At 45.2% G+C, this 288,358-nt stretch overlaps 2 protein-coding genes, 1 long non-coding RNA gene and 3 pseudogenes across 11 annotated transcripts in view; 3 read left to right on the top strand and 3 right to left on the bottom strand.

Moving 5' to 3' along the window:
- Positions 1-86,545, bottom strand: part of LOC105472884 (actinin alpha 1) — a 108,386-nt gene extending 21,841 nt beyond the window's left edge. For 3 of the 4 annotated variants that reach the window (XM_011726450.3, XM_011726451.3, XM_011726452.3), the window contains exons 1-8: positions 86,197-86,543; positions 29,789-29,903; positions 25,146-25,265; positions 16,761-16,847; positions 14,539-14,626; positions 13,899-13,977; positions 8,688-8,769; positions 6,512-6,597 (exon numbers count right to left, since the gene is read on the bottom strand). In XM_011726450.3, the coding sequence (XP_011724752.1) occupies positions 6,512-6,597; positions 8,688-8,769; positions 13,899-13,977; positions 14,539-14,626; positions 16,761-16,847; positions 25,146-25,265; positions 29,789-29,903; positions 86,197-86,301 (762 nt within the window). In that variant the 5' untranslated portion in view covers positions 86,302-86,543. Of the gene's footprint in view, positions 1-6,511; positions 6,598-8,687; positions 8,770-13,898; positions 13,978-14,538; positions 14,627-16,760; positions 16,848-25,145; positions 25,266-29,788; positions 29,904-86,196 lie in introns of all 4 variants that reach the window. The other variant, XM_071099975.1, reaches the window with a different exon arrangement.
- LOC139364266 (barrier-to-autointegration factor pseudogene) lies at positions 40,830-41,143 on the top strand (annotated as a pseudogene).
- A 93-nt stretch (positions 86,546-86,638) lies between the features above and the next one.
- On the top strand, positions 86,639-94,804 carry LOC105472886 (uncharacterized). The gene is made up of 4 exons (XR_011625796.1): positions 86,639-87,024; positions 87,166-87,424; positions 93,010-93,126; positions 94,686-94,804. It is a non-coding gene; the product is annotated as an uncharacterized lncRNA (long non-coding RNA).
- A 68,089-nt stretch (positions 94,805-162,893) lies between these two features.
- On the bottom strand, positions 162,894-272,568 carry LOC105472891 (DDB1 and CUL4 associated factor 5). 6 transcript variants are annotated; one of them, XM_011726464.3, is made up of 9 exons: positions 272,302-272,566; positions 238,923-239,066; positions 235,988-236,024; positions 234,630-234,769; positions 232,859-232,988; positions 208,142-208,355; positions 191,504-191,570; positions 175,036-175,163; positions 162,894-167,595 (listed from the first exon to the last, which is right to left on the bottom strand). In XM_011726464.3, the coding sequence occupies exons 1-9, from the start codon at positions 272,513-272,515 to the stop codon at positions 165,841-165,843; spliced, it is 2,829 nt and encodes a 942-aa protein (XP_011724766.2). In that variant the 5' UTR covers positions 272,516-272,566; the 3' UTR covers positions 162,894-165,840. The 6 variants fall into 6 exon arrangements, with proteins under 6 accessions (XP_011724766.2, XP_011724767.2, XP_011724770.2 ...); XM_011726465.3 differs by having other exon boundaries at positions 234,630-234,766; positions 272,302-272,525; XM_011726468.3 differs by lacking the exon at positions 272,302-272,566 and adding an exon at positions 271,961-272,160.
- Positions 199,826-201,855, top strand: LOC105472892 (ATP-dependent RNA helicase DDX18 pseudogene; annotated as a pseudogene).
- Positions 264,304-271,137, bottom strand: LOC139364265 (protein SET pseudogene; annotated as a pseudogene).
- Positions 272,569-288,358: the final 15,790 nt, after the last annotated feature.

The following is a 288,358-nucleotide window of genomic DNA, read 5'->3' as shown; positions in this document are numbered from 1 at the left end:
TTCCTGAAGAGGAGATGGGCCTCTCTGGACCCCAGCAAGAAGAACCAGGTGCCCTGACATGAGACAGTGTAACAGATGCAACAGATAATTGATGGGTTCAGAAAATATTCTCTGGAAATGAGCAAAATGTTGCTTCCAAGTGCCAAAGGAAAAGACTACTAGAAATCTGTGTTTCCTTTCCCTTAGTTGGTATTTTCATGGTCATTTTGGTTTGTTTTATTTTGTTTGTTTTTTGAGACAGAGTCTTGCTCTGTCACCCAGGCTGGAGCGCGATGGCACAATCTTGGCTCACTGCAACCTCCGCCTCCAGGGTTCAAGCCATTCTCCTGCCTCAGCCTCCTGAGTAGCTGGGATTACAGGTGCGTGCCACCAGATCTGGTTAATTTCTGTATTTTCAGTAGAGATGGGGTTTTGCCGTGTTGGCCAAGCTGGTCTCAAATTCCTGACCTCAGGTGATCCACCAGCCTCAACTCCCAAAGTGCTGGGATTACAGGTGTGAGCCAATGCGCCCAACCCGAATTTTCATGTTTTTTTGTGGCCTACTTTAGGCTGCGCTATTATACAACTTAACATACAATACATTTTGTTGTATATTCGAGAGTTATTTTTTAAAAGATATGAACTATTATTACCCCCGAGTACTTAGCTATCCCAAGCCAAACTGCTACCCTAATAGTCAGCATCTGATTGCCTGATACAGGCACAGTCTAGAGAGGAACTGTCTTCAAGGTGACATCAAAACACCCAAACACGGCCAGATGATGTGCTGTGGCTCCGCCACCCACAACCCACAGATTCACATGAATGCTACGAGGATCTCATCTATGTCATCTTTAGCCAAAACGTTCCCAAATCTAGCTGGACCTGCTTTTTTCTTCTTCCCACAGCTGTCCACTGCCCAGTCTTTCCCTCTGTCCTGAGTCAGCCACCAAGCCCAGGGTTCCTGCTAAGAGAGCTCCAGATCAGCAGGGATCTCAGACCAGGCATCCGAGCTTCCTTGTGGTGAGTGGGCCAGGGTGGGTGACCAGGCAGAGGGGAACTGGCCCCTTTCCTCAGGGAGCCCACACCTTGCCAGCTTCCTCTCCTGCCGCAGGCTCCGCCTGCACACCCCGAAGCTTCTTGCACAAGCTGTGGTCATCTCCCTCCACAACACTGCCTGCCCCTTCCCAAGGCCTTGCTAAGCCTTCCCCCTACAGACCCTCATGTTCAAGTTTCTGTACTCAAGACAACCTTGGTGGCGGGCAGTCCTGTGACTGTACCTGCCCTGCTCAGATCTGGGGCAGAGCAAGGCACAGGTCAGACTGCAGCCACTGCCGGCTCTTTTTTTTTAGGGTTTTCCCAGATGGCTCATGAATTTCTCTCAGATTGAGTGCATGCCTTCAAGTGTTCTTTCTCAGAAACAGCAGACCATGAACTCTAAAACACGAGCTACATCAACAAAATCTTAATGCTCTCCACCCATTCTAAGTCCCTGTAAGGGAAAAGGAGGGGAGAGGGAAGCAGAGAAAGAATTAGAACCAAAACCCACCTGTCAAACAGCAGTTGGTCCTCATCTAATGAGGGAAATCAGTACACAGACTTATACAGCACGGGCCTGTACAGGCACACAAGCCGTGCACCACACGTGCACACACACATTAGGCGCTGTTGCCGTTTCATTCCACTGTACAAGTTTGGGTGACGGAAAGACAGTGGAGAGGATGGAGGGCACTGGGCACGGGTTTTGGAAGATTTTCCCCATTGGTGCCAGCCCGGAGACAGACAAGACAGGAGTGTGTGAGTCAGGAAGAGTCCTTCCTCTCCATCAGCCCCACCACACACGGCAAGGTGGGGTTCCCCTCCCCTGCCTGCTCAGCTCGAAGCAGTCGCCTTAGACGTGGTGGGGGCAACTCTGGGTCAGACCCCTGACCAGGACATGAGAGGACAACCACCACCACCACCAACCCAGCTGTGACCTTGCCCTCAGGTGTGGATAAAAGCAGCGTGAAATGGTTGCAACAGGGATGAGTGAAAGGGAGGGGGGCATGGGGAGGTGGCATGAGATTTGGGAGCGGGAGCAGGCTGTTACCCACATACCACCCACACCACACACCCCTCACACACACCACACCCACAGCACTCCCCTTCACTCCACACGCACACACCACACACGCCACACCTCACACCACACACACACATCACACCCACACCACACCCACACCTCACACCCTACACCTCACACCCACAGCACACCACACCCCTCTACACCACACACCCTACACCTCACACCCACAGCACACCACATTCCTCTATACCACACACCCCTCACACATGCCACACCCACAGCACTCCCCTTCACTCCACACACACACACCACACACGCCACACCTCACACCACACACACACACATCACACCCACACCACATCCACACCTCACACCCTACACCTCACACCCACAGCACACCACATTCCTCCACACCACACACCCCTCACACATGCCACACCCACAGCACTCCCCTTCACTCCACACACACACACACCACACACCTCACACCCACACCACACCCACACCTCACACCCTACACCTCACACCCACAGCACACCACACCCCTCCACACCACACACCCTACACCTCACACCCACAGCACACCACACCCCTCCACACCACACACCCTACACCTCACACCCACAGCACACCACACCCCTCCACACCACACACCCTACACCTCACACCCACAGCACACCACACCCCTCCACACCACACACCCTACACCTCACACCCACAGCACACCACACCCCTCCACACTACACACCCTACACCTCACACCCACAGCACACCACATTCCTCCATACCACACACCCCTCACACACGCCACAGCCATAGCACTCCCCTTCACTCCACACACATGCCACACATACTACACCTCACACCACACACATACCTCACACCCACAGCTCACCATACCCCTCACACCACACACACCTCACACCCTACACCTCACACCCACAGCATACCACATTCCTCCACACCACACACACCTCACACCCTACACCTCACACCCACAGCACACCACACCCCTCCACATCACACACCCTACACCTCACACCCACAGCACACCACATTCCTCCACACCACACACACCTCACATCCTACACCTCACACCCACAGCACACCACACCCCTCCACATCACACACACCACACCTACACCACACACACACCTCACACCCTACCTCACACCCACAGCACACCACATCCCTCACACCTCCTACACACCACACACACCACAGTCCCCACACCCCATACACCTCCTACACACCACACACACCACAGTCCCCACACCCCATACACCTTCATACACACACACCTCACACACCACAATCCCCACACCCCATACACGCCTCATACACACACACCTCACACACCACAGTCCCCACACCCCATACACCCCTCATACACACACACCTCACACACTACACCCTTCCACACTACATTCCCCACACCCCCCAGACATACACCTTACACACACTCCACACCCCCCATACACACACCACACACACCTCACACACCACACCCCCCCCATACACATACCACACACACATCCATACCATACACACACACCCCATATCTCATCCACCACATCCCTCACACCACACATATTGCAAACCACACACTCCTCAGAACCCCGCATACCCATACACACCACACACACCCACTTCATACCCCCTACACCCACACGCATCTCACACTCCCTTCCAAGTTTTGTCACCAGCCAGGACACAGTGAAGGCTTCAGAGGCAGGGAAGGCCAGCATCGATGGGCATGAAGCCCAGGACAGACCCCTGAAGGAGAAGGGGAGAGACTGGAAGAGCGGGAAGGAGCTTTGGGAGGAGGGGAAAAGACCATAGCAGAGAGCTCAGCCTGACCATGGACACGGGCAGGTGCACACCTGCGGCTATCGGGCCAGGAGGCCAATCAAGGCAAGGGAGAGAAGCTGCTCACACCCTGGCCACGAGGGGCAAAGGGAGGGGGCACAGGAACAGCAGCAGGAGAGGTGAGAAGGACAAAGAGGAAGCAGAAGGAAGGCCAGAGGAGAGGCTGAGAGGGGCTGGGCAGGCTGGGGGGACACCTATGAGAAGGAGCCTCTAGGGGGGGCTGCTCTCCTGTCTCTGGTCCGCACCAGTGAGCCCTGGAAGGAAGTTCAGGAGGGTCTTGGACGCCCAACCAGGCAGGGAACAGGGCTGCTGCCAGCCCATATGGTGTCTCTGGATCATTTTTCACCTCTTCCCCAAGGGCACTTCTACTGGGAAAATGTCCTACTGATTTTGTTAGAAGACATTTTCACCGCCATCTATAGGATCACTTTAGTAATCAACATTCAAATCTCCGTCATCCACTGCACACACATGGCACTCGTGGGTAGTCTGCAACCTGCACAACTGTCCATGGCAGCCTGGTTGAGAAGCATCAGGCAGGGCTCTGGTCTGGACTCCCTGGAGAAGGCAGGAAGACCTCTCCCTGCTCTGGCTGCTGCTAAATTTGCGAGGATGGCCTTGCTCAAGCAGGAAGGAGGGAGAGAAAGAGGGAAGAGGTCCTGGATGTTTAAGGAAATAGCAAGCACTGCCAAGAGCCGTGCTGCCTGGGATAAGGGCTCTTGATGCGGGCTGCAGGGAAGAAGCTGAGACCACAAGCTTCTTTCTCGCTTGTGGTATCCGCTATGCCCATGGCATAGGGACAGAGACACAGGAGGTCATTCAGAGGCTGGGGTTCTCTGGCATCTTCAAGTGTCCTGGCCAAAGTTCAGAGTACTGTCCCCCTGCAAGAGAAGGAGGGGCTTCTCTATCTTCCTTCCATCCCAGGGCCTGCTGCTGGAGTGTCCAGGGAGGACGGAAGAGATGGGCAAGAGGGGAGAGTGGAGGAGGCCGAGGGAGAGCTCACCTTCTGCGCACCCGAGAAGGCGTGGCCGTGACATGAAACATTAGGTCACACGGCCTTCCCATCCGGCCTTAGCGTGCCTACACATCTGCACAGAGAAGGAGAAGAGGTTGAGAGGAGAAAGTAGGCAGCGGTAGCAGCACAGAATAAACCCAAACAGCCACGGTGGACGGAAAGAGGACACAAGACAGACGGACAGACAGAAAAGGAGGGAATGAGCAGAAAGAGAAAAAATGAGACCGCAGGGGAGGGAGTGGGTGGGAGGTGAGCAGAGTCTGAGGCAGGGACGGCACAGGAGAGGTGGGAGAGGGCGGGGGCTCCCATCATGCATTTTTTTGTTTTGTGGTTGCTTTTTTGTTTTGTTTTGTTTTGTTTTGTTTTTTGAGACAGAGTCTCACTCTGTCACCCAGGCTGGATGGAGTGCAGTGACACAATCTTGGCTCACTGCAACCTCCGCCTCTCGGGTTCAAGCAATTCTCCGGCCTCAGCCTCCTGAAAAGCTGGGATTACAGGCGCACGCCACCACACCTGGCTAATTTTTGTATTTTTAGTGGAGAAGGAGTTTCACCATGTTGGCCAGGCTGGTCTCGAACTCCTGGCCTCAAGTGATCCACCCACCTCAGCCTCCCAAAGTGCTGGGATTACAGGCGTGAGCCACCGCGCCCGGCCTCATCATGCATTTTCAGATGGTCACTCAGGTGCCATGTGGAGGGTGGGAGATCTGCATGAGACATGAAGGTTCTGTGGACATGGTGATGTTGTGCTTCCTCTAGGGTCCTGCCTACCAGGGAGGACTGGGGGAGGGGGTGTGTGCTGCCTAAGCCTGGTGATGAAAACCTCCAAATCTTCAATGTCCGCAGCATGAACAGTACCCTTTAGTCGTGGTACCCCTGTGTGGTGTGGAACCTGCACAACTGAACTTTAACCTCAGGCCTCCCAGAGCAAAACTGGGCCAGGACACTTGAAGGGGCTCACAGCTGCCCACCCCCTCTCCATTCCTCCCAGAGGTTCTGCTTATGTCTGAGAACACAGAGTGCAGCATGGCCGCACGGGAGTCCCAGGCAGGATACAGGAGAAGGCACTAGAGCCCAAAGGGGCTGAGGACAGATCTGCTAAGTCATGCCCATGAGCAGGACAACGGTGGGGCTTTATGATGCCTTTGCCAAGTGGGTAAGTGAAGACTGGAGTTGCCTCCCAGCATTGCCCTTCTAAGGGAACTCCAGCTGCTCTGTCAAGCCAGTGGCTTCAACAGACCTGGGCATGGAAGGGCTGCTCCTGTTCACCTTCCAGCCTTCCAGAACCTCCCGGGCTGCCTCATGCACACAGCCCTTCCTGCTTAAGCCAGTCATCTGGGTCCCAGAAAGTGGGGTGCTGCCCAATTTTCTTGTTAACAGTAGAAGATGAGAGAGAGAGGTGTGGGGTGGGAGAGGAGCTAGGTAAGAACAACACGCCACTTCAGAACCAGGGGCTGCCTCTGTCTGAGAGACCAGACCATCCAGATACCTGTCACCAGGAGAGGTGGAGGCGGGCAGGAGGACATGGTTTGGGGTCCAGCAGGAGGTGTGCTGGGCATGGAAGGAGCAGGGGGCCCTGGGTACCTTCTGGGCTCCAGAGAAGGCGTGGTAGAAGCTAGACACGTAAGTCATGATGGCTTTCTCATCCGGTCGGGCAGTTCCAACGATGTCTGTCAAGAAAAATCTGCAGTTAAAGCCAGCTGGTTCCAAGAACACCATACACCCCCGATGTGATGCAGAAAGAAGCTCACAATACCACCAAGTCTTCTTGCCAAAATGTGGAGCCCGAATCTAACCAGCCTCTGGCGTCAACTTGCGCTTATGGGAATGTAAGTAGAGGAACACGTGAAATGAAGCCCCAAAGAGGCAGACAAACCCAGGATAAGGAACTTGCTACAGGACAGTGGCCCCATTTCTGCAACAAGTTCAATGGCAGGAATAAAAGGGGTCAAAGGGAAGAGAGAAGTCCTAGAGATGGGAAAAGCTGTCAGAAACACAACCGAATGCCAGTATGGACCTTGTTCGGATTCTGATTAAAACAAACCAACCCTCAAAGAAATGTCATAGGTAATTATGGAAATTTCATTATGAACTGGGTATCAAATGGAATTATCAATTTGCTAAATGTGAAAACTTCATCGTTGCCTAAGAAAATAACTCTATTTTTAAGGTATGTATTCAGAAGCATGCAGTAGTAAAATGATGTGATATCTCAGAATTGCTTTAAGATACTTCAACAAAGAAATAAGAAAAAAACAAAGTGTGGCAAGACCTCAGTAGCCATTCTATCTGGATGATGGAAATAGGAAAGGTCATCATGCTATTCTTTCTGCTTTTGCCTGGGTTTTTACGTGTTTGAAAATTTTCCTCATGATATTTTTGAAATTTTAAAAGCTACTGGTGGCTTTGGGAGGCCAAGGCAGGCAGATCACTTGAGGCCAGAAGTTCGAGACCAGCCTGGCCAACTTGGTGAAACCCCGTCTCTACTAAAAATATAAAAATTAGCCATTGGTAGGTGCCTGTAATCCCAGCTACTCGGGAGGCTGAGGCAGGAGAATCGCTTGAACCTGGGAGGCGGAGGTTGCAGTGAGCTGAGATCACACCGCAGCACTCCCGCCTGAGTGATACAGGGAGACCCCGTCTCAAAAAAAAAAACCACTGATGGGGCAGAAGGGCAGGGAGCAGTCTGGACCCCACCGTGGTCTTTTCCTGTCCCCATAACCCTTTTCTAGCCCCTCAGCACTGAGCAGGTGGGGCCAAGGAGAGCACACAGGGAAGCGGCCACGGTGAGTCAGGCTCCTCCCAAGGGGCAAGCACAGAGATGGGACAAGAAGACCCAGCCTGACCCCAGTCTGGAGCTGCCAGCCCTGGCTTCATGAACCCACAGACCCCTATGCTCCCAGATGCCTCCCTTCCCCCTATAGCCCCTGCTCACCCCATCCGAGATGCTCTGCATGGGGAGAGGGGCAATGGCGGGGTCAGCGGCCAGGAAGAGCTGGGTTTCCAGCCCCAGACCCAATCTTTGGTAAGGATGTTCTAGTGTCAAACCCTGAACCTGTCCCCATCCAGGTGTCCTGGTTAGCAGCATTTGGGACACCAAGGCCTTGGTGAGGAACAGAAAAGTCAACACTCAACTTGGGCCCCCTCCTTCCTTCCCTACCCCACATGGAGCCACTTCCTCTGGCTGGGATCTGCCCAGCAAGGTCAGAACTGGACACTTCCACCACTGAGAAAGTCCAAGCCATAGTTCTCTAGCACCCTCCTCAGAAGATGCTAGAAGGAAGCCAGGGTTACAGATGAGAGCAAACACCATGCCCAGTCAGCCCCAGTCATAGCTGGGGCATAAAGGAGATGCTAAGCTCAGCCGTCCCAGAGACCACCCAAGGCTCAGAGAGTTAGGACAGTGCACCTCTCAGCAAGAGAAACTTCCCATCCCAAACTGTGTCGGACAACAAGGGCACACTTCCCCGCACCCAGCACCTGCTACCCTGACTCCAAGGGAAAGATGAGAACCATCCTCAGGCAATCGATGCAAGAACAGCCCCTAGGCCCTTTGCAGAATCAGCTAACACCTCTCCCTCCAAAGCTCAGGGAACAATGGAAGAATCCCCAAGAGGCTGTGATCCCCATGCTCCTCAAATGCAGTTCCAGAAGACCAGGCCCTGCTCCTGTCCAGCCCTGGACTGCTGGGGTCCACCCCTTCTTAGCCGCTGAGTGATGGGGGGATGGGCAAGATACACAGAAGGAAAGCGCCTTTCACCTTCGGCATCCAGCATCTTGGGGATGTCCAGGTACTTCTCTGCCACATCAAAAGCTGTATTCAGATTTGTGAGTGGATCATCCTAGAGGGAGAAGAGGAGGAAGGGATGATAAAGTGAGAGCCACATCAAGTCACTGGCTACTCCCAATTGGGTGGTCACCCAAACTGGGGAGCAGAGCGACTTTCTCCCAGCCCCAGCTCGATCCTCAGGGGAAAGTTCCAGATGTGGAAGGCTGGTCTCACCACTGGGGCTCACTGGTTGGAGGTTTAAAGCATTCTCTTTCCCCCTTCAAGCTTCAGATTGTCAGGGAAATGGGGCGAAGTAGTCTGCAGCCTGAGTCGGGAGTAGGGAGTTCCTAAGAAATGTGTGCTAGGAGCAGGGCACTGGCCTAGTCACCATCCATCCTGGCTTCTGGTTTCAGCTCTGCCTCCAACCAGTGGGACTCATGGGTAGATAACCTGACCTTAGCTTCTCCATCCATAACTCAAGAGTTGGAGTAGGGAGCTCTAAACTCTAGACTAGTCAAGATTCGGAGCAGGACCCCTCTGGTGCTCACATTCCATGAAATTTGGAGGCTCCTTTAGCCACAGCTTTGGACTCTTCTGGCTTCTGCTACTTTCTCAAGAACACTTAGCAGGGATTGGCAAGGATGTTGAGAAGCTGTAATCCTTGTGCGATGAATGCAACATAAACGTAGGTGGCATGTCAAATGGTACAGCTGCTGTAAGAACAGGATGGTGGCTCCTCAAAAAATTAAACATGGGATTACATGGTCCCACAATTCCGCTTGTGGGGAGATACTCAAAAGAATTGAAAGCAGGTTCTCAAAGAGATTTTTATAGCTCCATTGTCCACAGCAGCATTATTCACAGTAGCCAGGAGGTAGAAGCAACCCCAGTCCCCATCGATGGACGAACAGATAAGCAGAACGTGGGCACACGCACAATGGAATATTACTCAGCCTTAGCAAGGAGGGAAATTCTGACATACACTGCAACATGGATGAACTTTGAGAATGTTATGCTAAGTGAAATAAACCAGACACAAAGGACACAGGCCGGGCGCACTGGCTCATGCCTGTAATCCCAGTACTTTGGGAGGCCGAGGCAGGTGGATCGTTTGAGGTCAGGAGTTCATGACTAGCCTGGCCAACATGATGACACCTGCAATTAAATACAAAACACCTGCTAAAAATAGAAAAATTAGCTGAGTGTGGTGGTACGTCCCGGCTACTCGGGAGGCTGAGGCAGAATTGCTTGAACCCGGGAGGCAGAGGTTGCAATGAGCCAAGATCACGCCCCTGCACTCCAGCCTGGGCAACAGAGTAAAACCACACCTCAAAAAAAAAAAAAAAGACAAACACCATATGCCTTCACTTTTATGAGGTTCCCAGACAGAAAGCAGAATGGTAGCGGCCAGAGGCTGGGGGCAGGAAAGAAAGGGGGATTACCGTTTAGTGGGTACAGACTCAGTTTTGCAAGAAAAGAATTCTGGAGATGGATGATGGGAACAGTTGTACAATAATGTGAGTATATGGAATACCGCTAAACAGTAAGTACATTTAAAAATGTTTAAAGTGGTAAATTTTGTTTTGTATATTTTACCACAAGTTGTTTTATAAGTTTTTAATGCAGGGGGTAAAAAACCTTAGTGGAAGAGTTTCTGGCTGGGCCCTTCTCCTCCATTCTTGGTTCCCCAGACTAACCTACAGCAAGCTGGTTGTGTCGGCCCAGGACTCAGTTTCCCTGTTTGCTAAAGGGAGAAGTATAGGGTAATAAAAAGATAAATACATCATCCGGGATGTTTTCAGGAGGAAATTGTTCTAAACAGAGAAGGTGGGGTCCTTCTGGGAAAGTCTCCAACAGCAGCCAGGAGGGTGAACACTGACAAGTAGTCAAGGTCATTCCCATCTAGGGCCTTGAGCAGCAGCTGCCAGTGCTCAGGTCCAGGTACACACACACCCACCCCACATGAGTCCCAGGGACCCCAGGGCCCCATGCCCACCCATGGCTGCTGCAGGAAGGAAGAGCTTCCCAGTCGGAGCCCCTCAGCCCTCTCTCCCTATTCCTCAGCACCAGCTGGTCTTGCAACCTCCTTGTTCTCTGGAAGGGTGTTCCTGGTTCACTGTGTGTGCTAGGATTTGGGCTGGATTTTACTGATGATGATACTGAATTAAAAAGAGTGGAAGCAGGCCGGGCGCGGTGGCTCACGCCTGTAATCCCAGCACTTTGGGAGGCCGAGGCGGGTGGATCACGACGTCAGGAGATCGAGACCATCCTGGCTAACACAGTGAAACCCCATCTCTACTAAAAAACAGAAAAAATTAGCCAGGCCCCATCTCTACTAAAAAACAGAAAAAATTAGCCAGGCGTGGTGGTGGGCGCCTGTAGTCCCAGCTACTCGGGAGGCTGGGACAGGAGAATGGTGTAAACCCGTGAGGCGGAGCTTGCAGTGAGCCGAGATTGCGCCACTGCACTCCAAGCTGGGTGGCAGTGAGCTGAGATTGCGCCACTGCACTCCAAGCTGGGTGACAGAGTGAGACTCCATCTCAAAAAAAAAAAAAGGGTGGAAGCCAGGTGTGGTGGCTGTGACTGTAATCCCAGCTACTTGGGAGGCTGAGGCAGGAGGGTCACACTGAGACCAGAAGTTCAAGAACAGCCTGGGCAATACAGTGAGACTTCATCTCTACAAAAAAATTACAATTAAAAAACAGAAGGGGGCTGGGCACGGTGGCTCACACCTGTAATCTCAACACTGGGAGCCCGAAGCAGGCAGATCACCTGAGATCAGGAGTTTGAGACCAGCCGGCCAACATGGTGAAACCCTGTCTCTACTAAAAATACAAAAATTAGCCGGGCGTGGTGGTGGGTGCCTGTAATCCCTGCTACTCGGGAGGCTGAGGCAGGAGAATTGCTGGAATCTGGGAGGCAGAGGTTGCAGTGAGCTGAGATCGCACCATTGCACTCTTGCCTGGGCAACACAGCAAGACTATGTCTCAAAAAAAAAAAAAAAAAAAAAGGCTGGGCATGGTGGCTCATACCTATAATCCCAGCACTTTGGGAGGCCAAGACGGGTGGATCACCTGAGGTCATGAGTTCGAGACCAGCCTGACCAACATGGCGAAACCCCATCTCTATTCAAAATACAAAATTAGCTGGGCATGGTGGCGCGCGCCTGTAATCCCAGCTACTCAGGAAGCTGAAGCAGGAGAATCACCTGAACCCGGGAGGCAGAGGTTGCAGTGAGTAGAGATCGCGCCATTGCACTCCAGCCTGGGCGACAATAGTGAAACTCTGTCTCAATAAATAAATAAATAAATAAATAAAAATAAAAAAAAAACAGAAGGGGAGACAGAGACAGCGAAACAGGGAGAAATTGGCAGAGATAAATAAAAAGACAGAGAGGGATAGTGTGTGGGAGGGCGCTAACTGGGTATCAGAAAGAACCCCTGGACTTTCACCTCCCAAATGGCTGACGCTTCCAAATTCTTCAGAGTAAGGGAGGGGGCTCCAGAGCCACGGTCAGCACAGACCCCTTTATGTGGGGATGTCCAACAGCTGTGGAGGAACTGGCCACTGACACCCCAGCATACTCAAGCAGGGACAGAGATACGTGCACACCTGTCACCAAAGCCCATCGGCTGAATAGGAAGTGGTGATGATGCCTTCAAAAGAGAAAACTGCCACCTCTAGGATATTCCCCCTTGGCCACGTGTGATTTGGCCACACAGCTTCCCAGCAGGACAGGAAGTTTCTCTCTTTTTTTTTTTCCTTGCCAAGCAGCTGAGGAGGTGGGCCAAGGATCCTCTTCCCCCAGGAGGTTAGCTGGGGAAGGGCTGGCCCCTGCTGTGGCGCCTCTCCTTCAGCAGATGGGCCCTTCCAGTGGACAAAGGCCTCAGCCCCAAGCTTCAGGTGACGGGGCAGTGTGTGTGGGGCTGGCGGAGGCGGGGCGCAGTACAGGGAAGCAAGTAGGAATCTGCTCCTTCCCTCCCTCAAGATCCTTTTCGGCAGCTTGCTATCCACCCGCCCGCAGCCAAGGGCCTGCCACCACCACAAGTTGCACAGCAGCTCCTGCCCCAGCAATACTAGACCTCTCCTGGCCACTGAGAAGCAAGACGCCCTTCCTGGAGGCCCAGGCAAGGCAAGAGCTACACCGAACACTGTGTTCTCCAGTGTCAAGGTGAAGTAGAGGCACATAAGTCCAGCCGCTCTTTGAAGCCTCCCTTGCCAAGAGATTTGAGCACAGATAGGCGACATTCCAACCCCAACTCCAGGTCACCAACTGGGGGCTTGGGAAGGGCTTTTCCCGGGATGGCCATGCCATTGCGGCCTCTTGGCACCAAGATGGACCAAGAGGGAACTTGGAGAGGGTGGTCAGAGGGTCCAGGAGGGAACCTGGAGAGTGTGGTCAGAGGGTCCAGGAGGGAACCTGGAGAGTGTGGTCAGAGGGTCCAGGAGGGAACCTGGAGAGTGTGGTCAGAGGGTCCAGGAGGGAACCTGGAGAGTGTGGTCAGAGGGTCCAGGAGGGAACCTGGAGAGTGTGGGCAGAGGGTCCAGGAGGGAACCTGGAGAGTGTGGTTAGAGGGTCCAGGACAGGTTTCTCCAAGGTCCAGGGCAGTGTCATCCAACCAGCTCAGACACTGAGAACCACCATGAGGCTAGAAACACAGCTCCCACTCCCACATCTGTCCCCACTCCACACATCCACTCAAGAAAAATCACTGCAGCTTCATGCTGAAGGCAGGAGTGAAACCAAAAGAAAATCCCCCAGCCAAACTTCAGCAATAAAGGAAACCAAATCCATGGATAGGATAAGCTGCCCAGGACCGCACAGGAAGTCAAGGACAAGGCGGGGATGAACTGTCTCTTAGAATATGTGTCTTCTCTTTACAAGTCCCGGAAAAACAGAAAGGAGAAACGTCATGTACCATTCCATCCCTCTGACCAAGCTGCTGCCGCAGCTGTGATATTTTTCCTGGCGGGCTGTGTATGTGTGCAAGAACACACACACCACGCACAAGGCTAATGAAGTTGCCCTAACAGGGAAGGTGTTTTTCTCTTCACTTTCAGTTGGAGCTCTGTCTGGCTATTCTAAGAGGCCAACACCGCTCAGGTTGGACCATGGACTGTCACAGAAAGGGTCCTAGTCCTGCTCTTTTCCCACCCCACCTGCCAGGGACCCAAAGTGGGAGGTCAGGTGGGCACACATACCTTCCGCAGCTTCCCGTAGTCAATCAGCTCGGGCCGGTGTCGGTGGATCAAGGCACAGAAGCCGAGGCCATCCTTCCAGCTGCCCGGGGAGAGAGAAGAAGGGGTAGGCTGGTAAATGAGGCTGAACAAACGGGAAGCCAAGCACTGACCAGGGCAAAGCAGGGGCCTCCTGGACTCCAGAGAGATGAACACAGAGCTTTCTGGGGCAGGAGTCAGAAGACAGGACAGGAAGGGACATTTGTTCCTGCCACAATCCCAGGCACTGGGGTCAAGACTTTGTGGAGGGGTTGGTAGGTTGAGATAAACCTGCCATATCCAGCCCTACCCCTAACCAAGGCCTATGGCCCTAGTCTGCTGTTCCAGAGCCCTGGGCTGGGACTTCCTGGACAATTTCCTTGGGGGCACTCCCAGTAGCAAAAGCATCAACCAAAGTTATATCAGGCAGCAGCCCTAAGACACTGCAGGGAGAGAGACAGGGGGATTCAGAGGGATGGTGACACCCCCTTCCCAAGGAAAGCTACTTCTTCCACCAACAGTCTCCACTTTGTTCTAAAGCTGAGACTGAGCCAGTCAAGGGGGTCTGGGAGCTCCCGGGGGGGCAGCCTGGTTCTGCGGGAGCCCCTCGGCCCCCAGCACTCACCTTATGTGGAAGTTCTGGATGTTGACGTTTTTGTAAGGGGCCGTCTTTCTTTGACACCACAGGAGCAGCCCTTCCTTGGCTGAAGTCTCTGTGGGGAAGGGGACGGGCAGCGAGGTCAGAGGGCTGACTCGGTGGAGGAAGGGACGCTGGCTCATGGAGGCCCCACTGTGACCCCCTGATGCCAACCCTCCTTCAGAGGGCTGAAGGAGGAGCCCTGGCCATCAAGTCTATTCCCTTGACAAAGTTTGAGAAGTTATTTGAGAAACAGAAAAAGCAAGCTGGGAAGCTTTTCAGAGCTAGTTGTGCTATACATATAAATTCTGAGGCAACAGTTTTTCCAACTTCAAGAATTATCTCCCCCTACTCCTTTTATTCAAAGAAATGGTAATGATACAAAGTAAGTCAGCAACCTCTATCAGGTTGAGGAGGAAGATTTGATTGATCTGGGAAATCTACACATCCAGGGGTCTCCAGACAGGGGATCCCACAGCCTGAGGGGTGCACACAGCTGAGTGAGAAGAAAGCATTAGGACTCCTAGACAGATAGTTTTTAATCTAAAAAATAAAAAATAAAAAAATAAAAAATAAAAATAAGGTCTCCCTATATTTACTTCATGGATCAATACTGCTGCCCTCTGTGTATGAAGGAGCCACGTGTCTGTGAGGTTAGGCAGGCAACTGAGGAGGCTCACGGAGCTCCCAGCACAGAAGAAAGACTGCAAACCACACTACCCCCCGATATGCTTTGGCTGTGTCCCCACCCAAATCTCATCTTGAATTGTAGCTCCCATAATTCCCATGTGTTGTGGGAGGGACCCAGTGGGAGATAATTGAGTCATGGGTGTGGTTCCCCCATATTGTTCTTGTTGTAGCGAATAAGTCTCACGAGATCTGATGGTTTTCTAAGGGGAAACTCCTTTCACTTGGCTCTCATTCTCTGCCTGCTGCCATGCAAAAGGTCCCTTTGCTCTTCCTTGCCTTCCGCCATGATTGTGAGGCCTCCCCAGCCATGTGGAACTGTGAGTTCATTACACCTCTTTTTATTTATAAATTACTCAGTCTCGGGTATGTCTTTACCAGCAGCGTGAAAACTGACTAATATACTCCTGTGTTCATGCCTGTGAATTGGAGGTTAAGGTACTCCGTGGACTGGGTTCATGAATGATCTCATTTATTTTCAATGCACAAAATGGACTTTAAAATGATATTCAAGGGTTCCTACAAAGACCATAACCACCTAAGCAAAAGCAGACAATTTAAAAATTGGCAAAGCTAGTGCTTTTACTTAGCTTAAGCTCTTCGTCAGCTAAATCACAAGAGTAACACAATGATGACTTCAGAGCTGACAGGAAGCCCACCCAAAAGAATCAAAATCATCAAGAAGGCTATTTGAGAAATGGATTTACATCCACTGTCATTAACAAGAACCACACGCCAGGTGACTACTATGACCCTCTTTCCAACCACTTCAACCCTAAATACCAAGTACCCATAAACCGAACTTGGACCCCTGCATTGCTGTATCACAGAGTAACCAACATCTCCATCACAAAGCAACTGAATTGAATCCACGTTATTTTTATTAAGAAATTCCTTTGACTAAAAATGTTTATGATGTGTATGCCATTAAAACAAACATTTTAAAAATATTATCTCCATCTCATCTTGTAAAAGTTTGTTTCAGTATCTGTGTTTTATCATACACACGGCAATACACAAATATTATGCAAGATAAATACATGCATAGCAGACATAAAGCTCAAAAACTGCCCGAGTATGGAACCAAATGTAGAGATCACTTCTCCAGACCATGACGGCCCTTGCAGATCTGTGAATTGGTCACTAGAGGGTGCTAGGGGAGCAGAGTAGAGGACGGGGTTAGCGCCCCTCCTGGCACTTCCTCCCAGCGGCATTTCCCCACCCTTTCAGATGAACGACCCAAGAGCCAGGTGGGTTTTCCAATATACTTCCCCATGGCAGCCTTGGGCTTTCCCAAAGTGGGGAGTTTCCCTGGGGCCAACATGCCTATGAGAATCAGAATGGCAAATAGTTCTTTTTTCTCCATTGACTGGAAGAGCGGGCTGATGCCCAATAAATGAGCAAGAAGCCTAGGACACGGCCCCTGATGAACATCCATTGCCCTGGGTGTGGGAGTTCTCCAGGCTAAGCCCAGGGAGGGAGATGGGGTGGTGATGGCAGGATGGAACAAAGCGGAAACCCACCTTCCACGGAGATGTCCTGGATGGCAAAGCGCAGGATGATGGTCCAGATCATGCCCAGGGTCATCTTCACATTCCCATCCACGATTTCTACAGAAACAGCAGCACCACGCATCAGAAAGGGCCTCAGCGGGGACAGAATTAACACTCCCTCAGCACCCATAGCACTCCATGCCCCACACTAGGAATCAAAGACTCCAGAGCTCTACTTCTAGAGGGAAACCGGATTTCTGCTTGTTTGTTTTTGAGACAGGGTTTTCGCTCTGTCACCCAAGCTAGACTGCAGTGGCGCAATCATGGCTCACTGCAGCCTCCAAATCCTGGGCTCAAGCAATCCTCCCATCTCAGCTTCCTGGGTAGCTGGGACTACAGATAGGCCACCACTCTCGGCTAATTTTTTCATTTTTTGTAGAGACAGGGTCTTATGATATTGCCCAGGCTGGTCTCAAACTCCTGGGTTCAAATGATCCTCCCACCTTAGCCTCCCAAAGTGCTGGAATTACAGGCATGAGCTACCATGTCTGGCCTGGATGTTTCTTAAAGTTAATGCATAAACTGTGACAGGCGCTGGAAGAGAAGTCTATTTGGGGCACCAAAAAAAGGTGTAATCAATCCTAATTGGAGACAGTGGGTACATCGGGGAAGGCCACAGAGAAAGGGGCATTTGAAATCCTGATCTGTGTCCCCAGCTGATGAAGAAGAGGAGAGGATTTCTAAACAATCACAAATGTTCTGGCAATTCTGTGAGCTGGGGCTGTCTGGGCAATCACAGCTCTCAAAATAGCCACCCACATGTGGAAAAACCAGTGGAATCAAGAGACAGTCACAAACTTAAAGTTTTGTAAATTGCTATTTTGAACCATCCACTGACTCAACCTCACAATGCCATTAGTTTGGGTATTAAAACAGATTAAAAAAAAATCAAACAACAGCTTCAAGATCACAGCTAACAGATAACCCACTATATTTAGTCTAAGCAGCACCTTTTAGAGTTTTAGAATCTACAAGTTCTATGAAGTAGATTATCTCTTTTTTTCTGTACCAGGCCTAATGGCAGGGAATACAACATAAATAAGCCCTATTTTAAGGAGCCCAATACAAGGAGCCATTTATGGTCTTGTGGTTGAACAAGTGATACTCAAGTGTACATTCCACACCCCTCACCACCTGCATCCAGACCAGGAGATAGTAATCTGGCCCATGGTAAGACACGCTCAGTTAAGAGTAAGGTACCCAAAGAATATCTTATTTTTTTCCCACCTACAGCATTAATTTTAGGGGAGACCCAATAGAACCATGAGAAGGATCCATTTCTAGGGAGTCTGACCCTACTAAGATTTGCATCCCACAAACCCCTGAAACAAGAGTGGATTTCCATTAAGGACAGTATACCCTGACATCTTAGCCCCTTTCCCAAAAGTGAAGGCAAAACTGTATGCTGCTCCATGACCAGCAGGGTGTAGTCCATGGAGCGGTGCTTGGCCACAGCCACCTCCCAGGGGCAGAGCAGGTAACCCACTGAGTCTTCATGGGATGCTGAGCAAAGGAAGAAGTGTCCACTTTGGACATGGAATAGGATGTAACCCTTCTTGCAAACAGGGAAGTAAAAATGCCCTTCCCAGAGCCCCAGACACCAGGGGAGCACAGTCCCACATCCAAGCACTTGAGTTGGGGAGAAACAGAGAGCTGTAGCAGCATGCAACCCCTTTTGCTACTAAGCAACACAGCCAGCCAGCATTTTGCAGTCCACATTGTGGGGAGGCAGAGCTACTCTTTAAGAATCAGTTCATAGACTCGGCAGTGGCTCAAGTCTGTACTCCCAACACTTTGGGAGGCCAAGACAGATGGATTGCTTGAACCCAGGTGTTCAAGACCAGCCTGGGCAACATGACAAAACCCCATCTCTACAAAAATACAAAAATTAAATAGGTATGGTAGTGCCTGTAGTCCCAGCTATTCAGACTTAAGTGGGAGGATTGCTTGAGCCAAGGCAGAGGCTGCAGTGAGCTGTGATCGCACTACTGCACTCCATCCTGGGCAACAAAGCAAGACCCTCTCTCAAAAAAAAAATAAGATAAAACAAAAAAGTAAAGGAACCGGCTCATAAAGCTTCGATATTTTTAAAAAAGCACTTTCATTTGTGATTTCTAATGGTTTAAAGAGTTCATCTAAATTGAAAAGACAAAAATACCAAACTCTCAATAAATAAGCAAAAGACAAAAAACCATAAAACATGAAATACAAATAATCAATTCATAAGAATGTTCAATCTCACTTATAATCAAAGAAATAAGATCACCTTCCCATGCTATTAAATTAGCAAACTTAACAAACAAAGTTAGGCTGGGTGAAGTAGCTCATGCCTGTAACCCTAGCACTTTGGGAGGCCAAGGTAGGAGGATCGCTTGAGCCCAGGAGTTCAAGACCAGCCTGGGCAACATAGGAGACCTTGCCTCTACAAAAAAATGAAAAAAGTAGCCAGGTGCAGTGGTGCATACCTGTAGTCCTAGCTTCTTGGAAGGCTGAGGCAGGAGGACTGGGGATTGAGCCCAGGAGCTCAAGGTTGCAGTGAGCTGTGATAGCACCACTGCACTCCAACCTCGTGACAAGCCAAGACCCTGTCTCTTAAAAACAAAAACAAAAACAAAACCCAAAAAAACCCAAAGTTGAAAAACCACATGCCTTGATGTCAGCAAGGCTACCACATTAGAAGTGTAAATTGGTTTAAAAAACAATAATAATAATTTCTGGGAAATTAATCAATTAATCTGGGAAATAATTTGGCCACAAGGAGTATGCATCTTAAAGTTGCTCAACTTTTTGGTAGTAAAATTCTATCTCTAGGAATCTATCCCTAGTCAATGAAAGGAAATGCAGAGTAAGGTTTCTGTATGAATGCACTTGCTGCAAGGCTATATTTATCACAGCCCCATACTAGAAACCTCGCAAATGTACACAGTACACAGAATGACCAAGTAAATCCCCAGACCCCATATCACCCTCTGCTAAAACCTCCACAGCTTCCCACCTCCCTGAGAGTCAAAGCCAGTGGCCAGCAAGGCCCTCGTAGTCTGGCCGCCTGGGCCTCTGGTTCCCCTTCTTCCCCCTGCTCTTCCTTCCCCTCCCCGCCTGCTCAGGTCTCCCTGCAGCTCCCCCTCCCTAGATACCTACATGGCTTATCCCTGCCTCCTGCCAGTTTCACTCACATACCCTCTTCTCATGGACACCTCCCTTGACCACCCAAGTTCCTCCCTGCTTTGGTTTTCTCCATCTGACAGGTGTACATGCATATTTTCTCTCTTTCCCCTCTAGAACGTAAGCCCCTTGAGGGTAAGAATACTTCCTTCTTTGCATCATTGCTTAGAGTCCAGTATGAAGCCTGGCACAGGGAAAGCCCCCATCAGCATCTGCTGAGTGAATGAATGGGTGAACAAACACTAACCACAAGCGGGGGTATGGGCAGAGCTAACACTGGCCTGGGCCCCCTGAGAACACAATGGGCCTCAGTCTCTTCCAGGGCAGGGCCCAGGCCTGGGATGAAGTACGACAAACAGATGATGAGGCCAGGCACGGTGGCTCACACCTGTAATCCCAACACTTTGGGAGGCCAAGGTGGGACAGATCACTTGAGGTCAGGAGTTCAAGACCAGCCTGGCCAACATGGTGAAACCCCATCTCTACTAAAACAGAAATTAGGCAGATGTGGTGGCACATGTCTGTAATCCCAGCTACTCATGGGGCTGAGGCAGGAGAATCGCTTGAATCTGGGAGGGGGAGATTGCAGTGAGCTGAGCATGCCACTGCACTCCAGCCTGAGCAACAGAGCAAGACTCGTCGCGAAAATAAAACAAAACAAAAAAGACAATGAATGCAGCCATTAACGATTACATCATGAGTAATTAATAACTTAGAAAAATTGTTCAACATGGGAAACGGGAAAAGCAGGTAAAAAATTTCATAAACAGTGTTTAAAATATAAGGGGAAAAATTTTTAAGCCTAGAAAAAAGCTCTGGCGGTAATCCCATGGTTTGGCCTTCCTAGAGGTGGGACTGCAATGCTAGCCCTCCCCTGGTCCCCCACATGCTGCCCGACTCTGTCACGGCCAAACTGCAGGGACTCCCGCAGGCCCTGACCTCAGTGCCCGCGGATCTGCCATCTTGGAGCCCTCCTGGAGGGACTGAGAGAGGCAGGTGGCTTCTTTCTTGCGTCTTGCCTACTTATCCTCTTCTCCTTCCCCAGAAACTCCCCAGAGAATTTTGCTTACTGAATTCTCATTTACACCAAAGACATACTTTCACTCCAGAAAACAGGCACCAAGCACGAGCACAGAGAGTAGGGTGTGCTTAATTAGCAGCCCGTGTACGCCCAGCCCCAGTTCCCACCTGACTCCCATCCCATTCACTCTCCTTCCCCTTCCCTGGCATGGCAGGTCCTGTATCCCAGGCCTCCGGCTTCTCAACGTTTGCAGCAGGGATGCCCCATCTCGCAGGCAGCTTTGTGACAGGGACTGCTTGGAAGGTTGGGCCCAAAGGGAGGGTTCCAAGGTCACAACTGGGCTTCGTGGGAAAAATCTTGATGACAAATTAACAGCGTCTGCCCTTCCTGGTCTACGGCAAGCTATGAAGCTGCTCGCATCCCCTGCTTACTGGGAACCTGTTTCTCCCTCCTTCTCCCTCCAGAGACACTGTCATCTGTTCAGTATTCAGATGGCAGAATGAATGCTGCAGAAATTCCATGTGACAGAAACTAGAACCCCAGGGGCCACCACCTCCCAGACCAATGCTGTGGTATGGCACCCACGGCCCCCTCCATCCTAAAGATACATGCTACCTCACTGACACCACCTCCATGCTCACAGCACCCAAACCCTCAGGCTCTACCTGCCCAAAGACCTTCAAATACAAAATCCTTTTTGAGTTCCTTCCCCTGGTTAACTACATTCCAACCACTCACCCAGGCCAAGTCCCAGTTCCATGAAGTCTACCCATTCTAGAACCAAGTATCGTAAGGGAGACCTTAAGGATGTGCTCCAACCTCTCCCTGATGTGTGGAAGTTCCTTGTCTCCAGCCTCCATGTGCACACCTTCAGGGACAGGACACTCATGACCCTCCCAGAGCCCCAGTTCCATTTCCCAAGGCTCTGCATGTTATCCAGAGTCCACCTCCCCACAGAGTACCTATTCTGGGCCTGCTTCTGCCCTTCGGAGTCAGCCAGAGGTCTTAGTCCTTGCACTGCATGATAATCCTTCAAAGACTTTGGCGGGGGGCTGAGGGGTGTCCCTGCTGGGCCTGGTCTCCACAGTCACAGCCTTCAGCAGCCCAGGATGGACAACCTGCAACGTTCCCCCGCCCCCCTTCCAGGAGAGTTCGTTCCAGGCGATCTGCCCGTCACCTTTTATTTATAATCTACATCAATAAACTCCATTTCACTTTTAAAAGCCCACAAAATGCTATTTGCTGCCTCATCTAGTTTCTTGGTTTAGCAGAGCGGCCACTCTGGCATGATCCTAGTGCTCAGCCTGATGGGAGTAGATGATTTCAGACCTGGAAGCCGCAGCTGAAAACACTGGCTCCTCAGGGCAGGGAGAAGGTAAAGAATATCTCATTTTAAAGGAGGCTTTTTGGCTGGGCGAGGGGGCTCACGCCTGTAATCCCAGCACTTTGGGAGGCTGAGGCAGGTGGATCATTTGAGGTCAGGAGTTCACGACCAGCCTGGCCAACATGGTGAAACCCCATCTGTACTAAAAATACAAAAATTAGCCAGGCGTGGTGGCGCGAACCTGTAATCCCAGCTACTTGGGAGGCTGAAGCAGAAGAATCACTTGAGCCTGGGAGGCAGAGGTTGCAGTGAGCCAAGATCGTGCCATTGCACTCTAGTCTGGGTGACAAAGTGAGACCCTGTCTCAAAAAACAAAAAATAAAGGAGCCTTTTCAAAATATTGAGAGAAGCTAGGCCTGTGTCAAAGGAAAAGGGAAAACCGAGGCCACCAGGTGAATCACCTTCCCAGCACAGCAGCGGCAGTGAGATGAGAGTTCACGCCAGTGTTCCTCTCACTCCTCACCCCTGAGGCCAGCACCGCAGGGGCAGGCTTGATCTGCCATCTTATTACTGAAGACAATTCCATGGGAAAGTTCTGTCCTGGGACCTGACCCGGGGAGGCAGCGCTGACAGGAAGAGGGAGGCCTCAGCTCTGGAGCCTAACCCTGGGTTTAACCCTGGATCTGCCACATAGAAGCAGTCTGGCTCGGAGCCTGGGTTCAACTGACGACACTCTTCCACTCTAGCAACTTTTCTGAGCCTCAGTTTCCTTAACTGTAAAACGTGGCTGGTGATACCCATCCTACGAGTCCATCGTGACGGTAGCAGGAGATGGCCCCTGTAAAGCATCCTGTCTGGCAACACAGAGCTGGTACTCGGTGAGTGCTACTCTCTTCCACCTTCCCCTTCCCTGCCCTCCTCCCCCGCTTTGGAAGAGGCTTTAAAGAAAAAACAAGTTGTTTTTTAAAATTTAGTTGCCAAATTTTTCTTTTCAAAAAATCTGGATTTCTGGCTTCTTTTGAAAAACCGGAAGATCTAGCAGCACCGGATCCACACAGCGGCAATTTCTTACATCCACAAGGTGCCCATCCCGCTTAGGACATGATTCTGCAGCTCGCCACAGCCCCCCTACCCACCCCTGCCACTGACGCCTGAACCACTTCACAAATTCTCTACACTCCCCTGCCCCGGGGGCATCTGAGCCTGCACCAACCACCTGGGTGACTGTCTTTGGCCTCCCACGCCTGCTTAGTTATAACTTTTTCTGCCAAGTCTTGAATTGCTCCCTAATAAAACAAACTGTTCTTTTCTTATAAGGCAGAGAACATCTTCCTAATCATAAAGCAGAGTATACTGCTATATGTAAATCCTTTGAACATTTATTGAGCACCTACTGTGTGCATCATGCTGCTAGGAGCTGGGGCCACAGGATGTAGAAACCATGCTTTCTGCCTTTGGGAAGCTCATAGCTGGTCGGGGAGATGCTGGAATCCATAAGGCACCTCCCGTGACCACCTTGGGCACTGGCCTGAATTCCAGATAAGGCCAGAGGTGAGCAAATTTTTTCTGTAGAGGGCCTGATAACAAATGTTTCTGGCTCTGTGGTCCATACAATCTCTGTAGCAACTACTCAACACTGCCATTGAAGCACAAAAGCCACTGATGATACATTAACATGGGTGTGCTGTGTTCCAATATTTCCAAAAATCCGAGTCAGCTGGACTTGACCCCATGCACTGCAGTTTGCTGAGCCTGTGTTAAAAGTTCTCCATTTGATGTATCAACAAAATATCCCTCCATTTCTAGAAGAGAGGGGACTGTAAGCTTCAACCAGAGAAGAGGTCTGCTCCTATGGACCTATCAGGAGCAAGACCCCTGCCCGCTCCAAGGAAAGGCCACTCTCTGAGGGCATTTCTCTGGTGTCAGAAAGACCTGCGTTTGAGTTCCGGCTTTGCCGTTTATTGACGGCAGAACCTTAAGGAAGTAACGTAATCTCTTTAAGCATTTGTTTTCTTATGGCAAAATTGGGAGAATTAATTATGAGAGCTGCCTCATAGGGTTGTTGGAGGATTAAGTATATGCCACAGAGTGAGCAATCCACTCTCACAGCCAGGGTGTGTCTCGAATGAGTGAGATTCGTTCGTTTTCAGGTCTCTGACCTCACGCAGCAGGTGCCCCATAAATACTTGCTAAATCCACGGTCACAGGACTGAAGGGGCCTGGATAGAATATCTTCTGCCTGCTCTAAACGACCGACTCTCAATTTTTCAGAGCCACCACCACGCACACAAGAAATTACACTATCTTCTTTTAATCATTAAGGACATCCTAGTAATAGCTTTTTTGGGAAGTGTTTCTAAGTAAAAGTGAAAGAGTTAGGAAGCTACACTGCAGGGAAATGCTATTAAAAATGTTCCTACAGACTTCAGTCTTGCCAGGACCCCGGGGGAGTCTCGGGGCAGCCTCCGGCCTCCACCAGCCTGCGTCTGCACACCCTTTCCAGCCCACACACAAACCCTCTGCTCCAGGCAATGCTGTGCAGTCAGGCCTGTGGATAGGGGAGTGGGCATGCCACACACACAGAACTCCACAGAGCAAGGACGTGGCTAAGCTGGTGCAGGCATGGGAACAGGGGTCTGAGTCCTTGGTTTTGGGCAGCGCTGAGACCAGAAAAGCGCTGTTGCAATACAAAGCACCCACAGGCGACCAGATGGAGGTGTTGGGGACCCACTGCCCAATGCCCCCAAGTGATGCAGGGCCCAGGAGGCAGCTCAAAAAAGGCTGAGAGAACCAGGGGGGACAAAGAAAATCAGACTCCTTAGGGCCACCAGAGGCAGGCCTTACTCACCTTCGGCTCCAATGGACACCAGTTTGACGCCTTTGCTGGCTATGAAATCCAGGGCCTTGTTGACGTTGGAGATCTTGTGCACCCTCATCTTGCCTCGCTCTGGCTTGGCCAAGCGTTCACCTGTTTGGATCAAGAGGGAGGAAAAGGAAGGTGAGATGCTATGAGCCAGGGGCCAGAGCTACTATCACTACACCCTCATCCAAGGCACAGCTTAGCTAGGCAGGAGCGTGTGCATGTGTGCACGTGTGTGTGTGCTCACATGCCGCTCAGGGGCTGGAGAATGTCACCCTGGCAGGGAATGGAGGGAGAATCTACCCTGCCTCTTCTTTCTTCCGCTTCTCAGGTCCAAACCTGCTTGCATCCACTCAACATTTATTTATCGAGCCCCTATGCATGCCAGGGATTTGGCTGGGTGCTAGGAATAGGGGGGTGAACAAAACAGTTTCTTGCCTTTATGTAATTATAGTCCAGTAGGAGAGACAGACCTTAAACAGAGAAACACAAATAAATATATACAATGAACATATACAAAGAAAGATCCATGCTCTTCAAAAGAGGAGGAGGAAGAGGAAGGAGGAACTGAGGATTGGTCAGGAAGGTCTGAGTCTTTGCAGCCAGGCAAAGAAAGCAAGGAATGACGATCAAGGCAGAAGGAATAGTACATGCAAAGGCCCTGAACTCCTTTCTAGCCTTCCCTGTGCCCTGGGAGCAGGGTATAGGTTACTCAAGTATGAACTTCCCTGGTATTTAAATGGGCTGCCTATAGCAGCCCATCCCCATTTGAGAACTGCAGTTCTTGTCCTGTTATGCTGCCTCCCATGGGCACCCACGGCTCAGCTCCAGGTCAACCCTCCACCCCCACCTCCAGACTCCACACAGTAGCTTCTGCTGCTCAGGTTTCAAGGTCAGAACCTTCAAGAAAATAGAGGTAGAGGAGCTGGCTCTCCAAATACCCCCATTAAGAGTGCTTTTATCCCAGAACAACAAGCATCCAGGAGCCTCTGAGAATTTTCTAAGTGCAGCATGTGGCCATACCTAGGAAAGGGGTACATAGCTGTCAGGGTCTCTAAGGGGCCAAGGACCCCAAAAGGCTGAGACCCACCATCGCAGAGCCTGGAACTCAGGCCCCTTGTGCCTGCCCTGATCTCCTGACCAGCCCCACTGTCTCCCCAGCAGGCCGACAGTCTGGCTGTGACAGCTCCAGGGACCAGCCACTGGGATTCTGGGCTAGCCCACCCTGTCAGAGCAGCACCTCTCCAGGTGGCTTCCCAGCAGCCCACTAGCTTCTGGAGGACAGCAGACTTCCTGCCACAGATGGGATCTGGCTGTCAGCTCCCAGAGAAGCACAGCTGTTTTTTAAATTAAATCAAGACTTTCCACTTGGGGCCCTCCCAAGACTCTGGCTGCAGCCCAGCAAGGTACCCCAGCATTTCCTGTCCAGAGGAGATGGCACAGGGGCTCCCTCCCCACAGGATGGATGCAGGCAGCACCATGTCCCTCCCTGGAAGGCTGCTCCTGCTACAGCCCCAGCCCTTGGGGCCTGTCCAGCTAAGTGGAGTGCCCCAGCCATTCAGCAGCTGCGCACTCTGGCCGGAAGGGGGCTTCTGCAAAGGACAGTGAAGGAGACAAGGGTTAAACATGGGAGAACGGGAGAAGCTTCCCAGACCTGGGCCAGTGGTTCTCAAACGTCAGTCAGCACAAAATCACCTGGAGAACTTGCTAATCTGTGGCTGTCCCACCCCTTTCCCCCTCTCACTAAGTTTGTGATTAGGAGGGCTGGGGTAAGGTTTGGAAATCGGCATTTTGACAAGCAATCCTGCTGATTCTGGCGTGGGTAGTCCAAGGACCACACTTTGAGAATCTCTGTAGGCAGCATCCCCTCCTTCTCCTCATCCTGGGGCATCCTACCCATCTCCAACGATGATCAGGAGAAGAAGGTGCCCCAGCATTTCCTGTCCAGGGGAGAACAGATCATTTCATAGAACAGATCCTCCCCAGCCTTGGGAAAGAGACACATGCTTCACAGACGCGCACAGGTTTCCCTGGGCACAGGTCAGACCCATGCAGCAGGAACACACTGGGTATCATGCAGACAAGCCCAGCTCTGGGCACTCAGTCGTTCTAATGTTCCCGGAGCACCACCTACATGTCTGGTGCTGTTCGAAGCACCTGGGACACAGAGAGAAGATGGCCTGCCCCAAGGAGCTGTGTGGAGCAGAGAAGAAAACAAGCGAACCAAAAATGATTACACTTTGTGGTAAAAGATACAGCAGAGGAATTAATGGGGTATTAGAGGTGCTGGGGAGCTGGGCAGGGGGTGGGAGGCAGTGGTGCGGGCTGGGCACAGCCCACTCAGATTAGGGGACTGAAGGGTGAAGAGGAGGGGTGAAGCCTTCTTGAAGGACACCCTCAAGCTGTGTTTTGAAGAATGATAAATAGTAAGGCCAGGTTTGTTTAAAACTGGGGAAGGGTAGTCGAGGAGGTAGGAAGCAGGGACATTCTAAAAGGCAGTTAGAGGCTGGGCACGGTGGCTCACACCTGCAATCCCAGCACTTTGGGAGGCTGAGGCGGGGATATCACCTGAGGTCAGGAGTTCAATACCAGCCTGGCCAACATGGTGGAACCCTATCTCAAAGAAAAAAAGAAAAAAGAAAATAAATAAATAAATAAATAAATAAAGGCAGTTAGAAGAAAACAGCATGGTGGCTTCTCAAAAAATTAAACAGAATTCTCATGTAACCTAGCAAATCCACCTTGGGGAATATACCAAAAAAGAACTGAAAGAGGGATTTTAAAAGTATTGTGTACACCCGTGTCCCAGCATTATTCACAATACCCAAAAGGTACGAACAACCCGAGTGTCCACCAACAGGTGAATGAACAAAATGTAGGCAGCCATTTTCTATCTGTAGGGCATACGTACAATGGAATATGATTCAGCCTTAAAAAGGAAAGGGATGGCGGCACATGCTCCAACACGGATGAACCGCGAAGACATTCTAGTAAGTGAAATAAATCAGTGTCACAAAGGGAAAAATACTATATGATTCTACTCGTACAAGGTATACCTAGAGGAGTCAAATCAGAGACAAAAAGTAGAATGGTGGTTGCCAGGGGAGGGCCAGGGGGAGCAGGGAGCTAGTGTTTAACAGGTGTAGGGTGTCGATTTCAGACGGTGAGGAGCCCTGAAGATGGACAGTGGTGATGGCTGCACAACAGTGAGTGCATGCATTTAATACCACTGCACTGCAACCTTTAAAATGGCTAAAAATGATACATTTTTGTTATATATTATTTAACCATATACACAGGTTTTATCTGAAAGTAGGAAAAACTACTTTTAAAAAAAAGGGCAGTTAGAGCTTGTGCAAAGGCACAGGGAACAGAAAGTGGATGTCATCTGAGGAGAGCTGCACGTTCCCCGCCCCCACCGCCAACGGGCTGAGGATCTAAGGTCTGATACCTTTTTGGGAATAGTGAGTTGAAAACAAAGCAGGTGCCAGCTCATGCAGGATTCCATAAGCTATGCTAAAGAATGTGGCCTGCAGGCTCAAAGCCCTGGAGAGGCACCGTGGGCTGAGGGCTGTGAGCAGGGAAGAGCGTGACCATATTTGGACTGACTGTCGGGCGAGCCCTCTGGCTACAGCGATGGGGGTGGACTGCCAGGAGGAGCTGGGGTAAAGGCCTTTATGGGATCATCTAGGTGAGAGTTGACACAGGCCACACTGACACCACAATAGTAGGAGTTAAAAGAAGGATTGAGAAGAAGGAATCAGAATGAACAGAACATCAGTAACAAGTTGCAAAGAAGAACTGTCTATGATCCCAGCTTGGGTACAGAGAACAAGACTCTGGGAGGGAAAAGAGGTTTGCTAGGGCAGGAGTGACCAGCACAGAGTTTTGGACATGCTGAGAGGACCGTGTGGGACACTGGGGTGGAGATGCCCAGCGAGGTTCAGCATTTGAGAGGTGGCTCAAGGGAGAGGCCTGGGCTGGGATTAGGTCTAAGGCTCACTGGCATCAAGGTGAAGAGAAAATGAAGACAGTAGCTAACATGGCCCAGCGTATCAACCAAGGCTAGACTCACGGGACTCCCACTCTTTACGGGATGGTAGCAGAAAGGCATTCATAAGCAGGATGAGATGTGTGTTCCAGTAGAGCTGTCCCTCCAGACATCTGGACAAACCGGGGGCTGGGGAATGGCCTGGGTCACCTGGATACAGCTAGATAAGTAGTAATGGAGCCAAGATTTGGAGACAGTACTGGGAATGGCCTGGGTCACCTGGATACAGCTAGATAAGTAGTAATGGAGCCAAGATTTGGAGACAGTCACCCATGGTTAACATTCTTGGCCACAGAATCGCACTGGGGTGGAGAAAGAACCTCAGTTCCTTCAAAGCCTCCCTTTTTTTTTTAACAAACAAGGATGCTGAAACAGAAAGGCAAAGCAATTTGTCCAAGGCACCTGGATGGCTGGCACCAGAACCAGAACTCAGACCCACGCTCCTAGGGGGAATTCATACATGTCATCCCCAACTTGTTTCAAGAGTCCCAAAACCAGCTGCGCCCATGGACAGAGTGATGCCAAGGTGTCAGGCAGCACCAATAGACAGCATCTCGTCCTGGGCCAGGGTCCGCCTCACCTGAGATGACCTCCAGCAGCAGCATGAGCTTCAGGCCATCCCGGAAGTCCTCTTCGATGTTCTCAATCTGCGTCCCCGCCTTCCGGAGGTGGGAGTTACACCATGCCGTGAATGTCTGGGCAGAGAGAAGAAGGGCAAGTGGTCAGGGGACTGGTGTTGTCATCCTCATCGGACAAGCTGTTTAACAGTGCCGGGGGGTGGGCGGTGGACACCTACTCAGCAGAGCCTCTCAACAGAGTTGCCCCACCATGGTCTCATTCACAGCGTCAACCAAGCACTGAGCTCCCCATAGGGCAGCAGCCGAGGGACCCTACACAGAGCCTGCTACATGGGTGGGAGCAAGCAGGATAGATGAAGCAGCAAATTTCCTTAACATCCGCCTCCCAGCCCTCTCTCACAGACATCATGCACACCCACATTTGAAAATGCCACAATTCCATTCTTATAAGTTACCTCTTAAGTTATAAGACTTAGTTTCAATCTTCACAGTTCTAAGACAGAGTAACCCAGAAGTAACATATTAAGCCCTGTTGATACCTTAGGGTAAATTAGTATATTAAATCATTTCATTAGCAGCCAGCTAAGAGAAAGGAGTAATAAGTTTCACTGAGAACAGAATTCAGATGCAGGGTGTCAGGATAAGGGGGAAGAAGAGTAAGCACCCCAATGTGTATCTGTGTGTGTTTGGGGTGGGGATAGGGGCACCTTAAGCTGCAAAAGCATGAGGAGTTCCAGAAAGGGAACGTAAGTAGGTTAAATCAAAGACCATCAGCTTCATAGTTCTCTATTAAGCAGATCATGATCAGGTGAGGCAGCAACTAAGCCATCCTGTGCCAACAGCACCACCTGGTGGTTCAAACAGAAACAGGGTGTCTCAACAAACATGAGAAAAGCATGCATCTCAGTTTTACACACCTAAAACAGGTATCTCTCTCCAGTTGTCTCCAGTCTATGGCAACCAGAGAGAAGAGCTCCCTTGCTTTAGATCTAAATCATTCATTGGCAACTCCAGACTTCTCTGCACCAAATGGCACTACCAATTACATGGGGCTTACCCAACACCAGAGCCATTCACCTCTCTTCCCACCTGCCCTGCAAAATTCAAAGGGTGGGAAGAGTATCATTCATGTGATAGTAGGAACCACACTAGAAATACTCTTCCTCATGGGAAAGGTCACAGCCTCATGCTCCCCACCCCCTTCCTCCTGCCCTGGGGAACTCCGAAGTTGAACTGGCAATGAGTGGGCAGGAAGAGGGAAGAACATCACATCAGCGAGTATTAGGGGAAAAGAAATAGCTGCTTAGATTTAGAAGCAAAAGTTGAAGAGCCTGTGAGCAAGAAAGAGAACAGGGGGACAGGAGCTATCACTCCACACAGGCAGGGAGAAAGGGACAACATTATGATACCCCATGACTCTGGGCTTAATCTTTCAATCATGTCTCACTAGTAACTTACCAATACGGAATACCTGTCTCTTCCTGCAAACATATCTCCACTCTGCAAGCCAGCCTACTCCCATGATGAAGAGAAACAGCGTATTGTGCTATCCCAGAGCTTTGGGAAGACTGGCACACAAATCGGGGGTGGATAAGAGACATACACTGATTTCCAATGTCCTCTCTATCTTGCTTGGCTAACTCACTCATCTTTCAAGACTGGGTAGAGATATCACCTCCTCCAGGGAGCCTTCCTGATAGGCACCTACTATGTCTGGGCTGGACATACACCCACAGTACCCTGCATTCACCCATTATGTCTAGCCACTTGTCAGCTCCACACCCCCAGCCTGGGAGCTCCTGGAGGTAGACACACAATGTTCACTTTCATATCCCAGAGACCCAGGGCACAGAGTCAGGGGACACAGCAGTGAACTAAACAGCAAAAGTCCTTGCCTCTGTGTAGCAGACATTCTAGTGGACATAAGAATTGTGGAGCCAGGTGAAGGAACAAGTGGGGAACTGGATGCAAAGCTGAGAGGGTCCTGGGAGATCCAACTGTACCTTGTGGGTGAGGCTGAATGCTCTCAGGGCAGGGAGTGATGGGACAAACAGGGCTCTTAGGGACCCTCTGGACACAGAAGATAGCTCGGAGGAAAGAGGACACAACAGGGGAGGGAAGCATATGTATCAAGCATCCTTCCTCCGGTGCTGGCACTGCACCTTTATCCTTTAGCCTTCTTTATCTTTATTTTTAACTTCTTTTTATTGGTAGAAAAAATATTAAAGGATTTTTAACTCTTTAAAACAAATATAATTTATTTTGGTTTTGCACATTCCCTCCCAGCTGACACTGGTCTGCCCAGTGTCTTCAAGCTGTGCATTCACACTGCAGTGTGCGTTCACACTGGGGTGGACGGTCTTTTATCATTTATCACCAACTTGGCCATCCCCAGCACCCAATCCCAGGCCCCCAGCACTGAACCTTCAGCCTAAGGTTTTCTATTCCCTTGAGGGGAACGGTGTCAGCCCCAGCAACTCGAACAGACGCTTTCCGGTCCAATGTGACCTGAAACACCCGGGGTCCTAGCAGGCACCGCCCTGCGCCCGCCCAGCTGGGGGCTGTAAATTCTCACTGTTTACTACCCAGTCGTGGAGGGGGTTGGGGGTGAGATAAAGGAGGAAGAGGCTGCTGTTGTAAAAAGACACTGCTTTTGAAAGAGGAAAAGCGCTGTTGAAAGCAGCCAGTCCCCTTTCCTGGAGAAGCCAGGCTTAGCCCTGGGAAACAAAACACACCTGTGTTTGCTCGGGTCTCCTGGACAAAGCACTGGAACACGGCTTTACTAAAACCCCCAACCCTCAGAGGCCCCACAGATTACTGCCTTGAAGGGGGCTCTGAGCACCTCTCAAACTGCAAAGTTTCCCCGACAAGCAGCACCCACCGCAAAGGTGAGGCAAGAGGAGGAAATGGTGACCCGGTGATCAACAACGTGCCCTTCGGGATGCATCAGAGCTGGGTTCCGTCCTCAGATCCACTATTTACTGGCTGTGTGACCTTCAGATTAACCTTCCTAAACTTCAGTTCCCTTTGCAGTAAAACAGGGACAGTAAGAGCGCTTCATAAAAGTTAAAAAGATTAACTCAAAAAATATCCGTAAAGAACTTGCCATTGAGTAAATGCTCAACGAACAGTGGGGAGGAGGAAGAGGACTAGCTCCCCACAATGTTCCCAGGACCAGGTCTCAGAGGACTTGCTCTTGCTCCCCTGCACTCCCAGCCCCATCCTCTCCCTGCCCCCAGCCACCAAACCCTCCTGTTGTAGGTCCCACCCCGCCACGCACGGTACTGTTTCCAAGATGACAACATGCCAGCTTTTTGAACCAGTGCCGGTGTGTTCGTGGGAGAGGGCTGGAACTGTGGCGTGTTCGTGGGAGAGGGTGGAACTGTGGCATGTTCGTGGGAGAGGGCTGGAACTGTGGAGTGTTCGTGGGAGAGGGTGGAACTGTGGCGTGTTCGTGGGAGAGGGTGGAACTGTGGAATGTTCGTGGGAGAGGGCTGGAACTGTGGCGTGTTCGTGGGAGAGGGCTGGAACTGTGGCGTGTTCGTGGGAGAGGGCGGAACTGTGGCGTGTTCGTGGGAGAGGGCGGAACTGTGGAGTGTTCGTGGGAGAGGGCTGGAACTGTGGCGTGTTCGTGGGAGAGGGCTGGAACTGTGGCGTGTTCGTGGGAGAGGGCTGGAACTGTGGCGTGTTCGTGGGAGAGGGCTGGAACTGTGGCGTGTTCGTGGGAGAGGGCTGGAACTGTGGCGTGTTCGTGGGAGAGGGCTGGAAATGTGGCGTGTTCGTGGGAGAGGGCGGAACTGTGGCGTGTTCGTGGGAGAGGGCGGAACTGTGGCGTGTTCGTGGGAGAGGGTGGAACTGTGGCGTGTTCGTGGGAGAGGGCCATCTTCAAGTCACCTCCTTGGGTCATGCTCAGGCTCACAGCCTGACAAAGGAGACCTGGGACGGCAGGTCTTCAGTGGATCCACTCCGTTCCAGAAATGGCTTCGGGGATGCCGAGAGGTCCCAGGAAAAGCCCTCGGGACCAAGGATCACACTGGGACGTTCCCACAGAGCAGCGGCAATGGCCTGTTCTCCTCTCAGCAGCCCTATCTGCACTCCACCCGCCCTGGCCCTGCACAGTCTCTGAGGACCCGGGACAGAGGGAGGGGCCGCAAAACAGCCTGGACCCCTGCTCAGCCTCTCACTGACCTTGAAGCCACTGCCCATGTCTAATCCAGTTTAAAGGTGGTTTGAGGAGGTGAAGAGTGCAACTTTCCAGCCCTGAAGTTCAGGGTTGCAAAGAGGGACCTGGCCAGGTGCCAACAGAGGGGCCCCAACCCAGACCAGGGCTCACGGAGCTGGCCATGGAGACAGAATCACATTGTCCACCTTCTGTACAGGTCTCACAGCCTTGCTCTCACAGATGCCACTAACATCTTTTCGTCACATCTTTCACAATTATCATGTTGATATACTTCCTTTAAAATGTGTTGGAAAGGAATATGGCTTTTGAGAACGTGCCTTCCCTGCCCTCCAGCTCAGACACACTGCAATGTGACTTTAGCCACAACAGGCCTCTTTGAGCCTCAGTTTTCATGTCTGTAAATGGGGGACAATAGCATCTCCCAGGCATGACTGAGAGGAAATACCCTTATGCAGTAAATAATATCAGCATAGTAATGTTAATTTATGTGAATAATGACAATATAGTATCATTGTGTCTGAAATATAGTAAGTGTGCACAAAGTGGTGGTTCCTGCCATCATCATCACTGCCTGAATTTTAGATTCTAAAAGGATGTCTGAATAATCACACTCTGCAGGGATCTGGGGTACAGAAGATTACCACAGAAGCATGAGTCAGGGGATGAGCTTTTACAGTCAAGCATCCTTCATACCCTTGGTCATGGGGGGAGGGAGGGATAAATCACAAGATCCTAAAGCAGGAGGGCCATGGGATTTGCTCGGATCACTCTGCAGACAAGTAGCTATGGGAATGCAAGGATTTAGTCACTCTAAAGAAGACACTGCAAATCCAGGCCTATCAACTTCTAAGAGGTGGTAAACCCTGGACAAGTCACTTGACATGGCTCTGCCTTAAGGCACCATCTGTAAAATGGGGGTAGTAATAGCACCTCCCAGGGGACTACTGGAGGAGTCAATGAGACAGTCCACTTAAAACACTGAAAATGTTATAGCAACTGCAATAATTATCCATTGTTACTATTGCCACCACAATTGGGGGTATAATTATTATAAGTTTATGCTGTTAACACACCTCATAAAAGAATGTTAGAGCTAGAAGAGGTGTTAGGCACCACCCAAGTCAAACCTTGACTTTACAACTAAGGACAAACACCAGAGAGGGTGAGCGGCTTTCCCCAGCCCACACGGCTGGGTTACATTCACAACCCAACCTCCCAACTCTTTCAGCCCCTCACACTTTCTGCTCCACCCAAATGATGTGGATTTCAGGTGCAGGCATGGGTGGGTGCTGGAAGGGAACAGCAGAACCAAGGCTGAGATTCTCAGTGGCCAAACAGGTAAGCTGAATCTCATAGGGTATCACTGAAAATGGGTCACTGTGAAGTGAAAACACCAACCAGATGAAATCCAGGGGACTGCAGCCAGCATTGGCACAGAGAGTCTGAGCTGATGGAACATCAGCAGAGTTGGCAGAAGATGGGCAGCCTCCCTGGGGCAGCCTGGCAGAGACAGGCAGAGCCCAGAGACAGGCAGGTGGTTGTCAAGAGGCAAGCGAGATCACAGATGGTAAGCAGACCAGACAGGCCTTTGAGGGGAACCTTGGGAACTGGGGCTCCATGACCAGGAGGAGAGATGAGAAGGCTGAGGGATTCACTGCAAATATCTAAAGACCCTCCCGTGAATGAGTGAGTCAACTTGCTGGGTATAGACCAGGCAGAACAGGCCAGTGGTGAGGAATGGTGAGGAAAGTGGATTCTAAAGCAAGATGGACGTGGATCCAGTGAGTGACTGTGCAGGTGACTTGACTTCTCCAAGCCTCCATCTCCACATCTGTAAAATGGGGATGGTAATAGAACCTACCTCACAGGGTGGGGAAGATCGTTGCAGCAGCACGTGGAAAATGCTTAAGCACAATTACCCACACATAAGCCTCCAAAAATGGGAACTACTATTATTAGAATGAAGGACAGAAAGTTTCAGGGAAGATTAGAGTTCGACATAATAAAGAACAGATCACAAGCTGGCTATACAGTGTGCTACCTGCGGCTAAAGGCAGGGCTCGGCAAAGGAAGGGATTCAAGCAGCTCCCTCCGGCAGAGCTAAGTACGGTCCCTTACCATTCTGACTCTGAGAGCCTGAGGCAGCCCTTGAAAATGTTGGTTTAGAGGATTTTTTTTGCAGCGTCCCAAGTAGCTGGGACTAAAGGTGCACACTACCATGCCCAGTGTGATGTTAATATTGATTGTCAACTTGATTGGATTGAAGGATGCAAAGTATTATTATTCCTGGGTGCGTCTGTGAGGGTGATGGCAAAGGAGATGAACATTGGAATCAGTGGACTGGGAAAGGCAGACCCACCCTCAATCTGGGTGGGCACCATCTAATCAGCTGCCAGCACAGCCAGAATAAAAGCAGGCAGAAGAACATGAAAAGACTAGACTGGCTGAGTCTTCTGGCCTCCGTCTTTCTCCCGTGCTGGATGCCTCCTGCTCTCAAACATCAGATTCCAAGTTCTTCAGCTTTGGGACTCGGACTGGCTTCCTTGCTCCTCAGCTTGCAGAAAGCCTACTGTGGGACCTTGCTCTGTGATCGTGTGAGTCAGTACTCTCCTTAACAAACTCCCCTTTATATATACAGCAAGGTTTCTCAACCTCAGTACTACTGATATTTGGGGTCTGAAAAATGTTTTGGTGGGGGCAGGGAAGCTGCTGTATGCATCATAGGATGTTCGGCAGCACCCCTGGATCCCGCCCTAGCTGCTCAGAACATCCCCCAACCCCAAGCTATGACAACCAAAATTCACCCCTCAGTTCCTCATCTGGAGGAGACAAACACATGTGCCACAGATCATAGTAACAGCAGCAGCTGATATGTATGGAACATTTGCTACATGCCAGATCCTCTCCTGAGTGCTTTACCTCCTTTAACTCATTTGAATCATCAAAATGACACTGTGGGACAAGTATTCTTCCCACTTTAGAGATGAGGAAACTAAAGCAAAAGGAGGGGTCAAGTGTAGGACAAGTTAGTCCTCACCTCCCTGTTTTTTTTTTCGTTTTTTTTTTGTTTTTTTTTTTTTTTTTTTGAGATGTATCTCGCTCTGTTGCCCAGGCTGGAGTGCAGTGGTGCGATCTCGGCTCACTGCAACCTCCGCCACAGGGGTTCAAGCAATTCTCCTGCCTCAGCCTCCTGAGTAGCTGGGATTACAGGCGAGCACCACCACACCTGGCTAATTTTTTTGTATTTTTAGTAAAGACGGGGTTTCACCGTGTTGGCCAGGCTGGTTCTCAAACTCCTGACCTCAAGTGATCCGCCCACCTCAGCCTTCCAAAGTGCTGGGATTACAGGCATGAGCCACCGTGCCCAGCCACTTCCCTGTATTCTTATGCATTTTTCTTGAAACAGTGGCCCTCTTGGGCTATCCTTTGTTTTTCTACCCAGAAGAAAACACGGCTATCCCAAAATACAAGTGTACCAGGGTGCATGTGAGCTGCCCAATGGCAACTAGAATACGGCCTCTGTATCACAGCAGGAGGTGACCTGAGGCAGAAGCAGCTCCTCTGTGCCTCATATGGGAACATGGGCCCTGGGCTGCCACACCTCCAATGAAGAAGAGACAGAAATCTGAACTTTTGCTGGGTGTAGTGGCTTATGCCTGTAATCCCAGCACTTTGGGAGGCCAAGGTGGAAGGATCACTTGTGTCCAGGAGTTCAAGACCAGCCTGGGTAACACAGTGAGACTTTATCTCTACAAAAAAATCAAACAAAATTTAGCCAAGCATGCTGGTGCACACCTGTAGTCCCAGCTCCTCAGGAGGCTAAGGTAGGAAGATTGCTTGAGCCTGGGAGGTCGTGGCTTACAGAGAGCCATGATTGTGCCACTACAGTCCAACCTGGGTGACAGAGTGAGACCCTCTCTCAAAAAAAAAAAAAAAAAAAACCTAGATTTTTATGTAGACTCCCTCAGTTTAGAAATGCTGCCACGGTGTAAAAAATAAGACATCCCACAGGCCCCCCAAAAATGTCGCAGGCTAAATCTGAATTAAGACCCAATGGGTCTTTGGTTTCACAATGGGAAAACATGAAAGCTTTCTAAGTCTCCTAACAAAGTTACACACGTAATAATGTATGACATGTTAAAACAAGCATGCAGTAGACAGCTGTGCCTACCACAGTTAACACTCCTGACAGACCTTGGGGACATCAGCCATCTGGGAGTCGGCAAAAGCTGGCAAGATTTCCCATGAGGGGCAGCGGGCGCGCCTCTCCTGGGGCTGGATCAATGAGGAACCCATGTCAAAACCTGTCACGAGGGCCTGCGGTTAGACATGTCACGCACATGCCGCCATGCCTTGTGAATTTTAAAAAGGTATATTTGTCACTTATTACATGCGCGAAGTACTTTTCTGATCATTGCCACTGTTGGTGGGTACGATGACAAAGGCACATCACTGTGGGCAGGTGACTGGTACAATTCTGATGGACAGCAACTCACCAAGGTGAACTAAGATGGGCACCAGCCCTTAGCTCAATTCTGGGCCACCATCCTGAATAAAGACTCATAATTCTAAATAAAGCAAAGGCTGTAAGCATACGAATGTTCTTGCCAGCATTCCTTGAGAGAGAAAAATTAGAGCCAGAAGTTATATTAATAAGGTATTAGGTTAAGTATATTAGGCTTCATCATCCACTTAATGAAATAGTGCATGGCCAAAATGATGGGTTCTGAAACTGTTACTATGAAAAACACTGCTTATATATAATTAACTGAAAAAGCAGGATTCAAGACTGTATGTACTCCAAATTTAAAACTATGTAAGCAATCACAAACACGAAAAAAATGACTAAAAACAAAACACATCAAGGCCGGGCGCGGTGGCTCAAGCCTGTAATCCCAGCACTTTGGGAGGCCGAGACGGGCGGATCACGAGGTCAGGAGATCGAGACCATCCTGGCTGACACGGTGAAACCCCGTCTCTACTAAAAAATACAAAAAACTAGCCGGGCGAGGTGGCGGGCGCCTGTAGTCCCAGCTACTTGGGAGGCTGAGGCAGGAGAATGGCGTGAACCCGGGAGGCGGAGCTTGCAGTGAGCTGAGATTCGGCCACTGCACTCCAGCCTGGGTGACAGAGCGAGACTCCGTCTAAAAAAAAAAAAAACAAAAAAAAACAAAACACATCAAAACGCTAACAGGGCTTGCACTCCAGTAACTGAACTGCTGAGGATTTTTTGCTGTTTTACAGTTGTCTGTAAATGTGGTTGGTTGTTTTTGTTTGTTTGTTTTTTGGTTTTTGGTTTTTTGGGGGTTTTTTTGAGAAGAAGTTTTGCTCTTGTTGTCCAGGCTGGAATGCAATGGCGCAATCTTGGCTCACCGCAACCTCCGCCTCCCGGGTTCAAGCAATTCTCCTGCCTTAACGCTCCTGACTAGCTGGGATCACAGGCACGTTCCACCACACCTGACTAATTTTGTATTTTTAGTAGAGATGGGGTTTCTCCATATTGGTCAGGCTGGTCTCAAACTCCCAACCTCAGGTGATTCACCTGCCTCAGCCTCCCAAAGTGCTGGGATTACAGGTGTGAGCCACCACGCCTGGCAGTGCAGTTGGTTTTTATGATGATCTGCTCCCTCTCCCTTCTCCTGTCAGAGAACGCCCTGTTTTTTCTTTTTATTTATTTATTTATTTTGAGACGGAGTCTCCCTCTGTCGCCCAGGCTGGAGTACAGAGATGCAATCTCAGCTCACTGCAACCTCCACCTCTCAGGTTCAAGCGATTCTCCTGCCTCAGCCTCCCAAGTTGCTGGGACTAAAGGCATGCGCCACCACGCCTGGCTAATTTTTTTTATTTTTAATAGAGACAGGGTTTTGCTATGTTGGCCAGGCTGGTCTCAAACTCCTGACCTCAAGTGATTTGCCCGCCTTGGCCTCCCAAAGTGCTGGGATTACAGGCATGAACCACCATGCCCAGCCAGAGCACTCTGTTCTGATGTTTAAGTCTCAACACACAATCCAGGCCATCCACTCTGGCTGACCTCCCCAGAGAAACCTCCATTGACAAAGGTGCTTTTTCCATTTGTTGAACAGTGGAATAAACAAGATAACCCACCCGCAGCCAAACAAGACTAGCTGGGCAGTGGTGGGACAGCCCAGGCTCCAACCTCACGTGCTGGCCACACCTCTTCCAAGCACATCCTCCCACTCTCCCGGAATCAAAAATACCAGCCACCATTCAGGCCAGGAGAGTTGTGTTCAGAGGATGAGGTCAGGAAACCTGGGCCCTGCCCTGGCTCGGCCAGGCGTGTGACCTCAGAGAAGTCACTTCAATCCCTTCCAGCTCTGTTAGCCCAAACAAGTCCCTCCTACCTTGTAGGCTAGAGCCCAGCAACTTTTCCCATAACATGCCTAATTAGAAGACACAACCAAATAGCACCCAGCAACAATCTTTTGTTCCTGTGCAGGGTTTATTCTGATTGGTGGGCTCTCCCCCTTGCCAAAGAAAGCCAAAAAATTCCCCAGGGACAATTTCATCTCCATGAACTCAGAACATACTCAGTGTTTCAGTCTCAAGGAAGCCAGCTCCTAACCCTCCTCACCAAGCAGACCCCTGATATTAGTTTCCCGAACAGTATCTAAAAGCTTTATGCTAGAACCTCCCTAGCAGGACACAGAAGGATGGGGATCATCGGCTGCCTCCAGGGAGGGAAATGGGAAGGCAGGGAGTGGGGGACACTTGCTTTTCACAGAATATACTTTTGTTTCTTTTGAGTTTTGTACCAAAACCATTTGTATCAAAATGTGCTGTCATTACCTTTTTTTTTTTTTTAAGTATGCAAATATAAGAAAAGTCTGTCTTGGGGGTGGCGGGAGGAACTGTTACGGGAACCGAAGCTGCCGATTAGGCCTGATCAAGATGACAACTTCCCAAAAGCACCGAGACTTCGTGGCAGAGCCCATGGGGGAAGAGCCAGTGGGGAGCCTGGCCAAGTGAAGTCCTGGGCAAGAAGCTGGAGGAAAGGGGCTTTGACAAGGCCTGTGCTGTCCTTGGCCAGTTTCTGGTGCTGAAGAAAGATGGAGACCTCTTCCAGGAATGGCTGAAGCACACTTGTGGTGCCACCGCCAAGCAGTCCCAGGACTGCTTCGGATGCCTTCTAGAGTGGTGCGACGCCTTCTTGTGATGCTGTCTGGAAAGCCCTCAATCCCCAGCCCTCATCCAGAGTTTGCAGCTGAGGAGGGACTCCTCCCCTGTCCTCTACAGAGAAAAGATTGCTATTGTACTCACCTCCGATGTACTCCAGGGTCTTTTGGGAGTTTTCTCTCCTAACCATTTCATTCATTTTTGGATTCTCACTCTTGCATGCCTCCCCCTTCCTTTTTCCCTTGCCAGTTCCCCGGTGACAGTTACCAGCTTTCCTGCATGGATCCCTGGCCCCGTCCCTCACCCCCACCCTCACTTTCAGTCCATTTGATACCATTTGGCTGTTTTTTTGGCAGAACAGTCACTGTCCTTGTAAAGTTTTTTAGATCAATAAAATTAGTGGCTTTCAAAAAAAAAAGAAAAGAAAAAAGAAAAGTCTGTCTGGGAATATATACATTTAATTGTTATGTCAGACCTCTAGGATAGGATAGAGGGGACTTCCCATTTCACTGGAATTATTTGGCAAGGGTGGGACAAGTCTCAGGTATTACGGAGAAGGAAAAAGGATGTTTCCGAAATAAAGATGAAAAATGAAAAAATTATCCCATCTATTTAAAAGGATGAGTTTGGGAATAAAATAAGACATAATATAGGGAAAAGGCTCTGAAGAACTTCAAAGTGCCTTATCAGTATAAAATCTTAAAGAAAGTCATAATTAGGGAGCAGGACATGAGGATACACCAGCAATCACACACACACACATCTCCCCAATAGTTAAGACAGCAAACTGCTAACTGGGTAAGATGAAGGGCTGTACTCTGGCCAAGTGACCCCAGGAAATCACCCAAATGAGCTTCTGTGCTTCCTGAAAATGGTTCACAGCTTCCTATACAAGCCAGCTTCTCATCTGATGGTCCTTCTTCTCCCTGAGTAGAACACCCAGAACTCTGGTCTAGGCTCATGTAGTCAAAAACAAACTCGTCAGCTTCCAACAGCCCTCAAGCCTCCCCAGGCAAGCACCCTGCCAGCCCAAGCCAGCCCCCTGTTGTGTGGGCAGGGTGTGTGAACTAGCAGGGTCCTTGGAGAAGGCCAGGCCAGCACCTGTGCTCAGGGCTGAATCCCCTGCAGCATCCACTGATGCTGAAGAGGTTACTGAGGTACAGCCGGGGTGTGCTGGAATCCCTCTGACCCCCATAGAGTATGGCCAGTCTGGCCAGGGCGTGGGCCCTGGATGGTTTGTCTAAGCAAAGCCCTGCCCAGAAGTGATCTCAGATGCCCAGTGTTCTGGCAAGGTAAATAGGAGTATCTGGCTAACTGATCAGGGGCTGACTGCCAGCCCTTCAAAGCCAGCCGTCAGCTGGTTCATGCGCTGATGAAAAGCAGAGTCTTCGGGAACATCTCCACCCAGATCTGCCTACTTCCCATCCACCTGGGAGTGGCTGCTGAAAAAGCTGACAACTGCCAGGCCTCTGCTGGGACCGGGCACTGCTCTAACAGCCTGTTCCCAAGACATGTGAGTGCTGGGGTCCTGGTGACTAGAGTGCAGGGGACTAGGGGTGCACCTTGGACTTTGGAACAAGACAGACCTAGGCTCCAGTGCCAGCCCACACCTCACATTAGATCTGTCTGCTTGGACAGAGACTTAATCCTAGCCTCAGGATCCCTATCTGTAAAATGGGCATAACAAGGCCTACAATGGCACAGAATGAGACAGGACCAAATTAGACCCTATGTCCTGAAAGACTTAGCCTGGTGCTATGTCCACAGCAGACACTTAAACAATGTTAACCCAGCAGGTCCCCACCACTCACTGACTGTACGGCTTTAGTTAAACTATCTAGGCATCAATTGCCTCACCTTACAAATGCAGATAAAGAACATCACCACTTTGTGAAGATTATGACAATGGAAGCAAAACAGCCAGAAAGATACCGCGGACACATCAGGAGCCCAGTCCATGTCAGCGGTCAGGATGCTCTCACTTCCCATTCACTGTCTATTTAATCAAAGTTAATCATTCACAGAGCAAGAAAGAAGTCCTGTGGTTTTTTTCTCCATTGATGAGAGAACTCGGGGACCGGCCTCTGGCCAAGAGGAGGAGACAGGGGAGTGGGGAGTGGAGCCTGCATTTCCTGGTTTACACCCATCTACAGCCCATTTCAAAAGACACAGCACCACACACCCAGAGGGTCACCAGGGCCAAGAAGCAGGGAGCCCGCAGCTCTTTCTGGGTGGCTGTTTGACCTAACAAAGGCACCCTGCTTGAGAGGACTCCTGGGCCACCAAGAGACTGATCTGGCCTTCCTGCCATCCACGGCCCCCCAGAAGGCAGACTGCCCAGCTCCTGCTTGCCTGGTACAGATGGAACCTATGGGCTCCCAGGAGAAATCAGAGCCGCTTTAAAACAGGTGGGCACACGATCCTAGTGAAGAAACAGGTCTGTCCTCTTAGCTCCTCGCCAATGAGAGTCAACTGCCTCAGCCAATCCGTCACCATCCACAGCCTCACCCCCTCCCAGGGACCCAAGAGCCCACCCCAACTGCCAGCCAACAGCAAGCTCTGTCCAGTACAGGCTTCATAATCCTGGACTCGTGACTGGGCCTCCCGGAGCCTTGGTTCTCACATCAATAAAGACTTCTGTAGGCCAGAATGATGATGGTGACAATAGTAATAAAATAAAGATAAAACGAGCCTGCAGCCCGTAAGGTAGTCACAAGGGAGGGCTATGTGAGCTAGTGCAAAGGGTTCAGTCCGCTGCCAGACGCAGACCAAGCACTCACTAGATGTTAAAACACAAAAGCACGTATGAAGACAGAAAGCAGCTTGATTAGTGGTTTCTTAGGGCTGGGAACAGAGGAGTTGGGGGGAGGTGATAGCTAAGGGGTATAAAATATCTTTCTAAGGTGATAAAAATGTTCAAAACTGATGACATAAATAGCTGCCCATTTATGTGAACATCCTAAAAACCATGAAGTTGTATAAATGGGTGAATTGTATGGGTATGTGAACTACATCTCAATAAAGCTGTTATTTCTCTTTTAAACTAAAATGTTCCAGGACCCCGCTAAGCCTTTTATATCAAGATGTGGTTTTGTTTTTAACCCATTTGGCCCATTGGCAAGAAACCAGGCTCAAAGGCAGGCCCTGGACCAGAGCCCTCTCAGGGGACTGATGTAATTGAGCTAGTTCAGCTACTGAACAGTGGCTGGTAAGCCTGCTGAGATGAGGATTACTAAATGGGAGGAGCTGGTCTTCGAAGCAGAGTGGCACCCGCTCCAGGAGGCCAGTGTGAGAACAGCCTCCTCCTCACTCCTCCGGGGTTACAGTTTGGTCCTGCCTGTAACCCCTCCCCCATGTCTGGAGTCTGATTCTGGCCCTTGCAGGTCTGAGAGCACACAGGCCTCAGCAGGCTGCAGCTCCCAGCAGTGGCCAGCACATTCCTTCCCCAAAGAAGGAAAAGCCACCAAAAGTGAGGTCATTTGGTTTTTCTGGCACAGATGCTGAGAGCTCTGGGTCACTCAATTCCATAGAGAACTCCCCTAGCTGACAGGGATTTGGCCTAGCCTGCCACTCATACAATATGGGAACCCGGGGTCTGGCAGACTCTGGCCCCTAACTTGACCCCTCCATGTAGTTGAGGTATGACCCTCAATCTTCCAGCTTGAAACCTCCATGGTCTTATCTGTGGAATGGGATGATGAAATCCACCCTCCTGGGGTTGGGCTAAGAATTAAACAGCAGAAAACTAGACTTACGGTGGGGGCTCACAAATTAAATATGGCTGGCTCTGGTATCTCACATCGGCAATCCCAGCACTTTGGAAGGCTGAGGCAGGAGGACTGCCTGAGGCCAGGAGATCAAGGCCGGCCTGGGCAACATAGCAAGACCCTGTCTCTACTGGAGAAAAAAAAAAAATAGCTTCTGTCCTCTCCCCAGGGTCATTTCTCCTGAATGTGCCTTGCTGACCAGAAACAAGGAACCTGCCTAGATTCCAACCCCCTGTGTGGAAGCTCCTCTCCAAAGATCAAACCACTTATCATTACAAATTTGCAAGAAAGAAAGAGATCCTGCTTGGACAAGGAAGTTTTCCAAGTCTCCTTTCTGTGGCCCTAAAATAACCTCCCAGCAGGAGCTTCTGTCCTGGTCTGTCCCACAGTCCACCCCTGGATCACTCATACCCCTCAAAGCACCTCCTTGGGCATAGTGACTGGGAACTCTGACCCCCATGGTGGTTCCGGTCACCAGGCTGTCGGCTGGAGGCAGCTGGAGCATCAGCTCTGTCAACTGCTTTTGGGGACTTGGGAGGGTTCCTGGAGGCCCCAGAGGACAAATTACTGTACCTCTTTAAAAGGCGCATGAAGCCCCTGAAGAGTAGCCAGGGTCCAAAGTCTGGGCTTACAGTGACTGGCCCAGTGACAGAAGGGGAGAAGCCAGGCAAAAAAAAAAAAAAAAAAAAAAAAAACAGAAAAAAGAACAGCAGAATAATTGAGTGCAATGGTTCTTAAACTTGACATGTAAACTTGAACATTTACCAGAATCGCCTGGAGGGCTTGTTAAAATACAGACTGCTGGGCCCCACCACCAGTTCCTGATTCCGAAGTTCTGGGCAGGCAGGGAAACTGCATTTCTAATAAGTATCCAGGTGATGCTGATGCTGCCAGTCCAGAGACTACACTCTGAGGACCAAGGCTTAGTGGCTAAGAACGAATTTGGGCACAGAAGAGCTGGGTTCAGTATGGGTCTGCCACTTACTAACCTTGTAACCTAAGCAAGTTCTTGACCTTTCTGAGCCTCGGTTTTCTCATCTGTAAAACAGGTACAATACCTTTCTCAACTGGGTTGGTAAGGAGTTTCAATGAGATAATCTATGGAAAAAGCCCAGCACACCCTAAGTAGTTAACAGTGTCTAGAGTTCATTACTAAAGTACAAGAAAGACAAGAGAAAGGGTGCTCACGGACAGGCATGAGACAAAAAGCACGACTCCAGGACCCATGGAATTGCCCTTGTCAGTAAACAGTCCCAGGTAGCATCAAGGGATCATGGGAGTCATCTTGGTGCCCAGTGTGTTCCTTTATCTGGGCCGCAGAATCCAGCAGGCACTGCACCCCAACCTCTCTGACTCAGTCAAAACGTGATCAACAGGACCTCAGCACTGATCCCGCCCAAACTCCAAGCCAATGCCACAGTACTACCCACCTCTTCCCTGAGGGACAACCAGCAGTAGCCACATGACTTTGCAAAGGAATTCTCAAAGCTCCAGGGAACCCAAGCCCTCAGGATGCCAGAGATACCAAGGGATGAGGGAACGAGTTCAGCAACTGTGGAAGCAACACAAGCCACCATAAGTGACACCAGTGATTTGCACCCTGGGGGTGGGACTGGAGCAGACATCCCCAGGGAACAGAACTTCCCGCAGGAACCTACGCAACAGGCAAAATTCTGTCTCTACAAAAAATTTTAAAATGTTAGCCAGGCATGATGGTGTGCCCCTATAGTTCCAGCTACCCAGGAGGCTGAGGTGGGAGGATCACCCCAGCCCAGGGAGGTCACGGCTGCAGTGAGCCGTAATCATGCCACTGCACTCCAACCTGGGAGACAGTGAGACCCCATCTCAAAAAAAAAAGAACTTCCTGCAGGGACTGAGGCATTAACGGGCTGTATCTATAAACCGCCACTCCCTACAGAGGAGAGGTTTCTGCAGAGCATCACCACGATTCTCAACACCACCCAGGAGGAAGTTTCTGGTTCCAGAAGAGCTGACTGGAGGAGGGGACCAGTCTTGGCACGTGGAGAGTTCCTCTTCAGCTGCAGCTCAAAACTAAAATGCATCTCTTTACACCTAAGAGACTGGCAAACAATTAGAAAGGTGATTGATTATGCCAAATGTCGGTGGGGTTGAGGGATCCGGAAGCCCTCATGCCTGGCGGGTGGAGAGTAGACTGTACAGCCATTTTAGAGAGTAACCCAGCACCGTATCAGGAAATTCCCTCCAACCCAGCAATTCCCTGCTCAATGCAGTCGTCATACAGCTGCACTGGGATGTATGGGAGAACGTTCATCGTTACCTCATTTGTGTCAGCAGGACAGCAGCTGGGGACAATCTGCGTGTCCATCACAGAAGATTGTAGGATAAAATGTGACAGACACACAGTGGCCTTGCATGGCCCCGAGATGACACTGGGCCATGACGGAGGAGCCTAAGGACCTCAATTCTCTTCACCTGAGGCTCAGTAACACAAAGTTTCTTCTCCCAAAACACACACACACAGATCAGCACCTTAAAAAGCAGCACAGAAACCCTCATCCAGGCCCAGGACAATGTGACCCGGTGCCGTCACTGCCCTCCTGGCCTGTCCACTAGGCCGGCGGTGGTCTGGGGTGTCAGCAACCCAGCAGGCTGAGCAGCTCGCCAACACCTTGGTATGGCCAGCCCGGCTTGAGGGACAGGGCAGCAAGGTAGCAGCAGCAGGGAGCAGCAAGCTGAGCAACAGGAATGTGTCTGTGGAAAGTTCCATTTCCAGAAGGGTGGGAAGAAGGGCAGCTGTAGGCAGATCTGTCCACCTCTGCTGAGAAGCCCAGGGACCTCTGGGCGGGGCAGGACGGGACGAGGGGCTTCCGCCTGTGGTCAGTGTATTCACAGTCCTCTTCAAAGATCAAAGAGATCCACGCCTGCTGTTCCCCACCAGCACCGGGGCTCCTAGGCTTCACTTCAGACACTGCAGCAAGGGCAGCCCCAGGGGTGCTTTCCGCTCCCCAGGACCCCCCTCCCCAGACCTTTAGAGGAAAGTTTAGTGTTCCATCCTCGGTTTCAAGATGGGGACACTGATGGCAACGTGTTTCAGGGAGCCCCAAGGGGAGGTGAGGGAAGGAGAGGGAATCATATCCTAGGGTTGCTCAAAGGTGTTGGCTACCGTTATAACCACTCAGTGAGTGCCCATTCACTGTTGTCATCACCCACGAGGCATGTGCCGTCTCAGCAAATCCACTCAACAATTCTAGGTTAAAGGAACAAAGCAACAGGACACCAAGGGCCAGTTCCCCACAGTCACACAGCTAGCAAGAGGCAGAACTGAGGTGTGAACTAGGTCTCTAGGACGTCAAAGCCTGAGCCTGCTCCACTCTGCTGGGCGGCTAAACGCTTCCAGGCCAGCCTTCAGCCTCTGCTCAGGCTGGGGAATGATGTGGACTCATCCAGCTCTGCCCACCAGCCTGCACCAGTCCCTGCTCAGTCTCAAGCCACACGGGCTCCTGCTCAGCTGTCCCTGGGCCCACGGGCAGTCCCTGGGCCCAGTGGACTGGGGAGGAGAGCCACAGGGCAGCCCAGGACACTTCGACGCTCAAAGCCAGCCCCGAGAGGAGGCTGTGGACCTGCTGGCCCCCTGGGGATGCAGAATGGGCCAGGCAGGTTTTTCTTCCAGGTCTCAGTTTTAGGGAAATGGAAAGAGAGTTAGAATTCTTCTCCCTTGGGTTTCTGAACACAAAGGCCATTGAGAAAGACTGATGAATAATTAAAGGGGCAGCCAAACCGATGATGTGTGCCAGAGTGTGGGCAACTGGCTTGCTAGGGCTTGGACTGGCCCGATGTTGGCAGCCTCCTTCACGCAGGCCACTGCAGATTCTACAGACTCGCCCAGGCTCCAGGCCTCCCCTGCCAGACAGCTGCAGCCAGATTCATTCATTCCTTCCTTCCATAAATTCTTACTGAGCACTGATTCTGTATCAGGCACTGGGGTTACATCATAGGCAAATACAGTCCTAAGTCATGTCCTAAGTCATGGAGCCTGCAGTCTAATGGAGAAGACAAACAGTAAGCAAAGATTATATCGATGAGTGTATTTTTGTACACTAAGCTCCAGTGCCTATAGGAAAAGTCCTGGAAGGCATGAGGCTAAAACAGGACCCTCAACTGATCCTGGGGGGCTGTTGGGGGGGGGGGCAGTGTGTCTGATCTCTGCCCCAAGGATGTCAGTGAATTTATAAGGCTGGGGAGTATTAGATGAAAAGTTTGTAACTGTGAAGGGGGCCTATATAACCTGTCATCCAAACCAAGGCACCAGGGGGTCTACTAATAATTACACCAGCATAGCAGGTATAGGCAGAGCTGTAGGTCACCCTATGCATGTGTGGGGCGCGTAGCAGGGTGGTCAGGAGGGTGATGCTGCCCAAGCAGAGGAAACAAAATAGCAAAGGCCCAGGCCAGACGCAGTGGCTCACACCTGTAATCCCAGCACTTTGGGAGGCCAAGGCGGGTGGATCACCTGAAGTCAGGAGTCGGAGACCAGCCTGGTCAACATGGTGAAACTCCATCTCTACTAAAAATACAAAATTAGCTGGGTGTGGTGGCATGTGCCTGTAATCCCAGCTACTCAAAAGGCTAAGGAAGGAGAATCGCTTGAACCCAGGAGGTGGAGGTTGCAGTGAGCTGACTGCACCACTACACTCCAGCCTGGGCAACACAGCAAGACTCCAGCAGAAAGAAAAGAAAAGAAGAGGGGAGGCGAGGGGAGGGGAGGCGAGGGGAGGGGAGAGGGAGAGAGAGAGAGAGAGACAGAAAGAGAGAAAGAAAGAAAGAAAAAAAAAAAAAACAGCAAAGGCCCCAGAGAAAAGAGAGTAAGGTCTGTTCAAAAAACTGGAAAAAAAAAAAAAAAGTCACAGTGCAGGAGGGAAGGAGAGGGTGCCAGAGACTGGAGATGAGCTAGCGACATGGGTGTTCAGGTGCCTGCAGCTGTTGTTTCTCCTGAGAGCAGTGGAAGTCACCGAAGACATTTTATTTTAGTTGAAAGAAACAAATGAGGCTGTGGCGGGCTGAGCTGGGGGTGTGAATCAGATGCTGGTTACATAATTCCACCTGCATCTTGGAAAGAGATCTCTAAATGCCATGGGAAGGGCAGATTAGAGATGGACAAGAGTGGCTGAAAAGAGAGCAAGCACGAGATCACGAAAAGGTCCCAGCCAGAGACAAAAGCAGCCAGTCCAGGCTGGCAGTGGAGGAGACGGAGAAGCAGGTGGATACAAGCGACACTCAGGAGAGACAGGGTGGAGGGGTAGAGGCCACACCCAGATTTTCAGACCTGAGTCAATAGAAGAAGGAACAGTCAGAGAGGCCACAGCTTTGCACCCATACTCCCTGCCTGCCCAGACACCTGGGGCAGCTCACTGTTCACGGAAGTCCCCAAAGGGCCAAAGTCCTGAGGCTGCAGATCTAATTGAAAGGTCGGAGTGGAAGAGCTTCAGAGATCAGGATGTCGTTCCCAACCCACTGCCCCAAGTGCTCTACCAGTGTCAGCCCAATGAATCCGAACCACCCCAGAAGGCATCTCATTTTACAGATGAGAAAACCGAGGCCAAGAGGTCACAGCCACTCAAGGTCCCAGCAAACAGTAGACAGAGGAGCCAGAATTCCACCCGCAGTGGAAGTCGCACACTTTTAACCACAGGCTCAGTCAGCATGACTCTCCCCAGGGCCTGGCAGCAGGTCACCGTGCCCCGGCCAGACTCTCACAACCATCCATAACAGGGCCCCTCTGCTCACAGCCCACCAGCCCACCTCACCCCCAGGGTGGGGCCCAGCAGAGGTTGAAATCCTCCTTAAGGGCCTCTTAAGGGTAAAATGGAAAGAAGGATGGCATAGTGAGGACCTAAAAGGGTTTTTCTCTAAGGGATCAGGCCAACTTTGAGAAGGAGGAAGCAGACAAGGCAGTGGGACCCCAGTGCCTGACATCATCGGCTGACCCTGGAAATACCTATTCCTCAACTTCCCTTTCCAAACAAGGGAGCCAGCACTGCCCGTGCTTCTAGAAAACTTCCCAGCCCAACAAAAAAGGCAGAGAGAGAGGGGAGAAGTGGGAGAAGTCCTACCCACAGGACTTCCAGGACTCCACCAGCAGCCCTGGGGAGGAGTCCCAGCCCCTCCCAACGGGTCCATGCTGCCTAAGACCACGCCTCCGCTCAGACACCTGTGGATTCCCAGCGGCTCTGAGAAGCCCAAGGCCCCGCCTGCTCACTGCGGCCCTGGTTTTCAGAAGGCACACAAGGGGAAGCGTCCCAGTGAGGCTCAGAGCTCTGTCCCACGATCCATCCCCCACTCAGTCTCTGCAGGTCCCCAAGGCCATCATAAAGGCCCTCGGCCCTCACCTCCTTCCTGTCACTCCATCTCTCTCTGTCCCCACCTTCACCTTTTCCATGCTTTAGTGGAATGTTTGCAGGCACAATGGACACACAGCACTGGGAGATCTCAGTTCTAAATCTGCTTCCACCACAAGGAGCTCAGGGCCTCAGGCCAGCCCTTTCAAGCTTCAGTCTCACCTGCAAAGTCTCCTACTTTCCAAGGGGCCATACCTGCCTCATTCCAATGGGTCCCCGTGAAGATGGAATGACACAGCAACTGGCAGCGCAGTCTGAGGGAAACGGCATTTCCCAGACTGGCCCGATTATAAAAAAGGTTAACAGTAGAGACCCCTCACCCCAACAACCACCATTCTGGTTCAGGAGTTCTGGGATGGGACTCACAGATTGGTATTTTAGCAAGTAACAAGTACTCCAGGTGAATCCTATAATCAGGCAAGTGTGGGCAACTCTGGGCTACAGAAATGTATAGGAAGTCTGCCTCACCGCATCTCTGTGTGGAGAAGAACGGTTCGCGAAAAGCACCCCTTGGCCCATCCACACACAAAATAACAACACCTGCCCACACTTAGGGAGCCTACCCCAGGCATGGGATGCCAACGTGGGTGGTTTACATCCATCATCTCATTTAGCCTCGGCAACAACTCTGCAAGACAGATTGTTTTTTACAGAGGAAGAAACTGAGGCTCAGAATAAGGACCAGCTCAAGGACACAGCAAGTGAGACAGCGGAGCTCGCCTCCACACCAGTGCTGCTGGCTCCAAAGCTGGGTTCTCCCTAACACCCTGCAGTCTCTGTAAGGTAAAATCTTCTGCAGGCAAGGGCCGAACACAGAATGCAGCTCCAAGCAGGATTCCCATTCCCATTCCCTCCCCAAAGCCTGGACAGGGCAGTCCCAATCATCCCACAGGAGAAAGGGGCACCCTACTGCACGGAAAGAGAAGCCCTTATTTTCTGTCCCCAAATATGAGGAGTATGGAGGCCCTGGAGCCTATCATCTAAAAAGGGAAGTAGGACCCACCTATGAAACAGTCCAATAGCAATCCAGAGCAGTGGGAGTCCTGAGCCACAATGCCTGGTGCTGGAGTGAGGGGCTCCAAGGAAGGGAGCTCGAGGTCAGAGAACACGGTGTATCTGGAGTGAAGCCCAAGGCACCGCCCTCATCACACACGCACATAATCTCTGCTTAGAGCACACAGCCAGCCCAAGCCAGAGTTTAGCAACTCCCATCTCCCTGGGGAGGAAGCAGTTTCCTTCTGCAGGGGAAGCTGCTGCCACCCAACCAGACAACCCCACATGCAGCCTCTCCCAGGGGAGCAGGGCTTGGACGGAGAGAAAGCATAAAGAGGTCTTAGGAAGTGGGCCTTCTGCAGGGAGTCCTCCCCAGGCCCTTCCACTTAGTAGAGGCACAACAGTGACAAAAAGCTGACATTCACTGACACTTACTTACCATGCACTTTATAACAATGACCCCATTTACTTTTCACAACAAACTTATTAAGAAGTAGGGTTTTCTGGCTGGGCATGGTGGGCTCACGCCTATAATCCCAGCACTTTGGGAGGCCAAGGTGGGTGGATGACCTGAGGTCAGGAGTTCAAGGCCAGCCTGGCCAACATGGTGAACCCCCGCCTCTACTAAAAATACAAAAATTAGCCAGGCATGCTGGCATGCGCCTGTAATCCCAGCTACTCGGGAGGCTGAGGCAGGAGAATGGCTTGAACCCGGGAGGCAGAGGTTGCAGTGAGCTGAGATTATACTCCAGCCTAGGCAAAACACCAAGATTCCATCTCAAAAAAAAAAAAAAAAAGTAGGGTTTTCTGATCCCCGTTTTAGAGACGGAAAAACAGGCTCGAGAGGGTTAAGTAAGCCGGCTAGCAAAGAGCAGGCCCCAAACCAAAAGCCAGGAGTTCTCCAATGCCAAATCCCAAATTATTTTCATGGCCTCTCTTTCTCTCTAACTGAGCGTCCAGGAAGTACAGGCTACCAGACCAGCCACTACCAGACCACAAAGAGAAACAACCAGCAGCTCTGCTCTCGGAGAGCTGTGATCTAGCTGACAGAACAGACACACTGCCTCCCGAGGCGCACGGGGTACCCAAAAGACAGCCGCGTGCAGATCTCTGCCGGGGTGGGGGTCACAGCAGCTCGTAATGAAGCTCAAACCAGCGAGCCCACAGAGACCAGTCAGCTGTGCACAGGGCTCTGGTGAGGAGCCGCTCTGGGGCCCAACTTGGTGAAAGCAGGAATCAGGACAAGGAGCTCCTGCTCTGTTAGCAAGAAATAGAATTTTCCTGCAAAGGAAGCTAGGAAGTTTTGCATTAATCTCTGTAACTCATGGGCCAAAAATCTTTCTCACACTAACCCTCTGGGAGAGCCTCGGAGAGAAAAACAGCCCAGGACAGGAAGAACTGGGGGCAGGAGGAGGAGTTCATAAGAAGAATGGGGCTCTGGGTCCCAAAGTAAGCTCGGGGTCCCTGTACCTCCCCAGGGCTCCCAGAAGGCTGCATCCCCCTTCCCCAAGTACAAAACAGGAGGAGGTCAGGAGGAAGGAAGGGTGGGGACCTGGCCCAAAAAGGCCCTTCTGCACCACAAGATTCCAAAACTTTTCATTAGCTCTGCAGTTCCACAGTGTGCCCTCGGGGACCCAAATAGCCAGGCCAGCCCTAGCCTCTGCAGACAGCTACTGTGGCAGGCCTGGCGCTGGCAGGGGGAAGGGGTGGTATCCAAAGCCCTCTGCTGACCTGTTGACACTGCCCTGGGGACCCAAGGTGCCTGAGAGGCACAACCAGTAACAGCATAAAATACAGCAATACTACTTCTGAGCATATACACAAAAAAATTAAATTCAGGGACTCAAACAGGTATTTGTACACCCATGTTCACCGCAGCACTGTTCACAATGGCCAAAAGGGGGAAACAACTCAAATGTCCATCAAAGATGAATGGAGAAACCAAATGTGGTCATACATACAATGGAATACAATTCAGCCTTAAAAAGGGAGGAAATTCTGACACATGCTGCAACATGGACCAACCTTCAAGACATTCTGCTAAGTGAAATAACCCAGACACAAAAGAATAAATACTGTATGATTCTGCTTACATGGGGCCCCTAGAGTAGTCAAATTCATAGAGGCAGAAAGTAGAATGGGGTTGTCAGGGCCGGGGTCCGGGGGAATTGTTAATGGGTACAGAGCTTCAGTTTTACAAGATGAAAAGAGTTCAGAAGATGGGGCCGGGCACGGTGGCTCACACCTATTATCCCAGCACTTCGGGAGGCCGAGGCGGGCAGATCACAAGGTCAGGAGTTCGAGACCAGCCTAGCCAACATAATGATACCCTGTTTCTACTAAAAATACAAAAATTAGCCAGGTGTAGTGGCGGGTGCTTGTAATCCCAGCTACTCGGGAGGCTGAGGTAGGAGAATCACTTGAACCCGGGAGGAGGAGGTTGCGGTGAGCCGAGATCACGCCACTGCACTCCAGCCTGGGTGACAGCGAGTTGTTATCTCACAAAAAAAAAAAAAAGAGTTCAGGAGATGGATGGTGGTGATGGTTGTGCAACAAGGTACATGTACTTAATGCTGCTGAACCGTACGTACTCTTCAAAATGGTTACAATGGTAAATTTCATACTATGTATCTTTTACCGTAATATATATGTGTATGTGTGTATATATATATAAATCAAACATATAAAATCTAATCTGTGGTATAGAAAAATAACAGTGTTACCTGTGGGGAGTTATTTTTTATTTTACAATAAGCATGTCAAACTTTTTTTTTTTTTTTTGAGACGGAGTCTCGCTCTGTCATCCAGGCTGGAGTGCAGTGGTGCAATCTCACTGCAAGCTCCGTCTCCCGGGTTCACACCATTCTCCTGCCTCAGCCTCCCGAGTAGCTAGGACCACAGGCACCCACCACCACGCCCGGCTACTTTTTGTATTTTTAGTAGAGACGTGGTTTCACTGTGTTAGCCAGAATGGTCTCAATCTCCTGACCTCATGATCTGGCCACCTTGGCCTCCCAAAGTGCTGGATTACAGGCATGAACCACCACACCCGGCCCTAAGCATGTCAAACTTTTATCATGAAACAAAACAGATACTGAAGACGTGTACATCAAAAACATTTCAAATTGTGATTCAGAAGGGTGTTTAAGACCTCCAGTTAGAGAGGGACAATGTTATCACCTGCCTGCTTTCCTTGCCGCCAGCACCAGCCTGGCTGCAGAAGGCCAAGAAACCCTCCCAAGAAGCCATGAAGGCAGACGAGCGGTGGGGCAGCTGTATGGCACAGGCCTTCCCTGGCCGCCCACCCTTTGAGAAACAGTGGTAGGGAAGCGCCCCCCATGGCCAGAGGCAATGGGGTGACGGGCAGGCTCCTCCCTGGGCCCTGACTCCAGGGTGACTCAGGCACTGGTTTCCCCGGAAGGAAGTGAGCCAGCCGACTCTCTTTTTCCCTTTCTGGGAAGACACAAGGGAATGACTTGGCCCAATCCCAGGGGCCCAGCCTTTTTACTCAGACTGTTATGGAGAAATCACCCCACCATCCTCCAGTACAGGAGAGGAAGTCAGAGTGAAGAGGGAGAGAAAGAGGAAACAGCTCATCCAACGGAGGAAGATACAGAAAGGGGGAGGCACAATGGACAAGACAGGGCCTTCTCTCTTTCTAACCTCAACTCCCAATATAAACGTCCAAGGAGGGATACATGGAAGCTCTGCAACCCCACAGAGTTGGGATCTGGTCCTGATGTTTCTGCTGACTAGCTGTGTGCCCTTGACTCAGTTTCCCCATCTCTAACATGAAGGTAATGCAACATTTGATATATGAGGCCCCTTTCAGCTCTGAAACTCCAGGCTTCTGGAAGAGCTGGGTGACGGGCTGGGCTGAGGAAGGCCTGGAGAAGACTGGACGTGGTCTTGGAACACGGCGAGCTTTGGGTATGGAGACTCGTGCCTGGTAGCCCTCCCAGAAGTAATGGCTCCAAGTGCAACACCAGCATCCCCACCCTCAGGCCAAGCAACCCCATCATTCATTCACTCACTCACTCATTCATTCATTCATTCAAGATTTTCTAAACTCTCACCCTGTGCCAGGTACTATACTAATGCTGGCAAACAGCAGTTAACAAGCACAGCCTTGTGAACTTCCCATTGGGTCTGAAGATCTTTCACCCTACTCCCTGTTCCCAGGGCTGGCCCTCTGAGGGAGTAAAGCATGGAAGAGCGACACAAACAGTAGCCAAAAGGGAAGCTACGTGGAGGCGGGAAAAGAGCAGTGAGCCAAGCTGAGAGTAGGGAGGTCTGGTTCAGTCTCCAGCTCTCTGGGCCTCAGTTTCTTTATCTGACAGAAGGGGCTGGATCTGGTTTCTGTTGGATCTTCCAGTGCTGGGAGTCTAGACATCCTAGGGATTGACTCGACTTCTCAATGCTGGGATCGTGGGAGGGAGGCCTGCTGGAGGCCAGCCCCAAGCAGCTTCTGACAGGCCCCAGCTTGGACTCCACAGCAGCACTGACCCACCCGGGACCCTGTGGGCTGCAGACAGACCGAAGTGACAGGCGGCCAACGGCAGGGAGTTCTGGGGCACAAACGATACAGCTTCAGCCTGGCAAAGTCCAGCTGCTGGAGGCTGCTTGAAAGCAAACATCTGGTTTTAACTGCAGAGAGAAAATGGATGTCACATGCAGTTTTCTCCAAGTTGCAACTGTCAGGCTTGGGATGGGGTCAAAGAATGAGAAGGAAGGCAGGTGTGTGCCCTGTCCCTGTGCCACAATGCCTAGTAGGGGAAAGCGGCATCCCGCCCACCCCCCTTCCCTGCTGGATTTTAACCATAAACATAGCACTTTTCTGAAGGCACAGGCTTAACACAAACCAGATGCAGTAGGGACTTTCCCCCACCCCCTACCTTGGCCCTAAAATTAAACGTTCAGTATCTCCTCTGCCAAACCTCACTTGAAGGCCGAGCCTTAAAGAGCCAGAGCCTCCGGTTCTCACCCTCACACACTCTCAATCACATCCCCACTTAAACAAAATGTCAAAGTCCCCCAAACGGAAAGTGTGGATGGGGCTGTCCCCAGGAGGGCCTGACACCCAAGCAGGGCACCGGCAGATGTGAAAGGAGAAGGAACGCTGATCCTCCGCCACCAGTGATGCCACCAACCCACAAGGGACCGAAAGGGTTTCCCGAGAGGGTCGGGAGGATGATTTCCCACCCCTAGGGGATCTGCCACTGGAGCGCAGCCAACCCACGGGGGCCGGCCTGTGCACCCACCCCTGTCCCCAGGGGACTCTGGAGATTCCTGGAAGAGCTTATTTCCTGGACTTCAGTTTCCAATCTCTAGAAAACAGGGTGAATAACAGACATCTTATTTAACTCTGAGCTCACTCACAGCTGTGATGAGCTGAAAATCCCTCTTAGGCAAACTCCACTCTGCTGGTCTGCCCCAATGCCGGGCTGATTGCTTCCATGCCTGAAAGCTCTCCTGGTCCTCCTTCCAACCCCAGCTAAAGGCCCAAACCACTCCACCCACTCGCCACCCTCAGCCTCCATGTCCCCCACTCCATGCCTGAGCCATGCCTCAGCCTCAGCACTAATCAGCGTGCCCAGCACAGGGACATCTTATCTCCCCAGCAAAGACACACATCCTCTGCCCTTAAGCTCAGAGGATGACATCTTACACTGTGTGTACTCCACAGAGCCTGGCAGCGCACAACACACACTAAAGGTGCTCAAAATGGCTGATTCAATCTCATCTAGTTGCCAAGACTTCCTAAGAAAAGGGACAAGTGGTCGGGCATGCTGGCTTACACCTGTAATCCCAGCACTCTGGGAGGCCAAGACAGGCAGATCATGAGGTTAGGAGTTTGAGACAAGCCTGGCCAATATGGTGAAACCCCGTCTCTACTAAAAATACAAATAATAATAATAATAATAATAAATTAGCTGGGCGTGGTGGCAGGCGCCTGCAATCCCAGCTACTCGGGAGGCTGAGGCAGAAGAATCACCTGAACCCAGGAGGGGGCGTTGCAGTGAGCCAAGATCATGCCACTACACTCCAGTATAGGTGAAAGAGCGAGGCTCCATCTCAAAAAAAAAAAAGAAAAGGGATGAGTGATAATAGAAAATATTTGAAGAGGAATGATGCTTCAGATAGAAATTCCCTGACTTGCCATATAATTTAAATACTAATTGTTTTAAATAATGAATTCTCTAGCCTTAACACAGCCATTTGTATTTTTGCATATTGTCTTCCTTATTTACACTACTTACTACACTATCTTCCTTATTTACAATGCAATCAATTATAATGTATTACTCTTTAGTGTTCTCCGACTTTCAACAGTCTGTTGAATATTTTGTTCCTGTATAATCTTCCTAATTATCATTTTTAAAGGCTGCAAAAATATTACACCACCATGATGTATCAAGATGGATAGTTTGTTAAATTCCTTCCCCAGGGTTAGTTAGATATGGAAGCACTTTTTTCCCCCCAGTTTTGCTGTTCCACACAGAGAATTTTATTTATTTATTTATTTATTTATTTATTCTGAAACAGAGTTTCGCTCTTTCACCCAAGCTGGAGTGCAGTGGCGCAATCTTGGCTCACTGCAACCTCCGCCTTCTGGTTTCAAGAGGTTCTCCTGCCTCAGTCTCCCGAGTAACTGGGATTACAGGCACCTGCCACCAGGCCCAGCTAATTTTTGTATTTTTAGTAGAGATGGGGTTTCACCACGTTAGCCACACTGGTCTCGAACTCCTGACCTCATGATCCGCCACCTTGGCCTCCCAAAGTGCTAGGATTACAGGCACAAGCCACGGCACCCAGCCCACACAGAGAATATTTTTAAGCATGTCTTTCTTTCAGTTGGACAGTTTCCTTAGGACACACTCCTGGGGGGGTGAAATTACAGGGCTAAAGGGTCTGAGCATTTTCATAGCTTTCGCTGCATCAGTGGCCATGATGCTAACCTGAAGGCTGTGCCAATGTGCAACACCTTAAGAAATGAACACATCACTCGCTCTGTTAGAACCTTGCCCTGGTCAGACTTTTTTCTTTTAAGAAATTGTTTCTCAGCAAAGTTGCTTTGACTGGAAGATTTTGCCTTCTCTGGGCCTCCAGATGAAGTATCCTGGAGATCCTTTTTCTTAAATCTTAGCTTCAGGTCCCAGCTCCTCTTTACTAATCCTTCTTGTCAACCTTGTCCACTCTTATGCAAGCAGACCTATAATAGCTCCCCTGGCGGCCTCCATGCCACACTCAATTCTGCTCCCCCATCATCGGCCTCCCTCTATTTCTGAGCTTCCTGGTCCCCATCTGCACTGTGGCCTCCACATCTCCCCTATGAAGCTCCCACAGGGAAAAAGAGGGAAGCAGCCAGAGGGTTTCTTGACCGAGAGCCTCCAAAATGAACCTCAGGTGTGGAGTCATTCGGAGATTGCATGTAAACTGAGTCCTGCAGGCCTCCTAGGCTTCCCATTGCCTGGGAATGTCTCAAGGGAGCTGTCTGAGTCTATCCCAGCAAAACACACAACTGCTGGCAGACCCCCAGGCTGAAATGATCCAGTCTCATGACAATGACTAGGCGCTCACCATTTCTAGAGCCAACCCAAACTCCTACCGTCACGCGGTTTGGAAGAAAGCTAGAACCCAGACAACAGTGCACAGTCAGAATTTGGCTCAACTGAGACTAGAGGATCAGAGGTCACTCCGGTGGGCCAACCAGGGAAGCAGGGCGAGGCAGGAAGCAGAAAGTTAAAAAGCCCTTCTCCACAGGAAACTGAACAACAGAGCCGGGCAGGTCACTGAAGGACACAGATGTTTGTGCTTGGTGGCAGGGGAGGACCTGCTGAGCAGGGTGAGAGCGATCAGTGGGCAGGGTGGGCCACCTGCCTGATATAGATGGCCCCTCAGAATCCCTGGGATGAATCACTCATCAGCAGGGCCTCCACTGCTAGCACTACAGTGTTGCTTTAAAGCAGCATTGCAGAGAGTCAACCAGACCATGTGCTCCAAATCCAAAAGCAATTTACAACCAGGAAAGCAATAACAGATTGCCTTTCCTTTCTTCGCTTTTGGTCTAAGTCATGGGAGTTTGGCGTCCAGAAGAAATACTTGATTCACATTTGGGGGTGGCTAGTGAATTTATGGTCTAAGTCACAAGGAGACAAAGCTTCATTAAGAATGTCCTGGAGGAAGAGTAAATAAGAGTGAAGGAGCTGAAACCAGGCATAGTGGTGCACAGACTATAGTCCCAGCTACTCAAGAGTCTGAAGCAGGAAGACTGCTTGAGACCAGGGGTCCAAGGCTATAGTGAGCTATAATCATGCCACTGTACTCCAGCCTGGGTTACAGAACGATGAAGACGCTGTTTCAAAAAAAAAAAAAAAAAGAGGCTGCACAGTGGGTTACTTCTGTATTACTAGCACTCTGGGAAGCAGAGGGAGAGGGATCACTTAAGCCCAGGAGTTTGAGACCTGCCTGGGCAACATGGTGAGACCCTGTCTCCATTTTCATAAAAACCGAAAAACATTAAAGGGGAAAAAAAAGTAAAGGAATTGAGTTCTTTTAGCTAAACTCCTTCCATTCAGACTGAAGCAATATTCCTCCAGATAATCCTTCACAGAGTTACCTAGCTTTATCTAAAAAGTAAGTAGGGCACTTGCTGGAAATGCAGATTTCTGGGCTCTAACCAGAGCATTTGGTTCAGGAGGTCTGGAAAAGGCCCAGGAAACTACAGTTTTACACAAACCTAGGTGGTCCACAGGCCATTCTACAAGGGATATAGCCTTGCAGTGAACCTCTCCATTTGGGTAGCAGAGGGTGGACACACCCAGGGGAGCTAGAATACCTACGAGGAAGTTGTGGTCACCTGCAGTGGGTGATCACTGAATACAGCTTAGGCAGGAGGCCCCTCATTGCATGATGCACCTCCAATCCTCATCACAAAGGAACCTCTCCTTCACAGACCAAAGCACAAGTCACTCTTGTCTCCTCAAGTCCCCCTCTCTCTCCCCCAATTACCATAAATCTTAATTGGACCAGCCTTTAGAGTTCATTGTGGTTTTCTGGGTGGGGAGAGACAATGCGGGTAGAGTGTCTAACAAGCCAGACAGAACAAATCAATCCCAGACCATCCACATGGCCACAAGCTGGAGGCATCACGAGATCCCAAAAGGGAGCTCTTCACCCAAACAACACAAACAGCAACTGAGACATTCCAGTGGCTTCCCCCTTCTCTGCCCCAAGGAAACATCCCCAAACCAAGATTCTCTCTGGTGAATCCCATGGTTCCAAAGTTCTAATCATTCACAGCCCCTGGAAATTGGAAAACTGAAAGCTGTTTGCAACTGTGTCTCAGATGGGCTGGCCGGAGGATACACAGCTCTAAAGACATCAAGCATCTATCTTCAAGGCACATCTCTAACAGCATCTGTCTGAGAGTTCCATGCATGGTAAGAGGGGTTTGGATAAAATGCCATCATTTAGGCTTTCATCTCCTCTTCCCCCAAGAGACCCCTTGTGAATTCCAGCTGTGGTCCCTGCCCAGATCCCACCCAACTCAATGAAACCGCTAGAGTGGCAGGAGAGCGGGCCTTCTGTGCATCAGCTCCTATATGCTGAACAATGACAGTGCCCAGCATACCCGCCGTGCCCATTCTGGCATTTAAAGCCACCTGGGAACTCTTTGGTCAGTCATCACAGTTCCTAAGGACTGAAGCCTCACTCTCTATTTGAGGTCAAGTAATTCCATGAATGGACCATCTTCTTCCTGCCCCATATTCTGGGAAATTCAGTCTGACATGTAACCGCTTGGGTGATGGTGGAGTGACCCAGTAACAGAAGCAACTCTGTGGGTTGCGGGGGTCAGCAACCCTCAGCCCACAACCAGTGCCCTGGTCAAGAGTTCAGCAAAGCATCTGGCCAGCATGGGAAGGGCCTCCCTGCCCTGAAAGTTTCCTCCTAACAACTGGGGAGTAGAGGGGCATGTCTACCTGGCCCAGAGAATGTCTGGTTCAGGGAAGTGAAGAGAGGGAAGTGAGAGACGGCAGGTTTAGGTTCTCATTTATGATCGCTCCCACTTCCCGTCCATTTCACCAAACACCCTGGCTCTCCAGACAAGCCTGAGCCAGACAGGAACTTGAGGAACGTGGTCAGGGGTCAGATCTGGGAAACATTTTCCCAGGCGATTCCACCACTTCTCTCACCGAAGCGCATCAGCCCGGGGTCCCGACCACTTGGGTCTCAAGCCTGGCAGGTGGTAGCTGTTGAGAAATCTGCTAAGAAGCCAGTCACTGATCATTTAACATTTCCTCCCAAACATTTAGACATTTAAAACTTTTCTAACCCGTTTTCTATGATTAATAGATTAATAGGTTAACAGGTCCTTCAAAACCTTAGAAATGTATGCTCAGAGGCAGACAAATTAGTGGCTGAGAAGACCGTTTGGGGCAGAGGAAAATCAGGTGTCCCATCCACCTAGACAGACTACTAGCAGGGGACTGTCCCAGGCTCAATCCCCTGCCTAACAAGAGACAAGTCCGCTGCAGCAGTGAACCAGGTGTGTGCAGCGAGCCACACACTTCTGTGCTCTCAGCGCGGTAGAATTTCTCCGAATTCTTATTTTCTTCTTTGTACTTTGCCGTAGTTTCCAAATTTTCCACAATAAATATTACTTTCCTTTTCAATTAAGAAAACAACAGGTGGCATATTAAGCTGGTCAGTCTTTTCAAAGCAATTGATTCACATAGAAAAGGACTCAGAAATGATCCTCTCCAAGTATGGTCAAAAAACCCAGCCTCTGGATATTAGCCAAAAATGCAGGAAAACGTCCACATGAAAGGAATATTTATAGAAGCATTATCTACGATAGGCCAAAACTGGAAACCACGAAAGTGTCCAATAATGGGAGAATTATGAGTAGAGGACATGTCAGCAGCCGAGTGTGAGGCAGCTGGTAAGGGGGACTTGCCCAAGCCCAGCCCCGACTGACCACACTGTTCCCTTCCTGAAGGGCCTCATCCCAGTTCTGTGGGCAGATCCCAAACTGCTTCTAGAAGACAACTTTGACCTCGACAGCCATCCTTCTGGAAAGGGAGAGTGGGCCAGGCTCTCATTTTCATAATAAAATAGCAGCTTTGCCCTTCACATGCTTAGCACCCAAAGCAAATATTCAGGTTGGTGCAAAATTCCCATTACTTTTAATTGCAAAAACCGCGATTACTTTTGCACCAACCTAATAGCTCTCTTTTCTGTCAAGACCTCAGAAAACCTCTGAATTCCGAACCAGGAGTCCACACAGCCTGTTCTCCAGCTCCTGTCAAACAACTGCCACGAGAGAGTCTCCAAGAAGTGCTCAAGGGTATCTCAAAGGACTTGTGCCTCTCTGAGGTTAAAGCTCTGGAAAGAGTGGAGCTCGAGTTCATTGCCTCAGCTCCCCACAGAAATGCCTTCCTACAAGTGTGATTTAACACCATACCTGTGGCTTTCAGTGGGAGCTGACTGAAGAAACAAGTATACAAAAAAGTTTCTGTGTGTTCCATGAAACTAATACTGACAGCACTGTTTACTGCACCACTCTCCTAAAATGGTAAAACTCAGTTTTTAGTACTTACAAAAAGTGCCCCTTTCTTGTGAACTGGTATACTTTCCTTTACTAAGAAATAAATATTTGATACTTCCAAGTTCTCCTTTTGCTTTGGCTGCCAGGAAGCTCAGAACCAGGGTCTGTGCTGACTTACAAAAACTAATCTTTTTTTTTTTTTTGAGACGGAGTCTCGCTCTGTCGCCCAGGCTGGAGTGCAGTGGCCGGATCTCAGCTCACTGCAAGCGCCTCCCGGGTTTATGCCATTCTCCTGCCTCAGCCTCCCGAGTAGCTGGGACTACAGGCGCCCACCACCTCGCCCGGCTAGTTTTTTGTATTTTTAGTAGAGAGGGGGTTTCACCGTGTTAGCCAGGATGGTCTCGATCTCCTGACCTCGTGATCCACCCGTCTCGGCCTCCCAAAGTGCTGGGATTACAGGCTTGAGCCACCGCGCCCAGCCAAACTAATCTTTTTTAATATTAGGCTAGGCAAAATAAGCCAGACATAGCAAATACTGCATAATCTAACTTGTATAAGGAATCTTAAAAAATCAAACTCAGAAGCAGAGAGTAGAATGGTGGTTACTAGAGCTGGGGGGTTGAGAGAAATGGGGAGATGTTGGTCAAAGGGTACACACTTTCCATCAGGATAGTTACTATTGCTAATACTACAGTTGAGCCCCCAGAACATGTGGGTAAGAGGCAACAACCTTCACACTCCCACCATGCAGTAGAAAATCCACATAAGAAAAACTAAACTGTTATAGCCTAGTGTTGACCAGAGGCCTTACCTATAGTACAAACATTCGATTAAAAACACATTGACATCCATGTTGTATGTTATATACTGTATTCTTACAATAAAGTAAGCTACAGGAAAAAAAATGTTATTAAGAAAATCATAAGGAAGAGAAACTATATTTGCTATTCATGAAGTGCAAGTGGATCATCATGAAGGTCTTCATCCTGGTTGTCTTCACACTGAGTAGGCTGAGGAGGAGGAGAAGGAGGAGGAGGACAGCTACTGCTGTCTCAGGGGTGGCAGAGGCAGAAGAGGTAGAAGAGGAGGAAGAGGAGGCAGGAGAGGCAGGCACACTCAGTATAACTTTTATGAAAAAAAAATCAGCTTGTAAGTGAACCTGCACAGTTCAAACCTGTGATGTTCAAGGGTCGGTTGTATATTGTTTATTTGAAATTTGCTAAGACAGCAGATCTTAGTGTCATCACATACATACACATACAAACAATGACAACTGTGTGAGGTGATGGATGTGTTAATTAACTTGATTGTGGTAATCATGTCACAGTGTACATGTCTATCAAATCATCACGTTGCATAACTGAAATATATATAATTTAAAATTTTAAATTATACCTCAATAAAGCTGGGGGAATTACATTAAAATTTCTTAAAAACTAACCTCTTTTAATGTTGTTTTCTTAACAATTGTCTCACCGCCACTATGACATAGCTCTGGATCTTCTAACTTTAATTTAAAACTCTGGCCCAGGCACAGTGGCTCACACCTGGAATCCCACATTTTGGGAAGCGAAGCAGGGAGGATCACTGAAGGCCAGGAATTTGAGAGCAGTCCTGGTGACTTGACAAGACCCTATCTCTATTTAAAAAAAAAAAAAAAATTAGACAACAAAAAGCTTCTGAAGGAAGGGGATGTGGTGGCTCACACTGGTAATCCTGGCACTTTGGAAGGCCAAGGTCAGATGACTTCTTGAGACCAGGAGTTCGAGACCAGCCTGGTCAACATAGCAAGACCCTGCAAAAGAATGTAAAAATTAGCCAGGCATGGTGGCATGCACCTGTAGTCCCAGTTACTCAGAGGAGGCTTAGGTGGGAGGATCCCTTAAGCCCAGGAGTTTGAGGCTGCAGTGAACTATGATAGCACCACTGCATGCCAGCCTGGGTAACAGAGTGACACCCGGTCTCTAAAACAAAATAACAACAAAAAAAAACTGTTATACACGAGCCTTTTAATATATCCACCTCAAATGCTTTTTGGAAAGAGGCAGGAAAGTACAAATAAACATGTATTTATGAAACAGTCTCTATACTTGGATCTCACTTTCTCCAGGGAAGGAACATAAAGGCTGTGTGGCTATATAAGAAAAAGTGTTTTTGATAAAATGCCAAGTGGGGAAATAAAAAAGCAGAGCAAAACTTTATATACACTATCATTACTGCTATCAGAATAATGCAGGCATGAAGATTAAAAATAAAAATAGGTTTCTAAAAACGTAAATTGTTGTGTTTAGGAGAAAGGGTCTAAGATGGTCATTTTTCTCCCCTAACTTATTTATCTTCTCAAATGGAAACAGAGGCCCATGTGGGTGAAGCAAGTAAGGCGGGCAGAGGCTAGAAATGCAGCATTCCCCTGGGTGTTCTGATGCATCTCACAGGTCGCCGCATGGGGCACGGGGCGCGAGGTGCAGGGCGCAGGGGCACGGAGGCGGGCTATAGGCCCCATGTGGTCCTGAGGGACCAGCCCCCAGTGAGTGGTGCCATGGATTTCACACGGTCTTGGATAAAATGGCTTGTACACTCAAGTCACAACTGTTTGAGATTCTTGCAATACCCCTGACATGTTCTGATCACTCCCTCACAACTGAGCACTTGGGAAGGGGCACAGAAGGAGAAGCCAGAGGCCATGACCCCGGCCTCAGATGCCTAGGACTTGGTGGGCAAACTAGTTGCTCCTTATCCCTCCAGCACCAGATCAGAAGCCACTCCCCACAGGAAGCATTCCTCATCCACCTCCAGAAACTACCCCCACGCCCGACCGACAGGCATTCACACCCACCCAGCCTGTACTTCTCCTTCACAAGGCACCCTGAAAGCTTGCCCTCTGCACCCATCTACCCCCTGGACCACAAGCCCTGGCCCGGTACAGCTGTGGCTGGTGTGCAGCCCACATCAGCTGAGTGGCCAGCAGAGAGAATGGCTCACCCTCTGTACATAGCCAAGGTTTAGCCAACTAGGCTAGCAGCTTCCCCGAGTCAGGATCCCCAGTGACGCCAGAATGACTAGCAGCTGCCTTTATTGCCCCGCATCTTTTATAACAAGACACCACATCCAGGGCACGGGCACCTGGGTGATCTGAGGAGGGGGTAGAGGCAGGGTTCACTGCTCAAATTCCTGCCTAGCCTTGGCGAGCAAGCGGGAGAGGCAGGGCTGACTCACCAGCTCGCAGGTGGAGTGAGCTCATTCCCTTCCAGGGCATCCTTGGAACTGGAAACCCACGGCAGTGATGGTTCCCATGGCAACGGGCCAGCACCTCCTCCACAGCCGCCTTCCCAGGAGCACCATTTGCCTGTGCCCACGGGTCACTTACCCACCCTCCCCAGCCCAAATCTCAGAACTCAGAGTAAGGAGAGGCCTTGAAGGCCAGGCAATGCGGAGCCCTCCTCCCTCCACACCCCAGCCCTGCCTGCTTCCAACCTGAGACTACTTCAACACATGTAAGACCATGAAACTCTCGCCCAACCATGCATCCCTTCTTTGGAAGGCTGTCAGAAATTCTATTCTGAGCTAGATTCCATCTCCACACAACTCTCACCAAGTCCTACTTCTCCCCATTGGGTCAACCCAATACATCCCCTCTTTCAAATGACAGCCTGGAGCCTGCTCTAAGCAGCCCAGGTCAATCAAATAGTCCCGATATGGTTTCCGCCCTTCTGCACCCGCTGTGTGGGTTTTTCTGCATGGGATTATATTGGTCTATAATCTTCTCAACGTATGGAGTCTAATTCAGACAGCCATGCACTGAGCAGGTCTCAGGACAAGCCTGGTGCCTGCTACTGCCTCGAAGATGCCCAGAGCTTATCCCTCACTGACTCACCAGTCCTCACTGTTGCCCACCCCCAAATATCTTTCACTCCAGCTGCATCCAGCCAACTCCTCACTCGTCTCCTGCCCTTCCCTCCTCAGAACTTTGCATTCCCTTTTTCTTGCCTTTGGTCACAGTCTTTGCAGGCCCACCTCCCCTTGACCCTGCCCCCACACCAGCTTGGCCTGACTCACATATTCCAGATTTGATTTTTAGCTCACATGATCACCTCCTCCAGGAAGTCCTACCTGTCTCCTCCAGGACGGGCTGGAGCCTTCCTTGGAACTCTGTTCCTATACCCGATGTGATATCTTTGTACATGACAAGGAAATTGCCCGTCCCTGGGTCTCTCACCCATGGGCCTCCTTAGAGACAGAGACCATGCATCTGCCCCTTATCTGGAAAGAATGTCTGCTTTGTGTTTGTTAAGTCTGGGTGGCAAGAAGGTAGATATTCACTTTTATTATTCTCAATGCTTTTTCTTATGTTTGAAATGTCAACTTTAAAAAAAGATGATCCACAGTAAACATGAGTTGAGTAGATGAACTGGGGCTGGCTGCAGTGCCTCCGCCCCAATGTGTGTTTGAGAATCTCACATATCCAGCTGAATTCACCCTTCAGAAACTTTCCTCCCACTTGGGGCTGGAACCCAACACCACCTGGCCAGTTATCCAGAGCAGTTAGTTCAAACCCTCAGGGGAGCACCTGCGACTTGCCTAGTATGGCAGCACCACAAAGATGAGGTTTTATTCGTACTATGTAGCATTTCTTCTCCGCGTCCTTTCTCACTTGAGAAGTTCCTTGCAGTTCACACTAGCACACTAATCTCAGTGCCAATAAAATAGCCCAGATGGTTAAATATTAGAGGCAATTCTGTTGTTAATTGCTGAAGCTGAGTAATGGGTACACAGGAAATCACTATACTATTCTCTCTACTCCTGTGTGTGAATTTTCCATAATAAGTTTTTAAAAATTCATTCGTTTCAATGAGAACACTTGGACACAGGAAGGGGAACATCACACACCGGGGCCTGTCGTGGGGAGGGGGGAGGGGGAGGGATAGCATTAGGAGATATACCTAATGTACATGACGAGTTAATGGGTGCAGCACACCAACATGACACATGTATACATATGTAACAAACCTACACGTTGTGCACATGTACCCTAGAACTTAAAGTATAATAAAAAAGAAAAAAAATTCATTCGTTTATTCATGCAACTAACCTGCATCATGGATAAAGAGAGAAATAAGAATCACCTCCCCATGAATTCGTAATTTTATTAAATTCTAAATTGCTTGCTACCTTATCCCACGCCAGGAATTAAACATCTATTGGCATTTGTAACATAAAGGTTATGCTGACCTACCAAAGATGAACAGCAAATAAGGGGCTCCAGCACTGCCTCTCCTGGTCTGTGGGGAGCAGGGAGCCTTTCCAACCCTGCCTATTGCACCTACACTTGAAGGCTCCCATGCACAGGGGCATCATCGAAAGGCAGCAAGGAGCTGCAGGAAGCCAACAGCATCCCTCCAACTTAAAGGCAACTTTCCCTCAAGAAACAGGATTCAGGTACCCTCCATTCTACCATTACGACTTTTCCGTAAAGCCTCCACCTGACCCTGAGCCACCCCCACCTCCACTGCGCAATACAGCGCTGGGACTTCAGTCTCCATGACCAGAGACGGGCCACTTCCCTGGTGCACAGGAATGCACGGGTCAGGAGAGAAGTCTATGGGGCCCGGGAGGGTGGAGACTCAGCTCCATCTCTCATGAGGAGCCTCCCTTCTCCAGTCAGGGCTGACAGCTGGTGCTCACCACCAGAAGGAATGACCCAGCAGAGAGGAAGCAACTAGGACAGTGGTTAGCAGTGTGTGCTCTGGCCAGGCAGCCCTGAAATCAAAGCCCAGCTGCCCCACTAAAAGCTGTGAGTTGGGAGAAAATATTTAATCTCTCCAAGCCTCAGTTCCTTCTGTAAAGTGGGACTAAAAAGTCACAGTACCTTTTCCTCATAGGGCGACTATGATGATTCCTTGGTATAATGCATGTAATGGACTTAGCACAGTGCTGGACATGCGGTCATAAGTACTGGCTGTTAATACCAAGTTCACCACAGCCAACAGGCTGCCTCTGTCCTGCAGGCTCATTTCTCCATTCCCTCAACTGCAAACGCAGGAGCCAGCCTCAGGAACATCAGAGTGTAAGGGCCTGCATGTGGATCACTACCTCCAGCTTGGCAGGGTACAGCTGCCTGCATGTGTGAAATTCATCTGAAATTGACCACCCACACACTAGCCAGAACCCCAGCAGATTCATCTGCCTTCAGAATACAGAGGCCCGCCCCATGTGCATCTATCTGCAGGTGTTCTGGAGCCCACCTGCAAGGATGACTTCAGAAGATGGCTTACGTATACCCGGAATAAAGAATCCTTACTAAATCTAACCCCACAAGGAATGAACTCATGGCAGAGTGTCCTTGGACAAATCAGATCACCACTATGGACCTCGTCCCTTTATCTGAGGGAGAAGAAGGGTAGGTGACAGTGCAGGTTCCTTCTGGCTTGGGCATTCTATTGATTTCTCAAACTGCTGCACAGGAGAGAAGGGCCAGAGCTAGGCTCTGGAAATAAACAAGTGAAAGACAAGGCCACCTATTGACACCAGTCCCTTGGGCAGATTCCAGGCTGAAAGCCTTGCTCCCTGGCTCCAGCCAGTGTTTCAGACCCACTGAGCCCAGAGGCAAGCAGCCTCCTCACACCAGGCCTGTGGGTCAGCCAAGCCTACACAAAGGACCAATTATGATCAGTCCACCTTGCAGGTCTCCTGAGCCACCTCCAGCATCCCCACCCCCAGACACACCTGGAGCACCCAGGCTAGAAGGCAGAGCTAAGGTACCCTTCACCAACACCAAACAAGGGAGAGTGCCTCCCTGACTCTCACCTCCCCCAGGCACCTAGCCTCCCAATCAGGGCCACACCCTAAGCAGGTATTTCCAGAGACAGAGAGAATTCAGAGCCCAGGACACAAAGAGCACTAGCTTCTGGGTCTGTCTATAAAGGAAGCACATTCACCTGGCCCCACTTGCACCCTCCCTAGAGGGTGAGAACAAATTCCTCAAAGCTGAGGACACAGAGGGCTCCTAAAGAAGCTGTGTTCACAGCATAGCCAACTTCAGGGCCAGGCTACGAAGGCCAGGAGTCAACTGCAAGGTCACCTTTAGAAGTGCCTGACTCGGATAAGTATGGTGGCTCATGCCTGTAATCCCAGTACTTTGGGAAGTGGAGGCAGGAGATTTTTTTTTTTTTTTTTTTTTTGAGACGGAGTCTTGCTCTGTCGCCCAAGCTGGAGTGCAGTGGCGCGATCCTGGCTCACTGCAAGCTCCGCCTCCTGGGTTCACGCCATTCTCCTGCCCCAGCCTCCCGAGTAGCTGGGACTACAGGCGCCCGCCACTGCGCCCGGCTCATTTTTTGTATTTTTTTTAGTAGATACGGGGTTTCACCGTGGTCTCGATCTCCTGACCTTGTGATCCGCCCGCCTCGGCCTCCCAAAGTGCTGGGATTACAGGCGTGAGCCACCGCGCCCGGCCAGGAGATTGTTTAAGCCCAGAAGTTCGAGACCAGCCTGGGTCACACAGCAAGACCCTGTCCCTACAAAAAAATAAAATTATCCGGGCATGATGACACACTCCTGTGGGCCCAGCTACTTGGGAGACTGAGGTGGGAGACTCACTTGAGCCCAGGAGGTAGAGGCTGCAGTGAGCTAAGATCATGCCACTGCACTCCAGCCTGGGTGACAGAGCGAGACCTTTCTCAAAAAATAAAAACATAACTAATTTTGTTTTTAAAAAAAGAAGTGCTTGACTCTGCTGAGTGTCCCCCAAGAGGGCAGAAACACAGAATGTTGGCATCACCCCAGACCCTAGAGATCATCTGCATGTGATAATCCAAGTACAGCCTTAAGAACAGAGCCTCGCCACCATCCTACCATCCAATTTCTCGGTTTATAGGTGGTTTCGGGTGTGACTTATCCAGCATCACAAAGTGGCCACAGGCAGCACTAGGACAAGACCTCAGGTCTCCTGAGGTCCTGGTACCTAACACATGACCACTCTTTCTGTTCCTGGGGGACAAGATAGGTTTCTGCCAAGCAGCTCTCTGGCCTAATAAATCAAAGAAGACAGTCTTTTCACACCTATCCCCACTCCCAAATGCTACTCCCAAAGTTTCAACAGAAAGGGAGCAGGAGGCAGGTGAAAGTTTTGCTAAATCCCACATCCTGGGAAGCTGGAGGCCCCACAGTTATCTAGATCCACACCCCTTGGGATACTGTGGCTAAAGGCAGTGGACTGCTGACGTCCAACACTCCAGAGAGAACCCTCAGTGGAGGGACTGGAAGGAGAAGGAAAACCAAGACCCATGTTTTACTTCCTTTAAGGTCCACAAACCCACACAAAAGGACCAGAAATTCCCTGTGATTTTCTGAGGCAGGTCCCAGCCAAATGCAATAACCCCACCCTCCAGAGAGGAAGGGGCAGGGTACAGAGGGACATGTCAGTATGGCCAGCCCCTTGGAATCTGATGGGCAGCTAGCCAAAGATAAAAATGCAGCTGGGCTGGCTGGTAGGGAGCTGGGAGGTCTGTACCAGCTCCAACCAGCCTGTCATTGGAGGCACCAGCTCAGAGAGGGGTGCTGAGCAGCATGGCAGGGGCTGAGGTCATCCTAGGCTGTGACCCCATCCCAATGACAAGGCCAGCTTCCCTGGCCCCTGGCCTCCTTCTGATTCCAGGACACACCTCTGAGTCCCGAGGAGCCAACTGGGCCTCCACCCTGGCCCCAGGAATCAACCTTATCTCTGGGGTGGTCCTTGGTGACTCGGACCACCAGCTCCCAGACCCTCAGCATCTGTCAGTTGTCTCCTGAGGGACTACAGCTGCCACACTCCTGTCCAAAGGCCCTCACCACCACCGTTCATCAACACTGGATACTCGATGAATACCTAGTAAGTGCAAGCTTGATTCTTGCTTACCTGCTCTTTGAGGGGCTAGGATGAGCTGATCAGGGAGCTCCTGAGAGTCAGTTACTAGGGGGACCCCAGGAGACTCCATAAATCCACCTTTTATCATCAAAGGAGCCTCAGATCCGTCACAGATCAGTGACATCCCCAGAGAATCCTCTAAATGTCTTTAGAGAGGAGTTTCACAACAGTGCCCCAAGAAAGTGTGATGAAGGCAGGCAGGCTGCCATACATCTGTCCTTTCTGACTCTCCTAGCTCAGGCACTAACTGGGCAAGGCAATGGCTGAGTGGCCGAGAGCCAGAAGATAAGAAGACAAGAGCAGGGAAATCAGGCAAGGACAAGGGCCACTCAACCGGGACCCCACTTACTGTCCTTGGAGCCTAGGAACGGGCCTGGCAGAGTGGGGCTCATCGTGGCTCCCCACATCTGGCCTCTTCCAAAACTCTACATGCAGCCCAAGCCTCGTATCCAGAGCACAGTCTCTTGTCTTGCAGAGCACAACCAGCTTCCAAATGGTGCAAGAGGCTGCTGTGAGCCATAAAATATAAATTCATTTAGAAGCATTCCCAAATTCACTATAGCTTTTTGTCATGACATATTTGCTTTATCAAGAAGTAATAAAAGCACAACTATTACCCTGGGAGGTGAAAAAAATGGCAACGTGGCATAGGTCCCTAAGAACTTGAATCTCAAGCCCAGGAAAAGAGGGCAGCAGGCAAGGGACCAGGGACCCATAGGTACGGACACCAGATGCCACACACATGCGTAGGTGGGAAGAGAGTAAGATGCTGAGACTGACATCTCCTGCCCTCCCTCATCAAACATCAGCAAGTCTTTGAACTCTGGCGGGGTGCAGGGCGGCAGGTGTAACATACAAACGCCACCGCAGAGGCAGGAAGCTGGGTTCAGTCCCACCTGCCACCTACAAGGAGCTGTGTAACTTGGGCAAGTGCTTTGGAACTCAGCAGTCTCAGCCACAAAACAGGGATGGCAGAGCTCCCACCAGGTCTACCTTTACAGTTCCCCGGCAAAGGAGAGGTGGGAGCGAAAGGAGCAGTGAACAAAGTGATGCATTGGGTATGACCCCATCTACACAAAGTTTTAAAACAGGCACAAAGATACAGACAGCTACATAGGCAAGAAGTGTATAGGAAATGCATAGGAACAAAACACCAAGCTTGGAACAGCGGTTAACTCCGGTAAGGGAAAGGAGAACGCTGGGGCCGCAACTCTACGAGGTACTCTTTCCTGAAAATGAAAATCTGAAGCCAACATGGTCTTTGTGAACTGGCTTCAAGATCAGAAAATCTAGAAATACTTGCTGTAACCACCTGAACCTTTCAGGTCTTTCCAAATACCCTCAAATGTCCTTTACCTCCCACTAAGCCATCCATATGGGTATTGTGAGGATTACATTAATATCTGAAAGCACTTAGAAATGTGCCTGGCCCAAAGCACAGTCCCAGGGCTGGCTGATGCTGGGGACGGGTCAAGGGGATGCACGGATGCTCAGCTCCATATTCCCAGAACAGTCCCTGGGCTAGCAAGATGTGCCTATGCTAAGCTTGCTTCCAAACCAGTGGCTTCTAGGGAAAAGGCGTCAGGTACAGGTCCCCCAGCCAGGCACCTTTGGGTGCTACTGTGGCCTCTTTGCCCGTGCCAAGGAGCCTCAATGAGGGGTGGCACATGGGCCCACTATATAACTGAGACCCCAATGTGGTATTCCTTTAAAAACAACTACATACAATGAACCTCTAAATATAAGAAAAGAGAGGAAAAAGAGAAAAAGAAAGCTACAAACCAAAGCTTCATTTGGAGCTAAAGCTGGGAAAATATGCAGATTTCTAGTAAGAGGCCCCAGGGTTTCATGCATGCAAAGACACCTCCATGCAGCTCCAGCCACCAGTATCCGAAATGAAGGACAGGAAACCAGGGGTCTGGCCCCATTTCCCTGCCTCCAGGAAAACACAATTCATAAGCCACCTCCTGCATCTCCCAGTTCCCAGGGCCGAGTCTGGAAAAGCACTTTGGGTTCCTGGAAAGAAAGGCCCTTACAAAATATCGGGAACTGACTGGAAAGCGCCATTATCTATTATCTGGAGGATGTCTGCGGTGTTTAAAAAGGAGCCACTCCTCTGCCAAGGTCAAGGACGTGGCCAAAAACAACAGAGGGGCTTCTTGGAGCCAGAGAGACACATGCAGCCAAACGCTGACAGACACCCCATGCTCACAGACCCGACAGACACAAGTGTCAAGACAGAGGGCTTCGGTGGAGGCTGCCCTCCTTTTCCTGGACCAAGCCCTCATATTGGGGCTGTCGAGACTTGACTCAGAAGAATTAAAAGCTCCTCTTCTCTATCCCCAAACCACAGGCTGTTACGCATTGGACATCTCCACATCAGACATAAGGAGAAAAGATAGAGTCTGATTTTTAACAACCCCCTCCCGCCCACATGCAAGGTTTGGTGCCTCTTCCAGCCTGGAAAGCCAAGTTCCATTAGGGGACTGGCCTAAAGGAGCCCACCCACCTTGAAGTTGCCTCCCCTCCTGTCATTTCACCTACAGATGATTTGAAAATAGAGCTCAGATGCTGTCTCACTCCCATCAATTATAATCAGCTTTGCAGATGGCTTTTAAAAAATAAATCTTCAGGCCCATAAAAATGCTCCCCTACAAGCCCTGGCCTGGCCTCAAATCACAGGCCTTGTGACCACGCTCCCAACCAGCTCCACCATCACCCACCACCAAGACACAGGAAAAACAAGGTAACGGGGAGGAGCCTCCCTTCCCCCAGCCAGCTGCTCTTCCACCTCGAGGTGAACATTTGGGGCCTCTGATTTAGGCCTGGAAAGTTCAAAGCTGGGGGTCAGGAAATGGCACTGCCCCCACTTGGTGCTGTTCTCTGACCTGGCACAAAAACTCCCCAGCCCTGCAGTGCCAAAAGCCAACCTAAGTCCCCCACTCCCTCATCAATTTTCTAAATCGTCTCAAGGCTTAAACAAGAACCCGAAACGTTACGGGTTTCATGTGCACAGACTTTTAAAATCAAAATAAACCTGAGCCTCAGCTGCCTGGTTCAAAGCCTGTTTGGTTCCCGTGGTGACCACAAAGGAAGAGACTCTCTAAAGGGAAGGACAGACAGAACAGGTGAAACTGAAGGAACCAAAACAAGAGAGAAGGGGAGGGTGGTGCTGAATCTTAAAGCAGGGGAAGCTAGCTCCCAAAAGCTGGGGTCAGCACCAGAAGCGGCCACCAGGAACGCGGGACTGGGGAGGCCTCCAAGTTCAGGGGACTTTTGTCTATTCCTGACAGTTACTGCTTCAGCTGAAAAACACAGAGAAATACAACTTGCATCCTTCACTACCTTCAAAACCAAGAAAAGTACCTTCACTGAGGCCTATGTCCATCCCCTTAAACCTCACAGACCCGCCTGTCAAAGACCTGGATTGAAAACCAACTCTACTTCCAGGCTACAGAAAGCCAGGTAAAGTCGCTTAACCTTTCTGAGCCTTACTTTCCCTGCATGGAAAATGGGGATAAGACCTCACAAGTTTGCTCACCATGATTACTGGAGAGAAAGCCACACATGGAAGCATAAATGTCAAAAATGTGCCACAATGAGTTGTCCTCTTATTTCAATTCTATATAAGCCTTGCCTCCCAATTCAAACATAAACTCCTAATAGCAAAGAGTGTGTCTGTACTTCTGGTTAAGAGCCGAGTTCTGAGGTCAATCTGCCTAATCTTGGGCAAGTTACTTAACCTCTCTGGGCTTCCATTTCCCTGTCTGTACCAAGAAAACTAACAGTCCCTTCCCCAAAGAGTTGTTTCACAGGTGGAGGTAATCCAAACCATTCAGCCTTTAATCAGTGTGAACTATTAGGCTTTGTGCTTATTTGGAAAACCAAGACACTGTTAATAAATACTGGCTGGCTGGTTGGTTGGTTGATAGAAAACAGGTAACACACCTTTCCAGCCTTCCCTCATCTTCTCTTCCCTCCCCAGGGGGTGGTCAGTGTTTACATTTACCTCCGAGAACCTTGGGCTTATGAAATGCTTTGAACCAAAATGAATGGTTCCCTTTAAGGGTGAAGGGTACCAGCACCTTCATTTCCAGGCCTCTCTAACTGTGTGGCCGTGAGCATGTTGTTCTCTATCTCGAAGCTCAGGATCTTCATCTATGAAGTGTCATCATCCCACATATCTTACAAGGCTGTTGTCAGCGTTAAATGCAGCCACTGACATACGCATCTGACATATACTCCATGTGCAAGAAGGGTTTCCCTAGGTCCCCCAGCCCTGACCTGTGGGTGACAGGCCTAGGGAAGACTCCACTCCCTCTTAATGGAGAACAGATCCCCACCCCTGCTGTAGCCAAGGACCAAGGAGGCAGTTTCCAGGGGAACAGCATCCTCTGCAATGTACGCCCGATTTCCATCCTCGGCTGCCTTTTATTCTCCTCCCACCTCTGTAGTGGGCCAGGTCACCTTTCCCCACGATTGCTAGGCAACCTCCAAGAGTGGTGCAGCTGCCTCCTTTGGGGGGCAGCCTGACCCTGCCCTCCCCTTCCCCTGCCTACAACCCTAAGGAAAGCTGCCTCACGTGGACTCCACCCTGCCAGCCCTGGGGAGAGCACACGGAGAGAAGCAATCCCAGGCCAACAGGGTTTACAGACAGAGATTGGGAAGGAATTTTCCCCTTGGACTGAGACTTGGAAAATGAAGGCCACCCTCTCCCCATCCCACCCAGTCTTCTGTTTGCCTGTGCGTATCTATGATCTATTCTGGTCAGTTTCCAAGGAAAGAGCCACATCCTTCATCCCGCTTTCTACAAAAGCTCCCGCCCTTGTCTTCCTCTTCCAGGCTCCTCTCACTCATCATGAACCTGGACCCCGGCTCTAAACACTGGGCATGACAGAGAAGGGGACACACAAACGAGGGAAGAGGGACAAGGATGGCAGAAGCCATCAGAAATCCTGTGAATGCTTGTTTACCTCTGGGAGGTGGGATGACAAGCAATTGTATTTTCTTCTTTATATTAGCTAAAAATTTCTTAGGTTTTTAAAAATTCCATGGCATAAAAGTCACCATTTTAAAACGTACAATCCAGTGGTTTCAGGTATATTTGTGAGGCTGTTAAACCACCACTACTATCCAATTCCAGAACATTTCCATCACCAGGGTTTTGTTTGTATATGTGCGTCTTGGGCTAAGTGTTCTACCCACGCAAGCATTTGTTGTATAAGCAGCAGAGCAAAGTTGAGAAGAAGTGCAAATGCTGGAGCCCGACTGCCTGGCTTCAGATCCCAGCTCCACCACTTGCTGGCTGTGTGGGCCTGAAGGAGTTCTGCAGCTTCTCCGAGCCAGCTCTCTCATCTGCAAAATGGGATAACAGGAGGATCCATCTCACAGGGTTAGATGCGCTCATGCATGTAGAGTCCTTAGAACAGTTGCTGATAATTACCATGTGCTCAAAAAGGGGAGCCACTAGAATTATTACGAGAAAAGGAATTTTGTTAACTTCATGGCAGAATGGTGCATGCAGAAGGGGCCAGCTGGGGTCATGAATGTTGCCACACACAGCTTTGGGGCCTGCCCATCACTAGACCAGACTCACCATGCCCAGATAACCAGACTCACCCGCCAGATAACCCTCTGGGACGACATGAAAGGAGGGAAAGCAAGAAAGGCAGGGAAGGGAGAGCCTGAGCAACCCTCTCCATGCGTTTCCCCCCATCTGCTGAGAAGGATGGATTCCTGGGAGCCTGGACTTGATGCCCAGCCTGGGGATAGGTGGGAAACAGGTATGGTTTGGCTGTGTTCCCACCCAAACCTCATCTTCAATTGTAGCTCCCATAATCCCCACGTGTCATGGGAGGGACCCGGTGGGAGGTAATTGAATCACGGGGGTGGTTACCCACATGCTGTTCTCATGATAGTGAGTTCTCACAAGATACAATGGTTTTATAAGGGGCTTTTCCCCACCTTCGCTCTGCACTTCTCCATCCTGCTGCCATGCGAAGAAGGACATGTTTGCTTCCCCTTCCGCCATGATTTTAAATTTCCTGAGGCCTCCACAGCCATGCTGAACTGTGAGTCAATGAAACCTCTTTGCTTTATAAATTACCCAGTCTTGGGTATGTCTTTATTAGAAGCATGAGAATGGATGAATACAGAAACCTTGGTCATGCATGAAGAAGGAAGAAGGAGGGGTTCCAGGGTGGCTCTGAGCCCTGGTTTACTATGTCTCCTGTCCCCACCACTCCTAAGGCTCCTTGCCTCAGTCAGAGCCAGGTTTGGCCAAACAGTACTTAGGAGGCCACTTGCACTGGCACCTCGGGAGATGGAGCCAGAACCCTGGGCTAAACTGAATCATGAGTGCAGTGGGGGCTGACCCATCTGCCAGAACTAAGGAAGCAGGCTCAGCGGGTTTCCTCTGCCCCGGCCTCTCTGCCGTGACCTCTCCGGGGAGGTGCAGACTAGAACTGCCCAAACCAACTCAGTTGGTGGGTTCCAGGACCCCACCAGTGTCCATGGTGAGTAACTCAGGTCAACCCACAGGCCCCTCTTGCAGAGACACGGCCTACCAACACCTCTCTGTGTACTCTAAAGAGGGCATAAAAGCAGGGCCGGTGGAGAAGGTGCGCTTTGGCTCCATACCAAGTCCAGGAAAACCATAGGTGGGTTACACATGGAGGCAGCTCAGGTGGGATTAACTGGCTGGGATGATCCCAACAATATCTGTACAGAGGTGTGGCCTTGAGAATCTGGTCTGTGACCTGTCCAGATGGCCTGGCCACCTCTCGCAGAAAGGTGAGAGGTCAGCTCTGGGAGGGGCAAAACAAATGGAAAAGAACAATGAAGCTAGGCATAGTGGCTCACGCCTATAATCCCAGCACTTTGGGAGGCTGAGGCAGGAGGATCACTTGAGGCCAAGAGTTCAAGATCAGCCTGGGCAACATGGCGAAACCCCCATCTCTATAAAACACAAATTTAAAACTATAATAGAAGAATGATAAGGGAGAGTAATAGGAGGGGGTGTTCCCCAGCAGGATAGTCACTGTTGCTCTCTGCCCTTTCAGGCATCTCCCCTCTCCCCACCTCTGTTCTATATCACACACACATGCACACAAACGCACGCACACATACATGCAGCTGAAATGCCAGAGAAAAGTAAGGCTCCCAGCAGAACCGCCTTCCTTTGAGATGCAGCTCCTATTCCACAAGCTTCTGCCAATGGCCATTATTGGCAGAGCCTATTGCAATTCCGCATCTTTCTGGTTCCCTGTCTACCTAAACCATCATTTCCACACTCCACACAGCAAGCAGAGCATCTGATACCTAACAGGGGTTTAATGAACATCTACTGATTGCCTCCATGAGGAGGAACCATCCATATTCTCACCCTATTAAGGGCTGGGCTGTTTCCCAGAGACCCGCCGTAGCACATCTGTGACTAGGCCACATCTCAGGCTCCGGTTGCCCCACCCTGGTTCCAGGCCCCCAGGTCTTGTGTGACAAGTCTTTGAGCCAGACTGATGGTTTATGGCCCCAGCCAGGTGCCCAGCCCCAGGCCTTCCTCAAGCAGATGAAAAGGGGTGTCCAAGTCCAACACAGCCTGCAGAGCCTGCAGCACCTCCCCAGGAAGTCAGACTGAAGGGAGGGAGGTTCCTCCTCTTCCTCTTGAGAAGGTGGTAGCCATGCATCTGACAGGAGCTGCTAGCCTCATTCTCCTCCAAACCAAACTCCAGTGTCCGGCGACTTCAGCAGCCCCTCAGAGTACCACCATTTCTCAAAACTGGAAAATCTGGTTCTCAGGGCTCACCGGGCCTCCTCACACCTGCCCGTCTTACCGCAGCCTGGGTGGCAGCCAGAAGCAGCCCCCACCTGCCTGGTCTGAGGCCAGCTGGCCTCTGCAGCCCTATTCCCCAGTCCACCTCTCCTCAGGCTTTGTCAATCACTTCGCCAACCAATGGGGCAAGGTTTGGAGAAGGAGACACATCAGATGCTCAGATAAAGCAGGGCTGGGTTCACTGCTGGGAGGGATGGGTGGGGCCCAAAGAATGCCTCAGCCCGGGCCAGGGGCGATGGCTCATGCCTGTAATCCCAGCACTTTGGGAGTCCAAGGCTGGCAGATCATGAGGTCAGGAGATCAAGACCAGCCTGGCCAACATGGAGAAACCCCATCTCTACTAAAAATACAAAAATTAGCCAGGTGTGGTAGTGCCTGCCTGTAATCCCAGCTACTAGGGAGGCTGAGGCCAGGGAATTGCTTGAACCTGGGAGATGGAGGTAGCAATAAGCCGAGATCATGCCACTGCACTCCAGCCTGGGTGACAAAGCAAGACTCCATCTTAAAAAAAGGAATGCCAGCCGGGCACGGTGGCTCAAGCCTGTAATCCCAGCACTTTGGGAGGCTGAGACGGGCGGATCACAAGGTCAGGAGATCGAGACCATCCTGGCTAACACGGTGAAACCCCGTCTCTACTAAAAAATACAAAAAACTAGCCGGGCGAGGTGGCGGGCGCCTGTGGTCCCAGCTACTCTGGAGGCTGAGGCAGGAGAATGGCGTAAACCCGGGAGGCGGAGCTTGCAGTGAGCTGAGATCCGGCCACTGCACTCCAGCCTGGGCAACAGAGCCAGACTCAGTCTCAAAAAAAAAAAAAAAAAAAGGAATGCCTCAGCCTGAAGACATCCAGAGTTAAATCACTTACAGGGAATTCCTACTGTGTGGCCATTTTCCCTATATAAGCTGACATGGTGGGGTTGTTTGTTTGTTTTTTAAGTACTTTAACATCTACCCTTCATCCCCATACCCAGGGAGTACGGTAGGCAAGGAAGGCTACCTTATTCCACAGGTGAAGAGATTGAGCCATCACAGAGGTTAAGGTCAGACATCAAGGACAACGCAACTCCCGTACACCCCTAAACAACCTTGGCTCCTGCAAAGATGGGTTTATATACTATGGCTTATCTCAAAGCCTATTGGGTAAAGACCATAGAAACTCTGGTTCCTCCAAATAACATTTACTGAGCACTCACTATATGCTAGGTGCTATGCTAAATCCCTACATACATTGCTTCATTTAAACCTTCACACAACTCTATCAAGCAAGAACTATTATTATCCCCATTTCCCCATTGATATCATCAGGCACACAGCAGGTAAACTGACTTGCCAAGATCTCAACAGTCAACAAAGGGACCAAGATTTGGACTCGCGGTGCACCCAGCACACATTTATCTGCAGAGTCTGGGACAGCCCCAGGATAGGTGGTTATCTGAACAGAAAGCATTTCATTGCCTTCCCCGCCCCCAAGCCTGAAGTTGGGAGCCACGCATGATGCCATTTATTCCATTTTTCAGAGACAGTTCTAGATCAGGCCACCTACAGCAGGCCTGCCCCTGTGCTCAGCACTAGGAATTCAGCAGAGAACAGGACAGGCTGGGTCCCTGCCTCCACGGACACTGCATGGGGTGAAGCTGGAAGGAGTGCAGAACAGGGAGGGGCCTAAGAATGGGGAGGACAGCCAATCCTCTCCTCTTTCTGGTTTTATTTCTACAAGGCATCACCCTGGTTTTGGATGTCCCATCTCTCCCCAGGTAAACTCTTTTACAGCAGATCCTCCCCTCTCTGTAGTCCTCCACCTTGACTGGTGGCCTTGGCTAGCTCCTGCAATGGCCTAGCTGTCCAGAAGGAAGTGCAAACAACATGTCCCCTCTTCCTGTGACCTACCCTCACCTGTCTGCTGAATGGAGATGTGGGCCTTATTCACAACCACCTCTTTTCACCTGCCAACACTGCCTCTCTGTTTCAACATCCATTAGCTCAACAAGTATTGATTAAGTTCCTACATGTAAAAGGCCGCAGGCTGGCACCTGTAGAAACACACATTAAACCAGAATCTTCAGGACTTGAGAAGGAAGAGAGAAAATAAAATTTAACAGCAGAAGCTGCCATTTTACATATCTGTTCTCATCAAGCCAGCAAGGTGGGTATTAGCTCTTTTTTATAAGTAGGGAATTGGAGACTCGGAGAGGAACTTGCCCAAGGTCACAAGCCTGAAAATAATAGAGCCAGGATCCTACTCCAAGTTGATGCTCTCTCCAACTTGACCTACACTAGGTACACACATACACCTAAGAACATGAGCAAAATTACATAAGGGAGAAAACTGGGGGCCGCAGTCACCCTGAAAATAACAGCAGCTCCTAGGAAAAGCAACTTCAGAGCCCAGCCTCAAAGACCAGGAAGATTATGAAAGCTGGAAAAGGAAAGGAGTGCCTCTAATCCACGTGCTCTATCTGGAAGATAACTGCACTTTGTGTCTGGAGGCATGGCGACCAGCCCATAAACTCCGCACCGAAGCATTCTTTGAAAGAGGGACAAGCCTCGGCCAAGCCAGTGCAGCTCCTTGAGTCATGCCTCCTGCCTGCACAGACTTCTCCCTGCATCCACATCAGGCCATACTTTCACCAAGGAAGCATTTCTCAATGCGTCATTTAACCTGATTCCCCGGAAGAGTCCTGAGGGCTCCGTGGGCAGAAGTGCATCCCATTTACAGAGGAGGAAACCTAATGAAAGTGCCACGAGAACGGGAGCTTGGTCTCTCTTGCTCAGTGCCCCATCCCTAATACCTGGAACTGTGTCTGGCCCAGAATGAGTGCTCACAAAGTATTTGCTGAATGATCTAATAATAAAAGCTCAATGAAATGGAAGACTTGCCCAAAGTCTCACAAATAGCCATGGCTGCACCAAAGCTAAAAAGAGGGTCTTCTGCCTTCTACCAGGTGACCTTTGTATCCCTTTACACTGTGTCCTCCTCTTCCCTTCCTCACACTCACTCACTGCCTCCTCTGGAACCATCAGCCTCTGTCCACTTGTGGACTCTGGTCCCACACAAACCCCGCCTCCCAGTCAGTAGAAAGAGTGTCAAAAGCAACATGTTTACCTTAAGTCTTATCCCTCACCTGTAATACTACCTCCTTAATATCAACCTGCTGAGAACTAGGCAGGCCAGAAATTCTGCACACTGAGGCCCATGAAAGATAATCTAGAGAATTAACAGGAAACAAAAAAATGTGGATCTGAATCTTCAGAGTCAGGCCCAGAGCTCCTTCTGTGTGACCCCTCCATCAACCCCGCCCAAAGCACGTGTCCGCTCTCCTGGTTCCAAGATGCTCTGGCTCTGGCTGCCAGGCCCAGCTTTCCTGCCCCCCTTGCCAAGGAGGGACAAGTGAGGGGAAGGTGCCTGTCCCAAACATGGCTGCACCCCAGTCCCACCAAACACCAGTCTGGACTTGGAGCTAGTTACTTCCCCTCTCTGGCCCTGGTTTCCTCATCCTTGTGCGTGCCTGGCACATATCAGCAAATGCCAGCTTTTGGCACTGCTGAGTTTGCCTCCAGGATAACCCAATTTCCCAGACCACCTCTTCCTAGCTGGCTGCCCAAAGGCCTGGGGCACACCCACTGCCACCCAGGTCAGAGCCCTGGGAATCTATATTCTTCTCCCCAACTGCGTTTAATATATTCATTCATTCAGAAATATTAAATACTATGTTCAGGCCAGTGCTCAGTGTCTGTCCCCCAGGAACTTGGTCTCACAGTCCTTTTCCTGGGCAGTTCCTGGGGCCTAGTTCCTGGGCAGCTCTGTTACTCCTGCCCCTCCCATGCACGAAGCAGGTGCTCCCTAAGCAGGGATTTCTCTTTGCTTCTAAACCCCAAGGAAGACCCCAGTCCACCATCCTAACCTCACTTCTAATTTAAAATCCATTCGCAAGAAGGCTTCACCCTGAAATTATTAAAGAGCCTTCTGCCTGGTGCGCCATAGGGATCTCCAAATTACCCACTCACTTTTCAGTTCCACCCACAGCACCCACGGTCCCAGGAAATTAGGCAAGTGAGTGGGGGACTGTCTGCAGCTCCCCCAGTCCTCAGCTCTTACTAGGAAGATGACAGGAAAAGGGGGAGTTTAAGCAACTGGCACATTACAAAGAAATCAGTTCGAAGTCAGGGGACCTTCCCGTGTCCGATGTAGATGACCGATGTCGCTGTATAGGGCCCAGCCCTGCATATAGGCGTTGGGCACTGTGGCCTAGGTCGTCCTGCTTTGAGGAAGCCCATTGTGTGTGTTTTAGATTACCTCTGCCTGTCTGATGAAGTGAGTAAAAGGGCTCGGTTTCAGGGCCTAGGATTCCTGAGTGAGCTAATACAGGATGCCTTTGGCTGAAAAAAAAAACTTCAGTCGGCTCTATAAACTACCCCCCTTTTAAGTTTAAAAAAGGGAATGAATGTTACCATTTTTGGACATGAGCGTTCTCCCTCAAGCCCAGCCCTAACCGCACTATCCAAAGGGACGCGCCATCCTGTCCCCCCCACCCCAAACCCCATTCCCAGATCAGCCGGGGGGGCGGGGTGGGGAGGGAGGGTATGAAACGGGGAGGGACCGGATGGAAGCGGGCAGCCGGGAGCGGGGGGAGGGAAAGGGGTATTCAGGGTACGTGGCCGCCTGGGGGCACGGGCTCACCGCGCAGGCAGGAAGCAGCGGCAGGGTTGAGGCGCCCTCCCCCCACCACTACGAGTGGTTTCTGACCTCTTCCTGCCACTGGCCACTGTGCCCGAGTCCCATCGCCAGCTCCGAGCCCAGCTCCGAGCCCAGCTCCCATGGCGGGGCGCGCACCCGGCACACCGCGCCTGCCTGGGAAGCAGCTCTGTGGCTAAGTAGGGATCCCCAGTGACTGGCCCCAAATATCCCCTAAGACAGACCCTCGTTCTGGAGCCCCTCAACTCGAACGGAGCTGCCCACCTTTCCCCGGGGTCGGAGGGGCAGGACGTAGACGCAAGCCCATGTGGGTCTTACAGCTACCAACCCACTGAGTTAAGCAATAAAACGGTCTGCCGTCCTGACCCCGCCTCCACCAGGCCCGCGGGGGAGCCAGCGTACGCCCCCCAGTTTTCTCGGCCCCAGCCGCACTCCAGCTGGTCCTTCTCTAGGCAGATCCGGAGGCGGCCGCCGATCTCTCCGGTGGTCTCCCCTCGGCCTGGGGGGCCGCAGGGTCCCGGGCGGCCCGCCACTCAGGTTGAACCCAGGGCGGCCCAGGAAGTGGCGCTGCCACCGCGCGCCATATGGAGAGGTGGCCGGGGGCGGAAAAAAGGGAAAATCGATCCGGGGCAAGCAGCCCCGAGCCGGGGTCTCAGCCCCAGCCTGAGGAGCACCGCCCCCGCGCACAGCCCACGCGGGGATGGTTGCAGCAGCCGCAGGGTGGCCTGGACCACGGACCCCCAAGGAGACCTGCCCGCCGGCGGCGCCACCTCCCCGCGATACGGCCCAGCGTTCGCGGGCTCCGGGGCAGGGGCGCTCCCGCTTCCGCCAGGCGCCTGTAACCCAACACCCCACCTCGCAGCGGCCGCGCCGCCCCCGCCCCCTCCCGTGCGCGCCCGGAACCGGTTCAGAGCCCGGATCCTAGAGCCCGGTGGGCAGAGCTGGTCGGGGCTGGGGGCTGCAGTGGGCGGGGGCAGCTGCTAACCTTTCTCTGCTGCTTCTCCCAGGCCGGGTCCAGGAGCAGGTCCCGGTCCCAGTCCTCTTCTGGCTGCATGTAATCGTTGGTTTGCTGAGAATCATAATGGTCCATGATGGTGCGCGCGTGCTAGGGGCTGGATTTCTTCCTCCACCTTCTCTCTGAGCAACGGCGTCTGCCCTGGCGTGGGGAGGGAGTAGGTCTGGGCTGGGCTGACGGGGCCGGGCTCGCTCCCCTGCGCCCGGTTCCGCCGCGGCGCTGCTGGCGAAGGCTGCTACTGGCGGCGACAGCGGCGGCTGGACTCGCGGACTGCCTGCCTCCGGGCGGGCGCTTGGACCTAATCTCCACGCACACTGAGCTAGGCGGACACACTTGCGCTGCGGGAGCCGAGGCGGGCGGGGGCGGGGGGAAGGGGCAGAGCCCTCCCGAGGCTCTCCATTGGCCAGGCCGAGTTGCCCAAACTTCCCCCCATCGCCTCTCATTGGGAATTCCTGGCATCCGTCAGCCAGGCTGCGGCGCATATAGGTGGACTGGGCGGCCCCCTCCCAGCGCGCACACCCCCGCCCACTCCCGCGGTGCCCATTCCCCCGCGGTTCATGTGACGCCAGCTTAAGCTGAAAGGGACCGAAGCCGGGAGACGCCTCCCTGAGCTGGGGGACTGAGTGGCAGGGCGCTCGGGAGCCCCAGGAGCCGCCGGGATTGGACCCGTTCCCCGCCACCGTTATTGCGCTCCCACGCGCGCTCCAAATCCCGGGGTGGGAGGGGGCTGGAGAAGGGACGCGAGGAAACCCGAAGAGCATGCATTTTTTCTTTTCCAGGGAACCTTGGTCTGGACAGGTCGGCACCCTAGGAAAGGGGGCGGGGTGGGGCAATGGAAAGGAATTTCTTGGGAATTTCATGACTCCACCGCCCTCCCCTGGCCCCGCCCCACCCCACCCCACCCTACAAGGCGCGACCCGGCTGATCCCTGCCCTGCAGGAGCCGGGTTTCTCGCCAGCGAACTGCTCTCAGAGGCTACCGAGCATTCCCGCCTCGCCGCAGGAACCCTTCCAGCTCGCCCTCGGGCTCTGGGGACCGCTCCACAGAGGGGCCTCCTGGAATTCCCTGCCGGTCTCCGCGGGCACACTTGGCTGGCTGCTGCGGCTAAAACTACCTTCGCGTGGCGGAGTCCTCCCTCCCCCTCACAGACACCCCGACATTCCCCCAAAACTGGAAGAGACGGCCCCAAGTGATCTAGGTAGATCTACTCCGTGCCCCCCTCCCACATACACACACCTGACAGATGGGGAAACTGAGGCTCAAAGAGCCCAGCGCGGAAAGAGCTTCTGGACTCCACAGGCCAATCCTGTAACCTTATGCCTGACAAACAAAACCTTATTGTCATTGGAGGAGGACGGAGGGCGGGAGTGACTAAATAGCTCTAACTTCTGCTTGCCACCTGCCAGGACTCCTTTCCCTGCGCTTAGTAAGAGCAGAGTATAAAAGCGCTAATGCCCGGGAAGGAGCAGGCCTCGCGTTCTGGCAGGCTTCTCTATGGGATCCTGGGTCGAAGAACAGTAGCAAATAAACCTCTCCTACGTTATGCACTGTATTGTGAACAACAGCTGTGCCAGCCTTCCACCCCAGCACCCAGCACACAGTAGAGCTTAATTTATGGATTTGAGGCTGGCCGCGGTGGCAGTGGCTCACGCCTGTAATCCCATCACTTTGAAAGGCTGAGGCGGGCGGATTGCTTGAGCCCAGGAGTTTGAGACCAGCCTGGCCAACATGGCAAAGCTCTATCCTTACTAAAAATACAAAAATTAGCCGGGCGTAGTAGTACACGTCTGTAGTCCCAGCTACTTGGGAAGCTGAGGCGGGAGAATCACTTGAGCCTGGGAGGTCGAGGTTGCAGTGAGGTGCGTTTTCACCACTGCACTCCAGCCCGGGTGACAAAACAAGACTGTCTCAAAATATATACATACATATATGCATTTGGCCCTTTATATCCACAGGCTTCAGAACCTGCAGATACCCAGGCTGACTGTGAGGGACTTGAGCATCCTCAGATTTTGGTATCCACGGGGATACTGAAACCAATACCCTGCCAATACCAAGGGAGGACTGTATTTGTGACTGTATTTGTAGAATGAATGGCTGCATCAACTGCAAAAATTTAAATTTAAATTTAGAAATGCAAATATGTCAATTCAGAGGTGAGTGGAGGAGCTAGATGAAGAAGTTCACTGACAGGAAAGGCCCTGAATTATGGGCTGGATTTTGTCCTCTACCTTCTCTCCAGGCTGATGGTGGATACCTGAAAGGCCAGCCATGGAAAAGGTGAAGAAAATGCCCCCTGCTTCTCAGAAGAGCCGCTGCTGCTGTTGTAAGCAGATATCGGGTGGTGTCGCTGGCTGCATCATTCGTCAACCACACACATTCATGTGAGTGTTACCCTTCAGCACTGTGCCTTCCAAAAGCCCCTGGCTGAGGAAACGCTGCTTCTGAGCCACAGAGACAGCTGATTTATGGACTATTTTATCACCACTTCTAAACTATGGCTCTAAACCTAACACAGAGGTTAATGGTAGTGCTGTATCCATTTATTCACTCAATAAATATTTGCTGAGCACCATCTGCGTATCAGGGAATGTACTAGATGGCACGTATATAGAGATGAAAAAGCCATAGTCCCCGTCACACACAGCCCAGCAGACAGACACAGAAACAAAAACATGATGTCATGAGCTAGATGCAAGGAGAGAGATCTGACAAGGGTACTGTTGGAACAGAGGAGGGACACTGAACCCCGTGGGAAAGGAGGCTCCAGGCTTAACTTTTTGGAGGAGGTGAAACTTAAGTGAACCTTAAAGAATGAGAGTCAGCCAGATAAAGAGTGTAGGAAGTTATTCCAGAAGGAAAGATGAGCACAAGTTAATGCACAGGGACAGGAAACTGCATGGTATACGAAGGAATGTCTAGCATCTCAACGTGGCTGGACTAGAAATCCAACGCTGGGAGGGGCAAGAGATGGGGCTAGAGAGGTGCACAGCAGCCAGACCATGAAGGCCTCATGTGCCAGGTGGAGTGTGGATCTAAAGGGAGCAAGGCTGGCTGGAAGCTTTGACACCAGTTGCAAAGCTGTTGCAATAATCCAGGTCGAAATGGAAAAGTGTGGAGAGACCAGAAATACTTAAGAGATAAAACTGAAAGACCTAGGATTGTGGAGAAAAGAGAAGTGTTTTTGTTGAGAGATGCTATGCACTTTACCTATATTAAGTTCCTCCTATGAGGTAAGAGTTGTGTCTGTCTTATAGAGAAAACAAACTGAGGCTCAGAGAGGTAGTAACTAGTCCAAAATGGCACCAATATATGTGACTCCCAGACCCATGCCTTTAACCCCAGTGGTTCTCAACCCTAGGATATTTTAACAGCTCTCTCTCACAAGGGATATTTGTTGATGTCTGGAGTAATTTTGGGTTATCACAGCTGGTGGGTTCCTACTGGTGTCCAGTGGATGCAGGTTGGGAATGCTGCTAAACATTCTACAATGGATAGGACAGCATCCCCACAACAAAGAATTATCCAGGCCAGGCATGATGGTTCATGCCTGTAATCCCAGCCCTTTGGGAAGCTGAGGCGGGTGGATTGCTTGAGGTGAGGAGTTCAAGACCAGCCTGGGCAATGTGGCAAAAACCCATCTTTACCAAAAATACAAAAATTAGCTGGCCATGGTGGTGTGAATCTGTAGTCTCAGCTACATGGGGGACTGAGGCAGGATGACTGCTTGAGCCCGGGAGGTCAGGACTGCAGTGAGCCATGGTTTCACCATTGCATTCCAACCTGGGTGACAGAGCAACACCCTGTCCAGACAAGAAAAGAAAGAAAGAAAGAAGGAAGGAAGGAAGGAAGGAAGGAAGGAAGGAAGGAAGGAAGGAAGGAAGGAAGGAAGGAAGGAAGGAAGGAAGGAAGGAAGGAAAGAAAGAAAGAAAGAATTAACCAGCCCAAAATATCAAGAGTGCTGAGGTTGAGCAATCCTGCTTTAATCATGAGTTTATAGTTTAGGTGATCTGGTGAATGGTGGCACTATGACCAATTGAGATAGAACAGAAGAGGAAAATATTTGGGAACAGAATCATGGATTGAGTTTGAACCCATTGAATTTGGAGTGCTCTTAGAATGTCCAGATTCCATTGTCCAGCAAGCAGTTTGACTGCATAGCCCTGACCTCAGGCAAAACAGAGTTGAGAGTCATCTGCATATGGATGATATTAACACCAGGAGACCACCCATGAAGAATGCCCAGGTGGAGATGAGAAGAGGGCAGAACCCCAAAGAGCAACACTTAGCGACAGCAAAGAACAAAAACCCCTGAAGGAGACAAAGAAAATGGTCATCCAGGAATGAGGAGGGCCTGGAGTATATGATGTTGTGGAGGTCAAAGGAGTTAAGGTTTCAAAGTAAGAGGAATTGGCAATATCAGATATATTTAAAAAGTCTGGAAAGTAAGGCCTAAACAGTGTTCTTGGATATGACAGTTGAAAATTAATTGGTGACCTTGGCCAGTGGAATTTTGGCACAGTGGTGAAAGCTGTAAGTTTAAAGAGACATTAGGAGTGAATAAATGGAGACAGTGAATATAGAAGGGAAAAAGAAGTAGCTAGAGGGGCAATAGCTAGAGGTGAGTACTGATATCAAAGGAGGATTTCTTTTAAAACTGGAAAATGTGAGCTGTTTGAGAAGAAGAATTCGGTTAAGAGGAAAAAGGTGAAAATGTAAGCAAAAGAAAGCTGAGGGAGCCAGGTGGAGTGGCTCGTGCCTGTAGTCCTAGAACTTTGGACAGCCAAGGGAAGTGGATCGATTGAGCTCAGGAACATGGTAAAAACCCATCTCTACCAAAAATACTAAAAATTAGCTGGGCGTGGTGGAGTGCACCTGTGGTCCCAGCTGCTTGGGAGGCTGAGGTGGGAGGATCGCTAGAGCCTGGAAAGTCGAGGCTGCAATGAGCCATGATTGGGCCACTGCACTCCAGCCTGAGTGACAGAGCCAGACTCTGTCTAGAAAAGAAAAAAAAAAAGGGAAAGGAAAGTTGAGGGACAGCACGAAGTTCTTGCGGAGATAGAACCATATGGGTTCAAGGACACAGGCTAAGGGATGGGCCACTGAACAAGAAGAAAGGCCCTCATCTGGCTGGGTAAGGTGGCTCATGCCTATAATCCAAGCACTTTGGACGGCGAAGGCAAGCGGATCACTTGAGCACAGTTCAAAACCAGCCTGGCCAACATGGTGAAACCCTGTCTCTACTAAAAATACAAAAATTAGCCAGATATGGTGGTTTACACCTGTAGTCTCAGCTATTTGGGAGGTGGAGGTGGCAGATCGCTTGAGCTCAGGAGGCAGAGGTTGCAGTGAGCTGAGATCTCACCACTGCACCCCAGCCTGGGTGACAGAGCGAGAGCTGGTCTCAAAAAAAAAAAAAAAAAGAAAAGAAAAGAAAAGAAAGAAAGAAAGAAAGACCCTCATCTGAGTCTGAGAAAAGGGGGGAGTTTTGATGGGTGAGGATGCTCACAGTGTGTGGGAAGACGGTCAGGAAGTAAGTTAAAACAATAACTGATGAACTTATCTTCTCAATAAGGGAAGTCCTGAGGTGGACCAAGGTAACACACTGACCCATCTTCTCACTCATGACCATCACGCTGTGAGATGATACTGGGGACTTTAGTCTTAGTATAACACAAGCTTTACTAAATATGAAAAATTAGTCAGGTGTGGTGGTGCATGCCTGTAATCCCAGCTACTCAGGAGGCTGAAGCAAGAGAATCACTTGAACATGGAGGCGGAGGTTGTGGTGAGCTGAGATCACACCATTGCACTCCAGCCTGGGCAACAAGAGCAAAACTCCATCTCAAAAAAAAAAAAAAAAAAAAAAAAAAAAAGAACTGGATTGACACATGAGGTGACATAAAGAAGGGAGAGTGCCAGCCCCATGCCTGGCATGCAGCAGGCCACCTCAATGCTCGTAAGTTTCTTTTCCACCCTGCTATGGGTGACTGACCATGCAAGGCCCTGTGTGGAAACATAGACAAGTAGGATCTGCAATATTCTGGAAACTAAAAACACTAATAACCTCCTGCCCAGATATCTGGCCATTGCCTTCCTTGTATCCTGAGTTATTCTCTAACCTTACAGCCTAATGGTGATAGGCTCCTACGAGCTCTTTCTAAGAGCACAGGGCATATAGTCATTAGAGTGTTTGTAGAATGCTAGAAGGAGGTAGGAAATAAATCACTGTAGTTTTTTGGATTTCGGCCTTGGGAAATCAGAAATCTCAGTTTTGTCCTCAGTCCCAGTAGCAATATAACTAATAGACTTCTCTTCCCCAAACACTCATAGCATACCCTTTGTAACTAAGAGAGTATACTTTGCTTTATTTTAGTCCTTTGTCCATTTTTTCTCTCACACTGTCTCTATGAAGCCTCAACCCTCTTCTTTCCCCCACTCAGTGTAACACGGAGCCTAGGACACAATAGGTGTTCCAGTTCAATATTCACTAAATGAAAAATGGCATCAGCAAAATTCCATCTCACTGCCTGTTTCTCCATCAATCCGTGGGAGGCTCAGGGAGGCCAGTCCTTTGCCATAGTCCACACAAGCATTTCCTAAGTTATTGGGCCTCCTGAGAACCTCATGAAGCTCGGGGTGGTGAAATTGAGTTGGCTGTCCCCAGTCCCATGCCCCAGCCAGTAACACTCAGCCATCACCCACCAGGATGAATTCCTCCGCACCAGCTTCTGCTTCACTGGAACTGTTTGCCATAGGGCCAGTTCCTCTCCCTCCCACCAGAGACCAGTGATGCAGGGCCGGAGACACTCCGCAATTTCCCTCATGCGGGATTTCTAATGAGAGGCTGGCAGGAAATTTCCTGTGCTTCCCATGCTCCGCCCAGCTCTAGGGTCTCAGGTGAGAGAATATCTGGCCTGTCTGGCACACCTTTTTTTTTTTTTTTTTTTTTGACAGAGTTTCACTCTTGTTGCCCAAGCTCGAGTGCAATGGTGCGTTCTCGGCTCACTGCAACCTCCACCTCCCAGGTTCAGGCAATTCTTCTTCCTCAGCCTCCTCCCAGGTAGCTGGGATTACAGGCATGTGCCACCACACCTGGCTAATTGTTTGTTTGTTTTTTGGTTTTTTTTTTGTAGAGATGGGGTTTCACCATGTTTGTCAGGCTGGTCTCGAGCTCCTGACCTGGAGGTGATCCACCCTCCTTAGCCTCCCAAAGTGCTGGGATTGCAAGCAAGCACCATTGTACCAGGCCTGGTGCATTCTTTTCCCTAGTGATCAGGCATATGTATCTCCCCCAGACACCCAGGGTAAACCAACCTGGACCCTCAGAAATCTCTACCTTAGATGGCTACCTTGAGGTCAGCTCTGGGAGCAGAGCTAATCAGGCTTGAGAGCTGCCCAGCCTGGGCCCTCCAAGGAGGGCTGGGAGCTTTTCCCCAGCTGTCTCTCGTTCCCAGCAAGAATCAGAGCAATACACTCAAATCACAGCTGAGAATGTAAAGACCTAAATAAATGGAAAGATGATTTATTATGTTCATAGATTGGAAGAATCAATAATCCCCACTTTGATGCCTAACCCTCCACCTCCCCCATAACACAGCCCTGGCCTTACAAGTTACAGCAGCCACTAGCTGAAAAGTCACTCTGTCCAGATCACTTCCATGGAAATGATGGGATAGCTTTTAGGGGCAGATATCCTTATGTGGGAAGCAGGATAAGGCCAGGAGACCTGAACTCGCTGGGCTTCAGTTTACTTATCTGCAAAATGACAGGGCTGGATTCACCAGACAGTCTTTAAGCTCCCAGTAATGAAGTTCTGAGCCCTGTTCTAAGAACATCTTTCTGCAACTCCTCCTTTTTATCTCCAGTGAGAAGAGGATTTGAAATCTTCTGAAACAATGTTTCTCTATCTTGAATACTAAGCAAGTTCCTTTTGAAAGGATACAAATCCTCACAAAGTTACTTAATTTTTATTTTAAAGTTCCTTAAATGTGTATGAACATAAAACTAGGTACAAAACTTACTGAGGTTTGGGGTTTACAATCAACTATAAAATGAAAACAAGCTTACAAATTCTATTTAAAAGAAACTATAAAACCAGTAAGATCCAAATTAGTCACACTAATTTAAATGTAACTGTTGCTATTTGCTGAAACAAAATTGCTACTCCCAGCATGATTTAGTTCTGACTGTGATCAAGCAGGTGGTTCTTTCTGCATTGGGGATGCCTGTATCACCACGTGCCAGGCAATGACTCAATTCTCCTACCACTTTCTCTATTTGAACTCCTGCATCAGGGCATCATTTAACGTTCACTTGATTGGAACACACTGTAATGAATCAAGTTCCCTCTGCTGTTTTCTCATTAGCACTGAACAGTTAAAGTTAAAAATTTTTTAAAAATCTTTGTACCAACAGGATCCTTCTCTCAAATTTCAATGTCCTTATCTATAACACAGAGAGAATCACCTCCATCCCACCTACCTCACAGGATGGCTGTGCACATTCATTCATTCATTCAGCTATTTTTTATTGAGTACCTACTATGTGCCAGACACTGTTTTGGCACAGATGACGTAGCAGTGACCAGAATGGACACAAGTCCATACCCCATGGAGCTTACACTTCAACTGGGAGAGCCTGATAAGAAAATAAAGAAGTAAAATAATATGATAGTGTTAAGCTATAAGGAAAGAATATATATCTATATAAAGCAGAGAAGGGGAATTGAGAATTTGGGGAGAAGTAGAGGGAGGTTACATATTTTAAATGCAGTGTTCAGGGAAGATTTGTTGAGTAGGTAGCCTTTAAGACCTAAATGGGTGAGAAAACATGAGCATTCCAGGAACAGCCAATAGGTCACAGTAGCTAGCAAGAAATAATGCACATGAGACACACACTGAAAAGTACAATGCAATTGTGGGTATAATAGATACCTGTTGTTTTGCTGTCCAGCAACCATTTCCCCCTCCTGGCAACCATACCTTGATATTCCTCTGGGAGGACACCTCCCCTGCTCCAATCCCTGGGCTTCAGGTAGAGTTGACCCCACCCCTAGTCAACAGGGCTGGGCAAATGACAGGCCTAGCCAATCAGAGCACACGATTGGCTTAGGGCATGGGACCCAATCAGAATGAAGGACACACAGTGAAACTTTTCTTTTTTTTTTCTTTGAGGCAGGGTCTCTGTCTTTTCTTTGAGGCTCTGTCACCCAAGCTGGAGTGCATGGTGCGCTATCATGGCTCCCTGCAGCCTTGACTCCCTGGGTTCAAACAATCCTACCAACTTAGCCTCCCGAGTAGCTGGGACTGCAGGCATGCACCACCATGCCCAGCTTTTTATTTGTTTATTTAGAGACAGTCTCATTCCGACACTCAGGTTGGAGTGCAGTGGTGCCATCTCAGTTCACTGCCACCCCCACCTCCCGAGTTCAAGCAATTCTCCTTCCTCAGCCTCCTGAGTAGCTGGGATTACAGATAATGTACCAACACACCCAGCTAATTTTTTGTGTGTTTTTAGTAGAGATGGAGTTTCACCATGTTGGCCAGACTGGTCTTAAACTCTTGACTTCAAATGATCCACCTGCCTCGGCCTCCCAAAGTGCTGGGATTACAGGCGTGAGCCACCACGTCCAGCCCCCAGTGACGTCTTTTGATGACTTGCATCTAGTTGTCCCTACCTCTAGTCTTCACAGTTATGTACACCAATAAGTTCCCTTTTTGCTTAAGCTGATGTATTAGCTATCTATTGCTGCATAATAGATTACTGCAAAATTTAGGGGCTTCAAAAAACAAACATTTCTTATTGCACAATGTGTGTAGGTCAAGGATTTGGGAGCAGCTTAGCGGGGTGGTGCTGGCTCGGCGTCTCTCATATGATTTCAGACTGAATGTTAGCAAGGAATCTGGAGGCTTGACCAGGCCTGAAGGATGTGAAATCACATGCTGGTCCACCCATGTGTCTTTTGACAGAGGTTTCAGTTCCTTGCCATGCGGGCTGTCCTTAGGCTGATGAAGTGTTCTCAGAGCATGGCAGCTGGCGTCCTCCGGAAGAGTCACCCAGGAGAGGGCCAGTGAGGGGGAAGCTGCTGTGCCTTTTATGACCTAGTCTCTGGAGTCTTGCATTGTCACTTCCCACTTATTCTATTTGTGGGAAATGAATTATCAAGTCCAGTCTATGCTCAAAGGGAGGGGGATCAGCCTTTACCACTTGAAGGGAGGAGTATCAAAGAATTTGTGGACATCTTTTTCCTTCCTTCCTTCCTTCCTTCTTTTTTTCCTTCTTTCCTCCCTCCCTCTCTCCCTCCCTTCCTTCCTTTCTTTCTTTTTTTTGACTGTGTCTCACGATGTCACCCAGGCTGGAGTGCAGTGGTGCAATGACAGCTCACTGCAGCCTCAAACTCCTGGGCTCAAGCAATCCTCAGCCTCCTGAGTAGCTAGGACTACAGGCATGCACCACTACACCTGGCTAACTTGTTTTATTTTTTGTAGATATGGAGTTTCACTATGTTGTGCAGGCTGGTTTTGGACTCCTGGCCTCAAGTGATCCTCCCACTTCAGCCTCCCAAACTACAGGCATAAGCCACTACACTTGGCCCAGCAGACATATTTTCAAACCATCACACCTAACTTGAGTTTGGTTTCCTGTCACTTGCAATGAAGAGAGTTCTGATAGACATTCAGGAGTTTATCACTGTTGTGTTACTGTTGTTAGAATGCGACTCTCAGTGAAACAAGCAAAAACAGACAGCCAAGGAAATGCTAACAAAGCATATCTTATAAATGCTAATTTGACCATGTCTTGCCTAAGTTCAAAAACCCCTAACGGTCCTCATTGTTCATAGATCCAAATTTCTTTACGTTGGGTACAAGGCCCATCACAGCCTGGTCCCAGTCTCTCTACCACTCTCCTACACATGCCTTGCTCCAGAATCCCCAAGCTTCTTGTCCTTCTCTGAAGACGCCATATTTTCATGTCTTCATGCCTCTGTGCATGCTGTCCTGTCCATCTTCTCCCCATAAAGCTCTGCCTGTCTCTCAAAACCTAACACAAATGTTACCTCTTCTGTGAAGATTTGGCTTCAAGCAAAAAAGAAAAGAAAAAAAAAAGATATACTCTATTGATGCCTACTAACTGTCAAATGCTTTATATTTGTTATCTCCAATTCATAAATCCATAAGCTGGCATTTATGTGCTACTTACATCATCCCATTTACCAATAAGGCAATTCAGGCTCCATTAGAGAGGGTGAGGAACTTGCTTCTGGTCATCCAGCCGCAATGTGGCAGAGCAGATATTGGTACAGCCTAGCTAGAGTTAGTTATTCCTTCTTCTGCTCTTAAACAACTTTGTTTGTACACACTGAGTATCGCTGATGATGAACCTGGCTCCCCCGACAGACGCCAGCTTCCTGAGAGCTGGCCTTCATCTTGTACCTTTAAGGGAACACTCACTATATGTGTTAGACACAGGGGTTGGTGTTGCACATTTTCCAGATGAGGAAGTCAAGGCTCAAAGGGATTAAATGACCAAGGTCTGATACTAAACTTCATGTCCTTATCCCCCATGTGTGACAGTGCACGATATGTAACAAGTACTCAAAACACATTTGTTGGAAGTGACTGGAGTGGAGTAAGGAGAACTGGGTGGCCCCTGGGCTTCCCATCTCCCACTATCTCCAGCGGGGGGCTGTGAGGCAGCTGTTTACCTGCCTCAGGTTGGATGGGAGGCGTGCAGACAAGGTGGAGTGGAGGAGATACTCCAACTGGAAGACAAGGGCCCAGCTTCTGGTCCTGGCTCAACCTCCCTCTAGCTGGGTGACCTTGGGCAGGTCTCTCCTCCAAGATCCGCCCTCTCTTCATGTAAGGTGAAGGGGTGGAATTGCTACAGTCCTACCAAGCAATACCCAGTGAGATCTGAGATGACTCTAGACAGGAAAGGGCAGTCCAAACCCCTGTGGGGCCTAGTAACTGTTCAGGAGCCCAGAGCCCATGGCCCCACTCCACCTGGCATGCTGTGTGCTTGGTGACCAAGGCAGGCCTCTGCCCTGAACTGAGTGAGTGCCTACTCTCTGTGTCTGGTCCAGCCTCTCAGGGTTCCACCCTGAGAGTTCTGCCCTCAAAAAGATGCTGAGATGAGCTTTCACACCGTGGGCCTTACCTTGCACATATTCAAGTTAAATTTCAGCTGCCATCCTTGCCTGAGGACCACAGGAGATCAGTTTCATCTGGGGTTTCTCATAGGCATCCCATGCCTTGGCCTTGGCTGGCTGAAAAGTGTTTAGATCAACAGCAAGCCTCATCAACTCTTTTCCACCCCCAACTCTTACTAAGTGCATCAGACAACAGGAGCCCCAGGGCTGACCTTTACAGCATCCATTGTCATAGCTGTTATTTCAGACACAAATAATAGGCAGGATAATAATCTGTGGTTAAATGTCCTTTAACCAGAGGGCTCAGAGCACTCTGGGAGCATTACCTCATGGCCCTCCTGACACTCCTGCCCACATGCCTTTTCTTCAAGACCCTCAAGTCCCTCTTCCAGGCTCCTGCCTTCTGGAAAGCCCTCCTCCACATTCCTTCTAACTCCATGTCAGCACAGCTTAACAGCACGGTTCCCAGGTCTTAGCCAGGAGCTGCCCTGAGTGACAGCCTCATGGAGGAAGTTGTTCAGGTCTCAAAGATCTTCTTATCTCCCACCATGGCCTATAATCCTGAGCACGTCCCATCACTAACCTATTTCCTATATGCTCAGAGGCAAGAATTATTAACAGTGAATGTGTTGAAGTGTTTTCAACTACTAAAAATGGGGGAAATGAGATAAATATAATTTTGAAACTGGTAAGTGGCTTGCTGCAGTTATCAGTCCTCCCCATTTCTGGTTGGCCACAGGTGCAATTTGCAGACATTATCTGCAAATAAAAGCTTTCTTACAAAATTCTTTCCCTTAAGGTACATGTAAACTTCGTTGTTGGATGCTGCTATTCGTTTCTTTCTTGCTTGCTTTCTTTCCTCTACTTCTTCCTTCCTTTCTTTCCTTCCTTTTTTTCATCATCTAAAAATCAGAATTCCTTGCAGCTGGAGCTGAAAAAAAATGAATGAATAAATAAATAAGAAAAAAGAAGAAAAATTAGATTACATTTGCTGTCATACCAGAACTACCCAGTCTATGGCCAAGAAAAAGCTAACCTATCCCCCCACCAGAAAACTCTAAAACATTTTAGGAGCCACAGAAGATCACAATGTGTGGACCCATCACACAGGAGTCAAAGCAATTTTCTTGAATTACTTTGGAAATAAACCTGCAGGGAGGAGGCAATTATCTGGAGTGAGAAAGGAATGTATAAGGAGGTGGGGAGAGAAATGGAGATTCAAAAGACCTAGTTTTTTTCGTATCTACAGGCACATGATTACAAAAAAAAAAAAAAAAAAAAAAAAAGACCTAGTCTTTTTCATATAGAGCCTTCTCTCTGAAACAATGGTTGTGGCTTGACAACAAAATGGAAATTATGTGGGTTCTGAAATATTTTCAGCTCTTTAAAAAGGAAAGGACTGGCCAGGCGCAGTGGCTTACGCCTGTAATCCCAGCACTTTGGGAGGCCGAGGTGGGCAGATCACCTGAGGTCAGGAATTCAAGACCAGCCTGGCCAACGTGACAAAACCCCATCTCTACTGAAAATACAAACATTAGCTGGGTTTGGTGACACGCGCCTGTAACCCCAGCTACTCAGGAGTCTGAGGTAGGAGAATCACTTGAACTGGGGAGGCGGAGAGGTTGCAGTGAGCCGAGATTGCGCCACTGCACTCCAGCCTGGGAGACAGAGTGAGAATCCATCTCAAATAAAAAAAAAAAGGAAAGGACTGTAGAACAGGGAAGGACAGTGCCTGTGTTTAACTCATCTGTCAATATCCATTTGCATAGCTCCCTGTGAAAGAATCAGAGATCATAGATCCAGGCATGTACTGGACAAGATGGGGAGGGGGCTGAAGTGGGAGCTCTACCTGGTCAAGGTGAGCTGCACAATGCACGAAACATGGCGAGAAAGGAGCGGGCAAGGAGAGCAGAGTGAGAGTGAGCAAAATCCAGGTGCTGCTGTTAGAGAGGTAAGGGCAGCGCACACCTGAGTGGGTGTCAGTGGCCCATCATCAGGAGAGCACACTTTAATCCAGAGCTAAATTGGGAAGAACCTGGAGCCCAGAAAAGAAACACTCAGTTTTCTCAGGCCTCTCAGGGGCTGGAGACAGCTAATCCTAAGTTCAGGGGTAGCCCCTTGAGGGTTGGGTTCTCAAGGGGGGCCCTGTGCTTGAGAAAGAGAGTTCCCAGAAAGGTTATATAATTTAATAAATTAAACCCACCTTCAAGTCTTGCTCTACTGAGGACACTGACACTGACCTTGAACAAGTTACAGAACTTTTTTCAGGGCTGGCCACATATGCAGTGGCTTTGACTCGAATATTTTCTCATCTGTAAAATGAGAAGATTAGCAATATCTGTGAGACAAGGTGTATTAGGGTGTTCCTGAGAAACAGAACCAATGGGATGTGTGAGGGAGAGATTTCTTTTTCCTTTTTTCTTTTTTCTTTTTTTTTTCTTTTTTGAGACAGAGTCTTACTCTGTCTCCCAGGCTAGAGTGCGGTGGTAAGATCTCAGTTCACTGCAACCTCTGCCTCCTGGGTTCCAGCGATGCTCCTGCCTCAACCTCCCAAGTAGCTGGGATTACAGGTGCGTGCCACCATGCCTGGCTAATTTTCTGTATTTTTAGTAGACATGGGGTTTCACCCTGTTGGCCAGGCTGGTCTTGAACTTCTGACCTCAAGTGATCCACCCGCCTCAGCCTCCCAAAGTGCTGGGATTACAGGTGTGAGCCGCTGCACCTGGCCGGAAGAGATTTCTTACAGGAAACTGGTTCCTGTGATTATGCACAGATCTGCAGGGTGAGTCGGCAAGCTGAGACCCAGGAGAGCAAATGGTTTCATTCTAGTCCGAGTGCAAAGGCCCGAGAGCCAGGAGAGCCGATGTCTCATCAGAGGAAAGGGTCCAAAAGCAGGAAAAAAGCTGATGTCCCAGCTTGGAGGTCAACAGGCAGGAAGAATCCTGTCTTCTTCCTCAGGGGAGGGTCAGCCTTTGTTCTGTTCAGGCCTTCAACTGATTGGATGAGGCCCACCCAGAAACTCGGGAGGGAAGGTGCAGTCCACTGATTTCAATGTTCCTCTCAACCCAGCACTCTCACAGAAACACCCAGACTAATGTTTGACAAAAATATCTGGGCACCCTGTTGCTTAGTCAGGTTGACACATAAAATTATCCTTTATACAAGGTTATTTTGAAGATGTACTAAATGAAATTGCATCTGTGGAAGCATTTGGTAAACTGTATAGATGGTAGGAAGTTGAGCTAATCACTCCACACCCGTGCCTTATTCTTGGCCTGAAATTCCGGTCTGCTCTCTCAAAGATAAAGTATGTCCTTGTGCTGAGGGATGAAGGATGTGGTAGCCATGGAAGGGAAAGGTAAAGGGTGTAGCAACTGACAAATGCACCTGTATGTGGAGCCAGGACCCGAGCACCTGGGGGAACCTTGCACTGATGAAAAAAGACAACTAGAGAGGCTGAAGTACAGAGCTGCCCAGGGAGACGGACCAGGCAGGGTCTGGCTCCTTGGTGGCTTCTCCAATGAGGAGTCACAATGGAGACAGTCCCAGTCCATCCTCGTCACGGTGTCTGTGGCTTGCTATTCCTATCAGTCTCATGCAGGAAAGTGCCAGGACCAGGGGGCCATCCCTCTCCTCATGTCCCCTCAAGCTAAAGGTTATGGGTATACAGACAGATGGACAGACACACACACACACACATACATGCATGCATGCATGCACGCACACACACGCGTGCGCGCGCGCACACACACACACACACACACACTCCCTGTAAAGCTAAATTAAATTAGACAAGGATTCAAAATCTTACCAGAAGCAAGGCAGGGCCAGGTGTGGCGGCTCATACCTGTAATCCCAGCACTTTGGGAGGCCAAGGTGGGCAGATCACTTGAGGTCAGAAGTTCAAGACCAGCCTGGCCAACGTGGCGAAACCCCGTCTCTACTAAAGATACAAAAATTAGCCAGGTGTGGTGGTATACACCTGTAGTCCCAGCTACTCGGGAGGCTGAGGCAGGAGAATCACCTGAGCCCAGAAGGTGGAGGTTGCAGTGAGCTGAGATTGTGCTGCTGCTCTGCAGCCTGGGTGACAGAGGGAGACGCTGTCTCAAATAAAACAAGGAAGAAGCAGCAGCAAGGCAGGAACACAGGCAGTACCACCCCTGGGCCTCCTTTGGCTCTTGGGAATGGAGGAGGCAGGGACCAGGCACCTGCCTCAATCCCTGGCAAATAAGATCTCACTGGAAAGCTGGATTTACTTTCATGGTGCCACCCTTGAACAGTAGGGTTGACATCATATTTACTGAGCACTTGCTTAGTCTGAAGGTTCAGGTGGGCTGTGGCTTAAAGCCCAGCTCTGGTGCTCGCTTCCTGTGACACCTTGAACTAGTCTAAATTCTCTCTTCCTAACACTGCAGTTCCCAACCCTGGCTAAAATTACCTGATGAACTTCAAAAATAACAACCACAGCTGGGCTCGGTGGCTCACGCCTTCCTAACAAGCCTGGTTATCTGGTTACCAAACTGGGCAGACTAGAAGCAGCAAATTAGAAAACACAGAGATGTGGTTGGGCGTGGTGGCTCATGCCTGTTATCCCAGCACTTTAGGAGGCCGAAGTGGGTGGATTGCCTGAGCTCAGGAGTCCATGATCAGCCTGGGCAACATGGCAAAACCCCGTCTCTACTAAAAATACAAAAGTTAGCCAAGCGTGGTGGCATGCTTCTGCAATTCCAGCTACTCAGGAGGCCGAGATAGGAGAATCACTTGAAACTGGGAGGCAGAGGTTGCAGTGAGCAGAAATCGTGCCACTGCACTCCAGCCTGGGCAACAAGAGCAAAACTCCATCTCAAAAAAACAACAAAAACCAAAAATAAATAAACACACACACACACACACACACACACACAAAACCATACCTGGGCCCCAAAGCTGACCAATAAAAATAGACTCTCTGGGAGGGGAACCCAGACTTCAGTAGGTTAGAAACTTCCCAGGTGATTTGAATAATGCATCTCTGTGTTTTCTTTTCTTTCCTTTTTTTTTTTTTTTTTTGAGACAGAGTCTGACTCTGTTGCCCTGGCTGAAGTATAATGGCACGATCCTGGCACAATCCTGGCTCACTGCAACCTCTGCCTCCTGGGTTCAAGTGATTTCATGCCTCAGCCTTCTGAGTGACTGGGATTACAGGTGCACACAACCATGGCTAATTTTTTGTGTTTTGTTTTGTTTTGAGACAGAGTCTTGCTCTGTCACCCAGGCTGGAGTGCAGTGGCACAATCTCAGCTCACTGCAGCCTCTGCTCCCCGGGTTCCAGTGATTCTCATGCCTCAGCCTTTTGGATAGCTGGGATTACAGGCGCACACCACCACGCCTTGCTAATTTTTGTATTTTTAGTAGAGATGGGATTTCACCATGTTGCCCAGGCTGGTCTGGAACTCCCGAGCTCAGGCAATCCACCCACCTTGGCCTCCCAAAGTGCTGGGATAACAGGCGTGAGCCACCGCACCTGGCCACATCTCTGTGTTTTCTAATTTGCTGCTTCTAGTCTGCCCAGTTTGGTAATCAGATAACCAGGCTTGTTAGGAAGGCGTGGAAGAGGGGTAGGGGTATTAAATCGACCAATTCAATGCACCTCCAAATTCAAATTGGAGCCCCAGAGGCAAATTACAAGGAGGCAGATTTTGGCTCAGGCTGCTAAGAACCGAGGCCATGTCTTCATGACCAGCCTATGTACCACACACGATGAGCAGTTTGTGTAAATTTTTATTGAGTATGCCTAATTTTGCCCACCTTGAGGACTTACCCAGTTTAGTTGACTTTGCTACAAATAGTTTTTGGCTGTTTCCAGAAGTCAAATCATTCCCAAGAGTTATCTCAGTGCCACTTCTTGTAATAGCCAGTTCCGTAACCTCTCTGAGTTACCCAGCTTCCTGCCTACGAAGGTCATGGTGATCACCCGCATGTCACACTGTGGAGAGATTTCAATGAAATAATGAGAGTGTGACGGCTCTGGATTGCACTGGCTGAACCTGATAAAGGTAGGCCCTTATGCCAGCAGTGAGATCTTAAAGGACTGCGTTCACTCCTGACTCTGAAAGTCATTCTAACCCCGGTTTTGAAGTCAGATGACCTGAGTTCAGCCTTATCACCCAGTAGTGATGTGACTCTCTGAACCTCAGTTTTCTCATGTTATTGAGGCTGTGAGGGTCAAATGGGCTAATACCCATAGGCTCCTTAGCGCGAGCCTAACATTTGGCAGATGTTCCATCAATGTTGATACCTTTGTTAATTACCCTTGAAGTAAACCTATAGCCTACCTAGGTGATGATTTTGAAGGGAATGCTTATTTGGATATGTAAGTCTGGAGCACTTGTTATGAAATCAGCCCACCAGTCTGTGGTCATAGCTCACCCATAGGTTCTTTGACTTCCATTCAAGTCCAGGTCCCTGGCTCTGGGAGTTCCGCTCCTGCAGAGCTTGTCTGGACGTGAGAACAGAAGCCAAGGGAAGTATTTGCTTTGGAACAAAATAAAAAAGGGGACAGGGATGGATTTCTGGAGGCGCTCACCGTTTCTCAGAAAGGAGTCATCTGTTTCTCATAAGGTGGGGTGTGGGAAGTGGAATCTATTTTCCTGGCCTGTCTGGAGTAGCTCCTTACTAGTCTAGCCACAGCTCCTGCAGGTCAGGACCAGGCCCTACCACAGCCAGGGCTACACTTTGAAAATGGACTTGAATTTCTTTTGAGTCTTCAAAGGTTAGGCTGGAAGCTTCTCCAGTTGCTCCCGTCCTCTCCTCCATAACTGAATGGGTATGTGTGTGCCTGGATGTGTGAGCTCACGGAGGAGTGGGAGGACATTGTGGGGGAAGGTGTCCGGGGAGGCCTCAGTTCCTGGCTCTGGAAAAGACTACAATCACCCTGAGTTAACTTTCTAAAGGCTTTTTAAGCTCTCCAGTTCCTCTCTGTGGGATTCAAGAAATCACTTTCCTGATTCAGCTAAAAGGACCAGCCTGGTTGCAGAAGCACCCGGACAGAACCACATCTTGGACCATTATTGAAAAGGAAAAGGTGGCTGGGCATGGTGGCTCACAGCTGTAATCTCAGCGCTTTTAGGAGCTGAGGCAGGCATACTGCTTGAGCCCAGGAGTTTGTGACCAGTCTGGGCGACATAGCAAAACCCCATTTCTTAAAAAATTAGCTGAGCATGGTGGTGCGCACCCGTAGTCCCAGCTACTCAGGAGTCTGAGGTAGGAGGATCGTCTGAGCCCAGGAAACAGAGGTTGTCGTGAGCCGAGATCACACCATTGCACCCCAGACTGGGTGACAGAACAAGCCCTGCCTCAAAAAAGGAAAAGGTGGGGGGTGGGGAAAGGTACTTTTCCATAGAAGTTTTGTTTCTACCTTTTCAGGCATCGAGTTTATGGTTTATTCCTAGCATATCACCATTTCATTCACCTTCACTTCAAAAAACAAAAAAGGCACCCACAGCGTAGAGTTTTTATTTTCTTTCTTTATTTATTATTTTGCAATTATTTGGTTTTTTACTGAGTCAAGGCAAGTACTAAGCGAGGTTCAGAAGCCCTACTGAATGCTGATCTTCCCAAATGCTTCCCTTAGGCTGAGGGGGACAGATCATGGTAAATGAGGAAGGAATGCCCCTCCCCACCCACCACCGACTCCCCAGCCATTCAGTCCCCACCCCTACCCCCAGCAGAAGAGAAGCCAGTTGGTGGAGGTGGGGTGGGGAAAGTGGAGTTGCCACAGCTTGTTGCAAACGAAAGACGGATGTCAGCGGCTGTCAGTGCCACATCTCTCAGCAGCCTCAAATTACTGCCCCAGGATTTCTATGAAAAGAGATGGGAAGTGTGGAGAGACAGAACTCATAATACTTGCAGGTTAATAAGGATTGTGCATCTGCTTCCATGAGGAACTCCTGACCTCATTGTTGTGCCTCTGAGGGCCAAGGGAAGGTCTGGTCAGGTGGGCTTATCTGCCTTTGTCAAGAATGCAGTACCCTGCCAGAGAGGACAGGAATCTATTTCCTGAGCTTGTCCCACGAGCCAACATTGAGCTAAGAGCTTCACACATTCTCTCATTAAATCTTCACCACAAACATGTGCAATACGTGTTATTATCCCAGAGGAGGGGCACCTGAGACTCAGGCTATACGTTGGACAGGATAGGTTAGGTTGTGCTGCAGTAACAAACAGTTCTAAGAATCTCAGCAGTTTTACATGACTGGTGTATATTTCTCCTTCACACAGCCACCTTCCAAGCAGGGACTCAGTGATCCTGGCTGCTGTGATCTTTGGGTCCCCCAGTGTCAACACAAGGCCTCCTCTACAATTGCCATGAGAGGGAAAGAGAGAGAATTGAGAATCACGCATGAGTGTTTCACTAGCCTGGAAGTGAACTTCCTCTATTGTTTCATTGGTCAGAACTAGTCCCCATGGCTCTACCCAACAGCAAGGGAGCTGAGAGGTACAATCTCCCATGTGCTGGGAAGGGGAGGAGGTCTATTGGTGAACCAAGTTCTGCCTAAAGCCAAAGCCCGAGGTCTGTGCATGACACTCAGGGTCAATGAGAGGAATCCCTTCCCTCCAGCCTCAGCCAGCAAGCATTGTGTGAGTGTATCCCTTGAATGACTTTGTGGGGCACACTTGAAGTCATCACATTATAGCACTAGGCCCTTGTTGTTCCACAAAACCCCACCATCTTCAAAGCTTTTTAACTGCATGTTGGTTCACCAAATCCCCAAAACACCATAAGGAAGTGGGCAGGGCAGTTAGTCATAGGCTCCCTTTTCTAGCTCAAGAAACTGAAATCAGGAAGGTTACAAGACTTGACATGCTCAGAGCTAGCAATTGAAACACCCAGACTATAACCTATGTCTTTGAAAGTTTAATTTGAAGCTCCTCCCAATACATCCAACTTTCTGTAATTTTAGAATCTGAAAAGACCACTCTTTCCCCCAAAAAATATCTCTTTGACCTGCTCACTAATGCCTAAAATTCCACCATTGAAATGCCATGCCTTCTGTGGACCCTCCTTTACAGGAAATGAAAGTAAGAGGGACATCATCATTAATGTACATTAAACAATTATAGTATAAAGTCAAACAACCTTAAGTTCAAAAACATTTGAGTTAGAATTTAGAGAATGTGCTGTTTTATGATAACCTCAAAGAGAAAAAAAGAAAGAATTTAGAGGCCAGGCACGGTGGCTCGTGCCTGTAATCCCCGCACTTTGGGAGCCCGAGGTGGGTGGATCACGAAGTTGAGAGATCGAGACCATCTTAGCTAACACGGTGAAAACCCATCTCTATTAAAAATACAAAAATGAGCTTGGAGTGGTGGCAGGCGCCTGTAATCCCAGCTACTCAGGAGGCTGAGGCAGGAGAATTGCTTGAACCTGGGAGGTGGAGGTTGCAGTGAGCCAAGATTGTGGCACTGCACTCCAGCCTGACGACAGAGCAACACTCCATCAAGAAAGAAAGAAAGAAAGACAGAAAGAAAGAGAGAGAGAGAGAGAGAGAGAGAGAGAGAGAGAGAGAGAAAGAAAGAAAGAAAGAAAGAAAGAAAGAAAGAAAGAAAGAAAGAAAGAAAGAAAGAAAGAAAGGAAGGAAGGAAGGAAGGAAGGAAGGAAGGAAGGAAGGAAGGAAGGAAGGAAGGAAGGAAGGAAGGAAGGAAGGAAGGAAGGAAGGAAGGAAGAAAGAAAAGAAAGAAAAGAAAGAAAGAAAGAAAGAAAGAAAGAAAGAAAGAAAGAAAGAAAGAAAGAAAGAAAGAAAGAAAGAAAAAGAAAGAAAGAGAGAAAGAAAGAATTTAGAGAACAGAGAGATCAGAGTGAAAGGTAGAGTCAAGGAAGGCTCTATGGAGAAGCTGCTGGCCCCGGTGAGATGTGGATGGAAGATGGAAACTCTAAAGTCCCTTTTCTCATCCTTTGGACCCCTGCATCCCACTCCTCAGGGATAGTGAGTGCTAACAGTTGGTCACATGATATATATTCATTTTGGAAAGGGAAACTCCATTCCAGATGACAATTCCCTCTCAATTCTCTTTCCTCTATTCTATCTTATTGCATTCAAAAATCTTCAGAGTGCCTTTCCATTTACTATTTTGTTTAATTCTGTGAGCAATTCTGTTAGAAAATTGAGAGGTTGGAAGGATCTTTCTTCCTGTTTGACAAAAAACTGAATCCTACCGAGGCTGAAGTGACTTATCTAATATCAGAGCAAACCAGTGACGGAACTTGAATAAAGAAGCAAAAATGTCAAAGAGTAATAATCATCAATCCTTATAAGCATGTGGTGAAAGTGTCACATTTATAGCTACCTGATGGTGTAAAAATTAGTACATTTTGTAAAACCCAAAGCTGGCCAAGTGTGATGGCTCATGCCTGTAATCCTAGCATTTTGGGAGGCTGAATCGAGAGGATCACTTGAGCCCAGGAGTTCCAGACCAGCCTGGGCAATGTGACAAGACCTCATCTCTACAAAAAATACAAAAATTAGTCAAGCGAGGTGGCACGCATCTGTGGTCCCAGCTACTTAGGGGGCCAAGGTGGGAGAATCACCTGAGCCTGGGAGGTCAAGGCTGCAGGGATCTGTGATCATGCCACTGCACTCCAGCCTGGGCGACAGAGTCGCACATACACACAAATACACACACACACACACACACACACACAGACAAAATAAAAATAAAAAACCCAAGGCTTTATTATAAAATATTTAATATATATAACGTAATTTGTGTAATGCATATATAGTATTTAGAATAATAAAACATATTTACCACCCTGCTTATTACCAATGTCCTAAAACACTATGTCTCTTTAAGTTATAAAAATAATATGTGGCCAGGTACGGTGGCTCACGCCTGTAATCCTAGCACTTTGGGAGGCCAGGGGGAGGCAGGGAGTGCAGATCACTTGAGATCAGGAGGTTAAGACCAGCCTGGCCAACATGGCAAAATCCCATCTCTACTAAAAATACAAAAATTAGCTGGAAATGGTGGTGCACGTCTATAATCCCAACTACTTGGGAGGCTGAGGTGGGAGAAACGCTTGAACCTAGGAGGCAGAGGTTGCAGTGAGCTGAGTTCTATCCACTGCACTCCAGCCTGGGCAACAGAGCAATACTCCATCTCAAAAAAAAAAAAAAAAAAAAAAAAAATGTTACGCCCTTGGTAAAAAAAAAAAAAAAAAAAATTCAAGCCATACAAAAGATGGAAAACTTTTAAAAATTATTTATTAATGTATTACTTACTTACTTAATTAATGTATTTATTTTAGAAACCGGGTCTCACTCTGTCACCCAGGCTGGCCTGCTGTGGCACAATCATACCTCACTGCAGCCTGGACCTCCTGGGCTCAAGCAATGTTCCCTCCCACCTCAGCCTCCCAAGTAGCTGGGATTGCAGGTGTGAGCCACCCTACCTGGCTCAGAAGATAGAAACTTTAAAGTCCCTCTACTTATGCTGTTGACCCCTGCATTCCACTCCCCAAGGATAATGACTGCTAACAATTAGCTACACGATATGTGTTGATTTTGGAAAGCAATCCACCAATATATATTCAAAGTCATAAATATGTTTGTAACTTCTGGTCCTGTTACCCACTCTGGGAATTTATTCCAAGAAAAGACCTCCCAGTGTTCCCTCCTTTCCTATAAAAATGGCCAAGTTCATTCCCACACAAGTCTTTCTCTTAGCTGTTTTCTATCTGAAAACCTGTTCCCCTGGATTTGCTCATGATCTGATGACCGGTGAGGTCCAGCTCAAATGCCACCACCTCTGAGAGGCCACCCACGGTCACCTGTCTATACTTGTTCCCTCCCCCCACATCACTGCCTTTTACTTTGCCCTGCACTATTTTTTCCTTGCATCTACCATTCTCTGAGGTCACCTTGTTTAATTGCCAGTTCACTAATTTGTTCTATCTCCTCTCCTACCCCATCATAAGTCCCTTGAGAGAGGGCCTCTGTTGCCTGCCTTGCTGTCTGCTGCGCCCCCAGTACCTGGCACACAGTAAGAATGCAGGTCTTAGCTGAAAGGATATGTCTGTTCGTGAAGCTACTCAAGTAAGGGATGTTATTTGACTCACCTCGAAACCCAGGCAGCTACTTCTGCAGAGAGATAGTTCTTGCCGGCTTCCAAGACCCTAAGGAACCACTGTGTGGGATGTCAGACAGGCCTAATGGCCATGCCGTCATTTCTCCCAGCAGAATGGGTGCCTTTCAGATGTAGACACAGCAAAGCCAACAGTCTGTCCTCTCTCTAAACCCTTTTTATTCTTGGCTTCTAAAACAAAGAAGAGGTAAAGAAAATCCACTGGGCCAGGGCTCTGTCAAAGAACACCCAGGCTGCACTTAATTAAGATGAATAATTTAAAGACTCTTAAGTCAGACAATGGAAACATTAAGAGTTTCCACCAAAACATAAACTTGGCCAAGTGGGCCAGGTCTCCAGAAGCCTCCAAGGACATTCTCAGCAACTGAGGGATGGTGTCTTGCTTAGCCTGGGGGTGGGGAGTGGAGTGTTGGGTGGAGAGAAGGTAGAAGAAAGGGAAACCTGAGTTCTCATCTGGGCTCCACAAACATATGCTAGTTAGGCTGCGTGACTCTCCCTAACTTGTTTCCTTATAATGAAATAAAACATGTTGGCTGGGCTTGGCGGCTCACACCTGTAATCCCAGCACTTTGGGAGCCGAGGTAGGCAGATCACAAGGTCAGGAGTTTGAGACCATCCTGCCTAACACAGTGAAACCCCGTCTCTACTAAAAATACAAAAAAACTAGCCAGGTGTGGTGGCAGGGGCCTGTAGTCCAAGCTACTTGGGAGGCTGAGGCTGGAGAATGGCGTGAACCCGGGAGGCGGAGCTTGCAGTGAGCCAAGATTGTGCCCCTGTACTCCAGCCTGGGCAACAGAGTGAGACTCTGTCTCAAAAAAAAAAAAAAAAAAAAAAAGTTATGTAGATTAATCAAAAGAAAAAAAGCAAAACCTTACATAATCCTACCATCCAGAAAGGCAATATTTTTGTCGTGTTTCCTTGTAGTGGTTTTTTCCTAGCATAAATATACTTTATCACAATAAAAATGTGATTTACTATATATTGCCTTACATATTGTTTTTTCCACCTAATAATATATTGTGAACATTTTCTTACGCCATTAAATACTGTTTGACATGTTTTTTCTTTTTTTGAGATGAGGTCTCGCTCTGTGGCCCAGGCTGGAGTGCAGTGGTGCGATTTTGGCTCACTGTAACCTCTGCCTCCCAGGTTCAAGCAATTCTCATGCCTCAGCCTCCAGAGTAGCTGGGATTACAGGTGTGCACCATCATCCCCAGCTAATTTTGTATTTTTAGTAGAGGCAGGGTTTCACCTTGTTGGTCAGTCTGGTCTTGAACTCCTGACCTCAAGTGATCCACCCATCTTGGCCTCCCCAAGTGCTGGGATTACAGGTATGAGCCACCGCTCCCGGCCTCAACATTGTTGTTTTTATGTTGTGTAGTATTCCATTGTATGTGGCTGGATCATCCAACCAATCCCCTGTCATGGGAGTTTCCAATTTTTATAAGCAGCATGGCAATGACCATTTGTTGTTGTTTTTAGACAGGGTCTCACTCTGCCACCCAGGCCAGAGTGCAGTGGCACAATCTTGGCTCACTACAATCTCCACTTCCCTAGTCCCAGCAATCCTCTCACTCAGCCTCCTGCTTAGCTTGTACTACAGTCATGTGCCACCACGCCCAGCTATTTTGCGGGTGCGTGTGGTTTTTTTTTGTAGACACAGGGTGTCACCATGTTGCCCAGGGTGGTCTAGAACTCCTGGACTCAAAGTGATCTGCCCACCTCGGCCTCCCCAGAGAGCTGGGATTACATGTGTGAACCACCAATGCCTGGCCAGCAATGACTATTTCTGAAATGGATACATGATTATTTCCTTTGAACTAATTCCCAGAAGTTGAATTTCTATGTTAAACAGATACAAAATCCTAAGGGTTTTTAGATGCAGCTGTTTTAGACAGCACATTTATTAGTTTGTAGAGCATGAATGAATATGGTCTGCCATCTTATTTTTTTGGACTCTTCACCTCTATTTTTACTGAGCGTTGTGACATTGAGCTAGGAACAATATACAACATTTACATTCAGATGGGAACACCTGCCTTCAAAGGTGCTTATATTTTATTTTATTTTATTAATTTTTTAAATTTTTTGAAAGAGAGTCTCACTGTCACCCAGGCTGGAGTACAGTGGCATGATCTTGGCTCATTGCAACCTCCACCTCCTGGGTTCAAGTGATTCTTCTGCCTTAGCCTCCCGAGTAGCTGGACTACAGGTGCCCACCACCACGCCTGGCTAATTTTTATATTTTTAGTAGAGACAGGGTTTCCCCATGTTGGCCACACTGGTCTTGAACCCCTGACCTCTGGCGATCCACCCACCTTGGCCTCCCAAAGTGCTGGGATTACAGGCATGAGCCACCACACCTGACCCTTGTATTTTAAAGAAAACTTTTTGACTTTTTTATCTGAACAAACATAAAACAAATCAATTAAACAGAAAAAAAGATCAATTGATCAAATCAGTTAACAACAGAAAATTAATAGAAGACCCCATCTTTTCTGTTTCTTCCATTGAAAACCTAGCCAACTAATTACTTAATTATTTAATTTATCAAGTTTGCCACATGAACATTTATATCTCATGTGCATTTTATGGTGCATACTGATGACTGGCTAACGGTCCTTTCTAACCCCGTTCTCCATTTTCTGCTTCCTACTATAGAAAGTGAAAAAGCTAAAAATGTGCTTTCTCAGACTCCCTTGCAGCTAAGGGTTACCTCTCTTTGCTCAATGAAAATAAAGGGGATATCTGTTGCAGGAATTCTGGGAAATACTTCTCTTTTTCTATTGGTTGATTGATTGACAGGGTCTCAGGCTGGAGTGCAGGCTGGTGCAAACTCATCTCACTGCAACATTGACCCCCCTGGACTCAGGTGATTCTCCCACCACAGCATCTCAAGTAGCTGGGACTGCAGGTCCAGCTAACTTCTGTATTTTTTGTAGAGATGGGGTTTTGCCATTTTGCCTGGGCTGGTCTGGAACTCCTGGGCTCAAGCAATCCTCCCACCTCAGCCTCCCAATGTGCTAGGATTACAGATGTGAGCCATCACACCTGGCCTTGTTTGTTTGTCTTGTAGACAGAGTCTTGCTATGTTGCCCAGGCTGGTCTTAAACTCCTTGCCTCATGTGATCCTCTCACCTTGGCCTTCTGAAGTGCTGGGATCTGGGGAAAGTTTTTCCCTGCCTGACAAAATGAGAGAAGTCACAAAACAAGCTCTCTTCCCTCCTCGCACTTGTGCTCTCTTCCCAACCTTTGAACCTCAGGTAAGTGCAGTATTCTAGGAGACATGGCAACCATCTTTAATCACAAGGCAACAAGCCTAAGGATACAAAACAAGTCCTGATAGTGATGAGTCCTCTGCTATATCCTGGGGCTGCTGAGTCTACCTAGAGTTACCCTGGAATCTAACTCCCAGATAAACATCTTTATGGCTTCTGGTAGTGGTTCTCAAAGTTAGTGGTTAAGTCAGCACATTATGATCCTGTGAAAAGCTTTTAAATTCCTGGTACCAAGGCCATACCCTGTAGTAGTAAAATCAGTATTTCTGGGAGTGTTGGGGAACTGCAGGGTGGTTGGTACCCAGGCATCAGTATATTTTAAGATTCACTAGGTAATTCCAAAGTGCAGCAAGTCTGAGGATCAGTGACTTAAGCCAGTGCTTCTCAAACTTTAATGTGCATAGAAGTCACCTACGAATTTTGGTAAAATACACACAGCTTCAGTAGGACTAGGGTGGGGCCTGAGGTTCTGTATTTTTAGCAAGATCCCAGTTGATGGCAATACTGCCAGTCCAAGGACCACACTTTGAGTAGCAAGGGTCACTGTTACTCTAAATGGACGCAACCCAGCTGGTACATCCTTTTTCTGGATGCAAAAGTCGCCCTCATATTTCCCAGGTGGGGCAGGACTATCCTTCTGAGAATGCTGGGACAGCAGGAAGGGCTCCTCCCCGACCAGAGGTCCATGAGCCCTTCAGCATCAACAGTCCTCCGCTGTAGCCAGTAGGTTCCTAAGTCAATGCACCACCCAGTGGTAAGGAAAGTCCCAGGTCATGAGGCTGTGAACTGCTGATATCCTGTCCGTCCTGTCCTGTGCTTGCTATGTCAGCCAGGCCAGCTTTTCTGACCAGGCCCACCCAGCCAGATTCAGCCGTCGGCTCTACCTAGAGCTCATTCTTTCTTTTGGATCCTTCTACCACCAGCCTCTATCCCAGCTACACTCTTAGCTAGTAATCGGGGGTAGCATTTCAGGTGACAAATTTTTCTTTAGTTGCTATTTTCCATGATTCTAAAAAACAGCTTCCTGGTCAGGCGCAGTGGCTCACGCCTGTAATCCCAGCACTTTGGGCGGCCGAGGTGGGTGGATCGCCTGAGGTCAGGAGTTCGAGACAAGTCTGGCCAACATAGTGAAACCTCATCTCTACTAAAAATACAAAAATTAGCAGGGTGTGGTGGTGCACACCTGTAATCCCAGATATTTGGGAGGCTGGGACAGGAGAATCGCTTGAACCCAGGAGGCGGAGGTTGCAGTGAGCCGAGACTGTGCTATTGCACCCCAGCCTGGGCAACAAGAGCAAGACTCTGTCTCAAAAAAATAAATAAATGAAATAAAAAAACAGCTTCCGAAACACAAAGATGGCTAGGGAGAAAGAACACAGGCAGAGCCCTCTATCTCCTAGAACACCTTGCCCTCATCCACCTCTTTCCTGCCACCCTCAGGGAGCCAAGCCTGCCCAGTGACTGACACGGTGTCCCTGACCACCTGTTCTGCAGCTCTAAAACCCCTCCTGAGGCCATCGGGGCCACACGCTGTGTCCTCTCCTCCCTCCTCCTGCATGGCCAACCAGCCTGACTGTTCCGTTTCTTTGATCCTTTCTAGCAAAATCCCCCCAACTAATTTGCCTGCCTTGCATCTCCAGCTCCTTCCATCCCATTCTCTCATGCACTCTCATCAGGCCTGAGCCCCCAGCCCTGCTCTGCGGCTGCTCCGGTCAAAGCTGTCGTAACCTTCGACTTCCCATCTGGGTGGTCTGGGGTGGTCCTCGTCTTTTGGGCAAGTTCACAGCTTTTGGCACAGGTCAGCGTCCCCTCTTTTTTGCCTCTGCACGCACTGTCATCAGGACACCGTTTGCCTGGTCCCGCTCGTACCTCACTGGCTCTTCTTCAGTCTCCTGAGCTGGTTCAGCCTCCTCTTCCTGACCTCCTCAAGCTGGAGGCCAGGGCTCATTCCTCACTCCTCCTGCTCTGCTCTCCCATCTGCTTCTCCAGGGGACCCCGCCTCTCCCTAGCAGTCAGTTCCATCTGGAAGCGAATGACAGGTAGGTCTCTAACCCCTAAGCGTCACCTCCTCTCCCTGACCTGCAGTGGCTTCCTGTTGGGTCTCTCAGCTCCCCACCTGACCTTCCACCATCTATTCTCCACATAGCATCAAGCCAATCTCGTAAACCTAAGTCATGCCACTCCTTTGCCCAAAACCTCCATGGCCTCCCATCAGACAGAAACAGATGGACCCCACTCATCCCAGTGACCTGGCTCTGCCTGCCCCTCAATCCATTCACCACGGCTCTCTCTTGTCCCTCCACTCAACCCATTTGGCCTCCTTGCCACACCTCACGTGTGCCAAGGTCCTTCTGGCCTCAGAACCTCTGTACTTCCTGTCCCTTGTGCCTGAAATGCCCTTCCCCACAGATCTGCAGGTTCCCTGTCTTACACCATCAGGCTTCTCTCTACTTGATGCCGCCTTCTCAGGGGACTGCGTGGAACCTTCCACCCCAGTCACTCCCTCTCCGACCCTTGCTTCATGCTTCTTCCTCACGCTCGTGAGCTGACTTGATCACATCAGATATTGAATTGTTTCTTGTCCTGTCTGCTGCCTGTCTCATATATAAGCTCCATGAGAGCAGGGCCTTGTCTGTTTCATGCACAGCTGAGCTGCAGAGCCCAGCACAGTGCCTGCTACATAGCAAGTGTTAAATGAATAAATGAATGAATGAATGAACAGATACGTGTTGCCTGTGACACTCCAGACACATGCTGTGGGGAAGGCAGCTGGGCTCAGGCTGATCTGCCTAAGAGGCTGCAGTGCCCTCAGAGCTGCTTCCCGGGAAGCTCCTAGTCACCTGGGCCGTGGCTGCTGTCCTTGTGTCTGGCTCCCAGGGATCCCCGAGGCCAGCCCTGTGGGCTATTTGGATCCCAATCTCCTTTATTCCTATACATGGGTCTCCAGAGGCCTAAGCACAGGCAAGGCTTCCTCCACCCCCAACCCCTAGGTCAGTTTATGAACTAGAGCACAAGGTGGACTCAACGGTCACCCACACCCTTTCCCACTTTGGTCCAGTCTCCCCAGAGGATGCTGTGAGTTCCAGCATGGTCCTTTGAGCAAGCTGAGAAGTTAAAGAAGCCACTGCCACAGACTGAATTGTGTCCCCCAAAGTTCCTACCTCGAAGCCTTAATGCTCCATGTGGCTGTATTTGGAGACAGGTCCTTCAGGGAGGTGATTATGGCTAAATGAAGTTATAAGGGTGGGGCTCTGAGCCAACAGGATTAGTAAGAGGCACAAGAGAGAGTGAGTACGCTCTGTCTCTGACTCTGTCTCCCTCCCTCCCCTCCCCTTCCCTTCCCTCTTCCCTCTTTCCCCAGCGCTCCCTGCCCTCTCCCCATCTTCTCCTCCCTCACCCCCCTCTCCCTCACAGAAGAGCTCATGTGAGCACATAGCAAGACGGCAGCCACTATAAGCCAAGAGGAGAGGCCTCGGAGTGAAAGCTGCCTTGCTGGCATCCTAAACTTCCAGCCTCCAGAACTATGAGAAATCGATTTCTGGTGTTCAAGTCATCCAGTCTCTGGTATCCTGTTATGGAAACCCGAGCAGTCTAACACACCCACCTCCAACACACCCAGCTCTAGAGGCTCCCACTGCCGCAGGGTGAGCTGGTTAACGCTGGGAGGGGATTGGGGGGAGAGGATAGATAGATAGATAGATAGATAGATAGATAGATAGATAGATAGATAGATAGATGATAGATGATAGAAAAATAGATGATAGATAAATGGTAGATGTATAGATGATAGAAAGATGATAGATATATAGATGATAGGTAGATAATAGATAGATGATAGATAAATAGATGATAGATAGATAAATACTGCTCCTTCCCTTTCCATTTGCCCCCTTAAAACTCTACCCTCAGAAATTCACCTTTAAGGAATGAGAGGAATGTAGCTGCCTCCTCCAAGAGGCCTCCCAACCTCACCTTCCCTAGCCCAGACTGGTCTCTCCCTCAGCTGAGGTTCCTCTTCATCCTCCTGGCCCTCAGCCCTCACCTTCTCCAGCTCCTGACCATCCTCTCATCTCAAGGGTACATCCTTGCGCAGCTGGGCTCATTCATTCCTCACACTGGCTTCTTCTAAGTAGTTTCTAAACCTTCCTGTGAAAAAAGAAAGAAATCCTGCAGGGAAAGGAGTTCAAACAGGTTGTACAACCCATCCCCAGAGCCTGATTCACCTGGTGTGGGCATGTGCCTGAACTCTGTATTTTAAGCAAACACCCTGGTCTTCTTACACTGAAGACCCTCTGCTGACCTATGAAAGAGACTGTGTAAGAAATGTGGACGCCTAGGCCTCACCCCAGAGATCCTGACTCCACTGCCTCTTCCTTGCCTCGTGGCTTCCAAACCCCCTGATTCTGGTGTGCAGCCAGGGATAAGAGTCACGGACTTACTGGGTGCTGAGGGAACAAGCGTTGACCTGCGTGAAGCTGCTGGGTTGACATGGGCATCCTTCCGGGAGGGGTGAGTCATTCGGCCACGCCGCCAGCTGTGAACAATTCAGTCTGGGGAAATACAAAGAGACGTGGTCCCTCTCAGAGTTTCCATTCCCGCATGGAAAGCTGGTGCTGGGAAGTGGCTGGGCAGCCAGGCTGGGTGCTGGGAGGAGTGCAGGGTGAGGATGAGAGAGGGACTGTACCCACACTATGCCAGGCCGACTCCAGGCACTGGTTGTGTCCGGCTGGTTCAATCTTTCCAGCAAACCTGGGAGGAGGGATGTCATAGGTGAGGAAGCCAGGTCTGCAGAGTTGAGGTGTCTGGTCTTGAACCCACGTGTGTCCTAACCATGACATGGTCCTCCTCCAGAAACTGTGCGGGTGCAGAAAGAGGGCTCAGGGATCCAGCCTCAGGCACTGGCCTCAAGGGATGCGGTGGCGGGAGGTGTCTTAGAAGCCTGCTGATCAAGGGTTAGGATCTCTCCATCAACTGGTGGCTGAGGGTGAATCTCACCACTTTCGCCCCCCACCCATCCTCTGTGTCTCATTCTACCTGCTCTGGCCTCGTCGCCCCTGCCAGACTGTGAGATCCAGTGGAGGGGGACAGGCCAGGCCCCTTATCCACATTTATTGCTCACCCCCACCTCCCCAGTTCGAGGCAGGCCCTCAGCAAATCCAGCACTAGGGCTGTGAGTAGCGGGAGAGTTCTGAGAGGACCCGGGGACTGCCAAGTTGGAGGCAGCCCGGGATTGGAAAGGCAGCATAGAAAAGCCAGTGGTCCAGAACACAACCCGCCCAGCCTCGCTGAGTGGCCCTGGACTGGCCACTTCACCTGCCTGTGCCTCAGTGTTCTCATCTGTAAAATGGAGAGATTCATTGCACCTCCCTCATAGCATTGCTGTGAGAAACAAATGAGGTAAAGTATGCAAGGCGCCTGCTACATCACAATAAGTAAATTATTGAAATACTGTTTGAACCCTTGTTTTTATTATTGTCACCATTATGTTGTTACTATTATTGGTGCCTATTTCCCAGTTTGGCTCTGGGTAAGCAGTTACAGGCATCGGTTATGGACCTTGGACTTTGAGGTGGGCTCCTGTCCTGGACTTCTTTGGCCTTCTTTCCAGTCCTGGGGATGGTCAGGCCAGGTGACATTTACAGCCAAAGACCTTGGTGGATGTGGGATTTGGAACCCATTAAGCCAGTGGCGCTCAGCCTTGGATGCCTGTTAAAATCACCTAGGGAACTTTAAAAAATCCTGATTTCCCATTAAATAAAAATCTCTGGGGGTAGGACTCCATCTGAATACAGCTTGGAGCCTTGAGGAATATCTCAGGATTTTGTAAAGCTTCCCAGGAGAGGCCAACAAGTAGTCAAAGTTGGGAACCAGGGCTCCGAGTGAATTTCTCATTCACAGGAAAGAAAATCCTTTGGTAGCAGGAGACTGGGCTTGGGAGTCAGAGGAGTTTAGCTCTTGCCGTATCAGCTACAGGACCTTGGGTAAACTACTTATGATCACTCAGACTCAGTTTCCTCATTTGTAAAGTGGGGGATGGTACCCACCTAGCAGTTAATGAATAGCATTAAACTAAAGAGGGTGTCTGACACAATAGGAATTTAATACATATTATTATTATAGTCCTTAATGGGTTATCCTTCCAATATGTCCAAGGAGATATTACAACACACACACACACACACACACACACACACACACACACACACACACATCAATGTTCAAATTCTGTTTCCAGGCCGGACGCAGTGGCTCACACCTATAATTCCAGCACTTTGGGAGGCAGCCAAAGCGGGAGGATCACCTGAGGTTAGGAGTTCGAGGCCAGCCTGGCCAACATGGCAAAACCCTGGCTCTACTAAAAATACAAAAATTAGCCAGGTGTGGTTACAGGTGCCTGTAATCCCAGCTACTCTGAAGGCTGAGGCAGGAGAATCACTTGAATCTAGGAGGCAGAGGTTGCAGTGAGCCGAGATTGAGCCACTGCACTCCAGCCTGGGTGTCAGAGTGAGACTCCATCTCAAAAAAAATAAAAAATAAAAACAAAACCACAGTGCTGCGGCTGTTCTGGTGGAAGGGCTGACCTTGTACTCTGGGAAGTGGCAAGAGCCCACACCCACAGAACCTGCCTGCCCTCCTGGGCCAGGACTACTGTCTGAGATGAGGGTAGGGGCTGAATTGCAAGGAAGCCATCATTCAAGCTTTTGCCTTAACAGACAAGATTATGGTGATGGTTACCTTTCCTGAGTTGCCACCATATACCAAGCATGTTACATATTCTCTTGTTAAATTCTCCCAGCAGCCCTAAGATTTAGGTATTAATGCCCCTAGAGAGAGTATCTGTGTTCATTCATTCAAAAATATTTATTGAGGGGCCAGGTGCAGGGGCTCACACCTGTAATCCCAGCACTTTGGAAGACCAAGGCAAGAGGATCACTTGAGCCCAGCAGTTTGAGACCAGCTTGGGCGACATAGTGAGACACTGTCTTTAAATATATATATATGTATGTATTGAGCCCTTGCCATGTGGTTGGTCCTTTTTGGAAGCTGGGCATTCGGCAAAGTCAACATAGCCCCTGCCTCATGCGGTTTACGGTCTAGTGGAGAGGACTATATTCCTTGAATAATCACAAGTCAATGCAGCAGAAGGCTTTTAGCAACATCAGATTGCACTGTTTCAGACAGCCCCTCTCTCATTACTATAAAAATGCTGCATAAAATACAAGAAAAACACTTGAAAATACAAAGCTGAGCTCAAGAGAAAGGAAAACCCCAGATTCCAGAAACAGTTCCAAGAACTCAAAGCCAAAAAATGGAGTGAGGGCTAAGCCTCTGGTTTGTGAGATTTTGACTAGATACAGGCCCTAAGGCCTAGAGCCCAGAGTTCTAAAGCCCCTTCAAAAACAGGAGGCAGCCCCAGGCTTTTTGAGGCAGGAGAGTTGGAACTGATCCATCTGAATACAGCTTGGAGCCTTGAGGAATATCTCAGTCACAGAAAAGAAAGGCTGGAAAAACTACTAACTGGGTCTGCAAAAGGAGCAACAGTTTTCTCTATAGAAAGTCTTGGATGGGAGAAAAGTTCATGTGAAAGATGGAAAGGCCAGGCCTCCCCCACTTGGAGGAGAGAGATGGACTGCTCCCGCCTCATCCCCCGCTTTGGCATGCCACTGGTCCCAGGATTCCTATGCCAAAAAGTTAATCTAAAAGTCAGTCCAGAGGCCGGGTGTGGTGGCTCACACCTGTAATCCCAGCACTTTGGGAGGCTGAGGCAGGCGGATCATTTAAGGTCAGAAGTTCCAGATCAGCCTGACCAACATGGTGAAACCCCTTCTCTACTAAAAGTACAAAAATTAGCCAAAGGTGGTAGTGTGCACCTGTAATCCCAGTTACTCGGGAGGCTGAGGCAAGGAGAATCAACCTCACCCAGGAGGTGCAGTGAACCAAGATCATGCCACTGCACTCCAGCCTGGGTGACTGGAGACTCTGTCTCAAAAAAAAAAAAAAAAAGTTAGTCCAGAACCTAGGGCCCTGACAGAAGCAAAACCCAAGGTACTCTGTACAAGTTCTAGAAATGAAAAATACAGCTTTAAGAATTATTTAGGGCTGGGTGCCATGGCTCACGGCTGTAATTTTACACAGCACTTTGGGAGGCCAAGTTGGGTGGATCACTTGAGGTTAGGAATTCGAAACTAGCCTAGCCAACATGGTGAAACCCCATCTCTACTAAAAAAATACAAAAAAATTAGCCAGGCATGGTAATCCCAGCTACTCGGGAGGCTGAGGCAGGAGGATCACTTGAACTCAGAAGGCAGAGGTTGCAGTGAGCCGAGATTGCACCATTGCACTCCAGTCTGGGTGACAAGAGCAAGACTCCATCTCAAAAAAAAAAAAAAAAAAAAAAAAAGGGTTATTTATTAAAATTAATGAATTAAACAGCAGAACAAGATAGAGCTAAAGAGACACTTAGCAAACTGGATGATGCCTCTGAAAAAAATCACCCTCTCAGCAGCACAACAAGAACAGTATGGAAGCAATTGTGGCTAAGAGACATAGAGGGAAAAATGAGATCAAAGAGGAAATGAGGAAGGAGCAATATTTAAAGAGAAAATGGCTGGGAATTGATCAAAACTAAAGAAACACCTAAATCTTCAGATTAAATAAGCATCTGAAGACTTGAGAATAAATAATACAAATTCACACCTCAGGAATGTTAAAAGGTAAACTGAAGCACATTAAAACGTTAAAGAGGTTATTTGAGCAAACAGCAACTCATGAACTGGGCATCTCTAAAACAGGATTTTATAGGGTGATTTTAAAATACACTCTTTTTTTTGAGATGAAGTCTCCCTCTGTTGCCCAGGCTGGAGTGCAGTGGAGCAATCTCAGCTCACTGCAACCTCCACCTCCCAAGTTCAAGTGATTCTCGTGCTCAGCCTCCCAAGTAGCTGGGATTACAGGCACCAGCCACCACAGCTGGCTAATTTTTGTATTTTTGGTAGAGATGGGATTTCGGCATGTTGGCCAAGCTGGTTTCAAACTCCTGACCTCAGGTGATCCGCCTGCTTTAGCCTCCCAAAGTGCTGGGATTATAGGAGTGATCCACTGCACCCAACCCTAAAACACAGACTTTAAAGCAGGCTTGGGGCTCTGCTAATGGGGTATGAGGGGAAGGCTTTTATAGGGCGAATGCATAAGAGAGCAAAAAAATTATTTGACTGGTTAATGTTTGAGCAATTCCCTTATTCAGACTATCCTATGGGAAGTTTGAGATAATGTAATATACACCAAGTTGGCCACCTATGATTGGTTGAACTTAAGTTCCATTTTCTTGTTCTTGTTCTTTTCTTTTCTTTCTTTCTTTCTTTCTTTTTTTTTTTTTTTTGTTTGTTTGTTTTTGAGACAGGATCTCACTCTGTTACCCAGGCTGGAGTGCAGTGGCATGATCACGGCTCACTGCAACCTTCACCACTTGGGCTCAAGTGATCTGCCCACCTCAGCCTCCTGAGTAGCTGGGACTTCAGGTGCACACCACCATGCCTGGGTAATTTTTTTCATTTTTTGTAGATCCAGAGTTTTGCCATGTTACCCAGGATGATCTTGAACTCCTGGGCTCAACCTGCCTGTCTCAGACTCCCACAGTGCTGGAATTGTAGGTGTGAGCCACCGCACCTGGATGGCTTTATTTTCTTTTATTTTTAATTTTTTTTTAATCTTTTTAAACCTTTGTATTATTTTATTTTTTGAGAAAGGGTCTCACTCTGTTACCCAGGCTGGAGTGCAGTGGTGAGATCATGGCTCACTGTAGCCTTGACTTCCTGGGCTCCAGCAACCCTCCCGCCTCAGCCTCCCAAATAGCTGGAACCACAGGCATGCACCACCCTGCCCATCTAATTTTTGTATTTTTAGTAGAGACAGGGTTTTACTGTGTTGGTCAGGCTGGTCTCGAACTCTTGACCTCAAGTGATCTGCCCGCCTCAGCCTCCCAAAGTGCTAGGATTACAGGTGTGAGCCACTGTGCCTGGCCTCTATGCTTTCAGTAAAGCAGATTACCCTCCGTGATGTGGGTGGGCCTCATTCAATCCGTTGAAGGGCTTAAGAACAAAGGCTGAAGTTTCAGAAGAAATTCTGCCTCAAGATTGCAACATCGAACCCTTGCCTGGGTTTCCAACCTGCTGCCCTGTGGGTTTTGAGCTCAAGATTGCAACTTCAACTCTTAGCTGAGTTTCCAGTCTGCCGGCCTGCCTGATAGATTTGGGACTTGCCAGCCCCCACAATCACGGGAGCCAATTCCTTAAAATCAAAATCTCAATCTCTCTCTCTTCATATATATATATTTAGGCAACCAGGCCGATGAGGCTGTGAGTGAGGCCTGAAGGCTGAGGAGGTGTTAGCTACACACAGAGGAAGGGAAGAGGGAAAGCTCTGTAGAGAAAAGTAATGGCTCCCGTCCAGGCGATGAGTCTGGAGGTAGAGCATGCAGAGGCTTGAAAGAACTGGAGGCTTTCTCCCAGGAGCAAGTGGAAGCTTGGTGAGTTTTAAGTGGCGGATGTCCACAGTGCCAGCCGTGCCAGGGCTGGGGTCCTAACCCAGGTCTCCTTGGCCCCAAGTCCATGCCCTATCCCAGCACCACCCACCTCACTCCTAAACCAGTGGAATATTTGCTGTTATTTGTTGGTCCAGCTTATATTCTGCCCTTCGTTTGAAAGCAAGGCCCAGCTCTGATTTTTAGGGGGACTCCTTCTCTCCTTGTGCACAGTCTTGCTGGGGCTGTCATTCCAGCTTCCTCCCCTGGGACTCTGAGTTCTGAGCAGAAAGATCCAAAGATGGAATAAGCAAGTGTAGGGGGCAGCAGCTGCTATGAGAGTGGTGTGAAACTCCTAGTTGACAGGCTTGTCATTTGTCTCCTTTACATACACACACACACACACACACACACACACATATATATATATATATATTTTTTTTTTTTTTTTTGAGATGGAGTCTTACTCACTCTGTCACCCAGGCTGGAGTACAGTGGTACGATCTCAGCTCACTGTATCCTCCACCTCCTGGGTTCAAGCGATTCTCCTGCCTCAGCCTCCCAGGTAGCTGGAATCAGGCACCTGCCACCACGCCCAGCTAATTTTTGTATTTTTAGTAGAGATGGGGTTCCATCATGTTGGCCAGGCTGGTCTTGAACTCCTGACCTCAAGTAATCCACCTGCCTTGCCCTCCCAAACTGCTGGGATTACAGGCATGAGCCACCATGCTCAGCCTCCATTACATATTAAAATAAATCTCTAACCATGACCCCCCAGCGTGATTTTGTGTTCACTAACATTTGGAATGGCTACGCGAGATGAAGGTAGGTCCTTATGCAGGAATCTGGGGCCTCCCAAATAACACTCTGGTTGGAGCTGGCGATGGTCCTGCATGCTGCAGGATGTATCCTGCTCTCTCTAACATGAAACCTCTTTAGCCTTATTAGTTCCTATGTATATTTTTCACTATAAGGCCCAAAATAGGACTGTGGGGGGCATGCATGCACGACTAGGTCTGGGTTCTCTGTGTGCCCTTTGACCAGCACTAACCAACCTGGCCCCTTGACAGCCTAGCACTGGGGCCAGATCATCGAGAGGACATCTCCTGGGAACCAGGCCCGAGCTCCTTGCGGGCAGGCAGGGCTCTGGATTTTATTATCTTCTTATCTTCAGTATTGCGCCTGGCACTACAGGGCCCAGTTCACATAACGCAAAAGAGGGAGGGACAGAGAAAAGAACTGCCTCATCTTCTGCCTCTGAGAAGAGTGAACATACAGGAGCCCTCTTGAGCAAGGCTGGCATGCAGCCACAGTGTGCGGGTGTGCCAATATGGATTATTTACATATGCAAATCCTTCCTTCCTGGTTGTCAGTAGTCAGTCCTGAGGCCCCACAAGTGTCCCCGGTGCACTGGCTGCTGTGACGCCTCCTCAGGAACCACCCCCCCCGCCACCTTCAGGACCCTGCCCCCATTCCTCAAGCTGCAGTTAGTTCTGGTCAGTCAGTGCCCTCCAGGCCAGGTGCTCTATGGAATATCACCCCGGCTCATGGGTCTCCTGTGCGCGGGAGGCCAGCTGTTTCTGGCTGAGGAATTTGTCATGGAGATGGGCACAAGAACCACTCAGCTGAGCCCACAAAGGCAGACCCATGTAAGAAGAGCCAATGAAATTAGGTGGCACTTGGCACGCCTTCCTGGGTTCTCACACCTGGGCAGCAGGTGGCACAGTGCTTTTGGGAGGTGCCGTACTACCTTGCTATATTGGAAAAGCCTTTGACCTTAGAACCGGAAGGCCTGGGTCCTCCTCTAACTCCGAATGTCGTAGCTGTGGGACCTTGAGGAACTCTCCTGGCTTCTCTGCGCTTCTGTAAAAACACCCCTTGCACAAGGCTGCCAGGGGGAAGAACATACTGAAAACTTTGGATCTCAGTCCCTCGCCTAAGGTCCTGTGCTAAAATCAGACCTGTAAATATAGCAGTGAAGGATCTGCCCCCGCCTGCTGTTCCCAGAAGTACTCCCAGTCCCTGGTGATGGTTACCAGGCTGCCGGGCCGTAACCAGGTGCTCCCTTGGCCACTGACAGAGCCTCCTCTCCTCTGAGGGCCTGTGGGCAATGAGCAGAAAAGGGGGTGGGGGTCTCTGCCTCACACGCCTTTCCTCTGCCCTGCCTGGTTCCTGGTGAGTGTGGCTCATTGCCAGGAAGTGTGGGTCACCCAGACTAGGACTCATCATTATGTAGTCAGCCTAGACTTCCTCCAGCCCCATCCCACACTACACTCACACACCACACACTCAGGCACACACACTTGCACATTCACAGACACATGCGTGCTCACCACTCACACCTCCACACCCACACTCACCCCCACACCCACACTCACCCCCACACAGACAGGCTCACACACATTCCTACACAAGAACATGGAAAAACCCTAAGTGCAGTATATGAAAACATTTTAGGTTGTTCACACATTTTAAACATTTACCAGTTACCATTTATTCCAATACGTAATGGAGAAAAATGACAAACCTATCAAACTAGGAATTTCACAGCAGTGATTATTTAGGATAGGGCCAAAATAGATAGGACAAGATGTAAGGGAAAAGGAGATGCTTTACACTTTGGGAGGCCGAGGCAGGTGGATCACCCGAGGTCAGGAGTTTGAGACCAGCATGACCAACATGGTGAAACCCCGTCTCTGCTAAAAATACAAAAATCAGCTGGGTGTGGTGGCATGTGCCTGTAATCTCAGCCACTTAGGAGGCTGAGGCAGGAGAATTGCTTGAACCCAGGAGGCAGAGGTTGCAGTGAGCCGAGATGGTACCATTGCACTCCAGACTGGGCAACAAGCGCGAAACTCTGTCTCAAAAATAAATAAATAGGCCAGGCACAGTGGCTCATGCCTGTAATCCCAGCACTTTGGGAGGCTGAGGTGGGTGGATCATGAGGTCAAGAGATTGAAACCATCCTGGCCAATATGGTGAAACCCTGTCTCTACTAAAAATACAAAAATTAGCTGGGCGTGGTGGCACATGCCTGTAGTCCCACATACTTGGGAGGCAGAGGCAGGAGAATAGCTTGAACCTGGGAGGTGGAGGTTGCAGTGAGCCAAGACTGTGCCACTGCATTCCAGCCTGGGTGACAGAGGGAGACTCCGTCTCAAAAAATAAATACATAAATTAATAATAATAATAATAATAATAATAATAAAGGAAATGCTTTAAAGGGAAATGTTGAATAAATTGTGGCAAAAATTGTGTAAATGCTACCCAAAGACCCTCAACTTTCAGACGCCCATGGTGATGGGAGTGCAGGGCTGGGGGCTTTGTATGGAGCATCAGGGGCAAGTATCAGCACCCAGAGGTGCAGGAGGGGCTGCCAGCCCAGAGGGAGATTCTGGGAATAGAGGAAGTTTTCCTTCATGCTTATTTAGCTTTCTGTCCCTACCTTAACAATCTTTGCCTACTCCAAGTTTGTGAAGATAGTCTCTAACGTTTTCTTTCAGAGGCTTTAGAGTTTTAGTTTTCATGTGTAGGTGTATAAAAAAATTGAATTAATTTTTGTGTATGGTATGAGATGAAAGTCAAGATTCATTGCTTCTATATGAATAACTACTTGTTCCAGCACAATTTATTGATGTAACTGCCCTTTACCCATTGAATTGCCTTGATGTTCTCATCAAAATCAGTGGATTGTATTTTGTGTGGCTGTTTTTGAACTCTCCTGTCCCATTGATGTCATTGTTTATCCTTTCCCAATACCACATTGTCTTCAATCATAGTTTTATTGTCTTCATATCAGGTAGTATAAGTCCTAACATTTTTTTCTTCTTTTCCAAGATTATTTGGGTACCCCAGATCCTTTTTTTTTTTTTTTTTTTTTTTTGAGACAGGATCTAACTCTGTTCCCCAGGCTGGAGTGGAGTGGAGTGTGATCACGACTCACGGCAGCCTCAACCTCCCAGCCTCAAACTGTCTTCCCTTCTCAGCTTACCAAGTAACTAAGTAAGTAGCTCAGACCACAGGCACATGCCATCATGCTTGGCTACTTTTTTTTATTTTTTATTTTTTGTATTTTTTATAGAGACAGGGTTTTGCCATGTGGCCCAGGCTGTTCTTGAACTCCTGGGCTTAAGCAATCCACTCACCTTGGCCTCCCAAAGTGTTGGGATTATAGACGTGAGCCACCATACCTGGCCCCTTTGCATTTCTTTTTTTTTTTTTTTTTTTTTTGAGACGGAGTCTCGCTGGAGTGCAGTGGCCGGATCTCAGCTCACTGCAAGCTCCGCCTCCCGGGTTTACGCCATTCTCCTGTCTCAGCCTCCCGAGTAGCTGGGACTACAGGCGCCTGCCACCTCGCCTGGCTAGTTTTTTGTATTTTTTAGTAGAGACGGTGTTTCACCGTGTTAGCCAGGATGGTCTCGATCTCCTGACCTCGTGATCCGCCCGTCTCGGCCTCCCAAAGTGCTGGGATTACAGGCTTGAGCCACTGCGCCCAGCCCCCTTTGCATTTCTTTATTCATTTTAGAATTAGCTTGTTTTGGCTGGGCGTGGTGGCTCGCACCTGTAATCCCAGCACTTTGAGAGGCTGAGACGGGCGGATCACCTGAGGTCGGTAGTTTGAGACCAGCCTGACCAACATGGAGAAACCCCGTCTCTACTAAAAATACAAAATTAACTGAACGTGGTGGCACATGCCTGTAATCCCAGCTACTAGGGACGCTGAGGCAGGAGAATCGCTTGAACCTGGGAGGCAGAGGTTGTGGTGAGCCAAGATCGCGCCATTGCACTCCAGCCTGGTCAACAAGAGCAAAACTCCGTCTCAAATAAAAATAAATAAATAAAATAAATAAATAAACAAACAAATAAATGAATGAATAAATAGAATTAGCTTGTTTTGATGGGATTTTGATTAGAAATTGCATTGAATTTAAGGAACATTAACATATTCATAATATTGATTCTTTCAATCTATTGAAAATAACATAAAGTGCCTAGGAATGATTTAAATGAAAGACGAGCAAGACCTGTATGCACATTGCCAAGAGAAATTGAAGACCTAAGTAAATGGAAGGATGAGACAGCATGTTCACAGAAGGAAAGAATCAATAATCCCCACTTTGGTGCCTAACCCTCCCCTGCCTCTCCACTCCACCCCCCAAACCTCCCCTGCCTCTCCACCCCACCCCCCAACCCTCCCCTGCCTCTCCACTCCACCCCCCAACCCTCCCCTGCCTCTCCACCCCACCCCCCAACCCTCCCCTGCCTCTCCACTCCACCCTACCCCCCAACACTCGCCTGCCTCTCCACTCCACCCCCAACCTTCCCCTTCCTTTCCACTCTACCCATCCCCCCAACCCTCCCCTGCCTCTCCACCCCACCCCCTAACCCTCCCATGCCTCTCCACTCCACCTCACCCCCTCAGCCCTCCCCTGCCTCTCCACCCCACCCACCAACCCTCCCCTTCCTCTCCACTCCACACCTCCTGCCCTCCCCTGCCTCTCCACCCCACCCCCCACTCTCTCCTGCCTCTCCACTCCACCCCCCAACCTTCCCCTGCCTCTCCACTCCACCCCCCAACCCTCCCCTGCCTCTCCATTCCACCCCCCAACCCTCCCCTTCCTCTCCGCTCCATCCCCCGCAACCCTCCCCTGCCTCTCCACCCCACCCCCTAACCCTCCATTGCCTCTCCACCCCAACCCTCCCCTGCCTCTCCACCCCACTCCCCTAGCCCTCCCCTGCCTCTCCACCCCACACCCCCACCCTCCCATGCCTTTCCACTCCACCCGCACCACCCTCCCCTGCCTCTCCACCCCACCCCCTAACCTACCTCTGCCTCTCCACCCGGCCCTCCTAACCTTCCCCCGCCTCTCCACCCCACCCCCACACTGCCCACAGCATTGACCTTGCAACTGAAAAATCAGGCAGTCTCAAACATACAGCATTTTTTGTCTATAAAATGGAATTTGGCACATTTGCCTTGACTAGTTCATATATTCATTTAAATAAGTTGGATACTAGGCAGGCTTCTGGTTATGAATACATGCCCTTCTTTTGAGACGCTCAGAAAAAAGTATCATCCAGTGAGGTTCTTTCTACAAAGGCAGTTTGGGCTAGATGTGGTGAGGACGTAGAAGTCACTGGGAAATGAAATATGTGAAATCATTTTGAAGAATAAATGGAGTACTAGCAATAAATGGAGTTAAGCACTTAGAATGTTTCAGGCACCATGCCAACTGCTTTGCATATATTATTTTATCTAATTCTCACAATAACTCTATAGGCAGTGATTCTTGAAGTATAGATTGCTGACCCCAATGGTCCCTAAGATCCTTTCGGGGGATCCACAAGGCTGAAACTAGTTTCATTATAATACTGTAACTTATTTACCTTTTTCACTGTACTGACATTTGCACTGATGGTGAAAGAGCAATGGTGGGTGTTATGGTTTGAACGTGTCCTCCAAAACTCATGTTGGAATTTAATTGCCATTGTGACAGTATTAAGAGTTGGGATCCTTAAGAGGTTATGGCAAGGGTGGGTTAGTTATGGTGCGAGCGGGCTCCTCATAAAGGGATGAGTCCAGCACCCTTCCTCTCTCTGTCTCATGTGCTTTCTTGCCCTTCCACCTTCTGCCATGGGATGACACAGCAAGAAGGTCCTCAGCAGATTCAGGCCTCTCAACCTTGACTTCCCAGCCTCCAGAATTGTAAGAAATGAATTCTTTTCTTTATACATGACTCAGTCTCAAGTACTCTTTGATAGCAACAAAAAATGGACTAAGCCAGTGGGTAGGACTGCTGGTGACTGAGCAGAAATCAAGGCAGTGGCACCAAACTGTACTAATGGTCACTACATTCTTCACCACACTTGCAGGAAAAATATTCATTTCACTAAAAATGTCATTAGGAAAGCAGTAAAAATTATTAATCTCATTAAATCTCCACCTGAGTCCATGTCTTTTTACCATTCTGTGCAAAAAAGTGAGAAATACACAGAAAGTACTTCTAGTAAATTCTAAAGTACAATAGTTGTCTCAAGAAAAAGTACTTGTGAGCTGGGTGCGGTGGCTCATGCCTGAGACCACAGCACTTTGGGAGGCCAAGTTGGGCAGATTGCTTGAGTCCAGGAGTTGGAGACCGGCCTGGGCAACATACAAAAAAATACAAAAAGTAGCCAGGCATGGTGGTGCATGGCTGTTGTCCCAGCTACTCCAGAGGCTGAGGTGGGAGGATTGCTTGAGCCCGGGAGGCAGAGGTTGCAATGAGCCAAAATCCCATCACCGTACCCCAGCTTGGGTGACAGACTGAGACCCAGTCTCAAAAAAGAAGAAAGAAAGAAAGAGAGAGAGAGAGAGAGAGAGAGAGAGAGAGAGAGACAGAAAGAAAGAAAGAGAGAGAGAGAAAGAAAGAAAGAAAGAAAGAAAGAAAGAAAGAAAGAAAGAAAGAAAGAAAGAAAGAAAGAAAGAAAGAAAGAAAGAAAGAAAGAAAGGAAGGAAGGAAGGAGGGAGGGAGAGAAAGAAGGAAAGAAGGAAGGAAGGAAGGAAGGAAGGAAGGAAGGAAGGAAGGAAGGAAGGAAGGAAGGAAGGGTACTTGTGCTTTTGTATGATGTGTGATTGAGTTGCAAGCTGAATTAGTCACTTTTCTCATGGAACATCATTTTTACTTGAAAGAATGCCTGCAGACAAACTGTGGTTAATCAGATTTGAAGACTGGATAGACATTTTCTCAAAAATAAACAAATGAGCCTGCCACTTCAAGAAAAATGACTGACAGTATTTATTGCCAATAATAAAATATGAATTTTCTTTTTTTCTGTTTTTGTATCCAGCTGAAAAATTTGAGTTTTCAAGTGAAAATTAGAATTTGGGGAAAATTGTGTCTACCGTGTTGAGCCTGACAGCTTCCTGGTACTGACAGACTTTTCTGATGAGATTGGTGGCAATATTAGCCATATGATTTTTCTGTGTTGAGAATAAAATGTATCAACTTTTGGAAGACTGGCATATTCAGTAAATCAATACTTCCCAAATGCCTAATGTAAAAAGTTACAAAATCATGCATAGGTAAAAGATCCACTTGAAGTGGATTTTATTTTTATTTTTATGTTTTTATCTTTTTTTGAGATGGAGTTTCATTCTTGTTGCCCAGGCTGGAGTGCAATGCTGCGATCTCGGCTCACTACAACCTCTGCCTCCCGGGTTCAAGCAATTCTCCTGCCTCAGCCTCCCAAGTAGTTGGGATCACAGGCGTGCACCACCATGCTCGGCTAATTTTTATTTTATTTTATTTTATTTTTGTATTTTTAGTAGAGACAGGGTTTCACCATGTTGGTTAGGCTGGTCTCGAGCCCCTGACCTCAAGTGATCCACCCACCTCAGCCTCCCAAAGTGGTGGGATTACAGGTGTGAGCCACCGTGCGTGGCCAGACCCATGGAATTTAATGTAACAGAGTATGGAAAATTTATTGACATAGGTGCAGATTTCGCATGGCAACTGACTCTAAAACACTGCCACTTACTGACTTTTGGTGTAGGGCCAAAGAATATCTTTAACAATTTGAGAAGACTACTAAAATACTCTTCCCAACTATAAATTTGCATGGGGTTGGATTTTTTTCGTATACTTCAATTAAAAGTACGTATCTCAACAGACTGAATGTAGAACAAATGTGAGAATCCAGCTATCTCCTATTAAAGAAATTTGCAAAAATGTAAAGGAATATTCTTCTTGGTAAGTATTTTTGTTTGGGAAAATATAAATAACACTTTACTTATATTTATTTATTTATTTATGGAGACGGAGTCTCACTCTGTCACCCAGGCTGGAGTGCAGTGACTGCAACCTCCGCCTCCTGGGTTCAAGCAATACTCCTGCCTCCGCCTCCTGAGTAGCTGGGACTACAGGCACCTGCCACCACGCCCAGCTAATTTTTTGTATTATTTTCTTTTTTCAGTAGAAATGGCGTTTCACCATGTTGCCCAGGCTGATCTCAAACTCCTGAGCTCAGGCAATTCACCTGCCTCAGCCTCCCAAAGTACTAGGATTATAGGCATGAGCCACCATGCCTGGCTAAATAACAGTTTAAAAATAAAAAATAGGCCAGTTGTGGTGGCTCATGCCTGTAATCCTAGCACTTTGGGAGGCTAAGGTGGGAGGACTGTTTGAGGCCAGAAGTTCAAAACCAGCCTGGACAACATTGTGAAACCCCATCTCTAAAAAAAGAAAAGAAAAGAAACAAATTAAAAATAACTATGTTGCTGGGCGCGGTGGCTCATGCCTGTAATCCCAGCACGTTGGGAGGCTGAGGTGGGTGGATCACTTGAGCTCAGGAGTTCAAGACCCGCCTTGGCAACATGGTGAAACCCTGTCTCTACAAAAAATACAAAAATTAGCCAGGTGTGATGGTGTGTGCCTGTAGTCCCAGCTACTTGGGAGGCTGAGGTGGGAGGATCACGTGACCCCAGGAAGCAGAGGTTACAGTGAGCTGAGATCATGCCACTGCACTCCAGCCTGAGCGACAGAGTGAGACCCTGTCTCAAACAACTATGTCAACATGTGATGGGTTTCCTATTGTTATTTTTAAATAAATAAATAAATATGTTTTAATTTCTCAGTTATGTTTCTAATATAGTAAATATATGGATAATACATGGATATAACCGGCATAAACAAAAACTCTTGGTGGTCTTTAATTGTTCAGAATATAAAGGGGTCCTAAGAGGTGGAAGTTTAAGAACTGTTGCCTGAGGGGTAAACGTTATTAACCAAAATCTGTGGATTAGAAAACTGAGGTTTAGAGATGTTTAATGACTTGTGCAGGTCACATAGCCAGTGGGTGGGGAAGTCACAATCCAAGACTTGCTCACTCTACCACAGGAGGCCACCTTGCAACAGGTCAGCAAGCAAGGGAAAGCCCTCCTGAAGCACAGAGAGGTCTAAGCAGGGGATGCTGGAGGCCCTGAAGAGGCAAAGAGCACATCTGGGGTGGGGTGGGGGATCTGCACAGGGAAAGGAACCAGGGAAAGCCTCTCAGAACAGGTGACACCCACACTGGGCTCAGAAAGAGAGGTAGGATTTTGACTGTTCAGAAATCATGAGAGACTCCACAAATCAGTATGCTTTATCTCAACCACATCCAGACCTGGGACCAGGAGGACACTCTGATTGACTCTGTTTTGTTTTGAGACAGAGTTTCGGTCTTGTCGCCCAGGCTGGAGTGCAATGGCGTGATCTCGGCTCTCCACAACCTCCGCCTTCTGGGTTCAAGTGATTCTCCTGCCTCAGCCTCCCAAGTAGCCGAGATTACAGTCATGTATCACCATGCCCAGCTATTTTTTGTATTTTTACAAAAACGCTTCAAAAAACAAAAATTGATCCTGTCAGTTAATTCTGGTGTGGGGACTGATGACTTATGAGACAGGGATGGGAATATAATTATTTTTACTGTGAATCCTTTTGTACCTTTTGGATTTTATATGTGCACATGGATTAACTATTTACACAAACATATTAAATGATGTTTGTAAATGAGGTCAAAACCCTGTCTCAGTGGAGACAGGGTTTCGCCATGTTGGCCAGGCTGGTTTCAAACTCCTGACCTCATGTGATCTGCCCGCCTCGGCCTCCCAAAGTGCTGGAATTCCAGGTGTAAGCCACTGCACCTGGCCCACCCTGATTGACTCTAGTTACATAAAGGTGTGATGTGCTCCAGTCAGTCTGAAAGTTCCAGGCTCCTGTCCCTTGTTTGTGTAGGCTATCCTTCCGTTAGTATGGGCTCCACAATTCACTAATTTAATTTGAACTTTATAAAAGCCTTGGATGGGAGGATGAGTGAGTGTCATTGTTCTTATTCTACAGAAGAGAAATTTTAGGGGGAAAGTTTTTGTTTGTTTGTTTTTGTTTTTTAATATACAAAGAGATAGCATGGTTTTCTTTCACTGGGTGGATGCCTTGGATAATCTATTCAAGCCAGATCACATAGCCTGGCTTAATGAAACCTATATGCTTTGCGGACTGACAAAAACACTGGCGGCACACATTGAGGCTGTATTTCCAAATCAGGCCGGTCTAGTTTGAGCCAACACAAGAGTGAGAACCCTGACCCAATTTTCGAGGCTGGCCCCAGTAGAGCTGCTGGTGCCCCATCTTGAGGTGTACTTTCAGGAGTGCAACAAGGCAAAAGGAAAGAGCTCCAGAAGAGAAAATGGAGACTCCAAAAGGTTAAGTAAGAAACTGATCATTGCAGGCTAGGTGCAGTGGCTCATTCCTGTAATCCCAGCACTTTGGAAGGCTGAGGTGGGTGGATCACCTGAGTTCAGGAATTGGAGACCAGCCTGGCCAACATGGTGAAACTCTATCTCTACTAAAAATACAAAAACTAGCCGGGCGTGGTAGTGGGCGCCTGTAATCCCAGCTACTTGGGACGCTGAAGCAGCAGAACTGCTTAAACCTGGAAGGCAGAGGTTGCGGTGAATGGAGATCGCACCATTGCACTCCAGCCTGGGCAACGAGAGCAAAACTCTGTCTCAAAAAAAAAAGAAAGGCCGGGCGCGGTGGCTCAAGCCTGTAATCCCAGCACTTTGGGAGGCCGAGGCGGGCGGATCACGAGGTCAGGAGATCGAGACCATCCTGGCTAACACGGTGAAACCCCGTCTCTACTAAAAATACAAAAAACTAGCCGGGCGCGGTGGCGGGCGCCTGTAGTCCCAGCTACTCGGGAGGCTGAGGCAGGAGAATGGCGTAAACCCAGGAGGCGGAGCTTGCAGAGAGCTGAGATCCGGCCACTGCACTCCAGCCTGGGTGACAGAGCAAGACTCCGTCTCAAAAAAAAAAAAAAAAAAAAAAAGGAAACTGATCATTTAATTCTGATGTGGGGACTGATGACTTATGAGACAGGGATGGAAAGATAATTATTTTTACTGTGTATCCTTTTGGATTTTATATGTGTGCATGGATTAACCATTTACACAGACATATTAAATGATGTTTGTAAATGAGGTCAAGGTATTTTCCCATGTGGTAGAACTGGGATTCTAGTTCCAATCATTGAGTTCCAGAACCACATCCTAACCTTAATGCTTTCCAGCCTCCTAGAATACGCTATTTTCCATCTTTAAAAGCTGTGGAGCCTAGATATCAATGTAAAACATTTTTATCATTATTAATAATGCCACTAGATAGAGGGCCTTTCAAGAGGCCATGATTTGGGCCTGTTAGGAGCTGCTTTTATCTAATTAGTGATGGTACATCAGGCCAGACCAAAACAGAGGGGACAGCATCACAGGACACTGGAGAGGGCAGCTCCTTTCTACCCCAGCTTCTTTTCAGCCTGGGGTGGGGTGAGGGATCTGCACAGGGAAAGGAACCAGGGAGAGCCTCTCAGAACAGGTGACACCCATGCTGGAATTGGAGAGACAGGTAGGATTTTGACTTTGCAGAAATCATGGGAAACTCCACAATCAGCATGCTTCATCTCAACCACATCCACACTGGGACAAATGAGGACACCCTGGTTGACTCTGGTTACTTAAAGGCGTGACGTGCTTGATTCAGGCAAATATAGCCAGCCCACAGAGACAGCAGGTGAGAAATGATTGATGGCTGAAACCTATGGAAGGGGAGTTTTACCAGCTGAATTGCCAGGTCCCAAATCCAAATTCCCTTCTGTCCTATTAACTACCACCTAGACCCGACTTTTTTGTTTGTTTGTTTTGAGACAGACTTTTGATCTGTCGCCCAGGCTGGAGTACAGTGGCACAATCTCAGGGCTCACTGCAACCTCTGCCTCCTGGGTTCAAGACATTCTCCTGTCTTAGCCTCCTGAGTAGCTGGGATTACAGGCACGTGGCACCACATCCAGATAATTTTTGTATTTTTAGCAGAGACGGAGTTTTGCCATGTTGGCCAGGCTGGTCTCGATATCCTGACCTCAGGTGATCCACCTGTCTCAGCCTCCCAAAGTGCTGGGATTACAGGCGTGAACCAACCTGCCTGGCCGGGTTCATGCTTTCTGCTCCTGGAAATGCAGCCAGCCCTGACAGAGTCCATGCATTAGGCATCTTCTGGGCAGTGCACTTGCTCTTGCGCTGGATGTGCATCTCTGTGTGGCTGGGATGATTGCAACAGCCCCCCAGCTGGTCTCCTTATGCCAGACCTTCGTTCCTCACTTGTTTACTCTCCACATAACAGCCAGGGGATTCAGCTAAAATGTCAGACAGAACCTGTTATTCCTTTACACAAAGTGCTCCTGTGGCCCCAGCTCACTCAGAGCAAAACCCCAAGTCCCTCCCACAGCCTGCAAGACTCTGAACAATCCAGGTCTTGACACCTCTTATCTCATCTCCCACCACTCTTTTCCCCTCAGCTACAGCCCTGTGGGCCTCTTTATTTCTTGAACAAAGTCGGTGGCACCCTTGCTTCAAGACCTTTGCATTTGCTGTTCTCTTATCCCAGAGACCTGTGTGCCTCGCTCCCTCACCTCCCTCCATCTTGACTAAAGGATCACCTTCTCACTCAGGCCTTCTATTCATATACTATTTGAAAATTGAACCCTGTTTTAGTCTGTTCAGGCTGCTACAACAAAATACCATAGACTGGTTGGCTTATTAATAACAGACACTTGTTTCTCACCATTCTAGGGGCTGGGAAGCCCAGGATCAAGGTGCTGGCAGATTTGGCATCTGGGGAGGGCCCACTTCCTGGTTCCTAGGTGGCCATTTCCTTACTATGACTATGTCCTCGCATGGTAGGAGGGGCAAGAAAGCTCTCTGGGGCCTCTTTTTTGAGGATACTAATCCTGTTCATGATGCTCTGGTCTCATGACCTAATCACGTCTTGAAGTCTCCACCTCCTAATATTATTACCTTGGGGGGTAGGATTTCAACAGAGAAATTTTAGGGGAACACAAACATTCAGTATACAGCATCCCCCAACATTCTGTCTCCTTATTTGCTTTATTCTTAATTTTAATTTTATTTTATTTTTAAACAGGGTCTCATCTCACTCTGATGCCCAGGCTGGAACATAGTGGTGTGATCTTGGCTCACTGCAACCTCCGCCTCCTGGTCTTAAGTGATGCCCCCACCTCAGCCTCCCAAGTAGCTGGAACTACAGGCATGCACCACCACACCTGGCTAATTTTTGTATTTTTTGTAGAGACAGGGTTGTGCCATCTTGCTGGTCTCAAACTCATGGGGTCAAACTCCTGGGCTTAAACTCTGGGGCTCAAATGATCCACCTGCCTTGGCCTCCCAAAGTGCTGGGATACAGGTGTGAGCCACGGTGCCTGGCCTGCTTTATTATTTTTTTTAATGTAGCACATAACATCATGTAATATACCATATATTTCACTTATGTATCATGTATTCTTTGCCTTCCTCTACTAGCATATAAACTCTATGAAGTTGGAAAATTTTGTCTGTTTTGTTCTTTGTTGTGCCCTAGGTACCTAGAACAGTGGCTAGTACATAGTGTATGATCAATAAGTATGTGTTGAATGAATGCACTAACTCATTCATCTTTACGACAACCTGGAGAGATTGGTCCTGTCACTTCCAACAACCCACGATTAAGTCTGTGTCACAGCTGAATTTGACCAAACAATTTGATTTACCAATTTTACCCCTTCCCTACTGATCACCTCAGGAAGGGGTGAAAATATGTCTCAAACACAAATATGTTACTTGGACATGTCATCATCAACATATCATCAGTCATCCGCATCTTGGCAAGTATTGGCTTATGAAATGTAATCCTCCTATTGGAACTTTTTTATACTTCTCCCATATGGATGAGCTAAGAGCTGTGGGAAGCCACGAAAATGAGCAGGATATGGGCCCTGCCTGCAAGCATCTTACAGTCTTTGCAAATTAGACAAATCCAGCTTGCCCCTAGAGACTACACACCTAGTCTCTCTGAGCCCAAAGCCTATGCACTTTACTAGTACCCTGCCGTCTCCATGACAGTGTGGAGAATGGGATATTGCCAGAGATCAAGGATGGTAGCACAGCTCCTTAAGTATTTTGATCCTGTGTCTCAGAAGATAAGATCTTGAACTTTTCTTCCCTGGGTTTGGGCTGGTTAGTCCCTCTAGATATGTTCATTTTTTTCCCCAAAAAACATTCCCAGAGTTTCATTTCTATTAATTTTTAGAGTTAATGGGGGTGTATTTTATTGTATTATATCTCATGTTGTATGAAGTTAACATATATGGAAAAATAGAATAAATGCACATCTACATGGCAAAAATAGTAAGTGAGGTAAGTATAGAACATTCTTAAATACAATAAAGTTGGGTTTTTTCCTGTGGTAAAATTAATAGGAAGTTTTGCTTCTGTCTATGAAGGATTAACAGTTATGAGAATTGCCCTTCAACCATAAACTGGACAAAATATATGAAATGCCTATTTCCAGACACTGAATAGCCGGCAGCCTGTGATCCCTGGGAGCAGAGAAGCAGAGGAGGTGAGCTGTGTGATTGCCTCTGCCTGCTTCCTAGAGGCAGTTTCCAGGCTGCCTCACAGATGTGGGAGTCTGGGGAAAGCTTAGTCTTACTGAGTTAAGGAGAGCTTCAGGCAGCTAAAATTGCAGGGCAGTGTTCAAGAGACAGGGAGCTACACAGAGGAAGAGTCCCACAGACCCAAACAGGGTCCCCTAGAGTCTTTGAGTGAACACCGATCTGCACACACTTAGGACAAAGCCCATGAGGTGGAGCAAAAGCAAATTCTGGCGGAAAAAAAACTATTACTGGGTAGCTGTAAATAGAACAATTCCGAGAGCCTATACAAAGCCTGGAACGGCTAAACATCCCTCTAACCAGAGTAGAGAAGCTGTGTCAAACACACAGGCATTCAGTGGGGACTCCAGAAGAGCTGTGTCTTTGAAGTGGAGCTAAATTAGCCCTGGGATAAAGGCTACTCTAGTCCATCTCTAAAAGAGCTCTATTTATTTATTATTTATTTATTTGAGGCAGGGTCTTGTTCTGTTACCCAGGCTAGAGTGCAGTGGTGTAAACTTAGCTCACTGCAGCCTTGAACTCCTGGGCTCAAGAGATCCTCCCATCTCAGCCTCTGGAGTAGCTGGGACTATAGGCATGAACCATCACACCTAGCTAATTTAAAATATATTTTTTTGTTTTTTGTAGAAACAGGCTGTTGTCTAGGCTGGTCTCAAACTCTGGGCCTCAAGCAATCCTCCCGCCTTGGTCTCCCAGGTATTGGGATTTAAAATAAGCTTTGACATGCCCATGGTTATTGCAGCACTATTTACAATAGACAAAACATGGAATCAACCCAAGTGCCCATCAATGGATAAATGGATGTAAACAGAAAATATGGTGGCTGGGCACAGTGACTCATGCCTGTAATCCCAGCATTTTGGGAGGCCAAGGCAGGTGGATCACAATGTCAGGAGATCGAGACCACCCTGGCTAACATCTCTACTAAATCCCATCTCTACTAAAAATACAAAAAAAATTAGCCAGGCGTGGTGGCGGGCACCTGTAGTCCCAGCTACTAGGGAGGCTGAGGCAGGAGAATGGCGTGAACCCAGGAGTCAGAGTTGGCAGTGAGCCAAGATTGCAGCATTGCACTCCAGCCTGGGTGACAGAGCAAGACTCCTTCTCAAAAAACAAAACAAAACAAAACAAAACAAAAAGAAAAAGAAAAAGAAAAAAGAAAGAAAGAAAATATGGTATATATATGCAATGGAATGCTAGTCAGCCATAAAAAAGAATGGAATCCTGTCATTTGCAGCAACATGAATGGAACTGAAGCTCATTATGTTAAGTGAAATAAGCCAAGCACAGAAAGACAAATATCACTTGTTCTCACTCATATGTGGGAGCTAAAAAAGTAGATCTCATAAAGATAGAAAACAGACTGACGGTTACCAGAAGCTGGGAATGGTATGGGGAGAGAGGGATGAAGAGAAGTTGATTAATGGGTATAAATATATGGTTTGATGGAAGAAATAAAACATAGTGTTTAATAGATCAGTAGGGTGACTATAGTTTACATAATCTATTATACATTTCAAAATAGCTAGAAGAGAATAATTTTCCCTTGCTCTGTCATCCAGGCTGAAGTACAGTGGCATGATCTTGGCTCACTGCAAACTCCATCACCAGGGTTCAAGTGATTCTCCTGCCTCAGTCTCCCAAGTAGCTGGGATTACTGGCATCCACCACCACGCCCAGCTAATTTTTGTATTTTTAGTAGGATTTCACTCTTTTGCCAGGCTGGTCTCGAACTCCTGACCTCAAGTTATACACCCACCTCAGCCTCCCAAAGTGCTGGGATTACAGGTGTGATCCACCATGCCCGGCTTGAATCAAGCCTTGAAAAGATTGAACTAATCTGAATATAACTGAACTATTTGCCAGAAAGAGTTAATCACTCTTTAGAGGAATAAAATGAAATCCAGCACTCAGCAATGTAAAATTCACAATATGTGCATTCTAATTTAAATATTGACCTATAGGGGTCAGGCATGGTGGCTCACACCTGTAATCCCAACCCTTTGGGAGTCCAAGGTGGGAGGATCGCTTGAGGCTAGAAGTTCAAGACCAGCCTGGGCAACATAGTGAAACCCCATCTCCACAGAAAATTTAAAACTCAGCTGAGCATGGTGGTGTGCACCTGTAGTACCAGCTACTCCAGAGGCTGAGGTATGAGGATTATGTGAGTTCATGAGTTCAAGGTTACAGCCAGCTGAGATCACACCACTGCACTCTAGTCTGGGTGATAGAGCAAGATTCTGTCTCAAATAATTAATTAATTAATTAACATATATACCTAGAAGCAAGCAAAAGTGACCCCTAATTAGGAGAAGCCATAAAAATATATCCAGAAATGACAGAAATGATGGAATTGTCAGGCAAAGACATTCAAACAGCTTTTATAAATATGCTCAATATGCTCAAGAACATAAAGGAAAACATGAACTCCATGAAGTGAGGAATGAAAAGTGCGTATTTCAAAAGACACAAATCAGGCTTCAAGAGATAAAAATACAATATTGAAAATAAACATTACATTGGATGGGATTAACAGCCATTTAGACTCTGTAGAAAAGATTGCAACAATAAACTATCCAAAATGAGGTACAGCAAGAACAAAAAAGACTAAAAATTGATGGAAGCTCAGTGACCTAGGGGGTCATATCCAGAGGTCTAGCACACATGTAATTGGAGCCCCAGATGGAGGCGAGGGAGACAGAAAAATATCTGAAAAACCAAAAACTAGTGACAATAAAACAAACTTTTTTATTTTTATTTTTTAGTGACATGGTCTCACTCCATTACCCAGGCTGGAGTGCAGTGGTGCAGTCATAGCTTACTGTAGCCTTGAACTCCTGGGCTCAAGTGATCCTCCCACCTCAGTATCCCGAGTAGCTAAAATTACAGGTGCACACCACTGTGTCTAGCTAATTAAAAATTTTATTTTGTAGAGACAAGGTTTCGCTCCGTAGCCTAGCTGTTCTCAAACTATTGGCCTCAAATGATCCTCCCACCTTGGCCCCAAAGCACTGGGATTACAGACATGAGACACCACTCCTGGTTAAAAAGAAAATCTTAAAAGTCACTGTTAAGGCCAGGCGCAGTAGCGCATGCCTGTAATCGCAGCACTTTGGGAGGCTGAGGTGGGTGGATCACCTGAGGTCAGGAGTTCAAGACCAGCCTGACTAACATGGTGAAACCTCGTCTCTACTAAATACAAAAAATTAGCCAGGCGTGGTGGCACATGCCCGTAATCCCAGAGGCAGGAGAATCGCTTGAACTCGGGAGGCGGAGGTTGCAGTGAGCCGACATCATGCCACTGCACCGCAGCCTGGGCAACAAGAGCAAAACGCCGTCTCAAAAAAAATTAAAAAAAAAAAAAAAAAGTCACTGTTAGTAGGTAGCCAGAGATTTTTTTTTAATAGAAAAAATATATGAATTAGAGCAGTGTATTAGTCCGTTTTCATGCAGATATGAAGAAACACCTGAGACTGGGTAATTTATAAAGAAAGAGGACTCACAGTTTCACATGGCTGGGGAGGCCTCAGGAAACTTACAATCATGGCGGAAGGCATCTCTTCACAGAGCAGCAGGAGAGAGAATGAGTGCAAGCAGGGGAAAGACCAGATGCTTATGAAGCCATCAGATCTTGTGAGATCTCACTCACTATCACGGGAGCAGCATGGGGTAAACCACCCCTATGATTCTATCACTTCCCACCAGGTCCCTCCCATGACACGTGGGGATTATGGGAATTACAGTTCAAGATGAGATTTGGGTGGGAACACAGCCAAACCATATCAAGCAGATTTCTTATGCAAGTTAGGCAAGCTAGAAGACAATGGAATGTTATTTTTCAGTTTGCTGAAAAACAATGACAACTCAGAAGTCTATGCTCATTGAAAACACCTTTTAAAAATGAAGGTGAAATAAAGACTTTTTGGACAAACAAAAACTGAAGGAATTCATTGCCAGCAAACCTGCACTGTAAAAACTGTTAAAGGAAATTCTTCAGGCAGAAGGAAAATGATGCCAGATGGATATTTGGATTTATACAAAGGAATAAAAAGCATGTACAATGTTTAGAATATGGGTAGATGCAACCTACATTTTTCTTTTTTTCTATCGATTTAAAAGAAAATTGATCATTAAAAGAAAAAATAATAGCAGTATATCCTATTTTATGTCCTTTGTAGACTGGGGATCAGGAGAAAATGGAAGTATACTATCTTAAAGTTCTTATATTATATATGAAGTGATAGAGAATTACTTGAAGGTAGATGGTGGTAAATCAAAGATGTATATTCTAAAATCTAGAGCAACTATTTAAAAATTATACATGCCAGAAAACAATGAAATAATATTTTTCAGAGTGCTGAGGGAAAAACAATGACAATATAAAAAGTCTATGCTCAGTGAAAATGCCTTTTAAAAATGAAACTGAAGGCCGGGCACGGTGGCTCACACCTGTAATCCTAGCACTTTGAGAGGCTGAGGCGGGCAGATTACTTGAGTTCAGGAGTTTGAGACCAGTCTGGCCAACATGGTGAAACCCCATCTCTACCAAAAAATACAGAAATGATCTGGGCATGGTGGGTGCACACCTGTAGTCCCAGCTACTCAGGAGGTTGAGGTGGGAGAATCGCTTGAACCTGGGAGGCAGAGGTTGCAGTGAGCCAAGATCGCACCACTGTACTCCAACCTGGGCGACAGAGTGAAACCCTGTCTCAAAAATAAATAAAATAAATAAAATTGAAAATATAAATGTTGACAAGAATGTGGAGAATTGAAACCTTCATTCACTGCTAATGGGAATGTAAAATAGTCCAGCCACGTTGGAAAACAGTTTGGCAGTTTCTCACATATTAAAATAGAATTACATTGTAACCTAGCTACTCCACTCCTAGGTATGTACCCAAGAGATCTGAAAATATATATTTACATGGAAACTTGTACATGAATGTTCCCAGCAATATTATTCATAATAGCCAAAAAATGGAAACAACCTGAACCGAATAAACAACATGTGGTATAGCCACACAAGGAAAGTTAGTCAGCAATAAAGGGAATGAAGTACTGACCCACAGCACACATGGATGAACCTTGAAAATATTATGCCAAGTGAAAGAAAGAAACCCAAAAGGCCACATCTTGTGTTATTTCATTTATTTGAAAATGTCCAGAATAGGCTAATCTATACAGACAGAGGTACATCAGTGGTTAATAGCGGAGGGGAGAAAACGGAAATTGAGGATTATGAAATTTCTTTTTTGGTTGATAAAAATATTCTGGGGCCAGGCATGGTGGCTCATGTCTGTAATCCCAACACTTTGTGAAGCTGAGGCGGGTGGATCACCTGAGGTCAGGAGTTCAAGTCCAACGTGGCCAACACGGTGAAACCCCATCTCTACTAAAAAATACAAAAATTAGCCAGGCGTGGTGGTGAGTGCCTGTAGTCCCAGCTACTCAGGAGGCTGAGGCAGGAGAATCACTTGACCCCGGGAGGCAGGGATCATACCACTGCACTCCAGCCTGGGTGACACAGCAAGACTCCATCTCAAAAAAGAAGAAAAAAAAAAAGGTTCTGGAATAAGTGATGGTGATTGTACAATATTGTGAGTACAGGAAAAAAAAACACACACTGAATTGTACACATTAAAATGGTGACTTTTGTTTTATGTTGAATTTATCTCAATAAAAATAATATTTTAAGTTAATCAGATTAAAAAATCTTCCCATAGAGAAAACACCAGGTCCTGATGGCTTCAATGGTAAATTCTACCTAACAGTTAAGAAGAAGTAAGATCAATTCTACACAAACTTCTTTAGAAGATGAGAGAAAAGGGGACAGTTTTCAGCTCTTTTTTTAGGCCAGCACTACCCTGACACCCAAATCAGAAAAAAGATTTGATTATAAGATTACAAGAAAAGAAATGAATCCTTAATGAGCATAGACACATAGATGCTTAACAAAATTTTTGCAAATCAAATCTAGCAATAGCTAGAAAGGGAAATGAGGCATGACCAAATCAGGTTTATCCTAGGAATAAAAGGTTTGTTTACCATTAGAAAATCAGTCAATGTAATTCACCACACTAATTTTTAAAAAAATTATGAATATCTCATTAGAGATACAAAAAAAAATTTGGCAAAATTTAAAAGCCTTTCAGCAAACTAGAAATGGAAGGAAACTTTCTTAACTTAGTGAAGGATACCTATGAAAAATCTTCAGTTAACATAATACCATAATTCAGTAGCGAGAGACTGAATACTTTACCCCAAAGATAGGGAAAAGGGCAGAAACATCTGTCATTTCTTTTCAACATTTTATTGAAGGCCCTAGACAGTGCAGTAAGACAAGTAATATGAATAAAAGGCATCCAGATTGGAAAGAGAACTATCCTTATTAAAGACAATATGGGCTGGGCACGGTGGCTCATGCCTTAATCCCAGCACTTTGGGAGGCTGAGGTGGGCAGATCATTTGAGGTCAGGAGTTCCAGACCAGCCTGGCCAACATATGAAACCCTGTTTCTACTAAAAATACAAAAATTAGCCGGGCGTGGTGGTGGGCTCGTGTAATCCCAGCTACCTGGGGAGGCTGAGGTGGGAGAATCACTTGAACCTGGGGCGGGGAAGTTGCAGTGAGCAGAGATCATGCCACTGCACTCTAGCCTGGGCGACAGAGACTCCATCTCAATTAAAAAAAAAATTGCTATGAAAATTTCCGGCCAGGCGTGGTGGCTCACACCTGTAATCCCAGCACTCTGGGAGGCTGAAGCAGGTGGATCCCTTGAGCCCAGGAATTCAAGATCAGCCTGGATAACATGGTGAAACCACGTCTCTACAAAAAATGCAAGGATTTATATCCAGAATATATAAAGAACTTTTGTATCACAAAAACATGAAAGCAAACTACTTATTTTAAATAGGTAAAGGTTTCAGGCATCACCAAGAAGACGCACAGCAAAGAAGCATATGACAAGATGTTCAGCATCATTGGTCATTAGGGAGGCAGAAGTTATAGCCACAATGAGATACCACTGTCCACCCACTAGAATGGCTAAAATTAAAAATACTGACAATTACAGAGACTATCCTGGGTTTGGAAAGAAAAAGTAATAATATAATAAAAATACAATACTTAAGTGTTGTCAAAGATATGAAGCTGGTAGGCATGTTAAGTGGTACAACCCCTTTAGAAAACAATTTGGTGGTTTCTTACAAAGTTAAACAAACACTTACATGATTCAGTAATTCCACTCAGGTATTTGCCTAAGAGAAATGAAAACATACATCCACACAAAAACCTGTACACAAGTTTTTAGCTTTATTCATAATAGCCCATCAACTCAGCTGCCCATCAACAGATGAACTGATAAATACATCTGGTATATCCATACAAGGGAGTACTATTCAGCAATAAAAAGGAATGAACACAACAGTATGGATGAATCTGAAAAATATGCTGAGAGAAAGAACACAGGTACAAGAGCATGCATACTACATGATTCCAATGATTTGAAACCATGGAAAACACAAATCTGATCTAAAGGGAAGGAAAGTTGTCAGTGGTTGCTTGGATAGAAAGAGATTAACTGAGATGGGGCACAAGGGAACATTTTGGGGGTATGGAAATGTTCTATATTTAGATTTCATTGGTAATTACACAGGTGTATAAATGTATAAAAACTCATTATACATTTAAAACTGGTATAATAAATTTGATTAAATTTCTGTTGAATCCCCCCAAATATAGTACATTATTATTATACAGAATGTGACATTGTAGAAAGGTAGAAGAAAGAAAAAAATAAAAGCATCTTATAGTACCTCCCAAAGGCATTGGATATTATAAATTATTCTGTATAAATTTAAATTACAACCACTATGCTTTCATTTACTTCTCTTGGCATTATTATTATTATTATTATTATTTGAGACAGAGTCTTGCTCCATCACCCAGGCTGGAGTGCAGTGGCGGGAACTTGGCTCACTGCAGCCTCGACCTCCTGGGCTCAAGCAATCCTCCTGCCACCGCCTTTCGAGTAGCTGAGACTATAGGTGCACACCACCATACTCAGCTAATTTTTATTATTAATTAATTAATTAATTAATTTGTAGAGACAGGGGTCTCACTTTGTTGCCCAAGCTTGTCTTGAACTCCTGGGCTCAAGTGAGCCTTCTGCCTCACCCTCCTAAAGTGATGAGATTACAGGTGTGAGCCACCATGCGAAGCCTGGCAAATCTTTGATAATGCTATACGGTTCATTATCATCAGCAGTACGTGAAAGACATTGTAGATATTAGTAAATATCTACCCCTGTGAATGTATCCAATGCACGCATGATGTGAAAGGAAACTAACATTTATTGATTATGTACCACAGAATATGCCAAGCCTTTCTCATGTGTTATTTTTCTTTCATGATAAGAAATTTAAGTATTGGCCAGGCACGGTGGCTCACACCTGTAATCCCAGCACTTTGGGAGCCTGAGGCGGGCGGATCACAAGCTCAGGAGTTCGAGACCAGCTTGGCCAATATGGTGAAACCCTGACTCTACTAAAAAAAATACAAAAATTGGCCGGGCGCGGTGGCTCAAGCCTGTAATCCCAGCACTTTGGGAGGCCAAGACGGGCAGATCACGAGGTCAGGAGATCGAGAGACGATCCCGGCTAACACGGTGAAACCCCGTCTCTACTAAAAAATACAAAAAAATAGCCGGGCGAGGTGGCGGGCGCCTGTAGTCCCAGCTACTCGGGAGGCTGAGGCAGGAGAATGGCGTAAACCCGGGAGGCGGAGCTTGCAGTGAGCTGAGATCCGGCCACTGCACTCCAGCCTGGGTGACAGAGCAAGACTCCGTCTCAAAAAAAAAAAAAAAAAAAAAAAAAAAAAAAATTAGCTGGGTGTGGTGGCGCACGCCTGTAGTCCTAGCTACTCAGGAGGCTGAGGCAGGAGAATCGCTTGAATCCAGGAGGCACAGGTTGCAGTGAGCTGAGATTGTGCCACTGCACTCCAGCCTGGGTAACAGAGTAAGACTTCATCTCAAAAAAAAAAAAGAAAAAAAAGAAAGAAAGAAATGTAAGTATTGCAGAGGTTAAGGCACTCTGAGAAAGGCAGGTAAGAGAGCAGTTTCTAGAATCATAATTTCTGTTTCAAATTCCAGCTCTCTCATTGGCTACATGACTTTGGGCATGTCACTTAAACTCCTGGAGCCTCAGTTTCTTCATCTGTATAATTGAACAAAGTCAGTATCTACACAAAGATTTGCTGAGAGAAATTAATGAGAGCACGTTCATAAAATCCCTAGCACCAAACTAAGTGCACAATAAACAACAACAAAAAGTTGTAATTAAACTGCTGGAGAGGATAGGCCAAAGCCTTCCAGAGGTTCCTATCTGACTTCAAGTTCCCGTCTTGAAGAGGGACTTGGGATGCCAGAGGATCTGTGCCCAGAAAGGACATCCGTAACCTGCAGAGGTTAGCAGTACCTTTGGGATCGAGGATGTGCTATCATAACAGCAAGGTTTCCTTATTTTATTTATTTATTTATTTATTTATTTATTTATCTATTTATTTATTTATTTTGAGATGGAGTCTCGCTCTGTCGCTAGGCTGGAGCACAGTGGCGCGATCTCAACTTACTGCAACCTCCACCTCCCGGGTTCAAGTGATTCTCCTGCTTCAGCCTCCCAAGTAGCTGGGACTACAGGCGTGCACCACCATGCCCAGCTAATTTTTTTGTATTTTTAGTAGAGATGGAATTTCACCATGTGGGCCACAATGATCTTGATCACTTGACCTCATGATGAGACCACCTCAGCCTTCCAAAGTGCTGGGATTACAGGTGTGAGCCACCACGCCCAGCCTGGCACTTGATAGTTTATATCCATTATCTTGTGAAGAAGGTATCATTACAACATCCATTTTACAGGCAAAGAAACTGGGGCGGTTACACAGTTAGAGAAGAAGGACTAAAACCTAGGGTGTTGGACTCCAGTTCCACATGACTTTGAGCCTTCCTGGCAGAGGTAAGTTTGTCCTGCCCCATCACGCTTGCTCTTCTCCTGAGTGCCTGGTGGTCAGCAACCATCTGACTGAGAGCAGGAGGGGTGGGGACAGGCCCTGGTCTCACTGGGTTGTGTCTTCATCAGGCCAGCTGCACAACTGGTCTACCTGGGGTCAACCAGTGTAGAGACCAGGGAAAGTCAGAGCCAAGTTCCCCAGCAGGTTACATCCATATTGAAAAGTTAAAGAGTAGCCAAAAGAAATCTGTGATGACAGGAGTCAGAAGAGTGGTTTCCTGGCAGGCTGGGGGTGAAGGGGATAGTGGTTAGGACAGGAAAGGGTACAGGGAGTGGGGCGGTAGGAGTGCTCCACATCTTGATTTGGGATATGGTATGGTTACTTGGGTGTATGAATATGTAAAAATTCATTGACATTTTCACTGGAATTCATCACTGAAGATTAGCGCATTTTGTATATAAGTTATGACTCAGTTTTTTTCATTATGCAGTGTCCATGTAATATAACTCCATTTTTAAAGTTTTCAAAATGAAAAAAAAAAAAAATTAACATTCTTACCAAAAAAAGAAAAAAAGACCAGCCCTTCCAAAAAAAGCATTCCCTTATCCCTTAACCCTGAAGTAAGAAATTTAACTAACACTGAAGTTGAAAATTTAAATGTGAAAGGAGGGTGACAGCCCCAAGGGTCTGGAAGCCTCCAGGACGTGTGTCTCTAGCCCTCTCCCCTGGCCCATTGGCCACAAAGCCTCAAGAACCATGCCTTTTGAGGGAGCTCTGTGGATCCTGAAAGCTGTGGGGAATCTTTCCCGGTGACGTTAGCTTCCTCTGACATAGTTTAATTGTTGTCAGTCCATGGAATCCGGATGGAGGGTTTTGGCATTTAATTCTTTTCAGTGAGGGCTGAAATAGCATTTCCATTCTCCACTCTCATTTTCAAGGTCTGGTAATTTTCTGAGACCATCACCAATTGGGCTGAGATGTTCTCATTCTAGATGCAAATAGAATGAGGAACTTTTCATCAGCAGGCCTGAGAGCAGAATGGGTCTCTCTCTAGACCCATTTTTAACCTAAGTGCTCAATAAATACCAGCCTGTGAATAGCTATAAACCTGCATGCACCAAACAAATAGCTGCTAATTATAGATGGCAAAACGATTAGAAATACAAGAAGTTTATAAAAATTAAAGTGAGATGTTTTAGTATACCTCTTCCATAATTAGCCAGAACTACTCATTAAAAAGAAATAGGCCGGGTGCAGTGGCTCACACTTATAATCCCAGCACTTTGGGAGGCCCCGAAGTGGGAGAGGGTGTGGGCTGTCTGTCTGAGTGAATAGAGCATGGGAGTCACTCATCGCTTTCCTGACCCTAGCCGGGAGTCCAGCAGCCTCCCTCACAGCTACCGGGACAGAGCATGTGTCACTATGGGGCACTTTACACATTTACTCCTTTGTTTGTTGCCTGTTTGAATCTGTGTCATGAGAGCATGGGAGCTCCGTGTTCTATGGGGTAGATTATATGATGCCCACTTTCCAGATGAGGAAGCTCCAGCTCTGAGTTTAGGTAACTAGCCCAAGGTCCTAGAGCCAATGGGGGCAGAGCTTTCTCGCTGCCCTGGTGCATGCCCTCCAGGATGCCTGGCAGACTGGGCTACAGAAGCCAGTTGTCATGGCAATGGGGCGGGATGGTGGAGGTGAGCTCCAGCGGTTGGAGTGGCTATTGGCCCCTGTTAGACATCAGGAGTCCTTAGGTGGGAGAGATTTGGGTCAGATCCTACTTCACACTCACACTTCACACTTCACACAGGGGAGGAATCTTCCCCTGGAAACCAGGCTGCTCTTGAGGATCACACAAGAACTAGTCAAAGTCCTCCTGTGCAAGGGCAAGTCCATTCCAATAGAGGGAGAGTTGCATGACAAAGGCGATGAGTAGCCAAGGGTTGACAGTCCCAGGCCTCGCTGGCAGCACCTGTGGACTTCCAAGGGTGACATCATACCTAATGAGTCATCAGATCCACAGCACCCAATACTGACACATAGTAGGTGCTTAATCACTGGTTGCTGTTATGATAATGAAGCCTTAACTTCCTTATGCAGAAATTGAATTGGAAGCTGAATTTCCTTTTGGACTGAGACCAGGAGAGCTCTCCAGGGCCAGGGCTTGGTAACCAGATGAAATTGGTTCCTAATGGGGGCTCTGTGGAAGCTCAGCAAGTGGCTCTATCAAATTAGCAGGCTCGATGGACACGAGGGAGCAGAACTCTTCCTGAGCCTGGACCCTGCCATCCCTCGTCCCTCTGAAATCAGATTATGGAGAGGGCAGGGCCAGGGAGGAAACTGAGCTAACACAATTACCAGCCCAGGCCGGTCCATCTCAGCCTGGGAACAGGGCAGGGAAGAGGAGAGGGCAGAGGGGAAGCCAGAGCTTCCCTCAGGAAATTACAAATCCAAGAAGCTGAACAGGATAAGCCTATCCCTGCCTTGCTATGGGACCCCATGCTGGGATTAGTGAGCTAATCTCCTTGCTGTTCTTACAAAGCATCAATTCCTCCTTCCTTGGAGATCAGGGTGGTCATTCTTTTCATAGCTATGATATCATCAGCCCTGGCTTGAACCTCCCTGGTGAGGGGTGTTTGTTACCCACCGAGACCTTCTCTTCCATGACTGATTCAAAAGCAACTGTCTGGACTGAAGCCAAGACTGCCACTATCTGGTCTTGGATCTGTCATCAACTAGATGTTGAACCTTGGGAGGTCATTGGCCCACTTCCCCATCTGTAAATGAGATTTATGATCCCATGGTAGGCATGTGCTTGTGTTCTCAGCATCCATCTACTCCTTTCCCATTGCAAGGCAAGCTGCCATCTTCCAGGTGGGTACTGATTTTAAAACCTGACACCATGCCTCTCGCCCTCTTGGCCTCAGGAGTTTGAGCATTGCCCTGGCCGTGGTGGTCCAGGCAGAGCCATTCTTCAGACTTTCCTTTCTGCAGGAAGATTTGCTTGCCCTGTTCCCAGATGAGAACGAGGCAGTGTGTTGCCCTGGCTGACAACGTTGGCTGCCTTAACTCCTCGGAGGAAGCCAGCCTGAGACAAGGCAGATACACATGGAGGGCAGAGCCAAGAGAACTGCAGAGAAAGAGACAGAACCCTGATACATTTTAAGGCCATTCTGTCATGGAATGTTACAGTTATGTTTATAGCAAAAAATCATCATTCTTCCATATACTTTGAGCTGCATTTTCTGACACTTGCCATCACCCATCTTCTAATAGACAGAGACTTCTTTTAGGGTTCAAAGTGCTGGGATTCCTGATCAGAGATTGATTTCTTTGTCATTTCTGCTCAGTGACTACAGTCCCACCCTGTGTGACTCAGCACTGGATGCACCCACTGGGTTTCCACAGGAAGGGAAACTAGGAATGTGTTTGAAGAGTCCCCTCATTTCCCACCTATGTCTATAAGCTAAGAGGAGTAGGAATAGGCTATACAGCAGAAGCCTATCCACAGAAAATGGTGCAAAAGAAGAGAAGATCTAGTTCCAACAACTCAGCTCAGGGAGACATACACTCCCTTTCCAGCTGCTGCCAGTTTACGTTGGGTTTCTGTCACTTGTACCCAAGATAGGTGACTCAGAAAATCATTTTATTCGTCTTCGTTTCCCCAGCACCCAACACTGACTGGCACATAGGAGAATTCCAGTTAAGATGAAAATTTTACTTCCCATTATCTGGACACTTCTTAATTTAATTTCCCCAAACTCAAGATTACATTGGTATTTTTAGTTGTCCGTTTGGAGGAGCAGATTAGGTTTTGGAAAGGTGGCTTCAGCAAACACCTACCAGGTGCCATCTATGAGTTAGGTACACTGCTAGGTGCATTCACATGTATTACTTCACTTACTATCCCAAACCGCTCTAGTTAATTTTATGCCCACTTTCCAGAGAGAGGAACTGAGGCTCTGAGAAGTTGGGTGGAATTTTAAAGTCACACAGCTAGCCAGGTTCAGTGGTATATACCTGTAGTCTCAGCAACTTGGGAGGCTGGAGCAGGAGGATCACTTTAGCCCAGGAGTTCAAGGCCATAGTGAGCCATGATCACATTGATTAATAGCCACTGCACTCCAGCCTGGGCAACATAGCAAGACTCTTATCTCAAAAATAAAGTCACAGCTGGTACTGGCAAAGTCAGAAAGGAAACAAATACCTTCTTACACTCACGCTGTTGATAACAAACTTATGTTCAGTTAACAGAATACCAAAGGCTCTGAATGTCCCTTCCAACTTCCATTGTGAGAAAAGCCTCCACCACAGTGTGCCCATGAGTGTCTTTAGGGAGAGGAGGAAGTTGTCTGTTAGCTGGCAGCTATGGAGGTAGCCAGTCAGTCCTCCTCTGGAGTCAGCTTTGAGTCCATTTCAGGGAGCCCTTGGCCAGTGCTGGGTGTTCAAGCCTGAAGGGCCAGAGGCAAGTGTGCATCATTTGAGGGCAATGGCCATGGGCAGGGTTAAGGTAGGTGAAACTCACCCAGTTCCCATATGAAACCAGAAGCACAAAAAGGAACTACCCAAGGGCAACTCACATGAGCATCCTATCTCATTCTTCTCAGTTTTTCTTTTTAGACATCTTAATTTATTTATTTTTTAATAGAGAAGGGATCTCACTATGTTGCTCAGGTTGGTTTCAAACTCAGGCCCAAGAGGCACAATTCTCCCACCTTAGCCTCCTGAGTGACTGGGGTAACAGGCACACACCACTGCAGCCAGCTTAAACATCTTTACTGAAATATAATTTATAATTTATATACCATAACATTTACTAAAGTATACAATTCAATGGTTTTTAATTTATTTACTAGGTAGTTGTTACAATGATGCTACAATCTAAGTTAACATTTTCATCACCCCAAAAAGAGAACCCCATGTATTAGCAGTCACTCCCAAGTTTCCCCTAAACTCCTCCTCTTACCCTTGGCAAAGCTAATCTACTTTCTGTCTCTATAGATTTGACTATTCTGGACATTTCATATGAATGGAATCACAATATGTGTCCTTTTGTGACTGGCTTCTTTGCCTTGGCATAATGTTTTCTTTTTCTTTCTTTCTTTTTTTTTTTTTTTTTTTTTTTTTTGAGACGGAGTCTCGCTCTGTCGCCCAGGCTGGAGTGCAGTGGCCGGATCTCAGCTCACTGCAAGCTCCGCCTCCTGGGTTCACGCCATTCTCCTGCCTCAGCCTCCCAAGTAGCTGGGACTACAGGCGCCCGCCACCTCGCCTGGCTAGTTTTTTGTATTTTTTAGTAGAGACGGGGTTTCACCGTGTTAGCCAGGATAGTCTCGATCTCCTGACCTCGTGATCCACCCGTCTCGGCCTCCCAAAGTGCTGGGATTACAGGCTTGAGCCACCGCGCCCGGCCTCTTTTTTTTTTTTTTTTAAGACAGAGTCTCGCTCTGTCGCCAGGCTGGAGTGCAGTGGCATGATATCCGCTCACTGCAACCTCCACCTCCCAGGTTCAAATGATTCTCCTGTCTCAGCCTCCCAAGTAGCTAGGATTGCAGGTGCCCACCACCATACCTGGCTAACTTTTTTGTATTTGTAGTAGAGACAGGGTTTCACCATGTTGGCCAGGTTGTTTCAGACTCCTGACCTCAAGTGATCCATGTGCCTCAGCCTCCCAAAGTGCTAGGATTACAGACATGAACCACCGTGACTGGCTGGCATAATGTTTTCAAATGCTCATGTGAGCATTCATCCACATTGTAGCATCAATCCTTTTTATGGCAAAAAATAATACCTCCTTGTATAGATAGACCACCTTTTGCTTACCCCTTCATCAGTTGATGGACAGTTGGTTTTTTCCCACTTTCTGGGTATTATGAATAATTCTGCTATGAACAGAGTGTACAGGGTTGTGGGTGGTCACCTCTTCTCTTGATTTATTTATGTATAATAAATAACTCCCCACTTCCCACCCTCATTTTCCTCCCCACATAGGTCACAGTTCCAGTGTGTGTAGTGGATATCCTTCATTTTACGGCATTTTATGAAAAATGTGTATTCCTCTTTTGCCTGCGTGCATTTGTACATTTCACATACATGCTATTGTGTTTTAGCTATTATTCTGTCTTACTCTCTTCACTCAACACGGTGTTTTTAGGATCCACCCATGTTGCCAGGAGTACTCCTGATCCATTACTTTCAGCTGCTGCGTGGCCCCCGGGGGGTGGGCCGAGAGCACATGTGCAGGTCCACTCCCCAGGGATGAATGCCTGGTTTCCCCAGCTCCCTGTCATCATACACAAACCCACGTGTCCCCTTCAGGACCTGGGGGAGAATGTCTAGAATTTATGTTCAGGAGTGGATTGCTGGGTCATAGAAACGTGCATGCTTACCTTGAGTTGTGCTGGATCATGAATAGTCTTTCCCCGGCCAGCAGGCAACAAGATTAGGGACACATGGAGGAGATGGAATTGTTGTTTTCCTGCATTTTACCAAGCAGGAACAATAGCTGAAATGCACTCACTATCCAGGTTGGCAAAGCTTCAGTACATCAGTGGCAAGGTACACCGTGCCTACCGAAGGATAGAGGTAGACTCCTCTTTTTATTTGTCTCACATCACTTTGCTGTTTCTAGAGCACTGATTCCCTTTAAACATTCTGGTCTCATTAATTGAGGTTGTTCTTTACCCCTTATGGAAAAAGATTATGAAGGGAAACTACTTCCCAAGAACTTTCCTTTGTCTTGGGGTGCAAAACCCTTTGACCTGGAATGACCATTTCTGTGTTTTACGACTGGGGAGGAGACGCTAGGAAATAATTGGTTCCTAAAACCCTTCCCAGCACCCAGGATCACCAAGGAGAGGAAAGGAAAGGAGAATTCAAATGACTGGTTAGGAATTTTTACCTCTGACTTCTAGTTGTTTCCTAGAGAAAATCAAACCCTCATGAGCAGAAAAGGCTGAGACATTTCTTTGCTGCGGAAACTTCCTATATTTGGGAACAATCAATCATTCCAGCAAATCTTGGGGTTATCACATCACTGTGAGTCTGCTGAAGAGAAGTTGTCTCTTTTTAAAGGACTTAGAGTTTACCCTAGATCCCTACACCCAAGGGTGCCTCTTTTTACACAACAGATGGGCATCAGCAGAAGTCTTTTGCAAAGAACCCATTTGTATGTCATGTGAATCCCTTTGTCCTCATTTTGGTTTCCTAAGTTTGGATTTCTCATGATTGGCTTTTCTTAAAGTGAAAGCCATGCTTGCGCTCCACAGGCTAGAGGTGAGAGTGAATTGGGCAGTGTTGGGACAGTCTGGGCAGGTCACTGTGAGCGCCTGGCTGGCGGCTGGGAGGGGAAGCAGGGCTGGGAGCGCCTCAGGCTCCCTCCAGCTTCTGGTTTTCCCTCCTCCGTTTCCCCTCCCTCCGTTCCCCTCACCAGCTTCTGGTTTTCGAATCCCAGCTCTGTGGAGCAGCTCCTGTGGCTGGCTTTATTCAGAAGTATTTAGGGCAAAAAAGGAACCCTGAATTTCACAACGCTGAGCTTCATTTCTATTTATGTTCTCATAAATGCAGAGAGGGAGGAAGAGATGACATTTTTGGAGAAGTCACCAGTACCTTCTACCTCTATTTGTCCCCAACATTTTGCTTAAGAGCAGTATCATGGCAGTGGAGCCAAAGTCAACCGGTTATTGGACCTGAAAAAACACAGGATTATGATGACAATAACAGCTGATCTTTCTACCCAGTTCCTACTGGGCATTGTGCTAGGTGCTTTGTGTATGTTTTCACTAATCCACAGGACAGCATTGCAAGGTAAGCCTCGTTGCAACTTTGTGTATGAAGAAATTCAAGTTAGGAATAGGAAAGTGACTTGGCCCATGTCACAAAGCAGAGAGTTTATCCTAAGTCTCTGGCTTTAAACATCACATTCTTCCTACTACACCATGCTATCCGGGACCCCCACTTTCCACCTCACTGAGGCCCTCATATTTCCCTGACTTCCTACTTCTGCTCTTCTAAGAAAACTGAGCTGTGACCCAGAGCATGAGGGGAGGAGGTTTCTTGGCACCAGGAAAGAATTCAGGGCTCAGGGAGACAGCTTAGAGCCAGAATAAGCTCATTAGGTCACGAGAAAGCAGGGATGATGGGAAGACACTTCTTATTCTTGCCCTCTGATCCCACTGCCTCTGGGAGAGTGTGGCATCCTCACCCTGGCAATGCTTCCTCAGGGGCGTAAGTTTGAAGCAGTCTGGGAAACTGGGCAGCTGAACCCCTCTTGACCCCTAAAGTCACAGTGGGGGCTGAGAAGAAGAAAGACCGTGTACTGTGGGCTCCGCAAGGGTCCAGGGATGTGTGCTGGGCTCAGATTTTCCCTCCACTCCAACTTTGCAACAACCTGGGCTCCCGCGCCTGCTGTTTGGGGCTAGCTGGCCTGAGGCGAAGAGGGGAAAGAGGGCGGCTGGGCAGGGGAGGATGCAAGCCTGCCAGGAGAGCCCGCAGTGTCCTCAGCATGGGCAGCAGGGAGTGAATGAAGGGAAGGAAAACTGCAGTGCTCAAGAACCTCCCTTTCCTGGACTGGCTGCTCCATTGGATGGAGCTTGCAGGATGGTGGCACACAGGTGAGGAGGCACCATTCCTGTGGGCCACAGTGTGATAGCAACAGGCCTCTACGGACTGCAGACACACAGAGCAGTTTTGCCCTTGGTTACCCATAGATTATCTTAGAGCTTCCTGTTATTCTAAACATTGAAAGTGGGAACCCTGGAGCTTGAGGAAAGTGGAGACCTGGCATCAGGAATTCCAGGAATCCAAGAGGCTGTCACCTGCCGTGAGGTCAGGTCCTCATGGTAAGGGCCTGGCCAACAGATCTTCCTTCTGCCTGTCAAGGACTTGTCCCTGGCCCTGTAGGAACCCACGGCTGAAGTGCAGAGTCCTTGATCCATTCCTGGATTAGTAATCACAAGAGTCAATTCCAATTAGAATAGAGAGCCTAAATTATCTGATTTGACACAAATGAGTTAATCCTCTTGAATGAAGACCTAGCTTGGCCTCTTAGACCTGCTGTCCTGGCAATTCCAGTTTATCCAGTAAGTTTGACTTCTTTTCCAAGCAGACCCTAGAGGCACGTTCGCCTTTGGTCCTCCACCTTTTCAGGGCCCCCAGCCTTCTTCCTGGCTCCCCTTCTCCCTAGTGCACCAGCGTTAGAATCAGTCCAGTCAACTCTTTCCTTCCTTCCAAGTGAAATCCAAGAACTCAACTTTTCCTGAATTCTTTAAGCCACCCATATTGACCCAAGGGATGAAGCGGCAGAAACAGTGTCGTGTGTAACAGACAGAGGGTCCACACTCCTACCCCTCAGTGATCCCTCAAGCATTTCTGCTGGTCTTAGTAGGGAGTGAGGTTGCCTACTGGATCCCAAGTCAGGAGAGGAGAGGGAGGGTCAGTAGATCAAATGTAACTGCTGACTCAGCCAGCCTCATGAGAAATTACGCCACACACCCTGGTTCAGCGGGGCCCCAAGCCTAGGACATCTCCGCGGGTCTCTCCAAAGGACAAGTTGGGGGAGTTGCAGGATTTGGACACCGGCCTGAGCAGAAGGAAAAATTCATCTTTGTGGCAACTCTCGCCCCCACAGTCAGCAAGACCTGGAATGAGACAGTCTGGGACTGTGGGGTGGAACAGCTGGGTGGAATGGCCAGTTGTTCCACCTATTGGCATTGACCAGCCTTCCCCACTGAGGCTGAACTTGGCAGCTCCGGCCCATAGAATTCCAACCTAGGCAGCTGCTTGAGAAACAAAGTGCTTGAGTTTGCTTTGAGCAGGGATGTTTAAAACTAGGATAAAGATAACAGGATATGAGCTATAAGCTGCTTATCACAGCCAGTTTAGGAAAAAGACCATTCCAGGACCCAACAGGCAAGAAGAGAACAGCAATTTGAGCCAGTCTTCTTGGGCCTGCAACTGGGCATATTCCATTTAAAACTTGTCCTTTCCTCTTCTGGCCCTTGGGTGCTTACAACCTGAAAGGTCTTCTCCCATTCTAAAGCCTCTGCATACCTACAACCTAATGATTCAGCTCCCACCCTCTGGTCCCTTTTGCTTTTCTTCCAGTACCCTAACATGTTTATTGCTCTTCTCTAAAAGTCATCCAAAGGATTCATTTACATCTCCAGGGGGCTGAAACACCAGGACAGCATTCAGTAACCTGGGAGTGGTTAGAGTTGCTAAGCGAGGTGCAGAGACAAGTCACGTTAGTCTGAGTGATGATTTTCTAGCGGTGACGGTGATCCAAGCACAGCTAACCCTGTGTTTTCCTTTGCCAAAGGCTCCATCCTCACCCTGCCTCCTCACAGACCATATTCAGTTCCTTGCTACTGCTGCATGTTGTCATCAGAGTCCCCACTGGAGTCGTGCTGGGTGAGGGTGGGGAGGTCAAGGTAAGCACTTCCCCAATCAAGAACCACATCTTAGTGAAGGAAGCAGCAAGACGTGCAGAGAGCATAGCCTCAAAAGTCAAGCCCAGCCTCTCACTGTCCTTGCCTCTCAACCTCTAAAATGAGGGAGCTGAACTGGGTGATGCAGCTAACCACTCCCTCTCCTTCAGGATAAGCTCAGAAATGCTTATTTCGGCCTGGACTCTTCTCTGCCCTCCCCATATCCCCACCCTTGCTCTGGCTTCTCTTCTGGCAGATGTGTCTTATTTGAAAAGCTTTTTTCCCTAAGTATAATTCCATCGCCTCTTTTCCACCAGCAATTCAAAACCTTTCTCTCTCACTCCACTGCCTTTCCAAGTGCCACGCATGTGCTCCTGGGATCCAGGTTCCATCTAGATCTGTCCCGAGGGTTTAGTGGGCCAGGATTGCACTCTGACCCTCCTTCCCCTTGGACTAGTCAGACTTCTCTTGTTTTTGTTTTATGGTTTGGCTTCTTCTTGAATCAGATGTTACCGAATGCATACATGTGCATGCACACCCACACACCAATCCTGCATGGAAAACTCTGGTCAAAACTTTTCTTTGGCAGAGACGCAGAGCATTTCCATGGCTTGCCACTTTCCTGATTCTCTTAGGGCTGGCCCAATGCCAGATAGGAAACTTTTAGCTCTGAAGGCCGGAGAGAAGTTTGCTGTCCCAGCTCCCGAGGCCTGTCATCTTCAGCACCACCATATTAAGACTATAGTTTAATAAAATCTGCCACTACTCACCCCAACCCCTGCAGACTTGCAGAAAGTAGAGAGCTGGTACCAAATTCCAGGAATCAATGAGGCTGTCAGGAGGTCAGGCACTCATGGTAAGGGTGGTCATAAGCAAGGAGCTGAGAGGTCTCTGTCAGCCAGGCCTCGCTTTGTTTTAAGCTCCCAGATTTCAGGTGGAGCCTCTAGACAGTTGGCTTCCCAAGTTGGAGGTGGTGTCCAAGGCCCCAAACTCTGCTTTAGTCAGGTCCACTATAATGGGAATAATTTACTCTTTTTTGTGTGTTTTCAGGTTAAGACTTACTGAGGTACAGTACATTCTTTCTCGGAAGGAGAGGTTACTTTCTCAGCAGACTCCATCCAAAAAAGTCTTCTACATGGTGTGTACACTGGTATCAACAAGCAATGAAAGCAAAAAAGAGAGAATGTACTAATGATAGCAAACATTTCAGTGCTTTCTAAACAGACATTGTTCCAAGCTATGTATAGCTTATATATAATTATTATATAATTAATCATTGTATATTATTCTATCATAGTTTGTATATTATATAACATATAGATAGCATATATATACATATCTGCTCATTTGATCTCTTGACAATGTGCTGAACCCATTTTACAGAGGTAAAGCTTGAGGCTCTGAGCAGCTGTACACTTGCCAAAGATCTTGGCTCACTGGTTCTGGTGGGCACTACAGAGACGTTTTAAAAATGAGAGCTTATCAGAGTGAGAGCTAGAGAGCCTTCTGATCCCTAGGAGGGACACACAGAGGAGCTGGAACAGAAGGAATCGGATTTAAGTAGAGACTCCATAAGCCCAAAGGAGTCATTTCCCAACTTCAGTACTTTGAAACATTAGATATCCTATTTTCTTACAACATAACTGTCTTGCAGATAAGCACCGCCAGATCCTCTGCACATTTGAGTAAATCCTGTTGTGAACTGAACAGAGTAACTGCTCTTGCTTATCCAGGCCATGTTAGTGCAGGGCACAGGGAAGTTTAAGTTTTGCCTCTAAGCCTCCATTCTGAGAAGCATCTTACCACCATTGTTCTAACAATGAAATGCAGTTAGGATTCAGACAGGTTTTCGATCCACGTGCACTATTGCATGTGAGAAGCATCATTAAGAAATTCAAAATTACTTTTAACTATTTGAATTCATGTAATTTCATTCCAGTATGAGTGCTCAAGGACAAATGAGCACTCAGATCTGAATATCCCACCTGAGAACCACACGGTTTGTTCAAAACCACTATCCTGCTGCTGCAAGGCTGGGACTCACTGAGCCTTACTTCACCTTAGTGTTTCAATCGTGGCATGCTGTCTTGCTTAGGTCATGGGGGAAGGACAGTCTTCCTTTGGAAGCATGTTTTCCTGACAAGCCTTGGTTGACAAGAATTTTTCAGTTAACTGTAGCAGGCAGCTTTACAGACAGGAGATATGAGCTTCGTTTTTTTTTTTTTTTTTTTTTTGAAAAAGTTTGCAGTGCATGCCTGGGGCAAGGCAGGAAATGCAATTTGGTATTTGGAAACATCAGAAAATATTTCTCTGGAAGCCGTTTGTAATGTCACTTCACTGCATTGTTCCCTCTGTTCCAACTAATAAAATTATCAATTCCAGGGTCTCGCTATCTTACGTCCCTTTAAACACAGTAAAGGAGACCAAATAAATACCTCCTCCTACCCTGCATTTTGTTGTCCAGATGTGACCTTTGTCCCAATACCTAAAAGTGACAATGACCATTGTCATGGATGTGGAACACTGCAGTTTTCCTTCTAGTTTTCAGCATAGCTTTCAATCAAGTTTCCAACTAGGTAAGAATTAAAACAGAAAAGAAATAAAGGAGAGGTGTCTAAGCAACCAAGTCTTCCCTGGAAGAGAAGAGGAAGACGTGAGAAGTGAATAATAGGTTTATTTGCATATACACAAGAGAAGAGTTAACTGTTGCTGGGTGAGAAGGAGGTAAGGCTTCAGCAGAGGAAGGCACCTTGACAGACAAACAAGAGACTCTCAGCTTATTAAATCAAGCATAGTCACAAACTTCACTTGCCCCAAGCCAACAACTTATTTAACTCATTTACCTGCTGTCCTAGAGAATCACTAACACAACCAGCTGGAAAATAGAGAGAAATGATTTTACATATCTGGACCTGCCACTTAAAACTTTATGTACAGGATGCAGGAAAAAAACTTAAGAGGCACTTCCAAATAGTTCTTGATCTAATCAGTGCCATCTGTTCTGCTATTAAAAATATTATGGAAGAAATTGGGTATTAAATGCGCCGTCAAAGTTGGGGCCTCAATTCTAAAAGAGTTTAGGCAAAGGTACTCTAAAAGTGGTTCCTGCCAGGTATCCAGACCCACAACCACAGACACAAAAATCTCTGGAGATGAGGGTGGAGCAGCTATAAAGCAAGCATTTCTCACCCTGCTCATGTGTGTGTTTTATGGGGCCTATCACCTGGTGAGCTGAGCCTAGGATGCTGGGAAGCCTTTGCCAAGGATGGAAGGCATACTTACTAAAAATGATCTTTCTTGGCTTCTCAAGTTAACCAGAATAAACTCTGACTTCTCTTTTGAGTACCCAAATGAGATTAAGGCTTTTAACATGAAAAGACCAAATTCTGCATTTGGGAATTGTAACTACCAAGCAGCTAGTTCCTAAGGGAACTTTAACTACTTCTTTTCAGGAAGATTTGTGGATTGTCCTTTGAGAAGTCAGAAGAGGCTATGTGCTGATGAAAATAAAATAGAATATAATAAAATGAAGGACTGGGTGTGCTGACTAAGGAGGGGAAGAGAAACACACACTGAGTGATCATATATATTTTTTTTGTATATAAAGGATTAAAAAATTCAAATTTAATACATTTTGGAAAAGCAAATGTAAAATGACTTGGGCTTATAAAACCAGCATTTACAATTATCTGTGAATAGTCAAAGACAAATCATAGAACCAATTTGATTACAAATCCAAAGCAATTCTAGTGTTGGTTACAGAATCACTTTCCCACTCCCCCAGTAAAAGTCCAGGTGTTAAGTTGTACACACCCCCATGCTACGCACACTCCTTCATCTCCTTCTCAGTGTTTTCATACCCCAGCCGCATCACACACACCAGGCACATCTTCTCTTTAACAGAGCTTATCAGGATGGTATCTCCTTTTGGCTTAAATCAACCACCTTGCGTTTATAAATAACCCCCCACCCCCAGTGCCTGAATTCATCCACGTCTTCTGCCTTTATAGGCAGCCTCCCCTTGGCCCCAGTTCCAGCAGGACAGGCCTTCCTCTAAAAGGAAGTCTGGGGCAGTGAGGCCACACTAGTCAGCGTTCGGCCCTCCCTGCACCAGTCCCAGCTGGGCTCCTAATTGTCTAGCACCTTTGCACTCAAGAAAGTTATATTGTTTTTCTCTCTCTTCCTCATTTCTTGCCAGTATTCTGCCTTTTCATAACATTTATGCCAACAAGATATCTAGTCATTCCTAGACCTTCCTGTTTTGCACAACCCTTCACAGATAACCGAGTGACTGCAACGCTGAAAATCTGTTGCTCTTTTCTCTTCTAAACCTGTATCTACCTCAATAAAACTGAGTCTTTTATGGGAACCAGAAGACTTAAGACTCATGGGAACCAGCAGTCATAAGCCGGAAACTCCTCTCCCTCACCCTCTGACTCTTAATAGACCTACTCAATAAGAATCTGTTACCTTGAGACGCCTACTGCTCTGCAAAGTCTAGTGAGAACACCACAGCCTCTATCAACTGCAAGTCTGAGGGAAGATGCCAGTCCCATCACTTCTGACCAATAGTTCTGGGTTGAGTTAAATGAATATAGTACCACATTCTGCTCCTCACTAAGCTTCTTCATTAACACACCTATAACAACTACTTTAGTAGTCTGAGCACAAAGCTCTGGAAAGCTGTCTTTGCCCTTCTTTCACTATGCCTCGATCCATCACGGGAGCCAAGGAAGCACCTGCTGGCCTTGTGAGTGCCTCTTAGGATCTAGCACCTAACTGGTTAAAGTCTGTTATCCATGACTAGCTCTATTTTATGGCCTTCATACAGTACATGTTGCAGCACTGATCAATTTGCAAACAGTGAAATTTATCAGGAATCTATATTCTCTTGAATCTGAAGTGCTAAACCTCTCATTAGCATTAAAATTTCTCCTTTTTTATAGTATGTCCACATTAAATGCTCGATAAAGAAGTGTTACTTAGAGAAAACATGGAAGATTTCTTTAAGAAAGGAACCATGCTTTCCTCTCCAGTGCAGCCAATGGGCTGAAGGCCTGTTTCCATTCTCCATTCTTCCAGCATAAATCTACAACTCACTGGCAGCACAACCTGATTTAACAGGCACCCATCATCCAGACCAGAACACCTATGGCATGTAAACAGGGTGAGATGGCAAAAAGTACAAATTCACAAAGTCCTTTCTGATGGAGAACTGAAAGAAAGGTCTTATGAGACAATGAGCGCACACGTGCCAGTGTGCGTACACAAGAACAAGTTGAACGTCTCAACAAAGAATTACTTCCACAGAGCCTTGCACGGCACACTACGCTCACGCCTCACTAGAAAGGAATCACTTGGGGTGTTTTTTTTTTCCCTTTCTTAACACAGCACAAGCCAACGGCCAGCTAGACATTCAGACCCGTTGTTGAATGTTGGATAGAAGGGAGCAGCATCAGACACAAAATTTCAGGCCCTGGTTTCATGTGCCTTTAATACTTTGTTTCCTTTCCTCTGTATTCACTAAACAGATTTTTTTTTTTTTTTTTTTTTTTTTTTTTGGTAAGGCTACTTTTGTAGCTTTTTGTTTTCCCTTTGTATTTATCATGTTTTTAATTTCTTCTCTGAGGAGGAATTCTCTGAATCTGTATCTTCCAATTCAATTCGGTGCCTTTTGAGGCCACTGTGGCCATGAACAGCCCTGCTGCTATCTATGGCTGGGGTGTCAGTGGGGTCCTCTCTTGTTCCAGCATTGGGGGTCTCACAGGCCATTTCAGACCCACAACAATCTTTGTGTAGGAGTGTCCCTGTCAGGGACAAGTTATCACGGTCAGTGTCTGAGTGTCCTGGGGAAGAGTAGGCCACCGCCTCCAGCTCCCCCAAGTTCTGCCCGTTATTGTGAGGGTGAAGGGGACGAGGGTGTAAGCGTCCATTGTTGTGGTTGGCACAGATGGTTTCGAGGCTCCTCTCCTCACTGTCATCAGACTGGGTCCTGGGACAGTTGCCAGACCCGATGTTGAGAGTGGAGCCAGATGCCTTGGGGACAGAAGGAGAAGGCGGCTCCTCAGCCCGACTACTCAGGGCCTTTCCATTGAGCTTCTTGGTTTCAAAAGGGTGCTCTACAGAGCCGCTATTGCCAGTGTCCTGAGAGGTACCTTCTGGCACCTCTGCCCAAGCATGGCTGCTGTGCTCATGGCCTGGGCCATTGCTGGGATTTCTAGGAGTCTCTTCTTTAAAAGCGTCCTTGCTGCAGCCTTCAGGGGGCAGGTCCTGTTTCCTCTGGGCCACTGCTATGTTTAGACAGGCTTCCTTACTGGAAGAAGGGGCTGGGTTGTCTTTGTGGCTGGTTCCTGCTCTCCCTTCATCTGCCTCCCCGGTCACCAAGGAGGTCTCTCCATCTTTGTTATTTGAGTAGGAGATGTAAGAGTAGCGGAGCCACTTGTAAGCTTTATAAATTTTTCGCTCAACTGATTCTATGTCAGAAGTCGGTGAGGCCCGGCTTGGCTGAATCTCTAGTGTGGAAGTGCTCCGCTCAGGAGATGAGGTGGGGGAGGAGGAGAGGTCATCCACTTTGATCTGGGGGTAATCATAGTTGTCTTCTCCAATGTAAGTGTTGGTGGGCTTGACTGGGGCACTGGGCCTGTCTTCTCGGGTTGTCTTCTGTCGACGCCGCATGGCATTCCGCTGCCAGGTAGAGGCTCGGCGTTCATTCAGCTCCTCCTCATCCTCGGAGCTGCTAGAGCTGCTGGAACTGCTGGATTCATCTTCGGGGCTGGGTGACCGTGGCCGGGGAAAGAGATCTGTGTCTAGTTCCACCTCACAGACATTCTCCTCAGAATCGGACTCATTGGAAAGGGCCAGGAGGCGTTTGTCTTGGTAGCGCCGCAGAGCAGACAGACGCTGCTGGCGAGAGGCTGCGTCCTCACACGTGGGTGTTGGTGGAGTTGAGGCTACTGTGTTTGTGGTGGTGACCCGCAGGGGCCCCAGGTGGAAGGCGTTGTCGGCAGACTCATCTACTGTGGGAGGCGGGGAGCGAGGCAGTGAGGCCGAAGACTCTGAGTCAGTGTAGCCTGAGCGCTCGCTGACCCCTGCGTGCAGTTGCAGGATAGTACTCTCACTGAGGTCACTGTCTGAGTCAGAGCTCCAGCCCTCGATCTCTCGGCGTACCAGGGAGTCAAAGAAGGCCATCATCCGCGGGTCTTCCTGGACCGACTGGTTGGCGTAGTCATGTGACAGGCCACTCCCACTGTTCAGCACAAGGCTGATGTACTCTTCATGGGTATAAAGGCAGCGGGAATCGTCCTCAATCCGACCATCGAGGTCTCCAGTACATCCTGGCTGCTTGTATGGGCTCCAGATCTGTACAGAAAATGAAAAACAAAAGCAACAAGGAGTAACTGGAAAGTATTCTTTCACTGGTGGTAATAAAGAACACCAAGGCAGAACTTCCCCAGACCCTCCCTGTAATTTAGTTAGGACTTGCTAACCAACTTAAAAATATGTTCTTTACTAGACTGGATCATGTGGGCTGTGTATGAAAACTGAGGCTTTTAGAATCAGATGTGGGGACAAGCATGGTCTAGAACACAGTATTAGTCTAGTGTCAAGAGACCTACCTAAGTCCTGTCTCTAGGCCCAGGGTAATCACATACTTTCTCCACCAGAATCTTCCTCCCTTTTAGTTTCATCTATTAGTAGTTGGACATTATAATAACAATCCTGGAGGATAGAGGATGACTTGAAGACTGGCCAAGGTGTTAAAGACTTTCAGAAGACCGAAGCTGTGCACAGAGAGGTACCACTTTTCCGAAATGTAAACAGACCCAGCACTCAGCCCTCTATGGTAGTTAATATCTGAGCCTATGGCTCCACTTCTGCCCAACTGCAACATTCCTATTTTTAACTGATGGGAATTGCTCACTGGAGCTTGATAAGAATAGCCAACTGCCTACACTGCAGTTCCCTCTTGGATATACAGGCACCAGTTACCCAGGAAACTGGGTTCTCTTAACCAGGGAGCTGCTGGCTTGCTCCCCAACAAGTCTGTTAGCTATAGGAGTAGGTAGGACACATGCCCCAAGGACAGGTAACTGCAGCCCCACTCATAATACCCCTCTACTCCATGGTCAGGGACATGGACTCATCGATAAAAGGCAGCAGAGCTAGGACTCAAACTCAGGTCTGCCTGACTTAAAGGCTCAACTTTACTGTTATGCAAAATTCAAGTGCAAGGTAATTAAGCTGTCACTGCAAATGAGAACGATTAGCTCCACCTGACTGCCAGACTGGTTCATAGCAGCACAAAGCAGCCCAGTTACATCAGCCTGTAGTCATGGCAACTCAGATGAAATCCCAGGCAATCTTCTTGCCTGACAGGCTGGTGTCTATCTTTAGATGGCATCCAACCCAGAAAACAGTGGCCCCTCATTCCCCATCCTTCATCTAGACCAAGACTTCGTTTCCCCAAATGCTATCTAAGGACAAATGCACCTCCCTGTGGGAATTCTCCTGAGTCCCATTCCTGCCATGCTTTACTTGGCAATTCCTGAGAGGTAGTGTCTCTGCAGAGGACCCCCCAGTTCCAAAGAGGCTGAAGAAACCTAGATTAGCATCCCTCCACCAGTTCCCAACTCAGATTCATTCCTCCTTCAACTTTTTTCCCTACCCATAACTCTAGATGTTGCTCAGATGTTCTCTCCTCTCCAGCTTCATAATCTCACGCTAGAGAATTTTAACGGATTGGTTTTCACTTTGGAGTACACAAGAATCACCAGAAGAGATCCTGAGTCCTACTCTTAGAGGTTCTGATTCAGTAAGTCATGAACAGGTATCAGGACCATGCATTTTTAACCACTCAAGGGATGAATAAGTAGGAAGACCAACTTTTGAGAAACACTAGACTACAGTTACCATAAAATAAGTAGAATAAAATAAAGGGTTTATCTGAAGGTTTACACACGGTCTCCAGCATGTGGCTTAAGCTATTATTACTATCTCTGCAAACAGATGTCTAAGGGAATAAAAGAGATTGGTGGCTTAGAAAGGAAGCTGAGGGGTCCAAAAGGGAAAGCTCTTAGGATTTTTTTTTTTTTTTGCATCTTATTCATAATTCTGAGCCAAATCTCTCACCTCTCCAGTTTAAAAGTGGTAAAATGTCATTAACCATGTTCTCTAATATAAAGATAAATCTATTTGTACCTCACAGAAACTCAGAATTTGTTAACAAAAGTACAAAATAACAACAGTGAGATGCTGGCTTAACTCCTCACCAAGCCCATTTTTAAGTTCCAATGTATTATTACCCCAGCTCCACATTTTTCCCTTCAGGAATGAAAGTCTTAACACTGAAAGTTAGTGTTTGGGCTCTGGAATGTATTAAGCTGAGGTAGACTGTTCATTCCTGAAGCCTGGAGTAATGGAGTGAAACGCAGGATTAAGAGGCAGGAGTCTTTTTTTTTTTTTTTGAGACGGAGTCTAGCTCTGTTGCCCAGGCTGGAGTGCAGTGGCCGGATCTCAGCTCACTGCAAGCCCCGCCTCCCGGGTTCACGCCATTCTCCTGCCTCAGCCTCCCGAGTAGCTGGGAGTACAGGCGCCCGCCACCTCGCCCGGCTAATTTTTTTTTGTATTTTAGTAGAGACGGGGTTTCACCGTGTTAGCCAGGATGGTCTCGATCTCCTGAACTCGTGATCCGCCCGTCTCGGCCTCCCAAAGTGCTGGGGTTACAGGCTTGAGCCACCGCGCCCGGCCTAGGCAGGAGTCTTGAGTGTGGATTCCCACTCACTCCTAGTTAGTGGATGATGCTCAGCTCCTCCCTCTAAACAGTAGATTAGATGGGTCTCATGCAATCCTAAGATTCAGAGCAAAACAAAACCTTCACTCCAGACTGCCAGTCTTCAATCCTCAAGGGACTCACAGTGCTTCAGGAGTAAGGGGAGCAGGTAGGAACCCCAGCCCTGTCATTTCCTGTGGCCCTGAGCAAATGACCTCACACTTGAAAGCCTGTTTCTCATATGTGTAAATGAGAATGATACCAAAGCCTATACCCAACACCAATAAATGTGATGTCTTCTCTTTCATTTGGCAACTGAACGCCTCAACCAGAATGTTAAAACCCACCCTCATTATAAGTACTGACCGTCCCTATTATCTTGGTTCTAATGCTTAATATTAATATACCAATTCCAACTATTTGTGAAATTGCTAATTTCTTTACACTGGAAAGTTAACAACTCAGAAGGGAATCAATGAAAAAACCAACTTCCCGTTACATGTTAAATGTGGCAGTCAGGCGCGGTGGCTCAAACTTGTAATCCCAGCACTTTGGGAGGCTGAGGTGGGTGGATCACTTGAGGTCAGGAGTTCAAGATCAGCCTGACCAACATGGTAAAACCCTGTCTCTACCAAAAACACAAAAATTAGCTGGGCGTGATGACAGGTGCCTGTAGTTCCAGCTACTCGGGAGGCTGAGGCAGGAGAATTGCTTGAACCCGGGAGGAGGAGGTTGCAGTGAGCTGAGATCACGCCACTGTACTCCAGCCTGGGCGACAAGAGCAAAACCCTGTCTTAAAAAAAAAAAAAATATATATATATATAGACATGTCTCATCATGGGGCAAAGTTCATGAGAAACAGCCAGGCGTTGGCCAGGCGCAGTGGCTCACGCCTGTAATCCCAGCACTTTGGGAGGCCGAGGCACGCGGATCACAAGGTCAGGAGATTGAGACCATCCTGGCTAACTCAGTGAAACCCCGTCTCTACTAAAAATACAGAAAATTAGCTGGGCATGGTGGTGGGCGCCTGTAGTCCCAGCTACTCTGGAGGCTGAGGCAGGAGAATGACGTGAACCCGGCGGAGCTTGCAGTGAGCCAAAATCGCGCCACTGCACTCCAGCCTGGGTGACAGAGAGAGACTCCGTCTCAAAAAAAAAAAAAAAAGAGCCAGGCGTGGTGGCTCACACCTGTAATCCCAGCACTTTGGGAGGCTAAGGCAGGAGGATCGCTTGAGCCCAGAAATTTGAGACCAACCTGCGCAACATAGCAAAACCCCATCTCTACACAAGAATACAAAAATTAGCCAGGAGTGGTGGTGTGCACCTGAAGTCCCAGCTACTCAGGAGCCTGAGGTGGAAGGATCACCTAAGCCTCGGGAGGTTGTGGCTGCAGTGAACTATGACCGTGCCACTGTACTCCAGCCTGCTGGGCAACACAGTAAGATCCTGTCTCAATAAAAAAAGAAAAGAAAAGAAGGAAAAGAAAGAAAGAAGTAAAGAGGCAAGAGGAGAGATGAGGCAAATATTTTCCTCTCCATGCACAGTGAAGTTTAGCTTAAGGGGCTGCTGAGAAAAAGGATGCACTTCAATTCTTATTCAAACTTCATAAACATGGAAAACAATTAAGTGACAAGTGTTTGAGTTACACAAGTGATCATGACACACTTTTATTTTTCGGAAAGGGTCTCGTTCTGTCACCCATGCTGGAATGCAGTGCATGAACACGGCTCACTGCAGCTTCAATCCTGGGCCCAAGTGATCCTCCCACCTCAGCCTCCCGAGTAACTGGGACCATAGCAGGCACCACCACACCTGGCTAAGTTTTAAATTTTTCGTAGAGATGGGGTTTCCCTGTGTCGTTCCTGACAATGGGACTCTTCTCCTAGCCAGGAAGCTGGCAGTAAAGGACAAGGACAGAGAGAAGGGTGAGTAGAGAGAGAAAAGCAGGTCTCAGGCTGGACCAGAACGTGTTGGCTAATGCTCTGTGAGCCACTGATCCTCTCAGAAATAGCAGGCACGAAAGTGACATTTATTAAAATAGGAGTTAGGCACAGGTAGTTTACAAGGCATTCCTGGGTGGCAAGTCACTGTCAGCACCCTCATTTTCCAGATGGGAGACAGAACCAAGGGTCAAGACTCAGTGGCCTTTCAGGATAATTTAAGTGCAGGGTGAGGCAGTAATTCCAACTGAGATGAGGCCGGCATGGCTGTTGGTCTCATCCTTCTCCTTACCACCTCCCTTCCTGCAGTGCTTAGTGCTATGTCATTCCCAGCCAGACTGTGAATGGGGATGACACCTATAAGACAGCAAAGCTGAGGACTCCAGAGCTTTCTGCTTTCCTTCTCACTATGATCATCTGTACATACTTAACGTTTCAAAGGGCTAAATGTGCCTCCTGGTGGAACAGGGTTCAGATCCCATGCAAACCAGGGAGCGGTGAGCTCCATAGTTCAGTCTGGATAACCTCACAGAGAAAACACTTTTTTCTTTTTCCTCTGAGAACCTGGCTAGTTTGAGACATACGACATTTAGGGTAAGGACTTCAGTTGACTAAACAATAAATAGGGAGACTTATCATAGAAGCATCCCAGAGTGCATACTCAAACAGGAATTCCTCTTGTAAAGGAGATGGCCAAGCAGAAAGCTCTCTGAGAAAGAGAATGACATCAACAGGCCCAGAGAGGACACATTACAACCTATCAGTCATCAGCCAAAGGAAAGGGGAAAGCAATGCAAGGAACTGGGCCATTTCAATGACTGCCCTGTTGAAAAGATCGAATCCAGCAGGGGAATTGGGCTGCTTGCTGCCTTCCCACCAGCATGGCAAATGTGGTGGTATACTGGGAAGAACAAAGGGCAGGGGGCTCTATCCTAGCTTTGCCACCAATTAGCTGTGTGACCTTGGACAGTTAATTTATAATTTAAATCTCATCATTTGTAAAAAGAAAAAGTCAGTAAAAATGATTTCCTCATTCTAGCCCCACAGGGAAATGTGTGCTGCCATGAAAGTCAGCTCTGATCCACAGGACCAGCAAAGCCTAAATCAAAGAAGTTAGACTAAGGGCAAATAAAAATACTGACCTACATGCCAATATTTTATATATATATATATATGTGTGTGTGTGTGTGTGTGTGTGTATATATATATGTGTGTATATATATATGTGTGTGTGTATATATATTTTTTGGAGACAGAGTCTCGCTTTGTCACTCAGGCTGGAGTGCAGTGGCACAATCTTGGCTCACTACAACCTCTGCCTCCTGGGTTCAAGCAATCCTCCTGCCTCAGCCTCCTGAGTACCTGAGACTACAGGCACACACCACCACACCTGACTAATTTTTGTTATTTTTAGTAGAGACAGGGGTTCACTGTTTGGGCCAGGCTGGTCTCGAACTCCTGGCCTCAGATGATCCACTTGCCTCGGCCTCCCAAAGTGTTGGGATTACAGGCATGAGCCACCACACCTGGCCTCAATAATTTATTTCTGACAGCTGCCCCCTGCCATCAAGTACAACTTGATTTAGCTCTGGATAGTTATTTTTTAAGAACAAAAGAAAATGAAAATTATGAAATAAAATAATCACAAGTCAATTTTTACGTTTTTCTCTGAAAACTCTCAGGTTTTCAAAGTCATTTTAATAAAAAAATTGAGGAATTTTTTTTTTTTTTTTGAAATAGGGTCTCACTCTGTTGCCTAGGCTGGAGTGCAGTGGTGGGAATATGGTTCACTATAGCACGACCTCCTAGGTTCAAGCAATCCCTTAGCCTCAGCCTCCCGAGTAGCTAAGACTACAGGTATACACTAATTTTTAAATTTTTTGTAGAGACTGGGTCCCACTATATTGCCCAGGCTGGTCTCAAACTCCTGGGCTCAAGTGATCCTCCTGCCTCAGCCTCCCAAAGTACTGGGATTACAGGTGTGATGCACTACACCCAGCCAAAATCGAAGTGTTTTAGCTTTTGGCAGGAACATCACCTATCCTTACTTAAAAGTCATTATCTCAGGGACCTCCAGAATTAATCATTTACCCTGAATTCTCATTTTCTCAGATGTGGAAAAAATGGTACTAGCAACTTGAATACAAGTGATGGGCAGTGGGTCATCCTTCTGTGGACACAGGCCAGGCTAGGACCCACTTTTGCAGTTATAAAAACATTTCTTAGCAGAGGTGAGTTCATTCAGCCAATGTGCAAATGATGCAAGTATTCAGTATTCAGACTCAAGTAGCCTCAATTACAACCACATGCAGTACTTTTTTTGATATCTTCTGAGACAATTTAATTATGATTCTGGCAATCATTAGTTTTATCCATGCCATATTAGGACGGCAATTAATGCAAAGTACATACAAAGTAACTGTGGGGAGAGTGGCTCTCCTAAACTCCAGATGAGGTCTGGAAAACAGAATTCATTATACTCAAGGCCAAACGCCTTTGAAAATGTTGCAGCATACAAGGTAGTGTCTAGAAGACAATGTCTGTTTCAAAGCCTAGTGATTAGTTTTTTAAAAAAATGGTTCCAAGCCAGGTACAGTGGTGTATGCCTGTAGTTCCAGCTACTTTGGGGGGCTCAGGCAGAAGGACTGGTTGAGCCCAGAAGTTTAAGTCCAGCCTGGGCAACATAGCAACACCCTGTCTCTAAAAAAACTTTTTAAAATGAAAAACTAAATGGTTCTGAAAAGAGCATTTTAAATCACCTTTCTTTCTTTCTTCTTTTTTATTTTTTATTTTATTTTTTATTTTTTAAGATGGTGTCTTGCTATGCTTCCCAGGCTGGCCTCAAACTCTTAGGTCGAAGTGATCCTCCTGCCTTAGCCTCCCAAGTAGCTGGGACTACAGGTACTGTCAGTATGCCTGGCATCACTTTTTTAATATCAGCTTTCTAATATTTTGTAATATGTCAAAATCTGAGAATTCTGATAGACCTTTAGTATGTTTAGATATGAGGTCCTACATATATTGTTCTAGTTTCTTCTAATTATAAATTGCGAGAATTTCTCTAAAAGGACAGAAGGGGAAGGTGCCTCACCTTGATAATCTTTTCTACACCAGAAGAACAGATCATGTAGGTGTGGGGATTAAATCGGACTTGGTTAACAATAGATCGATGCCCTTTCAGCACCATGAAGGCTCCGTTGACCACCCTACCAATGCCACCTGGGAAAACAGAAGGAAACAAAAATCAGATGATGAAATGAATGAAAGTAAATAGGTTCCAGTAACAGCAGATAAACAGCTCTGAATGGGAGCTAAGATTTTTTTATTATACCACCAGCAGAATGCTTAATCTTACAGATAAGTTGCTATGGAAAGAGAGAAGATGAAACACCTCTCAGCATATGTGCTCTTATGAAGAGCCTTTATTTAGCCTTTAAGCATTGCCCACACCCACCCACCACAATTCCATTGTCAATGAAACCAAAGCCACTGAAAACATTTCTCAAATTTTTGATCCCCAAGATAGAATCCAAGTGCTACCTTAGAAAAGGCCAATCACGAGCAAAACGAGACTGAACTGCTTGGGAATAGGTAGGCAGCTGAACCAGGGACATGCAGAACCAGAAGCATATAATGACTTAAACGTACAAAAAACATCGCTAATCCATTTGCCCTCAGTTTCTATGATGAAGACAGCAAACAAAACAAAACAAAAAACCCCATAAAAACCAAAACCACTGGGGGAAATAATAGAATACTTCCCCCCTACCCCGCCAATAGCAGGGAGAACTAAGGATACAGAAAGAAAGAAGATTTGGATCACTTTCATAATAAGCAGGGTCCAAGTGCTGAAAATTAGAATTAGAGAGTGGACCTTAAAGATACCATGTATAGATTAAAGTCAAGAGGACATCGATAGAAGCTGCATTTTAAGGACCATCCTGTAGGCTTCCTTCTTCAGTGAATGAGAAAAGTGCCAGAGGCCTGGAACTTATAACACAGATAAACATGTTATCATTTATGAACTTGGGATAAATTCAAAGGTTCCACTGCACTGATAATGATATCATACCCATCCAGAACACATGCACATAAATTCTGACAAGTTCCTTCTGAGCAATGAGACAACTCAGTACACACAGAAAAACATGTGCCCTTGGCTAACTGGCAAAATGTGATGCATCCAGACACAAACAAATGAGTGTTCATTCATCTACTCAAGAGATCACCTCTTAGTCCCTACCAGGAGCATGGCTCCACTAGGCCACAAAGTATCATTAGACAGTCTGTGCTCCAAGTGCCTCCCTCCACTCCCAACTCCACCTTATACAAATACTCATTCCAAATATTTCTCAATGTCTGTGTTTAGAGGGAAAAAGACTACAACAATATCCCTTCCCCAAAAATAATATGGCTCTAGGGGTGCTTTCTGCTTTTGGTCCCCTAACACAACTCTCCTTTTTCTCATGGAAGAGATACCTCCTTATTGCCATGTATGTATCTTTTTTATGACAGCAAAAGGTTCCAGACTGCACCCATCTGCTCACTCAGCCAGCTTTAGGTGCTCAATCTATTTGGTGGGTGACAAAACTTTTCTCCATATTTGACATTAATAATATTTGAATTGTCCAGAATGGAAAATATATTTATCATATTCATATCTCAGCCCAACATCAAGTTTGCTAATAAACCATAAAAAAAGAAAGGGACTAGGACACAGGATTAGTGTATTTTTCATGGAGAAAGAGGATGAGGAAAAGTTAGGCACTGACGTACACTGCCATTGTGGGAACCTCTAGGCAGTCTGAGTGCACTGGGTTCCTAAGGTGGGATGAAAGGGAAGCTGGGCCTAGTCAAAATGAAAACAAACTAGAGAGAATTAGGGAAGAGGGATAAATAGGAATCTAAAGAACCCCAAAATAGTTGTCTTGACAGAGATCCTACCATCCCCCAAAAGTTCCTTTGGGTCTATTTCTTCTAGATAAGGTTAATTATGACAAGTAGCGTTTCTGCTCATGGGTCTCCTCTGAATTTTACTTTTTTAACATCCTACTTCTACCTCTACTCCCACTAGGGTGGTTAGCAAAGAAACTTTGATTTAAATCTAGCAACAGTCTCTTGTTTAATCCTACTGCCTCATAAAAAGGGGGGATGGGCCGGGCACGGTGGCTCAAGCCTGTAATCCCAGCACTTTGGGAGGCCAAGACGGGTGGATCATGAAGTCAGGAGATCGAGACCATCCTGGCTAACACGGTGAAACCCTGTCTCTACTGAAAAAGACAAAAAAAACTAGCTGGGCGAGGTGGCGGGTGCCTGTAGTCCCAGCTACTCGGGAGGCTGAGGCAAGAGAATGGCGTAAACCCGGGACACAGAGCTTGCAGTGAGCTGAGATCCAGCCACTGTACTCCAGCCCAGGCGACAGAGCAAGGCTCTGTCTCAAAAAAAAAAAAGGGGGGGGGGATGTAGGGGGATTTAAGTGACTTATCCCAAGTCACAAAGCTAGAAAATGGCAGAGCCGAGATTTCAACCAAAGTCTGGCTACAGTGCCTAATATGCTTTCCACCATAACAGCTTCCTTTGGAAGATGGAAAAGTTTGAACAGGAATGGAGTGAGAAGCTTACATTCAGAAGATTTAGATTACTAAATCTTTCTGGCAGTTATTAGATAGGTGGTTTTCTTCTGAAGTCCTAAATTAAAAGAAGGGGCACTGTATTCAATGGTATCCCAAGCACAAGCTCTATAGCATTACCATAAGCCATTTCATCACGTCACTGACACTGAGTACACTATGAGAGTAGAACTGGATCTGTTTTACTTACTCTTGCGTACCTAGAACCTGTGCAATGTCCAAAGGCCACCAGGTGCATAAATACTTGCTGAATGAATAGTGTTTGAAAAGAGAGCAATTTTAGAGTAAGTATGTCAAAAGAGGACAGATGGAAGGTCTCATAAAGAATCAGCTATCATAGAACTAAAGTGCATCAAACAAAACAATCTTTCTGACTTGGAACACAATTAAAGTAACTTTCAGATCTAAAGAATAGTTGAAGGGTATCAATGTCTGAAAATTCAGACCATGGAAAAACTGTTTCTATTGCACTTTCAGGCAATATGACCTCTTTTTTTTTTTTTTTTGAGATGGAGTCTCGCTCTGTTGCCCAGGCTGGAGTGCAGTGGCTCGATCAGGGCTCACTGCAACCTCCACCTCCCAGGTTCAAGCAATTATCTGCCTCAGCCTCCTGAGTAGCGGGGATTACAGGTGCCCACCACCATGCCTGGCTAATTTTTGTATTTTCAGTAGAGACGGGGTTTCACCATCTTGGCCAGGCTGGCCTTGAACTCCTGACCTCGTGATCCACCCGCCTCGGCCTCCCAAAGTGCTGGGATTACAGGCGTGAGCCACCGCGCCCAGCCCTGATTTCTCTTCTTGGTAGCAATTTTAACACAAGGTCTTTTTTTTCCTTCTTTCCACCCACGCTGGTACCTAGGAAATCTGAAAAAAAAAGAGGAAATCAATAAACCCAGAGACTGATGGTGAAAACAGGTACAGGCAGAATTATAGTGGCCATTTGTTTAAGGTAACCAAGACTGTGTACAATCATAGCAATAAATGGCTTCAGAGAGGTTTTTCATAGTTTCTTTCCTGGTTCCCAGGTTTGAGATGATTGAATACAATTGCTACTGAACAGTTTACATACAATAATTTTTTGAGATTCATCCTAGAAATCTGTATAAGCCAGATAGCTTCTCCTTTAATCTGAAATAGCTGAAGTCAAAATGCCAATATCAGAAAGAGTCTAGGGTCTCCTTTCCTCTGTCATCTAACCAGACTGTGCTGGTCGATAGTAGGATCAAATTGGAAGGAGTTAGGAAGGGCATATTTTAATCCAAGAACTATATAACCCACATAATCTCCCTTCAGGGTCATCTCTTAAGACTGTGGGTAAGGGCCCAGGTAAGGATCAACCTCACCCCCTTGGTTGTTGAACTGTCCTGACCGAATCGCTAATAATGGGTACCAATAAATAAAATACCACATACCCAGGAAAAAGGATCTGACTCATTCCTGAGCTTCCATTTGTTTATAAAATTCTGTATAAACCAATAGTCATTTCTCTGGGCTATCTGCTTTGGTAGGCTTAGCCAAATGTGCTGACACTTTTTTTTTTTTTTGAGATGGACTCTCGCTCTGTTGCCCAGGCTGGAGTGCAGTGGCACAATCTTGGCTCTCTGCAACCTCCACCTCCTGGGTTCAAGCAATTCTCCTGCCTCAGCCTCCTGAATAGCTAGGATTACAGGCGCATGCCACCACACTCAGCTAATTTTTTTGTATTTTTGGTAGAGATGCGGTTTCACCATGTTGGTCAGGCTGGTCTCCAACTCCTGACCTCATAATCTGTCCACCTTGGCCTCCCAAAGTGCTGGGATTACAGGCATGAGCCACCGCGCCCAACCAGCTGACACCCCTTTTTAAGTTTAGTTCCTAAGCTGAGGCCAAAGTCCCCATATATTAATCTTTCTTTGATTTAGAAGAGGTGGTAGGGGGGTGGGGAAGACTATAACCATATCTATTGCAAGATCTCAGAAAGGAAAATTAGAACAAGGTATCTCACAGAATTTCAGTATCAGTGATCCACTTACTACCTTAGGAGACCCCAGGATCCCAGGGGAAAACAACTTGCTCAAAATTCAGATAAAGATCTTTCTAAATGCCAAGGCCAAATGTCTCCTTAGAGAAAACCAAGGGAAATGTGTATGTCCTAATTTCCCTCCCTTCTCTACTTAAGGCCCACTTTCATCACATTCAGCCAGGGGTTTACTGCCTCAGGCCTTTGAAGAGTCAGAATACTATTCCCATTTCTAGCCAATTTCAGTTGCTTTTGTTTACTGTCAAGTTCATTTGCTTCATGAAGTCCTCCAAGAATGAGTATGTTTTTGACTCAAACGCTGAAAGCAATGTGGTCAAGATTTCTTGATGTCTTGGTCTAATAGCAACTTATCAATCATGGCACTTTGGGCTATAAAAGAGACCACTTAAGTACTCTGTACTGAAATCAATCCCAAATGCAACCTGGACAAAACACCAGGATTAATTTTCTTGCCAGAGTCCTTGGACTTTTTGCCCTTTCTTTGCAACCCCATTATGGTCATGTACTGCATAATGATGTTTCAGTCAATGACAGTGGTCCCATAAGATTATAATACTGTATATTGGCCAGAAGCAGTGGCTCACGCCTGTAATCCCAGCACTTTCGGAGGCCAAAGTGGGCATATCACTTCAGAGGCCAGGAGTTTGAGACCAGCCTGGTCAACATGGCAAAACCCTGTCTTTACTAAACATACAAAAATTAGCCAGGTGTGGTGGTGCACGTCTGTAATCCCAGCTACTCGGGAGGCTGAAGCATGAGAATCGCTTGAATCCGGAAGTTGGAGGTTGCAGTGAGCTTAGATCACACCACTGTACTCCAGCCTAGGTGACAGAGCAAGACTGTCTCAAACACACACACACACACACACACACACACACACACACACAAAGACCACAGAAACAACAACAAAAATCCAAAAAACAACCTTGTATCTTCACTGTATCTTTTCTATGTTTAGTTATGTTTAGATACACAAACACTTACCATTGTGTCCAACTGCCTACAGTATTCAGTATAGTCACATGCTATACAGGTTTGTAGCCTAGAAGCAATAGGCTATACCACACAGCCTAGGTGTGTATATGCTTTACCATCTAGATTTGTGTAAATACACCCTATGAATTTTGCACAACAAATCACCTAATGACACATTTCTCAGAATGCATCCTCATTGTTAAGTGCCTAATGACTATAATAGGTGGAACAAATACCTTTGTAAGAGTGGGAAGAAATTAAGTGTGCAGGCAATAGTGAGGAACTTAGAACAGGGGCCAAAAGACTGGAAGGGGCTGACAGAAAACAAAAACTTATGACAGCAGGAGATAAAGCTTGCATTTGTAAACAATAGAGCAATGACCTTCATGAAGAAGTAAAGAACCTTGGTCTTCTGAGATTTAGATGTTGATATATACAAGATAGTAAGAATAGAGCAAGGTATGTAAGAAGGAGATGTGATAAATGATTGCTAAATGGAAATTAGTGAAGAACACTGTTAAGAGTGCTATCAAAAAAACTCTATCATCCAGTGGCTCATGCCTCTAATCCCAATACTTTGGGAGGCCACGGCACGCGGATCATGAGGTCAAGAGATCAAGACCATCCTGGCCAATATGGTGAAACTCCATCTCTACATTAATAACAATACAAAAATTAGTGGGGTGTGGTGGCGCATGCCTGTAGTTCCAGCTATGTGGGAGGCTGAGGCAGGAGAATCACTTGAACCCGGGAGGCAGAGGTTGCAGTGAGCCGAGATTGTGCCACTGCACTCCAGCCTGGCAACAGAGGGAGACTCCGTCTCAAAAAACAAACAAACAAACAACAACTCTATCATAATCAGGCTAAAAAGACAGATTATGGTATAGGAAATGCTTTCAGTACTTCATGAAGAACCTTATCGGGCAGCTCTAGGCTGGGGTTATCAAACCATCCTGAACAACATACTGATAAGGCAAGACTGTGAACAGATACCTAAAAGGGTAGTAGTACTTTGTAGGGGAGAAGTTGAAAACCAGATAACAGTAGTTATTCAAATGATAAAATGGACATCAAATCTCTGTTGATTACCTAGTCCTTCCCTGAGCAATATGAATGATTTGGACTTGGGAAAATTTAGTATATGACAGCATATGCTATGCACCAAAAAATCCAATGGTTAATTCAGTCTTCATCTGAACTCTTCTTACTTGATTTATCAGCAACATTCAACCTAGTTAGTTGCTTCTTCACCTGATTTCCTAGGATCACCCTCTCTTGGTTTTCCTTCTACCTCAATTGGTCACTCCTTCTTGATCTCCTTTTTGGATACTCTCCTTGATTCCTTTTTGTTTTCTTGCTATGCTGCCCAGGCTGGAGTGCAGTGGCTACTCACAGTTGGAATCACAGCACATTACAGCCCTGAACTAATAGGTTCAAGTGATCCTCCCACCTCAGTCTCTCAAGTAGCTGGACTACAGGTGCATGCCACCATACCCAGCTTCCTCCCCTTGACTTCTAAAGATTGGAATATCTTAAGGGCTCAATCCTGACTAACTATACACACTTATTTGGTAAGCTCACCCAGTCTTATGGCTTTATACTATCTACATGCTATCCAAACTTAAAATTGTTATTTCTAGTCCAGACCTTTCTCTTGAACTCTAGACCTTCAAACCATTCAACATTTCTACCTGGATGTTTAAGAAACATCTTGAACTACCTACACTGCCCTCTTCCCTGATCTTTGAGAAAATCCTGATGGTTTTACCTTCAAAATATATCTAGAATCCAACCTCTATTACCCTGGTTCAAGCCATCATCACCATTCACCTGTATCAAATGAGACCCCTACTAGTTCTCATTTCTATTCTTGGCAGCCCCATTCCTACCATCTATCCTCAACTCAGCAGCCAGAGTGATCCTTTTAAAACAAGTCAGATTATACCATTCCTCTGCTCAAAATCCTCTAATGTCACCCCATTTCCTCAGTAAGAGCTTACATGATTGCACACCCGCCTTGCTTCACTCATCACTGACTTCATCTCCCACTATTATCCCCATCCCCCACTCTGCCTTAACACCTTGACTTCCTTGCTGTTTATCAAATACACCAGGTATACTCTTACTTCAGGACCTTCATGCTGGCTCTCCCTGAAATGCTCTTCTACCAAATTTCTGCATGGCCAGCTCCTTAAGCACTTTGAGGCTTTTACTCAGATATGAACTTCTCAATAAGGCCTATACTAAATATTCTGTATACAACCACAACACCGCGGGCCCCCAATACCACCCCAGGCCGCCCAATACCACTTCCTATCTTTCTTACTCTGTTCTACTTTTTCTATAGCACTTCTAACCTTTTAAACATACTACATAATTTACTATGTTTATTGTTCACTGTTTCCTCTGCTAGAACATAAGCTCCACGATAGCAGGGCTTCTGTCTCCACTGTATCCCTAGTCTCTAGAACTGTGCCTAGCACAGAGTAAGGTTTTTAATAAATATATGATGAAATGAAAAGATGTGAGTGTATTAGATGGTGGAACACAAGCATGCAGGAAAAAAAAAATCTCCACATATGGGTTCCATCACCCAATAAGTGTTTCTTTTTTTCCAATCTTCCTGCAGCCGATTTAATATCTTTTTTTTTTTTTTTTTTTTGAGACAGGGTCTCATTTTGTTCCCCAGGCTGGAGTGCAGTGGCATGATTTTGGCTCACAGTAATCCCACCTCCCAGGCTCAAGCAATCTTCCTACCTCAGCCTCCCTAGTAGCTGGGACTATAGGGACATGGCGCCACGCCTGGCTAATGTTTTGTATTTTTTGTAGAGATGGGGTTTCGCCATGTTGCTCAGGCTGGTCTCAAACTCTCGGGCTCAAACAATCCTCCTGCCTTGGCCCCCTGAAATGTTGGGATTACAGGTGTGAGCCACCTAATCCAGCACAGATATTCTTTTTTCTCTTTTTTTTTTTAAGATGGAGTCTCACCAGGCTGGAGTGCAGTGGTGCGATCTCGGCTCACTGCAACCTCTGCCTACCGGGGGTTCAAGCGATTCTCCTGCCTCAGCCTCCCAAGTAGCTGGGACTACTGGCACGCACCACCATGCCCAGCTAATTTTTGTATTTTTAGTAGAGATGGGGTTTCGCCATGTTGGCCAGCATGGTCTCAATCTCTCAACCTCGTGATCCGCCCGCCTTGGCCTCCCAAAGTGCTGGGATTATAGGCATGCAGCCACTGCGCCTGGCCCAGATATTCTTTTACAGCATTTTTACTATAATGTAGTAAGTAGGAGCAGAGAAATAAAGGGGCTGAAATCCTACCTATCCTTCAGGGTCCTCTGAAATGCTAACTGCATGAAAACTTTACCAGTCTCCCCAAGTCTCTTCAAGACCTCCTTCATTACCTTTTTTATAGGGCTCAGAAGCCACTTTTATATTGAGTGTATGTGTCTGTGTGTGTGCTCATGCACATCCTTTTTGTCGTCTCTGTTATACTGGAAGCTCTTTGAAGGCAAAAAAATGTTCATTTTTCAGTGGCCCATAGAGCTTTACATGATGTCTTATCTAAGGATACTCAGTAAGTGAACAAATTGAAATTAAAGCCCTCATCATCCTCTCTGCAATAAAGCTTGAAGCTTAAAGCTATCTGCAAAAAAGGGGTTTGGTAAGCAGATTTAAGACAATCTGTTTCATTCTTGACTCCACTGGCAGAATTAAGAGTTTACTGCAAGGGCCGGACATGGTAGCTCATGCCTGTAATCCCAACACTTTGGGAGGCCAAGACAGGTGGATCACCCGAGGTCGGGAGTTCGAGATCAGCCTGACCAACATGGAGAAACCCCGTCTCTATTAAAAATACAAAATTAGCTGGGTGTGGTGGCACATGCCTGTAAACCCAGCTATTCAGGAGGCTAAGGCAGGAGAATCGCTTGAACCCGGGAGGCAGAGGTTGCAGTGAGCCGAGATCATGCCATTGCACTCCAGCCTGGGCAACAAGAACGAAACTCCATCTCAAAAAAAAAAAAAAAAAAAAAAAAGTTTACGGCAAGACAAGAGACTACTTCTTTTCCTGGTACATCGAGAAAAGGTAACCAAGCCTCTTAGCATTTCAAAAAGGCCCAAGTTAACAGTTGCAGGGTCTTCTAGTCTCAAACCACAAAGAAAAGGACAATCAAGGATACTGACAATACAGACAGAGCAGTGACTGCCTCCTGGAGACTACATAACCACTTAAGAGATGAGAAAAGCCAGATGGGGATAGCCAATGCTGTCAGTACAGCTCAAAGAGCTCCACAGGCATCATTGCTTAGTTGCACAAAAAAGTCAGTTATGCTGAGTTCTTCTTTCATCATGTGCCTCACATGTGTTTATAACCAACTACTTGCAACCAATTAAAAACAGCTGTTTTTTCCAATTACATGGGAGGAAAAAGCAGATACCTAGGCCTAAGTCACTGAGAGTAAATACATGTCTAGAAAAAGAGGACAGAGCACACAAACATATGCAGGCTCATAAAAATGCATTTACAGCTGTTTCCAGCCTACTTCATCAGCCTACTGCCAGTGGGGGCGGTTGCAGTGACTTGGCAGTAAAAATACATGTCTTTCCCTTCCATTCAGGGAAAAATTTGTCACATAAGATAACCTTCTTGAACTACTGATGAGTCAAGGGCAGCCTTCATGCAAGAACAACTCAGTCAGCCATTCCAGGAGGGCAGCAAGGAAGGACAATGTCTTGATCTCTAAGGAGTTATTAAAAGGTGAGAGTGTAGACACAGAGTCTCATTCTTTCATTCTGTTGTTGAAGTGTGCAGCCTCAAACTCCTGGGCTCAAGCAATACTCCTGCCTCAGCCTCTTGAGCAACTGGGACTACAGGCATATGCCACCATGCCCAGTTTTCTTTCTTTCTTTCTTTTTATTATTAGAAACGCAGTCTTGCTGTGTTGCTCAGGCTGGTCTCAAACTCATGGGCTCAACTAATCTTCCTGCCTCAGCCTCCCAAAGTGCCAGGATTACAGGTACAAGCCATTGTGCCCAGTAGCAGTTAGTTTTAAAAAAAAATTTTGTGAAGACAGGGTTCCACTATGTTGCTCAGAATGGTCTCAAAATCCTGAGGCATCAAGCGATCCTCCCACCTCAGCCTCCTGAAGTGCTGGGATTACAGGCATGTGCCACTGTGCCCAGCCGAGAAGGTTTTCTTAGTGAGGAATAACAGTCATTCAGTAGCTACTAAGTACTCTCACAATAATCCTAAGAAAGTACTATTATTGGTGGTGGTGTTAAAATCCTTATTTCACAGGAGTTTGGTAAGATTAGGAAATTTTTCCAAAGCCCCCAGTTGGAAGATAAATGGATCAGGAATTTAAAGCCAGTCCTAACAACTCTATCACATTATGCTTCTTTCCATAAATAAGAAGGTCTTAAGAGTAACAGGTAGCTCAAGAAAAGCAACTTGACCTGTGAAAACCCTAAAGCCCTTTCTAACAAGAATTCAGCGAAAGAGAAGGGAAAGGCAAAATAAATATTTTTAAGAGACACCTACCAACCTTCCCCCCACATTGCCAAATCCATTACTTCCATACTTAACTTACTAGGGAAAAAATGCTTTGGAAATGATGGATCTACACTGATCTTACTATACATAGCAGTAACAATGTCTTATATTTGAATATGCATTGTTTTCAGAAAGCTTCCAAGATTATTAAATCATCACACAATATAAGGCAGGGGAGGGAGACATTTTATATAAGAAACTGAGGCTCAGACAAATACTATTATGTAACTTGCTAAAAATCAGTCATGTAGTTAGTGGTAGTTAAGTTCAAGTTAGAGGACTTGAATCCAGGTATGATTTTAAGTCTAATGCTCCTTTCAATATGTAACACTGGCTCTATATGTAACTGCTAGTCTATTTATTTTATTTTCAGAATTGCCATATAAAAACAGGTGTCCTTCCTACCTACTTTAGAGGTCACAGACATATTCCAATGGACTTTTTCTTTGCCACAGCAAAGTTCCCAGTTCTAGTTCTATTCCTTCCTCTAATTCTTATTTTTATTTTTTGAGCTGGAGTCTCCTCTGTCACCCAGGCTGGAGTGCAGTGGTGCGATCTCGGCTCATTGCAACCTCTCCCTCCCGGGTTCAAGCGATTCTCCTGCCACAGCCTCCCAAGTAGCTGGGATGATGGGTGTGCACCACTATGCCCGGCTAATTTTTGAATTTTTAGTAAAGACAGTGTTTCACTATGTCAGCCAGGTTGGTCTCAAACTCCTGACCTCAAGTGATCCGCCCCCCTCAGCCTCCCAAAGTGCCAGGATTATAGGCATGAGCCACTGCACCTGGCCCCTTCCTCTAATTTTTAAAGGGATTTTTAGAATGAGTTATTTAAAATCAACTAAAAAATTGGACCTGATCTTCCCTGGTAGCAAGTTTTATAGTAGATATAAGTCTTATATACTGAAATGATCTCCTCAGCCCACTAGGAAGTCCCGTTGGAAAGACCTATATAGTACTGTTTATACTGCAAATAAATTTAATCTCTTTGGAGTTTGTATAGCAAAAAAACAAAGACTGATTAACAGTCTTCCTGAGCAGGAGCGTGCAGAAGAAAAAGATGGCTTTGACTTTGGCTAACACTCAGGACTGCTCTCCATCTCGTTCTCTCAGCACTTGGCACGCACATGAAACACACAGCAGGCATCAAATAAATGCTGACTGCTTGTCATCTAGAGTCTAGTTCTGATTATGTCATTAGGTATACAATGGCAAATCGGCTTTCCCCTACTAGCCTTTTTTTTTTTTTTTTTTTTTTTTTTTTTTTAGGCGGAGTCTCGCTGTGTCGCCCAGGCTGGGGTGCAGTGGCGCGATCTCGGCTCACTGCAAGCTCCGCCTCCTGGGTTCACACCATTCTCCTGCCTCAGCCTCCGAGTAGCTGGGACTACAGGCGCCCGCCACCACGCCCGGCTAGTTTTTTGTATTTTTAGTAGAGACGGGGTTTCACCATGTTAGCCAGGGATGGTCTCGATCTCCTGACCTCGTGATCCACCCGCCTCGGCCTCCCAAAGTGCTGGGATTACAGGCTTGAGCCACCGCGCCCGGCCTTAGCCTGTCTTAGAATCATATATCCAATAGGTGAGAGAAAGAGGGAAAGAGAGAGAAAATGAATGAATGAATGAATGTGTACACACTTATCGTTGGCCCATGATTATTTAAGTCAAAAATACATTAGATTGGATTAAGAGTTTCTGACAAGATTTTCCTCATCTAAGCATTCAAAGTTAGAACTCAAGGGATGCATCCAGCCCACAGATACCTTGTTAGGCTTACTGAACTTTGCTAAATATTTTTTATAGCTATGCATTAATTGCCAACATTTAAAAATTGAGGCATTACATATAAAAATGAGAGGTACCAATATTCCTGAAGCCAGGTTGAAGAGTACGGCTGAAAACAGGAGAAGTTAAAACCATGTATAAAGCATGGGTAAAACTCTTCCCTTGAGTCCACATGGCCAGGAAACCATCCTTTCCCCACATAAGCAGAAGTCTGGGGGTTGCCAACTGACACTGACCCAAAGGAGGTTTTAGACTGGGGATACAAGGTACAGTTGCGGGGTAGGATTAAACAAAAGTCTTCATATAGATCTGTAAGACCCACAGCCTCATTTCCCTATTTGGCTCTTAGAGCCATAGATTAATTACCAGGCAAATACTCTCTAGGTAGGAGAATGAAGATTCCTCTCTTGGGAAACTGATTGATTTCAATAGTAGAAAGTCAACACAGAATGTCTAATATTGAAAATCCAAAAATATAAGCATGTTATAGACAAAGGTAGAGAAAGGGATTGCTGTGCTTTTAAAAAAATAAGCTTTATAATATTTGATTTAAAAATTATATAGCTCTATTACTTTGATAAAAAAAGTATTTAATTACAAAAATAGTGGAGGTAATAAAAAAGAACAAGAAGGAAGAATAGAAAGAAAAAGAGAAGATCCATGAATACGAAAAAATAAAAGAGACCAGGCACAGTGATGCGCACCTGTAGTCCCAGATACTTGGGAGGCTTAGGCAGGAGGATTGCTTCAGCCCAGGAGCTCAAGGCTGTATGTAGTATGCTATGATTGTGCCTGTGAATAGCCACTGCACTCCAGCCTGGGCAACATAGCGAGACCCTGACTTTTTTCTTTTTTAAAGAGAGAGAAAAGAAAAAAAAATGTGGGTGGGATCTGTCAGAATAGTGGCAGAAGGGCTGAATCCCCAAATGAGTCAAGACATGCAAAAAATAATCTTAAAAGATACTTTAGATACCTACAGAGCAAGATGATGATCAAAGGGACAGACTTGCTGTGATTGACGATGTGAGCTGAAGAGCGATACAGAGAAAACAAACCCTCAATTACAGTTAGTGAATCCAACAACAGGGATAGTCATAAGGTCTTGTCCTTGTGCACAAAGAAGCCCAACTACCAAGTAAAGGATGGGGATGCAGAACCAACCACAGCCCATGTGGAAAGTATTAATAGATCATGGGTTCTGTGGCCTCTAAAAAAGCTTATGTGACACTGGGTGTACTTTCTGAAACACTGCATAGTGCACTTTAGAATAAAGCAGCCAAAGATTCTTATCTGGCCTGGTCAGACTAAATCTGCTAGATGTATTCCATTAATCCATAAACAGGGGTAGAACAAATTCAGGAGAGAAAATCAGTACAGCAGAGGAATTGACATAATTATTTTTTAAGGAACTACTAACTAAACTTAGGGGTACTATCTCTGGAGAACATCTAGAAGGTGACATGAGAACTTCCTTATAAGAAGGGCAAGGGACACTAGGGATGCATGTGCACAGAGAAAAGTGAGAACATAGTGAGAAGGTGGCCAAGGAGAGAGACATCGAGAGAAATCAAACCTGCCAGCACCTTGATCGTGGACTTCTAGCCTGCAGAACTGTGAGAAAATAAATTTCTGTTAAGCCACCCAGTCTGTGATACTTTGTTACTGCAGCTCTGGCAGACTAGATGGTCCATATCCTAAATCAGTAAAGAAAGCAGCAGGGGGCCAGCCACAGTGGCTCATGCCTATACTTCCAGCACTTTGGGAGGCCAAGGTGGGATAATCACTTAAGCCCAGAGTTTGAGGCTACAGTGAACCAAGGTCATGCCACTCCACTCCAGCCTGGGCAAGAGAGTGAGACCCTATCTCTTACAAAAAAAAAAAAAGAAAGCAGCAGGGAGAAGAAGAAAACCTACGATACTATTGCTAATTCTTTTCTATTGTCTCTATTCAAACTTGAAAAAGATTCCAGAGAATAGTCCTGAGGAGAAGAAGGATTATCCACATTCTATTTTTAAAGTCATACTAACTTAATAATTAAAAGCTTTCCAAGATCAGGTAAAAGATACAATTAAACCCAAAGATTACTTCTCAACAAATCAAGCTAGGATTTACAGGGGTGAGAGACTTGTATCTACAACCACCTCAAGTGCTAGAACTTCACTTTTTGTTCAGGTAGACTACTGGCTGTTCCATTTGCTTGTGCTTCAAAGGTAAGCTATTTCACTCATGCTTTCTAAATTCTAGAAGGGGAAAAGCCCTTTTGTAACTTGTTTAGTAACTAGACCGCAGCAAATGTTGAGTTATGCCAAAAGTGGGCCTCAACAGGTTTTGAAAGGCAGATATTTGGTAAGAATATTGTTAATTCAGCAACAGCCAAGAACTTCCCTAAACTCTGAGCACTACTATAGACATGTTTTGTGTAATATACTGGGCATAGTCCTCTAATTTTCCTAAAGGCCATTTTTCAGCTTAATGTCATGTATCACCTGGAACAGATGGCTATATTGAGCTGTCTGAGTATTAAAAACAGACATTTTTCTACCATTAGGTAACACTCATTGAGCACATGAAGACACTATTATCAAGAATGAAGATTAAGAAACAAACCATCCTAAGAAAAAAAAGGTAAAAAAAAGAAAAAAAACAGTAAGTAAAAAGAACGAAGAGGTATGATCCACACTTTTGAAAGCTCAGATGGCTTAAATACAAATTTATGGAAAGCTGTAGGCTTTTTTCAGAATACAACTACAAAAAAATGTAGAAATATTTCTTCCTAATTTCTCTGACATCCTGGGTCAACAAAGCCCCAGGGAACATACCTGTCCATCAACAGAGAAAGCCTCCATTTAGTTAACATGACCAGGGAGGACAAAGGAAAGAAAGAGCCTTACCAACTGTTTGTAGAGTAATAAGCAAGAATATGAATATGGATAATAAAAGCAAAGCACGTAAAAGCAAGACAAAAACATTCCAGGTGTGGGCTGGGCGTGGTGGCTCACGCCTGTAATTCCAACACTTTGGGAGGCTGAGGAGGGGAGATCATCTGAGGTCAGGAGTTCGAGACCAGCCTGGCCAACATGGTGAAACCCTGTTTCTACTAAAAATACAAAAAATTAGCCAGTGTGGTGGCGTGTGCCTGTAATCCCAGCTGCTCAGGAGGCTGAGGCAGGAGAATCACTTGAATCTGGGAGGCAGAGGTTGCAGTGAGCCGAGATACCACCAACGCACTCTGGCTTGGGCAACAAGAGAGAAACTCCATCTAAAAAAAAAAAAAAAAAAAAAAAAAAAAAAAAAAAAATCCAGGTTTGAAATAGGAGGAGATTGGAAATAAAGGACATAAAGGAGATCTATGAAGTCTGAAGAAAGGTTCTTAGGAGGAAAAAAAAAATCTAAGCATCATTTATGTCAGATAAAGCTATGTCTGAGGGATATAGTTTAATCTGGTTTATAATTTTTATTTTTAAATTTCCTTTGGTCACAGCTTATGTCAGAAGAGAAGTGTTGTCCTCTACTGCTAAAGATCTGTCCCCTCAGGGCACAGCATACCAAAGGTCAACAGAGCCAGCAATAGCAGTATGTTCATGTGAAGGATATACTCACCTGCTTCTGGATCTGCAGGAATTCTCCACATATACAGGTTGAAGTCATCAGAGCCTGAAAGGATATACTGTTGGAACAAAAAAATATATAGATAACATTATATAACATAGAATAAATACAATATATAATATAATAATAAACATATTAATTTTTTTTGAGATGGAGTCTTGCTCTGTTGTCCAGACTGGAATGCAGTGGTGCAATCTCAGCTCACTGCAACCTCTGACTCCTGGGCTCAAGTGATTCTCCTGCCTCAACTTCCCGAGTAGCTGGGACTACAGGTGCGTGCCACCACGCCCAGCTAATTTTTTGTATTTTTCAGTAAAGATGGGGTTTCACCATGTTGGCCAGGCTGGTCTCAAACTCCTGACCTCAGGTGATCCGCCCACCTTGGCCTCCCAAAGTGCTGGGATTACAGGTGTGAGTCACCACAATTGGCCTAAACATATTGATTTTTAATATATCTATCTGTACAGAGATTTCCTTTAAATAAACAACATAAATGGGCATATATTTATAAGGCACCACACAGTAAACACCCTCTTAAAAATACCTGCAAATCAAAAGGCATGTTAGCTAAACTCAGCAACAACGAAAAAATGACCTAATTCAAAAAGGTGCAAATTAGACAGTTCTCCAAAGAAATATACAAATGGCTAGTAAGTACATGAAAAGATGCTCAACATCACTAATAATTAGAAAAATGCAAATCAAAACCACAATGAAATACTATTTCACACCCATTAGGATGACTATTACCAAAAAAAAAAAAAAAAAAAAAGACAAGTATTGGCAAGGATGTGGAGAAAGTGGGAACTCTTGTGCATTGCTGGTGGGAATGAGTAAGTGCAGCTACTGTAGAAAACAATATGGCAATTCCTCAACAAGTTAAATATAGAACTACCATATGATGCAACAATTACAATCCTAGGTATATATCCAAGAATTGAAAGCCGGGACTCTAAGAGATATCTGTATACCCATTTTCATAGCAGCATTATTCATAATAGCCAAAAGGTGGAAACAACCCAAGGGTCTACTGAGAGACGAACGGATAAACAAAATGTGGTAATACATACAATGGAATATTATTCAGCCTTTAAAAGGAAGGAAATTCTGACACATGCTACAACAGGGATAAACCGTGACATTATACTAAATGAAATAAGGCAGAAACAAAAAGACAGATACTGTATGACTCCACTTATATGAGGCACTGAGAGTAGTAAAATTCACAGAAAGAGCAAGTGGTTGCCAGGGGCTGCGAGGAGGGAGAATAAAGAGTTATTGTTTGTTGGGGAGTTTCAGTCTGGGATGATGAAGAAGTTCTGAAGGTGGATAGTGGTGACGGCTGCACAGCAATGTGATTGTACTTAATGCCACTGAGCTGTGGATTTCTAATGGTAAATCTCATGTTATGTATATTTTACCACAATTTAAAAAAATTTTAATGCAGAATGTAAAAACTAGGAGCTTCCCAGAGATCTTTTACATAAGGCCAAGTATCCTGAACTTCTCTACTGCCAGCTGATACCTTTGAGCAGGAAGCCATCACCAACATAGCCATGAATTAGTGCCTGGGCATAAGCAGTGGTCTTTTATGTGGCAGCTCCAAACTGCTTGATCTCAAAAAGGACACTGTACCAGATCTACTCTAATGTGAACTCATAAAAGCATTCTCTAACATTGTCTAATAGCAACCAGAGAGTAATTCTGAGAGTTTATTTATTTCCAAAGATTAACATAAGTGTTTTACTTTAAGTTGAGGTCAGCATTACTTCTTCCTGTCTTTTGCCCCCATCTGCTCATTTCCCTGAAAAAGAAAGGTCTACTGTTTTCCTTTTGTGTGTGTGTGTATGTGACAGCGTCTTGCTGTGTTGCCCATGCTAGAGTGCAGTGGCATGATCATGGCTCACTGCAGTCTCCACTTCCTGGGCTCAAGTGATCCTCCCGCCTCAGCCTCCCCAGTAGATGGATAACAGGCACGCACCACGACACGTAGCCTATCTATTCATTTATTTATTTATGAGACAGGGTCTCGCTCTGTCACCCAGGCTGGAGTGCAGTGGCACAATCATTGCTCATTGCAGCCTCGACCTCCTAGGCTCAAATGATTGTCCTGTCTTAGCCTCCAGAGTAGCTGGGACTACAGGCAGGCACCACCACACCCAGCTAATATTTTGTGGAGACAGGGGTCTCACTTTCATTGCCCAGGCTGGTCTCAAACTTCTGGGCTCAAGTGATCCTCCTGCCTCAGCCTCCCAATGTGTCGGGATTATAGGCATAGGCTACAGTGCCTGGCCAGGTCTAGAGTTTTCTAAAGAAAATGTCATACTTGAAAACGACATCAAACAATCCCCAAAAAGTATAAGTCCAACATGCACACAACCTCTTACCTAACATAAATTACTAAATACTGTGCAATCATTTAAAATCAATTTTCTAGCCTTCAAAACACTTGTAGGAACATGAGAAAAAAAGGCAAAGACAGGTAGGTTTAAAGATGAAGAAAATGCTGTCTATAGGGATTAGGTAATAAGGGCACAGTGGAAAAAGCAGTAGGCTCAGTTTTTTTATCTGCGAAAGGAGAGAACTGGACTGGTAGCTCTGTGAGGCTCATTTAATTCTAAGATTCTATGATTACTCTGCGAAGGAATGTTGGAAGCTGGATTAGACCCAAAAAGTCCCTAAGCTGCTAGCCCCAGTGATTTCATAAGTCGCTCCACAAACATGCTCAAGACAAGGAAACTCATAAGGCTCATCTTGTTAAACTTTAATTTAAAAGCTTCCTAAACAACAACAACAATGAAAAAACATGATTTAAAAAATGGGTCAAGGACTTGAATAGACATTTCTCCAAAGAAGTAGAACATGGCCATATACAAATGGCCAATAAGCACATGAAAAGATGTTCAACATCACCGATCATTAGGGAAATGCAAATCAAAACAATGAGATACCACCTCATACCCATTAGAATGGTTACTATCAAAAACAAAACAAAGACCCACAAAATAGTTCCCCCCAAAATTAAAGATAGAATTATCATATGATCCAGCAATTCCAATTCTGGGTATACATCCAAAAGTACTGAAAACAAGATTAGAGATACTTGCAACCTATGTTCATAGCAGCACTGTTTACAACGGCCAAGAGGTGGAATCATCCCCTATGTGTCCATCAACATCATTCAGCCTTAACAAGGAAGGACATTCAGACACATGCTACAACATGGATCAACTCTGAGGACATCACATCATGCTAACCGAAATAAGCCAGTCACAAAAAGACAAATACTATATGATCCTACTACAGTAGTCATGAAAATTCAGACACAAAGTAGAATGGTGGTTGACAGGGCCTAGTGGGAGGGGAAATGGGGAGGTGATGTTTAGTGGGCACAGAGTTTCAGTTTGAGATGAAGAAGAAGTTCTAGAGATGGATGGTGGTGATGGTTACACAACAATGTAAATGTATATATTTAATGTACACTTTTTTTTTTTTTTGAGGCAGAGTTTCTGCCGCCCAGGCTGGAGTACAGTGGTGCAACCTCAGCTCACTGCAACCTTCACCTCCCGGATTCAAGCGATTCTCATGCCTCAGCCTCCCCAGCGGCTGGGACTACAGGCGGGTGCCACCATTTCCTGTTACCTGTTACGTGTTTAAAAGAGGCTATGAACTTCATGTGGAATTCCTGCTACCCTGCCCCCCATACCACTGCAAACTAAACAAACAAAAAATAATATTTAAAAAGATTGAGCCCAGTGGGCTTATCAGGGGTTTTACTATTTCATTGTGAAGCATCAGCGCTTTCCTAGTTGTTCAGCTATTCACCAGGACAAAGCCATGAGAAGGGAAAACGGGATTCCCAGACAGAATGCTGACTCAGAAGACTGCCTTAGAAGGAAGAAAACTCTCCCAGAGTTAAGGCCTGTTGGGTTTAATATGACAGCTCCTAAAATATGCAGAAAATGCAGAAAATGTACAGGCTTCCTCTTAGGGATAAAGGGAACTCCTGACCTCTCTTCCTCTTGGAACTGTTCTTCCACCCACCACAAGAGAACAGCTCGGGATGATTTTTAAGGGGGCGCGTCTTGCCTCACTGCCATCTAGTGAGGGCATTTAAGTGTTCACACACTCTGGAATCACAAAACTATCCTGCGGAATTCATTATGGCATTTCACGGTTGTCTGCTGGATGCCTTCTAGCATTAAAAGTTGGCTGCCTGGGTACTGCTGACTATAAGGACAGAAATAAAAGTGAGGTCATTCCTTTATTCATTAAACAAATATTTATTGAATGTCTAATACATGTTAGGCATTGTTCCAGGGAAGGGAAGGCAGAGTTGATCAAAAGAGACCCTGTTCCTGTCTTATGAAGCTTACATTCTATTGATGGGAGGGGGAAAATATTATAGACCTATATAATATGGGGAGAGCAAAAAAAGTTAAACACAAAAAAACATATATAATGTATCCAGTGGTGACAAGTATTATAGAGAAAAATTAAACAGCAGGTTAGCGCATATAGGGGGTGCTGGGGGTTGGCGTGTTAGTTTCCGTTTTACAGAGGGTGGTCACAGAAGGCCTCTTTGATAAAATGGTATTTTGAATAGAGCCTTGAAGGAAATGAGGGAGCAAGTTATGTGGATATCTGGGAGAAGAGTATTCCAGGAGAGCGGACAGAGTTCTGGCTATTTTAAAATATAAGGTAGCCATTAAGAGCTCTTTTGTCTTTTTTTTTTAAATTTTGTGGAAATAAAGATTATTTCAAGTGAGCTGAGTACAGAGATACATTTACTATCATAAGAGCAGCTAGAAACATTCCTGTCTTCTAAAGCTATGTTGAAAGGGTCATCCCCTCCCGGACTCAGGCTGGCTAGGGCCACCGAGTGGGGCCTTGCTGATGGTTAGTGCTTAAAAGGACCACCAGGACACTGCAGGTCTAGGTGGGCCATCTTACAAATATTTGCTGAAGGATACAAGGAAATATAAGCAAGAAAACAAAGATCAAACAGTGCCCATGGCACTGCCTCACTACCAAAAGAAACAAACCCAAAGTACTTCATTATATTAAAACTTAAGAAACACAGTAATTATTTCAATTAACCAGAAAACTGGACTTCACCTCAAGAGGTGAAATTGGAGGCACAGGTTTTTCTCTCTGTCTTTTCTTTATCTTGATGATCTAATTTCAAACAGTACCTGCTCATTCTCACCCAGGAAATCTGGTGTTTGGGGTCTGAAGCTGACCTGGAGTAAAGTGCTTCTGGCCTAGATAACAGAAAGGCTCAGCAGCAGATACTTCTATATAAATAGGCAAGCTATAGAAACTTAATAGAAAAATTGGTTACCCCAAATTCCTATGTTTCATATTTTTTATGACTTCACAACCAACGTTCATATTTCATACAATACTGTGAAAAAAACTAAAAATTACTATTCAACTTTGGAAAGGCAAAAACTAAATAAGGTGATAAGAAGTTTGTGGCCAAATGGGGACATGAATATGAAGAATTCATTGCCTTCTCTAAGTTATTTTTTTAATATCATTCTAAACATTGAGGGGGAAACCACAAATTAAAAACTCACTTCATGTTCTGCTTCTGTGCTTAAAAAAAAAAAAAAAGGCAATAACAAATGTAAGAGGAAAAAATAAATAATAAGAAATAATAAGATTTAAAAGAATATAAGAGAAAATAAAAAACAAAAAAACGAAACTCACTTCACAGAGCCTTTTATCTTATATTCTATTGAGAAGAACAGGGCGGGGCTCCAAGAGGAAGAAAGAATGTTTTAGATACTTCATTATCTAGGCAATAAAGTCTCCATTTTCTAAAACACCCTGAGTTGAGGAGGAAGTAGGAGATCCATAGACTATAATTAGATCAGAGTGGAAGATATATTTAATTTTTGTTTGGTTTTGTGGGTAAGGCGGGAAATATCAATGCTAAAATGAACGTGAGTTGTTGTGTGGACACACATTATCCCTAATCCTTCCCAGCTGGCCACAAAGGTTAAAAGTTGGCCACATTCTGATTCACCTCACTTTTCATTCATTCTGTGGTCCAAGAGGGCAAGCTATTTACTAATCTGAATGTTTACTGATCTAGACATTTTAAGTAGGGTTAACCTGAGGCCAGTGCATGGTGGGGTTTCATCCAATCCACTGTCAGTATGGAGATACTAACTTGCTCAAGCATAGGAACAGATCAACAACTCCCTCTCAATAGATTTCAGGAAGGAACCACCATCACGACCACCACCAAGAACAACATTGAAAAAGATTACTGATTGGTATCTGTCACTGTCTCACTGACCCAAATGTCCTCTGTCAATCCATTGACCTTTATAGAAAATGTGTGTGTGTGTGTGTGTATTTGTGTGTATGTGTGTGTGTGTGGTGCATGCTTACATAGGATTTGATATTCTCCAACATCTGTTGATGACGAAGGAAACATATCAATCAGTTACTATTCATTGAGTACTGATCAATTTACCCAGTTCTCTCCAAAGGCTCCTTCCATAGTAATTGATTAATTATTCTCCAGTAAATGGCATGCCTGTCTAATTAGCTGTATTGACTACGACAGAAAAACCAGATGGCTCGCTAGCCTGGATCAGTAACATCACAGAGACTGCTATTTAAATTTAAATCAAACATAGTTCTTATTTTCCCCTGACCTTCTGTCAGAAGGGGAAAAACAATGTGATTGAAAACTCTGTGATATGCTCTCTAGATGACTATTTCCAGAAAAAGGTTTGCTAATTGGCATATAATATACCTTTGATCATACCATTTATAACCAGTGCTTGCCACAAATACAAAGCAATCAGAGCAAATTTTCTTTGGAAACGGGCAAAGCCATAGATTTATTTTATTTGTGGTAAGAGAAATTTCATTGCCTCCCAATAAAAGCATACAAATATGCATACCCATAAGCTTAACACTATTTTTGCATGTGAAGTTACATTATTCTTGCTGCTTTGAGCCATTTGCCATTTCAGCTCCATTAGGCTTCTGGAATCTTTCAGTTTATTAAAATAACCAACCTTTATGGGTTCTGTGTAGAAAAAATTCTATTAATAAAGGAATATTCCATAAAGGCAGCCAATAACAGTCAAATAATCAACAGAAAAGGAAAAAAATGCTGTAAATTACCAACAGGTGGTTATAACAAAGTGACCAGAAACATGAATCTTTATTTGGCCAACCATTTTGGAAACCTGAGCAAGATGAGGGGTCATTAACCATTAGCCCCCTTCCATGGGCTTCAGTTTTTGTATGTGAGGACTGGGGAGTGAGGAGATGGTAGCACTCACTTCAGTCCATATATGAGTATTTATACTCTTCATTCAAGAAAAGGTGTCCCAGCATTCTGAGGAAGTAACATTATTTTCTTTTTTCTCCAAAGCTTGAAGATACCTCAAAAAGAGGCAAAGCTCTTCTACTAAAAGTAAAATCTCTAAGGAGGATGAGACAGGTTATACTCTGTTCCTCTTCATTAACATCTACCAAGGATTTCCTAGTGGGGCCCAGACTCTTAGCCAGGAGCCATGCATTAAAGAACTGCCATGTCCTGTCACCAGATCACATCAATTCCACTTGTTCCTAAGAAGAATCCAGGTCACCTTGTGTTCCTGAACGATTATAAACCAGACCATACCTAGCAGGCCTCACATACTCCAAAACCTTTTAAGCTTCTAAGTTCTAAAGTTGCATCAGTAAACGGACTAAAAGACAACATAACCCAAAGGTAAAATCTTTTTTTTTTTTTTTTTTTTGAGACGGAGTCTCGCTCTGTCACCCAAGCTGGAGTGCAGTGGCCGGATCTCAGCTCACTGCAAGCTCCACCTCCCGGGTCCACGCCATTCTCCTGCCTCAGCCTCCCGAGTAGCTGGGACTACAGGCGTCCGCCACCTCGCCCGGCTAGTTTTTTGTATTTTTTTAGTAGAGACGGGGTTTCACCATGTTAGCCAGGATGGTCTCGATCTCCTGACCTTGTGATCCGCCCGTCTCGGCCTCCCAAAGTGCTGGGATTACAGGCTTGAGCCACCGCGCCCGGCCCCCAAAGGTAAAATCTTAATCCAGGATTGATAATACCTGAGCCTCTAGGTTTCAGGAGTTCCATAAACACTTTATTATTATATGGAAAACAATGTAGATGTGTACATTTTTCAGAGATGACTGTTTATAGTTTTTAGAGTTTCAAAAAGGTACAGGATTCAAAAAGAGTTATAAACGGCTGATTTAATAAAGTTGTATTCTGGAACTGAGTAGCTGTACTGTGTAGCACCATGGTCTAGACACTACTTGGACAGCATGTCTCACCTGCCGATGAAACTCCTACGCAAGAAGATCGAGAAGCGGAACTTCAAATTGCGGCAGCGGAACCTAAAGTTTCAGGGGGCCTCAAATCTGACCCTGTCAGAAACTCAAATTAGAGATGTGTCTGAAGAAACAATGGGAGGTGGAAAGGTTAAAAAATCAAAACATTCTATGAACGTGGGCTTATCAGATGCTCAAAATGGAGACGTGTCTCAAGAAGCAGTGGAAAATATAAAAGTTAAAACATCTCCCCTGAAATCCACTGTATTAACCAATGGAGAAGCAGCAATGCAGTCTCCTAATTCAGAATCAAAAAAGAAAAACAGAAAAATGGTGAATAATGCTGGACCGGATACAAAAAAAGCAAAAACTGAAAACAAAGAGGAATCTGAAGAAGAAACTGCCAAGACTCCTAAAGAAACAGAAAATAATGTGGAGAAGCCAGATAATGATGAAGATGACAGTGAGGTGCCCAGTCTGCCCCTGGGACTGACAGGAGCTTTTGAGGATATTTCATTTGCTTCTCTATGTAATCTTGTCAATGAAAATACTCTGAAGGCAATAAAAGAAATGGGTTTTACAAACATGACTGAAATTCAGCATAAAAGTATCAGACCACTTCTGGAAGGCATGGATCTTCTTGCAGCTACAAAAACCGTCAGTGGTAAACCCCCGGCTTTTCTCATCCCTGCAGCTGAACTCATTGTTAAATTTAAGTTCATGCCCAGGAATGGAACGGGGGTCCTTATTCTCTCATCTACTAGAGAACTAGCCATGCCAACTTTTGGTGTTCTTAAGGAGCTAATGACTCACCACGTGCATACCTATGGGTTGATAATGGGTGGCAGTAACAGACCTGCTGAAGCATAGAAACTTGCTAACGGGATCAACATCCTTGTGGTCACACCAGGCCATCTGCTGAACCATATGCAGAATATCCCAGGGTTTATGTATAAAAATCTGAAGTGTCTGGTCGTCGATGAAGCTGATCGTATCTTGGATGTTGAGTTTGAAGAGGAATTAAAGCAAATTATTAAACTTTTGCCAACACGTAGACAGACGATGCTTATTTCTGCCACCCAAACTCAAAAAGTTGAACGCCTGGCAAGGATTTCTCTGAAAAAGGAGCCATTGTATGCTGGTGTTGATAACACAGCTAATGCAACAGTGATATGTTGAGCAGGGATATGTTGTTTGTCCTTCTGAAAAGAGATTCCTTCTGCTCTTTACATTCCTTAAGAAGAACCAAAAAAAATAAGCTGATGGCCTTCTTTTCATCTTGTATGTCCGTGAAATACCACTATGAGTTGCTGAACTACATTGATTTGCCCATCTTGGCCATTCATGGAAAGCAAAAGCAAAATAAGCATACAACCACATTCTTCCAGTTCTGCAATGCAGATTCGGGAACACTATTGTGTACAGATGTGACAGCAAGAGGACTGGACATTACTGAAGTCGATTGGATTGTTCAGTATGACCCTCTGGATGACCCTAAGGAATAATATTCACCATGTGGGTAGAACAGCCAGAGGCCTAAATGGGAGAGGGCATGCCTTGCTCATTTTGCACCCAGAAGAATTGGGTTTTCTTCACTACTTGAAACAATCCAAGGTTCCGTCAAGTGAATTTGACTTTTCCTGGTCTAAAATTTCTGACATTCAGTCTCAGCTTGAAAAGAACTACTTTCTTCACAAGTCAGCCCAGGAAACATAAAAATCATACATACAAGCCTATGATTCCCATTCTCTGAAACAGATCTTTAATGTTAATAACTTCAATTTGCCTCAAGTTACTCTATCATTTGGTTTCAAGGTGCCTCCCTTTGCTGATCTGAATGTCAACAGCAATGAAGGCGAGCAGAAAAAGCGAGTAGGCAGTGGTGGATTTGGCTACCAGAAAACCAAGAAAGTTGAGAAGTCCAAAATCTTTAAACACATTAGCAAGAAAGTATCCAACAGTAGGCAGTTCTCTCACTGAAGATATGCCTTTCTTTCATCTTGAATAACTTTGTCCTAAAATGATTCTTTCCCCCCCCTTGATTTAATAGGATTTTTGTAGCCTTTAGAATTTGGACTCATCTAACAAGAGTATAAATTGACTTTGGTTGCAAGCACTGAGCACTGTTACTTCTATCAAGTTTCTCTTTTATTTTTGGGATATAAAACAGGCTTTAATTTTCTTGGTTGCCCAAGGGCAGAGTAAGGAATATCTGGTCTTTCTTGTGACGACATAATATTTTAATTTTAAATATCCCTCCCTCATACACACAAATGTATGTTACTGTTTTAATTATTTTTGCACCTTTTAAAAAAAAGTTATATTCCCTCTACCTTCTCTTTACAAAACAGAAAGTCTGCCCTCTTCCTCAAAAAAAGTTTCCTAAAACATTCACTCTCTAAACAAGACATACAAGGAATTCTTCTGCCACATTCTGTGTTCAGTTCTTCCTCACCAGATCATATCATTGCTTGATCTCTATAACACAGCGGGCAGCATGCCTATGAGCAAGAGGGTACAGTCAAAAACAAGAAACTGAGTCTAGTCCTGGTTTTGCTAACAATTCAATTTGCCGTTTCACACTACTGTCGGCCTCAGTTTCATGTGAGGATAAAACCTGTCCAATTGCACCCAAAGGTTGCTGGGAGCATTCAAATATAATAGTGGGCTGGGTGTTGTGGTTCATGCCTGTAGTCCCAGCACTTTGGGAGGCTGAGGCGGGTGGATCACTTGAGGTCAGGAGTTCGAGACCAGTCTGGCCAACATGGTGAAACCCCGTTTCTACTAAAAACACAAAAAATTAGCCAGGCATGGTGGCATGTGCCTGTAATTCCATTTACTCCGGAGGCTGAGGCACGAGAATTGCTTGAACCTGGGAGGCGGAGGTTGCGGTGAGCCTAGGTGGAGCCACTGCACTCCAGTCTGGGTGACAGAGCAAGATTCCGTCTAAAAACAAACAAACAACAACAACAAAAAATATAACAGTGGATGTGAACATGCTTTACAAGTTAAAGGGCTAAAAATATGTAAGATATAAATGGCAAGGAGATGAAAAAAAAAAAAAAAGAGTAGCCTAAAATCAAAACAAATCAAAGGATAGAAACCAAGGGTTGAATTTCCCTCATTAAAAGTATATCTTTATCTCAGATAAAGGAGAACATATGGCATGCCAGGCCCAAAAGTGGGCTTAATCAGGGGTGCATGGAGTTATTTAAAAAAAAAAAAAAAAAAAAAAAGGCAAAGTTATAACTTTACAGGGCCTCTCTGGCCTACAGAGTACTTACTGGTGCATTCCACACCTCGGCTATACCCATATAATATCAACACAGAGAGGTTGAGTGGTGATGTAATGTCTGAGGGAGGCCATTTATCCAAGGCCGTTTTGTTGGACTCATAGGGTACAAGTCAGCTCTTTCCTCCAGGGGATGGGACAAGATGATTTCATGATCACGATTTTTGGGGCTTTGCCATCTATCAAGTTCAAAAGACCAGTATAAGAGATCCTAGTGCTCAGGTACTCCAGTGCTCAGTCGTTTCAAGAAAATCTTACTATACTTTCTCCTTTCGTGTACATCCTACTTTCAGCAAGATGTAGGGACTATTAGACCAGGCATCATATGAGACTAAAGCAAGAAATATTTTAAATGATCAAACTGTCCATTTCCAGGCAAACAAGCCTGCTAGCCTGAAAGACTTGCTTACCAGAAGCCTCAGCCATTCTACTGGACTCACAATCTAGGACAAGAGCCATTTAAGGAATTGTGAAAGAGAAGGAACAAGAGCCAAGTGCTGTCTTATACGTGCATGCCAGAAAAGCCAGCAGGTAGAACACTGGCATTCTTTTTTAACCCTATTAAGAGACTGGCTCACTGAGTATGTAGAGAAGTGTATGAAGCTTAGAAGACAGAATGTACCCAGTCAGGCTTCCAGGAGAAAACAAAACAAAAATCCAAGTAGGAAGTGAAAGCAAGAACCACCTTTGGGCTCAGGCAGCCTCCAAGGAAAGGAATGCTGTTTTACTGCAAGATTTCCCACTATATTGCAAGACTAGAAGGTAGGCTTGCTTTAAAAAAATAAAATAAAATAAAATAAAATAAAATAAAATAAAAAAATGTAAGCCTTTAGTTAAGGCTAATTGCTTCTGTTGATACCCAGCCAACTTGATGTCACTATGGTCACCTGATCTGATGCTAGAAGTTATCAAACTTGAATAATTATAATACACTAGAAAGAAACAAACTATGTATTTGTAGCCAAAAGGGGGGAAGACAAGATTGTATACAGGGCTTTGAGTGCAAATCTCAAAGAGGGTACCATCTGGCAATGTTATGTGAATGTATCTATCAGAGCATCAGGCACACAGTAAATGCTCAGTAAATATATGCTCTCATAATTTAAAAGATGGAGCGAGAAAAAAGACATGAAGTTAGGAAGCCTTCGGTAGGAAGCAGGAAAAAGGAACTTGTCTCGGTGAGTTAGTGACAGTCCATGGCACTAAACATGAGAAAAAATGTCTTGCTGAATGAAGCACAAAGGTTTCAAACTGGTGGATCTACAGCAGAATAGGTATGGTGTACAGATTTGTTTCATCTATACAATAAAGCATGAATTTGTTGTAATATTTTAAAACCAAGAGACCTCACGTAAAAATCCTTATTTCTGTCTTCTCTTGAAAAAAATCAGAAACCCTGGCAACAATGGGCTAAAGCTATGTAGAAGTTGACCCATTTAGATGGGATGTGGGCTCTCCATAGTCCCCACCACTCTTTAATGTTTACTCCCAGCCCAATTCACTTATTTTTTGCTGCCTGTCTTGCTCCTGTCTGCAACAAGTTGTGATCATTTGTACAGCGAAAAGGGGTCTCTACTGAGAGCCCAAAAATCTGGGTTCTAGCCCTGGTTTGCCTACAAACTTACATGTGTTGTGACTTGTGACCTCTCTGAGACTCAGTTTACTCATCTGTAAAAGAAAAGGTTTGTACAATATGATCTCTAATAGCTCTATAATTAGAATTCATCTACAGGGGTGGCAGTGAGCATTAGGGAGACACAAAGGAGGCCTAGATATTTCACACTTTATTCCACAAGTCTAATTTCTTGAAACATTAATTTTATTTTGAGACTAATGATAGTTTAAAAAGAAGTACACATACTCTGAACAATATCTGGGTCCATCTGTATGGACTGAATAATCTCATAATTAAAAGCCAGATGACTGTCTCAGATAAATAGGATCTCTTACTGCTTTTCTTATCCACGTTCATTCCTATTATGGAAATTCTCAGATTCCTGTCTGGGATGGTTACCCAGCCTATGACTAAATGAAGAGTTCCAGAACACAGAGCCTCAGGCTGTGGGTGTTCTCAGAGCATACAGGAATGAGGTCAAATATAAAGCCCAATATAAGGAAAAGGCAGGCTTTGGAAATTGAAAGCAGAAAACAAGATTCTGTCTAGACTCATCAAACAATATACATGTCAGTCCTGCAGGTCATACTGTAACTGTGACAACTGCTGCCTTATCCCTGAGTGTGGAAAGTCAGAGTCTAAAAATCGCCTTTGAGACATGTTCTAGGACTGGGACAGTAAGACTGACCTCTTGTTCAACACTTGAAAAAACTATAAGTTCAGCAGATTAGTTTCACTATAAATCCATTATTTAATTCATCCTCCTAATTGGATGAATTATTTAATTCATCCATCTTTCCAGGCCCCTGGAAGTTGAACAGGAAAAATCATACTTATCAATCCTGATTTACAGTTAGAGAAGACTTAGGCCCACAAAGCTAAATACCACACATTGACAAAAGTATTCAATATTTACTTCAACAAATTTTTATTGTGTTCTCACTGTGTGCCAGGATTTGGAGACAAGACATTGATGAATTAGCCACATTTCTTAGTCCCTAAGGAGTCAACAAAAAAGCCAAGCACAAATCTCTGTATTTTATATACCTCTAACTATTTTGGGAATATGAACAGACTTTTAAGACTTTAACTCTGTTAACTGATCCAAAGTTAGATTCAATGACTTCGCATCTTCTTTCAAGAAAACCACTTACCCCAGCCAAAAAGAAGTCTTGTTTGTCAGAGAGAATAAAATACCCATAAACTCTTCCCACAGGACATAAGTCACAAATAATAAATTAGTCAAATCTAAATAGAGAAAAATCAAAAGCCATTCAATATTTTTATGATTATATATAAACTGAAAGGCAGAAACAATGATATATTTGATGTATATACCTAGGACTATCACAAAATACCTTCTGTGGCTCTGCCTATGACAATACCTGCCCCAATGCCTCTGAGCAAAATAGGTAATTATAATCCAGATCACAGGTTCTCAACCAGGGGCAATTTTCCCCCCAGGGGACAATGTCCGGAGACATTTTTGGTTGCCTGGAGGATAACTTAGGATGATATTACTGGCATCTAGTAGAGACAGGCTAGGGATACTGCTAACCATCTCATAATGCATAGGACAGCCCCACACAACAAAGAACTATCTAGCCAAAATGTTAACAATGATAAGGATGGGAAACCATGGTCTAGGTGCTTACATGTTGGCTAGAGGTCTTTGTTCTGGGTCTTCTAAGGTCCATGAAGACAGGCTTTGGCTGCTAAATACAACCTGAAGAAAATCACCTTTCCCTCAGCCTCTAGTTTTTGGAAATAAAGCCTAATAAACTATGAATATCATCTTCACTGCATGTTCTATTATTCAACAAAACAAGAATTACATGCATAAGTTGTTGATAAAATATGGAAAATCAACAAAAGCAAAGAAGAAGGAAGGAAAAAAGGAAGAGAGGGAGAGATGTGATTGTCATTTCCACAGCCAGACAAAGCTAAATCATCCATTCTGCATATCTGTTCTATCGTGAGTCTGATCGCCTCTAGAAACTGTTTCTTCCCACCCAAGAAACAAATTCCCTGCAGTGCCATACAGGCATATACAAATTAAGTCATTCAGGTACTGTGGCCTCCCCAAGGAGACATCAGTGAGGCCACCTAGTGGTCTCCAGTATGGATCTCAGCTAAGTAGGCCCTAAGACTCCAACATGAGTATAAATTCTGAATTTGGATATATGGTCTCTATTTATATAAAGAGGGGAAATCTCTAGTTCAGAAAACTTAAAAGAACATTCTCATCTATCTACACGCAAGACAATTCAACAGGCATTTATTCGGTTCCTACTACATCTACTAATCCTTAAACTATGACATTAGGAAGACTCCAGCAACCCCCATCTAGGGAGAAAAATCCTAGCTTTTACTTCAAAAAGCAAGGTTTTGCCAGTTTCTCAAAGAAATTTTTCTTTTATGCCTCTTTTATATCTCTTTTATGCCAAAAATAGCTCTAAAGAGGTGGGGTACAACATATAAGAATTGTTAACTCAAAATTTGACATAGTTCATTGACCCAAAGATAAGAACACTAAGCATTAGCAAGAGACTAAGGTTTTTCTTTTTCCCAATCTATATGTGAAGTAGCAATAAGATTTGTTGTGCTTGAGAATAAAAAATCCTGTTTGTTTATTTGATCAACCTTTCCTTAGATTTGTCTTTCTTCGCATTTGTCTTTCCTTGGCTTGTGACCCAGACCAGCCCAACTGGTCACTGACAATTCAGAACTTCTATGGCCAAGACAGAAAGGTGCAAGAATGCCAAGTGTATTCTTAAGCTGCCAGCTTTAAGTCAACATCAGCATCTCCATTCCTAGTGAGACTGAGAAAAGGCTGGAAACTCACAGCTTGGGCTCTCCATTTCCAGTTGTGATGCTGGCAGTAAAAAGAAAAAGAGTCAGCATCTGGCTCCCTCTCAAACAAAGCTGCTTACCCCATTTCATCCAACAAAAAGATGCCATCCCAAGAGGCCATTCAAGATACATGTCTTTTGGATGGTACTTAGGGTGTTTCATTCATCATTGTGTTTTATTGGTTTCTTTTTTTTAATGTCTCTCTCCCCAGCAGGCTAATTTTCCATGGATTCCCTCCTTTCTTCTGAAATGGCACATTCTTAGAATCTTAAAATCTGTTCACAAACTTGGCAGAGCTAGGTGGCTCAGAACCATATCGTGGCCAGCCTTGGTTTATGGTGTGTGCCTTGTATATACCCAGTGGCAGCCTTGATGAAGAAACTCACTATTATTAAGTCAGAACACCTCACTATTATTAAGTCAGGCACTCACTATTTCCCCTTAATTGTTTCTACCTGACATAATGCTAATGAGAAATAAAGACTAGTATAGAAAGAACAATCAGAGAGAAAAGCATGAGTGTGAGATGCAGGAGGCAGACAGCACTTACCTGGTCACGATCTCCTGCAAAACAGCAGCTTTTCATGGTGCATGAATTGAAGTAACCCTGATTGTCAAACTGAAACACAGGCAGGCGGGAATGGATGTCATAGAGCACAGGGGGCAGGCGCCGCCTCAGGGCCAAGAGCTGCGTCCCGTTGCTGTTGAATCGTACACTCATGGCACTTTGGAGGGACAGGTTTCCACCATAGCGCAGGAGAGAACTGGAAGGCACAAGGCACAGAAATCAGGCATGAGATAGACCAGACAAGAATCTGAAAAACACATTTGCCTAGGACCTCCTGTCAAGCTTGTACAGCTGAATTTCAGCAAAAGGATATTTCTATGCAGTGGCTAGAAAAATGAGGGTAGCAACGCTTCCTTGGTTACTTTAAAACAATTTACTTCAATTGTCAGTTCTCTTTCTCAGTCTCCAAAAGATGAATTACCAGTAAATTTACAAGAAAAGGATAACAAACATCTTGAAAGAAGAGACATATTAAAATAATGATTTTGTTTACCCAAGCTAACTGCACAACTGAAAACATACTCGTCAAGACCCTGAGAAGTGGGTTGCATCCACTCTAACTGGGTAGTCACGGATGGTGTTTAAGCAATATATTCATCCTTCATATTAGAGATACAAGAACCATCAGCAAAAACAATAGGCTGGGTACAGTGGTTCATGCCTATAATCCCAGCACTTTGGGAGTCTGAGGCAGGAGGATCACTTGAGCCCAAGAGTTTGAGACCAGCCCTGGCAACATAATGAGACTTTGTCTCTACAAAAAAATAAAAAAATTAGCCAGGCATGGTGGCATGTGCCTGTAGTCCCAGCTGCTCAGGAGGCTGAGGAGGGAGTGTCACTTGAGCCTAGGGGGCTGAAGCTGCAGTGAGCCATGGTCACGCCACTGCACTCCAGCCTGGGTGAGAGAACAAGACCCTGTCTAAAAAAAATGAACAATAGAAACTTTATTGTTTATAATGGATAATTTTTCAATCATAATCATTTTATTACTTTATTTTGAATTTTTAATCTGTTCATGGAGAATTTTTATATTCTATATAGCATGATTAGAGAATAAGTATTAAAGACAATTCTTAAATTTAAATGCAGAGCAAGGAGTGCAACAATTAGAAAAGGAAAATGACTTGTTTTCCTTACAATTCCCCACAAATTGATATGTAGCGTTAAAACATACTTTGGTTAATACATAGAACTTCATTTATCTAGCTTCACTAAAGAGTACTATGTTCTGGTTCACCTAATATTCTTCCATAGTTTCATAAGATTCACATTTTTAAAAAAGTTTCACACAGTATGGTTCTAAATTTCTTTTGATGACTCAGAACGTACTTTCAATATTACAGTGAACCAGGATGGCCATGAACATTAACAAGTATATACAGTACTAACTTTTAAAGGTTGTGGGGAGTGGTAAGTGCGATCTTTCAGGCAGTCAGGATCACTATTTTATTACAGAGAGATGAATGCTCATAGTCCATGTCAAAACCAAGTTTTCTTTTGTATTTTGGGTTAATTTTTGGAGCACTGAATTACTGGTAGGAAAGTGAAGTTAAGTATATATGTTGGGGACACTGTAGAACAAGTGCCACATTAGAACTCACTCTGTCTCATGCAGACATTACTGTCATGGATAGGTAGTGATCCCAGTAGATTTAGAGAAAAAAGTTTATAAATTCTGGAGAATCACAGACCTGAAAAGGGCCTCAAGACAACTAAATTAGAGCATAACAGATTTATTTGAAACATTTTAAAGAAGTTTTAATTGCATTGTACCAAATGAAAAAAGAGCTATATATTACCAGAAGAAAGTTAATACTGAATGAAGATAACATATTTTCTTTTTTTGCCAAGAGAATGGTGGGGAAAATTAAGTGGACAAGAAAAGAGCTATCCTATCCTATGGGAAGGGAAGCCCTGAAACCACAGTACAGAGGCAGCTGCCAACCTAGCTTGGTCACAAAAACAGCCTGTACCAACACCAGCCCCAGTCAGTCCTGTGTCCCCCAAAGCAGTCTTCTCACCAAAGGAAGGAATGCTCTGGTACTGCAGCTATGTGTGGAAACAAGCCTTGGGCAAAACAACCTGTAACCCTTTTAGGATTGGAATGAAAGGAAAGAGGGAAGACTTAGAAAACCACCCCTAGAATTCCAGACATCAAGGAGGGGCCCCGTATCCCTGCAGGCCCCAAGTAGTAATCCCTGCAGAGAAATGCTCTTATAATGGTCCGAAACACAGACCACACTCACTCGCATACATAAAATGAATGACAGGACTGTTAGAGACCAGGCATTTCCTTTACAGGGTGCCCTGGCTGCGATAGGCATGTGGTGTTATCTAAACACTGAACTCAAAAACAATGAGAGGCTTTCAATCCAAAATCAGCATGGAGTGTGCAAATAAACCAGCATTTGTAGGACTGACTAGGAGTTGGGGGTGGAAACAAGAGTCAACAGAAAGAGACTTGGCCAGCCTCACCAGCCATAGCAGCAGGGGTTTGCAGCAGCTCAGGCATCCTTGAGAGGAAAGCTAGAGCCTCTGGCAAATACCCATTCCATCTGTTATCAGGAACTTCCTCTGCCCAGTCTAGTCAGGCCTGTAGAGGAATCTGCCCAGGATGGCATATGGACCATCCCAACTCCACCCAAGCTCCCTGACCCACCATCTGCAGTCTGATTACACTACAGGAATTAGGTTGTGGGCTCCAGGATAGTAACTAACTTTTCTCTTGCCTATGCTTCTGGGCAGGGAACTCTAACCTCTCACACAAAGAAAGTACAGAGGAATCTTGCTCCTAGATTGTTCAGGGGTGCTATTTAAAGAGCAGCAGCCACCAACACTGAAAACTTCATGTTTTGTCACAAAATTCCATTCCTTCCAGAGGGATGGAATGACACCTGAAATCCAGAAAGTAAGTTACATTATCATTACATTATCATACATTACCTGCTGTAATTTATCAGCAGGGGTCTGCAGCTGGCACTCCTGGTGAGAATGATAAGGATGATCTGGTTTGCTAGAAAGGCAGAGCTTGGAAGCAGTTTGCCCTCATAGTCAAGATACAAAGATGATGTCAAAGATTCTGGCTTCAAGTGTAAGATGCATGAAAAATCATCAAGGACTTTAAAAAACGTAGATTCTCAGGATTCCCACCCCCTGCCCCCCACAATATTCTAATTCAATCTGGAAAGTGGGCCCAGGTATCTGAATTTTACCAGCAACACCAGTTAATTGTAATACAGGTGACTTTCAAACCACACTGTGAGAAACATGATTCCATTTTGGAATTTGTGGGGTTGGGGGTAGAGAGAAAACAAGGTGGACAAAAGATAAATTATCAAAGTCAATGAAAAGCTAACCATATCATAAGGCACTTTTTCACCGTGTTAGTCAGGATGGTCTCGATCTCCTGACCTCGTGATCTGCCTGCCTCGGTCTCCCAAAGTGCCGGGATTACAGGTGTGAGCCACCGTGCCTGGCCTCTATTGTGTACTTTTTATTTAAGAAGTACTTGTGACCATCTAAATTGATTTCATCACCCACTGGATTATTATCATGTCTGTTTGCAGAAGGATCTCCAATTCCTTTTCAGATCGGAGTTCTATTCCTGTCCTCAACACATTCCCTGAAGAATTAACTTCTCATTTTCTCTTAAAGAAATAGGGGTGCCTCTATACAAACAAGAATGCCTCAATCCTGACTTGCTTTCTGGACACTTATCTTGATAATGAAAATGCCACTGTCTCTACTCCTTCAGAGAAGTGGCTACCAATACATTCAAATGAGATGAGCAATATATTGCAAGAACTAGCAAAACATGTTAACGAGTTCAAATAAAAATATCTTCATAAGAAAAATTAATGAAATACATCTATCCCAACCTATCTTCATCCAAGGATTTGCTATAAAACACAACAAGAACAGGGTAGAAGGTGATCCAAGGTGATCCAAAAGACCCAGGGCGAAAAGCAAGAACGCCTCAGAACATCAGGAAAATGTCCCTCACAAGCTCTCTCCTGCGGGGTTGGTTGTTTTTTTTTTTTTTTTTAAGTCCACTCAATTGGACTTCTTTATTGCTCTGGTGGGGTAAAAAGAACATTTAAAAAAGTCCTTGACCAAGGCAAGACTTGGAACACAAGAGAAACAGGCCAAGGCTGTTTCCAGGGAAAGTGATTGAGAGTATCACTTCTAGCACAACACAGGGAATTGAAAAAGCTTCCAAGATCAGGCTCTGTGGACCTAGATTACTATAAATCCATGATTAATCCATACGGTACACCTGGTGGTGCCAACAAGATTTTCCAAAGGCCACTGGCATGAATTTCCTCATTGTTTGCATGTAAAAGTTCTATAAGACCGGTAGAATACTTGGAGTCAAGGCACTACTGTCCTAACTCACAGACATCAGAGCTGGTGTCATACCACAAGCAGAGAGGGAAAAGCAAGGTCTTTTCTATGGGAGAAAGTCTCTCCCCACCAGTTTGATTTAAGACAGGATGACCTATAAGGAATATGGGATGTTTTGTATTTCCTATAACACAACCCATAGAATATGATAAATCCTAGAAGATACTAGAACTAGGTAAAGAGTGAGCAAGTTCAGGGAGTCACAGTCCACACTGGTCGCATTCAAGTATGTTTAGAGCCCCAGTAATCCCTTAACCATTTATTTTATGTGAGTTGGAAGGGGGATGAAAAACCTGGGCTTTCTCTTTTGTTTTCCTAATGCACTCCTCAGTCCCAAGACTGAAACTTCTCTAGAGAGACCCAGAACTGTCAGACAACCAGCCTAAGAAAGACACATTGCGATCTGTGAATAAACACGTTTATTTTCCCCAGAACATGATTCACTGCTAGGCTTCTCTGGCTTGATATATAGATGAATTCAGTATACTTTTTGAATCTCCAGAAATTTGACTGAAGTTGGCAGAAAAGCTTGACTAAATTCCTGTAAAGAAATCTTTATATAATCAAATGGCGTATCCAGCCCTTTCAGAAGCACACATGGATGGCGGGCCTTGCAGTGTTTCTAATCATCATCTTCCAGAACAGGAACGTGCCCAGAGAAGAAGTGTTCTAGAGCCCAGAACGCTTCAACTTTTTTGGCCCACAGGTTCCAAAAGCCCCACAGAACCAACCAAGATCTCAAAGTGAATTAAGAAGCAGTATAATAACAGATTTATTATCATGACTTTCCACAAAATAAGGGACTCAACATTTCGTCATTTATCAGATGGCCTGGTTTATTCAAAACCCCTCTCTACCCAAAAGCTGGTGAAATAACGATTTTCATAAACAGCCATTTAATCTTCATCTTACGTAGTATCAGCCCTGACCTCACAGTGCATAAAACTGGGAAGAGTTCAATGAACAGTGGTTGGCAAGAAGGAAAAAAGCAAGGGGAAGGAGGGACACTGAGATGGCAGTTGCTACAGCAACAGTAACAGTGCAGAAGGAGGGAGTAGGAAGATATGCAGGTAAACGGACAGTCTGTGATGGCAAGACAAGAAGTTGGGGTGGGTGCACTGAGTATTAGGTGACAAGGCCACAAGGCCACAAAGCTACAGGAATGCTGAAGAGGAAAGAAGAAAAGTCTGGAAAAAATTCCTAAGCAGAAGAGAGTCTGAAAACAAAAATTATGATTTGGTACTTTCTAAAAAGAACTCTTATAAAAACAATTGAAAACAAGAGAAGAGAGAAAGGTCAAGGAAAGACTCCTTCCCTCCACCTGCTGACTGATGAGACACGATTACAGGAAAACAGCTTGTTTCATACAGGAGCCACTCATTGAGAACATGTCCGAAAACCAAAATCACCTCTAGTTGGCAATAATATGAATGCCTCAGAACAACAGCTTTAAAAATTTTTTATAGTAACCTTTCATAAGTACATTTTATACTGTATTCTCCTACACCCACATTAATTTAGCATAAATTCATTAAACAATACTTAGCAGCTACTATATGCAATGCACTTTCTTTTTTTTTTTTTGAGACGGAGTCTCGCTCTGTCGCCCAGGCTGGAGTGCAGTGGTGCGATCTCGGCTCACTGCAAGCTCCACCTCCTGGGTTCACGCCATTCTCCTGCCTCAGCCTCCCGAGTAGCTGGGACTACAGGTGCCGGCCACCACGCCCGGCTAATTGTTTTGTATTTTTATTAGAGAGGGGGTTTCACCGTGTTAGTCAGGATGGTCTCGATCTCCTGACCTCGTGATCTGCCTGCCTCGGTCTCCCAAAGTGCCGGGATTACAGGTGTGAGCCACCATGCCTGGCCTCTATTGTGTACTTTTATTTAAGAAGTACTTGTGACCATCTAAATTGATTTCATCACCCACTGGATTATTATCATTATTATTTTTGGAGATAGGGTCTCACTTTGTCGCCCAGGCTGGAGTGCAATGGTGCAATCTTGGCTCACTGCAAGTTCTGCCTCCCGGGTTCAAGTGACTGTCCTGCCTCAGCCTCCCGAGTAGCTGGGATTATAGGCGGCACCACCATGCCTAGCTAATTTTTGTATTTTTAGTAAAGACAGCATTTTGCCATGTTGACCAAGCTGGTCTTGAACTCTACTGACCTCAAGTGATCTGCCCGCCTCAGTCTCCCAAAATGCTGGGATTTCAGGCATGAGCCACCATGCCTGGCCACCCACTGGATTATTGAAAGAGCTTCCTGCTTGTCTCTGCTTTCATTTTGGCCCATGCTTCAGTTTATCCTTAACAAAGCAGGCAGAGGAGATGCTGAACCATGAATCTAATCCTATCATTCCTTTGCTGAAAACCCTCCAGTGGCTCCCCATTTCAACTAGAGTAAAAACCAAATTCCTTACAATGCCAGCAAGGCCCTAGACAATACCCCTACCCTCATCCTTTATGTCTCTGACCCCACCTCCTAGGACCTTATTCAACTTCAACCACATGGTGCCTCTTAACTGCTCCTAGAACATGCCAGGCATGCTTCTGCTGCAGAGCTGTAGTACTTACAGATCCTGCAGCCTAGAATGTTCCTCCCTAGGTCTGAGCATGGTTCATTCATTAGCTCTTTATTCAAGTATCCTCAGTTAGGCCTTTCCTGACACCTTATGCAGAAATACAACTTCTCCAATGCTTCCTCCCTGATCCACTTCATTTTCCTCTACTGCATCAATCACCATCTTATATACCATGTATTTTTACATATTTATTTTGTTTCCTGTTTGTCTTTTCCCACTAGATGATTAGCTTTTATATCTTTTCTTTGTGTATCTCATGCTTAAACAGTGCCAGACAATAGGCATTTGATAATCAGCTGTTGAATGAACAATGTAATAGATCATAAGCAGCAGTTTGAAAAACACTGACTTAAAACATTTTTTAAAACGAAACTAACAGGCCTGGTGCAGTGGCTCATGCCTGTAATCCCAGCACTTTGGGAGGCCGAGGCACACAGATCATGAGGTCAAGAGATCGAGATCATCCTGGCCAACATGGTGAAACCCAGTCTCTACTAAAAATTTTAAAAATTAGCTGGGCATGGTGGTGCGCACCTGTAGTATCAGCTACTTGGGAGGCTGAGGCAGAAGAATCACTTGAACCCGGGAGGCGGAGGTTGCAGTGAGTAGAGATTGCACCACGGCACTCCAGCCTGGCGACAGAGTGAGATTCTGTCTCAAAACAAACACACACATACACACACACACTAACAAAGTAAAAACAGGCTCCATTGAGATTCACATGGCTCTTGACATTTGTCTACCCATGAAACCTGATCTTGAGAGGCAAGCAGCAGAGTAGCATAAAATTAGATAAATAGCAGGAGGCTTGGAAAGCATCTGAGTCAAAGTCCTCCTACATAGGCGCATAGGTGCAGATCTGTGGTCCACAGTGATTTGTCAATGACCATCCAGGTCTCTACATCTCACATGAAGCCATGATGCCACCATACATCCTTTAAGTGAGTTAAATTCATCCATGTGCTAATCATGTAAGGATCCAACAAGACAATTTAACAGGTAAACAAGTATATTAATTATATCTTAGACTTTAAAGCAGTTCCTGGCTGGGCATGGTGGCTCATGCCTGTAATCCCAACACTTTGGGAGGCTCAAGCAAGATAACTGCTTGAGCTCAGGGGTTCGAGGCCAGCCTGGGCAACAAAGTGAAACCCCGTCTCTACAAAAAAAACCATACAAAAATTAGCCGAGCATGCTGGCACATGCCTGTAGTCCCAGCTACTCAGGAGGCTGAGGTGGGAGGATCAACTGAGCCACTGCACTGCAGCCTGGGTAGCAGAACAAGACACTGCCTCAAAGAATAAAATAACATTAAAAAAAAAAAAACAAAACCAAGTTTCTGATATTTGCAGAAAAGAAGTTAAAAAAAATTAATAATTAAGCTTTAAAAGGAAGTCAATTACAAGTTAAAAGAAAGTAGATTCATCTATCATATTTCAGAAAGTGACCAGTGAATTCAGCAGGTATTAAATATATGTCCCACACAATTATGTTCAAAAATAGGTAGTGATATACTGTACATGTTGATGGATATACAGATATTAATAAGAAGATATATTAACTAGACTATAGAACTTCGGTCATTTTTATTTTCCTTATAGCTTTCATTTTATTTTCCAAGTTTTTCTACAATGAATATAAACTTCCTCTATAATCAGAAGGAAATGTCTTCTCACATATACTCCCTCTTTTAAAAAGGGTCCATGGAAGAAAGCTTTGAGAAAAGTATGAGAATAGGGAATTTAGAGAGCCTCTTAATGGAAACTTCACATAATAAACTGACCCATAGGATTCTGGTACAAATGCTAAACTTGAAATTCAGTCGTTATTTTAAATCCATATAATACTAATTAAATATTAATTAAATCAAATGAAAATTTTCAAAGGATTCTGAAAATCTTAGTGTCCCTTACCACCTTCTCAATGAGGGCAAATAATATCCCTCCTTTGGTAGGTTTCTAGATACTAAACAAGCTTCCCTTGGTTAGCATTGGACATAGTCACCAAGTCAGGTCTGAAACTACACTGTTTTATTTCTTTCTACCGATCCACCATCCCACTTCCAAAGTATCCATAAATAAATGGCAAAGTTAAGTGATCAGAATAGAAAACAGATTAAAAACACACAAGTATTTTATGCATAATCCAGAAACATTAGCAGTGTTCTTGGAAAGTCTTCTATACATGGGCAAATTCATGGGTAAAAGAAGCCAAGATTATTATTGAGAGTATACTAAGAAGTCCCTATCTAAAATATGTGACTCCCAACACATAAAACGTAAGGTCAAACCTGGAATCACAAAATAGAAAGTTCAAACTACAAAGAATTCACTGAAGGGACTATATCAAGATAGATACCCCTGAAGAAGCAACAAGTTCTTCATTAAATTTAATTTCCAAAATGTTTTCATGTATATCGTATCATCTAATCCTTAAAATAAACCTATAAAATAGTGTGGGTAACATCAACCTATGTTATACTGGAGGAGACCAAGGTCCTGAGTAATTATATGACTTGGCCCTGACCACACAATCAAGCAGTCAAAATAGGAGAAGCAAGTTTTTTCTGCTTCTTGGTTCAACAAGATTTCACAGAATACGCTGTGGAGATGGATTATTCCACCCATTAAAAAGAACAGCATCAGAGCGCAAGGCATCAGGGCCAGAGGGATTCATGTAAGTCATTCACCTTACACCCTTCCCTACGATTCAGTAATTCATTTATTCATGCATACATTCATTTAAATATTTACTGAATGCCTGCTGACTATCTTAGGCACTGCGCCAGGCGCATGGATTCAAAGATGTTACAGTTTCCATGAACAGTGCTGTAATAAGGAGAAGATGTGCCATGAGAAGACAGAGGCAGAATAACTGCCCTCTACTGGGGAGACAGGAGTGGCAGTAGTCACAAAAGACTTCCTGGAAGAAAAACCTGAGCTGACGCAACAGAGAGTCAAAGGATTGACTCAAATTCTTAACTGGCAAAAGAAGATAAATCTGGATATGTTAATACAGTCATGCATCAGCTTAATGACAGGAATATGTTCTACGAAATGTGTTGTTAGGCAATTTTGTTGTATAAACATTATAGAGAGTATTTACACAAACCTAGATGGTATAGCCTACTATACACCCCAGCTATGTGATACAACCTAGGCTACAAACCTGTACAGCATGTTAACATATGTTATTATACAGAACACCGAATGCCATAGGCAACTGTAACACAATGGGTAAGTATTTGTGTATCTAAACATATCTAAACATTTAAAAGGCACAGTAAAAATACAGTATAAAAGATTTTAAAAAATGGTACACCTGTATAGGGTATCCACCATGAACAGAGCTTGCAGGACTGGAAGTTGCTCTGGGTGAGTCTGTGAGTGAGTGATGAGTGAATGTGAAGGCCTAGGACATTACTGTACACTACCACCACAGACTATATGAATATTATACACTTAGGCTACACTACATTTATTTTAAAATATTTTTCTTTCTGCAATAATTAGCCTTAGTTTACTATAACTTTTTTTTTTTTTTTTGAGACAAAATCTCATTCTGTCACCCGGACTGGAGTACAGTGGTGTGATTTCAGCTTACTGCAACCTCTGCCTCCCGAGTTCAAGTGATTCTTCTGCTTCAGCTTCCTTAGTAGCTGGGATTACAGGCAACGTCACCATGCCCAGCTAATCTTTGTATTTTTAGTAGAGACAGGGTTTCACCATGTTGGTCAGGCTGGTCTCAAACTCTTGACCTCAAGTGATCCCTGCCTCAGCCTCCCAAAGTGCTGGGATTACGGGCATGAGCCACCGCGCCCGGCCATTAGTTTACTATAACTTTTCTACTTTATAATACTTTTTTACTGTTTTAACTTTTTGACTCTTGTTGTAATACTTAGCTTAAAACAGGCACATTGTACAGCTGTACAAAAACATTTTCCTTCTTTATATCCTTATTCTATAAGCTTTTTCCTATTATTATTATTTTTTTTCTTTTTAAACTTTTTTTTTTGTTAAAAACTAAGACACACACACACACACACAATTAGCCTAGACCTACACAGGGTCAGGATCATCAGTATCGCTATCTTCTACCTTCACATCTGTCCTACTAATGTCTTCAGGGTTGATAATACAGGTGGAGCTGTCATCTCTTACGATAATACTTCCTTCTGGAATACCTCCTGAAGGACCTGCCTGAGGCTGCTTTAGAGTTAACTTTTTTAAATAAGTAGGAATATACACTAAAATAACTGTAAGAAACACAGTATAGTAAATAGGTAAACCAGTAACATAGCTGTTTATTATCAAGTGTTATGTACTGTACATCAAATTGTATGTACTGCACTTTTATATGACTGGCAGCACAGTATGTTTGTTTACACCAGCATCACCACAAACACATGAATAATGTGTTGTGCTACAATGTTATGACAGCTACATCACCAGACGACAGGAAGTTTTCAGCTCCATTATAATCTTATGGGACTTCTGTCATATATGTGGGTCCATTACTGACTGAAAATCGTTATGCAGAACGCGCATGTATATGGATAAATTCTCAACACATACCAATGAGTGAAAAAGTCCAGTTGTAGAATGATTATATAGCAGCATATTATTTGTGTGAAAAACATACAAGCATATGGAAATAATGCCATATATTTTTCAACAGGTACATGTATAAGCATATAAAAACCAAGAAAAAGTTCTGGAAGCATATGTTATAAACTCATAATACTCACTACCCCCAGGAGAAAACATGAAGGACCAGGACTAGAAGAGGTAGTCAGAGGGGGCTTTAGCTTGTGGACAGTTTTAAAAGGAGAACATTATTACCTGTTGCTGGTTTTTTCTTTTCCTTTTGAAATAATTACAGATTCAGAGCAAGACATGAGAAATGTACAAGAATGTCCTGTGCATCCTTTACCTAGTCTCTTCCAATGTTATCATCATCTTGCATAGCCATAGTACAGTATCACAAACAGGAAAATTACATTGGTACAATCCACAGACTTTATTCAGATTTTACCAGTTACACATGCATTCATTTGTATTAGGTGAATGTGATAACCACTATGTTATGGAAACTCACTTGTATATGTACATCATGCATAGCTTCATGTAACAATCACTGCAATAAGATATTTATTGGTACCATCACAAGACTCCCTCATGCAACTCTGTCCTCTACTCTCATCCCTAACTCCTGGCAATCAATAATCTGTACTTATCTTGAGAATTGTATCATTAATGAGGATTACATAAGTGGAATTACGCAGCATGTATTCTTTTGAGATTGGCTTTTTTCAGTCAACAAAATTTCCTTAAAGTTCATCCAAGTTGTATCAACACAGTTAGTTCCTTTTCATCACTGAGTCGTAGTCTGTGGTATGAATGTACCACATTCACCTAATGAAGGATATGTGGGTAGTTTCCAGCTTTTGGTTATAAGGAGTAAAGCTGCTATGAACATTCATGTACAAGTTTCTGTGTAGAAATAAATTTCATCTCTCCTAGATATAGATCCAAGAATGAAATTGCTGGGTTATAAGCTCATCTTTAATTTATAAAGTAACTACAAACTGTTTTCCAAAGAGGATGTACCATCATATACTCCCACCAGCAATATATGAGTGACTGAGTTTCTCTACATCTTCACCAGTACTGCTTGTATTTTAAAAAGCTAAACTAACAAGTCTGTCAAAGTATTTCAAAACAAAAGGAGAGATAACTAGGTATTTTTAACTTCTTTATGGACATACACATCAATGAAATATTTTTGTACCCATTTAAAAAAAATCAAACCTGAATTTGTTCAAGCTTCTAGATCTAATATCAAATTATGGGAAAAACCAGAGTCAGAAGAACATGCGAAACTGCAGTATAAGAATGCAATCAGCATAAGCTAGAATATAAGAAATTCCTAAGACAAATAATCCAGTTTCTTCAACACATAAGTTGCAAGCAAAGGAAGTGAGAGATGGCCGGGCGGGGTGGCTCACGCCTATAATCCCAGCACTTTGGGAGGCCGAGGTGGGTGGATCACCTGAGGCCAGCAGTTCAAGACCAGCCTGGCCAACATGGTGAAACCCCATCTCTACTAAAAATACCAAAAATTAGCTGAGTGTAGTGGCGGGCACCTGTAATCCCAGCTACTCAGGAGGCTGAGGCAGGAGAATTGCTTGAACCCAGGAGGTGGAGGTTGCAGAGAGCCAAGATTGCACCATTGCACTCCAGCCTGGGCAATAAAAGTGAAACTCTGTCTTAAAAAAAAAAAAGAAAAAGAAAAAAGTGAGAGACAGGGGTACCTACAAACAAAGACAGACTTATAAGTCAAATCATCTAATTGCTTTGTAAGGAGTTTGAGTCCTGCTTCATAAAAACCATTGTAACAACTAGATATGAGATGGTATTAAGGAATTACCGTTATTTTTTAGGTAGAATAATCTTGTGGTTATGTTTCTTTTTTAATTATCTTTTTATGGAAAGCAGTTTGGTAGTTTCTCAAAAAGTTTAATATAGATCACCATATGATCCAGTAATTCTACTCCTAGGTGTAATATACCCAAAATAATTGAAAACAGGTTCTCAAAAAAATTTTTTTCATGAATGTTAATGATAGTATCATTCACAATAGCCAGGAGATGGGACAATCCAAATGGCCATCATTAGGTGAATGGATAAACAAAATGTGTATATCCATATCTGTGTAATGTATATATAATAGAATATTATTTAAGCCATAAAAAGGAATGAGACACTAATACATGTGGATGAATCTCAAAAACATGATGCTAAGTGAAAGAAGCCAGACAGAAGGTCACAAATTGTGATGGCCAATATTAGGTGTCAGCTTGACTGGATTCAGGCATGCCTACATGGCTGCTGAAGCATTGTTGCTGTGTGTGTCTGTGAGGCTGTTTCCAGAGCAGACTGAGATGTCAGTCAGTGGGCAGGGAGATGACCCGCCTTTAATGTGGGCAGGCATTGTTCCAGTGTGACTAGAACAAAGCTAGCAGAAAAAGGGGGATATTCAGCTTGTTGATGTTCATTGTTCTCTTTCCAAGCCTGATGCTTTGCTTCCTCTCCTCCTGCCCTTGGACATAAGACTCCAAGTTCTTCTGCCTTTGGACTCTGGGACTTGCACCAGTGGCCTCCTGGGGGCTTTTGGGCCTTTGGCATCAGACTGAAGCCTGTACTGTCACCTTCCCTGCTTTTGAGGCTTTCACACTTGAACTGATCACTCTACTGGCTTTTCCCATTCTTCACCTTGCAGATAGCCTATCATTTACCTTTGTAACAGTATGAGCCAATTCTCCCTAATGAACTCCCTTTCATATATACATATATCCTATTGGTTCTGTTCCTCCGGAGAACCCTGAATAATTATACATAGTGTGAAATACCCAGAATAGGTAAATCTTATTTTTACTATTCTACTTTTATCTGTTTTTTTGTTTTGTTTTGTTTTGCTTTTTTTGAGACGGAGTTTTGTTCTTTTTGCCCAGGATGGAGTGCAATGGCATGATCTCAGCTCACTGCAACATCCGCCTCCCAGGTTCAAGTGATTCTCCTGCCTCAGCCTCCTGAGTAGCTGGAATTACAGGCGCCCACCACCATGCCCAGCTAATTTTGTATTTCTAGTAGAGACAGGGTTTCACCATGTTGGCCAGGCTGGTCTCGAACTCCTGACCTCAGGTGATCCACCCGCCTTGGCCTCCCAAAGTGCTGGGATTACAGGTGTGAGCTATCGCGCCTAGTCCTATCTGTTTTTTTTTTATTTTTTATTTTATTTTTAGTGATAGGGTCTCATTCTGTCACATAGGATGGAGCGCAGTGGTGCAGTCATGGCTCACTACAGCCTTAACCTCCTGGGCTCAAGCGATCCCCCTGCCTCAGCCTCCCCAGTATCTAGGACTGCAGGTTCTGCCACTACCCCACCTGACTAATTTAAAAAAATATTTTTGTAGAGATAGGGTGTATGTTACCCAGGCTTGTCTTGAACTCCTAGCCTCAAGCAATCCTCTTGCCTGGGGCTCCCAAATTGCTGGGATTACAGGCATGAGTCACCACACCCAGCCTACTTTTACATATATTTGAAAAAAAGCCTTACCATAAAAATTTTTAAGAAGAAAAGGTCAACATATGATTTTAAAATAAGAAAGTTGGCCAGGCGCAATGGCTCATGCCTGTAATCCCAGCACATTGGGAGGCTGAGATGGGTGGATCACTTGAAGTCAGGAGTTCAAGACCAACCTGGCCAGCATGGTGAAACCCCATCTCTACTAAAAGTACAAAAAAATTAGCCAGGCATGGTGGCACATGCCTGCAGTCCCAGCTACTCGGGAGGCTGAGGCAGAGGAATTGCCTGAACCCAAGAGGTGGAAGCTGCAGTGAGCCGAGATCACACCACTGCATTCCAGCCTGGGTAACAAAGCAAGACTTTGTCTCAAAAAAAAAAAAATAAATAAATAAATAAATTAAAAAATAAAATAAGAAAGTCCATTTAATTTAGGTTTTGATATCATCTACTTCTGAATAACTGGACTTGTGGAATACGAAAGGAAGAATATGAAATGATACGTGTTTGCAGAGCTCCCCTCCATTTACCAGGCATTCCCCCAGATGCTCTGGTCTGAAGTGAAGTCTCTTGTCATGAAAGACATTTGTGTTTGGTGAGAAAGAATGGACACAAGGAATCTCTGGCCTAAACCCCAAAGACCTGGGGTCTGAGTGAACTTGAGCAAATTCAACATGGACCTCTCTGATTAACCACAGCTTCCATCTTGTAAGATCAGCAAAATTGCTAAATCACCTTGGGTGTATGTTAAATAATGGCAGAATCAAAGATCCCACTCCGGACCAACAATTCAGTCTGTAGGTATGGGATCCGGGAAGGAGTGCTTTGACAAGCTCCTCAGGTGATTCTGATGCCCCTTAAAGTTTGAGAATCACTGGGTTAGGAAACCAGCGACCTGGTGTCCTCCAGCGGGCAAAACTGATTCTACAACTCCACCCTGTGGCCTAAAAGCTACAAAGCAACTTCACCAGACTACCTGGCTCTCTGCCACATAACTGATAGTGACATTCAAAGCCCAGCAAGAAATCTTACAACTTCCTCTAAGGATTTATTCCTGAAATACAGCATTTGGATTCATATCATTATACTCAGGGATTAACAGGTCCATAAACATTACAGAAATTCTGAATGGAGAGATCCTTTCCTCTAGAAGTTAGGGACAGCTACACTCATTCAACATACACTCTGTGCCAAAATAGTGCCAGGTGCTGGGGGACATGGTGAGTAAAATCATTTTTAAGAGTATGTAACAGGGAGATCTAGCAAGGAAGTTTTCCCTGATGATCACCATTTGATCTTGGTAACTATGACATGAATACATAAAGAAAAATCAAGAAAAAAGGAGAACGTATCCTCTATGTGTATGTGTTTTGGGGGGTGGTGCAAAGGGAGAAGAGACATAAGCTAAGGAGCCAGTGAAGTCAGAACCTTATGGAGAGAGTGAAATGGGTCCGAAGTGGGGTAGGGGTTTAAGGAATGAAAAGAGTGGCCAAGCACTAACACAGAGCAAAGATGTTTATGGCAGAGGGAGGGAGAGACAGAAGAGGCAAACAGATTTTGAGATTTCAGCCAGGATGATTATAAGAGAGACGATGACATTAATAAAAAACAAAGAAGTTTAAGAAAGGAATACAGTGCTCAGGAGAAAGCAAGCTTTTTATTAAGGAGTTCAGAGGACGGAACACTAGCATGAGTATTGTAAACCTACGTATGGCAAAGATGGGTGAGTAGAAGACAGAAAGAAGGGAGTAGCTTAATAACCAGAAGGCATGCCCCCGACTAAAGCTAATCATTGTGACAAGCAAATCCCAGTGATCTCCAGCTTTTCTGTTGCAGTTTTCTATAATACCATCAAAATTTCTAGGTCCCCCTGACTCTTCTGTCTCTCTCTTTTGTCCCTTTAAGGCAGCTCTGTAAAGAGCCAGTGTTATTGCCACAGCCACCGGAATCATAAGGAAGAAGATAAATACCCATTTGAAGACAACAGTGGCCTTGGATTTTTTTTTTAAATTTTAAGATACAACATAATACTGGCCAGGAGTGGTGGCTCACACCTGTAATCCCAGCACTTTGGGAGGCCAAGGCGGGTGGATCACGAGGTCAGGAGATCGAGACCATCCTGGCTAACATGGTGAAACCCCGTCTCTGCTAAAAATACAAAAACTAGCCAGGCGAGGTGGTGGGCGCCTGTAGTCCCAGCTACTTGGGAGGCTGAGGCAGGAGAATGGTGTGAACCCAGGAGGCGGAGCTTGCAGTGAGTCGAGATTGCGCCACTGCACTCCAGTCTGGGCGACAGAGCAAGACTCCATCTCAAAAAAAATAAATAAATAAATAAATAAAAAGATACAACATGATACAGTAACGTGCACTAATTCTAAGGGCATTGCTCAGTAAAAATGTATATAGGTATACAACCATGAAATTGCCACCCAGATCAAGATACAGAACCCCAGAAGTTTCCCTCATGCCTTCCTTAGTCAATACCTTACCCAGAGGTAACCACTATTCTGACTTCCATAACTTGCCTGTTCTTGAGCATCATGCAAATGGAATCACACAGTAGAGATTCTTTTGTATTTGAATTCTTTTATTCAACACTATGACTGTGAGATTCATCCATGTCAATGTGTATATTTATAGTTTGTTGTTTATTTATGTTTGTGTAATATTCTATTGTATGGCTATTCCACAGTTTATTTAACCATTTTCCATTTTCTTTTGATGGATATTTAGGTTGTTCCTAGCTTTTGGCTATTACAAATAAAGCAGCTGTAAATGTTCTTGCACATGTCTTTGGTGGAAATAGGTACTCATTTCTCTCAGATATACTTAAGAGTGAGATTGCCGTGTCATAGAGTTACGGTGTTTAGTTTTAGTAGATACTGACAAACAGGTTTCCCTAATGGTTGTACACTGGCTCTTTACAGAGCTGCCTTAAAGGGACAAAAGAGACAGAAGAGTCAGGGGGACCTAGAAATTTTGATGGTATTATAGAAAACTGCAACAGAAAAGCTGGAGATCACTGGGATTTGCTTGTCACAATGATTAGCTTTAGTCGGGGGCATGCCTTCTAGTTATTAAGCTACTCCCTTCTTTCTGTCTTCTACTCACCCATCTTTGCCATATGTAGGTTTACAATACTCATGCTAGTGTTCCGTCCTCTGAACTCCTTAATAAAAAGCTTGCTTTCTCCTGAACACTCACCTAAAATGTATGAGTGTTTCAGTTGGTCCATACCCTTGTTAACACCTGATACTATAAGTCTTTTTAATTTTAAACACTCTAGGTGTATACTGACACTCACTGTAGTTTTAATTTGCATTGCTCTCATGAGTGATAAAGTTCAGTACTTTTCAAACGTTTATTGGGTATTTGGATATTTTCTTTGGTAAAGTACCTGTTCAACATTTCTGCTCATTTTTTAAATTGATTTTTTTTGTTTTTTACTTACTGATTTGTACTTCTTCATAAATTCTGGATATTCTTACTCAATATATGTATTATGCTTTTTTTTTTTTCCAGATCTGTTCTTGGCTCACGCTTTCACTTATTTTTATTTTTTTTTTGAGACAGACTCTCACTCTGTCACCAGGCTGGAGTGCAGTGGTGCGACCTCAGCTCACTGCAACCTCCGCCTTCTGGGTTCAAGCTATTCTCCTGCCTCAGCTTCCCGAGTAGCTGGGATTACAGGTGCACGACACCACACCCCACTAATTTTCATATACATTTTTTTAGTAGAGACAGGGTTTCACCATGTTGGCCATGCTGGTCTCAAACTCCTGACCTCGTGATCCACCTGCCTCGGCCTCCCAAAGTACTGGGATTATAGGCGTGAGCCACTGCGCCCCGCCCTTTTTACTTACTTAATGGTGTCTTTGGCCAGGTGTGGTGGCTCACACCTGTAATGCTAGCACTTTGGTAGGATGAGACAGGAGGATTGCTTGCACCCCGGAGATGGAGACCAGCCTGGGTAACACAAAGAGACCCTGTCTCTACCAAAAACATTTTAAAATTAGCCAGGCATGATAGCATGAGCCTGTGGTCTCAGCTACTTGGGAGGCTGAAACAGGAAGACTGCTTGAGCCTTGGAGGTCAACGCTGCTGTAGCCATGATCATTCCACTGCACTCCAGCCTAGGCAACAGACCAAGACTCTGTCTCAAAAAAAAAAAAAAAAAAAAAAAAAAAAAGTGGTGTCTGCCGAGCAAAAGTTCTTAATTTTAATGAAATCCAATGTGTCAATTTTTTCTTTGATGCATAGTGCTTCAGAGGTTTTAAGAAATTTAAGAAATCTTTGTCTACCCTGATTGCCTTGCATTCTGAAAGGAAGGAGGCTAAATTCAGGGCAGTCTCATTCATTGAAGTTTCAACATACATCAGCACATGAGTGCCTTTTCCAGTCTTTGACATTAAGCCCCTGGGCTTTATTTTCCTATAATGGTATGAGCAACCCTCAAATGCAATGTGGCAGAGATTGTCTGGCTTGTTCAGAAGGCAGAGTTTCATTTAATGTGGTCTCTATAGAAGTAGGATTGTCACAGGCCCCAAAAAACAGACGTTTAACTGAGAGGTCCCCAAACCCAGAGAGGACCTAAGAGCAATCTCCTCTGATAGTAGGAACTTGCGTTCATTGCCCATTTTCAGATGCATCATTTACACAAGTGAAAACACCATCTTATAAGGCAAGTCTTCATAGGGATTCTTGGCTTGCCCCAGTTTTATTATTGAGTGGGAAAAAAAACCACTCTCTTTATTATCCTTGTCAAAGCAAGACACTGTTATCTATCATAGAACTAACAGTTCCTGGCAGAAACTAAAGAGATTAGAAGGGAGAGAGGTGGTGAGTAAGCAGACAGCTAAAACAGGCAATGAAAAGGATGACAGAGTGAGAGCAGGGGAAACTTTTGCTTTCCCTGAATTCTCTAGACATTAGAGGATCTCAGTTCTGAAAACTGTTCAGAGGCACTGCAACAGCCCAAGATAGATATAAATGCAACACTGGCAGTAAGAAAGGAGGTTGGTTGTGAAAAAAACAGCAGAAATCATCTAAATGAAATAAATGAAACCTTGACAGAACATGCAATGTACACTTGCAAGTGTGAAATGTTCTCTTATCCAGTCACTTACACTCAAGCCTCTCCTCCCCAGTGCCCACTCATCACCACTAAAATCCCTAAAGCAGAACTTTCCAACTCCAATGTCTACAGGGCCAGGCAAGTGATGTAAATGAGGGACACACCGGTATTAAGACATCAAGATGTGGTGGGACCCTGAACGAACATCACAGAAGCTTTGGCTGACTTTTGCCGTATGAGAATAAAGGCCCAACGAGAGCACATCTTTCGTCTTTTTCAAGAGATGTAAGAAACTGCAATTTTACTTTATAATTTTTCAAATTCTAGCATATCAGGTAGACCAAAATATCTCTGTGGGTTGAATTTGGCCTACAGGCAGCTAGTTTACAACCTCTGATCTAAAGTGTTGCAGCAAAATAACTAGTATATGCAGATTTCCAGGGTTATAAAAGGTAAGAAGTTTGAACAGGTTCTGGGCCATGAGACAGTGAAATAAGGTTTAACTTTCAGGGACAGAAAGTCTAAAGGACTCAGACTTCAGAATATGACAGGTCGGTATTGGAAAAATTTGAGAGGAATTCTGAAAAAGTTCTATTGTAAGGAGGCATAGATGAGAGAAAACTAGAATGTACAGGGACCCTATCTGATTTAGTAAGAGAGGGAACTGGGTGTGGTGGCTCATGCCTATAATCCCAGCTACTTGGGAGCCTGAGGCCTGGGCAACACAGTGAGATCCTGTCTCTAAAAATAAAAACTAAAAAAAGAAAAAGAAAAACAGGGGAAAGGGGAAGGATGATACACACACACACACACACACACACACACACACACACACACACATACACACAAATATAACATACAAGTTATTTCACCTCTCTGTGCCTTGATTTTCTTATCATAAAATAATAGAAGCTACCTCATAGGGTTATCGTAAGGATTAAATAAGGTAATTATTCATATGATGGTCAATACCCAGAGGGCAAGTAATGTTTAATAAATGTTAGTTATTAGTTATTATTATGAGACACCGAGTGGTGAAGTAACTTATTCAAGATCACATGCCTATTAAGGTGTATTACCTGGATTTGTACCCAGGAGGTATGGTTTCAGAGCCTATTCTTCCTATACTAAAGGCAGCTCTTCTGCCTCCCCTTACCTCGCTGGGTTAGTTTCTTATTCTTAATCTGTACAATGAGGAAGTCAGATCATATTATAATTAAAGTCTTCTTTAGAGCTGACTTTTTTTTTTCTGCCAGCCAGCCCTCTAATCAGCTTATTTCAGGGCAGCAGTGGGACAAAAGTGACTCTGCTCCTATACCTTCAGGCTACCAAGTGGAGAGGTATAGTGTAGGCTTGGGGTAAGCCAGGGAAATCATTCAAACGTTGACTAATACATAGGTTAAGCCAGGAAGGAGAAGGTGTTCAGGGTGAGACCCTCATCACTGCTCCAAGGAGATTATCTGTTTCTAGGACAGCAGGCCCTGATTCACCCACATGCCCATGCAATTACAAGCTAGAAGTCATTTAAAATCCTGATAAGGAACCACAACAGGTTTAAAATCTAGGGTAATGAGAACACCAAGCAATCTTACCCTTTTGGAGTCAAGGATCTCTATGAGAACTTGGTAAAAGCTTTCTACCATCCCTAGAGAAAATATGACGTGTGCTCACTCAGATACATAAGCCACACAATTTTACCTGCAGTTGTAAGAGATTCACAAATTCCTTAAAATCTCTCCCTACACTTGAAGTATCCCTGAAAAAGTTCTATCATGTTCCAGGCTTGTCCTCCCAACAGATACAGAGTTGCCCCAAAATCTAGGTTGGCGTTTCTAGGCAGTAGTGCTCAAGAGACAAATCATCTATTGCAACTCAGCATAACTAATCCTACATGGAAAAGAAAAAGGGCGCTCTCTTCCCCCAAACCAACTTGTACTGGAGGAATTCTAACAGAAAAGATCTGTAATTTCATCCCCAAACTCCAGTGGATGCAAAGTTAAGAAGAGTTCCAAAGATATTTCATGCCCCTTTTCTGCCTGACACCCATAAAACCTTGTAGAACCTTAGAAGAGTTGAAATAAATGCAATAACATCCTAGTCCCCATGGCACTATGTTCCTTCTTTTATTCCAAAAAGAAATTAGTCACGATTGCCAATTAGCCTTACTAGGCAACTTTTCTCCCACATGGACTCTGAAAACTGTAAGTTATCAAAGAAACTATAAAACCTTACCCATAATTGAAGAACTCAAAACAAGGTATCATTTTCCCCCATAATACTAGCAGTAGTTCAAGTGTTGGTGAAGGTCTGGAGACGCATGCAATCTCATACACAGCTGGTAGATTTGTAAGTCAGTGCAGCCTTTGGTGGTGGGGCTACAAGTTGACAGTTTTAATCAAAAATTTAAAAACATGCATCCTTTGATGCAGCAAGTCCATACAGATAATTTTGCAAAAGTAGGCCAAGATAGACATACAACCAGGTTAAATGTAACATTGTTTATAATGACCAAAAACTGGAAACAAGAAGTCCTCCTGGTTGTTGGGTACATCATATAAATTGAATGCCATATAGGAATTAAAAGAAGGGGCTAGATCTGTTAGTATTGGTATGAAAAAAGGCTCCAAAACATATTGTTAATTTAAAAAAGAAATCAAGAACAGTGAGTATTACTACATGCTTCCTTCTGTCTCGAATTTTTTAAAGGATGCATATGCATAGTAGTATACATATTATATTAAGTTCTGGAAAGATAAACTGTTTACTGTAGTTACCTCTGGAGTGACTACAGACACTAGAAAGGAGTAGAACTGTACTGACAGACAAACATTTTAAAAACATACAAGTGTTAGGGATAATCTGGAGATGATTTTGTTTTTATTTTTTTCTGCATAAAAACCCAAAACCAATAAATGTCACTGTAAAAATAAAATAATCATCATCACTTACAATTCTTTTAACAAGAAAGAAACTATATTTATTAGTGAGGAGACAAGTGGAAAGCAGAGGAGGGCCCATATAATGCACAGTAAGAAACTGGTGGAAGAGAATGGGAGAGAATTGGGAGAATTAAAATATCCACACACTCCTCCTCTCTCAAGACACTGCAGACACCATGAATTACTCAAGCTTTCCACTGGAGATGAATAGCTCAGTGCCCTACTCCAGTTGCCAGCTATTCACTGCAATTTTAAGTAGGGGAGATAGTAGGTTGGGAGAAGGCTGGCACAGTTCGTCCAAATCCTGCCTTTCGTAATATGGATGAGGTACAACAGTTGTTCCTAAAGAGCCTGAAGTAGTAGAGAACACTGCAGCTAAATGCAATTGTCTTCTTGGCAGACAGCAAGCCTCCTAAAGTACACAGTGCAAAAGCACATTAGGGGTCCTGCCACTACACACATTTCAATAGACTGTAAAAGCAAGAGCCAGGTGCCTATGCAAGAGGGGGCAGGAGAAATTTCTGCTGCCCTCAGGAAGCTTAGGGAGCCCTGCTCAATGCCAGGGACAATCCTCCAGGCTACACGTATCTGCTACAATAGTTCCAACCATCTCTTACTGCCCCATGGAGAGAATCAGCTAGGAGTAAAAATCATCAAGGAAGATAATCTTCTGTACTTAACTATTCCTTTCATCTGAGGCCCATGAAATAAATTATAACATCACTTAGTTTCCATGATACTCTTTTGCAACATTGCTTTACGAAGTGGGAAATTACATCTATGCAGAATTTCCAGAGGAGCTAGCTAGCAATGCATGGAAGTTTTTAAATAAAGCATGGCCAGCTTTATGTACAGGTGCCATAAAAAGTAGTCCCTCCCCCATGGGACTTAAGGAACATAAAAGAGCTTGCTACTCACCCCCATTCCCACATCCTTTAATGATGCCTGAGATTCCCCTATTAGTGATTCATGCCATCATTCAGGATTGTCTTAAGTATGCTCTTTTCATAGTGCCATGTGGAGGAACACATGAGGTTGTGAACACCACAGTGCAATGGCTCTCAACCTTTTGTTGTTGTCACTATAAAGGTCATTAGTCCTTTTGATAAACAGAAAATGCACTTATTTGAAAATATAATATATAATTTTCATATAATTTTGGCAGTTCAGTATTTTTTAAGCCCTGTTGGGGATCCCCTCCAACCTAGGCTTAAGAACCTCTGGCTCAGCAGCAACAAGTTTGGCAAATCTCCACCTCCACCTCCTCCCCTCCACCCACCCCACACCAAGAGCTCCTATGCATCTGGGGAACACTGGGCCTGAAGAGAGAAGGCAATATTAAAGGGATGCTCTGACTACTTCAGATAATTGCCTAAAACTGACCCTGTCTAGAGTCCAGATTACTGTTTATGATTCCTCCTCAGCAAGGAGTATGGATTTTTCACTGTCTATTCCTTGGAAACAGGCTCTCCTGGCTTGAGACACACTATTTATCTTAAGAAACGCCCAGCAGAGATAACTGCCAAAGAGGTCCTTACAACACTTACTGGCTGGTCACATTACCTGAGAAATGAGGCAGGGGAAAGTTTTAACACCTTATGAATAAAGGGGACTCACCTCTGAGGTTTGCGAATGTCCCAGAGTCCCACTCCTTCCTTTGAATTGGCTGTGGCCAACAACCTGGGCTCCACAGGGTTAAACATGACACTATGAAAGGCTGATGGATAGTTTGCCAGGCAGAAGGGTTCTGTGGAAAGAAAAATTACAACCAGTTCATTCCAGGTACCTTTGGGCCACTGGCAGGCAGATAAGCAGAAATGTGAATGCAGGTCGGAGCACTCTTTAATAACCACTCCAATGACCTGGTGCCCCAAAACAGTACATAATTTCACCAGTCACCCCTACTCACGAGGTCCCCATGAGTCCTATACATAGCCAGGTAAACACATTTAACAACATTTTAAGCTATAACACCCAGAAATATATATAGTAGCTATCAGATCTTGAGACAAAACAGAAATGGTTACTAAAAATGGGAAAACAAACCATTTTACAGTAAGTAAAACTGAATTCCGCAGGACCTGAAAAAATTCACAACCAATTACTGGTAGGATTCTTATGCTTTTAATCCAATTGTATTAGTTTTAGAAATTAAAGGTTTTTAAACTGCACACAGATTTGATGAAGATAAAACAAAACACAACAAAATTAAGACATGGTGAAATAATGGTGTGGTTTTTCTCTTCTGCTTCACAATGCTCCCTAACATCTAGCCAGTCTGTAATCAACTTCACCTAGAAACCCTGCATCATTTTACAAAAATTAGCAGGTTCCAAGTGAAGAAGAAACCACTTAGTTACCTAGCAGGATATACTCCTATGGGACCTGTTAGAGTAATACAAAGAAAGCACTTCTCAGTCTATGACCTCCATATGCAGTACTTCACAGGTCTTTGAGCAGGTAAAGCACTCAGTCATCTCTGCCATCAGGCAGTTCAGACTAAGGAGAATATCACCTACCAAGCCCACAGTGACTTGACCACAGCTGCTACTTCCTGCTACCTTACCTACCTAACCCTAAAAACAAGCTTCTCTTATAGCCTGAACCTAAATAATGAGCACGGCCCAGAATGTAAAATGTTTAGAATATAAAAAAATTAAAAGACCCAGATCCTGCCAGACAAAGCAGGCAGGATAGTAAATTTAGGTACACAGCTGTGATCATTACAATCTGCACTAAAGGACAGGGTGAGTATGGCAGTGGCACTAAGGCTGGTACTAGAGGAAGGGGTCTTCTGAAGACAGGTAGAATTACAGAAATCTCTCCGTAGGAAATGAGCTGAGAAGATGCATTTCCTGAAGAACTTCAGAGAAAGTCAACAAAGCAACTTCTTCATTTTACACATCAGAGTCAAAGGGCACATTCAGAGGAGGCACTCACACAGACAATCCCCTTTAAATAGAGTTTACTTGCCATCATTTTAAGATCCTATACACAGGTAATTTGAGATTCTGTGGTTCAACAAAATAACAAGCCTGAAACTAGGATGCAGGAAAGCGCATAACACCCCCATTCTCTGTAAATAATCAAGCATAGTTACATGTCAGCACCACAACTTCTGCTCCTTGGGGCACTAAACAGCAAGGTACAAGGGTCTGTGGAGAGCCACAGGAGGGTAGAGAAGGACTGGCAAAGGTGCCTCACTCCTGAGTACTTAGGTGGAGGATAAGGCCTCCAAAGACCTCTTATGCCCCCATGTGAGTGTTTCACATTTCCTTTCCCTTGACGTCACTTGCACATAGATACTGAGGTCATAAATTGGATCTTCAATGAATCTGACACCAAACTGCTCAACACAGTCCAACAGTCTTTTGCATAGTGACCCTACCTCCATGGGGAGATTCCCGGATGTCCCAAATGAGAACCCGGCCATCATCTGAGGAACTGGCAAAAATGTTGTCATTCACTGGGCTCACAGACAAGCCATATACCGCATCTTCATGAGCAAACACGTCCAATGTCTCACTGCTGGGAGATAGAGAGCAAGACAGAGGCACACACATACACACAAGCATAGTGCAGAGTCCCAGCACTTCAGTACCGAGGGTGCCATCTTCTCCATTTCTAGGAGAAAGTCAACCCAGCTAAACCTGAAAAATATTATATTTCCTGAAAGATAGGTAGTCAACTTTCAGGTTTAAGAAAAGGTACTATTAAGGAGTCTTTTTAGAGATTTTATAATTTTTGTGTTAAATAAGCATATTTAAAAGTGACTCAATAGCTGAGTTTAGTATTTTCATTTATTACAGAATTCTTCTGCTTGTATACAGATTTGGAGGTCGTACTTGATTTTCCTTTTTTTTTTTTTTTGAGATGGAGTCTTGCTCTGTCACCCAATGTGGAGTGCAGTGGCGCAATCTTGGCTTACTGCAAGCTCCGCCTCCCAGGTTCATGCCATTCTCTGCCTCAGCCTCCCAAGTACCTGGGACTATAGGCGCCCGCCACCACACCACACCCGGCTAATTTTTTTTTTTTTTTTGTATTTTTAGTAGAGACGGGGTTTCACCATGTTAGCCAGGATTGTCTCGATCTCCTGATCTTGTGATCCGCCTGCCTCAGCCTCCCAAAGTGCTGGGATTACAGGCGTGAGCCATAGCGCCCGGCCTGTACTTGATTTTCAAAGAGCAAGGGAAAGCTTTAGAGCAGCCAAGTCTGACGCCAACAGGGTGGAAGAGGGGTCTCCTAGCAATCTGATGAAGAGCATGGCTCTGACGCCAGGTAGCCTAAGTTCAGGTTCTCGTCACTTGACCTTCTGTTATCTAACATGTCTGTGCCTCCGTTTCCTCATCTAGAATGGAGATCACAATAGTATCTCCTTAGAAAATAAGTGTGAGGATTAAACAAATTAATATGTACGAAGCATTTACAATGGTGTCTGGCACATAGTAAGAACTCAATCAATATTAGCTATTACTGTTCTTAAATATTATGGTTCCTTCTCTTCTAAACTCTTGTTTTAAATTTTCATCTAAAACGTATACTTTCATGCCAACTTTCAAATCCCTTTTTCCTTTTTAAATCAAAACTTTATTTCAAACTATCGTAGGAATATATTTTAGAAAAGAACAGCTGGTTTCACACTGTTTTCTTCAAAAAACAAAATCCAATTTTAGTCTAAAGAAATATTTGCCTCTTCATATATGAAAAACAAAGTCAATCACCTTCACATACCACCAATCTATTTACCTTTCAACATCATGGAGGATAACTTGCTCATCATTTCCTGCAAAAGAAAAAAGCAGACATTTGATCATTCCTGCAAGGTGGTCCCTGTCCACATTACAATTTAGTATTATTAAGTTTTCAGGGAAAAAATATGAACAAAGCCAATGCTAATACAAATTAGAAGTGTTAGCTAGAAAAAAGATTTATAGAAATCATTTAAGAAGGATAGGACACTCTTACAGAGAATTTTTTAAAAATAATAGCAGCCAAGTATAACATAGTAACAGTTCCCAACATGTATTATCCAGTGGATGATGTAAAAAAAACAACTGTGGCTACAGCCTGGGCAACATAGCTAGACCCTATCACTACGAAAATAAAAATAAAAAAATTAGCCAGGTGGTGGCACACCCTTGAAGTCCCAGCTACTAGGGAGGCTGAGGTGGGGGAAATCGCTTGAGGCCAGGAGTTCAAGGCTGCAGTGAGCTATGATCGCACTCCAGCCTGGGCAAGAGAGAGAGACTGTCTCAAAAAAAAAAAAAAAAAAATGTTGGGGAAACAACACAAAACAAAACTGTGGCCATCAAGGAAAACACTAAATGATCATTGGCAAATTAATTCACTAGCTTTTTTTTTTCAGCAGAACACTCACTAATTATGAGACCCACAATAAAATCTTTAACATTTCTATGACCCAGCTTTGTAACCTACAGAATAGTGATAATAACATCACAGAGTAATTGTGAGCGTAAGAGTACAACTGTAAAAGCATTCAGAATAGGGCTGAGCGCTTAATAAGCCCCCAATAAATGTTTGCTAATATTTCTAACCTCATGCTCTTTTAAAAATTTTTTTCTTTCTTTTGAGACAGGATCTTGCTCTGCTGCCCAGGCTGGAGTGCAGTGGTGCAATCATGATTCACTGCAGTCTCGACCTCCTGTGCTCAAGCAATCTTCCCACTTCAGCCTCCCTAGTAGCTGGAACTACAGGCATGTGTCACTATGCTTGGCTAATTAAAAAAAAAAAATTTTTTTTTTGTAGAGATCTAACATGTTTGGGTCTAACTATGTTGCCCAGGCTGGTCTCAAACTCCTGGATTCAAGCAGTCCTCCTGCCTTGGCCTTTCAAAGTGCTGGGATTATTACAAGTGTGAGCCACCATACCTAGCCACATCATCTTTCACAGCATTAAAACTTGATGACTGTGATTCCAAATGATGTGAAAGTTTTAATCTTGTATTTCTCCTTATTCTATCAAAGGATATAAATTATATTCATGATATGTGTAGTCCTGCCTTCAAATGGTTTGTATAGCAAAAAAATTAAAAACTGAATATAAAAAGACAAAACATAAAAAAAGCCCCACTCTATGCTAAAATGCACAACCAACAGTCACTTAAATAGAAAGCAAAATATGGCCCAGGGCATCTTAAACAAAGGCCTGGCTGTAAATTCTATTGTGGGTGCAAGCCAATGAAATCAGTAAACCCATACTAATGCCTTCTAGATATCAGGCACAGTGCTAGGTCCTGGGTATATAAAAAGAATAAGATTCTACTCTGTCCTTGAGAACTCACAGTCCAATTGGATAAACAACTAATAGCAACAAGAGGGTTTGCTTTGTAGCAATATGATCTAGCTATGGGGTCAATTATTTCCTTCATAAGCAGGGGGAAAGTACATGGAGAAGGAGATATTTGAAGAGAAACTCAAATAACTCAAAACTCCTACCAATGAAAGGCTTAGGGGAATTGGTGGGGACTGGACAATTAAGGTGGAAGAACACCATGAACAAAAGGCACAGGACAAAATAGTACCGTGCAGTGCATTCTTCAAATGACAAATAGTTTGATGGGCTAGAGTATATAACTCAGGGAAGGGAGGTCAGGCCAGACAGATGGGGGTTTAGACTTTATTTTTTAGGCACTGTAGGCTCAATGGTTCACATGGTCCAGTCTTTATTTTTAAAAGTAAACTTGTATATGAAATGAATTCAAAGGAGGATGGACAGTGGTAACAGAAATCACAGAAAGCCATTGCAAAAATCCAGGCCAAACTAAAGGATGAATATGAGAGGCTTTCAAGATAGACCCGACAGGATTTGGTGACAGACTAGATGTGGAAATGTAAGAAAGACAGGTTTGAGGATGACTCCAAGATCATAGGTAGAATGAACCATGTGAAACTGCTACTTTTTTAAGTTGAAAATGGTTAATTGTCAGCAATTTCTTAAACTTAATAGCTTATATAATTGGGTGAATGGTAATAACTGAGAAAGAAAATCCAGCAGACAAGAAGAAATTTTCCCTCAAGGGAGGACTAATGATCTTGGTTTTAGATCTATTGTATTTAAGTTGCTTTTGGAACACAGGTAGATATTCAGTGGGAAAATCTGCAGCTTAGAAAAGAGGTCAGAAGTAGAAATGTGGGGGTGAGAAGGAGTATGGCTGATGGAAGCCATCACCAAGAGGTTGGTGTGAGCACCAGCCATTTCAATTGTACCTAACACAACACTTTTCAAACAGAAGCCATCTGTGGGTTATGACATCCATTTGAGTTATGGCCAGCATAATCTTTAAAAATGAAATAGAATAGAATAAAAAACAAAATCAGAGTATGCCACATATAGAAAGGTTAAGTATTGTTTCAAATATGTGTGTGTGTGTGTGTGTGTGTGTGTGTCTGTGTTTCTGTGTACCAGATGGCAATGTGAAAAGTTTTCTGCCAGAGAGAAATAAAGAAAAAGACAGGTGAAGAAAAGAAAAAAAAAAGAGAGAGAGAGAAAAGACACACACTATCCTAATAGACTGCTGTAATGCAGAAAAGACAAGCTATGAGAAACCAGTAATTCCACAGCTCAATGAAATACAGGAAGAAAAATAAGGAGTTATTTTCACACTCTTTTCTCTAAAATCCCAACCACAGTGACGTTCCCAAGGTAGAATCTTCCTTTTTACCTCCAGAGAACACTTTAGTGTTCCCACTGTTGAAAGCCAGGCAAAAAATGTTGGAATGGTGCTCTCCTTTCAGCTGTATGGGCTTGACCCTGGAGTGGATGGCTTGTTCCATGTGCCATAGCAGAACCCGGCGGTCATCTCCTCCTTAAGAAGGAAGTAAGAATCTGTGGTTATAACAGCTGACATCGCAAGGCTGACAGATGGTTTTGCCAGCCTCGAATCCCATCCTTTCCAAAACTGCACCTCCCCAACTCCATAAGATTCACATGGAGCACAAAAACCCAGAACTCTCCCTACTTCACCATCAATAGGTACATGTTCTCTAGGCCATTCATCTTCTCCCAGGAACTGCATCTTAAGCAGACATAGAAAATGAAAGGGATAAGCACTGATATTGAGACTCCTAAAGCCACCCTGTTCCTGTCTTTCCAGAGTTGCTTAAATATTTCTTCATTTGCTACCCAGAATCCCTTCATGGAAGTCCTTTTTATTTGTTTAATAGAACCTGAGATGACTTCCATAATATTTCTAGCATAATGGTTTTCAAAGCAATCTTCTTAATGTGATCTCATTGACTGTGGGACACCATACAAATGGTAACTAAGAAATCACCTGCCTCTTACAGTAATAGGATCTAGACAGAATACGGCTCAGCACAGCTCTTAACTCTGTGTAACTTTGGGTCTGGGTGGGTTGTTGCTGTTTTTCTTTTCTCACTTTTACTTTTTACTTTTACTTTTCTTGCACTTTTTATAAGAAGGCTATACTATTTTCCTAATAAAAATTTAATTTACAACAGCCGCAAACCATAGCAAGCTCTATACCTCCGCCTCCCCTCCTCCATTCAATGAAAAATGCAGCCACAAATGATAGCACATCCATACAAGGGCATACTATGAAGCCATTAAGTTGTTAGATCTATATAAGAGCTAATGCAGAAAGATGTCCAAAGATACTTGTTAAGGGGGAAAATGAGGTATAAAACAGTATGTACATCAATATCCATTTGCATAAAACAAAATTTTTAAAAGCTCCATGACAGCAGGAACCTTGTCAGTTTTGTTCACTGGGAAACACCTGGCACATAAATGAGTGTTCCAAAGAATGAGCATTGAGAGTATGCTTATAATCTTGTATCTGTGCTTGTATTTGCATAGCCTTATCTAGATGGCTATAAAAGAAGTTGTTTACAGTGCCAACTATAACTGGTAGGCTGGTGTTGGGAGACTTTTTATGGTGGTAAAATATATATACATGTAACTTACCATTTTACCCATTTTCAAGTGTACAATTCACTGCCTTTAAGTACATTTGTGCTGTTGTACAGCCATTGCCATTATTCACCTTCAGAACTTTTTCATCACCCCAAACTGAAAACTCTATACCCAACAAACAATAACTCCTCCCAGCGCCTAGTAATCACTGTTCTTTTCTTTTCTTTTTTTGAGATGGAGTCTCGCACTGTTGCCCAGGCTGGAATATGGAGTGCAGTGGCGCAATCTTGGCTCACTGCAACCTCCACCTCCTGGGTTCAAGTGATTCTCCTGCCTCAGTCTCCCGAGTAGCTGGGATTACAAGTGCCCGCCACCACGCCCAGCTAATTTTTTGTATTTTTAATAGAGAAGGGGTTTCACTATGTTGACCGACCAGGCTGTTCTCAAACTCCTGACCTTGTGATCCACCCGCCTCGTTCCTCCCAAAGTGCTGGGATGACAGGCGTGAACCACTGCACCCGGGCAAGTAGTCACTATTCTACTTTCTGCCTCTAAGGATTTGTCTACTCTAGGAACCTCATATAAGTTGAATCACACAATATTTCTCCTCCTAGGTCTGGTTCACTCCCTTAGCATAATGTCTTCAAAGTGCATCCAGGCTGTGACATGTATCAGAATTTCTTTGCTTTCTAAGGCTGAATAGTATTCTATCGTATATATATTTGTATGCATATTTTGTTTCTCCACTAATCCATCGATGACCATTTGGGTTATTTCCATCTTTTGGCTATTGTGAATAATGTTGCTATGAACACGAGTGTACAAATAACTTTTTGAATCCCTCCTTTTAATTTGGGTATATACTATTGGAAAATTTTTATGTTTTAATTTTTACTTTATACCTTCCTATACTGCTTCACTTTTTGCCACAGCAGATTTCTTTTTATAATAAAAAAATAGAAGAAGATACAGAAGCCAAATCATACTTATTCTACTTATTCTCCTTCTCCTAGAAAGAAATTGTCTTTGCTACTTGAATTCCTTTGTTTCTTTTTTTTCTTTTTGAGACAGAGTCTTGCTCTGTCGCCCAGGCTGGAGTGCAGTGGCGTGATCTTAGTTCACTGCAAGCTCCGCCTCCCGGGTTCACGCCATTCTCCTGCCTCAGCCTCCCAAGTAGCTGGGACTACAGGCGCCCGCCACCTCGCCTGGCTAGTTTTTTGTATTTTTTTAGTAGAGACGGGGTTTCACCGTGTTAGCCAGGATGGTCTCGATCTCCTGACCTCGTGATCCGTCCGTCTCGGCCTCCCAAAGTGCTGGGATTACAGGCTTGAGCCACCGCGCCTGGCCAAATTCCTTTGTTTCTTGAGTTTCTTCTTCCTTCCATTGTCAGTCCAAATCAAGTTGTATACCAGACTGATGCCCTAAGTGTGGCCCACAGTGTTCTCTTTATGATAGGCCTATTTCAACTATGAGTTCTCTGGCCTAGGATAGTATCAAAATTATGTATTTCTTACAAATTTACCACTCTGTAAAACATCAAGCTAAGGTCATGAAAATCATGGTTTGGGTTTCTGTCACTTTATTTTCATGAAAAATGACACAAATGGTTTTCCACACTACAAACAGACTTAGGTATGGACACTTCAGTTCTCTATAGTCTTCACTCCTATGGTTTTCTCCCAACACTGAGGCTGTGAGTCAGGGACTTATCACTGCTTCTGCTACTATATTTTTTTAAGTTAAATAAATATTTCTCTATACTCATGCCTCTAGTGAAAGCAAAAAGTTAAAAGAGAGGCACACATGTTTTTTCTACTTGCTCATGTTTCTGACCTAATCTCCCTTAGCCTCAGTTTCACCAAACATAAAATGGTCATCATAATGGTTCTACCCTCATTGGTTTTATAGATGATAAAGCCAAGTACAAAAGAGTAATTTGCCAACATCACATAATAAAGTCATCGAGCTAAGATCCAAACACAAGCAGTAAAGACTCTGTAGCCCCAACTCTTAACCACTATTCTATACTGCCTTATTGAACAAAAAATGAACCATAACTGACAAAGCAAATTCATTCTGATGGACAGTTGAAGGGATTGTCCGCCTTAGTAGCATAACTCAACTGTTAAGTAAGAATAAAGGGACCCCAGGAGTAAAAACAGAAGCTGACTTAACTCCAGCAAACTGGCCCGTGGAGTAAACTGAAGGACCAGGACAGGACTGCCTGAATTTATAAGAATTCTTGCAGCGCACGATACTGGTAATGGCTTAATATCTAGAAGATGCAAAGAATTTCTACAAATAATTCTTAAAACTCCAATAGGAAAAGAGGCAAAGAATATAACCATTCAGAAAAGGAAACCCAAATACCAGATTTTATAGATCTCAAATTCTATATGTTATCAGGGAAATGTACATTATAATTTAGACAGATTCTCACAAAGTGGCACAAGGGAATGTACAAGAAAGTTCACTGAAGCACTGGTCATAATATCAAGAAAACCTATATACAACATAAATACCTAACAATTCAGGAATGGATAAATTCCACTGGAATATAAAATAGATGGAGTCTAAACACAATGGAATATTATACAGCAGTTAAAATGAACAAGAAACATGTATACAAACATGAATAAATATTGAAAACCTAATGGTAATAAAAGCAAGTTTCAAAAGGATATGAAAGGGATAATATTTAAGCATGTATTTTTAAATATCAAAAACAATACTTCATATTGTTTATGGATAAACACACATAGTAAAAGAGGCTTTTAAGTGTATCTGTAGTGTTTCTTTAAAAAAAATACAGAAGTGATTTTAGCAAGATTGGGAGATATAAGGTTAATATACAGAAGTTCATCACTTTCCTATATACCAGCAATGAATAAGTGGAATTTGAAACATAAAATATTTAGGTATAAATTTAACAAAGTTTTTTTTTTTTTTTTTTTTTTTTTTTGAGACGGAGTCTCGCTGTGTCTCCCAGGCTGGAGTGCAGTGGCGTGATCTCGGCTCACTGCAAGCTCCGCCTCCCGGGTTCACGCCATTCTCCCGCCTCAGCCTCCCAAGTAGCTGAGACTACAGGCGCCCGCCACCACGCCCGGCTAGTTTTTTTTTGTATTTTTAGTAGAGACGGGGTTTCACCATGTTAGCCAGGATAGTCTCGATCTCCTGACCTTGTGATCCACCCGCCTCGGCCTCCCAAAGTGCTGGGATTACAGGCTTGAGCCACCGCGCCCGGCCAATTTAACAAGGTTTTATAATATATAAGAAAAATTTTAAAACTCTGATGAACAAAATCAAAGAACTAAATAAATGGACAGATATTCCTTTTTTTTTTTTAAAGACGGAGTTTTGCTTTTTTTTTTTTTTTTTGCTCAGGCTGGAGTGCAATGGTGCAATCTCAGCTCACTGCAACTTCTGCCTTCTGGGTTCAAGCACTTCTCCTGCCTCAGCCTCCTGAGTAGCTGGGATTACAGGCACATGCCACCATGCCCGGCTAATTTTGTATTTTTAGTAGAGACAGGGTTTCACCATGTTGGCCAGGCTGGTCTCGAACTCCTGACCTCAGGTGATCTGCCCACCTAGGCCTCCCAAAATGCTGGGATTACAAGCTTGGGCCACTGTGCCTGGCCAAGGCTCAATATTTTTAAGATATCAGTTCTTTCCAACTTCATCTATGGATTCAATGCAATCCCACTCAAATTCTCAGCAAATCATTTTATGCATATCAACAAAATGATTCTAACATTTATAGGGGAGGCAAAAGGCCCACAACAGTCAACACAATTTTGAAGAACAAAGTTGGAGGACTGACATTACCTGACTTCAGGTTACTACAAAGATACAGTAATCAAGACAGTATAATACTGTCAAAGAAATACACAAATAGATCAATGGAACAAAATAGAGAGGCCAAAAATAGACCCACATAGGTATAATCAACTGATCTTTGACCACAGAGCAAAGACAAAACAATGGAGCAAAAAGGGTCTTTTCAACAAATGGTGCTGAAACATCTCAATATCCACATGCATAAAAATGAATTTAGATAGACTTTACACCCTTCATAAAAATTAACTCAAGATTGATCATAAATCTAAATGTAAAACGCAAAACTATAAAACTCCTAGAAGATAGTAGGAGAAAACCTAGATGACACCAAACGCGGGTCACGATGTGGAACAACAGGCAATCTCATTCATTGCTGGTGGGATTGCAAAATGGTACAGCCACCTTTGAAGATAGTTTGGCAGTTTCATACAAAACTAAATGTACTCTCATCATGCAATCCAGCAATCATGCTCCTTGGTATTTAACCAAAGGAGTTGAAACTTAATATCTACACAAAGACCTGTACATGGATTTATTTTACGACAGCTTTATTCACAATTGCCAAAACTTGTAAGCAACCAAGATGTCCTTCAGTAGGTAAATGGATAAATCAACTGTGGTACAATCAGACAACAGAAACTTATTCAGTGACAAAAAGAAATGAAATATCAAGCAGTGAAAAGACATGGAGAAACCTTAAGTACACATTACAAAATGAAAAAAGCCAAACTGAAAAGGCTACAGACTGTATGACTTCAACTCTATGATACTCTGGAAAAGACAAAATCATGGAGACAACAAAAAGATCAGTAATTGCCAGGGCTTGGAGGCAGGGGTTGAATATATGGAGCAGAGAAGATTTTTAGGGCAGTAAAAATCCTCTGTATGATATTGTAATGATGGATGCATGTCATTACATTTGTCCAAACCCATAGAATATACACCAAAAGTGAACCCTAAGTTTCATTTTTTGAACATTGGGACTCTGGGTGTTTATGATGTGTCAATATATGTTTATCAATTTTAACAAATTTACCACTCTGGTGGAAGATGTTGACAATGGGGGAGGCTATGCAGGTGTGGGAATAAGGGGAACATGGAAAACCTCCGTACCTTTCTCTTAATTTTGCTGTGAACCTGAAACTTCTCTAAAATAAATAAAATCTTAAAAACAAAAGATCATAAGTAAATCCTTCTACCAGTAATAATGATAGATTGGAAGTAAATTTAACAAATTATCAACATTTTGTCAAATCCGATTGGTATCTCTCTACTTTGTTTAAATATTTCATGATATTAAGGAAGTATTGTTACATCTCTTAGGTATTATTAATGCTACTATGGTTATGTTAAAAAAGAAAAAAATCCTCATCAATTAGAGATGCATACTGAGGTGGGTGAAATGGAGTATGTCTGGAATTTCCTATAAACATTCCAGAAAAAAAAAGTAGAGGGATAGATTATCAATAAAATATGGAAAACTGCTGTAGATACATACACTATACTATTCTACTTTTGTGTATGCTTGAACAAAATTTTTTTTTTTTTTTGAGAGAGTCTCACTCTGTCGCCCAGGCTGGAGTGCAGTGGCACGATCTCAGCTCACTGCAGCCTCCACCTCCCAGGTTCAACTGATTATCCTGCCTCGGCTCCTGAGTAGCTGGGACTACCGGTGAGCACCATGACACCCAGCTAATTTTTGTATTTTTTTCAAGAGACAGGGTTTCACCATGTTGCCCAGGTTGGTCTCCAACTCCTGACTTCAAGTGATCTGCCTGCCTTGGCCTCCCAAAGTGCTGGGATTACAGGCGTGAGCCCAGCTGAACATTTCCATAATAAAGAGTTTTGGATTATGTTTAATGTTCATGATAGAAAAAGACAAAAGAAAACAAGACTCTGCAGGATGGGCTGGGATACTCATGGCTCACTACGACCCACAGCACAGTCTCTCCTAAATTGAAGCAGCTTAAGTAAAAGCAGAATATTGTGCGCCTGTAGTCCCAGCTACTGGGGAGCATGAGGCAGGAGAATCACTTGAACCCTGGAGGCAGAGGTTGCAGTGAGCAGAGATCGTGCCACGGCACTCCAACCTGGGTGAAAGAGCAAGACTTGATCTCAAAACAAACAAACAACAACAACGAAAACAAAAACAGAGTATCTGCCAGGCCCAGCGTCTCATGCCAGCACTTTGGGAGGTCGAGGTAGGAGGATCTGTAATCCCAGCACTTTCAAAGGTCGAGGTGGGAGGATCACCTGAGCTCAGGAGTTGGAGATCAGCCTGGGCAACATAGTGAGACCTTGTCTCTACTAAAAGAAAAAAAAAAGAAACCAGAATATCTATATGTTTGTGTCCAACTCATAACCATTCTGAGCCTAAGGTCTCCCCCCATCACCCAGACAGCAATAATCTTTGATGTTCATTCTAGGCATTTATAGGATGATTTCATTTTGCCAAGTACTCAGTAATTTAAAATTCATGGCTATTTGTTAAATGTCTTGGGATCATTTTAAATGATGTGTCCTTAGTAACGAACATGATGATGACAGTCAAAGTCCATGGGAGATTGGAATCACTGAGGCAAAAATTATCGCTGTGATGGGGCCTGCTTCTTGACTTTGCCCTCAAGGTTAGCATCAGAAGATGTAAGCTAAACACACCCCCTTACCCCACTCAACTTCTCAGTCCTTTAGGCAAGGTATTAAGATCCCTATGCAAAGACGGCACTTTTCAAGTATGCCTTGGCAGAAAAACAGCCAGTACAAATTGAGCCATAATGTGAAACCGTTAGGCTGCTTTTCAGCCAGCAGAGGGAGCTAAACAAACAGCTGTGCCCAAGCCTCTGACTCAACAAAGCAAAGGAGGGCTGGTGAAGCAAGGGAAAGTCAGTTCAGACGCAAAAGAAGCTCTACAGTTGTCTCCCTTAATCACCTTATCAGTTCAGAAAGGCAGAGGTTTATTGTTTAGTTCCAGAGAGAGAGACTGACCTGCAAATAATCCAAGTGAAGAATATTTAGGATCATTTCAGACCATTTAAGCCAGGCCCATGGGCCTGGCAGTTGGATGAGAATGGGGTCAGCCTCAGGAGAGGGAGCCCAGCCCCAGCCTCTCTGGGGCACCGGAGGTGGAGCACAGAGACTTCTTGGGAAGGCTAGACCTTCCCTTTCTTCTCAGTGCCAGTGCCAGGCAAAGACAAGCAGAGGCCAGGCCTTCTAAGCCTGGTTTTCTCACAAACAATTGCTTACCTTCAACTCATCTGAGAACCCCAAGAAAATACAACTACATACTCTGATTTTGGTTTTTCGGGTTGGTTTCATTCTGCACTAAAATCACTAATTCATCAAAAAATGTACCATAATCACATTGTGGCAGCAGCTTTGTAGTTATAGAAAACCTTTATCCTTAAAGAGTACCCTTTCCCAAAGGGTCCCAAGCTATAAGCAGAAACTAAGCAAGCCCTTACAACACACTATAACAAAAGTAATTATTTAACATTCTTCTTATTTTATTGCTCAGAAAAGCTGAGGTAAGGACTTGCTTTGGGTTTCCTCAAAGCCCGCCAAGCATAGAACTGAGAAAGCAGTCTGAAATTCTGGATCAAATGCTCCTGGAACTGATAATTGTTTGAAGAGCAAAAGAATAATAATTTAAATGTCCATCAATAGAAGTCTGGTTAAAATTATTGTTTAATAAAATAAGCCAGACACAAAAGGACAAATATTGTATGATTCCACTTACATGAGGAATACTCAAATCAGAGACAAAGTAGAACGGCAGTGGCCAGGGGCTGGAGAAAAGAGGAATGGGGAGTTATTAGTTTAATGGGTAGTTTCTGTTGTGCAAAATGAAAAATTCTAAAGATGGATGTGGTGATGGTTGCACAACATGAATGTAATTAATACTACTGAACAGTAAGTACACTTAAAAATGGTTAAAATGGTAAATTTTATGTTGTATATATTTCACAATAAAAAAATGCAAGAAAGTTTACTATTTATATATGTACAACGCAGCCTAAATAAATAAATAAAAGCATCAGGCAGCTCTGTTTATACTCACATGGAACAATTTCTAAAATATAAAGTATTAGTGACTGTATTAATTGTTCAAAACATTCTTTTAACAAGTAACACAATGGGAGTAGATACAGAGCTTGGGGTTTCATCTTCGAGAGGCAGCAAAGATGGTGCTATAGAAGGATACAGGAAGTGCAAGCTCTGGAATAAAAGTACCTGATTCAAATCTTGGTTTCACCATTTATGTGTCCTGGTTATTCTACTCCTCTACCCTAATTTTTTTTTTATTGTAAAATGGAGAAAATACCAAATGTTTCCCAGGCTTGTTGTGTGTTGTGAGATAACGTCTGCAAAAACATTTAGCCTAGTGTGATATACATTAGGTGCACACAGCTCTCAAAATGTCCTTGTGTCCCTAAAGTATCACCCATGAATTTGTCCTAATTTTTCAAACCTTGTTTTAGGTAGCATTAAGAATATGAATAGTGGCCGGGCGCGGTGGCTCAAGCCTGTAATCCCAGCACTTTGGGAGGCCGAGGCGGGCGGATCACGAGGTCAGGAGATCGAGACCATCCTGGCTGGCACGGTGAAACCCCGTCTCTACTAAAAATACAAAAAACTAGCCGGGCGAGGTGGCGGGCGCCTGTAGTCCCAGCTACTGGGGAGGCTGAGGCAGGAGAATTGCGTGAACCCGGGAGGCGGAGCCTGCAGTGAGCTGAGATCCGGCCACTGCACTCCAGCCTGGGCGGCAGAGCGAGACTCCGTCTCAAAAAAAAAAAAAAAAAAAAAAAAGAATATGAATAGTATGATACAATTACACAAAAACATACACAAATTTATACATACAAAGACAGATGCAAAATGGTTAGCAGAGGTCATCTCTTGCAGATAGCAATTTTACTTAATACCCTTTTATATTGCTGAAGTTTTTTCTTTCTTTTTTTTTTAACAACTGTGAAGACTAAAGGAAAATCATTCAGCCTGGCTTTCTTCTCAGCCCATTTATTCCTCTTCAGTGAGTGTACTGTGTAAGACCAAACCTCCTTTTGTGTTAACTATACCTCTCCTAAGCTCCAAGAAGCTGCAGCGCATTACAGAGGCACAGTCTGTGTGACACACAGCCCAGCTACATCAGTGGATGGAAAATAAGTCTGTTTTGTTATTTTTCCAAAGTTGAAAATAATTGACATTTGTATAGAAATTCAGTCACATACATATCCATTTTATCCTCGCTTGTGAGGTAAGGATTATGTGGGCCCTTTTTCTAGACACATATCAGAGATTATAAAATGACTTGCTAATAATCCAAAGAGCTGGGCCTGGAGCCTAAAACTAAGTTGTATCCATTCTACCAACATGCAGAGGACAGAACAGCACCTAGCATTCCAAATAAGGAATGTTCTGGAGCTTTACACAAGGAAGAAAAGCACTTTCCAGTCTTTTTTTTTTTTTTTTTTTCATTTTAATGATTTTACCTGTTTTTAAGTATAGAGTTTTGTGGCATTAACTACATTCACATTTTCACATTGTTGTGCAACCCTCACCACACTTTATTTCCAGAACTACCCCTTCCCGCTGACAACTGCCATTCTCCCTCTAGACACCATTCACTTAGCACAATGTCTTCAAGGTTTATCCACGCTGTAGTGTGTGTCAATTTCATTCCTTTGTAAGGCTGAATAATAATATTTCATTGTATGTATAGACTACACTTTGTTTATCTATTCATCCACTGATGGACCCTTGGGTTGCTTCTACCTTTCAGTTATTGTGAATAATGCCACTCTGAACATTAGTGTACAAATATCTGTTTGAGCCCCTACTTTAAATTCTTTTGGATATATAACCAGAAGTGAAATTGCTGGATCCATATGGTAATTCTGTTTTTAACTTTCTGAGGAATTGCCATACTGTTTTCCACAGTGGCTGTCCCATTTTATATTCTCACCAACAATGTACAAGAGTTCCAATTTCTCCATATCCTTGCCAACTCTTTTTATTCTGCTTTTTTGGATAATAGCATCCTAATGGGTGTGAAATGTTTGCTGGCCTTTTTAACCTTCAAATAGTAGCCTAAAATAACTCTCAAGTCCTTATTAAGTATCTCGGAGCACATCATTCTACAAACAGTTTATCTTTCTTCATGAGTACCTACCCTGAAATTCAGTTACCATTTTTCTATTCACTCACCCCATCCAGCCCAAAAAAGTTTTCTGTAGTTTATTTATCTCCTATTGTTTTGCATTTCACTGCCTGAAGGAACTAACATCATATATAAATTTTGGAAATTTTATATTCATTCTCTCCTCAAATCACTTACAAAAACATTAAGAGCGCTAAGCTGTATTTACTCAAGTCAGCCAATTCTGTGATTAGACCTATTTTAGAGGTGGATATAATGTGGGGCAGCATAGCACAGTACAGCATTCAAACCCACAGGCTTAGTCTCCATGTAGTAAGACACAGGAAAGAATAATAAGAAAAAACCCACAGGATTAGGATATACAAACACAGGGTCAACTCTCAATGTTGCCGGCACCTACTAGCTGTGTGCCTTTAGATAGGTTACTTAACTTCTCTAAATTATAGTCTTTCCCTCTGTAAAACTGAGAAAACAACACTACCTATTTCACAGTATTACCTTTAGGATTAATGAGATAGATCTGTGTGAAAGACTTGGACCAGTGCCTGATACATATTAAGAGCTAGATAAATGTCAGCTAATTATTATGCTATTTGAACTCAAACAACTAATATCAGTTAAGTTTACTCTGGGTCAGGGACTATCCTAAGGGTCTTATATGTAATGGCTCTTCCAATCCTTTAAACAACCCCACGAAGTAGGAATTCACATGAAACTACAGAAAAGCTACATAATATGAAGGGGTACACAGCTACCAACAGTCATTGTTGGGATCTGAATCTAGGTAATGTGGCTCCAGAAACCATGCTCCTTACCATAATGCAATCCAGCCTCGCAAAGAGGCCAGGCAGCAAAGTAAATGAGTCAGACTTGCCAGATTAAGTGACAGACTGAAGAATATATCTGTATTTTTAAAAGATAAGCCACCATTCAGCTCTAGCCAGTTGTTGCCATAGAGAAATACAGACTCAAGGTTGTCAGATCTCCCAATTTTTGTCCCACGGATAGTTAAGGTTGAGTGATTTGCCCAAGGTCACAAAACTGCTGTTCAATGGCACTTCCCAAATCGAAACCAGTAGGCAGGGAAGAGGGAGGGGTACAGGCAGGTCTGGAGAGATAGGAGAGGTGGTGTCACACGTATGTTGCTCTTCACTACAGAAGTATCTATAGAAGGGATAACATCTACAGGCATTACTTTTGCTGACACCCTATCTTTACCTAGTACCCTTCTGCTAAAAGCTGAGTCCACTTATCTACCTATTATCTCATTTTTCCATGTCTCTAATGAGGTAAGTAGAACAGAAACATTATCCCCATTTTAAACATGTTAAAAGTGAGGTCCTGGCTTGCCTTAGCTCCTAGCTAGAAGTACTTTACAATAAATAGGAAGTATTAAAGCAGCAGTAATACCCTAACTAGACAGTTAGAGCCCCATAAAATGAAATAGTTTCTCCAAAATCAGATGACTAATAGCAGTGGAATTTAATCAAGTTAGGGTTTTGAAATACTAACCCTAGACAATGTCTCTAATTCCTGATCAGAAACAGAGAAAGAAATCCACAAATATTCAAATATCCCTTTCTTCTTATACCAGAGTCACAGAGTAGAGATGTAAGGCACCTAAGAGTTCATCTTTGAACATCCCCATTTTGCCAGTGAGGAAACTGAAGCACAAAGAAGTTAGACTCACCTGCCCAAGAGCACACCACTAGTTACAAGCAGAGTGGGATTCAAATCCAAGATGTTTGAGTCCAAAGCCCCTGCTCTTCCTAAAGTGTGGTAAACAAAGGCCACTGGATGATTTTAGACAGAAATGATTTTAATAATTATGTATTTTAAGGTGTACTAGAAAAAAACAACTAGCACATAAAACCGTGACTTAGTAGACTTTATAGTAATATCGTTTCCTTTCAAATACTGTTTATAAGGAAAATCAACTTAGAAAAAAATGTTAATAGCACAGGTGATACTCCTTAAATATAACAAAAGTGAAAAACGTGGGGCTCAAATTTCTGAAATTTGGAGAAAGGCACATTTACGACCTCCTTAAGAGAGGGACTCTAAATCAGAGGCTGCAATTTGATATATACCCAAATGCAAACAGGGTTAACTAGGGAATAATCTCAAAAGGAATTAGGAGAATGTGACTGTTTTAACAAAGAAAGTTACAACCTAATCAGTTGCACTGTAATCGGTCTAAAGGAAGACTACAAAATGGCCAAAACTTTAAAATATTCAGACTCACTAGTAATCAAGGCCAGTTGTATAAGAAGTCATAATACGCTTTTTAGATGATGCCAATATTCTGACTGAATTGGTTAAGATAAAATAATGCCCATCTGTAGCCAAGATGCAGTCTCATAATACATTGGTACAAGTGTAAATAAGTTGGTTTAACCATCTTGGAGGACAATTGGGTGATTGGGTGATATATATCAAATGTATCTTAAAAATATAAAAAATATTCATACCCATTGACTCAGAATTCCACTTCTAAAGATATTATTCTAAGGGAAAATATTTTTGCCCTTGAATTTAGCTACAAGGATTGTGATAAAAGCAAAAAAAAAAAAAAAAAAAATAGAAGAAACAAGACAGAATTGGTTAAATTCTGATATAGACACTTGAAAGGATACGATGTCATAATATGCTTCAGAACAGTTGTTCTCAAAGTGTGTTCCATGGATCCCAGAAGGTCTGCAAAGTCAAAACTCTTTTCGCAACAACACTACAATGTTATCTGCCTTTTTCACTGTGTTGAAACTGTACTGACAATGCAAAAGCAATGGTGGGTAAAACCACTGGTGCCTTGGCACTACGGCAGTGACAGCAAATTGTACTATTCATTAGTGTATTCTTTAACTGCCACTCATTCACAATAAGACACAAATGCCACATTCACTCAGGAGTGCCTTGATGAAGCAGTAAAAATAATTGTATCAAGTTTCAACCAGAGTACACATCTAAATACTTTGTATGACAAAATGGAAAGTACACATAAAACACTTCTACTGCACACTGAAAAACAATACCTATTTTGTGAAAACGTATGTATGAGATAGTTTGCATTGTGAACTGAACTGGCTGCTTTTTTCACGAATAACATTTTACTTGAAATTACTGAAAAACTATGGTTATTCAGACTTGGGTATTTGGTAATATTTTCTCAAAAATGAATAAGACGAGCCTGTCACTTCAAGGAAAATAATTGGCAGTATTTGCGGCCAATGATAAAATTCAAGCTTTCAAGTAAAAATAAAAATTTTGGAAAAATTGTATTCACCATGGTGAATGTAACCACTTCCCAATACATAGAGGCTCTTCTGATGAGACTGGTGGTAATGTCAATAGATGTGACTTTTTAAAATATACAATGAAATGTGTCAAGATTTGGAAAATCTGAAAAACTCAGTGAACCAGTATTTTCCAAATGATCAATGTATGACATTATAAAACGATGCATGGGAGGAAAGACCCAAAGTTTAAGACAGATTAATGGATTTTAATGTAACAATGTAACAGGCTATGACAAATTATTTGATACGGTTTTATATTCTACATTGCAACTAATCTTTAAGAAACTTCCACTTGTTGAGTTTTGATACAGTATTAAGGAAGACTACAGTTATCTAAGTCATTAACATGCTCTTCCCTTTTATAAATACTGATGTGTAAAGCTTTTTCTTTTTGGATACAGGGTCCCACTCTGTTACCCAGGCTGGAGTGCAGTGGGGCTATCATAGCTCACTGCAGCCTCAACCTCCCAGGCTTAAGTGATCCTCCTACCTCAGCCTCCAGAGTAGCTGAGAGACTACAGGTGCACATCACCATGCCTGGCTAATTTTTTTCTTTTTTGTAGAGATAGAGTCTTGCTATGTTGCTCAAGCTGGTCTCGAACTCCTGGACTAGAGAAATCCTCCCGCCTCAGCCTCCCAAACTGCTAGGATTACAGGCAGGAGGCATAGCACCCAGCCTATAATTTTCTTTATATACTTCAGCTAAAGCAATATTTTGCAACAGATTAAATGTGAATGCCTTTTATTATGACAGATACACAGAGATTTGGGAAAATGTAACAATGACACTCTCCTCGCTATTTTTTTAATTTTGGAAAATATACTGTTTTTACTATTTAATGTTTTTTCGCTTATGAAAACTAGCATTTTTTCAGTTTGAGAACTGTTACTTTAGGACACTGGTTTTCAACCCAGGTGATTTTTTTCCCCCAGGGAAAATCATCCTTGACAATATGTGACATTTTTGGTTGTCACAACTGCTAATGGCATATACTGGGTAGAGGCCAGGAATGTTACTAAATATCCTATAGTGCACAGGACAGCTCCTCATAACAAAGACTTATCCAGCCCAAAATGTCAGTAATGTTCACGTTGAGAAACCCTGCTTTAAAAGAATATGCAACGATATATGAAAAAATATTGTTTTAAAATATTAATCTTAATATTACAAAATAACAGAGGTGGCCTACTTTCAATTATATGTCTAATATATGTATACTAAATGTGTATCAAAAAGGCTACAACATGTTCCAAATATTAACAATGGTCTTCCTAAGTGGAATTACTTCTTTTTTCCTTTAAATATCTATTTTCCAAATTTCCTGTAGTTAATACATAACGGTTGTTTAAATTAGGAATGGGTGGGGGGCCTATCTTATAAGTACCAAATGCTGATGACTTGTATGATTTCAACAGGCAATTCTCCATAGTAAAGGATGGAATTAGTGACATGTCCAAGAATAAAAGTTCCTTAAATAGAGCTGGGTGATACTAAAAACAGGTTCTTAGGCCCTCAACACCAGGAAGGAAAGTTACTAAGTTAGTGGACGATGCATTGCCAGGTACTTCCAGATCACAGATTGTCTTCATCTCCAGTCTTACCTCTTCTGCCATAGAGGACTAACCTGGACATTACGCTCTCCTGATTATATCAAATACTCTTCATCCATTCTATGAGCAATTTCTGATTATTCCTTTTTTAGTTTTGTACATAAGAACACTTCCTGTCTGGACTTTTGCAAAATTCCTTGTATACACAAAATTAACAACATAATAAAGCTTTCTTGTCTCTTTTTTGGCAATTCTAAAAAGACTGAATCAGTGAAGGCCCTAACACTTCTAGGAATGCACATTACACCCAGCCACCCACCAGCAGATTTAAACAAAGTAGTCAACTCTGAGACTAAATCAGGGGCTAGCTGCCAAACACTCAAACTTCACTTGTTTCTCGCCAGTACAGTAACCCCCTTTGCCCATGATTTCACTCTCTAGTTTCAGTTACCGGAAGTCAACCAGGGTCTGAAAATATTACAGTCAAGATATTTTGAGAGAGAGAGACCACATTCACATAACTTTTATTACAGTATAATATTGTAAATGTTCTACTTTATTACTATTGTTGTTAATGTATTACTGTGCCTAATTTACAAATTAAATTTTATCATAGGTATGTATACATAAGAAAAAACATAGTATACATAGGGTTCAGTACCATCTGCAGTTGCAAGCATCCATAGCGGGGCTTGAAACTCATTCCCCACAGATGAGGAGGGACTACTGTACGTCTAAGGCAAAGCACACACCTGAGTCATCTGTGGCAGCAAGTGATATAAATGAGGTATCTGTGCTAAGCCATCAACGTAGTCAAGACACCTATTTAAAAAAAAAGGAACATAGCAATCCTCAAAGGTTCCAATTAGTCACTTAGCTTTAACTTGTAACACCAAGATACAACTGGAATTTAGATACAAGACTTGAATGGAAATTCAGAATGGGGGAAGTTGTGTAACATGATTTTGACAGGCATCTGGATTTGCAAAGAATTCCTCCTTCTGAGTAATGTTCTTGGAAGGAAACAAAGACTTTCCAAAGTAAGGAACTATAGCTCAGCAGGCTGAGAATTAAAACTGGAGACTCAACCAGAGTGACAGTTGGCCTCCACCCTGAAAAATTTCTACCTACTCATCTGTAAAATAATAGGGCATCACCAATTTAATCAAAACCATGTTCACAGGCAATGAAACTGCAGACAGAATGTACTGGCAGAGTAAGCCACTTAGGAGTTTAACACTTTACTTGAGCAAGTCCTTTATAAATGCAGAACCTTGTAACTTTCCCTTTTGAGGGAAAAGGTCAGAAGACCCAGAGCTTAATCCTGATTGTACTACTCACTAGCTGTAACCTACTGAGCAAATCACTTTACCTCTTTGCTCCTTTGTTTACTTAGATGTAAAATTAAAGACTTCTATTAGATGATTATTAGTCCTTTCCAGCAACAAAATTCTATGATTCTACAGAGACATCAGAAGCATAAGATCACAAATAAGAGTGGTGAAAACAGGACTCCAACCAGATCACTTAAACATTTCACAACATGAAAGACATTCTAGGGCCAGGCACAGTGGCTCATGCCTGTAATCCCAGCACCCTGGGGACTGAGGTGGGTGGATTGTTTGAGCCCAAGAGTTCAAAATCAGCCTGTGCAATGTGGTGAGACCCCGTCTTTAGAAAAAATAAACTTAAAAAATTAGTCAGGTGTGGTGGCACATGCTTGCAGTCCCAGCTATTCCAGAGGTTGAGGTGGGAGGATCACTTGAGCCGAGGAGGTAGAGGCTGCAGTGAGCTGTGATCACACCACTGCACCCCAGCCTGGGCAACAGAGCATAACCCTGTCTCAAAAAAGGAAAGAAACAGAAATAGAGAGAGAGAGAAAGAAGAAAACAAGAAAGACATTCTATCCAGGTGCAGTGGTTCACACTTGTAATCCCAACACTTTGGGAGGCAGGGTGGGAAGATCGCTTGAGGCCAGGAGTTCAAGACCAGCCTGGGCAACATAGAGATTAAAATTAGCTGGACGTGGTGATGCACATCTATAGTCCTAGCTACTTGGGAGGCTGAGGCAGGAGGATCAATGAAGCCTAGGAGGTCGAAGCTTCAGTTAGCTATGATCATGCCACTGCACTTTATCCTGAACAACAAAGCAAGACTCTGTCTTACAAGAAAGAAAAGAAAAAAAGAAAAGGCGGCTTGGGCACAGTGCCTCATGTCTGTAATCCCAGTACTTTGGGACGCTGAGGCAGGTGAATCACTTGAGGCCAGGGGTTCAAGACCAGCCTGACCAAAATGGTGAAACCCTGTCTCTACTAAAAACACTAAAAAATTAGCTGGAGAATGGCTTGAACCCGGGAGGTGGAGGTCGCAGTGAGCTGAGATCACGCCACTGCACTACAGCCTGTCAGCGCCACTGACAGAGTGAATAAGACCCTGTCTCAAAAAAAAAAAAAAAAAAAAAAAGAGAGAGAAGAGAAAAGGAGAAGGAAGGGAAGGAGGAGGGAGGGAGGGAAAGGGAAACAAAGGAGAAAGAGAAGGTAGGAAAGAAGGGAGGGAGGGAGAAAAAGGGAAGGAGGGAAGGAAGGAAGGAAAGAAGGGAGGGAGGGAGAAAAAGGGAAGGAAGGAAGGAAGGAAGGAAGGAAGGAAGGAAGGAAGGAAGGAAGGAAGGAAGGAAGGAAGGAAGGAGACAGAGAGGCCGGGTGCAGTGGCTCACGCCTGTAATCCCAGCACATTGGGAGGCCGAGCTCAGGGGTTTGAGACCAGCCTGGGTAATGTAGAGAGACCCCATCTCTACTAAAACTACAACAAATTAGCTGGGCATGGTGGTGCACACCTATAATCTCAGCTACTTGGGAAGCTGAGGCACCAGAATTGCTTCAACCCGGGAGGCGGAGGATGCAGTGAGTCAAGAGAGCATCACTGCACTCCAGCCTGGGAGACAGAATGAGACTCTGTCTTTAAAAAAAAAAAAAGAGAAAGAGAGAGAAAGAGAGAAGACAAAGACATTCGACAGCCATATACCTGAAAAACTACAATTCCTGAAAATTCTTCTCAAGGCCACTTGAGGGCACCAACTTTTACTCCAAATATACTCTGGTGCTGGACAGCTATCCCAAAAAATTAAGCCTATAACATTTTTCTCTTGCTTATTTAATTCTTATTTTTTATCATTCATATTTTACAGATAATTGTAACATGGTCTTAATATCAATATCACATCTACTTTTAGTTAAACACTCCTCAGAAAAAACTTCAATTCAGTGGAGAATCATTCCTCAAAATACCTTTCTCAAAATCAACTCTACAAAGAACAACAACCCATTGGAAGACTGTAAAAAAAAAAAAAAAAAGTACAAGTAAACAGTATAATAAGAACTACAAGATGATGTATATAGAAAGGATGGAGTAACATAAGGCTCTGGATCTGGCATGTTCATAATGGTTTTGGCCTTTTTTGTCTCCTTTCTAATAAAAAGGCAAGTGACTAACCACTCTGCTTCTCAGCCTCTATCTGGTACCTTAAAAGTGGCAACTGAGGCCAGGAGCGGTGGTTCACGCCTGTAATCCCAGAACTTTGGGAGGCCGAGGCGGGTGGATCACCCCCGCCTAGGGACTGAACTCCGTCAAAGACCAGCCTGGCCAACATGGGGAAACCCCGTCTTTACTAAAAGTACAAAAATTAGCCAGGCATGGAGGCAGGAGAATCACTTGAACCCAGGAAGTGAAGGTTGCAGTGAGGTGAGATCATGCTACTGCACTCCAGCCTGGGCCACAGAGTGAGACTCCATCTCAAATTAAAAAAAAAGAAGAAAAGAAAAAAGTGGAAGCTGAAAGACCTGAAGTAGGGAGAATGGATGCTTAAAGGCTTTTCTCCTAGAGGCATCCCATGGTGAATGTGAGGAACTAAGAGACTGGGGCTTTGGTTTTACTTGCACACCAGACAGTTCAATGATTGTAAGTAGGTGACCATATAACTTATCCTTTAAACTAGGACCTTTTTAAGAATGAAAGGAACACTAATAATTACACTGGGACAATGGGGGAGTTTCAGATGATCCCAAGTAAATCAGGATATATGATCGGCTTGGTTATGAAGGATCCCAACAGTCAACAAGGCAGGCAGGGGACGTAGAGTTACCTAATGAACCTTATAAGGTAATCTTACCTCATCTTATCAACTGGCAGAAGCCCCAGCAGAGGCAGAAGGGAATATGGGAATCAGTCCTCCTGCCAACATTATCTCTGCTATGTTGATCCATTATAAACCTGTCAATTTCCTCAGATGCCATTTTCTCAATGACTCCTACATAATCCCAGCCCTCTGGAATATAACTTTCATTTTTTAAACTGGCCCTAATAGGAAAACAGTACTAGAACACATGGACTTGATCTATGAATTATCAACTCTGTATCCCGAGAGGTATATGATAGAATTTCTGGTATTCTGGCCAGGCATGGTGGCTCACATCTGTAATCCCAGCACCTTGGAAGGCTAAGGCAGGAGGATCACTTGGGCCCAGTAATTCAAGACCAGCCTGGGCAACATAGTGAGACCCTGTCTCTACAGAAAAATTTAAAAATTAGCTGGGCTCGATGGTGCATGCCAGCAGTCCCAGCTACTTGGGAGGCTGAGGTGGGAAGATCACTTAAGCATGGAAGGTCGAAGTTGCAGTGAGCCGTAACTGCCATTGCACTCTGGTCTGAGCAACAGAGCATGATCCTGTCTCAAAAAAAAAAAAAAAAAAAGAAAGAAAGAAAGAAAAAAAGAAAAAGAAAAGAAAAAATATCTGGTATTCAACACTGCAAGGAATGAATAAAGTGGCAGGGAAAGTGAACATGAAGGCATGGGAAGATCAGGTAACTAAAGTGACAAACGACTATTGTCAAGTCTTTCCCTAAATCTCTGATTTAAGAAAACTGACAGGAAGAGCAAACTGAGTCCAAGACCAGAACCAATGCAGCAACTTTCCTTTTCACCCATTCAGTGAATGACCATGAAAGTGAAATGCCTTCTTTTCCACAAAAGCAGAGTGAAGCTGTGGTGACAGAAGTAAATCTTACTTATAAAAACACTATGCTTCAAGCTCATTAAGGATTAAACAGGCTTATCATCTGGTCTAGCAGTTACACTTCCCTTTATGATACTATGTGCATGAAAAAGTGCTTCCACACTAGCGCTCTCTGGGCAAATCAGCCCATATTAGGTTTACACTTTCTTCCAAAAAGCACTTTATCCTGAAGCACAGTATTCATCTGTGCCCCAGACAGGTATTTTTTCCCCATGTATAATTATATGAGGAAAGACACCTATTTGTTGACTGAAATTCAGCCAAATGTAATCATTCAGCATGGCTTGGACAGATATTAAACTCAAATTACAGGCTCAGTAAATACACATATATTCTTTTTACTTTTAGTTGGGCTAGTAGACAACAGAAACCAACTTGATAACTAGAGTATACCTACTCCTAATTAGACTAAAGTAGGGAGTTAAACCCAGTGGGAGTTACTCACATGGTTTATGTATGGAATACACAGAGTGTGAGGAAGAAGGAGACTTTAGATGACTGCAAACATCAGAATATAGGTGAGGTGAGTGCTAGCACCAAGAGAGATCTGCTTGAGGAGTAAGTACTGTGGCTGTGATGAGAACCTTGCTTACTGGCTCCAAGCCTACTCCCATCTTCGCAATCCCACCCATCTTCCTCCATTTACATATACAAGCGAAAAACTGCAGAGAGCAAAATATAAGAGTGATAACATCAAGAGAGGAGAATGAAGGAGAAAAAAATCAGATCCTTTAAAAATGTATATAACATTGTAGAAATTTCAAAGCAGTTAGCATGTCTCAGAAAATATTCAGACACAGCCTGGAAATCTAGCTCCACCATAAAGGGGAACTTTCATAAGTTACCTAACTTCTGTAAGCCTCAGTTCCCTCATATTTAAGATAAGGATAATAATACTACCCTAACTTACGAAAGATTCTTTTAAGTGTTACATATGCCTGGCACATGAAATGCCCCCAAATAACATTTGATAAATAAATGACATCAAATATTAGCTATTTAGAAAATCTGTTAAACATTTTTTTTTTTTTTTTTTTACAAACAGCATGTCTCAGTTGAACACTGGGCGAGGCATTCCTTAATTTGGTAGGCATTGGGGAGTGCTGCAGATCAGCAGGGGATGTGAAACAATTAGTTACATTTTGGGAAGCTTATATTATAATGGCAGTGGCGACTAATAAGAACTAAAACTGAAAAACAAAAACTTGAAAAGCAGTTACCGGAACCAAATTTTCTATAAAGTAATGGATCATGGTAATAAAAAAATCATTTTTTCACCCCTAGAATTACATTTCACTTCATTTTTTTATGACTAGTCAAGTGAAGGAATAGGAGTGGAGAAGGAACAAAGAAATCCGTAACTGGTTGTGATCAATTAGTTGTAAGCACCATTGCATTCGGACCAGCCATATTTCACTTCATTTTAACCACAAATAATGAATTCTAATATCTATTTTTCCATAATGCATTGCTTGTTCTCTGGATTATAGAACTCTCAGCAGTAATTTATCAATGTCCTTTCTTGATTCTTTAGTACTCACTTATGACAATTAATACAAAACCTTCAAATCTCCTTGCCTTTCTACACTACAGGTAACACTGGCTATTTTCCAAGTGGCAAATGAGACATGTAAAGTGCTTAGCAGAAGGCCTGGCACATGTTACAAGCTAAAAGTTAAATAATGATTTTCATTGTTATTAAGATTACAGGGGCACAAGGCCGGGCGTGGTGGCTTAGGCCTGTAATCCCAACACTTTAGGAGGCCGAGGCAGGTGGATCACAACGTCAGGAGATTGAGACCATTCTGGCTAACACGGTGAAACTCTGTCTCTACTAAAAATACAAAAAATTAGCCAGGCGTGGTGGCGGGTGCCTGTAGTCCCAGCTACTTGGGAGGCTGAGGCAGAAAAACGGCATGAACCCGGCACATGGAGCTTGCAGTGAGCCGAGATCTCGCCGCGCCACTGCACTTCATCCAGCCTGGGCAACAGAGCGGGACTCCGTCTCAAAACAAACAAACAAACAAAAACAAAAAACAAAAAAAAGATTACAGGGGCACAAAATGGGTACTCAATAAATATTTTAATGAGTAAATAAACATAAGTAAAACAAGTTACCCTTATTTACAGCAAAACACAGAGATATAATTTATCATTTAAGAGAAGCAACCAGAGTTGTACATGTGCTCCAGAAATTGCTAACATTCAGCCTTCAATTCTTTAGGACAGATCCAGAAAATGTGACCTGCCTACAGAGGGAAAAGAGAGAAACAGCACCTGCCTGGGAGCAATGAGTCCTACTTAGAGTCCTGAGAGCCAAAGACAATGCAGACAGCTCTGGGCAAGTCACCTTGTCTAGATCTCAGCTCCCTTTCCCGTAAAATGAAAATCCTTCCATTTCTCTGATTCCATGCAGAAAAGAGAAGATATAAAAGGGTTACCTAATGCAGTATTTCACAAGCTTCAATCTTGATCATCTTTTCATTTTTGCCATATCCACATAACACCTTTATTGTTTTTCTTTAAATTGACTTGCATAATGATGGCTCACTGCAGCCTTGACCTTCCGGGCTCAAGCAATCCTCCTACCTCAGCCTCCAGCATAGCTGGGACTAAAGGCGCATGCCCCCATACCCAGTTAGTTTTAAAATTTTTGGTAGAGATAGGGTCTCGCTATGTTGACCAGGCTGATCTCAAAGTCCTGGGCTCAAGTGATCCTCCTGCCTCTGCCTCCCAAAGTGCTGGGATTACAGGTGTGAGCTACTGCACCTGGCCTTAATTTACTTAAAAATTTAACCTCACTTTAAGTAATAAAACCGTTAAAAGTATTTTATGGTTTTAGTTAATTTTTCTAATGTGTCTAAAGATAAATTACCAAACTTTAAATATTCACTCAAAGATTACCTAAATTCATCTAACATACCCAAACTTTGGCAAATGGTAACCTAATTTTTATAACTGAAAATAAAAAAAAAATTTTACTTTCCCATACTATAGCAACATAAGAAAATCAAAAAATTTAAAGGACAGAGAATTGAGTAGAAAAGAAACAGAATTTCATATTCCCACAATAATGTAAGGGTTAATTCAAACTATTTAATATTCAGTTATTTTATATGTAAGAATATTTTTTAAATAATGTGAGGCAACAAAAATTGAAAACAGAACTGATCCCTTCTTAACCTAGGTAATCTTCATCTGAATTAGGATTTTATTTCCTTTAACTTTAAATGACTTTCATTTCACCCTTGAGTATGTAAATTCAGATTAAAATAAGAAAAGCAATTAGTTTCTTCTTTCTTAAGACCATAAAAAGAAAACAGAGATCAAAATTAAATGCCACGTTTATTAGCAATGGAAGTGCCCTTATAAACTTATGCTCTCTTTGCCTTGATCAATGCATGAGAAAATAAATGTACCTACTTCTTAACTTGGAATTCAGAGAGCAGTAGGTATTTGTGTGACAAGTTTTACTAGTCAATAAAGTTTCCCTGATCTAAATGACTCCAACTGTACTTTACAACCAAATCCATCAATAATCAGTGAATAAGCACATGCTTGTACCTGGGCTGACACTTCCTTTCAATGTGCTGGCCAGAATACGTAATTGAGGACTACTGCTCTCTTTAGCAAATCTTTTGTGTGTGTGTGTGTGTGTGTACACATTTAGTTTTATTGTAACAAAGCAACCTGTACACTTTGAATGTTTAAAACTGAGCATCATTTTTCCTTTCCAGTGAAACAAAAAGAAAATTTAAAAATAAACAGGAACAAAATTACAATAAAGAATGTCAATTCCAAATAAGATCCTACAGGTTCTGCTGATTCTCCCATTGAGTGGCAGGGCTCAAGTCATCATTAGGAGAGAATTTATTTTTAAAAATGTCATCTTAAACTGCAAGGATGTCTGTCAAATATCACAATTAAACATGCCAAAGGAGAAGCCATGTTGTCAAAATGCCCACTTAACCCACCCAAACATCTCAAATCCACCCTTTGCTGACCTTCTATAACCCCATTTTTTAAAGTTTTTTTTCTTTTTTTAAACAAGAGAAAGTAGACACATATACGTTGGTAAATGCTAACTGTCCACATTCATATCGAGACACAGTGTACTCTCTGAGCCCAACATACAGAGAAGGAGGAAAAAAGCTAGAATTCTATTTTTTTTTTTTTTTTTTTTGTGAGACAAAGTCTGGCTCTGTCGCCCAGGCTGGAGTGCAGTGGCGCGATCTCAGCTCGCTGCAACCTCCACCTCCCAGGTTCACACCATTCTCCTGCTTGAGCCTCTCGAGTAGCTGGGACTACAGGGGCCCGCCACCACGCCTGGCTAATTTTTTGTATTTTTAGTAGAAACAGGGTTTCACCGTGTTCGCCAGGATGGTCTTGATCTCCTGACCTTGTGATCCGCCTGCCTCGGCCTCCCAAAGTGCGGGGATTAAAGGTGTAAGCCACCGCGCCCGGCCAAAAAGCTAGAATTCTATGCACTACTACACAGGGGCCTAGCACCCTCCAGCAGAGCGAAGGGAGCAGGGTTTTCTTTCTTCCCACAGAGCTCGGTGGTGTTGATTCCATACAGTTTTTGTTCAGACAGGAAGGGATAAAAATGAACTTCGAACAGAAAGAGGTAGAGACTCTTTTCCCATTGTATTCTGCTCAAGGTATTTCCCCCCAAATAAGTTGAGAACCATGGAGTACAGAAAAGAGACCTCAAGAACTGGGCGACTGAGCACAAGAGGAAAAAAAAAAAAGAAAAGACTGCAACTTGCTCCCAGGGACTGGAGACAATTTAAAAAAAGGAAGGTTGGAATCCATCAGTGTTCTATTAGTCATCTTCTCCTTCATCTTCCTCTCCTTCCTCCCCTTCATCATCATCTTCATCACCTTCATCCTCATCCCCTTCCTCATCAATATCTTCTAATCCTTCCTCCTCTTCATCATCATCATCTTCTCCTTCTTCATCATCCATATCAGGAACCAAGTAGTACTGTAATGAGTTTGGCCAAATACCATCTTTGATGACCTCTCCTAACGCATCAGCACCTGCATCAGAATGGTCAGTAAACCAGGTAAAGAAGCTCTCTGGTTCCTCATGCTGCCTCTTCCTGCTGACTTTATTCTGCATTTGACTTGAACATTCCGTCAAATCCTTTCCAGGTTTCCATTTGATTTCGGTGGACTTTGAAGATGGACCACCACTCTCATTCAGATGAAATTCTTTGGAGAGAACTTTATTTTCAAAGTAAGGATTTTCATCAAAATAAAAATCTGTTCTGTAACCTGATTTAATATCTTCAAATTCTGTTACTTCAACTCTGGTCAAATAATGCAGTGCCTCTTCGTCTTCCTCCCCAAGCAGTGCAGACACTTGTGGATGGTTGACAAATGTTACCCAAAAATTTAGGATTTTGGTGATCAACTCTGACCTCTTTTGAAAAAATGGTTGGCAGAGTTTGTTATATTTCTGTTCTACTTTCAAAATCTCCTCACTGGCTTGTTCATTAAGTCTATTTCATTTGGTACTTCATCAATGTGTTCAATTGCTCTTGCTGTTCTATTTCTCCCTTCTTTGGCAAGCCTGCAGAGGCCGATGTCTCCTCCGGTCCCAAAGCACGTGGTGGTCTTGGTTTCTTCTTTTGAGGCAGGAGTGGAGACTGGCGTTTAGGAGCCATGCTGTTAGGCAAGTCCAAGAACCAGACCACGAGTCTCCTCGCCCGTCTGGAAGCAGGCTGAACACTGAGTCTTTAGGAAATCTTAGCAATCAAAAACACATTGGCATAAATCAAATTAAAAATGATCCTTTGAACAATACTGAACACAAGGACAACTTTTTGATGTGTTAATAATAATGTCTAATGTGACTGATGATCATCAGCTAAATCTCACTAGGTTATTTTAAAGCAGAAGTAACAAACCCTGGCATAAATCTAAATTTGCCAACCTTTGATAGGTATCAACTAGCTGACTAAAGAACAAGTAGGACAAATAATGTGTATCTATAAATATTCACATTACTTTATCCTTATGACATGATCCTTACAATTTTTCATAGCAAAGTTCCTCAGGGCCATCTCTACAGGCCTTCTTTCTTTCCCATCAAATCTCACAGGCATCGGCATTTTTGCTGTATTAAGTATAGCAAACCAGAGAAAAAACAAATATCTATTAAAGTATAATAAGGTAGAGGGGATACATTTTAAAAGGTCATGAAAGATTACAAATGAGAACTGAACACTCCTAAAACGCCAGCTTTTTGAAAACATAATTTATATCTGATTCATCATTCCTGCTCTCATAGCTCCTGTCTTACAAATAGTATGCACTCAAAAACTATTTGTTGAACTAATAAATAGACCAAATAATAAAATTTAATACCTTCACAGCAATGAATTATCAGTAAATAGAAAAGGCCAGAAGAAAATCTGAAAATTAATTCCTCAATTACCTTGTTAAAACGTCTATACTATGAAAGCTTTTCAAAGTCAGAAACCTGCTCTATCACCGGCCATATTTCTCCTGACATGTAACCACAGAACCAAGAAATTCATTCTAATTAAATGAACAGCTTTAATAAAGTCAGGCTTTATTTAACTGGCTAAAGCCAAACACCTTACCTGCAGATAATGTGCTTTTAGACTAATTTATTTACAAAAAACTGATTTCATAAAACATGATATAAACTAGTGATTGGGAAACAGGAAATGACCATTAATTAACAGGTTCAAATTAAGCATATAGGTATAATCATAGCTATTATTCAATGCTTAAAAATACTCTTTGATGACAGTACTGGTTAAGCTTATTCACAAAGTATTTTGAACAGTTCACCTCATGGAGATCTTTCTCCATTTTTCATGGTGTACTGTGCCATGTGCAGTATATGCTAGATGATGAAAGTATCAATCTCCTAAAAGCCTTTCCTGACATTCAAGGGAAACAACAGTTGCAGCAGCAGCAGCAACAGCATGGGTTAGGCCCTTGTGCTAAGAACTTTACAAATGTTATTTCATTCAATCCTTACTACAACCCTGTAGGGTATTATTATCCTTATTACATGGGTGAGGAAACAGACAAGAGAGGATAAGTGACCAAGTAGCTGGGTTGGTATTCACCCCAGGCAGTCTGACTTCAGGGTTCATACTCCAAAGTCTCTCTCTATATATTATGGATCCTTAAAATGATCAATATGGTCAGAAACCCATTTGAACTAGAAATAGGCTAAATAGTTATCCCCATTTGTAAGTATTATGACCAAGCAACTAAATGCCTCTCCCCATTCACAACTCCTACATAATTAATACCTTGAAACATCATAGTTGCTCATGCTATTTGAAAAACTTCTGAAGGCACTCTTCCTATATTTAGTCACTATAACTAAAAACTTCATACTTACGGGTTATTCTGCTAGTTCTACAAGTTCCAATGCCTTAAATCTCGATTCAGGGGAAATAATATTATAGCCACTCTCATTCCAAACAGCCAAATCTTTGTTTTTGTTTACTGCTCAGATGATCTGCACAAACCCTTTACAACATATAAAAAGGCGGAGTAACAATCCAAGTCGAATGCACATAGAGATACATTCTGATTGGTCATCTCATCAGAGCTCTAAAAGATGTTCATTTTCTTCGCAAAAAAAAAAAAAAACACTTTAAACAAACATATAAAGGATCCCATTCTAGGAAAAAGGAAAAGCATAAGAGGAGGCAATGAGAGCAATTTAGAGTACTAGATGCAACCAAAGACCTAAAAGGTAAACCTGAGATATACCCTAAATATGTGTACTACTGTAACCTCATTGATGTTGTTAGGATCTCTTGTGTCGCTTCAACATACAATGTTGTTCGCCATCCCTCAAAGGACTAACACACATAAATATTCTAAGAAGAGACTACAATCATCAAGTATAAGCTAGTCTTTATAAAAAGTAATGTTCACGGGCTGGGTAGGGTGGCTCACGCCTGTAATCCCAGCACTTTGGGAGGCCGAGGTGGGTGAATCACGAGATCAGGAGTTTGAGACCAGCCTGGTCAACATGGTGAAACCCCGTCTCTACTAAAAATACAAAAATTAGCCGGGTGTGGTGGCACGCACCTATAATCCCAGCTACTCGGGAGGCTGAGGCAGGAGAATTGCTTGAACTCAGGAGGCGGAGGTTGCAGTGAGCCAAGATCGTGCCACTGCACTCCAGCCTGGGCGACTGAGCAAGACTTCATCTCAAAAAGAAAAAAAAAAGTAATGTTCACTCAAAACCAAGTTCATAAAGCACCTTCACATATAACATTTCATTGACCATTCACTATCCCCATTCATCTACCAGTTTGAGGGCAATCGTTATCCTCATTTTACAGATGAGTAGTGAAGGGGCTTACCTAAATTCAAACACTTTGTGACTGGTGGAGCCTCCAACTCAAATCACATGACATCAAATCCCAAGCACTTTCCACACCACATTGCGCCTCCTCATTCCACATCAAAAAGTCACAAAACTATCCTGTCTGCCTAATCTGCACTGGTCTATTACCAATACTGTAAGAACAATTGTCTGTTATTAATGACACCACGTGTTACGAATACAAAAGAGAAACAAAACAAACTCAGTATTTTCTCTGACAGGCCTGGCACTCTGTTCAGCACCCAACCTATACCTTGACTAACATAGTTCTCACAAGCCCCTCAGGTAGGTGCCGATATTCCGACTGTATACCTCAGAAAACACATTCAGAGAGGCTTAGAAACTTAACTAAGGTCACAGAATAAACAAATGACACAGCGATGATGTTAGCCACACGTCTGCTATACCACACTGCCTAACACAGTATCACAGCGATGCCTTTTTCTGGTCATCAACAAGAAAAATCAGGTACTTTTTAGGTTAAAATATCTTAACGTGTCAAATAACCATTTCTCCACTTGTTGCTGTCATAATTTCACTTCCAAGCACAGCACCTTTTCTTCTTCCTGATTTTCTCTGGTTTACTCAATATCTGCTGGCCTCACTGTGCCCTGGAACAGGGGATACTGTTGGAACAGAAAAGTGATGTATTATTAACTAATAGTACTTTACCCAGCCACAGGAATCATGCAAATATTATTTCTGCTCTGGGTCTAAGTTAATTCTGTCAAGTAGTATGTGTCAGTTACCAGAAATGTGAGCCTGCCCAAACAATTATGAAATGAAAACAATGAACAATCTATCATTTTAATCACAGTTCTCTAAGGGCTTTCCAATCCAGACAAGACACAAGAACAACAAAATGCATAAAAGTAATCTCATTACCATCCCAGAGTCTGGCATCCCACCACATTACAACATTGGGGATACATAGCATTAGCCTCAGAATACTGTGCTCCCCCCGCTCAGGTGCTGACTGCTAATGAGAGACAAAGATAGATAAGAAAAAAATATATAAACATGACACTAGTTTTAAACTTGGGAAAATTATCGAAGGACTTCCCAGAACAAAATGTAATTAGCTTTAACAAGTTAAGGTATATTAGGACTCCCAAAGGGGGCTTCCTTATCTGAAGCAAACAGGAGGAACTTTCTGTTAACACAGCTGTATACTCATAATGGAAGGTAAATAGCTAAAAAGGCTTTAAACAAAAACTCTATATCCAAGGAACAAACAGGAAAAGCTAGGTGTATCTTAGCCAAACTGGAGGAGCGGTGGAATAGCCTGCTGATAGGATTAAGAACAGGAACAGGAGTAAAGAGGGAACAGGAAGAACTGAGCTAGAGGGAGTATGAGGGGAAGGAGGAGGAGCAAGGGGCAAAGAAGGCTGGAACCCAGGAAGTACTGATGGAGATGGGCACCACAAGCCCAGAAAAGTAAGGAAATAAATACCCAGAATCGAAAGGTCTGCCAGAGCCTCCCTTGTGGAAAGGACTTTCCTCTTTTACAAGCTAAAATTAAGATAAAGGAAATGACCTGGCCAAGACTAGAGAAAATAGAGTTCATTTAAGATATAGGGGAGCGTCCTGCCCAAGGATAAAAGGAGTAATAACTGGTAGCAAATGGAGGGAACTTTTTAGTGCTTTTCAAAATGTAACTTCAAATAGATAAATTATATGGCAGGGAAATTATCTCAATAAATTTGTTATTTTTTAAAAAGTTTGAGCTAGGCATGGTGGCTCACGCTTGTAATCTCAGCACTTTATGGGGTGAGACAGGAGAATTACTTGAGGCCAAGAGTTCAAGACTAGCCTGGGCAACACAGGGAGACTCCACCTTTACAAAAAAAAAAATTTAAAAATTAGCCGGGCATGATGGCACCTGCCTGTAGTCCCAGCTACTTGGGAGGCTGAGGTGGGAGGTTAGCTTGAGCCTGGAAGGTCAAGGCTGCAGTAAGCAGTGATAGCCTACTGCACTCCAGCCTGGGCAACAGAGTGAGACCCTGTCTCAAATAAATACATAAATAAAGGCGTGTCGGAAGCTGGGCAACCTGTGACTACTCACAATTCCATTAACATGATTAGTTCAGTTGTCTCCAAAAGAGTACCCCCAAATTCCCTCACTCAGTAGGTAAAGTTTACTTATGTCTGGGAACTTCTCTGTTGGAATACATCAGGAGTTTTATGAATACATAAAAAACAGTAGCGGGGAAACTGGTAGCTAGGTCTTTAAAGAAGAAGTCTTCCCTCACTTTTGCTCTTGAAATTTATTTGATAAAATTTTACATAGTGGTGTGGGGGAAGGAAGCTTTCGTCTGAAAGATCAGATTTCTTCAGCAGATGATCTAGGGCCAAAATCTACCTAGTCAAAGAGAAAACGATCTGGGGTACAAAAGTCACGTCAGTTCTGGACAGACCCCAGAAGGTTTATCATAAAATGATCACAGATCTTTCTCTTTGCTACCCCCAAATTGGACTGTACGCCCCGTGTCACTTCAGACGGTTACTCGCGAAGACGGATGCTTTGCCATGATCCCAGAAGTTTCTGGCGAGCTGCTGACATAAATTAGAAAGCCACTCGGGGACCGACCTGGGTGAAGCTAAGCGCCACGTCCAGGGCTGGGCTCCCCCTTCATCCCTCCCAATATAGGAAAAGGGACAGAAGAGGGCAGCAGCCAAGCAGGAACGCCCAGTCAGTCGTCTTCACCCCCCTCCCCTGAGCCAGGTTTCGGGGAGCCGCCCCCTAGCCCTCACGTAGGTCCATTCCCACCCGCCCCTGCCCTGGGCCCGCGACCCCAGGGAGGAGGGGACAACGGCGGCGAGCGCCCCCACCGGCAGCAGGCGCACCTCCCCGGGGGCAGCTGTCGCCGCGGCCCGCGGGGCCCGGGCCTCCCCGGGAGCAATAGGCTATCGATTCAGCTGCCTGTCGCTAGGAGCCCCGGGAGAGCGAGGCCTACACCGCCCGGCCGGAGCCCCGGCCTCGATTTCGCCACTTTCCCCAAACCAGAGGGAGAGCCCGGGGGCAACCAGGCCGGTCTGGGCGACAGGGAGGAGAAGCAGAGACCACTTGCAACAGCGGCCGCAGGAAACAGGGTGCGGGGCGCCGGGCTCCCGCCAACAAGTCTCCCGGGGACCCCCCCTACCCCCTGCCTCACAAGTTGCGCATTCAAGTTCAGGCTGGTGCCCTTTAGCCTCCACAGCCCTCGCCACTCTCCAAACCGTATTAAAAACGACGCAGAAGAGGCCACAACCGAACGAAAGGCGATGGTGCTGGGCCCCTAAGAGCGCCAAGGGGGGCGGCCCACCGCGGCCCTACCGTCGCCAGTCACCTCCCCTCTGCAGACCCCGCCAGCCCCCGGGTCGCAGCCCCCGGCCCCTCGGCGTCCGGGTCTGTCACCGCCCGCTTTCCAGCCCCAAGACCCCTTTTCCTTGACGCCGGCGACGGGAGCTGCAGCTCCCCCTTGCCTCCGGCGCTCCTCGGCCTCCTCCCCCTCCACATCCCCAAAATGCCCCCAGCACCTTTTAAAGTACGCGGAGGAAGAGTTTGCCGTCAAACTTTGTCGAGCGGTAACCTCGCCCCCCTCCCCGACCCACACTTTCGGGGCAGGCATCAGAAGAGATCACTTTGCACTTGGGATAAAGCGAATTAAGGAGCTGTCAACCATTTTAGGTCTTTTTTATAGAAGACATCCTCTCCTTCCCCTCCCCCTGCAATGGTTTTAATTTGACACCAAACCTTCCTACCGCAGAAGGGGGTTGAGAAAGGGAGGGGGTGGGGACAGAGGGCAGGAGGAGGGTGACGGGGGAGAGCGAGAGGGGGAGGCTGGGAGGGTGCGGGGAGGGGAAGGGGGTTGATTTACCTGAGACCAGCCACTGGCCTCCATTGTTGGAGAATTCAATGGCATTGACACAGCCGAAGTGGCCGAGGAGGTCCTTCTTGTAGAGGTTTCTGCAGCCCCGCAGGCGTCTCCTCTGAAAGTCCTGAGTGAGCAGGGGGTCCCCATGCAAGCCCCGCTGGGACAAGAAGCCCACCACTGACCTCATGCTGCCCCCCAGGCCAGTTCTCCTCTTCATGCTGGAACCGCCGCCGCCGCCGCTCGCGCCGCCGCCCCTCCCTCGGCCTCACGCGCGGCCGCCGCTCCCCCCACCCGGCCCTCCCCCCGCGCTGCGATCCGGATGGTTCTTTAACCAGCCATGGCAGGCAGAGCGAGGTGTGCAGACACTCGGCGGCGTTCGCGGCTTCCTGACGGTCCCCTCCCTCTCCTTCCCCCCGAGGCTCCTCCCTCTGCTTCTCCGCCTCCTCCAGCAGCTGATCTTCAGCTGCTGCCGCGCTTCCGCGATGCGCGGCCCTTCCGCCGGCCGCGGGGCCCCGAGAACGCGGCGTCGGCGCCCCTCCCCCTTGCGGGGGGCTGGCCGGAAGAACGCGGGCTGCCGGCCGGGAGACCACGGGCCCCTGCTGCTTTCGCCGTTGAGCTGCTTCCCACGCGGGGATCCGGGTGGCGCCGGGCAGAGACACCGCTGCACCCCAGCGCCTCGCACTCCGCGGAGTTGAATGCGCGTAACAATCCGGGTGGCCGCTGGGCTTCGGCTCGCCCTCCTCCCGCGGGAATCCGCGGGCCGGCGGCTGTCCGGAGGCCAGCTCCCGTGCGAGTTCGGGGGAAATCCGGCTGGAGTGGGGGAAGGTGCGAATGGGGGCTCCGGTCCTCCTTCCTCTGCTGGCCTCTGCCTTGGGCAGTCCGGCCCTGCCCGAGGCGGGGGAACCGGGAGTTCGGGCTGCACGCTTGGAGGAAGGTTGCCAGGGGGTTTTGTTCGCGCACCCGGCCCTTCCCCTCTCCCGGTAAATGTTTAACACCACCGCTCCTCCCCAAGTCCAGTTCTCTAACTCTCTCTTCCTCCGGTCCTTCAGTAGAAAAAGGCTAAATTGTTCCGTCTGGCAGATTAAATAGAGTGGTACATGGGGGGGAAAGAGAAAGGGAGAAAGGGATAAAGAAGTGGGAAGAAAATTGCCAAAACCGAGTTGTTGAAGTCCCGAGAAGCACGAGGTACTTCTCTCCGTTCCAGATAAATTTGCAGGACACAAGAAGCGTGATTTGAAACTAACCATATATGTTATTTAATTGGGTGCGGTGAGCTCCTCTTAAAGGTCTCGAGTCGGGAGCGCTGAGGTTGGACAGCTGTTAACCAGCAGCTGCGCTCCAGGCCAGAAGTGGCTGCACTTCAGTAGGATGGGAGTCACCGCGTTGACCCTAGTGGGTGTTAAGTGCTTTGGAATTCTACCAGATACAGTTAAAAGTCCCCTTTTCGATGTATTATAGTACTTTTCCTGGAAGCTATCCGCTGTCATTAAGTGGTAATAAGCTACTGAAATAGGCACTTGTCAGTTTTGCCCTTTCAAGTTAGCAGGAATTACATCCTCTGGACCAGAGGTGGCACAGGAGCAGTTGAGTAGAATCATCATTGAACGATGGGCTGTACATCTCTGATCTGGGGAAGATGATAATAATTTTTTTTTTAAAAAAAGGATCGGCTGAACATGGAAGAGGTTTACCCGTCAAGCAAAATTAACTTCTACTTTTTGTTCAGTGACAATAAGATTAATCGTACTAATAACAAATATGCAAGTGTTTCATATAAAAGTACATATTCTAGCAAGCATTACTAAACAGAAACCAAATTCCATCAGAATTTGTGGAAAAGGGCAAAAAATATTTTTAAAGAAAAATCAAATTCCTAAAATGTGAATTTTAACGGAATATTGTTCCCCTAAATAGGAAACTATGTAGGATGCCTTCTAATAATCCTTTATGTTTATTCATTATAATAACCACCTGAAAATTAGTAGCAGTATACCAGCTTTGTTAAAGATGTATAGCACCAAACATCCTTTTGTCATAGAAATGTCAAAATGTGTAATTAATCATTTATTTTTGTGACGATGTGAGTCTGCCCCACTCTGCTATAAGTTCTCCGGGAGCAGGGACTACGTCTGCTCAAGGGTGTATGCCTGGAGCCAGCACTTGCTGGCACTAGTGGCCACTTTAATACTTGCTGAATTCATGAATGAACTTAGGGAGTGGGAAAGAGTTTGGAGGGAAAGGTCGTGCTTTCGGGTTTGGATATGTTGAGTTTGACTTGTTTCATTCCAGTGGGATCCACTCGTTCCAAGGCCAGTTTCCCTGCTCACTGTTCCTTTGCTTGGCATCCTCAGTCCACACATTCAAAACCCTCTCTGACTTCTTCCAGTTAATAGGCCATCATTTATACCTACACTAGTTGCCTGGGGTGGGGGAGATTTGTTTGAAGTGGACTTTACTGTGGCAGTATATAATACGTACCCTCCTCTGCCTTCTTAAGAACATACCCCCTTCTCTACAGTTTTTACTGAATTCCTGGAAAAATTGTCCCATTTACCTCAGCATAAAAATAGACCAGTGTCTGGTCACATGCCAGCCCAAATCTAGGACTTTGCTGGAAACTTCCTTAACTGTTGGGTGACCAACCGTGACAGAAAGGTAGGACCACCTAGTCTGTTTATATCCTACTGCTAGTCTGGCCAGCTTTTTATAAGCCTGAGTGAAATATCTTCCTGTTTCTATAATTAGAGTTGTCGGATAAAATGGAGGATACCCAATTTGGTGTGAATTTCAGATAAACAATGAATGTTTAAGTATACCCCATGAAATATTTGAGATATACTAATTATTGTTTATTTGAAACTCGAATTGGGCATCCTGAATTTTTTATTTGCTCAATCTGGCCACCTACTTATAACCAACTTCAAAAGATGAAACTCCATGATATCAATTTGCTTTTATTAAGAATTTAACATAGTCCCTTATGTCATTTATTGCAAACTAATAATATTGTACATAACTACATACCACAAACTTTTTTCCACCACACCTGTAACAAAACTGCAATACCACAAACATTTAATCATCTTTGATGACCACATGAGCTTTGTCTTTTTCATATAGGCATTTATTGTGAAAAGGCCAGCGTACTTAGCTTTAAAATAGCAAATGAAATTACTTCTGAGTAAATTGAACCACTGCAGAGAATGTGTGAAGGAAGAGGGAGAAGAGTGAAAAACTCATAATTTTCTTACCTAAACCCAGAAACTTATGTGTATTAATGTTCATGTTCAGGAAGCCTTGAAACACTGATTTGGAAATTCATTCTGGAAAAACAAAGATATGGAAATTGCTTAACCCAAGAACTCTTAATTGCTTCACCATGGGTTGAATACTGGTCAAATGTAGAATTCCCAGAAATGTATTTACTCTTTGACTTCTATTTTGTTTGACTCCAATATTGCTGAAGAAAGAGTAAGGAATCTTTAAAAACTGATTGAATGCTAAGGAAATGCTCAAACATTAGAAACTGTGTTTTTAATATTTATTTAGAAACAGGGTGTGGCTCTGTCACCCAGGCTGGAGTGCAGTGGTATGATGGTATGATCTTTGCTCAGTGCAGCCTTGACCTCCCAGGCTCCAGTGATTCTCCTACCTCAGCCTCCTGAGTAGCTGGAACTACAGGCTCACACCGCCACACTCAGCTAATTTCTGTATTTTTTGTAGCTGGGGTTTCTCCATGTTGCCCAGGCTGCTCTCAAACTCCTGGGCTCAAATGATCCTCCAGCCTTCACTTACCAAAGTACGGGGATTATAGGCATGAGCCACCTAGCCTGGCTGTTTTTTTGTTTGTTTTGTTTTTTTTTAACTGAGAAAATACTAAGCCCTTCTGAAACTTTTATTAAATCTTAGCATATTAAGTACTACATATGGACACTAATATGCTCAGAAATTTTTTATTCAAAATATTTTCAACTTTAAAATAACTATTCATAATACGAGATGTTAATTCATGCAGAGATCAATGCCTCAAATATACATATAATTTAACTGTAACATTTATTTTTAACTTTTTAAAGACACAGTCTCTCTGTTGCCTAGACTGGAGTACAGTGGTGCAATCATAGCTCACAGCAGCATGGAACTCCTGGACTCAAGTGATCCTCCCACCTCAGCCTCCTGAGTAGTTGGGACTACACGTTTATGCCACCATGCCTGGCTAATTTTTAAAAAAATGTTTTACCATTTTGTCGCCCAGGCTGATCTTGAACTCCTGGCTTCAAGCTATCCTCCTTGTCCTCCCAAAGTGCTGTGACTACAGGCATGAGCCACCTCAGCCTGCCAACATTTAAATTTTAAAAGGTAAATTATTTATTGATCATCTCAAATAGACAACGGTCACTTTTAATGTTGGGGAGAAAAGAAACTGATGTCCTTAAATTCGTATTCTTCCAACAAGATCCATAGGACATATATCTTTTTATTTTTTAATAACTTTATTGAGATACAATTGACATATCATAAAATTCATGCTTTTAAAGTGTACAATTCAGTGGTTGTTAATGTATGCACAAAGTGGTATAACCATGACCATCTAATTCCAGAACATTTCACCGCTCCAAAAAGAAACCCCATATACATTAGCAGTCGCTCACCATTCCTCCCTCCCCTCAGCTGCTGACAACCTCTAATCTAATTGCTATCTTGATGGATTTGCCTATTCTGCTTTTTTTTTTTTTTTTTTTTTGAGACAGAGTCTGGCTCTGTAGCCCAGGCTGGAGTGCAGTGGCATGCTCTCAGCTCAGTGCAACCTCCACCTCCCAGGTTCAAGCAATTCTCCTGCCTCAGCCTCCCCAGTAGCTGGGATTACAGGTGTGCACTGACACCCAGCTAATTTTTTTATATTTTTGGTAGAAATGGGGTTTCACCACATTGGTTAGGGTGGTCTCAAACTCCTGACCTCAAGTGATCTACTTGCCTCAGCCTCCCAAAGTGCTGGGATTACAGGCATGGGCCACCACGCCTGGCATATTCTGCATATTTCATAGGAGTGAAATCATACAATATATGTGGTCTTCGTATCTGGCTTCTTTCACTTAGCATAATATTTTCTTTTTTTTTTCTTTTTTTGAGACGGAGTCTCGCTCTGTAGCCTGGGCTGGAGTGCAGTGGCGGGATCTCAGCCCACTGCAAGCTCCGCCTCCCGGGTTTACGCCATTCTCCTGCCTCAGCCTCCTGAGTAGCTGGGACTACAGGTGCCCCCCACCTCGCCCAGCTAGTTTTTTTTTTTTTTTTTTGTATTTTTTAGTAGAGACGGGGTTTCACCATGTTAGCCAGGATGGTCTCGATCTCCTGACCTCGTGATCCACCCATCTTGGCCTCCCAAAGTGCTGGGATTACAGGTTTGAGCCACTGCGCCCAGCCTGCATAATATTTTCAAGGTACTTCATTATTTTTTTACACCAAATAGTATTCTACTATATGGATATACCACATTTTGTTTATCTGTTCATTAGTTGATGGGCTTTTGGGCTGCTTCCAATTTTTGGCTATTATGAATAATAATACAACTATTAACGTGTGTACAACTTTTTTGTGGGCATATGTTTTTATTTCTCTTGGGTATTTTATGTAGTAGGACAATTTTGGGGTTATATGGTAACTTTATGTTTAACTTTGTGAGGAAGTGCCAAACTATTTTGCATATCAGCTGACCATTTTACATTCCACAGGTTGTATGAGGGTTCTAATTTTTTTTTTTTTTTTTTTTTGAGACAGAGTCTCACCCTGTTGCCCAGGCTAGAGTGCAGTGGTGCAATCTTGGCTCACTGCAACCTCCACCTCCTGGGTTCAAGCAATCCTCCTGCCTCAGCCTCCTGAGTGGCTGGGATTACAGGCGCACGCCACCGCGTCCGGCTAATTTTTGTATTTTTAGTAGAGACGGGGTTTCACCATGTCGGTCAGGCTGGTCTTGAACTCCTGACCTTGTGATCCCCCTGCTTCAGCCTCTCAAAGTGTTGGGAGTATAGGCGTGAGCTACCATGCCTGGCCTAGGGTTCCAGTGTTTTTACATTGTTGCCAATTATTGTTATTGTCCAACTTTTTAAATTATAACCATACTAGTAGGTGAAGTAGTTTCTTATTATTGTTTTGATTTGCAATTCCCTGATGTCTATTGATGTTGAGCATCTTTTCTCATGCTTATTGGCCATTTGTTTTTGTTTGTTTGTTTGAGTCAGTCTCACTGTGTCACCCAGGCTGGAGTGCAGTGGTGCAATCTCGGCTCGCTGCAACCTCCATCTCCTGGGTTCAAGAGATTCTTGTGCTTCAGCCTCCCAAGTAGTTGGAATTACAGGTGTGTTCCACCACACTCGGCTATTTTTTATATTTTTAGTAGAGATGGGGTTTCACTATATTGCCCAGGCTGGTTTTGAACTCTTACGCTCAAGTGATCCACTTGCCTTGGCTTCCCAGAGTGCTGGATTACAGGTGTGAGCCACCAAGCCCAGCCTTATTGCCATTTGTGTATCTTTTTTGGAGAAATGTCTCTTTAGACCTTTTGCCCACATTAAAAATTGAATTGTCTTTTTATTGCTGAGTTGTAAGAGTTTTTTACGTATTCTAGATGTAAGTCCTTTATCAGATAATTGATTTGCAAATACTTTTTTCCCATTCTTTGGGTTGTCTTTTCACTTTGTTGATTGTATTCATTGAAGCACAAAAGTTTTTAATTTTGATAAGCTCCAGTTATCTGTTGTTTTATTTTGTCACTTGTGCTTGTGGTATCATATGCCTAATCCATGGTCAATTTTTTAAAGAAGAAACCACTGCCTAATCCAAGGTTACAAATACTTACTTCTATATTTCTTCTACGAGTTTTATACTTTTTAGCTCTTACAGTTATGTCTATGATCCAGTTAATTTTGTATATGGTGTGAGGTAGAGGTCCAACTTCATTATTTTGCATGTGGACACCCAGCCATCCCAGCACCACTTGTTTAGAAGATGATTCTTTACTCCATTGAACTGCTAAATGTATAGAAATACAACAAATTTTTGTATATCGATCTTGTACCCTTAAACTTGCTTAACTCATTTATTAATTTTAATTTTTTTATGAATTCCTTAAATTTCCTATGTACTAGATCGTGTCATCTGTTAATAGAAACAGTTTTACTTCATTTTCTATCTGGATGTCTTCTACTTCTTTTTCTTACCTAATTGGCTTGGCTAGAAACTCCAGCACAATGTTGGACAGAAGTATCAAGAGCAAACATCTTGCCTTGTTTCTGATATTAAGGAGAAAAGTTTTAGTCTTCTAGTTACCATTAAATATTATGTTAGCTTTTGATTTTACATAGATACCATTTATTAGGTTGCAGAAGTTTTCTTCAATCCCTATAGAATTTTTTTTATCATGCAAAGGTGTTGAATTTTGTCAAGTGTTTTTGTGTATTGAAATGAAATTATCATATGGTTTTATCCTTTATTCTATTAATATAGTATATTATGTGGATTGATTTTCATATATTAATTTTTCATTCCTGAAATAACTCTATTTGATCATGGTGTATAATCCTTTTTGTATGTTGCTGGATTCACTTTGCTAGTATTTTGTTGAGGACTTTGACTATATTTATAAGGAATTTTGGTCTATAGTGTCTGTTTCTTGTGATGTCTTTGTGTGGTTTTGGTATTAGGGTAATACTGGCCTCATAGAATGATTTGGGAAGTCCATCCTCTATTTTTTGCATGAGTTCGTGAAGGATTAATGTTAATTCTTTTTTAAACATGTGGTAAAATTCACAAAGGAAACTATCTGCCCTGGGCTTTTGTTTGTGGGAAAGTTTTTGACTGTTGATTCAATCTCTTGTTATACTTCTGTTCAGATTTTTTATTTCTTTTTATTCTGTTTTGGTAGTTCGTGTGTTTCTAGGAATTTGTCCGTTTTATCCAGATTATCTAATTTGTTATCATGTTCACAGTGTTCCCTTATAATTCCTTTTATTTCTGTAAGGTTAGTGGTGGTGTCACCTCTTTTATTCTTAATTTTAGTAATTTGAGTCTTCTGTCTTTTCTTGGTCAGTCTAGCTAAAGGTTTGTCAATTTTGTAGATATTTTGAAAGAACTTACTTTTGGTTTTATTGATTCTATTGTTTTTCTCTATTTCATTTGTTTCTGCTCTGGCCTTCACTATTTCCTTCCTCCTGCTTGCTTTGGTTTTAGTCTTCTTTCTCTAATTACTTAAATTGGAATATTATGTTTATCCTAGAGTGGTATAACCATGGAAAATATCCTTCAAACATGAAGGAGAAATACTTTCCCAGGCAAACAAAAGCTGAGGGATTTCATCAACACCAGACCTATCGTACAAGAAATGCTAAAGGGGGCTGGGTGCGGTGGCTCATCCTGTAATCCCAGCACTTTGGGAGGCCAAGGTGGGCAGATTGCCTGAGGTCAGGAGTTGGAGACCAGCCTGGCCAACGTGGTGAAACCCCATTTCTACTAAAATTGCAAAAATTAGCTGGGCATGATGGCAGGCACCTGTAATCCCAGGTATTCAGGAGGCTGAGGTAGGAGAATTGATTGAACCCAGGAGATGGAGGTTGCAGTGAGCTGAGATCATGCCACTGCATTCCAGCCTGGGCGATAGAGCAAGATTCAGTCTCAAACAAACAAACAAACAAAAATAAAAACCAAAGAAATTCTAAAGGAGTTACTTAACACAGAGAGAAAAGGATGATAATTAGCAACAAGTAATCACCTGAAGGTAGAAAACTCACCAGTAATGGTAAGTACACAGAAAAATACAGAGTATTTTAACACTGTAACTGTGTTGTATAAACTACCCTTATCCTAAGTACAAAGATTAAACAATGAACCAATAAAAATAATAACTACAATAACTTTTTGAGACATTCATAGTATAATAAGATATAAATAGAAACAACAAAAAGCTAAAAAACAGGGGGATGAAGTTAAGGCATAGAATTTTCAGTAGTTTTCTTTTTGCTTGTTTGCTTATGCAAACAGTGTTAAGTTGTTATCATGTTAAAATAATGGGTTATAAGATAGTATTTGCAAGTCTCATGGTAACCTCAAACCAAAAAATATGCAGTGCATACACACAAAAAATAAAAACAACTAGAAAGCAAATACCAAAATGGCAGGAGTATTTCCTTACTCATCAATGACAACTTTGAATGTAAATGGAGTAAACTTTCCAGTCAAAAGACACAGAGTGGCTGAATGGATGAAAAAACAAGACCCATTGTTCTGTTGCCTACAAGAAACACACTTCACCTATAAAGATACACTAAGGGGATGGAAAAAGATATTCCATGCCAATAGAAACCAGAAAAGAGCAGGAGTAGCCAAACTTATCTCAGGCAAAATAGATTTCAAGACAAAAACTGTAAGAAGAGACAAAGAAGGTCACTATATAATGACAAAGGGATTGATTCAGCTTGAGGATATAACAAATTTAAATATAGATGAACCCAACACTGGAGTGCCCAGATATATACATAAATATTATTAGAGCTAAAGAGAGAGATAAGCCCCAATACAATAATAACTGGAGACTTCAACACCCCACTTTTGGCTTTGGACACATCTTCCAGACAGAACATCAACAGAGAAATATTGGACTTAATCTGTACTATAAACCAAATCTAATAGATATTTACAGAACATTTCATCCCACATATTCAGAATACATATTCTTTTCCTTAGCACATGTATTATTCTTAAAGATAGACCATATGTTAGATCACAAAACAAGTCTTAAAACATTCAGAAAAACTGAAATAAGATCAAACATCTTCCCTGACCACATTGGAATAAAACCAGAAATTAGTAACAAGAAGAATTTTGGAAACTACACAAATACATAGAAATTAAACAACATGCTCCCAAATTACTGTGGGTCAATGAGGAAATTAAGAAGGAAATTTAAAAAGTTCTTGAAACTGGGTTGGGCATGGTGGTTCAGGCCTGTAATCCCAGCATTTTGAGAGGCCAAAGCAAGCAGATCACTTGAGGTAAGAAGTTCGAGATCAGCCTGGCCAACATAGTGAAAACCAATCTCTACTAAAAATACAAAAATTAGCCAGGCATGGTGGCAGGCACCTGTAATCCCAGCTACTCGGGAGGCTGAGGCAGGAGAATTGCTTGAACCTGGGAGGCAGAGGTTGCAGTGAGCCAAGATCAAGCCACTACACTCTAGCCTGGGTATTGGAGTGAGACCCTGTCTCAAAAAAATAAAAAATAAAAAATTCTTGAAACAAACGATAATGGAAACACAACATACCAAAACCTATGGGATACAGTAAAAACAGTACTAAGAGGGAAGTTAGTAGCTATAAGTTCCTACATCAAAGAAGAGGATAAACTTAAACAATCTAACGATGCATCTTAAAGAACTAGAAAGGCAAGAGCAAACCAAACCCAAAATTAGTAGAAGAAAAATAATAAAAATCAGAGCAGAAATAAATGAAATTGAATGGAAGAAAACATTTCAAAAGATAATGAAACAAAAAGAATTGGTTTTTTGAAAAGTTGAACAAAATTGACAAACCTTTACCCACACCAAGAAAAAAAGAGACAAGATATAAATTCAAAAATGAAAAAGGAGACATTACAAATGATGCTGCAGAAATTCAAAGGATCATTAATGGCTACTATGAGCAACTATATGCCAATAAATTGGAAAATCTAGAAGAAATGGACAGATTCCTATACACACACAACCTACCAAGTCTGAACCATGATGAAATCCAAAACCTAAACAGACCAATAACAAGTAATGGGATTAAAGTCATAATAAAAAGTATCCCAATAAAGAAAAGCCCAGGACCCAATGGCTTCACTGCTGAATTCTACCAAACATTTCAAGAAGAACTATTACCAATCCCACTTAAACTATTCCAAAAAATAGAGGAGGAGGGAATACTTCCAAATTCATTCTACAGGGCCAGTATTGCCCTGATACCAACACCAGACAAAGACACATTAAAAAAGGAAAACTATAGAGCAGTATCACTGATGAATATTGATGCAAAAATTCTCAACAAAATACTAGCAAACTGAATTCAACAATACATTAGGAAGATCATTCATCATGACCAAGTGGGATTTATCCCTGGGATGCAAGGATGGGTTCACTTGAACCCAGGAGGCAGAGGTTGCAGTGAGCCAAGATCACGCACGCCACTGCACTCCAGCCTGGACAGCAGAGTGAGACTCGGTCTCAAAAACAAACAAAAAATAAAAATTAGCTGGACGTGGTGGCGCATGACTGTAATCCCAGCTACCTAGGAGGGTGAAGCAGGAGAACTGCTTGAACCCAGGAGGTATAAGTTGCAGTGAGCCAAGATCACGCCACTGCACTCCAGCTGTGTTATAGAGTGAGACTCTATCAAAATAAAATAAAATAAGATAAGATAAGATAAAATAAAATAAGATAAAATAAAATACTAAAAGAGTTAATACAAAAATTACATTGTTTATAACACAAAGAATAAATGGTTAAGGGGATGGATACCCCATTCTCCATTATGTGATTATTTCACATTGCATGCCTGTATCAAAAACATCTCATGTACCTTGTAAATATATATATACCTACTGTGTACCCACAAAAATTAAAAATGTAAAAAATAGGTGTTCATGGCCATTAATTTCTTCATAAGCACTGTTTTAACTGCATCCAAATAGTTTTTATATATTATGTGTTTGTTTTCACTCATCTCAAAGTATTTGCTAATCTTCCTTGTGATTTATTTTTCCTTTGCCCTTTGGTTATTTAAGAGTGTATTGATTTTCTTGTTTGTAAACTTCTCACATTTCCTCTGTTGATGATTTCTAATTAGTTTTTAAAGCAGGCATTTTTCACAAGTCTTAAAGTACATTTCCAAGCTGTGAAGTAGTTGGATTCAGTTATTAAGGTCAGAAAGTTATTAATTACTAGAATTGTCTAATCACATTCCAACTTACTTTGCAAACATTTGGTTTCAGTTTGTCATGCATGTTTCTTCATGATGAATAAAGAAATCTACTTATCTTTTTGGAGTGAAAGTGGACAGAAATTCTCGATCAAGATTACACATTTGATGCTTATTCAATATTTACTTATACTATTCTATGCCAACCATCTGGATTTGTTATATTTGGAGTTTTCTTGTCAAAATCATCATGAGCCAGCTTTTAAAAATTGTATTTGTTTTATTTTAGAGATGGGATCTCACTATGTTGCCCAGGTTAGAGAGTACACTTGCTATTCACAGGCATGATGGTCATGCACTACAACCTTGAACTCCTGGGCTCCAAGCAATCCTCCTGCCTCAGCCTCCCAAGAAGCTAGGACTGCAGGAGCATACACTGTGCCCAGCTATTTTTATTTATTTTTAATTTTAGGACTCCACATATAACCCCTGGTGAACAGCACAAGGAACTGTTAAAAAAAGTATTGGTTATTGTACCAGGTATGTAGTCATTTACCAAAGATTTCTTTTCCAGATATGGTCCCATGGATATATAATATTTATTGAGCATCTTCTGTGTGTTAAACACTACTAAAATAATAAAATTGGGCAATGTCCCTCTCTAAAGTAAAATATGACCAAGTAGAAGTAGGAAGACTATGGTACTGAGATAAATTTGTACATAGGTAAATTTATATTTTATGGGTATAGAAAATATAAATATAAATTCTCAATCAAATATAAAGTCTCAATCAAGATTGAGACTTGCATTTCAGTTGTTGATAGAGAGGTGGTTGGTGAGGCCTCAGGCATGGATGAGAATATTCAGGGAAAATCTCAAGTGAAAAAAAAAAAGAGGGCCTAGGACTGAGCTTTCAGGGATGCTTAGGGTTGATGCTTGGGTATAGGAAGATAACTTACCAAGGAGTCAGAAGGAGTGACCAGAAGTATAAGAAAAAACTGGGAGAGCCTTGTGTCCCAGAAGCTGGGACAAATGAGCATTTCAAGAAAGAGGGAATGGTTGAGTGTATCAATTGTTGCTGACAAGTTAAATAAGATGACTGAAAAATATTGAATTTGTTATACAAAAATCTCACCAGTGAGATACCAGTGATATCAACCAAAGCTCCTTCAGGAGTGTGATAGGGCAGGACCCCCAGGGAGAGTTGGCTGAACAGTGAGTAGAAGGATAGGAAATTGAAGGGGGTGTAGGATCCAAGAAGGGTTTTGTTTAATAGAAGAAAATGAGACTATTTTAAAACCATTGAGAAGGACCTCATTCAGAGGGAAAAGTTGAAAATACATAGATGAAACCAAATCATATACACTTGGCCCTCCATATCCATGGGTTCCACATTTGTGTATTTAATCAACCGTGGATCAAAAATACTTGAAAGAAAAAAAAAAAGGATGCTTTTATCTGTACTGAACATGTACAAAGTATTTTTTCTTGTCATTATTCCCTAAAAAACACAGTATTACAACTATTTACATAGCATTTGTATTATATTAGCTATTATAAATAATCTAAAAATGATTTAAAGTATGTAGGGAGATGTGTGTACATAATATACAAATACCATGCCATGCTATATAAGGGACTTATTTGAGGGGGTCTTGGAATTGGTCCCCCACAGATACTGAAGGATGACTGTCATCTACAGGGAGGAGTTCTGAGAAGACAAAGAAGATGGGATCTGAAGCACAGGAAAATAATTTGGCCCCAGTTAGGAGGAAGGGCAGCTCCCCCATTAAAACAGGAGGGAAGGAGGACAGAATGACTCAGGTAAAGGCATTAAGAACATGGGAGCCGGGCGTGGTGGCTCAGGCCTGTAATCCCAGCACTTTGGGAGGCCAAGGCAGGTGGATCACTTGAGGTCAGGAGTTCAAAACCAGCCTGGGCAACATGGGGAAACCCTGCCTCTACTAAAAACACAAAAAATTAGCTGGGTGTGGTGGCAGGTGCCTGTAGTCCCAGCTACTGAAGAGGCTGAGGCAGGAAAATCACTTGAACCTGGGAGGCAGAGATTGCAGTGAGCCAAGATGGCACCATTGCCCTCCAGCCTCGGTGACAGTGAGACTCCATCTCAAAACAAAAAATGAAACAAAAAACAGGAGGGAAGGAGGACAGGATGGGGCAGGTAATGGTAAGGTATTAAGAGCATGAGGCCTGCCATGTGATGGTTTCTATTTTGTCTGTGAAGAAGGAAGGCAAGGTACTCTATTGAGGGTGTGGGGTGAGAAGGGGGAACCACAGTTGGTGAGAGAAGGAAGGTTTGAATAAACAGTGAAAACTGGAGGAGTGAGGTGACCCAGCTTGGGTGATTTAAGAGCTCATTTGGAGTTTCCCTGGAACCAATCTGCCCTGTTCTATGTATGATTTAGAACAGTGCGCAAAACCAGGGTCATATAGAAAGCCCATAATTAGGTTCATTAGAGTTTGGGAGTTTCCAGGTGGATTAAATGGAAAAACAATTGAGGAACAATAGAATTTAGGGTCTTGGCAAAATAGTGAAATTATAGACCACAGAATCTAAGCTAGATCAGGGGAGAAAATAAGAAAGGAATAGAAAGAACTGATGAAGGTCAATGAATGAGGGTCCCAATGAGGTCAAAGGAAGTTTTAGGAGTAGTTAACAAATGTAGGGAAGGAAAAAATGTATTTCCCTCACCCATCCTAGGTTCGTGGCTGAGGCTCCTAAAACAAAAGACAGATTAGCAAGAGAAAAACACACATAAGGAAATGAAGACAGTTAAACTGGTGTATTGTTTTGTTTTGTTTTGTTGTTTTTTTTTTTTTTTGAGATGGAGTCTCGCTTTGTCGCCCAGGCTGGAGTGCAGTGGCACCATCTTGGCTCACTGCAAGCTCCGCCTCCTAGGTTCACGCCATTCTCCAGCCTCAGCCTCCCGAGTAGCTGGGACTACAGGCACGCACCACCACGCCCAGCTAATTTTCTGTATTTTTAGTAGAGACAGGGTTTCACCGTGTTAGCCAGGATGGTCTCGATCTCCTGACCTCGTGATCCGCCCGCCCCGGCCTCCCAAAGTGCTGGGATTATAGGCGTGAGCCACCATGCCCGGCTAAACTGGTGTATTTTTATGCTAAATTTGATGAACAATAGTCACAGAGAAATATAATTGGAAAAAGGAAGTATTATTTAATGGTAATAAACTAGAACAGGACTTAGAAAGGCCTGTTTGTTCAGATTCTTCTCTCAGACCCTGTATCTTTGGAGATAAAAATGCTCCTTTCCTCCAGGTTAGGGTACCTTTCAATGAAGATCTTATGACCTGCCTTGAGGGATGGTCAGAAAATCCTTTCTAGGTTTTTATTTTTATTTTTATTTTTGAGACAGAGTCTAGCTCTGTCACCCAGGCTAGAGTGCAGTGGCGTGATCTCAGCTCACTGCAAGCTCCACCTCCCGGGTTCATGCCATTCTCCTGCCACAGCCTCCCGAGTAGCTGGGACTACAGGCACCTACCAGCACGCCCCGCTAATTTTTTTGTATTTTTAGTAGAGACGGGGCTTCACCGTGTTAGCCAGGATGGTCTTGATCTCCTTACCTCATGATCCACCCGCCTTGGCCTCCCAAAGTGCTGGGATTACAGGCGTAAGCCACTGTGCCTGGCCCCTTTCTAGGTTTTAAGGCCTACTTGCCTCATGGGGAGAAGTGGTAGTAGGGGAGTGAGAGTGACTTTCCTGCTTCTGCCATTTTCTCAAACTCCTTCAGCTTAAAATATTCAATATGCCATGGTGCCATATTTTGGGGTAGTGCGTCCTGAACCCCATCACAGACAAGTTGGAGGGAGAGGAGTTTGTGGTCAAAGAAGATGCTTGAATTAGAGATTCTGGAAGTGGCATGGTTACAGATGATGACAAGGTCCAAGGATGATGAAAAGGCGTGGGCTGCTCAGGTGGAGTTAATAAGAAGGATGTTGAGGAGATCAAGGGAATGAGCCTCAAGGGCCTTGGTGGATGGATCATCCTTTTGATTGTTGAAGTCACCCAGGATAATGGCAGGGCTTGTGGTGGAGTGGAATCATAGGCCGCCGTCTTTGCCTGACTGAGCAGGGAGTTA

The sequence above is a fragment of the Macaca nemestrina genome, chromosome 7 (genome assembly GCF_043159975.1).
Source record: "Macaca nemestrina isolate mMacNem1 chromosome 7, mMacNem.hap1, whole genome shotgun sequence".
Classification (NCBI taxonomy): Eukaryota; Metazoa; Chordata; class Mammalia; order Primates; family Cercopithecidae; genus Macaca; species Macaca nemestrina.
Note: the sequence above shows the minus strand (reverse complement) of the source record. Positions and strands in the feature narration are given on the sequence as shown.

Excerpts from the sequence above, each read along its gene's own strand:
- LOC105472891 (XM_011726464.3), bottom strand. The coding sequence starts at position 272,515 with ATGAAGAGGAGAACTGGCCTGGGGGGCAGCATGAGGTCAGTGGTGGGC. Across the intron at positions 236,025-238,922 it reads CACTAAAGTGTTCTCTGGAG|GAAATGATGAGCAAGTTATC; the intron begins GTAAAAAGGAAG and ends TTTCTTTTGCAG. Across the intron at positions 208,356-232,858 it reads GACATTCGCAAACCTCAGAG|TTCTCTCCTGCGCTATGGTG; the intron begins GTGAGTCCCCTT and ends TGTGCCTTCCAG.